This window comes from Schistocerca cancellata, chromosome 3 (genome assembly GCF_023864275.1).
Source record: "Schistocerca cancellata isolate TAMUIC-IGC-003103 chromosome 3, iqSchCanc2.1, whole genome shotgun sequence".
In the NCBI taxonomy this organism is placed as follows: domain Eukaryota; kingdom Metazoa; phylum Arthropoda; class Insecta; order Orthoptera; family Acrididae; genus Schistocerca; species Schistocerca cancellata.
In genome coordinates, this window is record NC_064628.1 from 329,025,731 (window position 1) to 329,314,088 (window position 288,358).

At 40.0% G+C, this 288,358-nt stretch overlaps 1 protein-coding gene and 2 non-coding genes across 3 annotated transcripts; 2 read left to right on the top strand and 1 right to left on the bottom strand.

The window, feature by feature from the left end:
- Positions 1 to 16,639: 16,639 nt before the first annotated feature.
- LOC126175025 (dnaJ homolog subfamily C member 16) lies at positions 16,640 to 179,819 on the bottom strand. The gene is made up of 13 exons (XM_049921526.1): positions 179,539 to 179,819; positions 179,330 to 179,396; positions 143,288 to 143,490; positions 142,877 to 143,157; positions 142,616 to 142,796; positions 119,120 to 119,321; positions 107,421 to 107,631; positions 105,871 to 106,073; positions 81,921 to 82,093; positions 53,428 to 53,697; positions 39,988 to 40,198; positions 30,778 to 30,909; positions 16,640 to 17,218 (listed from the first exon to the last, which is right to left on the bottom strand). Exons 1-13 carry the CDS (start codon positions 179,682 to 179,684, stop codon positions 17,078 to 17,080), a joined length of 2,421 nt encoding a protein of 806 aa, XP_049777483.1. The 5' UTR covers positions 179,685 to 179,819; the 3' UTR covers positions 16,640 to 17,077.
- On the top strand, positions 172,202 to 172,400 carry LOC126178487 (U2 spliceosomal RNA). The gene has a single exon (XR_007536382.1). It is a non-coding gene; the product is annotated as a U2 spliceosomal RNA (small nuclear RNA).
- Positions 179,820 to 237,577: 57,758 nt separating the features above from the next.
- On the top strand, positions 237,578 to 237,652 carry Trnas-uga (transfer RNA serine (anticodon UGA)). The gene has a single exon. It is a non-coding gene; the product is annotated as a tRNA-Ser (tRNA).
- Positions 237,653 to 288,358: the final 50,706 nt, after the last annotated feature.

Sequence of the window (288,358 nt, forward strand, 5' to 3'; positions counted from 1 at the left end):
TGTCCTGCTTTTTATTTATTTATTTATTTATTTATCTTACAGCTCGAAACATGTATTTAACATGCATGGGCAATGTTATAATAATTACATTTAGATTATTGATACACAATATAAATAGATTACATGCTACTAAGTAAAATATCATTTAAGTATATTAATATAGCCTTCCTGAGGTCAAATCATGTCAGCACCATACTGTATGGGCACTTCAATACAAGCCAGTTTTTTAGCTCGTTTTTAAAAATTCTACCAGAAAGCTGTTTCAGGTTGTTTGGCAGAGAATTATAAAATATTGCTCCCTTAATGAATGGGGTATTTGTTGTTAGATTCAATCATCTGCTCACCATATGAAAGTCTGATTTTTGTCTTGTATTGTAATCATGGATTTCCATATTCCTGTTTGTCACTTTTTTCACTAATAATATTGATTGAAACATATATACAGCATAGATAGTCATAATATTAAACTTAATAAACAGGTTTTTACATGAAGTTCTGGGTCTTACTTTTGCCATAGTTCTTATTACTCTTTTCTGCAATACAAATACCCTTTTTATATTGTATTGGCTACACCCACCCCACAATACAATTCCATAAGATAGATGGGGATACACCAACCCAAAATACGCTATTTTTATTGCTTCGATATCTAAATATTGAACTAATCTCCTTAGTAAATACAGACTAGATGTTATTTTACCACAGACATGATCTATTTGCTGATTCCACGAAAGTCTGTCATCTACATATATCCCCAGAAATTTACATTCTGAACAGGTATTTTCCTGAATGTCCTCATTTAGAACAGTATTTTTATTTGAACTACTTGTCTTAAAATAAATTAAATTAATTTTGTTAATATTGACCCTCCGGTTTTCTTTTTCAAAATGTGTTTGGGCTTTTTCAACAAAATTCTGTACCACTGAATTTAGGTCATCATTACTACGTGCCCAGCAAACCCCAGAGGTGTCATCAGCATACATAGTAATATGATGACTGGTGTCTAATACTTTTGGGAAATCATTCACGTAGCAAATAAACAAGAAGGGGCCCAAGATAGAGCCTTGTGGCACACCAAAATTTATGTTCCTTATCTTTGATCTTCTTTTTGCAATTACCTCTCCATTATCAAACACAACTTCTGTGCATTGTTGTCTATCTTTAAGGTAAGATTCTATTAAAAGCAACAGTTTCCCACTGACACCATTATAAGCAAGTTTACTTAAAAGAGCGTCATGATGGACTCTGTCAAACACTTTGGAAAGATCTAAAAACACTCCTGCCGTTTCGTAACCCTCATTTATTTTCTCCATCAGACAGTGTACAAACTGTACTGCTGCAGGTAAGGTGCTCCGACCACTTCTAAAGCCGTGTTGGAAATCTCCTATTAAGTTATTCATATTATAGTGCTCAATTAGGATTTCTAGCATTATTTTTTCAATTAATTTACCAAACACTGACGTTAAGGCAACTGGTCTGTAGTACTGTGGTTGTTTTCTTTCCCCTTTTTTATATAAGGTTTAACTAAAGCAAGTTTCAGTTTCTTCGGAAACACACCTTCTTCAAGTATACAATTTATTAGATGGACTAATGGTCTGGCTAACTCACCCTTGCATTTTTTCAGTAGAAAAGGAGAGAATTCATCCGATCCAGCTGATCTTTTATTTTTTAGGTTTCTGTTACGTCCTTGATGGTTACTGTAGGTAGCATTCAAGAGTCCCGTTCCTTTTCCTTATCATATTTAAACTGCCTCTCCTGTTTCATGCAAGTATCATTTTCAATAGCATCTATAAAGTAATCATTAAATATATTGCTAACTATATAAGGATCAGAAAAATTATCATTATGTATACTTAACTCTATATTATTAATTTTAGTTTTTGCTAAACACAATCATATCATTTAAATATCTGGGTGTAACACTGCGAAGCAACATGAAATGGACTAAGCATGGAAGATTGTGATAGGTATGGTGAATGATTGACTTCGGTTTATTTTGGAGTATTTGGGAAAGTGGTTTATCTATAAAGGAGACTGCAATAGGATGCTAGTGCAACCTATTCTTCAGTACTGCTCAAGTGTTAGGAACCAACACCATGTCAGATTATAGGAAGTTATCAAAGCAAATCGAAGGTGTTCTGCTAGATTTGTTGCCAGTAGTTTCAACAAACATGCAACTATTACAGATATACTTCAGGAACTCAAATGGCAATCCCTGGAGGGAAGCCAATGTTCTTTTCGAGGAACACTGTTGTGGCATTTGAATCTGACTCCAGAATGATTCTACTGTCACTCACATACATTTCGCTTAAGGGCGATGGAGATATGAGACAATAAATTAGGACTCATTTGGAGGCGTGTAGACACTAATTTCTCCCTTGTTCTATTCATGAGTGGGTCAGGAAAAGAAATGGCTCGTACTGGTACAGGGGGTAACCTCCGGCATTCACCGTACTGAATATATATGTAGATGTATAATCTGGACACAGCTCTTCAGTACAAGCTGTTAAAGATGGATTAGGGCTCATACAAAAAACTTTGACACAGGATTTGCTTACATGGCAAGAGAATTTTCAAACTCACCTAGATCATCAGATGGATAACAAAGAAAAAGAATTAAATGCAGTAAAGAAAGGTTAGTAATAAAACATCCCAGACATCTCTTGTAGCTGAGACTCATGATGTTTGTCCTAGTCCAGTGTCCAAAGAAAATATATTGAGGTGGCAAATGTTGTGGGATTGTGATATACACGTATACAGTGAAATGTTTATATTTTCCCACCTCCGTGTTGCAAATATTTTGAGTGAAATACCCAGTTGATGGGCTGTTGTTTTCACGTCAGTTCTACCAACATTGAGAGTTGTTTAGTTCTTGGAGTTTTGTAAAATTCCTGGATTCATGTCTCGTCACTGTGCAGCCTATGAAAAGAATTGTGGAAGACTCCCAAATAAATTCCAAAGTACAGTGCAGTTTTAATACCAATATATTTCCAGGACTCTGTTGTCCGAGCCTGGTGAACTGTACCGGTTACATCACATGTACCCAAAGTTGACATCAAACGACACAGAGTTTCCAACAATCAACAAAAGAGCCAGCCTACAATACATATGCTCGCAACAGTAGCCAAAAAACGAGTGCCTCAAGGTGCCTGCACGACCTCTATTTATACTTTTGTTAACAATTATATACAATGAAAATTACAATTTTATGTAAAATCACAATTAAAAGTTAAACCGAATATGAGATACACATTGCTAAAAATCTACAATCTCAGTGCTGAACAATGAGAACCTATTTTCAACTTAAGTTACGAGTTAATATAACATTTTCTGACCAATTATGTTACAGGTAACAATTACATTTCTAAATTTGTTTATAACAAATTGGCTAGTGCCTGAATTTTAGTGCTAACATATATCGGAGATTCAATTAATGTGCTTTATTTACATGTTCTATTTAATTTGTTGTAGTAATTTTATAATGATAAGTTTACTGGTACATCCTGACCATGTGCTCTATTTCTTTCGATTAGTTATAGTATTAATTTTACATTTATATTGTGTTTCTCACATAAGAACAATGTTAGATGCTTTTGGCACATTCAAAATGCACATGGTGGCTTTTACACACATGGCTTCAGCAAAACATCGTTTTCGAATCATATGTATACTGAAATAGTGGTTATTTTTGTATGTAATGGACAATTTGGACTGGTGTTCATCTTTAATGCTCTCCGAGGAGTTCTGATAGGTAGCAATGAGATACAGTAATATTTCAACAGATCGCAGTAGTATTGTATATGCAAGGTATAAAAGGGCAATGCATTGATGGAGATGTCATTTGCAGTCAGGTGATTTTTGTGAAAAGATTTTCAACATGATTATGGCCACACAACAGGAATTAACAGACTTTGAAAGCACAATGGTAGTTGGAGCTAGATACACAAGACATTCGATTCTGAAAATTGTTAAGGAATTCAATATTCTGGAAGCCTCGGTGCCAAGAATAAAAAATTTCAGGCATTACCTCTCAGTTGCTAACGGACAAGCACACGGCGTGAAATAACCGCATAAATCAATCTGGACATATGATGAATGTACCCATTAGAGCAGTGTGGTGAATTTTGTCATTAATGGGCTGTAGCAGCACACAACCGACATGAGTGCCACTGTTAACAGTGCGACATCACCTGCAACTCCTCTTCTGGACTCATGACCATTTCGGTTGGACCCTAGATGACTAGAAAATGGTGGGCTGGTCAGATGAGTCCTGATTTCAGTTGGTAAGAGCTGACAATATGGTTCGAATATGGTACAGACCCCACCAAGCCATGGACCCAAGTTGTCAACAAGGCACTGTCCAAGTTGGTGGTGGCTCCATAAAAGTGTGGGCTGTGTACATGGAATGGACTGGGTCCTCTGGTCCAGCTGAACAGTCACTGACTTGAAATAGTTATGTTGGGCTACTTGTTCCCAAACAGCAATGGAATTTTTGTGGATCACAGTGCATTATGTCACTGGACCACAGTTGTTCACAATTGGTTTTAAGAACATTCTGAACAGTTATGGCCAATGATTTGGTCACCTAGATTGGCTGACAAGAATACTACAGAGAGCCGAGCAGATGCCTCTGCACAATGTCTCAGGAATCGTCTGGAATTGCTCATGGTGCTAAGAAAACATGATTATTCAGTGAATTGTTTATTTTGACAACTTTTACAAAGAGTGGTGCACTGTTGGCCGTAGGTGCCACCTGCCCTGGTCATGTACAGACTCTTGGCGTCACACACTGTGCCAGTCCCTGTGCCTGCATCCTTGTGAGACATCATTCCTCTTGCGTCAATATGGATGCTTAAACCAGCCTGGTACGGCATGGATGACTGCTACCAGCTGACGGAATGTACTCGATCCCACTCCATACCTCTTCTTCCCTGGACCACACCATCTGTGTTTGGTGCAGGCGGCAGGCATTGAACCCAGTACTGCCGGCCTTGTAGGCCCCGCACCTGGAGGCACTTAGGCGTACTGGATGGTGCTCCGTGAGGGACGCTGGTCGTCGTCTTCTGTCCCACATTCAGAGAGTACAGCACCTGGTACCGCTCAGCTGCTGGTAATTCACAGCTCTCCCGCAAGCAATGTTTGGTGTGACACAGCATGAAGTTCGTCAGTGGAGTTCAGCTCTGCGGCACTCCATGGCTGGCTGGTACTGCGCTGATTGATCTGAGACAAGACTTACTAAAACAACATGGTCATGGAACAGAATGTCGTCAACATGGACTCCATCATTCCCATTGACCTGAACCTTTCTCCTTTACTTGGAGCTGGGGCTCGGACATTTAAAGAGCTCTCCATAGTTCTGTGACAGGCAGTTTACTGGTGCTGACCGCATGTGACCTCATTCTGCTACCCTTGCTTTAATTCTCTCTTAGCAGCTAGTTAAATTGATCTACGAGGGTTTTCCCTAGCCGTGTCTATTGCTTCTTGCGGCACCGCGTGAACGAATGAGTGTGCGTATTATTTTGCTTAGTCACTGTCCTTTTCTGTTGCTCTCTCTCACTCAGCTACTGCAGAGTTGCAGATTGTGCTGCCCGTCTGTCTTGCATCACGTGCTTCCTCGTGCGCCGCTAATTGTAGCATAACTAGCCTATCTTACAACAAAGTGGTTGAACTCTACTGAAAATTTTATGACTTGGAACCCTTATTATTCTGTACCGTTTCACATCCCTTCCCTCTGTTAAAATTTGTCCCAAATTTTCAGCTTCACTTGTTCTTAGTTAGCCTATACATTCTTAGTTGATTTTGCTATGCTTACCTAACTACAGCATTGTTTTTTCTGCTTCCATCTTATGACTAAGTTGTATCTGTTTTACTGCATTTGGTGGTTTGCTATTTCACTTGAGTGTACCATCTTTCATCTCAGACAGAAGTAGATTGCATAAATAAATATTAGAACCAACATTATGCTCATGATTGACGAACTGTAAATAATTGTCTTCTGCCTATGCTTTTCATGATACTGTTTCTGTTGGTTTTTGGAATTTATCAAGTTGTTTATTGGCTGTAATAAAGTTTAATCCAACGAGTTGTTGATAGAAGTTAGGTTTTGGTGGGTTAGAATGTGTGGGGGTTTCTCTGGCCAATACAACATTGGTCTGGACATGTTAATTAGTGTTGTACCCGTAATGGTATCTGGAAGGTGAAACACTCTCCCTGCTATCTCGCATCAAGTCACTTTTATTAGCAATCCGTTACCTTGTGATAATAATCGCAAAATTCCTGTAGGTTTTCCATTTTCGTAACAGTTAGTGATTACTGTTTCTGACGTAAACATAGAATAAAGCCAGTGGTCTGTGGTTCTCTGGAATTCCAACTGTGGCACAAAAACTTTTTTCTCACACTCTGCCGCTTCTAGCTTCCATAAAAACAATTGCATTTCACATGACTTTTGGTTGGTTTCTATCGCCCTTGATGGACAAATAATATTTCTTTCCTGAATGCAGTCACTGAAATTTTCTATGGACATGGCAACATGAGCATCTCTTTTCTTAGAATCTAACGATATTTCTCGTGTTTGTAACTGATGATGATGATGTTTGGTTTGTGGGGCGCTCAACTGCGTGGTTATCAGCGCCCGTACAATTACCCAATCTTTGCTCAGTCCAATTTCGCCACTTTCCTGGATGATGATGAAATGATGAGGACAACACAAACACCCAGTCATCTCGAGGCAGGGAAAAATCCCCAACCCCGCCGGGAATCGAACCCGGGACCCCGTGCTCGAGAAGCGAGAACGCTACCGCGAGACCACGAGCGGCGGACGCGTGTTTGTAACTGTACCCATTTCTGAACTGTACTCCATTTTATTGGATATGGATGTACCGTGTAACATTGGTATTGTGCATTCATTCCTACTACTGGAAATTTAATTCTAACATGTATCCTAGCTTGATCAGTGGTTACTTCTACAATAAATGTACGATAAAATAAAACAATTGAAAATCCAGGATTGAATGTAACAATATTATGAAAAGGAAAGTTGCTACTCACCATATCACTAGTGCACTGACTATAACACCATGTTCAAACTCACTTAGATCTTGATAACCTGCCATTGTAACAGCAGAACTGATCTAACAACTGTGCCATACACTTCTTGTCTTATATAGGCACTGCAGACCACAGCGCTGTCTTCTGCCTGTTTACATTTCTCTGTATTTGAATACGCATGCCTATACGTTTCTTTTGCACTTCTGTGTATATTTATCCATGCCAAGATGAATGGAAATTGTTTTGAATGCCAACAGTTTTTTTACACCATATCAGGCATGTGCTTTTCACTTATGACTGATAGCTCATAAATTCAGAGAAAAATGTAGTTCAGCAGAACTGATTACACTAGTCTGCTGACATGAGATGATTGGAAACTGACTTCAACTTTTTATGTTGATTCCAAATCTGTTTTCAGGTTTTTTCCTATCACATGCAGTTTTGCCACAATTTGGCCTCAAAGATATGTTGCTGTGTCAGTGCATTATACATACTGTCTCAATATGCCACTGTAGACCTTTAGGTTGTTAAACCTGTTGATGCTAGTTGCTATTGTGTGACCTTGAAAGTGTTGTTCATCTCACAGACTGGCATTACTAGTCTTACATTGTGATTATTCTGATATTTAAGACAGTATTAATAAAACAGTTTGCCTATTGTTTGTAGTAACTACAATGTCAACACGCAAGAGTTTGAACAACCCATATGTTTTCTGTTAGATTTGTGGAAATTATACAGTGCCAAGTAGAGAATGGTCATAACAGACTTTGAGAAAAAAGCTTACCATGTTTATTTTAAAATGAAACTTGGTGACCAGGACAAGGGAAGGGCACCAAAGACATATTGCCGCTATTGTGTTAAGAGGTTAAGTCTGTGGACAAAAGAAAGAAAGCATTCGTGCCATTTGTGATTCCAGTGGTGTGGATGGTCCCTAAAAATCACCTTAATGAATGTTAATTCTGTTTTGTTAATGTTCAGGGGTGCAATTCTAAAATTAAGACACATGTTGTGTATACAAGCATTGTTTCAGCCACTACACCAGCTGCACATGGAGAAAATCTGATTGCTCCTCTTCCTCCAGCAGTTTTAGATAATGTGGCAGAAGAAGAAGAAGAAGATGATGATGATAATGAAGTTGATACAATTCCAAAGACAATAGTGATGTCTACCGGCCTGAATGTGACTTTACCCCACAACTCGGCTATCAGAGCGAATTTCAAGTGAACTTAATGATCTCGTATGAGATTTGAATTTGCCTAAGGAATCTGTGGAACAACTTGGCTCCCAGTTAAAAAGTAAGAATCTTCTGAAACCAAGAACACATTACTCACAGTGCAGACAAAGAGGGAAAGAACTAGTTCCTTTATTCTCACTGAATGATTCCTTGGTTTACTGCCATAACATAAGTGAGTTAGCAGCTAGTTAAATTGATCTATGAGGGTTTTCCCTAGCCGTGTCTGTTGCTTCTTGCGGCACCGATCCTACTCAGAGGACACTACTTCTAGACTCATCAACAAGGAGTCTAAAGGGTGTGTTACTGCGTAATGGGAACGTTTATGGATCCAATTCCTGTGGCCTATTCTGTTAAAATGAAAGAGACATATCAGAACATGAAGATACTTTTAACAAGTATCCAGGTATGAGAAACAAAAACAGCTTATCTGCAGAGACTGCAAAGTTGTCAGAGTACTATTGTGACAAAAAACTGGGTTGACAGAAATGTCTTGCTTTCTATATGAATGGAACAGTCAGAGAAGGCAAAGACACTGGAGTGTGAAAATTTGGTCAGAGCAGATATGTTGTGCCTGGAACTAAAAAAAATCCTGCATGAACTGCTTGTAAAAAAAATCTTGCTTCTGCCAATGCACATAGAACTGAGCTTGATGAATTAATTTGTAAAAGATCTACAACAGGATGAAGCCTGCTTGAAGTACCTTTCCAAGAAATTTCCTCTTCATCGCACAAAACAGATTAAATGCTGGAATTTTTGTTGGTTCTCAAATAAAGAAATTGATGAAGGATGAAGATTTTGATAACACAATGAGGAGGAAAGAAAATGACACATGGACTGCCTTCTGATAAGTTACTGAGAACTTTATAGGGAATAACAAAGATACTAATAACAAAGCCATTGTTGAAAAAATTGAAGAAGATAGGTCTTAAAGTCAACTTTCTACACTCATACACTGACAACATTCCAGAAAATTTGGAACATTATAATAAGGATCAGGGTGAACATTTTCACCAAGATATTAAGGAGATGGAGAGGAAGTACCAGGGGGTCTGGAATGCAACTGCGATGGCCAATTATTGTTGGATGTTGAAGAGGGACAGTCATCATATATAAGAATCTGTCACAATATTTGAGAAGGAAAGTTGCTACTCACCATATAGCGGAGATACTGAGTAACGGAGGATTTGTCAGGAAGTCAAGAAAGATAAAGTTTAAAAATTAATAGAATACTGTTGACTTGATACATGGTAAACATGAAATGAATTAGGGGAGTTCTGTAGAGTATTTTTTAAACGTATTTTATTTTTTAATGTACTTTGTCATTAAAAACTCACATTGTATGAAATGGTGTTCGACTATTTTTGTGGGCTCAGAAGTTAAAAACTTCAAACTATTATTTTTTTTATGTAAAAACCTGAAGTGATAAGCAAAATTGGCAGTTATTTCTAGAAACAGCAAAAACACTTATTTTTAACAAACCATCTGACAACAAAAAGTTTTACAACACAGACTAGTGTTACAGTAACACTACTAAACATTCATTTTGGACATTTTATGTTCAATCACTTGGTTCATGACATGATGACTTGCAGACTGAAGATTTTGATTAGGCAAGTAGTGCACATGCTCTGCCTCATAGTTTGACCACAGCTACTTGGGATTACTCATGCAAGTTGTTTTAATTCTAATAAGTAAACTTTTCAGTCTTATATACCACATATCACAACATTCCCCATCAGTTCTCATTCTGCTCTTAGGTTGCACCGTCTCACACATTTACACTTCCCTTTCTTGAGTCTTTCACTGCCCTCTTTCATTCCAGTTTTTTTTTCTTGGTATATCATGCATACTGTATTCTTGCTTTTTATTTCATTCTACAATGATTGGAATTTTTTCTTAGCCAACCATAGTTTTCTCCTTTTTTTAAAACTCCTTCAATGTGCCAGCTCAATCATTTTATTTAATTTACTTGTACCCTGTTCTTTCAATATATCCTGCCTGTATGCAGCAATATTTCTTAAGGCGATACGAAAGAAAACACACATGAGGAAGATAAAAACCACAGCTTTGTATATTTTATTTTTAACAGTGCCTCTTTTTCCCTACTGCCAATGTCTGCTGTCAGATGCACATTATATTAAGTGTTAATCAAAGATACACTATTCTGTAAAAAGAAAGGAAAAACATAACCAAAAACTTTTCATTAATCAAATGAAAACAAATGTTTTGAAAGAAAGAATGTATTTGCATGTATAATTGGTTTTCTAGTATAAAGGCAATACATGTAAAATAATTTGTACTGCATTTTCAATGATGTTCTTGATTTTATAATGCAAATAGCATTTGCGACCATACTATAAAATATTATTAGAAACCTAGAGCAAATTGCAATGACCTGTTTAAAATGCAGAAAAGTCACCAGAAGTTTATGGCAGAGTGCCATTACATAGTCCTTGCAATTCACTCCACATCGACGACTTACCCTGAAATTTTAATGAGCATGTAAGTATTGAAAAATCAGTGTCCCATCATTCACTGCAATTTTAGAGCAGTAAGCTTGCATAAATAACAATAATAATATAACAACAACAACATCAGCAGCAAGAAGAAGAAGAAGAAGAAGAACAACAACAACAACAACAACAACAACAACAACAACAAGAATGATTAACCAAGAAAGCACTGCTGAAAATTTTACACATTAAATAATAAATAGCGTAGGAATGTCACAGGGATAAAGGAAATGATAAATGTTTACTTATTGCAGTGAAATGTAGAGGGAGATATCAAGTTTAGATGTGCAACAAACTATGATAAACAATGAGAGAACATTAATAATTACAAGAACTGAAACATTCAGCTTTAGCATTATAGATTCATATATAACAAATAGATCAGTTCTGCTCTAGGCTATTAAAATTACATTTCCCACCCTCATGTAAACAATATGTATGGCACTTTGGAAAATTTGTCAATCCCCTAGGGGATTACAAGGCTTAATTTGTTTTTAGTAATATTCCATTTCTATTTACAGTCTACAGAAAGTTTTACTGAATAGCATGTACTTTCAAATAATGCTCATTTACAGGAAATAAAAATATATGTAAAAGCCCCCTAAATGACAGACATTCTTCGAATCTTCATAAATTTTACAGAATATTATGTACAAAAAGCAATGACAACTATGTACCACCCTCCCTCCACCCACCCACACACACACACACACAAATGAAGTTGTGCATGACTAGGAATGTATGTGTGGGCTTGGAGGAGGGGAGGAATAGACAGGGATTGGGAGGATAGTGCATCCAAGTATGAGTGTGAACATAATGAGCCTTCTTTCTAATGCTGGGAATTCAAAAAATATACATAACTTAGCTTTTTATGCAAATATGGTACATCACCCGCCACATGTAACAGAAAAATAAATAAATCAAAAATTCTAAAAAAAGAAATTATTGTACATACTGTCATTTTATGGGGGTTTGTGAAAGCTGAATGGGAGCCAATGGTACAATTAAACTGTATAATATCACAGTGTGTAAATATAAAATAAAAAGGTCATATCATGACAACATTGTACAAACGGACCTTTAATTAAGATTCTGACAGTTTCTCAAAAATTCAGCATGAAACATGAACACTTATACACTGTTAAAAACTGTAGTCCAAAAAATAATGTCTTATTTTGCAAAACACTGTATAAATTCTAATATGAAATTACAATCATTGGCTCACACACAGAAACAAAGAGACTAATGACAACTAATAAATACTAACAACTACAATTTTTTGCTTATGAAAAATGAAATATCAAAATCTAATATTTCCTTTCACTCTCATTAAGCATAACTGAGAAGTTAACCTTAAGCACAAAACAAGTGTGTTTCAAAAATTCTGATAAACAAAATGTTAAGACTTATTCATCAGACTTTGTATTTATATTCATACATAATTTTCCTTTCTTCAGTGAAAGCATTTTACCTTCTACATTTTAGACTACATGTCTCATCATTAATACTAATTTGTTAAAAATCTTTATTTACAACTGATTGTATATTTTGTGTCATCACGTGCAATTAAATTTATCGACTTTAGTGTTCATTTAATTGGTACATTGTATCTAAAGTCTTTGTATTAAAGTAAACTAAGATTTCTCTTCAATATCACTATGGTATATATAACTATAAGTTTTAATAACATATTTTCTTCCTTTTATATATCGAATATGTATTAAAAAAGAACAGCTACAGTAAACCATAACCATAGAAATTACAGGGAAAATGTTTAAACAGGTTATTAAAATCAGCATAGTAGCACGATTCAATAGGATACAGTTCATTTGAAGTAATCACAGATACAGGGAACAGCATACTCCCACAAAATGTAAGGCTAAAAATGGAGTATGTCTGTCACTCAAACAGCCAACAGGACTTCAACTGTTAAAATCTTATTTACGATCTGACTAGATAAAACATTACATTTTCAGGGAAACTAGTTTTTCCCTCTTACAGAACAAAGTCAGTGACTAGAAATTATACTAAAAGTGTAAATAACTCTATAAATTAGATAATAAGATGCACTTCAGTTAAAGAATACTCTTTTGTAAAGAAATTTTGTCTCGTTCCTATTCCACATGCAGAAATTAAAATTTAGATTACTAGAATACATTAAGAATGAAATACAAAAAAGGGTATGTTGCCTTCTACTTAACAAAGTATTGAGTTATTGCAGGCTGAATCTGAAGACAAAAGTTAAAGATTTTGCTGCAACTGTAACTTCCTTTGTGGTACTACCTACATAAAAAAGAGCTTCCATAGAGCATCATATAGTGAACTGAATGAATTATCGACCAGAAAGCTCAATCTTTATTCTATACGTGGTCCTAATTAACAGTGTTTTCAAAAATACTCTTCTTAAAGATATATGAACTTTCAAGACGAATGTTTCTTTGCTCTTGGTTAAGCAGAATCATGCAATATTTGCAAAAAAGTCAATTGGTAAGTGACACAGAGTCACTTTCTAGGAGGCAATGGACCTACATTAGCAACAATTCTGTAAGCTAAATGGCAGTGAAAATCTATATATCAATGCAAATGGAACAATGTCCTTATAGTTGATGAAGTCTCTTTATTTTTTCCAGGAGTCCTTCAATATAATTAAAAACATGGCATAAAATATCCATGTTGCAAATATCTACTAATTTTAAGCTGCTTCAGTTCTTGCGTAATAGGCATCTGTATATTTGTGGTGAAGGACTTAATTTATTTACAGAACTATTATTTCAAAAAATCAACGAGATTTTTTTCTTTCTGTAGAACTATGTTTCACAGATTGTTCCTCTACACAGAGAGGGATTATTTTCCCCTATGAAGTTTGAGTTGTGATGCACACAGTGAACACAGTTTCTCAAGCTATGCTTCAATTGTTCTTAACCCTCTATTGCACTGTGTATATTTAAATATACATATTTTCAGAACTCTGTACTGGCTCATGTAATGTAACTGTGCCACTGATGTGCACTGTATACTCAGATATACATCTGTGTTTTTCGTGTATCACGCCAGATGGCAGCATCTGCTTACGGCAGTTGAGTAAAAGTTTGCAGAACTGTTGGTATGTCTAGAAGGCTGTGGGTCTCCGGGCGTGCGATTGTTTGTATTTATTTATTCATGAGCGACGTGTCTTTTGAGCTTTTCTTTCGTCGTGTTTCTATTGGAAGAATCTACAAAAGCCATAAACGTATTGTTTCTTTCGAAATAATTGTTTCTTTGCTTTTTATTCAAACTTTTGTGTGTGTGTATCTGAATGAACAGTGTGCAGTAAAGGTAAAAGTGGACAATTCGTGAAGGAAACATGGATACCCGTTTATTTTACGGAAAAAGACGAGGGAGAAGCTACATTCCTCCAGAAAGCAGTGACGAGGACTGTTTGGACAGTGATGACAGTGATCTGGATAAAACCTACGTTCCTGAACGGCTTACAGGTGAGTTAGAAATTGAGTAGCAATTTTCATAGAAAAATCATGTAAAGAGTTACATCAGTATGAGAAGTTGATTGGATTTTCGCTACAGTGGCAACTTTTACTTGCTCTAATATACAACTCTTTACAGTTCTTTTCATGTGTGTTCTTTTTCTCGTGACAATATATCAATTGTTGTTGTCCCAAATGTGTTTCATGCTTTTTATCTAAAAATTGTGACTGTGACTTAGACCAGCATTGTAGCCTAGTCAGCTTTATATAGTTTCCCAACACCATCTCTTGTTCATTTTCTGATGACAAGTAATTCACACTCTACTTTTCAGGCTCACAATCAGGTGACAGTAGCAGCAGCGAAGAAAACTGTGATGAGCCAGATGAAGTGGGAGTGCCTTGTGTTTCAAACACAGAGCAGATAGTTGAACCTGAAGTTGGTGATAATCTTCCTCAGGCACAATCTCCATCTCGTTGTAATGTGCCGAAATTGAACCTTCTTTGGAAGAGGAACACGGTAAAATCTGTATTTCCTTCTCCTGTTTGGACTGGAGAAATTCCACCATCTACAGAAGTATTTTCACCACTAACGTACTTCAAAAAGATTTTTGACTCAAGTATCATTGACTACATATGTCAACAAACAAATCTGTATTCGAAGCAGTGTGATGTGGCCAACACCTTCAGTGTTACCTCCACTGAAATTGAACAATTTATTGGTATTGCATTCTACATGTCACTGATAGCTATACCTGGGAACAGAAGATACTGGAACAAGAAATGTGGTGTGAAACAAGTGTCTGATGTAATGACGCTACGCAGATGGGAACAAATAAAGAGATATTTACATTTTGCTGACAATACTCAGCAACATTCTGCACCTGACAGACTGTTCAAGGTTAGAATGGTAAGCGACATGCTGCGAAAAAATTTATCAAAAATACCAATTGAAGAACACCTTGCAGTGGACGAACAAATTGTGCCATTCAAAGGTCACAGTAGCTTGAAACAGTATAATCCCAAGAAACCAAAAAAGTGGGGCTACAAAATATATTGCATAGCAGGTGCCAGTGGTATTATTTATGATTTCGAAGTCTATTCTGGACCTGTCAATCAACCCAGTTATCTTCCTAATGTAAACGCCAGTGGAAATGTAGTGCTCAGATTGGCTGAAAGAATACCAAAGTACAAAAATCATAAACTGTTCTATGATAACTGGTTCTGCAGTCCAGAGCTTCAAGTTGAGCTGGTAAAATGTGGTATTCACAGTCTGGGAACAGTACAGTTGAATAGAGTGAGAAACAATAAGATGCCATCTGATGCTGAAATGAAAAAGCAGGGAAGAGGCACATCTGTTGAATCCACTGCATCTGTTTCTGGATATGACCTGATTCTTGTGAAATGGCAAGACAACAGGTGTGTCAGCCTTCTGGGCACCTTTTCAGGTACTCACCCAGAAAGCCAGGTTGCAAGATATGACAAAAAAACAAAGCAACATATCCAAATAAAATGCCCAAAGATTGTGAAGGAGTACAACAAGTTTATGGGAGGTGTTGACACTATTGACTCCTTATTAGCTCTGTACAGAACGAAAATCAGGTCAAAGAAATATTACATGAGACTGTTCTTCCATTTATTGGACATGAGTTGTGTTGTTGCTTGGCTACTTTATAAGAGAGCCTGTCATGAAAATAGTATTGAAGAGAAAACCCAGATGGCTTTGTTTGATTTCAAGCTTGATATTGCTGAATCCTTATGCTGGTCAGGAAAACCATCCAAGAGACAGTCGCTGGATAGCTCACCAGGCAGTGGCACCAAAAAGAGAAGGCAGCCAAATACAGCAAATGCTGACATCAGGAAGGACAGAATCGATCACTGGCCTAACTACTGTGAAAAATCTGCCAGATGTAAATATAATAAATGTCAAAAAATAACAAAAGTAATGTGTACCAAATGTAACACCTATTTGTGTTTTGTACCAGATAGAAATTGTTTCTACAATTTTCACAATGTATAAATTCTGGAAATATGTAACTGCATAGTAGTGACATTTTGCTAACTGATGTATACCCAACTTTTATAATGTTTTTTATTTTTGTTTTTTAAATAAAATTTAATTTAAAGTCTTAATTTGTGGATGTACCATAAATTTTGTACTGTGTTCTCCAAAAATGTAGTACCTTGTACGAACTAATATAAACGTACTCATTACATCCGTATTTGCGCAGTGTATATTTGAACATACAGAGTGATATTTTCCAAAATATATATACTAGAAAGTTTATCATCATCTATTTTTCATTCATGGGCACTGTGAAGTATAAATCCAAAGTTGTTATTTGAAAATTCTTAGTTTTACTGTTCTTGTGCAATAGAGGGTTAAAACTGTAACAGTATTCAGAATCTTCTCCAATAATACAATCAAATTTGCTCATACCACAACAACAGCTGCATAAATGCTAAAAAAACAACATTCTTATTTCTGTCAGTCATGGGACCCTCAAAATGCCACATCATAAATAATACACTATAGTTTTTTTAGTAACAGCCAGATTAACAAAGTACATTCCTCTTCTAGAAAACAACAACACTCCTTAATCAAATCACAGCATTTGGGAGAAAGATTTCCAATTAGGGTACAGAACTTCTTCGGAACATGGAACTTGCAAAAACTTTAAGAGAAATGGGCTTCTAAGGAATTTATGAAAAGTTATGTACATGATATTTTAAAATGTTTTAAATTTTTATATTATTTTACAAAAGCAGACAAGTTATACTTCTTAGTACAGCACCTCTTGTTATACAGATCATTGGCCAACTGCCTACTTCAGTGGAAAATCTGGCCAATAATTTATATAGTATCGTTGTGTTGTTCCTTCGAACAGCCTATCAAGCCAATTGGGTAAACCATCAAGAAGGTTACCTTGGAATACAACATTGCTGTATTTGTCAGATAGTAGACCCTGCAAAAAAAGAAAAGAAATCAAAAATATGTTTGCAATCCAAGCTGCTCCTGTAAGAAAAATCAGAATTTCAATATTCAGAGCTGTGTGGTAAATTGGAGATTGTGATTGCTGACATCATTTTGCAGTGTCTGCCTTGTCTTAGAAATGCATTCCATGGGTATGTTAAGAGCAGATCATGCTATTTCACTAATCAACACTTGGCACACACAAACACACCCCTCACATTTACTGTACAGATAAATAGCCTGTTAGTCACTATCAACTGCCTACTGAAAAGAGAATTATAGCTAGTAACTAATGTACATAAAATTTTACTGACACATTTAGATACAGTAGGATCATGATAGTGAACAACATTTGATTGTCAGTATACTCTTTGTTGCAAAATAATATAACCCTGCATACAGAAAGTTGCTGAGAATTGCTATACTGGAGACATACAAGGATGAATGATGAATGCTGCATTTTGTGTCACTGTGAAACTCTTTTCCCACCAATTTAGTTAGTTCCTTTCAGCACAAATACGGATATACAAAGAGTAACACATATCCTTGTCAAGACGCCTGCAATTCAATTACAACTCATCTTGCCTGTGACAGCTGCTGTAGTATTGAGAGTTCCACACCCACCAGGTACAAACAGCAATAGCTTGTGTCCACATGCCACGTGACACTAAACATCCACGTATTCCTCTGCAGGGCAGCTTTATGTCACCACCCAGCAGCTTAGCAGTGCGTGCAAATTCCAGTCTTGATCTCGATGTCTTGACTTAACATGACAAGTCCTGCCAGTCTACCCATCAGAGCACAGTGGGCACCAGTGCAACCTATACCAACTGTGCCTAGACAGTGTTTCACAATTGTGACAGACTGAGTGCTCAACATGCACCTACAAGAACTGCTATCACACTCAAAAGCTGTTTTGGTTCTAAAGTTACTGTGTACTTCCCCTCATACAACCAAACATCCAGATGTCAGACACTCATGTCGGTACCAAATGTGTATGTTGAAAGACTGTCAACCAAAACATCAATTTAGTTGAAAGAAGCAAAAATATAGAGAACATTTTTATTAGATAGATGTGGTGTTCTGTTGGACCAGAATCCTTTCTGATGAAAACGTGGTCAGAACTTATGGGTGTCTTGTAATTGTGTCTGTTTGCAAATTAACATGTCATATTTGTGGTAAGTACAATCTATCTTTCTTACATTGTTGACAACACAACATGGAGTTTCCATTCTTTTAAGTTGAATAATCATATTTGCTTGTAAAACATACGACTGACTTGCTTTACAAATTAACAGTAGGCACTGTGACATGTCAGAAGACTAAAAGATCTTCCTCAAATCAGCGAACTCATAAAAGTGGCATATGGGAATGAAATCATGTTACTTTAACAGTGTTGACATGGATATGGCAATTCTGAGCGTGACATATATCAGTTCCAAACATTATCATCATATGGAGATGTGTCACAGACAATTTCACTGTGACAAAAAACATTATGATACTAAAATATTAGTAGAAGTACTAAAGGCACAATTTAGTGTTGTGGCTCTGTATGGCATGCTACCAGGTACATCTTCAGAAAATTTAGCTGCAACAGGTGTCAAGATTCGATTACATAATTCAAAAACAACATTTAGCTTTTAGCAATACTGTTTACATCTGGCCACAGTGGAGGTATATAAATAGCAGTTTCTGCCCAACTTTAAAATCATGGAGGTTGTGTTTATGGTTGAGAAATAATGGGGATGAGCAATGTCAAATTAAAATCTTCTCTCCATCTTTCCAAGGCATGAGTTCTGCCACCCTCCACTTTGTTGTCAAAGGGAAGGAGATGACATAACTAGTGAGCTTAAAAAAATCATTTTATGGTCAATTCAAACTGCAGCTCAAAACATGCAACAAGAATTGTGTCCACACAAACTACTTTACTAACAATAATTTAAAATAACTCTATTATCTGCACATAAATATTCACAAAAGTAATCAATTTTCACTTACTGGTATAGGAAAATATCTAGTGAAGCATAATTCAGAAAGAGTTAGATGTATTCCAATAAAGGGCATTTAGTATGCATGAACACAACTGCCAGTCAGAGCACTCAAAATACGCTACCAAATTAATGGTCAAGCAAGTGAAAGGTGCCTACACAAGGATATGTTAAGTATTGCAACATAACTCACTTTTGTTACTGACATCATTAAAATGTGCACAGGTTGGTTTCACTCACTCTTTTTTAGATAGTTTCTTTATTTTGTGTCATATTACACGCTATGAAACAGTGTTCTGCAGTTTTTGTAACAAATGAATTGGCTGCAAAATAAAAGATAATGTCAAGCACAATTTTAAATCTGGGAAGTATCATCAAGACAGTGCAGCTGCTTTTCAATGAAAAGACTTATTGGAAGTTTGGGAAATCTAAGTGAAGAAAACAAGATGAAGAAAATTTCAAACAAATGTCAGTGGAAGTTTTTGCAAAAGTAAATACTCCATTTGTAAAACTTGGAAATCCTGAATTCTGCTTCTGGATTACTAATTTTGCAGACAAAGATCTACCCTGCACAAGATACGTACAACAAAATGAATGGCCTTGGCAGCCAGTCATATGAATGTGAGCTGCATTTGCGTGAGTGTGTGTGTGTGTACAAGGTATTTTCAAAAAATTCCGGAACATTCATAATTTTGTGTCAATAATGTCTTGGAGCAAAATGCGGTTGGCATCCCTGCATAAGCCTGTGTTTAATGTGTACTGCCAGAAGTTTCATTGCTATATGTCTTGTTAGTTGTTGTTCAGTGCTGTATTAAGTAGAACTTTGTGTTGCACAGTCTGTGGATTGCAGAGATGGCAGAGTTAGAGGAGCAATGCGTTTGCATTAAATTTTGCGTGAAACTCAAGAAAATCTATACAGAGACAAACCAAGTCATGCAGAAAGCTTCTGGTGATGAGTGCTTAAGTCGTACTTGGAGTTACGAATGGTCACAATTTAAAAATGGGTGGTCTGATGTTAAAGATGACCTTCATTCAGGATGCCCTTTGACGTCTACCAATGACACTCATGTCAGAAATGTCAATGAAATTCTGGGTATCAATTGAAGATTGACTGTCCAACAGATTTCAGACGAATGTACAATTTCAGTTGGATCATGTCACGAAATCCTGACATAGCATCTTGGAAAGGAACGTGTTGACACCAAGTTCGTCCCATGGCTCACAAGTCAAGACCAGAAAGACCTTCACATCACAATCTGTGAAGAGCTTTTGGATCTTGCAAATGAGAATGAGATTAAACAATAGAAACTCCAGGACGGAATGTAACAATATTAAGGAAAGCAAAGTTGCTACTCATCATACAGCAGGGACGCAGAGTAGCAGATAGGCACAACAAAAAAACTGTCACAAATGAAGCTTTCGGCCAGTACGGCCTTCGTCAAAAATAGATCTCTCTCTCTCTCACACACACACACACTTATGCAAACGAAATGCACACAAGACAGCAGTCTCAGGCAACTGAAAACACACTGTGAGTGGCAGCACCAGTGCATGATGGGAGTGGAGACCGAGTGGGGGATAAGGAGGAGGCTGGGATGGGGAGGGAGAGGGATAGTATGGTAGGGGTGGCAGACGGTGAAGTGCTGCAGGTTAGATGGAGGTCAAGCAAGAGATGGAGGGGGGGGGGGGGGGGAGTAGCGGAAAGAAAGAGAAGTAAAAGGACTGGGTGTGATGGTGGAATGATGGCTGTAGAGTGCTCGATAGGAGCAGGGAAGAGGCTGGATGGGTGAAGACATTGACTTTCGAAGGTTGAGGCCAGGAAGGTTACGGGAACGTAGGATGTATTGCAGGGAAACATCTCACCTGTGCAATTCAGAAAGCCTGGTGTTGTTGGGAAGGATCCACATGGCACAGGGTGTGAAGCAGTCATTGAAATGAAGGACAACATGTTTGGCATGTGTTCATCAACAGGACGGTCCACTCGTTTCTTGGCCAGTTTTCAGGGGCTGTTCATGCGGACACACAGCTCTTTGGTTGTCATGCCCACATAGAATGCAGCATAGCAGTTGCAGCTTAGCTTGTAGATCACATGACTGGTTTCACGGGTAGCCCTGCCTTTGATGGGATAGGTGATGTTTGTGACGTGGTAGTGGGAAGCTGTATGGGACAGGTCTTGCATCTATGTCTATTACAGGGTGTAATGGTCGCCTGGTCGTAGATATTGCTAATTGCTATAATCGCACTATTTCACTCCCATTTACGGAGCTTGTTAGCACTTGATGTTAGGTTGGCGCCATTACAATGCATTGTAGTAATCACTGCTGCTTGCTGGATCGCTGCTGTGTCTCGATGTTGATGCTGGCTCTAAATCTGGTTGTCTAGGGTTAAAAACATGAGGTCCCGTGTTTTGTTTTATGTGCTTTTGATGATAAAGGATGAACGAAACCAACAAATATGTAAACTCCAAATATTTATTTCTCTGGTGGCCATCTTAATTCCACTGTCCACCAAAGACTATGACACAACACAACTTCCTTTACATGTTCTTTGCATTGTTTATCCACCTCAAACAATAACACACTGTACCAAAGTGACATTCCGACTGCCTCTCGACCCTTCTTGCTGCTCGTATTTATAACATTGTCAAAGAACTACTAAAAAGAGATATAGTTTACAAGTCACATGTACATCTGTTATCATAATTTGTGCAGAAAAGTTATTAATTTGCATCGAGTGACATAATTTAACATGTTATTAAAATGACAGACAGATTTGTTGACTTGACAGAATAATTCTTTGTTACAAAAAGTCCGTTTTTTAGAAGTTTGTCAATTGACTTCTCTAATTTGCATAAATAAGTAATTAACATGAATTATTAAGAAATACATTGGTTTTCGTCTAAAACAGGATTGATTTCGTGAATACTAAGTGAAACCGCTCCTAGTGAACAAATAGGTACACTATTTTTCGTACCTCAAACAATAACACACTAACACACTTTACCAAAGTGACATTCCGACTGCTTCCCGACCCTTCTTGCTGCTCGTATTTATAACATTGTCAAAGAACTACTAAAAAGAGATATAGTTTATAAGTCACATGTACATCTGTTATCATAATTTGTGCAGAAAAGTTATTAATTTGCATCGAGTGACATAATTTAACATGTTATTAAATGACAGACAGATTTGTTGACTTGACAGAATAGTTCTTTGTTACAAAAAGGCCGTTTTTTAGAAGTTTGTCAATTGACTTCTCTAATTTGCATAAATAAGTAAATAACATGAATTATTAAGAATTACATTGGTTTTCGTCTAAAATAGGATTGTTTACGTGAATACTGAGTGAAAACGCTCCTAGTGAACAAATAGGCTTCACTGGGTGATTTTTATTTAAGGAGATCCAAAATAGCTAAGTTGTCCACTATTTTTCGTACTTCATATTAATTATTTAAGATGAACTCAGTGTTTTTACATGATGACATTTGCTGTATCAGTGATCAAGTGATATTAACTTTTGTGTGGGTCAGTTATTCAGTATAATTTAATGGGTTGACTGTTTATGGAGACATGTTATGCAATCATTATTAACATACACAATACCTTTGCTATAATCATAAATACTCATTAAACTGGTTGAATTTGGAGGGTATCGCATACTTCGGTACAGTAAAGCCTTTAATATGTTCCGTTACAAGGGGTATCAGCCATGAGGTAAGGGGTTGGGACCAGGCGTTATGTAAGGATGGATGAGTATATTGTGTAGGTTTTGTGGATGGTGGAATACCACTGTGGGAGGGGTGGGAAGGATAGTGGGCAGGACATTTTTCATTTCAGGTCACGGTTTCAACTACCTCTTGTCATGCCCTGGAATGAGAACTGTACTGCCCACTATCCTTCCCATCTCTCCCACAGTGGTGTTGCACTGTCCACCGAACCTACACAAAATATTCGTCCATCCTCATACAACCCCAGCTCCCAACCCCTTACCTTGTGGCTAACACCCCTGTAATACACCTAGAAGCAAGACCTGCCCCATACATCCTCCCTCCACCACCACCACCACCACCACCACCACCACCTACTCCAGTCCGTTCACAAACATCACCTATCCCATCAAAGGCAGGGCTACCTGTGAAAGCAGTCATGTGAGCTACAAGCTAAGCTGCAACTGCTGTGCTGCATTGTATGTGGGCACGACAACCAACAAGCTATTTGTCCACATGAAAGGAAGCTGATAAACTGTGGCCAAGAAACAAGTGGACCATCCTGTTGCTGAGCACACTGCCCAACATGACATCCTTAATTTCAATGACTGCTTCACAGCCTGTGCCACGGGGACCCTCCACACGAACACCAGCTTTTCTGAATTGAGCAGGTGGGAACTTTCCATGCAATACATTCAACGTTCCCATAACCCTCCTGGCCTCAACCTTCGTTAGTCACTGTCCTCACCCTTGTTCCCATTCCAGCAGTACACAGCTGTCATTCCACCATCACACCCAGCCTTTTTACTTCTTTTACACTACTTCCCTCCCCTCACCTCTCCCCTGCCCTTCATTTAACCTGCAGCACTTCATTGTCTGCCTCCCCTACCATTCTGTCCCTCTCCCTCCGCGCCTCAGCCTCCTCCTTACCACCACCCAGTCGCCACTCACATCAGGCACTGGTGCTGCTGCTTGCAGTGTAGTTTCAGTTGCCTGAGACTGCAGTCGCTTGTGTGAGTTTTGTGTGTGTGTGTGTGTGTGTGTGTGTGTGTGTGTGTGTGTGTTGTTTATTTTTGACAAAAGGCTTACTGGCCAAAAGCTTTATTTGTTACAGTCTTTTTGTTGTGCCTAAATAAGAATCTGATGTTCTTATAAAAAAAAAAGGGGGGGGGGGGACGACAAACTGTTAATCAACGGTACTTTTGGTACATGTTGCATTGCTTGTGAGAAAATGAGAGATGGAAACCACCTGAAATGTGGGGAGACAATTCATGGCTCTTGCATCACAATGACACACCTGCACATTCATCCCTGTTGGTGCAAGACTAAAGCACAAAAAATCAAATCACTGTGCTGCCTCATCCTCCATACCCTCCAAACCTGGCCCCAACGGACTTTTTTTTATTTCCAAAGTGGAAAACCCTGTTGAAAGGCTGATGATTTGCAATGATAAATGAGATTAAAGAAAATTACCAGAGATGCTTCACATGATCAATCAAGAGTCGTACAGAGACTGCTTTCAGAAGTGGAAACAGCACTGAGAGCATTGCATCAATTGTGGAGGAGATTACTTCTAAGGAAACCATGCACAGTAAGGAAAAGATGAGCGTAGAAAAATCCTGCTATGTGGATATCCATAAACACAGCAAAAATAGATAATGTTACTAATGCTTTACTGAGCATTTTATGTAGCTTTGGAATGATATCACTGGTCAGCTATCCAACAAGGATAACAACACAATCAGCCTCTACTATTGATCATATAGCCACTGATACTGGCACAGAAAACTGTGACTAAGTACTCAAAAATCTGGGACTTTCAGATCATCTTTGTCAAATTGCACAAATAAAAGTTCCTGTGGGAAAAGCAGCCAAGTTACATGCATATAAATCACTCTACTCCAAATCAACCACGCAATATTTTACTGTACAGTTAAGTCATGTAACCTGGGACAGTGTATACAAACAAACAGATGCCAACAAAAAGTTTTGTCATCTTATGTCATTGTTTAAGCTCAAATTTGTGGAATTGCTTCCTGAAGTCCTACTTCTGGTTGGAGCACAGAGCTAAATGAAATGGATTACCAGTGGGATTACAAAATCACCCAAACCTTCAGACAACTCAGCTCTATAAAGAATACATGCAGTGGCCCTGGTTTTTTAAGCTATAAAAACTACAAAAAAATCTACAGAAGGTCCTTCAGGCAGCTAAAAGGTCAGCCAACGACAAACTGATAAAAAAATGCAAACATTAAAAGTAAAGATGCTTGGACTTTAGTTAAATGTGAGACTGGGAGGAAAAAAAGGAGGAGGCACTCAAACACTAAAATCAATAAATCAGGCAACACAATCAATGATCAAAAAGAACTGGCTAACTTCATAAACTCATACTTCATCAGTATTGCAAAAGAACTGCAGAGCAAATTTCCAAAAAGATCTGATATTCCAGTGCAAAATTACGTAAAACATTCAATGGTTCTGCTCTCCACTACTCTGGGAGAAGTAAGCAGTGCCATAAAACAATTAAAAAACAAACCCTCACTAGGATTGGATGAAGTCCCAGTTTGTGTGTTAAAAGAGTGCCTAGACAGCATTAAAGCTCCAGTAACTGACACCACTAACCAGTCTTCTAGGACTGGCTGCTTCCCAGACTACCTGAAACTAGCTAAAATCATACCCCTTCACAAAAAAGGTGATGTTGAAAACACAGAAAATTACAGGCCAATTGCTTTACTTCCGGAATTTCCTAAAATAGTGGAGACTTTAATGAAAAATAAACTTATGAGCTACTTAAATAAATATAATCTTCTCTGCAAGGAACAGCATGGCTTCAGACCGCTCAGAAGTGCTGAACAGCAATAGCTCAGTTAATAAAAATTGGTCTTGGATCACTTGACAAGGATAGTTATGTAACTGGAATTTTCCTAGAGCTATTGAAGGCCTTCGATACCATTGATCATGACACTCTTCTACACAAATTGGAGTCTCTGGGAATCAGGGGAGTGGTAAATAAATGGTTCCAATCATATCTAAATAACAGTGCAGAGAGTAGAAATTTCACATAACACATCCAAATATGTGGCAAATCACTTATCTGACCCACAGTATGTTAATATAGGAGTCTCTCAAGAAGGTGTTCTGGGCCCAATATTGTTCTTAATTTATATTAATGATTTTCCACAATGTGTGGAGCATGGAGAAAAAGTAATTTTTGCTGATGACAGTAATATACTGATTACCAGCAAGACACCTGCCATGCTATTGGAAAAAGCCAATGAAGCACTAGCAGATGTTTACAAATGGTCTACAGAGATCAGAGTAACTCTCAACATTAAGAAAACCAACAGCATGTACTTTAGAATAAACAAGAAGCCCAAGTCCATAAATTTAAAACTATGCAACACTTCAATAACAGATATACCTAGGACTGCACATCGACAGCCAACTAAAATGGAATGAACATGTCATGATTATCTCAAAGAGGGTGCCCACAGCATGCTACATGCTTAAGAGTTCTTGCATCAGTATGCAGTGACATTTGTGTAGGGTCAGCTTACTTTGGTTATGTGCATGCCATTTTTTGCTATGTAATAATCTTTCTTGGGCAAATAGTACACAGAATCTACAAACAGTTTTCAGATTACAACAGATAGCTGTAAGTATAATGACAAAATGCAATAAATGGGCTCACTGCAAAGAATTATTTAAAAACCAGGTCATTCTGACTGTTCCTTGTGAGTTTATTTTTCAGACCATAATATATATCAGAAAAAATCTTGACAATTATAGCTTGAATAACATTATTCATGATCATAACACAAGGTTGAGTCATTGCCTCCATTTAGATAGAAAACATATGCTAAAAGCTCAGAACAGTCTTGATTAGTGAGGCATGATAATCTATAAGAAGCTGCCCCAGAATATAAAAGAAATTAGCAGTAAGTATTCTTTAAAAAAAAAAAAAAACTGTAAAACTGTTTTCGCAAGAGTATTGTTTCTACACTTGGACAAATATCTTAAATGAAAACCAAAGAACTGTTGGGAACATCTAGCGTAAGTTGTACCTGACATCGTATTTTTTTTCATTCATGTATTATGTATTTATGCCTATGCATTTACGTCTGCTAGTTCCATATCAACACATCTAGTATACTTATTTAAACAATACAAAATTAACTTTTTTCAAAACAAAAATTCCATGACTTACCAAACGGGAATGCGCTGGTAGATAGGCACAATAAACAAAACACACAAACACACACACAAAATTTCAAGCTTTCGCAACCAACAGTTGCTTCGTCAGGAAAGAGGAAAGGAGAGGGAAACATGAAAGGATGTGGGTTTTAAGGGAGAGTGTAAGGAGTCATTCCAATCCCGGGAACGGAAAGACTTACCTTAGGGGGAAAAAAGGACAGGTATACACTCGCGCGCACTCGTGCGCACACACACACACACACACACACACACACACACACACACTTATCCATCCACACATATACAGACACAAGCAGACCACACATATACAGACACAAGCAGACACACACACACACACACACACACACACACACACAATAGAGGGAAACATTCCAGTTGGGAAAAATATATCTAAAAACAAAGATGATGTGACTTATCAAACAAAAGTGCTGGCAGGTCGACAGACACACAAACAAACACAAACGTACACACAAAATTCAAGCTTTCGCAACAAACGGTTGCTTCATCAGGAAAGAGGGAAGGAGAGGGAAAGACAAAATGATGTGGGTTTTAAGGGAGAGGGTAAGGAGTCATTCCAATCCTGGGAGTGGAAAGACTTACCTTAGGGGGAAAAAAGGACAGGTATACACTCACATACACACACATATCCATCCGCACATATACAGACACAGGCAGACATATGTAAATGCAAAGAGGTTGGGCAGAGATGTCAGTCGAGGCGGATGTACAGAGGCAAAGATATTGTTGAACGATAGGTGAGGTACAAGGGGCGGCAACTTGAAATTAGCGGAGGTTGAGGCCTGGTGGGTAACGGGAGGAGAGAATATATTGAAGGGCTATTTCCACTAATATTGTGATCAATCCAAGCATACACACAAAAACATAGGAAGTAGTAAACAGTGTTCTTAAAAGTGTTATTGACAGTTTTTCTGTGGTATTTGACTCACACTCAATTTTAAATACACACATCATATTCAGTTCTGCACAAATAGGGGCACTTCACCAATCATAAGCTTAGCACATGCTGAGGAAATAACAAATAGGATGGAAACATCAAAATTCCTACATGTCGATATTGGTGAGATTAAATTAGAGAAAGCACATTTTCGAACTCCTAAAAACTTAGTTAATCTATATTTGCACTTATAATCATTGCCAATCTTAGGGAGGGACAAATCAGTATACTGACATATTTTGCATATTTTTATTTGATAATGCAACGTAGAATTGTGTTGTGGGGTTACTCATCTTTAGGAAAGAAAGTCTTCATCTAACAAAAATGTGCTATCAGAATAATATGTGGTGGTCACTCATGTGGTGATCACTCACAGTCATCTTGTAGACATCTGTTTAAAGAGTTGGGCATTATGACTACTACTTCACAGTATATTTATTCTCTCATGAAGTTTGTTGTAAATAATCCACTACAGTTCAAAAGGAGCATGATGTACACAGTTACAATGCCACAAAGAAAAACAACATTCATTACTCGACACAGGTTGTCTTTAGCACAAAATAGGGTGCATAATATTGGAAAAAAATTTTTGATCACTTATCCAGTATATAATATTTTTGACAGACAGCAAAGTAAAATTTGAGAAACAACTCCTCCTACTCCGTAGCAGAATTTCTATTACCATTATGTCTAAAAGGTGTTGGGTAGGAATTAGTAACTCACATCTGTATATCTTTTCTTTCTTTTTGTAAAAACAACAAGAACTTCAAAATGTTCACAATGTGACCATGTGTACCAATTAATCCGTGATGTGAATGTAAAATCACTTGTTACACATTGTTACGATCTATAGTGCACAATGATCCAAGGAATATGTAACTAACTTAAACTTAATGACTGTGAGATGGTACACTGGCCAGCCTGAACATGGTTTTTAAGCAGTTTTCCTTGTTTTTTTAGGACTATGCTGGGCTCGTCCTCAAATTCTGCCTCCAACAATATGATAAATAAAAATTAAAACACAAATACATACAGAACAAAGTATAAATAACTCGCAGACACATGGTGGAAATAACTTCCCTCTCTTAGGTAACCTTGACGACTGTGGTATTAGGAAGAGCTCCCAGCCACAAAGTTATATAATAAAATTTGCCGAATCTTGGAAAGCTGACCATGTACTAGACAGATTAAAAACTCTAGGAAAAAGACTAAAGAAGAAGTAATGTCTTACTATTTCACAATGGTGAAATCAGCCTTTTTAAACACCAAAAGTCACAAAAACAAATATATTCAGGTTTTGAAAACAAGTATTAAATTACAGCAATTCAAAAGAAATTAAAATGAAAGTATTAAATCTTAAACGAAATAAAGCTTCTTGCAATATAATGTAATGCAACAGATTTATTGTCGGGACATTATAAACTTTAAATTGATAAAAATGAGAGATACTAGTAAGAGCGCTGTACATTTTATACAATGTTTAACAGGGAGGGATGTAAACATGATATACACCCTTGTTTTTAAAAAAAGATCTTCAGTCAGCTAATTGAGATTCTAACTTTACTTGAGGGATTAAAATAACATTTATTATTCTGCGAAATTTAATTCTGGGCTTATATGTGAAGTATTCTGAGACAACAGAAACAGAATTAGGTGGACTAACTACAGAAGTACAAGCTCTATATGAGGATGTGATTCACAATAGAGCTAATGCTGGGAAAATGGAATCTTGCAATACTGAATATCAAAGATCAAAATCATGAGATTTTTGAATCCTAAGACTGGACATTTTATCCAAGAAATGTGACTTTATGCAACACTGTAAATGAGCTGAAATAGAGAAAAATAATTGAGTGTTTTACATATAACAATGCCAGACATGGTGAGAAGCTATGACATTTCAGGAAATTAGTCTAAGTGCGGCTAAAACAGAATAACAAAGCTGATGGAAGTGTCTTGATTGTGATTAGGGCTGAGTATGATGTGTGTACCAAACATAGTTCCAGTGGATATCAATAGATAATGTTGACAGCACGAAAATTTAGCCTCACTGCAATACTATTGTTCAGAAATGGGTGTAAACTTAAGGAATCATTCATATGAGCAATAAGAAAGGTTCACTACATTTGTCACTTGTTTCTTTCTTCAAGGAGGTTGATCAGTATTTAAGAAAGTAATTACTTACTACTAGGTGTAATGAACACTAGTAAATGGTAGGAATTAAAATCCTTTGAAATTTATAAGTTTAACTCTTTCCTAAACATAGACGATGCTTTGTCCAAAAACAGATGTTACATTTTCAGGCCCGAAATCAAACAACCACAATTCATTTATTCTACAATCCACAAAAAATTATCTGCATTTCAAATGAACAGGAATTCTTCAAAAGGAGGGATTAGGTAATTAGAGGTGGAGCACAAATTGGACTGGAGAAGGAAACTGGTCATGTCCTTTTCAAAAGAATCATCCTGGCATAAGCCTTACATGATTTACGGAAACCACAGAAAAATTGCTAAATGGGGATTTGAAGTGCCATCATCTTGAACACCAGTCCAGTGCCTTACTAATGTACCATGTAAATTAGAAAAATAATTTTGCATTTTACACTTTCAAACCCTTCTAGTCCAAGTAAAATTTTTCTGCCAAAGATACTAGTAAAAATTAGATAATGTAAGGATACTTACATCATCTTGCTGGTACCCTTGCTCAATGTCAGAGGTTTCTGTGTCATCTGATTCACTAGTATCAAAACCCATAAATGCTCCATTTGTTGCATTAGGTGTATTGCTGATGCGTTTTGTCATTTTTACCATACGCTACAACAACAAAAAATACAAGTAAAAATTAAACAACACATCGATCCTATGTATTAAAAATTAACATGACTCATGGATAAAGACTTGTCCCAATCAATAAGAGAACAATAAAAGAAGTTGCACTAGCTAAAAAGTCTTATTATCTGAGCAAGGCAATGAGATGACAACTCTACTATGGTTACCCAAGATGTGAAAAGAATACCCATGTTACCACAATGACCTATCAGTTGGTTGTAATTGATTATTAGTGGGTTCACATCTGGATAAAGCAGATTATTGCATGCACTATATTCCTGCATCTTTAAGGGAGACATACGAAAGACTGATGCAGAATGTGTGTGCGCTTACATCTTGAAAGTGAGAATTTTTCACAACATGATGGAAAACACAAAGTAAGAGGCTGCGGTATTCTATCTCAACAGTGCTCACTGTGCAGGTTTCCATGGAAGGAATGAATGAATGGCATCCGGTATCGCCATGTGATACTAGCCAAATATGTGACAAACCCCCTCTCACTTGACGAATACTGTTATGTGAGCGCCGGCCGCTGTAGCCGTGCGGTTCTAGGCGCTTCAGCCCGGAACCGCGCGACTGCTACGGTCGCAGGTTTGAATCCTGCCTGGGGCATGGGTGTGTGTGATGTCCTTAGGTTGGTTAGGTTTAAGTAGTTCCAAGTTCTAGGGGATTGGTGACCTCACATGTTAAGTCCCATAGTGCTCAGAGCCATCTGAACCATTTGTTATGTGAGCACAGGTTTTCTCCCCAAGTGCTACCTGGTCCATCAGAACCTAAGGTTTCAATGTCAGATGAAAGATTACTACTAAATTAATATAACATATAGCAAGCTGCCATTTCGATGAATCTGAATAAACAGGAAATGATAACTTTGTCTTTGCCTGTCAGTATCTTGAATCTTTGCCCCTTATCGTACTTGTATTTATATTTAGTTTTTGGTAAATACTCAAAATACATACTCCGGTAAGAATCCGTCCATGTTTTTAATCCAGACCGTATCCTAACATACAGTGCTGATCTCCTAAGTTGTAATTTCAGGTGCATATTGTATATAGTTTCAATTATTTCTACTCAAAAAGTCAAGTGAAACTAGCCTTTCTATTGAATGAAGTGGGTAGTAAACTAATAAAAAGGTATCACAGAATGTGATTTGCTTTATCATAAACAGTCCCTCCAAAAACACCCCTCAGAGATAGTTTATTTCACTAAATTTCCAAACTATGTTTTATATCAATGAGCCAAAACATGAGCACCTGCTGGAACGCAATGCAGCAGTGTTTTTACATGGCAAGGACTCAACAAGTCCTTGGTAGCTTTCTTCAGGTACGCAGAACCACATACCTATGCACAGGTTAAGCAATTCCTGTAAATTATGCCTGTAGTTTGTGGGTGCAGAGCTGGTGCCCATAATCTCCCATCTGTTCCATTGGGTCCAGGTCAGACGAATTTGTTGACCAAGACACCAATATGAGTTCACTGTCATGTTCCTCAAAGCACTGTACCACGATTCTGGTCTTGTGATATGGGCAGGTACCCTACTGAAAGATGCCATCACCATTGGGGAAGACGTCGAGCATGAAGGAATGCAAGTAGTTTGCTGTAATGTTCATGTAGTCCACAACTGTCATGATGCCTTTGATTACTACCAGAGATCCCACTGAAGCCAGACTTAAAGATGATCATAGCACAATATTGTCCCAACTGGCCAGTGCCTGTGGCACAGCGAATGTTTTATGCAGCTGTCTGCCTTGATGGCATTGTATCCAGTCATGACCACAGACCTAGTGTAACAAGAAACGCGATTCATCTGACCACATGAAACATTTTCACTGGTGCATGGTCCAATCCCTTGATGCATGGTCCAATGATCTCATGCCCATTGCAATCTTAACTGATGATGTCATTTGGTCAACATCTGAATGAGTAGGTGTCATCTGCTGGACAGCCTCATGTTCATCAATGCATGCTGAGTGGTGTGCCCGAAACATTTGTGCCTGCACCAGCATTGTACTCTGTTATCAGTTCTGAAACAAATCACTTACTATCCTGCTTTGCAGAACATGCAGGTCTCCTAGCGCACATTCTGTGGTGTGGCGAAGGCATCAAACACCTCGTCATCTAATTGTGGTTTTAATGTCCTTCAACCACTTTCTGTTGCTGCTCACAAAAGCAAATGTGTGAACAGTTTCACCACGTCAGAGATGGTTGTTCCCAGGTGCCACACCATAATAATCTGTCCCTTGTAAAATTTACTTGTGTCAATGGACTTCCCCCTTTCGAGCCGATATTGACATCTGAATGACTCTCCAATCATTCTGCTCCGCTTACGTACTTTCTGTTGTGACTCGCTGATTATTCACAGTGCTGCCGCGCAATTAGGCGCATTGTCTACATGCGGCACTGGCTGCCAGCCATGCGGCAGCCGCGCCACCTAAGCGACCAGCCAGCCAGCGGCCACTAGACTTGGACTCAGTGCTCATTCAAATGTTACCGTGATTATATGTCTTGCTTTGTCAACTTGCTCAGTGACTTATACGTGTTGTATAGTTTCGAAATATATGTGTTCAACTTGACATTATAACAATTTGCGACGAGGTAGTGGATTTTTCCTTTTCATCGTTGACCCACAGGTTTGCATGGCTACTGTCGAGCAACTATTGCAAGGTCTCATTGAACAGCAAACGCTTCTCACATCGGCGATTTGCAATTTCGGCGCCGCATCAAATGCGGACATTTCTCATTGTTGTCTATACCTCCTTTTCCTCCTTACGACCATACGGCGGAAGACTGGTCTGATTACAAAAAACGTCTTCGACAGCACTTCTTGGCCTTTCATGTCACGTACGAACAAACAAGTAAGTATCTGTTCCTTTCATGGATTTCACCTCAAATGTATCGGTTGTTGTCGCAAATGGCTCCTTTGAAAGATCCTGCGTCTTTGTCTTTTGCTGCAATGTGCTCACTTCTGTCCTTATATTTTCATAAGCAAACGCATGTGGTAGCCTCTCATGTTGCCTTTTATCGTTGTCAAAAACAACCGCCTCAATCCTATCGCGCTTGGGCTGCTGAACTTCGCGGCCTCAGTCAAAAGTGTCAATTTGTTACCGACGTTCACAAAGAACCTGTGCTGATTCCATGGTCTGGGATGCTATTATCCGGTCGGCGCCCCACAAAGAAGTTCGGCAACGTGCCCTTCAGTTGGCCAATCTGACTCTAGATGAAGTCCTATCCACTGCGCAGTCTTTTGAAATTTCTCGCACCGCTGGGGCGCAAATAGAGGCATGGGGCGATGTTGGGGAAATATAGCCCCTGTGCTCTGTTGACGACGAGTGCGGTGAGTCCCTGCCGGCCGACGTGGCCGCAGTACGCTCCCACACGCAGCCTCGGCCTAACCGTAAACAACCCTCTAAGAAACTGCAGCACAACCCCCGGCAACGCCCTTCATGCCCGTGGTGTTTTACGAAACATTCACATTAGGGCTGTCCCCAACGTTGGGCCATGAGTCACAATTGCAAAAAGAAGGGTCATGTGTCTGCAGTTTGCAAATCCAACCGCATATACGATGTTCATGACCTTGATGCTAATGCTGATTCTGCTTCTGTGTTGTCTGTCAATTGCACTTCTTCCCTTCCATGGAGGTTATTCCTCACTGTCCAAATCCTTGGTCGGGATGTTCGCATGCAGGTGGATACTGGTTCTGCTGCCACTATAATTAATTCTCAGACGTATCTTCAGTTGGGTTCTCCACTCCTATCACCTGTCATTTGGCAATTACGGACATACAATAAACAGAAGATTTCTCTCTTGGGACAATTTAATGCTGAGGTATCTTACAAATCCATCGTTCGCACTGTTCCCATATCTGTGGTCGACCAGAGTAACGCAGAGAATCTTTTTGGTTTCGATGCCTTTCGCGGTTTTGGGTTCTCCATAGATGACTCTGTCAATATCATATCTGATGCTATTCCTTATGCTCAATTGGATTCCTTGTCGACGACATTTTCGTCCCTTTTTTCTCCTGGGTTAGGCTGTGTAAATGACTTTGAAGCTCATATCACGCTCAAACCCACTGCTCGGCCTAAGTTTTTTCGGGCTCGGCCCATTCCTGTGGCCCTTCGGGATCGGGTAAAATGGGAGCTGGATCGTCTCACTACTTCAGAGGTCTTGCTTCCTGTCACTTCCAGTGAGTGGTCCTCTCCTGTCGTTGTTGTTACTAAGCCCAATGGTGATATTCGTATCTGGTGATTTTAAAGCCACTGTAAATGCGCAATGCCTCATTGACACTTACCCCATGCCCCGACCTGAAGAATTGTTCACTAAACTTGCGGGAGGCCAGTATTTTTCTAAAATTGACCTGTCAGAAGCTTATCATCAACTTCCTCTCGATGCTGCTTCCCAGCAGTTTCTGGTCCTTAACACGCCTTTCGGCCTCTATCAATACCAATGATTGCCATTCGGGATTGCCAGCACCCCTGCTCTCTTTCAGGGATTCTCGGAACAATTATTGCTCCCTGTCCCTGGGTGTATAAATTACATGGACGACATTGTTGTCACTGGCTCTACTACTGAAGAACATCTTCAGAACCTCCGCACACTTTTTCATGTCTTACAGACTGCCTGTCGTAAGTGTAATCTTCAGAAGTCACAATTTTTTCAGGCATCTACCACGTACTTGGGATTTCAACTCTCTCGGGATGGTATTCGTCCGCATCAGCAAACTGTCGCTGTGATCGATGCCCTTCCTCGCCCTACATCTGTTAAGGAGCTGCAGGCCTTCTTGGGGAAAATAGCATACTATCGCAAGATTTTACCGTCTGCTGCTTCGGTGGCTCAGCCGTTGCATCTCCTGTTGCATAAAAATGTGCCTTTTCACTGGTCCGCGTCACGCGATGCGGCTTTCCAGAAATTGAAAACTATGCTGAAACAGGCCCCGTGCCTGGCTACTTATCGACCTGGCCAACATCTTGCTCTGGCCACGGACGCCTCTCAATACGGGGTCGGTGCAGTCCTTGCGCCTCCAGCGTTGTGCTCTTTACTTGACTCGTTTCAATTATGAGATTCATTTCCGGCCGACAGCTCAACATGCAAATGCTGATGCACTGTCTTGGATGCACTGTCTTGCCTTCATATGGGTCCTGATCTGGCATTCGATAGGGATGAACTTTTGTGTTTCCACCTGGATGTTGCTGAGTAGCGGGTTTTGGACGGATTCCCATCACCAGGGACCGGCTGGTGGCTGCTACGGGTTCTGATCCTACTCCCTCCCAGGTTTTACACTGTATTCAGAAGGGTTGGACAGATCGTCCGCCTGCTAAGACTTCTGACCCATTGCGGAACTACTACGCTTTGCGCTACCGCCTCACGGCTAGGGATGGTGTTATCCTCCTTTCCACCGACAATGCTTCGCCGCGTGTTGTGGTACCTGCGTCTTTGCGTGTTTTGGTCTTGTGCCTCCTTCACCAAGGGCACTGGGGTGTCTCTCGCACAAAATCTCTGGCGCGCCGTCATGTGTACTGGCCTGGCATCGGCTCTGAAATAGCACACATGGTCGCTGCCTGCGGCCCTTGTGCGTCACAGGCCGCCGCCCCGAAGTCATCTTTGTCACCGTGGCCTTCGCCTGAGACGCCTTGGGAGCGCATTCATGCTGACTTCGCGGGACCTTTTTAGGTACTTATTGGCTCCACGTAATTGACGCCTACTCTAACTTTCCTTTCATTGTCCGTTGCACGTCGCCTACCACCATGGCAACCACAAGTGCTCTCGCCCGCATTTTTTCTTTGGAAGGCCTTCCCTCTACTCTCGTAACTGATAATGGTCCGCAATTTGCCTCTTCTGAATTTGCGGATTTTTGTGCTCGTCACGGCTTTATGCATGTCACGGCCCCTCCGTTCCATCCATAATCAAACGGTAAGGCTGAAAGACTGGTCCGCACATTTAAGGCTCAGATGCGGAAACTCCTGACTTCTTCTGCTGCTGATGATGCGCTTCTCCAGTTTCTGGCTTCTTACCGTTTCACCCCCATGGGCAACCACAGCCCGGCTGAGCTCTTACATGGCCGACAGCCCCACACACTACTTCATCTTCTGCAGCCTTCCACCTCACGGCCGCGGGTGCCTTTGCTTGGCCGGTTCACCGCCAACGACCTTGTCTGGGTGCGGGGATATGGCAGGCGGCCAAAATGGAGTCCAGGCCGCATCTTATGACACCGTGGTCGACGCCTTTATGAAATCCAGACGGACACAGGTGTTGCATTGCTTCATTCGGACCAGCTTCGGCCTCGTGTGCCGGCAATGCCTGTTCTGAATGCCGCTACACCACCTTCGGCTCTAACTGACGCTCAGGATCTTGGCATCTCTCATTACTCACAACGCAGCCCTCTCACCGTCATCTTGGTGCCAGTACAAGAACGGACGCCACCGGGAGACGTGCCCATGCAGGAACCGGATGACCATCATCTGTCGGAGCCAATCTACTCGCCTCCTTCTCATATGGACGCCGACACATCGCCCATGTCTCCTGTTATATCCACTGGACTTGCCGCAATGGACAGATTAGTGCACGGGGCCCCAGCCGATTCGACAAGCCTCCTCCTCGAGACTTTACGGCCAGTCAAACAACACCTATGGATGTTAGCACTCTACAGGCCACCTCCATCAAGACCAGAGCAAAAATTTCAAAGGGGGGGAAAAGTGTTGTGACTCGCCGATCATTCACAGTGCCGCCCTGCAATTACGCGCGTCATCTACATGCGGTGCTGGCTGCCAGCCATGCAGCAGCCACGCCACCTAAGCGGCTAGCCAGCCAGTGGCCGCTAGACTTGGACTCAGTGCTCATTCGAATGTTACCGTTTTCACATGTCTTGCTTTGTCAACTTGCTCAGTGACTTATATGTGTTGCATCGTTTCAAAACATATGTGTTCAACTTGATGTTATAACACTTTCCCTACAACATCACACGACGGGAATACCATCAAGTGGCATTCAATCTCGGGTGGGCTGTGGTCATTATGTTTTGGTTCGTCAGTGAATGTGCGTATTCATCACTACCTTAATCACATTAGATGTTCAAATCCACTAAAAGCATATTCACACAAAGTAAATTATTTTTTTAGAGTACTTTAATCTTTGGCCTTTTACATTCCGTAAATATTTATAGCACAGGTCCTAATATTTTTCGCTTAAGTTAAAAATATTACATTTATTTCTTTCAATCTTGTCAAAAGATATGAAATATTTACATCAGCTTTTATAAATGACGTGATTTTAAAATAGCCATAGTTGGCAAAGTGCACCAGCTGATTTTATGGTAGAGTAAGGTTAGTCAAATTTTGTGGCTGTCTTAAAAATGTGTGTTTAAAAGAGTCAACTATATTTCATTGGGAAGAATGTAAGGAGACTGCACTCAAATTAGCTGTGGTCAATATGTTGTTTAATGCATCAAGCATTAGAAAAGGCAGGTGTGACTGTGGCCCCAAGGTGCACCACTTTATGCTGAGACAAAGCTCATAAATAACAGATACAATTTTGCATTCATGTCCTGATTTCTAGAGTGGGTAAAACAATTTTAGCAGCATATTTAGTGAGAATGTCAAGTTGAGTGAAATTAAATTACATGAAAAAATTGCTTAGTCAGCTAACAACCTTGTCACACATGTACATTTGAAGACTTGTCAAATATGATTCAAACCTGCGCTTGTCAGATATGTCCATTATAACTGTTTATTCATTCATTACTTCATTAAATATATGTGAGCTATGGTACAAGTATTTGAAATCATTCTGACTGTGTCATTGACACTCCAGAAGCCGTCATTTATCTCTCTGGAATGTTCCTACTGTTCTACCACAACACTGCATGGATAATAGTGGCAGCCTGTATTGTTGCCAGCACATAACTGTGCTGTGAGGCAGGGCATACGAGACACTGTTAACCAGTAGTGGCAATATATTCTGACCTCCCTCTAGCGTTCATCATCTCATATTGAAGACCTGTGTTGTAACAAAGTGATAATTCACACAGCATCAAAGTGAGTGACAAATCATAATCTTGATACACTGAAAACGCAAAAGCCTGTGGAGTGTGTATGGAGCACTCAATAGTATGTGGTCATGACATGAGACTGATAAGCAACATGAAAGACTTAAATCTGATAATGATGTTGCACTGTACCTGTCTTGTGTTTCCTAATTGTTGAAAAAGACTATAAATTTGGAGAAAGCAGGAGATGAAAAGTTGATGAGAGGAAGGATTTTTTTGTTTAGCTCTTGGTCAATTAAGCATGTCTCTCTCATTTTATATAATGTTTACATTGTCACAAAATTACCTGAATCATGTACTGAATATCAGAACATGTCTGTCAATGAAAACAATCAATAATATTAAAAGTATGTTCATCACATAAACACAAAAATAACTGTCATTGCTAAACTGGGTTCTGAAGGGTGACAGCCCTGATTTATATACAATATTGAATTTTCTCTAATTGCCCAAAAATTTTATTTACAAGAAGTTTCAAGAATCTTTCAAAACTCTTAAATATTTGATTTGGAGTTAATTCAAAATTTGTCAATCAAAACACCAGAAATGAAAATTTAGCATCTCATCACACACTTTGCAACTTTAGCTGTCTCAAGTCTCATGTGGAGTTTTCTTACTTTTGAAATTATTTATTTCAGACATCTCAGCTGTACCTACTATCAATATTACTGTACATCCTTAAAGATAAAGAATACACAAAACTCTCTCATATGGTGCACTTTAAGTATTTTTCTGATGCAAAATATTGCTAATGCTTAAACTCTGACTTGTGACAGCAAATAATCAATTACACCAGATATTTAAATTCTGATGTCTGCAGCTGAAGATTATTTGCAAAAACAAAAATGAATGAAATTTTTCTACACTGGGGAACATTATTTCCCAATTAACACATTAGTGAGAAAGAACAGACTGTCGAAAGTTGCAAATGGGGAGGCTTGCACATAATAGAAACACTATGTTACATGCACAGAACAACTTTAATTACAGCTGCTAAAATATGGAAGTCGCCAATACTGTCCTACCTTTGAACCTTTTCCTCTACCGCATTCAGGGTGCTTAGCATGATACATGCAAAAGTATTTCCGATGGCCATTTAGCGACAGGACGGTCCCAATGCAATTCCTCGGATTAATGTTAAGATCTCTTGGTTCCGGTAAGCTCAGTGTTAGTAAACACTTGTACCACTCTAAAGCACGATCCAGCATCAAGTAGCCAAACATTAATGTCTTATTTCTGAAACAATGAGGGAAAGTTCTGTATAAAACATCAATTCAATAAATACAAACCAAAATGTCATAAAACGGCTGAATTTAATTGTTAATATTACTGTATGCAAAACATGAAAGTATAAGATTAGTTTCCAAGTTTGCCTTTGCCATACAGTCAGTCACACAGCAACTGACTTACAATAGTATAAGATGGACTTCGATGGAAGGAGGATCAAGTTAGCATTCTTTTCCAAATGCTTGTATGTTACTGAGTTTCTCTTCTATTCATATATAATGACCTAATTTTAATTTACATTTTGTTCATTTTACATTTATTTCCTTGGATGACAAATTTTCATATAACATACAGTCTGCTTAAAATTACTTGATAGTCGACATCTGTAACTTGCTGCTACAGTGTTGTCACATTGGCCACCAATCAGTTATAAGTGAACAAATGCTGTTAATGTGTAACACATAGCAATGTTGGATGTTGCTGCCGCTAGATATGTCAGAAACGTAAGATGCCCTGTCGAGAGCTGATTTTAAGTGACCAATGACTGTACTGCGGCACGAGATGGGTTTTGCAGACCTGAATTTAAACTCCTGTCCAAAGCTAACAACCACCTCAAGGTACGTAATGTATAAGAGATAGCGATGGTCAACAATCTGTGGCAGAACTAAAATCACCGTCATTTTGTTCACAGCTATTAAAGCTAAACTCAACGAGCAAACTCAAGACAGAAAAGTTCAGTTTCAGAGCTAAAAGCAAACTGCAATTTCTTGCTATCATTAGTTACCTGAAAGTATCCTCACAGTGACTACACGAGCAGTCATCGTTGGCATTGGTTGCAGATTATAGGCAACACACACAGACTCCAGACAAAAATAGGAAGAAAAAAAAAGAGCAAATGAAAATGACAATAAAAATCACACAGTAAAGAACTAGAAATAAAAAATTACATTTACACCAATTAATTGAGTAAAAACTATAATCAAACTCTTTTGATTAGATTTTGAAGTAATTTTTTTTGACATCACAGAAGATTTGAATCTACGACATTCCACATGGCAGGTTATTATGCTAACAACTGCACTAAAATACACCAAACACATCAAGAAAGAATACCAGACAAGGAACTGGAAGTGAACTGACCAACTGTTGTGTGGCAGTTTGGCAACGGTGAACAGTCCAGGTGCGATGTTGAGGAAACCGTCTTGAGCAGCTAAATCGACAGCCAACGCGTAATGGAAATATTTTAGATCTGGTAGCCATGAACAGACCAGACCTCAACGATGGTGTCAGTGTTGAGACAGGGATTAGTGATCATGATGTTGTCATTACGACTATGGTTACGAAAGTTAAAAAGTCGGTCAAGAAGGCTAGGAGAGAATTCTTACTAGAAAGAGCAGATAAGCAGTTGCTAGCACCCCACTTAGTAAATGAATCGACTTTATTTACTTCCAGTACGATGGACGTGGAAGAATTATGGGCAAATTTTAAACACATTGTAAATCACGCATTGGAGAATTATGTGCCGAAAAAGTGGGTTACGGATGGAAAAGACCCACTGTGATTTAACAGCGCAATTCGGAGAACGCTCAGGAAGCAAAGACAGTTGCACTCGCAGTACAGGAAAGATCGGGAGAATGAGGCCAGGCAAAAGTTATTAGAGATTCATGCTGGTGTAAAAAGAGCGATGTGCGAAGCATACAACCACTACCACCGTCATACCTAAGCAAAAGATCTTGCTGAAAACCCAAGGAAATTCTGGTCTTACGTAAAATCGGTAAGCGGGTCGAAGGCTTCCATCCAGTCACTCACTGATCAGTCTGGCCTAGAAACGGAAGACAGCAAAACGAAAGCTGAAATTTCAAATTTAGGATTTGAGAAATCTTTCACGCAGGAGGATCGTACAAACATACCACCATTTGAGTCTCGTAAAGATTCCCCTATGAAGGACATAGTGATAGACATCTCTGGGGTTGTGAAGCAGCTGAATAGGTTGAAAATAAATAAATCGCCAGGTCCTGATGGGATTCCAATTCGGTTTTACAGAGAGTACTCTACTGCACTGGCCCCTTACTTAGCTTGCATTTATTGCGAATCTCTTGCCCAACGTAAAGTCCCGAGCAACTGGAAAAAAGTGCAGGTGACGCCTGTATATAAGAAGGGTAGAAGGACGGATCCTCAAAATTACAGACCAATATCCTTAACATCGGTTTGTTGCAGGATTCTCGAACATATTCTCAGTTCGAATATAATGAATTTCCTTGAGACAGAGAAGTTGCTGTCCATGCACCAGCACGGCTTTAGAAAGTATCGCTCCTGCGAAACGCAACTCGCCCTTTTTTCACATGATATCTTGCGAACCATGGATGAAGGGTATCAGAAGGATGCGATATTCCTTGGCTTCCGGAAAGCGTTTGACTCGGTGCCCCACTGCAGACTCCTAACTAAGGTACGAGCATATGGGATTGGTTCCCAAATATGCGAGTGGCTCGAAGACTTCTAAGTAATAGAACCCAGTACATTGTCCTCGATGGTGAGTGTTCATTGGAGGTGAGGGTATCATCTGGAGTGCCCCAGGGAAGTGTGGTAGGCCCACTGTTGTTTTCTATCTACATAAATGATCTTTTGGATGGAGTGGTGTATGGGAAGGTGTCGTCGTTGAGTGACTGTAGGAGGATACAAGATGACTTGGACAGGATTTGTGATTGGTGTAAAGAATGGCAGCTAACCCTAAATATAGAATGTAAATTAATGCAGATGAATAGGAAAAAGAATCCCGTAATGTTTGAATACTCCATCAGTAGTGTAGCGCTTGATACAGTCACGTTGATTAAATATGTGGGCGTAACAATGCAGAGTGATATGCAGTGGAACAAGCATGTAATGGCAATTGTGGGGAAGGCGGATAGTCGTCTTCCGTTCATTGGTAGAATTTTGGGAAGATGTAGTTAATCTGTAAAGGAGACCCGCTTATAAAGCACTAATGTGACCTATTCTTGAGTACTGCTCGAGCGTTTGGGATTCCTATCAGGTCGCATTGAGTGAGGACACAGAAGCAATTCAGAGGCAGGCTGCTGGTTACTGGTAGGTTTGATCATCAAACAAGTGTTACAGAAATGCTTCAGGAATTCCGGTGGGAGTCTCTGGAGGAAAGGAGGCGTTCTTTTCGTGAATTGCTACTGAGGAAATTTAGAGAACTAGCATTTGAGGCTGACTGCAGTACAATTTTACAGCTGCCAACTTATATTTCGTGGAAAGACCACAAAGATAAGATGAGAGAGATTAGGGCTCGTACAGAGGCATATAGCCAGTCCTTTTTCCCTCATTCTGTTTGGGAGTGGAACAGGGAGAGAAGATGCTAGTTGTGGTACGAGGTACCGTCCGCCACGCACCGTATGGTGGATTGCGGAGTATGTATGTAGATGCAGATTGGAGGAAACCAGCTCCCCACACTTGATGGGTCAACTATCAAGTAATTTTAATTAGACTATAGCTAAATCACCCTCAGACAATTAGGAACTCTATAGGAATTAATGTCAAAAAACTGAATTAGATTATTGTTTTTGGAGAAATATAAGTAACACACGAACTTGTATTACAATGATAATCACTTGTGAAAATTGAAAAACTATGAGAGAACTTGGCTGCCCCGCACTTGCCTTCAGAAGACAAAATTCCATTGCTGCCAATACTAGTAAAATTATTATTTAACTTTCAGAACCGTTCTACGGGATGGGCATGGAAAGGTTGTGAAGGAGGTTGAAGTCACTCAGGCACCAGACTGAGAGGGTCACAAGTCATAAGGGGTGGGTCCCTCTCCACCTGGTATTTGAGTGGCACAACCATCATTTCCAAACCTCCCCCCCCCCCCCCCCCCCCCCCTTCCAGAGAATGGGGTTAAGGGTTCTGAAGGTTATGTAACAATTTTTCAATTTTGATGTTTCTATCAGCAGCAGTGCAATACCACCTCCTGGTGATTATACAGCATTGTACCATTGTACCTCCAGGGTTTCAGAAGACAACTGCACGAAACTATGAGACATATAGAAAAATAACACATATCTGGGGTAGAGAACCTCTCCAAGTTTCGGTATGTAATCTGCACTGCGGAGTGAATGCAGAGAGCAACAGTACCTGGCAGGTACATCAGAACATGATGTATAATGGAGCAATGTGTGTGTCGTGGTCCTTGACTTCACTAAATGTGAGTCAACTGTGATGGTTCTGCGATGATTTCATACCAAATACCAAGTAAGAGTACAAACGGACAAATCAATCTGTGGGTGGCACAACATTTTCAGTGAGCATGACTTCTTGTATGATGCAAACACTAACATTATTAATAAAGAATAATGGAATTTTTATGGATGACAATGTGCCGTATCACTGGGCCACAACTTTTGTGACTGGTCTGAAGAACATTCTGGACGATTTCAGCAAATGACTTGGCCACCCAGACTGCCCAACATGAAACCCACTGAACATTTGTGGGACATAATCAAGAAGTCAGTTTGTGCACAAAATCCAGCTATGACAACACTTTCACAATTATGGATGATTATAGAGGCAGCATAGCTCAATATTTCTGCAGGGGACGTTCAGCCCATGCCTTACTGATATGCTGCACTATGCTGGGAAAAAAGAGGTCCGACATGATATTAGGAGGCATCCCATGACTTTTGACAACTTAGTGTAATACCTAAAACAAATTACAGTCCTACATAACAAGCAAATAGGGTCTAAAATTTAATAAATTTTGTATCAAAACTATATCCTGCCCCAGTGGTTTCAATTTGAAACCATTCATCAAAGCAGTAGTATAAACTCAAGAGACTTTTGCAATAGCTTTCGATATACAGTAAAACTTCCCTTAATGGACATTTGCCGATTTTTAACGGACAGACTTCTCTCAATAGTAGACATTTTAAAACTCTCCTGCAAAATAACATTAGCCCTTATGGTAAAATTCATTCAAATGGTGGACTTTATCAATAATGGACACTGGCACTGAAATGTATCCCTCAACAACAATTGAAGCTTCTTAATGATGGATTGTGTGAAAGAAGAAGATGGTTGTAAATTAAATGGCAACAATCATTATCACAAATTTCCATGTTTTGTTAAGTTAAAGTGCATACTGTTTCTGTCTTGAAGCGCGAGAGCTTATATACTGCAGTACTAAGATGTAATAAAAATGGAAGAGGTTAACACTGAATGAAAAGATCAAGATCATCAATGTCTACGAAAAGGAAAAGTTTAGTGTTAAAGACATGGCCACAATGTTCGCTATCAGAAAAACAGTTCAGTGGCTGTATAAGCAACAAAGTGACATTCTGAAATTGTGTACTGGAAATGATAACCTTGCTAGTAAATGCACTTTTCCCAATGCACCATGCATTATACACCATGCACTATTTGACTTTTGGTTCTGCCATTTGCAATCGCCAAGGAGTTAGGGCGTCACATTTTAAAACATCTGTAGGTTAGGTTGACAAATTTAGGAGTAGGCACAACATATCATTTCTAATCGTGTGTGGTGTATCCAGGTTAGGTGGACTTGTCAGACTGGCAAAACAAGGTAACAGGAATATGTGTACGTTACAAAGAAAGAAACATTTTAAGTATGACGAGACTGGTCTTTTCTTCAGAACTCTTCCTCGTAAAACAATGGCCTCGAAAGAAAATGAATGACTCACTGTTTGTTTTACTGTGCATTAATACAATAGGAGAATTTGAAAAGCTTTAATTATTGGAAGGCTAAAGTGCAAAGCTACGATGTTTTGCGGGTACTGACTTGGGTAAACTGAATGAGGGGTGATATGCCATTAAACAATCTGGGATGACGAGGGTAATAATGACTGAATGATTGCTGGCATTTGATAGAATAAAAGAAAATGATTTTGTTTGTGGATAATGCCACTTCGCATTGTGATGCTGCACTAAAAAATGTGAAAATAACGTTTTCCACTAAATTCAACTTCAAGTTGCCAACCACTGAATCAGGGGATTATTCACAATTTCAAAGTGTTTTACAGGCAAAAAGTGTTGAAGCATACTTGTGTTTCATCTCGAATGGACAATGTTAAATCTGGTAATGAACTCCGAAGATCTATTCGTGTACTGGATACAATTCTTTGGATTTCTTCAGCCTTAAACCAAGTAACAACCACTACAACCAGCAACTGTTTCAATAAGACAGGGTTCATTTTTAATGACTGTGCTTCAGCAATTGACAATTGTGTCTAAGAAAACAACCTGAAGGAACACGAGCATAAATTTCAGACTTTAGTAGAAGAATCTGGCAGGATCTGAAGAATATGCCAATATCAATGATGTGTTCACAGAAAGTACATCAACTACGATACGTGAACTTATCCAACAGCTTCATCAAGAAGGGTGTGGTTACAATGTCAAGAATGGACAACTGGATGAAGATGTAGATGACATAACTGAAGCTGAAGCAGTAAAAAAACTGGAACACTACTTTTCAGTGAAAAGTGATGAAGGGTGGCTCAGTTTAATGTTTACAGCTGAAACACATATTGGGAAGACATTATACGTGATTCTGGTTCAGAAAAAATATATGATTATTTCAAACAATCCAAAATGCATGAAATAATTTTTCATATTATAATAGTGTATGGACATTTTGAATGAAGTACTGTAGTTACAGATAATTTTTCACTAGTTTAGATATACAGAATACTGCTGTATGGCACTACTGTATGTACAGAATTGTATACTGTATCTTTACCCTTTTCTCAATAATGGACACTTCTTACGAGCAGACATTTTTATTTTCCCCACAGATGTCCACTTTTCAGAAGTTTTATTGTACTTACTTTCATTTCACTTCACACACATGGAAACAAGCTCACCCCCCCCCCCCCCCCCACACACACCACAAAAGCAACAACAACAACAACACATTACAATCTCCTAAAACCACATAGCACATTCTCCGTGCTGACTGTTGCTTTGAATGCTGTAAATGACTGCTAAAATACTACAGTCTCTCTGTGGTTATGACGACATTAGTGTTCTTCTCTAATCTATTTAAAAAATGTAGTGAAATTTTTCTATCTGTTTACTCTCCAAAAGTACTTATTTTTTAACTGCTGCATATCTATCATAACAATACTGTGTATGTTGCTGTATGTGCAGGATGCATCAACTGTATCACAAACACAACCAATATCCTACACTGAAATTATATTGTAAATATAATAAATTTCAGCATGTTCATTTTAATAAATCTGCTAGAAACATCAAGCTTTCCTAGTATTTAACTCCATGATGCCATTTCAGGCCTGCAACTTGGTGTAACCATTTCTTCTACATCTATGTATACATATGTACAAACATCACAAGCCAGCATATAGAGCATGGCAGAGAGTAACTTGTAACACTGTTGTCATTCACTTTCTTGTTCAACTTGCAATGGAGGGAGAGAAAAAGAGCTCCAAAAGAGCACTAATTTCTTGTATGTTGTCTTCTCATTTCTTATGCAGGATGTACACTGATGGCAGTAGTTGCAAATGCTGGTTCTCCTTTTTTCTCGTAAGTATTTCTAAAAAAGATCACCATCCCCCTCCCCCGCCCATGGATTCCAATTTGAGTTCACTGAGCATTTCTGCAATATTTGCATGTTGAATGTACCTACCAGTAACAAATCTAGTACCATGCCCTTGAATTATACTTTGATGTCACCTTCTAATCCAATCTTCTGGGGATCCCAAACACTCGCACAGTACTCTAGAATGAGTTTCGTCAGTGTTCAGTATGCAGTCTACTTCATAGATGAGCTACACTTTTCTAGAATTCTCCCAATAAATCAAAGTCAACAATTCCCCTTCCTTACTATCATCCCATTTCATATCACTTTGCAATGTTACATCTAGACATTTAATCAACATAATTGTGACAAGTAGGACACTACTAACACTGCATTTTAAACATTACAGAATTTTTTTCCTACTCACTTGCATAAGCTTGCATTTTTTATTTATAAGAAGCTGCCACTCATCTCACCCTACTAAAAATTCCTTTGCATGTCATCCTATATTCTCGTACCAGCACTCAATGACAAAATTTTCCCATACACTATAGTGTCATCAGCAAACAGTTACATATTGCTGCACATCCTATCCTTTAGATCATTTATATGTATAGAGAACAAGATTGTTCCTATCACATTTACCTGGGACATTACTGACAATACACTTGTCTCTGAAGAGCAATCGCCATCCAAGACAACTGAAAAGCTTCTATAACCTAAAAAGTCTTCGAGGCCACTCATATATCCAGGAGCCAATTCTGTAGGCTTGGACATTTAATTAACAGTCTGCAGCAAAGGCACTGTGTCAAAATACTTTCCAGAAATCTAAAAATTTGCAATGTACCTGTTGTGCTTCATCTATGGGCACAGGATATCAGGCAAGAAGAGGGCAACTTTAGTTTCACAAGAGCAACACTTTGTAAGTCCATGCTGATTTGTGGTAGAAGCTTTTATGTTTCAAGGAAATATATTAAATTCAAATTTAGAACATGGTCAAAACTTCTGGTGCAAAATGTTGTCAAGGATACTGGTCTTTAATTAAGTGGGTCCATTTTCTTATCACTCCTCATATACGGGAGTCATCTGTACTTGGGACTTGGCACCTGTGAGAGGCTCACGATAAATTAATGGCGCAAGAGAAACAAAACTGGCGTTCTACAGACTGGGGGGGGGGGGGGGGGGGGGGGGTGTAAAGTCTGACAGCAGGAGGAACAGGACTTGTGATTGGGTGAGTACAGGGTTATAAATACAAAATCAAATAGGGGTTAAGAGGGAGTAGGTTTAATAGTGAATAAGAAAATAGGAATACGGATAAGCTACTATGAACAGCATAGTGAATGCATTATTGTAATCAAGGTAAACATGAAGCACACACCCCCACAATAGCATGTTTATATGCCAACTAGCTCTGCAGATGATGAAGAGATTGAAGAAATGTATGATGAGACAAAAGAAATTATTCAGATAGTTAAGGAAGACAAAAATTTAGTTGTTATGGGGGACTGGAATTTGATAGTAGGAAAAGGAAGAGATGGAAAAATGGTAGGTGAACATGGTCTGGAGGAAAGGAATGAAAGAGGAAGCTACCTGGCAGAATTTTGCACAGAGCACATATTACCATAGCTAACAATTGGTTTAAATACCATGGAAGAAGGCTGTCACCTGGAAGAGGTCTTGGAGACACCAGAAGGATTCAGACTGATAATATAATGGTAAGACACGAGATTCTGGAACCAGATTTTAAATTGTGAAACATTCCTAGGGCAGATGTGGAATCTGATCATACTTTATTGGATATGAACTGTACATCAAAATTGATGAAATTGCCAAAAGTCAGGAAATTAAGGAGATGGGACTTGGGTGAGTGAAAAGAACCAGAGCATGTTGAGAGTTTCAGAGGGAGCGCTAGGCAATGACGATAGGGAAAAGGTATACAAGAAGAAGATGAATGTGTAGCTTTGAGAGATGTAGTAGTAAAGGCAGCAGAGAATCAAACAGGTAAAAAGACAAGGCCTAGTAGAAATCCTTGGACAGAACGTAAGATACTGAATTTTAAGTGATGGAATGAGAAAAAATTAAAATGCAGTAAATGAAGTTGGCAAAAGGGAATACAAACACTAAACAATGGAACTGACAGGAAATGAAAAATGGCTAAAAAGGAATGGCTATTATATATAGTGGAAAGATAGACACCACCTACAAGAAAATTAAAGAGGTCTTTGACGAAAAGAGAAGCAGCTGTATGAATATTATGAGCTCAGATGGAAAACCAGTCCTAAGCAAAGAAGGGGAAACTGAAAGGTGCAAGGAGTATATATAGGGTCTATCCAAGGGAGATGTACTTGAGAGCAATATTACAGAAATGGAAGAGGATGAGTATGAAGATGAGATGAGAGACATGATACTGTGAGAAGAATTTGACAGAGCACTTAAAGACCTAAGTTGACACAAGGGCCAAGGAATAAATGACATTCCGTCAAAACTACTGATAGGCTTGAGAGAGCTAGACACGACGAAACTGATCCATGTGGTGAGCAAGATGTATATAATAATTCCAATTCCAAAAAAGAAAGGAGGTGCTGACAGTTTAATAAGTCATGGTTGCAAAATACTAACATAAATTGGCTATAGAAAAATGGAAAAACTGGTTGAAGCCAATCTTGGGGAAGATCAGTTTCAGTTCTGGAAAAACGTGGAACTCGTGAGGTAATACTGACTCTATGACTTCTTGTAGAAGAAACTTAAACAAAGGCTGAACATCAACAAAAGGAAAACAAGGATAATAGAATGTAGTCCAATGAAATCAGGTGATGCTAAGGGGATTAGATTAGGAAAGGAGACAAGTTTTGTTATTTGGGCAGCGAAATAACTGATGCTAGCTGAAGTAGAAAAGATATAAAATGTTGACTGGCAATGGCAAGAAAGGTGATTCTGAAGAAGAGAAATTTGTTAGTATCAAATACAGATTTACGTGCCAAGAAGTCATTTTTGGAAATATTTGCATGGTGTGTAGTCATGTATGGAAGAGTAATGTGGCAATAAACAGTTTAGACAAGAAAAGAACAGGAGCCATTGAAATGTGATGCTACAGAAAAATGCTGAAGATTAGATGGGTAGGTCAGGTAGCTGATAAGGAGGTACTGAATAGAACAGAGGAGGAAAGAAATTTTTTGGCACAACCTGATTAGAAGAAAGGATCAGATGACAGGGCACGTACTGAGGCATCAAGGAACCACTGTTTTAGTACTGGAGGAAAGTGTGGAAGGTAAAAATTGTAGAAGGAGACCAAGAGATCGAAACAGTAAGCAGATTCAGAAGGATATAGATTGCAGTATGTTTTCAGAGACGGAGAGGCTTTTACAGGATAGAGTTGCAGGAGAGCTGCATCAAACCAGTCTTTGGACTGAAGACCACAACAGTAAGGGGCCTATGCTGAAAAGTATTCATGGTAAAACTTAACTGGGATGCCATCTGGACATGACGATTTATTTGTTTTCAACTGTAACAGTTGCTTCTCAACACCAGGAATGCCTATTTCTACACCCTCCAAACAGGAGTCTGCATGATGGTCAAAAGATTTTTTGAAAATGGAACTTAAGCTTTCATTTTGCTGTCTTCTAATGCCACACAAGATTGGTTGATGAGTGACTAAATAGAAGCCTCCGACCCACTTAGCGATATTATGTAGAACTAAAATTTTCTCAGGTTCTTGGCAAGATCTTTCACTAACATTTGCTGGTGAAAATTTTAGCATGCTTCATGCTTGGTCTTTTTATAGACACATGCATTTCTACTAATTTTTGCCTGCATTTCTGCATTCTTTTTTGAACTGGGAATGCAACAATCTCTATTTCCTCAGCATTTTCCACCAGAAATCGACTACATTCAGTTACATGAATGAAATCTCATTAAGTACACTATTCTGATTTATAATATGAAAGAAGAAAAGTACAATAAGAGGAACAACATTTTTTGTGATGGTGATAATAAAATAGTAGTGTAAGGTGGGGTAAATCTGACCTAGTAATTTCTTGTGGCTATAAAATGCTTATCCGGGGTCGGATCTTAATGTCATGTACATTAAATTATAGGTGATATAAAGGAGCAATTGTTTGCAAAATATTTTTGTTATACCATCAATAGTTTTTGATATCGGTATTTTAAGAAACGTCCATTTTTGCCATTTGCAAAAATGGTGAGGTAAATCCGACCCCCTATTTGTTTGGCTGATTTTACCCAGAAATAGTTCTAAATAAACGGTTTTTTTGGGAAATAATTATAAGCAATTATGTTTTTTACATAAATGAACAAAATGTATTAAAACAAATAACAATGTTTAGAGTACTAAATGTATTGAAAGTTAAATGAATGTAAATTTTAATTGAAATAAAAGATGATTTCATTGCACAGTGGTGCAACAGCAATGTCGATCTCGAAATGTTAAAATCACGAGCAACAGCTCGTACAGACATTCCCATTTGCATTGCAGGAACTGCTTGGCGAATATCGTTTTGACTGCGTTTTGTTGTTTTTTGTTTGTACTTTTTCGTACCATTTCCCTAAATATAAACAAAAATTCACTTTGTTTCGATAAATAAATAATTTCATACACATAAACAATAAAAAATATACGGTCCGATTTACCACACGATTTAGCGGTTGGATTTGTCATTTAACACACACAGAAACAATTTAGATGAAATTTCCAACAAAAACAATACATACACTAAATAGGTCACTAAATGAACTACTAAATCACTTACCGTTTGTTTTGCAATCGCTTTATTTAATAAAGTAAATCTAGTGATGCAATTTGCACAAAAATTAAATTGAAACAGTCGAAAACACAATTGTCAATTGAGCGTCTAAATGTCAATTACAGCAAAGTTGTCAAGGTGACATTTTCGTTATTTCGAATGCTCTATATGGTAACACTAATGCGAAATTGCTCCGTTTTGCCGTTTCTCACAAGCAGAGTGTGGTTGGGTTTACCCACCCGGTCGGATTTACCCCACCTTACCTTATTAAAAATTTAATTTCATGTTTGATAGGTTACAGAATAATTAACAATTGACCGTATAACACACTCCAAAACTGATATGTATATTCACTTTTCAGGTAAGGTGAGCAGTCAAGACATCTCAAATCATCTGCTTGCAGTAAACTAACATAAGAGATGGTACAGGATAGAATGAGTGTGATTAAAGCCAATTCCAAGTTTAAGAAGCTACTCCATTTGTAATGAACTGAGTATAGGACATGTCAAAGGAGACCTTTGTAATGGATGGGGCCACCAATAATGATATCCAGGTTAATGCCAAGGGCTTAACTAGTGGTTGAAATGATGCCTTACAAAAATAATGTCCTGTTTTGAACATTACTGACTCAAATAACATCCTTCTACATTTATTAGAACTACATCTAGAAACAAGCTGCTGATAAATACTATCCTATGTGCCAGCTGAATCTATCTGTGGGGTTCATCAGCAATACAGTCAAAGCAGCCACTTGGATTCATTATAAAGTATCTCTCTCTTATGGAAACAAACTCATTACATAGTAACCATAACTACACTACAAAAGATATGAAAAAAAAACCTTAACTTGGACTCAATGGGTTACAAATATAACATTTTCAAACACTTCTCATGAGTAAAATTATGGTAATCAGAAAGTAGCTTACTTGCGATAGGGCCAGACTGTTTTGTGAAATGCAGCTATAAGTTGGTTACGAGACTGTGTATCAACTAGAAGTACAATTGTACGACAACCAGGTTTCAAAAGGCGAACCATCCCATTGTATGTTTCAGCTCGAAGTTCGTGTAATCGTAACTCCGGTGCTGTTGGCTTTCCAGTCTTCTTCATTGTTGTAGCTTCATAATTTCCAGTCTCTGGTTTTGGAGCTGCACCATTTGTACACTGTTTTTTTCGGATGCTTTCTTCCTCAAGTCGGCTAATGGAAAATGCACAACACTTTAATATGTATGGGTTTCAAATAATTTTACATTACAATGAAACTCACATCCAATTCTGAGCCACAAAGGTATTTAGATTTTTGAAATGTCATGATATTTATATGCCTTTCTTTAATTTATCTTGGATTTTAAGCTATTACCAATATGTTATTAAAAAAAAATCACAAAGCATAAAAATGTTAACTGAGTAACTGTATTTTTATGTAAACAATATGTTACTTATATATAGCATTATGTGAGGTTTATGTGAGGTTCATTAAGGAAATTCAACCTTGCAGGAGCATATTTTCAAATTCCCATGAATGTAGCATCAGAAGCTTACCTGGTGCTCAATAAATCATATGGCCTCTCAGTTACCCTTGAAATCTCTTCAGCCCCTGCCATAATCTAGTATTTTATGGCTTGTTTACTACATTGTATTCCAAAATGTTCTGCACACCTTGGTCAGATCTTAGTCACAACTGAGAACCTCACGCTCTTGTTCCGGGCACTAGTAGCAAAAGGACTAAAAAGGAAGGGAAGTTATGCACCACTGAAAACGTCGGTATGGAAACTGACGAGTTGGTGCAACATTACGGCTGTCCACCATGGTGCCACTACCAAGGTGATGTGTCATCAGGGGGACACCCTGAGTATTATTCGTCCCCGGACCAGCCTGAGTCAGTTGTAATGCTATTTGTGACATCTATGTGGATTGGCATATTTGTCTGTTTTACAATGTTTACATTCCAAGTTCTGTTAGCAGATGAACTCTGATATTGCACAAACTGGATTTTGATGGGCATGCTTATTTAAAACAGCTCGCTTGCATCGTGTCTAAGTTTTCTATAACCGATTTCATTTTGTTAAGCAAACTGGGGTGGTACTCAGTTTGTTTTGGGTGTAACTCATGTTTAAAAGAAATTATTTTTTGATGACTGTATGTCTTGTGGATTACTCACAAACATTTTTCATTTCTAACAGCACTAAGAAACAATTACTAGGATGGCACTCAGCATGACCCATTCACAGTTTAGTTGGAATCCAAACAGTGAAAAACAAAATCTGGACTCAATACCTGATGAAGACAACTAGCACATTTGTTGAAATATTGTGTAAAGAGAAAACCACAATATGGCAATCCCAAAAATTTGTAAACCATCAATTTTGCCAAGAAAGCCTGAAGGATCACAAAAGACATTATACGCGCAAGACATGGATTATTTCAAGGAGAGCCAAATTTTCATCCACTAATTTTCATGCGCTTTTTCTATATCACATTTCATCTTAAGTCAGAGGAGAACTATGACTCAAATTATTGAAAAATGACATAACAAAACATCTCACTGAATGAAAAAACTTGACATGTATTGCTGAAGATATGAAAAATAAACTTAGTATCAAAACAAAAATTCTCCTGAGAAAGCTATAAAGTTATGAGACAGAACTGTTCGGCTATACTTATCTCAGCAGAAGTTCACAGACACATTTACAGCAAGTATATACATTATCCTACTTTTTGGAACTAATAGTTCCTTTATTAGGGAGAACAGAAAGATGGATTTGGGAAGGTTGAAAAGGAAGGGCAAGTCACTAAGACCCCTACACGAAATCTCACTGCTGCGAGAACGAGGTGACAGGGACCCTCTAATCTCATCCTGCGATATGAGTGACTTGTCCTTCCTTTCTTGTTTCACCTTTCCCAATCTACTTCTTTCTCTCTCTTGCGGAAGGAACTACTAATTATGAAAAACAGCTTAAATAGTAATGAGGAAAACAATTACCCAGGTGTGTGTGGAGAGATTGGGGGTTGGTGAGGAGAGGGAAAGAGGGGGGGAGAGGGAGGGGGGAGGGAGGGAGGGAGGAAGGGAGGGAGGAAGGGAGGGAGAGAGAGAGAGAGAGGGAGGGAGAGAGAGAGAGAGAAGTAATTTATAGAAGAATGGAAAAACTAGTGGCAGCTGACCTAAGCTCAGGGAACATCACTTTGAGTTCCGGAGAAATGTGGGAACACACGAATCAACACGGACTTCAGAACTTATCTTACAAGGTACTTTAAAGGAAAAAAACCTATGTTTGTAACATTTATAGATTTAAAAAGAGAGCTTTTGACAATGATGACAGGCATACACTCTTTGAAATTTTGAAAGTAGCAAGTATAAAATACAGAAAGTGGAAGGTTATTTAAAACTTTTTCAGAAACCAGACTGCAGTTATAAGTGTGGAAGGACACGAAGGGGAAGCTGTGATTGAGAAGGTAGTGAGGCAGGTTGTGGCTTCTCTCCAACGTTGTTCAATCTTTTTGTTTAACAAGCAGTAAATTAGAACAAGGAGGAATTCCGAAAGGGAACTAATATTCAGGGAGAAGAAATAAAAACACTGATATTTGCCGATAATATTATAATTCCGTACACAGGAATCGAAAGAGCTGTTGGACTGAATGGATAGTGTTTTGAAAAGAGGTTATAAGATGAATATCAACAAAACTGAAGCAAAGGTAATGAAATGCAGTTGAATTAAATCGGGCAATTACATTAGCAAATGAGAATCTAAAGGTAGCAAATGAGTTTTGCTATTTGCGCACCCAAATAAATGTTGATGGCTGAAGTAGGGAGGTGTAAAAAGTAGACCAGCAAACAAAGGAATTCTCAAAAAGAGGGATTTGTTAACATCTAATACCAATTTAAGAGTGGATCATCAATACAGTGTATTTCAGTTTTTAATATATCTATGTTTCTCCAAGTACTGACAAAATAATGAATACATGTATTTGTCTGGAGTGTAGCTTTGTACGGAACTGAAATTTAGACAATAATCAGTTCAGATAAGAAAAGTGTGGAGGCTTTTGAAATGTGGAGCTATAGGAGAATGCTAAAGACTAGACTAGTAGACCACGCAAATAATGATGAGGTACTGAAGCAAATTGAGGAAAAAAGAAATATATGATACAACTTGATTAAAAGCAAGGATAGATTCAATGGCCACATCCTGAGGCATCAACGAATCATCAGTCGGGTAACGGAGGGAAATGTGTGGAGGGGGGGATGGGGGGGGGGTGTAAGAGTTGAATTGGGAAGCCATACTATGAATACAGTAAGCAGGTTCAAATGGATGAAGGTTGCAGTAGTTCGCTGGCCATCTCCATTACCCTTTCTTTTGTGGTTTATTGCCCAGTTATGACCCTAGCAGCTCAAGTCTGAATTCCTTTGATGCATGCTGTAATGCTTATCTTAGAAGGACTAGAAATATTGGTACAGTGTTCTAGAAAATGTCATGCTAGCATCTTTATGCAGTTTCCAACAACCCTTCCAACAAATCCCCGCCACCCATTTGTCTTCCCTGCTACCGATTTCACCTATTCACCTCATTTCGTATCACTTTTTAGTATCACCTATCGAAATTTAAATAATGTAAATGGGTCCAAAAGTTTACCACTAACCTTTAAACCAGATACCACTAAAATCTCACTTTCCAGGCTTTGTTTTTGCTCAATTCACACAATTGGCTTCTGAGAAATTTCACACAAATAATCTGCCATCTGATAATCCACTTCCAATATTAGTGCATCAGCATGGATTCACGAAAACTCACTTCTATAACACACAACTGCACTTACTGATACAAAATATCATGCAAACAGAAGATGCAGCTTGTAATGAAACAGGCTGTATTGGGTCATGTGGAGTACCTGATACAGCATGTTTTGTAGTACGCAATGCATGCTAAAACAGATGTGGGTAATGTGTAAGGACACTTAGTGAATAAGGTCACTTAGTGCAACAGTGTGAAATAGTTGTAATGAAAATGTTAAACTGTGTTACAGAGCAATAAATATATGTTCTTAATCAGGTAGAGTAATACAGTTAGGATAAGTCATTATCACTTTGATATGAATTTCAGGATGTTTTGGCGACAAAGAACAAGTTCTGGAATCAGGATTAATAGTGTATAAATGTTAGTAACCTTCTTCATTTAGTTTTTTAATTGTAGTTTGATGAGTAAAATTCACTGTTTGCCGTAATGCAAATTAACCGTGTAAACCATTAATTTTCGAAAAGCTTAACATTTATATATCTTTGCAAGTCAGGACAAAATATTCTCATGGAAATCATCAACCAAAAATCTCCAATTAAACTCTTAATTAATGTTTCTGAAACATTCTATACAGAAATTCAGAGCAACGTCCACTTATTACGAAAACTAGAGAATATTCGTTCAAACTGGAAATATAACCTGATTCAGAAAGACGATCTGTATCACAAATAATGTTAGAAGAACGATTCATTAATTTTCTGTTACACAACTTAAAGATTTTGTGATGTACATAATTATGCCGCATTTTAGCCTTCAAATGTTGTAAAATGTCATTTTGAATGTTTGAATTGTAATTTTTTTATGTAGAAATATTACCAGTTGAAAATTGTTTCATAAAATTGCATAATTAATTAAATTACGTAAAGATATTCGAGAATGTTCTGGACTGAATACTAAGAACTTGATTGTTTACTGTATGTATGTTTGAAAATTGCACTTCTAAAAGATTGTTAATTTCAGAAATATGCATTATTATTGTACTAATTTTAATTTCTACTAAAACTCTGTAATGTCAGATTCTGCTGGATTAACTTATTGCAATTGTAACATCAAACATGAAATAACATAATAATGTCAAAGAACATAATTGTTAAAAGATGTATAAATACATCTTGTTCAAAGCCTTTGAGAGGGATAGAGGGAATGCGCGGTTGGAGTACTATCTGGTGTGTTCCGGTTCCTGGTGAGTTGTAACAGTCAGCTGTTGTATATATGTATGTAATAAAGAAGTGTTGTTAACAGATTAATTGGTGTACGTCTGGTAGTGACCCAAGACTTTCTGCAGTGAAGTCATCATCCCCAAAAATGTAAAACAAGGTGCGATCAGCTATACTATGTTAAACCTGAATTGAAGGGATTGCTACGTTGGATTTGGTTAATGGAGCTGGTATGAGAAGTTATGTTAGATTTGATGTTGGAGCTGGGCTTCCGGGTCTGGTTAAGTTTTAAATGGTTTGATGAGCTGGGATAGTTACATTTTAAATGGTAGAGGATCAGAGGATTTATGACATACCAGTGTATTCTTCAGAAGAAAATATGCCTACTTTGGGTGCACAAGTTGAATGAAACTACCGAATGAACCATTCTGGAATTGAAGGAATTTCGAAAACACGGACACCAACGACTGACAACGAGCAAAGAGATAAGTACTTACATTCTAAAATTTCTACTTTATCATGGAGAAAGATTCAGAATTTGGTGTTAATGAAATATGAGCACACCTATAACACAATCAGATGTTAGGGAAAGTGTTTCTGATAGTGTAAGAATGTTGACAGTGTTAGAAAAGATGTTTTCAGACTTTTAACTCGAAAACTGAAAATTCTCATGCAGAAGTACATTCAAGACTTGAAAGTTCTCAGGCAGAATTAAGTTTAAATTTGAGCCAACAAATCGACGTTTCTCAGACAGATCTACAAGTTGTAAGTCCAAATTTGAACCAACAGATTGACAGTTCGATTTCGAAGGCTGTGAATGATTAAAATAAAAAATCGATGCAAATTTTGAGCAGATAGCGCAAACTAAGCAAACTTTCGAAAAGTGGCATACTACTTTTGAGTCAAGTCGTGAAGCACTTAGTACTCGAGTGGACACTGTTGAGGGCAAAATTGCAGAGTTTGAAATTAGTTCAACAAATGAAATTTGAAACAACTGGTCAAAATTTAAAAACATTGCTGATCTTGTAAATAAGGAAAATTCTCAACTGAGAAATGAATCTGACCAGTCGAAACGATTTTTTGGAAACGAAATTGAGACTTTCAAAACTGATACTGACAGAAAGGTCACAGAAATTGGTAGTAGGGTAGTTAATGTCGAAAAAATGTAGACCAAAAATTTGTAGAAATACAAGAAAGTATGTATAAAAATTTTTTCGTAGTAGTTGTAGTGGGGTCTGGAGAAATTTCCCAATAAAAACTTATCCAGGGGATAACAAACTACACCAAAAAGACTTTTTGCAATTCTGCAAGTAACAGAAATGTGTGACACTGTTAAGATAAAATCTGTAAAGAAATTACTTGATGGTGAGGCACCTTCGTGGGATGATCAGTATTGTTCCGCGGAAATGTCTTTTGAAGATTTTGAAAAATGTTTTCTAACTAAATTTTGGTCTGAAACTGAGCAAGCACAAATTAAAAGTGAATTCTTGAACAGTCCTAGTTATAAAGAATCTGACGGGACAATGAAAGCTTATTGTGAGAAACATTAATGCATCTGGATAGACCATTTGATGAGCTCACTCATATCGATGCATTAAAACAGAGGCTTCCAAAAAGAGTACAGTGGGGTCCACTCTATTGACCAGATGAGTCCATAGAACAATTCTTGAAATATGTGGACAAACGTGACAGAGACTTTGAACAGAATAACAGATTTAATGTTAATCCCAATGACTTAGTCACAGAGAGGCTGCGGACCAAACCATGGGAATAATAATAATAATAATAATAATAATAAATGAAGACACTTTAATAATAACAGGGATGATTATAATGGCAATGACAGGAGAAATTTCAGTAGAAATGATCAGTACTATAACTCAAACAGAGAATGGGAAATGACAAGAGAGAGGTAACCAAAGGCAGGGAGATGATAGACATAGGCCTTTAAACAACTAAGTGCCCCACTGTGAGCCTGTCACTTTGGGACAAGGAATGTATCTTACCAAAATCAGGATAACTTCACCCAGAACAGACAGTATTAACATCAGTAACCAATCCATTATAGACAGTATGCAAATGATCAACCTGCAGATAGAGGAAATAAAAGAATACATAATATAAACAAACTTAAATTTGACAGGCAATTTTGGAAAGTCATCAGAGAAACTACTAGTAACAATTGTAATAGGAGCCATGTTACGTTTGATGAAGTAGGCTTAGAAGACAATGTTATTGCAAGTTTACATAATCAAGAACAATCTAATGCTGAAATGAAAGGTAAGAATAACTTTGATAATTATGGGTTGTGCAAACTTATGTGTCATAATGCTTTAGATGTAAGTTGTCATAAAGATGTTTCTAATGAAGTTTCTGTAGAGAGTGATGTTCATGTGGATGTGGTTAGTGAAAATGTTGTTGTGAGTGGTGATGGTGATGTTAATTGTGTTTTTAGTGTAAGCTCAGGTGATGGTGGTGGTGATGATGGTGATGATGATGATGATGATGATGATGATAGGGATTATGATGATTATGTGCTAGAAGATTCTGATGGTGAATTGAATGGAAAAGTACATGTTGAAGTCAAGGAGGATGCTATTAGTAACAGTGTTGAGAATAGCAGTTCCAGGAACTCTAATTACATACCACGTGAGAATCAGATTGTACCAGTCCAGCTTAGTAATGCATCAGGAGACAGGGGGGGTTGACTGTGCTGATGTTTCTGAGATTATCTTGAAATCTGTTTGGGACAAATTTAAAGATTACAATGATGACAATGAAGCTAAGATCAAATTAAGGGAAATTTGTGAATAAACTTCTTCTAAGCCAAATGAAATTGTCAGACAGGATACTATTCAGAACATGTGAAGTAAATAGCAACTCAAAAATTGCAGTAAATTCTACTATATGTTTGAAGAAGGTATTGCCTAGTAAAGAAAATGCAAACATGGAACAGAGGTTTGATGAAATAGTAGAAGATCTTTTGTATGCGGGACAGGAAGACAGGGAAAACACCACTATTGGCAGTCCCTACATAAAAATTAAAGCTGCAGATTGGGAAGGATTTTGTTTGATTGACACAGGGACCCAATTATCCTTAATGACCCCAAGACAGGGGTAAGATCCAGCACTGACATGTCAATTCAAAACCGTGCTTTGGGGGAGGGTATTGAAATTGGGGAAGTTATCTTTTCTAAAGACAGGGGTTATTATGTAGAGGAAATTATTGAAGATTATGATGATAAAGATTATGGGGAGATAGTTAAAGAAAAATTATGGGAATCAGGTAAATTGAAACAAGAACAAAAGGCAGAATGAGGAGAATTATTGTGGAATTACTATGACTTTTTGATGACAGGCCTGGTAAAGTAAAAGCTTATCAGTGTAAACTCAGATTAAAACCACATTAGCTTTTCTTCAGAAAGCCTTATGGGGTACCCATTGCAAAAAGAAAAGATGTAGAAAAGGAACTTCAAAAGATGGAAGAGTGGGACATCATTGAGAGAAGTAAGAGCCAATACGATAACCCATTAGTAGAAGCAACAAAACGTGATGGTAGTGTTAGGCTCGTGCTTGATTCAAGACACCTAAAGAAGTATTTGGAAAGGGAAACTGATCATCCAGAGAACATAGACAAGTTACTACATAAATTTGAAAGAATGAAATACATGACTAGTTTAGAGCTCACATCAGGATTTCTCCAAGTAGAATTAGAAAATGATTCCAGAAAGTATACTGCCTCTTTGTACGGGGGAAGATGTTACCTGTACTGTCTAGCACCATTTGGCCTTAGATTACATTAGTTTTTTGTTCCATAGATTCGTGCTGAGGAGATCCTCGTGGATGTGGAACATGTCTTTTTTTTTCTTTTCTTTTTAAAGCTGAAATAACAATACTAATAGTATGAATATATACAATACATCATTTGTTTCTATTAAAAAATTCACCATGGAGTAGAAGGAGTTCGTCACTAGTAAGTCTTTCAGCCTCCTTTTAAACTGATCTTTATTTGTAACTAAATTTTATATGTTTGCTGGCAAATTATTGAAAATGAGTGTTCCTGAGTAGTGGACCCCTTTTTGAACTAAAGTAAGTGCTTTTAAGTCCTTGTGCAGATCATTTCTGTTCCTAGTATTGTATGTATGGACTAAGCTGTTTGTTGGAAAAAGAGGTATATTATTTAGGACAAATTTCATTAAGGAGTAAATATACTGAGAGGCAGTAGTTAGTATACCCAGTCCTTTGAAGAGGTTTCTACAGGTCGTCCGTGAATTTACTCCACAAATAATACGTATTACACGCTTTTGAACTCTGAAAACTTTTGTTTGACTTGAAGAGTTAACCCAAAATACTATACCATATGACATTATGGAATGAAAGTAGGCAAAGTATGCAAGCTTTTTCATTTTTATGTTGCCTATGTCTGCTAACACTCGAATTGTAAATACAGATTTGTTAAGGCGTTTCTGCAGTTCTGTGGTGTGCTCCTCCCAACTGAATTTATTAACAAGTTGTAATCCCAGGAATTTAAGACTGTCAACCTCTTCTATCTGCTCTTCTTCATACTTTATGCATTTGCTGGGTGGAAACCTCTTACAGGTTCTGAATTGCATATAGTGAGTCTTTTCGAAGTTTAATGTCAGTGAGTTGGCTTTAAACCATTTATTAATATCCATGAAAATATCATTAGCAGATCTTTCTAGAACTACACTTGACATACTATTTATTGCAATACTTGTGTCATCTGCAAACAAAACAAACTTTGCTTCTGGCAGTGTAAATGATGAGAGATCATTAATGTACACAAGAAAAAGCAATGGTCCTAAGATGGATCCTTGTGGGACACGGTATGTAATTTCTTCCCATTCTGATGATGACTTAATTCACTAGTCCCTTGCACTGACACCCTTTGTTTCCTGTTAGTGAGGTATGACTTGAACCATTTTGCAGCACTGCCCGTGACACCATAGAATTCTAATTTATTTAAAAGGATGTTGTGGTTCACACAATCAAATGCCTTTGACAAATCACAGAAAATACCTGCTGCTTGTAACTTGTTATTTAATGAATTAAATACATTTTCACTGTAGGTGTAAATCGCCTTCTCGATATCAGAACCCTTCGGAAATCCAAACCTTGTTCTTGATAATATGTTATTTGTGATCAGATGGTTGAGAAGCTGCCTGTACATTACTTTTTCTAAAATTTTTGAGAATGCTGGCAAAAGTGAAATTGGCCTGTAGTTTGATGGTATCTCTTAACCCCTTTCTTGAATAGAGGCTTTACATCTGCATATTTTAGCCAGTCAGGAAATGTCCCAGTTATAATTGACTGATTACACAAGTAACTTAGAATTGTACTAAACTCACAAGAACATGCCTTAATTAACTTTGTTGATATTGTAACCACTAATGCTTTGTTTTTAAAGATTTTATTATGGAAGTTATTTCTTTTAGTGAAGTGAGTGACATATTCATGTACCTGAAGCTATTTGTAAAGGCTAGTTTCAGATATTCAAGGGCATTATTTACTGATCCTGACAATCACATTCTAGCAGTAACGGATATAAAGTACTTGTTAAATAGATTTGCCACACTATGCCCACTGGTTACTAATGTGTCATCTACCCTTAATGCTATTTGCTCCTGTTCCTTTCTGGTTCTACCAGTCTCCTCTTTCACTATATCCCATATTGTTTTATTTTGTTCCCTGACATTACCATCTTCTTCTCGTAGTGCATTTGTTTAGATGTCTGAATTACTTTTTTTAAATGTTTTACAGTATTCCTTGTATTTAGCTAAATCATCAGCATTGGAGCTTTTCTTGGTCGACAGATACATTTTCCTTTTTGTCTTACAGGAAATCTTTATTCCTTGTGTAATCCACAGTTTTATTATAGACTTCTGTTTAATCTGAGTAACTTTTAAAGGAAAACCGTTTTCAAACATGGTACTGACTTTGTTCATGAATGTGTATATTTTTCATTCATGTCATGAGCACCATAAACATCTTTCCAGTTCATATCTTTGAGCAGTTTTTTTAAAACTGCTCAGTTTTTGGTTGATTGACTACTCTCCTGTACTCAGATTTAGCAGTCTTGATAATCTGCTTAGAATTTACATCTAAAACAAGGAGCCTTAACGTTTCGGTAGCACAATTCGTTAGAGCTCTAGACTCTGTTTTGGGAAAGGATCTTTGTCAAAATTAACTGTTTATATAGATGACATTTTGATTAATGGGGAAACTTGGGAGCAACATATTAATACTTTGAGGGAGGTTTGCAAAAGACTGAGGGGGGAATGTTACTTAAACTATCTAAATATAAGTTTGCTGTGAAAAAATTGAAATTTTTCAGCCACAGCATTTCTGAGGAGGGTATTTTGCCAGATTCTGAAAAACTTGAGGCAACTGCAAAATCCCCAATTCCTAAAACCAATAAACAATCGAAGTCATTTTTTGGGATGTGCAGTTACTACTGAAAATTCGTTAGTACCCAAGCTTTGAATGCTCCAAGTCTCAACAGATTGCTGAAGAAAAACACAATGTGGGTTTGGGATCAGGAATGTGAAGCTGCCTTTGAAGAAATAAAAACACAATTATGTAACAGTCAAATTTTGTAGTGTCCCAATATGAGTTTATCCTTTTGCATTATGGCAGATAGCACTGATTATGGTCTAGGGTTTCACTTTTTCCATGAAGTAGATGTAAATGGGAAAATAGAACACAGATCTATCGCTTCTGCTAGTAGAACTTTGAAAAAAACATGAGAAACAATACACTGTTACAGAGAAGGAACTTTTGGCCATTTACTGAGCATTTTCTAAATTCATAAATTATTTATTGGGACATCAGATAGTTGTCTACACTGACCAAAAGGCATTACTTTATATTCAAGAATGTAGGTTCATCATCATGTAAGGATTACCAGATGGGCACTCTTGTTACAGCAATTTAACTACTCAATAAAACATCTTAGAGCATATGATAATGTAGTTGCTGATGCTTTGTCTAGGCTACCTGTGGGGAGTGACTTTGAATATAACAGTAGAGAATGTGAAAAGGAATTCAAAATTATGTACTTAAGAGGGGTGGACAATGAACAAGAAATCAGAGTCATTTGTAATGACATCCGCCAGAATCAGAACCATGGCAAGAACTTTAAACTGGTCAAAAGTTATCTAGGAAAAAGGGGACATGAGGAAGTGGGAGATTATTACAAAATTTACAAAGAGATGCCATTCAAGAGAAACAGCATCGATAGTGATGTATGGTAATTATGTTGGCTTGATCAATACATTGATGTACTCATCAAATACATTCATGAAAGTTTTGGCCATTGTGGAATTCAAAAGTGTATCCAGAAAATCCAAGAGAATGTATACTTTAACAATATAGCTAGGAGAGTTAGAAAAAATTTTGACAGCTTGTGACATGTGCCAAAGAGTAAAAGTATCCAATCAAACTTGTAGAGGATTGATACAGAACATATTTCTAAAAGAACAACACGAGTTACTCACTGTGACTTATATGGAGCGTCACCCGAGACCAAAGGAGACTATTGGTACATCTTTGTTATGGTTGATGTTTCTTCAAAATTCATTATGTTATAACCTCTTCGGAAAGCAAAAAGTACAAGCATTATTTCAAAAATCAGAGGGGACTATTTTGGCAGGGTAGGAAAACCTCCGAAAATTTTATCGGATAATGCCACTTAATTCATTTCTGGACCATGGAAAGCTTTTATTGAAGATGAAAGGATAAACCACATTCTTATTTCAGCCTATCACCCACTGGGAAACCCTTCGGAGAGATACACGAGAGAAATCGGGCGATTCTTTAGTACATACTATAATACTAATCATGCTAGTTGGATTGACTATGTTGAGAAATTTGAAGATGTTATAAACTGCCTGCATCATTCCTAAACAAGTTTATCACTTTATGAAATACAGTATAATAGCAAACCACCACATCCAATTAGTGATTTCATTGATTTCCCAGTCTTCAAACCATTAAGTACTCAATAGAGATAGTGTAAATTGTAAGAAAAACCATGAAATCTCAATGTGACATAAGGAAATGTAGACATGAAAAAAGATTGAACCCTACACAATTTAAAATTGGTGACTTAGTCCCTATTAAAACACAAGGGAAATCTAAAGCCATCAGTGGGGAATCAAAAAAGTTTTTTGACATGTAAACTGGACCTTTCAGAATTCAGGACAACCCACATCCGAACGCTTACTGTCTACCCAAGTTCTGGGAGACTGTTTGGCCTACGAAATGTAACCAAACTGAAATTGTATAAAACAAAATGTACGAAAATATTTTATAATAGATGTTCATAGAAATTTTAAATACTTTCATGCTGTAATTTTCCCAGGATATAGTGTATACTATGTTATGCTGTATGTATTTGTTCCTCGGGGGAGCACGCATCCTTGGTATGTTAAGTGTTTGGCGAACACTGGGTCCCCTAACTGTGCAATTGCCAGGTTTCATTTTTGTATTCTGTCATTGCATCTTACTCTTATTCTGTAACCTTGTATAATCAATTTTCTCCAACTGTCAATCTATCCTCTCTTAGCGTTAAGATTTTTTTTTTTTTAAATTAATCTTACTTTTCAACAAATTTTTTAGAATAATTAGAACCTTCTGCAATTACATGTAAAAATATCTGTGAACCAGTTTTGTACCCGACACTTGTCCACAAAAGTATTGAGCCCTCCTTCACTTATTCCTAACTGGAATTGACCACAGTATACCGTGTACTCATTGTGGACTGTGCTATTGCAGCCTATAGTAGCCAGCAGTGTACAAGAAAGCCACGCCAAGTATCAGATAGGGACTGAAAACTGAAGTGTGCCACTAAGGTGTACCAATGGGTGTACCAATCTTTAAGAAAGAAGACACCAACCCTCAAGAAAAGACGACACCAAAGATATGTTTAAAAAAAAAAATTATATATATATAATAGAGGGAAACATTCCACGTGGGAAAAATATATCTAAAAACAAAGATGATGAGACTTACCAAACAAAAGCGCTGGCAGGTCGATAGACACACAAACCAACACAAACATACACGCAAAATTCAAGCTTTCGCAACAAACGGTTGCTTGGTCAGGAAAGAGGGAAGGAGAGGGAAAGACAAAAGGATGTGGGTTTTAAGGGAGAGGGTAAGGAGTCATTCCAATCCCGGGAGCGGAAAGACTTACCTTAGGGGGAAAAAAGGACAGGTATACACTCGCACACACACACATATCCATCCTCATATACACAGACACAAGCAGACATTTGTAAAGGCAAAGAGTTTGGGCCCAAACTCTTTGCCTTTACAAATGTCTGCTTGTGTCTGTGTATATGAGGATGGATATGTGTGTGTGTGCGCGCGAGTGTATACCTGTCCTTTTTTCCACCTAAGGTAAGTCTTTCCGCTCCCGGGATTGGAATGACTCCTTACCCTCTCCCTTAAAACCCAAATCCTTTTGTCTTTCCCTCTCCTTCCCTCTTTCCTGACGAGGCAACCATTGGTTGCGAAAGCTAGAATTTTGTGTGTATGTTGGTGTTTGTTTGTGTGTCTATCGACCTGCCAGCGCTTTTGTTTGGTAAGTTTCATCATCTTTCTTTTTAGATATATATATATATTGTTTGTTTGGGTTTCTAAAGTAGGGACATCATCCCTTCCATGACAGGGGGGGGTTGTGAAACGAAACAGACTGTGTTGGGTCATTTGGAGTGCCAGATACAGCAGGTTTCGTAGTAAGCAATACACGCTAAATCAGATGTGGGTAACATATAAGGACACTTAGTGCAACAGTGTGAAACAGTTGTAACAAAAATGTTAAACTGTGTCACAGACCAATCAGTGTATGATCTCTATCAGGTAAAGTAATGTACAGTTGGGATAGGTCATTATTATCACTTTGATATGAATTTTGGGATGTTTTGACGAAAAGAACAAGTTCTGGAGTCAGTGTTAATAGTGTATAAATGTTAGGAACCATCATCACTCAGTTTTGTAATTGTAGTTCGATTAGTAAAATTCATTGTTGCCATAACGCAAAGTAACTGTGTAAACCATTAATTTTCAAAAAGTTTAATATTTATGTATCTTTGAAAGTCAGGACAACATATTCTTACAGAAATCATCAACTAAAAATCTGCAATTAAACTCTTAATTAATGTTTCTGGAACATTCTATAGAGAAATTCAGTGCTATGTCCACTTATTACGAAAACTAGAGAATATTCTCTTAAACTGGAGACATAACCTGATTCAGAAAGACAATTTGTATCATAAATAATGTTAGAAGAACGATTCATTAATTCTTTGTCACACAATTTAAAGATTTTGTGATGTATGTAATTATTCCGCATTTTAGCCATCAAATGTTGTAAAATATCATTTTGAATGTTTGAACTGTATTTTGATGTTGTAGAAATTTTAACAGTTCAAAATTGTTTCTTAAAATTGCACAATTAATTAAATTACGTAAAGCTATTTGAGAATGTTCTGGACTGAATAATAAGAACTTAATTGTTAACTGTATGTATATTTCAAAATAGCACTTGTAAAAGACTTTGTTAATTTTGGAAATATGCATTATCACTGTACTTGATTTAATTTCTACTAAAACTCTGAATGTCAATTTTTGCTGGTTTAACTTATTGCAATTGTAACATCAAACATGAAGTAACCTAATAATGTCAAAGAACATAATTGCTAAAGGATGTATAAATACATCTTGTAGAAAGCCTTTGAGGAGGGCAGAGGGAATGAGGTTGGAGTACTATCTGGTGTGTTCCGGTTCCTGGTAAGTTGTAACAGTCAGTTGTTGTATATATGTGTGTAATAAAGAAGTGTTGTTAACAGATTAATTGGTGTATGTCTGGTAGTGACCCAAGACTTTCTGCAGCGAAGTTATCACCTCCAAAAATGTAAAAAAAGGTGCGATCAGCTATACTATGTTAAACCTGAATTGATGGGACTGCTGCATTAAGATTTGATGAATGGAGCTCATACGAGAAGTTACGTTAGATTTGACGTTAGATCTGTGCTTCTTGACCTGGTTAAGTTTTAAATGATTTGATGAGCTGGGATAGTTACGTTTTAAGTTGAACAGTTATATTGTATCTATCTAGAAATCCAAAGGCACTTATCTCTCTATCAAATCATCAACTACTACCAACCAAGGTATGATTGTAAGGAGTATCTTCACATACATGACTGGTTTGATAAATATTTAACTGGCAGAATCCAGTGCATTACATTGGACGGCAAATACAAAAATGAAAATAAGATCAGGTATGTCCCAAGTCAGCATAATTGGATCTCTAACATACAACACAATTTATCAGACAGGACCAGTAGCACTATAAGATGGTTTGATGATAATGCTGTTATCGACAGAAACTTTTCACTCTCTCTCTCTCTCTCTCTCTCTCTCTCTCTCTCTCTCTCTCTCTCTCTCTAACGTCCCGGTTTCTTAATTTGGGTGGGGTTGGGGGGTATAACATCAGTTTTCTGGCAGAGATTTGTCATGCCATGAACTCTTCTCCTGTGCCAGCCTCTTCATCACAGAGTAGCACTCACTTGCACCCAACATCATCAATCTCTGTCCTCCCCTCCACAGTTCCCTCAAGTACTATGGATGCTACTCCTTCATGTCTTAATGCACGTATTATCATCCTATCTCTTCTTATTGTCAATGTTTTCTATATATTCCTTCTGGTTCTATAGTGAACCACTTGATTTCTTATTTTATCGGTCCACCTAATCTTCAACATCCTTCTGCAGCACTATACCTCAAATGCTTCGATTCTCTTCTTTTCTGGTTTCCCCGAAACCTATGGTTCACCATCATACAATGCTGTTCTCAAAATGTACATTCTCAGAAATTTTTTGCTCAAATTTAAGTAGATGTTTGATACGAAGAGACTTTTGGCCAGGAATCTCTCTTTATGTGTGCTAATCTGCCCCCCCCCCCCCCCTCCCCCGGTTTTTTGGTTTGAAGATAGCAGAATTCCTTTACTTCATCTACTTCACAGTCCCCAATTTTGGTGTTCAGTTTATCGCTAACCTCATTTCTGATACTTTCATCTTTCTTCAGTTTACTCTCAGTCCATAGTGTATGCTCATTAGACTGTTCATTTCATTCAACAAGTCCTGTAATTCTTCCACAACTTCAATGAGGATAGCAATGTCATCAAGAACTCATATCACTGATAACCTTTCATCCTGAATTTTAATCCCATTCCTGAACCTCTCTCATTTATTCTGTCAATGCTTCTTTGAAGTACAGAGGCAAAAAATCTGCATCATCTTTAATATGAGTACTTTGTTCTTGGTTTTCCACAATTATTGTTTCTTCTCAGTTCTTGAATATGTTGTATATTATCCATCTTTCCCAACAGATTATAATAATTTTTCTGGGAATTTCAAATATCTTAAGGCATTTTATGTCACTGAAAGTGTTTTCCACATCAACAAATCCTGTGACATATCCTGATCTTAAATCGTGTTTCCATTACCATGAGCAACATCTTTCCTAAAGCCAAACTGACTTATCTAACTGATCTCCAGTTTTCTTTTCCATTTTCTGGACGCTGAGGTGACAAAAGTCATTGGATACCTTCTAATATTGTCTCGGACCTCCTTTAGCCCCGCATAGTGCAGCAACTTTATGTGGCATAGAGTAAGCAACTCACTGGAAGTCTCCTGCAAAATACCAAACCATGCTGCCACTATAGCTCTTCATAATTGCAAAAGTGCGGCCGGTGCAGTATTTTGTGCACGAACTGACTTCTTGCTTATGTCCCATAAACTTTTAATGGGATTCATGTTGGGCAATCTGGATGACCAAATCATTTGCTCCAATTTTCCTTCAAACCATTCACAAACAATAGTGGCCCAGTGACATGGTGCATTATCGTCCATAAAAATTCCACTGTTATTTGGAAACATGATGCCCATGAATGGCTGCAGATGGTCTCCAAATAGCTGATCATAATCATTTCCAGTCAATGATCCGTTCAGTTGGAACAGTCGCCCCAGTTCATTCCATGTGGCAACAGCACACACCATTATGGAGCCACCACCAACATACACAGTGCCTTGTTGACAATTTGGGTCCATGGCTTCATGGAGTCTGTGTCACACTTGAACCCTACCATCACCATTACAAAGTGAAATCGGGACTCATCTGACCAGTCCACGGCTTTCCAGTCATCTAGAGTCCACTCATAATGCATCCTACTCCTATCACACTATTTTCTGCTGCTGCTGATATTACCCTACATTTTTATAGCTTGAAAACCTTATCTTCTTTCTATTTCATTTCAAATCCCCCACCACCACCTAGACTGAATCTTTGCATTTCCATTTTCAGGTGTTCTAGCTTCTCTACTACATTCATACTTCTGACATTCCGAACCTATATTTGTAGAATATTACCCTGTGATTGGTTACACAATCTTTTTCTAATGGTTACCTCTCGTTGGCAGTCCCCCCAATGGTGATCTGAATAGGGCTACTAATCCATAACCATTTGTATGTGGAAAGATCATCGTGACACTTTTTCAATTACAGGCCACATGTAATGCGGATAAACATTACATGTCTTTGATGCAGGCACTTCCGCTGCCTTTTGAATCCTCAAGCCAATGATCAGTGGCAATTCTTCTGCATTTTAGGGGCAAATTCCCACCCTAAGGGTGAAAGGATCTCTTAACGCTTCTCCTCCCTCCTTGCAAGGCTGTTGGTAGAACTGGGGGTAATTCCTTCAATCGGCAGTCTTTGTCTGCTGATGACTTTTATTTAATAACTTGGGAAACAGGACATTTTGATTCGTTGTAACAGACAATATTCCTAGATCATGGTGATCTAACCCTTCCCTTCAAATGTGGATAAATGGAAGGTAACGCCCATAATACAGAGAAATAATCCAAAAGTACACAATTATAAAACATCTTGAGCATGTCACATTGTGCAAGTAGTTATGGGTAATACTAAGACGTGGCACGAAATGGGTTAATTACATGAAATTAGTACAGTAATACTTGATCAATGCAGAATGTATATACCGCATTTACTCGAATCTTAAGCTGCACCTGAAAAATGATACTCAATACTCAAAATCAAGGGGAGAGGGGAGATATTCCCCAATCTACTGTATTTACCCGAATCTAAGGCGCACTCGAATCTAAGCCGCACCTGAAAAATGAGACTCTAAATCTAGGGAAAAAAAAAAAATTTCCCGAACCTAAGCCGCACCTGAAATTTGAGATTCGAAATTCAAGGGGAAGAAACGTTTTAGACCGCACCTCCAAACCAAAACAAAGTTGGTCCATTGTAATATGAGACAATTTAGGTCGAATGAATGATGATACAGCTACAGTAATTTGGTGCGTGTGGTAAACTTAGCAGTTCAGCTTTACCATGTAGTCACTGCTATGCGTCAGGCACTCCGTCCGTATTTATACTAGAGAGCCTTTTTCACATGCTTCATCTGGTTTGAATTGATTGCTTATTTTTCTTTGATCTGATAAGTGCCGTTCTCTTTGTTATAGGTGTTTCCGTCACTCTAAGCTCAAAATGCATTATTGTACTGTGCCCTGCATTGTTTGTCGCATTTTGATAATGCGTGTTTACGGCCTGACACCGCTCGCGGCATGGCCTGCTTTTGTGCACGCTACCGCCACTTACAATTTTAAAAAAGAGAGAGGAATCATCTCATCAGCGAAACAATGGCAAGAGACTGCTATTTGTTGTTACTTACACTGCCGCTTTCTTTGATAATGATCAACAAGAACCACATAATAGACTGCATATGATAGATGTTCTGAACGAACATTAAGCGATGATTTTTCTCCATTTGTAAATTTTTGCAGACATTCTGCACAGAAATTTGAGTCATCTTAGGTTTAAAAATCTAGTCAGTTGCCGTGCTTCATTTCTGACTGTATCACTATTCAGCATAGGAATAATAAGAATATTAACATGACATGATATATAAATATTCTTCCGCGTTTGCTGTTGTGTCACTCTAGTTTCGTAGTTTATTAGGAAGACAGGATTTAAATGAGATAGCAGGAAGCACGTAGGAATACATGGCAAAATGTTTACATTCGTATTATTCTTATGGTGAAGAGAATACTGCATGTGATTCACAATTCATGAAAGTTCCTATTAGCAACCATCTCTTCCCACAGGTAGGAAAAAATTCAAAACGTAGAGTTGACCATATTGACACACATCCCAAACAGTCTTGCCAGTCGGATTTTAATAGTACATTGAAAGGCTGCTACATTCGGAGATAAACAATACGGAATTTGTATTTACTTCGTTGGATAAAGTATGAAAATGCAGTGGTCGAAACTCAGGGCAGAGAAAAAAGCTCGTCTTCCACCTTTTTTTTTTTTTTTTTTTTTTTTTACTGACGCAGAGGTTTTGGCGCCAGTATTTATCTTTGTGCCTGCAAAGCAAGCCTGTGTAGCGCTACATATATTCAACGGCAGAAGTTAGCTGTGGCGGCACCTACCAACATTTTTCAGAACTTCCGCTTACTTTGCACTCGATTCTAAGCCGCAGGCGGTTTTTTGGATTACAAAAACCGGAAAAAAAGTGCGGCTTAGATTCGAGTAAATACGATAAGCTGCACCTAAAATTTGAGACTCGAAATTCAAGGGGAAAGAAAAGTTTTAGACCGCACTTCCAAATTGAAACAAAGTTGGTCCATTGTAACAAGAGACACAATTTAGGTAGAACAGATGAAGATACAGCTACAGTAGTTTGGTTTGAGTCATAAGCTTAACAGTTATGCTTTACCAAGTAGCCATTGCTATGTGTCAGGCCCTCCGTCTGTATTTATATGGGTACTCTTCCTTTTTCATGTGCTTCGTCTGGTTTGAATCGATTGCTTATTTTGCTTTGATCTGATAAGTGATGTTCTCTTTGTTATACGTGTTTACGTCACTCTAAGAACAAAATGCATTATTGTACTATGTCATGCATTGTTTGTTGCATTCTGATAATGAGCGTTTACAACCTGTCGCTGCTCACGGCATGGCTTGCTTTGGTGCGTGATACCGTGGTTTACAATATAAAAAAATAGAGGAATTGTCTCATTAGTGAAACAATGGCAAGAGACTGCTATTTGTTGTTACTTACACTGCTGCTTTCTTTGATAATGATCAAAAAGAACCAAATAATAAACTGCGTATGATAGAAGATGTTCTGAACGAGAGTTTAGTGAAAATTTTTCTCCATTTGAAAATCATTGCAGACGCCTCTTTAATACATTACATTCTGCACAGGAATCAGTCATCTTAGATTTAAAAATCTAGTCAGTTGCCGTGCTTCATTTCTGACTGTATCACTATTCAGCATAAGAATAATACGAATATAAACATGACGTGATATGTATATTCTTCCGCGTTTGCTGTTGTCTCACTCTAGTTTCGTAGTTTATTAGGCTGACAGGATGTAATGAGATAGCAGCAAACATGAAAGAATACATGGCAAAATGTTTACATTCTTCTACATTTTCTTTTGATTTATTTACTTATGCAGAGATTTTGGCACCAGTATTTATCTTTGTGCCTGCAAAGCGTGCCTGTGTAGCCCTACTCGATGGCAGAAGTTAGTTGTGACGGCACCTACCAACATTTTTCAGAACTAATGCTTACTTTGCACTCGATTCTAAGCTGCAGGTGTTTTTTTGGATTACAAAAACCAGAAAAAAGTGCAGCTTAGATTCGAGTAAATACGGTAATTCAGAAATCTGATCTAGCCGTACAAGTATTTCACTCCTGAGGCACTCAGAACACTTTTATAGACCAATTTTTTGTATAAAGTGGAACGTGCCTAATGCAGAAATGGAATGCAAATTTTAAGACTTGATTGCAGAAAAAAGCTTATACAACGCTACTGTATTACGGTATATCTTAGTTATTCATGTCTATGCAAGAATACTATTTTTAACATTAATATTGTAGAGCCCTGACAATGCTGTTATGTGAAAAGATGTGATTGATGTCCTGCTAAACAATGGTTTTACCCCGTAAGGTCAAGCTTTTCAAAGAAATGCACTACCTGCATTATTTTATGCCAGTTTCAGTTGATTTGTAGCACTTTAAGTGACAATATGATGTCAAAAAAAAGTAAGTTGCTAACACTTAATGAAAAGATTACGGTAATAAAGGCAAGTAGAAAGACAAACTCGCCGGCACGACACAACGTTGTGTTTTCAAATGCGGTAGCACACAAATTTATGAAACATTAAGAAATAAGGATATGAGATATGACATGGGATGGATTGATGAAAGACAATGGGCAAACAAAAAGAAGGACAAAGATGATGGGAACTGAAGAAACTGATGAGACAGTATGGGAACAGTTTTTAAGTGCATGAGCAAAAGACATGCCTCTGTGTGGACGCATGTCGCAGAGTGAGACTGAAGTCGCTTAAGAGCGTGGGAATATGGAATTTAAGGCATCCACAGGATGATTGGAAGTTTGAAAATTAGACACGTCGTGTGGAATGAAGCTTGTGGAAAAGCTAAGTATATGCAGGGAAGTGTAGCAACAGAACTGACGACAATACTGCACAATGTAACTGTGAATTATCACCCAAAAGACTTGTGCAATGTTGATGAAATGGCACTGTTTTTCCACATTCTGCCTTCAAAATCTCTAACATGAGGAGAGAAGTGCATCAATGGGAAAATGTCATAGGTAAGACTCATTAGACTGCTTCATGGGAACATATTAGCTGAAATGGAGAAGCCACTGATTATTGGAGAGGTGGCAAAACCTTGGTGTTGCATAAAACATAGATACCAGTAATGTTCTGACATCAGTAATGTTCCAGTCACAAGGCGAAGCAATAAAATGGCATGAATGGTGAGTGGTTTTATGGAAGAATGGCTGCGCTCTTTCAATGACAAAATGAAGAAAGGACATCACCAAGCTCTCTTTTTCCTAGGCAACGCAACCTATCACCCTGAAATTAAGATATCAAACATGAAACTGACTTGGTTCCCGCCGAATCAACCAACCTATTACTGATGCAGTCTCTTATTCTTAGTGTTGAAGATGCCAAAAGTGCATTTGCTCTTGCACAGTCAGTTTCTGTCCTGGATGCAGTAAACTGGATTGGCTTGGCAGTAATGGATATAAAGCCCAAAACCGTCACCAAGTGCTTCATCAAAGCGGGGTTTGGAGGTGGTGAACAAGACGCTTCTGTACTCACTGAAACTCAAGAAAATGCAACAGCCACTTCTGAATTAATTCAAACGCAAAACAATTCAAGCAGTCCCGATGAATACATCTTGAATGATGACTGTCAACTCACTCCACTTTTACTTAAGCAATTGATGATGATGATGATGAAACAAAGGAAGAAGAAGAGGAGCAAAATGATGTCCCTAGAAAAACTGATGCATGAAGGAACTATTGTCTACATTAACGATCTATGCAATTTGCAGTGCACATAAATTCTGTGCAAAATGTTGCACAGAAAAAAACAATTTTGAATAGGAAATTCAAACATATTTCCCTCTCTGATATGTGGCAAAAAAATGTGAAATGTAAAGCAAATAAACACAGGGACAGTATGTATGTACAACATTACACAAATTTAAAGTTACAGCAAAAATGCAGCAGACATGTCGTATTGTGTGTCAATTAGTGTAATAGTAAGTGAACATCTACTGTACAGGATTAAAGGTATGTAAATATGTGCATAATTACAAAATCATAATTTTGTGCATGGCACTTGACAAATTTTATTTAGCCTAGTGTGTTTTATGTAATCAAGAAACTTGCCTGATTTAGAAAGTTATTTTAGTCCCATACAATTCCATTGTGAGAAAGTTTTACGGTACTAGGAAATTTAATGGAAGACTTTAGATTTATTGAAAGAGTTCTGGGAAAGAGCAGTGTGTACATAAAGGAAATTCTTCACAAGGCACAAGTGCAACCAATCCTAGATTACTGCTTCAGCATTTAAGAGTTTTATGAGGTAGGCTTGACAACAGATGTTGAAAAAATTTAGATGCATACTGCTAATATTGTGTAAGTTTGGCACAGACCATATCAAAGTGTAAGAGAGAGTAAAATAAATGGGAAGCTTTGGAAGGCAGGAGGCTTAATTCTTCAGAAACCCTACTTAGTAAATTCAGAGAACCTATATCCAAGGAAGCCTGTATGATCATTCTGCTGCGACCATCACATATCTCATGTAGTGATCATGAGAACAGGACTAAAGAGATTAGAACCACATAGACAGTCAATTTCACCTCTGTCAACATGTTAACAAAATAGGACAGAAAATCAATAATGGTTTGATGTATCCTCCACCTTCCACGTACAGTGCCTTGTAGAGCATATCACGTGTGTTAAAAAGTAATGGGAATTTTTTAATTTAGCGTGTTGCCTTCATATCATTTGCACTTTTTTCCAGTTTTGTACTGGTAAATGTGGCTGGAAAGAATGTCTATAGTGTTATCCATATCAGATTTTTAGTTTGTTCTCAGCTGTCAAAGAGGTTAGATGATTATTTATTTTATATGAAAATGAACCAGAGAATTTTTGATACAAGATTGGAGTAAGCAAAACAAGATATTACAAATGTTAAATATTGCTTTTGATGAGGAAAACACTGGTTTAAGAGTGGCATAAGCATTTCAAACGCCGTGCAGACAAGTGCCGGGGATTCCCCAGGACATTGTCAACCGATGCAATTGCAGAAAAAGTGAAAGAAATAATTATAAAGGATCACCGAATCACAATCGTGGAATTTGCTGACGATGCTGGCATATGAAGGGTTTCATGCCTTGAAATCTTTTCAGGTGGGTGTGGACCCGCGAAAGCAAGCTTTGTTCCAAAATTTTTGTTGCATTTTGAACAAACACAGCGACAAATACTTGGGAGTCACTAGATGAAGTCAACAATGTTGTGAAACAAATTAACTGCGTCATTAAAGGTCATGAAACATGGGTTTACAGATATTATCCTGTAAGTAAAGCTCAGTTGTCCCAGCAGAAGCATTCCAGATGACAATGACTGAGGAAAGCTCCAGTGTGGTCACATACAAAGGTTATGCTCACTGTGTTCTTCGACTTTAACAGCACAGTGCACCACAAGTTCTTATCAGAGGGTCGAATGAACAATAAGGAGCATTACTTAAAAATTCAACACAGTTTGCATGATGCAGTGTGGAAAACACTACCTACACTTGTGGCAAAAAATTCATAGTCTTTGCACCACATAATGTGCCTGCTCACACTTCATTATTTGCTTGTTAATTTTTGGCCAAAACAATACTGTAATGATGCCTTAGCAGACAATCTACAGACATGGTTCCAAGGGACTTCTTTCTGTCCCCCTCCCCACCCCCCCAAAAAAAGAACTATCACTTTACACGCATAGATGAGATTAAAATAAACCACCAAGAGTGCTAAAAGTTAACGCATATACTGAGTTCCAGCAAAAAAAAAAAAAAAAAAAAAAAAAAAAAAAAAAAAAAAAAAAAAAAAGAGAGAGAGAGAGAGAGAGAGAGAGAGAGAGAGAGAGAGAGAGAGAAGCTGGAGAGGTGCGAGTATGACTCATACACTGTGGGATATTTACATTTTGTACTATGTGGGCACGACAACCAAAAAGCTGTCTGTCTGCATGAATGGCCACTGACAAACTGTGACCAAAAAACAACTGGACCACCCCATTGCTGATCACGCTGTCCAACATGACGTTCTTCATTTCACTGACTGCTTCACAACCTGTGACATCTGGATCCTTCCCACCAAACCAGCTTTTCTGAATTACACAGATGGGAACCCTTCCTGCAATATGTCGCACGTTCCCCTAACCCTCCTTCCCTTCGTTTGTCATTGTCCTTACCCATCTAGCTTCTTCCCTGTTCCCATTCCAGCACTACACAGCCCTTTATTCCACCAACACACCCAGTCTTCTTACTACTCTCCTTTTCCACTACCCCCCACCCTCTCTTCCCCGTCCACCGTCTGACCTCCTGACTGCACGCATCCACCCCCTTTCCGCCTTGTCCCTGCAAGCTCCCGCAGTAGTAGCACTTTAGTGTCTCTCACCCTCGCCATGCCAGACTCCCTCCCCCCCCCCCCCCCCGCCCACCCTGTTACCTCTCCCATCCTGCACTGCTGTTTGTAGTCTCTCTCTCTCTCTCTTTTGACAAAGACCTTGTGGGCCGAAAACTTACAGTATGATAGTCTTTTTGTTGTGCCTATCTGCGACTCAGCATCTCCGCTATATAGTGAGTAGCAACTATCCTTTTCATATTTTTTTTCCATGTGATGTAGTTAGAAATTAACAATTTTTGGAGTTTTTCCTTTAGTTGTACTGTACGTCATTGCTTCTTGCCAAATTTCATGGTTGTTGGCAACAGGATGTAGATTATAGGTATTGATGAGTGAGTTTGTGAGTATTAAAATATGGGACATAAATGGCTGTGTCTTTGATTGCATTGACTTTGAAGCTACAGTTTTTTATGCCACCAAGGGGCCAAAGACCAAAGTATGTGTGATAAATTTCAACTTGATATGTCTACACGTTCCTGAGAAAATGGGTTTTTAACAGTCAGATGGACAGAGAGACAGACAGACAGACAAAGTGATCCTATACGGGTTCTGGTTTTCCAGGGTGAGGTACAGAGCTCTTATAATGGGACATGTTTTTTTTTCTTTTCTTTTCTTTTTTTTTTTTGAAAGAGTTTTATTTAACCACCTACATTAATGTTATTCCTTTTGAAATAGTTTCTATTGGATATTATACACTTACACCAGCATCCAAAAATAATTCTATGGTCAACATTGTACACGTACTTATTTCCCATCTTATACGCACAAAATAAAGGTAAAACTGTTAAAACACCTAGAAGAGTTTGTTAATCATTAGGAACTGGGATGCTGACTGTGAAGACACTGCCAGTTCACACAACTGGTAAATTTAAAAGATACTGACTAGTCAATGACTTCAGAAACCAAAACCAGTAGTGAAAACAAATAAACAACAGTCTCAGTGAAGAAAATTTCCAGTCCCTGAAACACTTCTGGACCTCAATATTTGAGATAGTTTTTAGCTATCTAAGTAATTTATTTTAGTCTTATCTATGCTTGTAAAATAATGGCCCTTTAAGGTTCCCAAAAATAAGGAAAAAGCCGCATTCATTCTATGTGGATTCACTATGGCTGAAAAAGCAATGAGCTAACCAGCAATGGGCAAAGTTATGTTTGTTATTTGGGACTGCCATAGCCTCACCCTCTCATATCTGCTGACAAAACGCCCACTGACTTCTTCCTCTTTCCTGTGATGAAGAAAACATTGCAAGGCGGGTCATTTTCAGAATGATGACAAGGTTATTTTTGAAGCAGAATGTTTCCTGAAGAGCTAAAATGTGTCTGCCAAGTAATCCACCCTTGGGAAAAATGTCTCATATAGAAGGGTGAATATGTCAAGAAGGACTGATACCATCACCAAGTCTCATGGTCGGAGCTTGATTTTTTCAAGGTAATAATTACAATTTTATGGCTACCTCTTGTCCCTGTGAACTTAAGAGAATGAGAAATAGTGAAGGAAGATATATGGAACCACATAAAATTCTAAGAAAACAAAAACCACTTACACTTCTGAAGCAGATGGTAACTGTGTTTCACAAAACACTAATTACAACAGGATAAAAGCTTTAAAATAAATACAAATAACAAACACAATAAAAGTGACAAAAATGGAGTAGGGTGGGAACACAGTGTACATTAAAAGCCACATGATTAGCTCTGGTGGTCCATCTGCTGCTGGCCCATGTGTCATCCTTAGCAAATGGCATCAATGGATATCAGTACTGATGTGTATTGGTTAGCACATATCTCTCTCTCTCTCTCTCTCTCTCTCTCTCTCTCTCTCTCTCTCTTTCTCTCAGCAGTTAATGGTGGGCTTCCCAAAACAGAATCAGTACTGTTCCTTAAAGTACTTACTCAATTCTCCTCACAAGGCTGAATGTACCACATCTCAGTCATTTTACAAAGAACAAATATTTGGTAGTATAGAAACTGAACTGAAGGACTCAGTGTGATAGCCAAGGCAGGCACACCCTTCTGCCATAGAAGCAGGCAGTATACTTTAACTTCTTACATAAACTGTAAAAGTTTATCACCCATGAACATTTGCAACTTTGACAGTTTGCAATGTTCTCCCGCCTGATAGCAATTTATTATCGATTTGTGTAATTAATACCTAATTAGTGCATATTAATGATTCGCTCTTGCTATTAGTTAGTAGTCTCTTCTCAATATCTTTCCAAGTTCAATTAATTTTTCACAATTTACACAAGATACGTCATTATGTACCCTCCAATCACAATGAAGACAACTGTTCCTAAAAAGGACAGAAGTGGCAGTAACTGTTCCGTTGTTGTATTGTATATATTAATTTTTCACTACTTACACAAGATATGTCATTATGTACCCTCCAATCACAATGAAGACAACTGTTCCTAAAACAGACAGAAGTGGCAGTAACTGTTCCTTGGTTATATTGTCTTTGAGGTAGTCCACGGCAGAAAAAACCTTGGCCAGTATGCGCATCATGATCCCTTGTGCATGCTCATCCATTAACTCCTGTTCAAAATGGAAACAGAATAATATACTTATTTCGACAATTTACAGAATGATTTAACTTAGACTGCAATACAACTACTTAACTAGTAAATGAATTCTGTCTTGGAAGCAAATGCTATTTTACATGATATTCTCTTCTCTCTCTCTCACCCCCCCCCCTTTCCCCTCCCCACAAACACACATACACAAATGTGCTGTTATACGGGAGATAAAAAAAGATTCTTGACATGCATACATAGTTAAGACATCCTAGCAAAGATAGCTGAGCAAAATGTTACATACTTCCATTACTAATAAATCATTACTACAAAATGCTGCAGTCAATACCATCAGAAAAATATTATTTAAAGAAAAAAATTTACCATTCCTTAGTTATTTTCCTATCTAAATGCATAATTCACACTTTATACACAATGGAAACGAATTAAATATTATGAAAAAGAATATGTAGCAACAGCTGAAGGAACATTTTTAGAGCACATAATAAACTAATAATGGGACCTTACAGACCAGCCTGCTTCAGTTTTCTTCTACTTATAACATTTGTAGGTCAGTGTCAGGACGTCAATTTCATAAACCAGTACAGCACAACAATATAATAGTAGTAGTAGTAGTAGTAGTAGTAGTAGTAGTAATAATAATAATAATAATAATAATAATAATAATAATAATCCTGTGGAGGCCCAGGAAAAGAATAGGCCTCCAGTATGTTCTGCCAGTCGTAAAAGGCGACGAAAAGGACAAACCACTAATAGGGCTAACCCCTGTTTAGTGTGATTAGTTGGTTCAGGACAGAACTAAAGAAGCCTCGGACAAGCGCCATCATGGTCGGGAACGCCGCTTGAACCCTATGCCCGCCCACAATGGTAACGACACTGCTAGCCAACTGGAAAATGATTTAAATCCAAATAGAGGTGCTTTGCAGGATATGCTTCCTGCAACCACCCTAGAAGGAAAACAAAGACAGAGGATGAGATGGTCAGATGAAGTTAACAGACACCTCATGTTCTGTTATTACCAAGCAACAAACCTAGGAACCAACACAACTGGATACAGATCACAAGTATACACAACATTTATTACCAGATACCCAGAATTAAAATTTTTAACAGGACGACGACTAGCTGATCAGATCCGTGTAATAATCAAAAATAACAGGATACCCCAGTCAGAATTAGAACACATCAAACAACAAGTACAACAAATACTGGAACAAAATAATGTGCAATCAGAAGAAGAAGAAAATACAGTAATGGGCTTAAACATCCCAGAGCAAACAAACAAAGAACAACATGCATCAATTAAACAATCAGAGGAAAACAAAATCTTAAGACAGCCACCAGAACAAGCACAAGTAGAACACAAAGTGACACACATGTTAGATATAGAAGAAAAATTTCAGCTGACATATATAGAATACAAAGACACAAATACAGACATTAGACCATTCTTGCATAGATTAGATTAGATTAGATTTACTTTAATTCCAATTGATCCGTAGTGAGGTCGTCCTCCAGGATGTGGAACATGTCAGAAAAACAACAATACATGACAAATATTTACAACTAAAACAAGTAAGCTAATGTACCATTCCACAGGTCCCAAGTGGAATGATCGTCATTTTTTAATGAACACTAAGAGTCATTTTACAAATACTAATGCACTGAATTTAAAATAAAAAAGTTTTTTATTTATTTATAAGGTAATAAACATGTAATACAACTACTGTAATACTTATTTACAATGAACACATTACTGCACTGAAATGGTGCAGAAGTTATGTTGTACTTATATACAAATCAGTTGGTTTTACTAAGAAATTCATCAATGGAGTAGAAGGAGTTGGCCACCAATAAATCCTTTAGGCTTCTCTTAAACTGAATTTCATTGGTTGTTAAGCTTTTTGTGGCTGCTGGCAAGTTATTGAAAACGTGTGTTCCTGAATAATGCACACCTTTTTGTACAAGACTAAGTGACTTTCAATCCTTGTGAAGATTATTCTTATTTCTAGTATTGATTCCATGAATTGAGCTGTTGGTTTGAAAAAGTGATATATTTTTAATGACAAATTTCATTAAGGAATAAATATATTGGGAAGCAGTAGTTAGTATCCCTAGTTCCCTAAACAGGCTTCTGCAGGATGTTCTTGAGTTCACACCACATATAACTCTTACTGCACGTTTTTTGTGCCCGGAAAACTTTAGCTTGGCTTGATGAATTACCCCAAAAAATAATCCCATATGACATTATGGAATGAAAGTAAGCATAGTATGCCAGCTTTTTCATTTTTATATCCCCTATGTCTGACAAAATTCGCATTGCAAACAGAGATTTGCTAAGTCGCTTCAGCAGTTCTGTGGTGTGCTCCTCCCAGTTGAATTTATTATCAAGCTGTAATCCCAAGAATTTAACACTGTCCACTTCTTCTATCTTCTTGTCATCATATGTTAGACATATACTCTTGGGGCACCCCTTACAAGTTCTGAACTGCATGTAGTGTGTTTTTTCAAAGTTTAGTGACAAAGAATTGGCTAGGAACCAGTGATTAATGTCCACAAATATTTTATTGGCTGATCTTTCTAAGACTACACTTGATTTGCTATTTATTGCAATGTTTGTATCATCGGTAAACAAAACGAACTTGGCATCTGGTAATGTTACTGATGAAAGGTCATTGATATACACAAGAAAAACTAAGGGCCCCAAAATGGAATCTTGTGGGACCCCACATGTAATTAGTTCCCAGTTGGATGATGCCTGATAGCTTGATACATGTCTCTTTCCTAATAACACCCTTTGTTTCCTGCTAGAGATATAAGATTTGAACCGCCAAATAACCCACAAGTCGAAACAACAATAACAACTATCAACAAAATCATACACAACAAAATAAATGAAAACCAACTATGGAAGAGTTACAACTACTGGTTTATATAGGAGCACTCACTACACTAAATATACACACTAGGCAGAGAACAGAACCAACCAACACACAGAAGAAACCCACAAAACCAGCATGGCAACACAGGCTACAGATCAGAATAGAAAAACTGAGAAAAGACATCAGACAGCAAACACAATTTATAAGAAATGAAATGTCAGAAAAAAAACGAAAAAGGTTAGGTAAAATCTCACAACAAGAAGCGATACAGCAATTAGATGAAAAGAAGCAGAAATTACAAGCATTGGCCAAACGACTTAGAAGATACAAAAAAAGTGAAAATAGAAGGAAACAAAACCAAACATTCAACACAAACCAAAAGAAATTTTACCAGACAATAGATAACACACACATTAAAATAGACAATCCACCAAACATAACAGATATGGAACACTTCTGGAGCAACATATGGTCAAACCCTGTACAACATAACAGGCATGCACGGTGGATACAAGCAGAAACAGACACATACAAGATGATACCACAAATGCCTGAAGTGATAATATTGCAACATGAAGTCACCCAAGCAATTAATTCTATGCACAATTGGAAAGCCCCTGGAAAAGATAAAATAGCAAATTTCTGGCTAAAGAAGTTCACCTCAACACATTCACATCTAACTACCGTATTTACTCGAATCTAAGCCGCACCTGAAAAACTAGACTCGAAATCAAGGAAAAAAAATTTCCTGAATCTAAGTCGCACCTGGAATTTGAGACTCGAAATTCAAGGGGAGAGAAACGTTTCAGGCCGCACCTCCAAATCGAAACAAAGTTGGTCCATTTTAATAAGAGACACAATTTAGTTCGAATGAATGACGATACAGCTACAGTAGTCTGGTTCGAGTTGTAAGCTTAGCGGTTAAGCTTTACCAGGTAGCCATTACTATGCGTCAGCCGCTCCATCCGTATTTATACGGGTACCCTTCCTTTTCCACGTGCTTCGTCTGGTTTGAATTGATTGCTTATTTTTCTTTGATCTCATAAGTGACATTCTCTTTGTTATAGGTGTTTACGTCACTCTAAGCTGAAAATGCATTACTGTACTGTGTCATGCATTGTTTGTCGCATTCTGACAATGAGTGTTTACAGCCTGTCGCTGCTCGCAGCTGTCTTGCTTTTGTCCGCGCTGCCGCCGCTTACGATGGAAAAAAAAGAGAGAGAGAGAGAGAGAGAGAGAGAGAGAGAGAGAGAGAGAGAGAGAGAGAGGAATTGTCTCATTACCGAAACAATGGCAAGAGACTACTATTTGTTGTTACTTACACTGCTGCTTTCTTTGATAATCATCAACAAGAACCAAATAATAGATTGAGTATGATAGAAGATGCTCTGAACGAGAGTTTAGCGATGATTTTTCTCCGTTTGAAAATCTTTGCAGACGCCTCTTTAGTACTTAACATTCTGCACAAAAATTAGAGTCATCTTAGATTTAAAAATCTAGTCAATTGCCGTCTTTCATTTCTGACCGTATCACTATTAGGCATAAGAATAATACGAATATAAACATGACATGATATGTATATTCTTCCGCGATTGCTGTTGTCTCACTCTAGTTTCGTAGTTTATTAGGCTGACAGGATGTAATGAGATAGCAGCAAACATGAAAGAATACATGGCAAAATGTTTATATTCGTATTATTCTTATGGTGAAGATAATACTGCATGTGATTCACAATTCATGAAAGTTCCTATTAGCAACCATATCTTCTCACAGGTAGGGAAAAATTCAGAATGTAGAGTTGGCCACATTGACAAATACCCCAAACAGTCTTGCCAGTCGGATTTTCGTAGTACAATGAAATGCTGCTACATTCAAAGATGAACAATACGGAATTTGTATTTACTTCGTTGGATAATGTATGAAAATGCAGTGGTTGAAACTCGGGGCAGAGAAAAAAATCTCATCTTCCACCTTTTTTTTAAAATTTATTTACTGATGCAGAGGTTTTAGCGCCAGTCTTTATCTTTGTGCCTGCAAAGCAAGCCTGTGTAGCGCTACATATATTCGACGGCAGAAGTTAGTTGTGGCGGCACCTACCAACATTTTTCAGAACTCCCGCTTACTTTGCACTCGATTCTAAGCCGGAGGCAGTTTTCTGGATTACAAAAACCAGAAAAAAAGTGCAGCTTACATTCGAGTAACTAGGGTAAATTATTTAACAGTTACATTGCAAACCCATACACATTCCCTAATACACTTACACATGGAATAACTTATCTGAAACCTAAAGATCAAGCAGACACAGCAAACCCAGCTAAGTATCACCCCATAACATGCCTACCAACAATATACAAAATATTAACTTCAGTAATTACACAGAAATTAATGACACATACAACACAGAACAAAATTATAAATAAAGAACAAAAAGGCTGTTGCAAAGAAGCACGAGGATGTAAAGAGCAACTGATAATAGATGCAGAGGTGACATATCAAGCTAAAACTAAACAAAGGTCGCTACACTACGCATATATTGATTACCGAAAAGCTTTTGATAGTGTACCCCACTCATGGCTACTACAAATATTGGAAATATGCAAAGTAGATCCTAAATTGATACAGTTCCTAAACATAGTAATGAAAAATTGGAAAACCACACTTAATATCCAAACAAATTCAAATAGTATCACATCACAGCCAATACAGATTAAGCGTGGAATATACCAAGGAGACTCATTAAGTCCTTTCTGGTTCTGCCTTGCTCTGAACCCACTATCCAACATGCTAAATAATACAAATTATGGATACAATATTACTGGAACATACCCACCCAAAATCACACATTTGCTATACATGGATGATCTAAAACTACTGGCAGCAACAACTCAACCAATTACTAAAGATAACAGAAGTATTCAGCAATGATATAAATATGGCTTTTGGAACAGACAAATGTAAGAAAAATAGCACAGTCAAGGGAAAACACACTAAACAAGAAGATTACATATTGAATAACCACAGTGACTCCATAGAAGCGATGGAAAAAACAGATGCCTATAAATATCTAGGATACAGACAAAAAATAGGAATAGATAATACAAATATTAAAGAAGAACTAAAAGAAAAATATAGACAAAGACTAACAAAAATACTGAAAACAGAATTGACAGCAAGAAACAAGACAAAAGCTATAAATACTTATGCTATACCAATATTGACCTACTCATTTGGAGCAGTGAAATGGAGTAACACAGACCTAGAAGCACTCAATACACTTACACGATCACAATGCCACAAATATAGAATACATCACATACATTCAGCAACTGAAAGATTCACATTAAGCAGAAAGGAAGGAGGAAGGGGATTCATCGACATAAAAAACCTACATTATGGACAGGTAGACAATTTAAGAAAATTCTTTCTAGAACGAGCAGAAACTAGCAAAATACACAGAGCAATCACTCATATAAATACATCGGCTACACCAGTGCAATTTCATAACCACTTCTACAACCCTTTAGATCACATAACATCAACAGATACGAAGAAAGTAAATTGGAAAAAGAAAACACTACATGGCAAGCACCCGTATCATCTAACACAGCCACACATCGATCAAGACGCATCCAACACATGGCTAAGAAAAGGCAATATATACAGTGAGACGGAAGGATTCATGATTGCAATACAGGATCAAACAATAAACACCAGATGTTACAGCAAGCATATTATTAAAGATCCCAACACCACAACAGATAAATGCAGACTTTGCAAACAACAAATAGAAACAGTAGATCACATCACAAGTGGATGTACAATACTAGCAAATACAGAATACCCCAGAAGACATGACAATGTAGCAAAAATAATACATCAACAATTTGCCTTACAACATAAACTTATAAAACAACACGTTCCCACATACAAGTACACACCACAAAATGTACTGGAGAATGATGAATACAAATTATACTGGAACAGAACCATTATAACAGATAAAACACCACCACATAACAACCCCTGACATCATACTCACCAATAAAAAGAAGAAATTAACACAACTAATCGAAATATCCATACCCAATACAACAAATATACAAAAGAAAACAGGAGAAAAAATTGAAAAATACATCCAACTGGCTGAGGAAGTCAAGGACATGTGGCATCAGGATAAAGTTGACATTATACCAATTATACTATCAACTACAGGAGTCATACCACACAATATCCACCAGTACATCAATGCAATACAGCAACATCCAAACTTATATATACAATTACAAAAATCTGTAATTATTGAAACATGTTCAATTACCCGAAAGTTCCTAAATGCAATATAACATATACCGTACAGTTAAAAGGAAGTGACGCTTGATCAAGGTCCACGTCTCTTTCCATTTTTAACCAGACTTAACGTCTGAGAAAGTAAAGAAATAATAATAATAATAATAATAATAATAATAATAATAATAATAATAATGTTTTTGAAGACTAGACGATTTCTGAAAGCTATACCACAAAACATTTGTAATGTATTGAAAGAATTCGAGGTAGCTGAGTTTGCAGCATTCAACTCTTGCAATCGAGAGATTCTTGAATCTATTCTTGCTACTAACATCTGCTTTTACTTTAATTTATCAATCAATTTCTTAGCAAATGGAAATTTTAATTAACAAAAACTGAATCATACATTTGATACAAAAAGGCAAAAATAAAATAATTTTTAATTTCTGGAGATTGGCAAGTATAACTGAGGCATATAACTTGCTTCATTTAACAACAATGTGCTTCACATGTCTGTATGAAATTTTAATTTATTTTTATGTAATTAGTAATTAAAAAATAAAAAGTCATTCTTAGCTAAAATTACCCATCCCTATTTGTTAATTAACATTTTCATTTGATAACAGATGTAAAATTTACAACTGAAAGAAAAAAAAGTTTTTTCTCACAAGAACCTCATGCACAAATGACTTGCACACTACGCAGTTAGCTATCAGTCATTCTTTAAACATGAGGCAAATGTTTTATACGTAACAGCACTCAGAATCCTTCTAATCTTCAATGACATTTTTTAAAGATTTTTTGGGAACTGTGTCATACTGCTTTAGGGAAGTGGTATCTCAGGACTTGATCTCCAAACTTTTTTAAGTATAAGGAAAATCAAAGAGCACCAGTTAATAAGATCCCCTTGAGCAAGTTTTCAAAACAGTTCTGACAAACTGGATCATCACACTTGAAATTATTGGGATCTAGTGAATACAGCCATGATTAATCTGTGAATATGAAACATTTATAACCATTCTAACTAATACAGCTATTGACATTCCAGAAGAGCTTGTAGCAAAACGTTTGTATGGTCTACGGGGAGTTCTGAACAGACAAATAGATGTTCAAGAAAGCACTTCCAATTGAAAAGCTGCTACAGTATGCAATGTGTAAAGAGGAACAGTGTAATATTCAAACTTAAAAATGAAAGAGATAATGACACTTTCTCGGCACTGTACGGAAGCAAACAGTTCAGGTAGATCCATGATGGTACACCAGGAGAAGTTGACAGATTAACACTAAGCCAGCACTGAGATGTAGCAATCCAGAACTAACGGTTTGTGCGAGGAGAGTGCGAGAATGTTGAAAAGCTCGCTCAATGCGCAGGCACTGTAGGTTACGTAGTTCTTGTAGGCCAATTTGAGGTAGTTTCCCCGACTTGATAGATGTCCCGTATCAAACTATTCACCTCAACTTGCTCCCTCCATATGCTACGTCAAATTATTGTTGTTGTTGTTGTGGTCTTCAGTCCTGTGACTGGTTTGATGCAGTTTTCCGTGCTACTCTATCTTGTGCAAGCGTCTTCATCTCCCAGTACCTACTGCAACCTACATCCTTCTGAATCTGCTTAGTGTATTCATCTCTTGGTCTCCCTCTACGACTTTTTACCCTCCACGCTGCCCTCCAATACTACATTGATGACCCCTTGATGCCTCAGAACATGTCCTAGCAACCGATCCCTTCTTCTTGTCAAGTTGTGCCACAAACTCCTCTTCTCCCCAATTCTATTCAATACCTCGTCATTAGTTATGTGATCTACCCATCTAATCTTCAGCATTCTTCTGTAGCACCACATTTCGAAAGCTTCTATTTCTTCCTGTCCAAACTATTTATTGTCCATGTTTCACTCCCATACATGGCTACACACCATACAAATACTTTCAGCAACGACGCCCTGACACTTGAATCTATACCCAATGTTAACAAGTTTCTCTTCTTCAGAAACGCTTTCCTTGCCATTGCCAGTCTACATTTTATATCCTCTCTACTTTGACCATCATCAGTTATTTTGCTCCCCAAGTAACAAAACTCCTTTACTAGTTTAAGTGTCTCACTTCCTAATCTAATTCCCTCAGCATCATCTGACTTAATTCAACTACATTCCATTATCCTTTTGTTGATGTTCATCTTATATCCTCCTTTTAAGACACTGTGCATTCCATTCAACTGCTCTTCCAAGTCCTTTGCTGTCTCTGATAGAATTACAATGTCATCGGCAAACCTCAAAGTTTTTATTTCTTCTCCATGGATTTTAATACCTACACTGAATTTTTCTTTTGTTTATACAGATTGAATAACATCGGGGAGAGGCTACAACCCTGTCTCACTCCCTTCCCAACCACTGCTTCCCTTTCATGTCCTTCGACTCTTATAACTGCCATCTGGTTTCTGTACAAATTGTAAATAGCCTTTCCCTCCCTGTATTTTACCCCTGCCACCTTCAGAATTTGAAACAGAGTGTTCCAGTCAATATTGTCAAAAACTTTCTCTAAGTCTACAAATGCTAGGAATATAGGTTTGCCTTTCCTTAATCTTTCTTCTAAGATAAGTCGTAAGGTCAGTATTGCCTCGTGTTCCAATATTTCTATAGCATCCAAACTGATCTGCCCCGAAGTTGGCTTCTAACAGTTTTTCCATTTGTCTGTAAAGAATTCGTGTTAGTATTTTGCATCTGTGACTTATTAAACTGATAGTTTGGTAATTTTCACATCTGTCAACACCTGCTTTCTCTGGGATTGGAATTATTATATTCTTCTTGAAGTCTGAGGGTATTTCGCCTGTCTCATACATCTTGCTCACCAAATGGTAGAGTTTTGTCAGGACTGGCTCTCCCAAGGCTGTCAGTAGCTCTAATGGAATGTAGTCTACTCCCGGGGCCTTGTTTCAACTCAGGTCTTTCAGTGCTCTGTCGAACTCTTCACGCAGTATCATATCTCCCATTTCATCTTCATCTACATCCTCTTCCATTTCCATAATACTGTCCTAAAGTACATTGCCCTTGTATAGACCCTCTATATACACCTTCCACCTTTCTGCTTTCCCTTCCTTCCTTAGAACTGGGTTTCCATCTGAGCTCTTGATATTCACACAAGTGTTTCTCTTTTCTCCAAAGGTCTCTTTAATTTTCCTGTAGGTTGTATCTATCTTACACCTAGTGAGATAAGCCTCTACATCCTTATATTTTTCCTCTAGCCATCCCTGCTTAGCCATTTTGCACTTCTGGTCAATCTCATTTTTGAAATGTTTGTATTCCTTTTTGGCTGCTTCATTTACTGCATTTTTATATTTTCTCTTTTCATCAATTAAATTCCATATTTCTTCTGTTATCCAAGGAGTTTTACTAGCCCTTGTCTTTTTACCTACTTGATCCTCTGCTGCCTTCAGTACTTCATTCCTCAAAGCTACCCATTCTTCTTCTACTGTATTTCTTTCCCCCATTCCTGTCAATTGTTCCCTTATGCTCTCCCTGAAACTCTGTACAACCTCTGGTTTAGTCAGTTTATCCAGGTCCCATCTCCTTAAATTCCCACCTTTTTGCAGTTTCTTCAGTTTTAATCTACACTTCATAACCAATACATTGTGGTCAGAGTCCACATCCGCCCCTGGAAATGTCTTACAATTTAAAACCTGGTTCCTAAATCTCTGTCTTACCATTATATAATCTATCTGAGACCTTCTAGTATCTCCAGGCTTCTTCCACGTATACAGCCTTCTTTTATGATTCTTTACCTCAAATTGGCCTACAAAAACTACGTAAACTAGAGTGCATGTTCATCAAGCGAGTTTTTCAACATTCTCGCGCTCCCTTCGCTCAAACTACTAGTTCTAGAGAAAAATCTGAATAGGACTTTTTTGTAGGAAATTTAATATTGTTTAATTTTGTACTGTCACACGTTTTCGCTGGAGGGTGCAGTTTTCGAGTTATTCAAGAAAAACATACAAAAGTGATATTAAATGTGTTCTATCTTGGAAACCATTTGGAATAGGGCATACGTACATATGAGGTCTTTTGTTCAGGATCACTATTATTATCACCCCTCAAAGCATTTACCTTTACTACTGACTCTCCTTGTAAATCAGGCAATCTGACGAGTGAGGAGAATGTGGCCAGAACAGTTCACGCACTTGGGCAGTGGTCTGTAAGGGAGGCAAATAGGATTTGCATCATGCTGTGAAGACATATGACCAAAAGGGGTACACTGGGAACAGCGCGTGGGAGGTGGGTTATAGGTCTTCAAGTCACACCAGTAAACCATAACTTTACTTTTTGTGGAAGGGTACCCTGCTCAAAGGCCAGGATGAAAGCACCAGTACCAACACTATTGTCCTTAGGACCGCTCTCTGGATGAAATTAAAGCCAGGCCATTCCATATTATTCCCGAGTTCCTTGTCAGATTGAAGAAGGAGATCCCTGTGGAAAATAATGTCTTAGGTCACATTTAAGGACTGGTGAAGAATAATGTTGAACCCGGATGTCACCTAATCACTCGCAAGCACAATCAGAAGCCAAATGACTGGCAGAGGAGGTTTTAATCAGTAAGGAACCAGATCACATCTGAGTGAGTCAACTTCACAAAACTTATCTTTGATATGTTCTACAATAAAGAGCAATTTGCTGTGTGTTATTTATATCTCACTGTGTATCTTCTGTAGGCTTGCTGAAGATGTTTGTATAGCCCAATACTGGTCAAGCCACAATAAAAATGAACAAGCAGCAATGCAAACAGGGTGTCAAAAAAAGTCTAGTAAACATGGGCTCTAAAATGCATGTCTTAATGAGTCATGACCATTTATTCAGTAGAAGAGATGCATTTTACACATAGCTCTTAGGGTTTACATTTTATACCCCACATTTATTGGACACTTTTTCTTAGTTTGATTGAACCAGTGCTCATAGCTCTTAAGTTGTGCATTTTAGAGCCCATGTTTGCTAGACATTTTTTCTTGTTTTGGAACCTGTCCCTAAAGCTTGTTTTGGGACACCTTATATAGAGTTGGTGCGTAAGTTCATACCATTTTTCCATAAGTTTAATACACACAACACATAACAGAGACTTTAGTTATCAACAATATATTGAGACTGCAGTCTTGTGTTTGTGATTGTGTTCGCGTGAGAGAGAGAGTGTGTGTGTGTGTGTGTGTGTGTGTGTGTGTGTGTGTGTATTTTTGATGAAGGCCTTAAGGGCCGAAAGTTTTATTTGGAACAATCTTTTTGTTGTGCCTATCTTCGACTCAGCGTCACCACTATATGGTGAGTAGCAACTTTCCTTTTCATTATACTGTTACATTCCATCCTGGATTTTTCATTGTTTGATACATTCTCCTTTGCTGTTTGCAACAGTTTGCCAATGGCGAGGGTAAATTTTTGATTCCGCAACTGTTGAAATCATGTGATTTTGAGGCAAATAACTCAGTGAGCCATGTTCAGAGTGCATTTTCATCTGAAATGGAATGTCCTTGAAGGTTGTTTGATAGAGAGTGGAAAAGGTGGAAATCTGAGGGCACAAGATCAGGTGAATAAGGTGGGTGCAGAATGACTTTCCAACCCTACTCCAGTGTAGAGTTTTTTTGCCAGTCGAGGAGGATGTGGGTAGGCATTATCGTGGAGTGGAATCACTTCCTGCAGTCGTCCTGGTCATTGTTCTTGGACTGCATCTGCAAGATGTCTCAGTTGTTGACAATAAATCTCAGCAGTCATGGCTACACCTCAGAAAAGCAATTCGTAGTAGACCACACCATTGTTGTTCCACCAGATGCATAACATTACCTTTTGTGGAAGCGTGCAGATCTTCATAAGGGGAGTTGCTGCATTGTTTGGGCTCAAACACTGCTTTCTTTTCCTTATGCTGGCATAGAGACACCATTTCTTGTCACCAGTAACAATAAAGGATACGAATAGTCAACATAGTTCACGAGTTAACAGACAACAAGCAAGCAGAGACACACATATGGCTACCCGCAGCTTTCTGTGATTTTTGTTTAGAGGATTTGGTACCCATACCCCCTGATTTTTTAACTTTCCCCTTTGCATGCAAATGTCACATGATGGTGGAATGATCACATTTCATCATATTTGCCAGTTCTAAATGACAATGACATGGATGACTGTGGATTAATGCATTTAAACAATCTGCGTCTACACAGGTACTCCAGAAGCCACCATACGGTGCGTGGTGGAGGGTATCCTGTGCCACTGCCAGTCATTTCCTTTTCTGTTCCACTCACAAATAGAGCAAGGGAAAAATGACCGTCTATATGCCTCCATATGAGCCCTGATTTTTCGTGTCTTATCTTCACGGTTATTACACGCAATGTACAATGGCGGCAGGAGAATTGTTCGGCAGTCAGTTTCAAATTCAAGTAATCTAAATTTTCTCAATAGTGCTTTTCGAAAAGAATGTCTTTCTTCCAGGGATTCCCATTTGAGTTCCTGAAGCATCTTCTAACACATACCCGTTGTTTGAATCTACTGGAAACAAATTTAGCAAGCTGCCACTGAATTGCTTCAATGTCTTCCTTCAATCTGACCTGGTACAGATCCCAAACACTTGAGCAGTACTTAAGAAAAGGTAGCACCAGTGTCCTATACGCTGTCTCCTTTACAGGTGAACCACTCTTTTCTAAAATTTTCCCAATAAACTGAAGGCAACCGCAACCACTTCTCTTCTGTACCACAGTTCTCACATGCTTGTTCCATCTCATTTCGCTTTGCAACATTATGTCCAGACATTTAAATGACTTGGCTGTGTCAAACAGGACACTAGTATTACTGTATCTGAACATTACAGGTTTGATCTACCAACTCATCTGCATTAACTTACATTTTTCCACATTTAGGGCTAAGTCGCCTTTTATCTTCCTATAGTCACTCAGATTCGAGACCTTACAGTACACCATGGCATCATCAGCAAACAACTGCAAATTGCTGCCCACACTGTTCACCAAATCATTTATGTATATAGAGAACAATAGTGGTCCCATCACACTTCCCAGGGGCATTCTTGATGATACCTGTGTCTCTGATGAAAACCCACCATCGAGGATAACATACAGGGCTCTACTATTTAACAAGTCTTCCAGCTACTCACATATCTGTGAACTTATTCTATATGCTCATATCTACATTAACAGCCTGCAATGGGCCACCGTGTCAAATGCTTTCCAGAAATAGAAATATGGACTGCCTATTACCCTTCATCCATACTCTGCAGTATATCATGTTAGAAAAGGGAAAGCTGAGTTCCACATTTCGAAATGAAACGTCTCACTCTAGTACAAAAAGGAGTTTACTACTCCAGCATTAAGCTGTTCAATGCTCTACCACTACATATCAAATGTGTTCATACAGAACTGCCAAAATTTAAACAAGTTCTCAAAGATTACCTGACAGAGAAATCTTATTATACTGTGGATGAATATCTGAAAGAAAATGTATGACATAACTAAACTTATTGTGTCTAGAAGTAGTTCAATTGATTTTATTGTGCATTTGGGCATTATGCACACTTTTTGTAACAACAGATTGGCTGTAAATGTATTTACTCTTGTAGGCCTAATATCTGATTTAACTTTGTGCTCTTATCCTTAACCTTTATTTGAAACTCCTTTTTCTGTTGAATGGTTGTTATGTTATCTAGCTGACATTGTATCTGTTACTGTATTTATAGTATGTCTTACTTGAACTATGTACAATTTGCCATTGAATTGCCCTTGTATTTATTGTAAGTTTAAATTGAAACCTGTACAATTTGACACGTTCCATAGCCTTGTGATTGACTCACTAACTGGATCTACGGAACAAGAAATAAATAAATAAATAAATGAGCAATACTTTCTAAAACCATGCTGATTCATGAACATAAGCTTCTGAGTCTCATGAAAGTTTATTGTATCCGAACTCAGAATATGTTCAAGGATTTGCAGCAAACACAAGTTAAGGATATTTGTATGTAATTTTGCAGGTCTGATCTTTTATCCTTCTTACATACTGGAGTGGCCTGCACTTTTTTCCAGTTTTTAGGGATTTTGTACTGGGCGAGAGATTCACGATAAATTCAAGCTATGTAAAGGACCAATGCTGTAGAGCAATCATTGTAAAATTGAACTGGGATTCCACCTGGATATGACGATTTACTTGCTTTCAAATCTTTCAGTTGTTTCTCAACACCATGGATGCTTATTGAAACTTCCTGGCAGATTAAAACTGTGTGCCGGGCCGAGACTTGAACTCCCTACCTTTGCTTGGGTAGCTCAGTTGGTAGAGCACTTGCCCATGAAAGGCAAGGTCCCGAGTTCGAGTCTCGGTCCGGCACACAGTTTTAATCTGCCAAGAAGTTTCATATCAGTGCACACTCCACTGCAGAGTGAAAATCTCATTTATGGATGCTTATTACTATGTAATCCATATGGGAGTCTATTCGATGGTCAAATGGTGGTATGTTTGTACGATTCTCCTTTCTGAACAATTTCTTGAACATGAAATTTAAAACTTTGGCTTTCATTTTGCTATCTACAACTGCCACACCAGACTGTTCAACAAGGGACTGAATGGAAGCCTTAGACCCATTTAGCTATTTTACATAAGACTAGAACTTTCTCAGGTTCTCAGCCAGATCTTTTGCTAAGGTGTGATAGTGGTAGTTGTGGTAGGCTTCGTGCATAGATCTTTTCACTGACACACAAATCTTGACTAACCTTTGCATGTTGTCATTTGTGCATTCCCTTTTGAACCGAGAGTGCAATAGTCTCCGCTTCCTCAGCATCCTCCGAATTTCGTCATTAAACCATGGTGGGTGTTTTTATTTATTTATTTTATTTATTTACACGTCAAGTTCCGTAGGACCAATTTGAGGAGCAAATCTCCAAGGTCATGAAACGTGTCAGTACATGAACTTACAACATAAAAGTAATAACAGATAAAAATAAATGTTCATGAACCTACAAGAAAATCAGTCCACAAGTTTAAGCAAACACTATCAGCTATACAATGAGAATCAGCTTAATTTTTCAAGGAACTCCTTGACAGAATAGAAGGAGTGACCCATGAGGAAACTCTTCAGTTTCAATTTGAAAGCGCGTGGATTGCTGCTAAGATTTTTGAATTCGAGTGGCAGCTTATTGAAAATGGATGCAGCAGTATACTGCACACATTTTTGCACAAGAGTTAAGGAAGTCCGATCCAAATGGAGGTTTGATTTCTGCGAGTATTAACCGAGTGAAAGCTGCTTATTGTTGGAAATAAACTAATATTGGTAAAAAGAAACGACAATAAGGAATATACATATTGAGAGGTCAATGTCAAAATACCCAGACTCGTGAACAGAGGTCGACAAGAGGTTCATGAACTCACACCACTTATTGCCCGAACCGCCCGTTTCTGAGCCAAAAATACCCTTCTAGAATGGGAAGAGTTACCCCAAAACATAATACCATACGACACAAGAGAATGAAAATAAGCAAAGTAGACTAATTTACGTGTCAAAGTATCACTCACTTTCGATACCGTTCGAAGAGTGAAAATGGCAGTATTAAGTCTTTGAACAAGATCCTGAACGTGGGCTTTCCATGACAGCTTACTATCTATCTGAACACCTAGGAATTTGAACTGTTCAGTTTCACTAATCATATGCCCGTTCTGTGAGATTAAAACATCAGGTTTTGTTGAATTGTGTGTTAGAAACTGTAAAAACTGAGTCTTACTGTGATTTAACGTTAGTTTATTTTCTACAAGCCATGAACTGAGGTCATGTACTGCACTACTTGAAACCGAGTCAATGTTGCACACATCCTTTACTACCAAGCTAGTGTCATCAGCAAACAGAAATATTTTAGAGTTACCCATAATACTAGAGGGCATATCATTTATATAAATAAGGAACAGGAGCAGCCCCAACACTGATCCCTGGGGCACCCCCCCACTTGACAGTACCCCACTCAGATCCCACATCACAGCCGTTATCAACATTGTGAATAATGACCTTTTGCTACCTGTTGGTAAAGTAAGAGTTGAACCAATTGTGAGCTACTCCCCTTATTCCGTAATGGTCCAACTTCTGGAGCAATATTGTGAGATCAACACAGTCAAATGCCTTTGTTAAATCAAAAAATACGCCAAGCGTTCGAAACGTTTTGTTTAGCCCATCCAGTACCTCACAGAGAAAAGAGAATATAGCATTTTCAGTTGTCAAACGACTTCTAAAGCCGAACTGTACATTTGATAGCAAATCGTGTGATATAAAATGATCAATTAACCTTACATACATAGTCTTTTCGATAACTTTTGCAACCACTGATGGCATAGAAATAGGTCTAAAATTATCTGCATTATCCCTTTCTCCCTTTTTATAAAGCGGCTTTACTACTGAGTACTTTAATTGCTCAGGAAAGTGACCATTCCTGAAGGAAAAATTACAAATATGGCTAAATACAGGGCTAACATGTGCAGCACAGTACTTTAATATTCTACTAGACACTCCATCATAGCCATGAGAGTCCTTAGTCTTCAGTGATTTAATTACTGACTCAATCTCCCTCTTGTCTGTATCACAGAGGAGTATTTCAGACGTCAATCTCGGAAAGGCATTTGCTAAGAAATTTATATGATTTCCTATAGAAACTAAATTTTTATTTAATTCACCAGCAATGCTCAGAAAATGGTTGTTAAATACTGTAAATATATCTGATTCATCAGTAACAGAAATATTATTACTGCGAACTGACTTTCTATCATCAACCTTGTGCTGCTGACCAGACACTTCCTTCACAACTGACCACATGGCTTTAATTTTATCCTGTGAATTAGCTATTCAATTTGCATACCACATACTCTCTGCCTTGCTAATAACATTTTTAAGCACCTTACAATACTGTTTGTAATGGGCTACTGTAGCTTGATTGTGACTACTTCTAACATTTTGATATAATTCCCACTTTGTTCTACATGATATCCTTATCCCACTAGTCAGCCAACCGGGCTGTCCATTACTGCTAGTGCCCCGTTTAGAATGTTCTAATGGAAAGCAACTCTCAAAGAGCATGAGAAATGTGTTATGGAAAGCATTGTATTTATCATCTGTATCATTGGCACTATAAACATCTTGCCACTCTTGTTCCTTGACAAGTTTTGAAAAACTCTCTATTGCTGTTGGATTAACTTTCCTACGTAGTTTGTAATAGTGTTAAAATTTGTCCATCATGATCTGAAAGGCCATTCACCCTTTTACTAACAGAATGCCCATCTAGTAATGAAGAATGAATAAAAATATTGTCTATGACTGTGCTACTGTTCCCCTGCACCATAGTTGGAAAAAACACAGTTTGCATCAGGTCATATGAATTTAGGAGATCTGCCAACATCCTTTTTCTTACACAATCATGTACAAAATTAATATTGAAGTCACCACATATAACTACTTTCTGGTACTTCTTACAAAGTGAATCACGAACGCTCTCTAGCTTAAGCAAAAATGCTCTGAAGTCGGAGTTAGGGGACCTATAAAGAACAGCAATTAGAAGTTTAGTTTCACTAAATTCAAGTAATGCTGCACAACTTTCAAATATCTGTTCAGTGCAGTGTCGTGATACGTCTATGGACTCAAATGGAATACTGTTTTTTACGTACAGAGCCACTCCCCCACCCTGCAAGGAACTCCTCGAGAAACAGCCAGCTACATCCCTTATCCACTTACTAGGCACATAAGTCTCCAGACCACAATTTACAGTCTGATTAAACCTCATCCATAATTTCTCTACATCCATCTTACTGGAACTAAGTGACGCCAATTCACTGTCTAAGTGAAACCAAATAATTGCTCATCTGCTCTATCTAGCAGAAACACTCTCCTAGACTTCTTGTCTGATTTATTAACTTTCGTAATCATAGTTGCTATAATGACATCTTGATCACTAATCCCCATTTCTACCACTGACATTATTGATGAAGTCCAGCATATATGTAGCTACAATGTCTACGATATTCCCATCGTGTGTGGGCTGCTACCTAACTGCTCAAGACAGTTTTCTGAAAATGTGTTCAAAGGTATTTTGTATTACTGTCTGTCTGTACACTCCCCCCCCCCCCCCCCCCACACACACACACACACACACAATGAATCCACAGACATCCCAGTCTACACTCAGTAGGTTAAAGTCACCTTCAACGAGTATTGCATGATCTGAGTATTTACGTGCTACTGAGTGTACGCTTTCTTTGAATGACTCTAAACTGTCGCAGCAGAACCAGGTGGCCAGTAAAAACATCCAACAATTAACTTGGTTTCACCTACACTTGTTATATGCAACCAGATAACTTCACTGTCACACTCAACTTCGATCTCTTTGGTACACAAAATGGGTTAGAACACTGTTGCAGAAACAACGAAACAAACACGCCAAATTTAAACAGATGCAAAATCCCCAAGATTGGCGATCTTTTACAGAAGCTCGAAATTTAGCATGGACTTCAATGTGAGATGCTTATAACAATTTCCACAATGAAACTTTGTCTCAAAACATGGCAGAAAATCCAAAGAGATTCTGGTCGTATGTGAAGTATGTTAGCGGCAAGAAACAATCAATGCCTCCTCTGTGCAATAACAATGGAGATACTATCGACGACAGTGCTGCCAAAGCAGAGTTACTAAACACAGCCTTTCACAATGCCTTCACAAAAGAAGATGAAGTAAATATTCCAGAATTTGAATCAAGAACAGCTGCCAACATGAGTAACGTAGAAGTAAATATCCTCGGAGTAGTGAAGCAACTTAAATCACTTAATAAAAGCAAGTCTTCTGGTCCAGACTGTATACCAATTAGGTTCCTTTCAGAGTATGCTGATGCATTAGCTCCATACTTAACAATCATATACAACCATTCGCTTGACGGAAGGTCTGTACCCAAAGACTGGAAAGCTGCAGAGGTCACACCAATATTCAAGAAAGGTAGTAGGAGTAATCCAATAAATTACAGGCCCATATTGTTAACGTCAACATGCAGCAGGATTTTAGAACATATATTGTGTTCGAACATTATGGAATTACCTTGAAGAAAACAGTCTACTGACACACGGTCAACATGGGTTTAGAAAACATCATTCCTGTGAAACACAACTAGCTCTTTATTCACATGAAGTGTTGAGTGCTATTGACTAGGGATTTCAGATCGATTCCGCATTTCTGGATTTCCAGAAGGCTTTTGCCACTGTACCACACAAGCGGCTCAGTGAAATTGCGTACTTATAGAGTATCGTCTCAGTTATGTGGCTGGATTTGTGATTTTCTGTCAGAGAGGTCACGGTTCATACTAACAATGGAGATACTATCAACGACAGTGCTGCCAAAGCAGAGTTACTAAACACAGCCTTTCACAATGCCTTCACAAAAGAAGATGAAGTAAATATTCCAGAATTTGAATCAAGAACAGCTGCCAACATGAGTAAAACAGAAGTGATTTCTGGCATTCCCCAAGGTACTGTTGTAGGCCCTTTGCTGTTCCTTATCTATATAAACGATTTTGGAGACAATATGAGCAGCCGTCTTCGGTTGTTTGCAGACAACGCTGTCGTTCATCGACTAATAAAGTCATCAGAAGATCAAAACAAACTGCAAAAAGATTTAGAAAATATAGCTGAATAGTGCAAAAAGTGGCAGTTGGCCCTAAACAACGAGAAGTGTGAGGTCATCCACATGAGTGCTAAAAGGAACTCGTTAAATTTCGGTTACACAATAAATCAGTCTAATCTAAAAGCTGTAAATTCAACTAAATACCTAGGCATTACAATCACGAACAACTTAAATTGGAAGGGACACATAGAAGATGTTGTGGGCAAGGCTAACCAAAGACTGTGTTTTATTGGCAGGACACTTAGAAAATGTAACAGACCTACTAAGAAGACTGCCTACACAACGTTTGTCCGTCCTCTTAAAGAGTACTGCTGCGCGGTGTGGGATCCTTACCAGATAGGACTGACGGAGTACATCGAAAAAGTTCAAAGAAAGGCAGCACGTTTTGTATTATCGCGATATATGGGAGAGAGTGTCACAGAAATGATACAGGATTTGGGCTGGAAATCATTAAAAGAAAGGCGTTTTTCATTGCGGCGGAATCTTCTCACGAAATTACGATCACCAACTTTCTCCTCCGAATGCAAAAATATTCTGTTGACACCAACCTACATAGGGAGGAATGATCACCACGATAAAATAAGGGAAATCAGAGCTCGTACGGAAAGATATAGGTGTTCATTCTTTCCGCGCGCTATACGAGATTGGAATAATAGAGAATTGTGAAGGTGGTTTGATAAACCCTCTGCCAGGCACTTGAATGTGATTTGCAGAGTATCCATGTGGATGTAGATGTAGACCTCAATAGAGACAATATTTCTGACAACTGCAATGAACACGCCCCTCCTATGGCCTCTAATCTGTCTTTCTGACATATGTTTCACGACTTGCTAAATATCTTAGAGCTTTCCACTTTCGGTTTCAGCCAGCTCTTGGTCCCAAGAATAACTGCCCAGAGGTCTTCCTGAACATGGAGAGTTACTAACATCAAAATGACCCTCCTTAAAATGAGAAAATAATTTTCGTGTCATGCTTTTTCCAATGGTAGTATCCTCACACACAGCACACACACTTAAGGAAAAAGGAGACATGCAGAGAAGTGCATCATGAACACTGACCTTTTTCTAGTAGATGCAGTTTGGAGACTAATTTAAGTTCTTTATTAAAGAAAAAGATCAGCTCTTTTGATAAACTGAAGATGCCTCTCAATAGAACACAAAAAACTGTTAAGATGAAACAAATGGAAATTTATTTCAGTAAGTCTTTGGAAATAAAAAGAACTATAGTCGGAGAAAGTGAGTATGCACATATGTTTGTGCAAGTGTGTGCGTATGCTTGTGTTTGCATGGCTTCTATTTCCGAAGAAGTCCTTTTTTGTTGAGAGCTAGAAGTTTTAGTAGTCTTTTCACTGTGCTTGTCTGCAACTCAATGCCTCCTCTATGTGGTGAATAGTAATCTATCCTTTCATAAGGTCCCTGTTATTTCATCCTGGGCTTTCCCTTGCCTGTGGACGTCTGGTTGAAACATTTATGAACATCTTTCATACATATCATGGACAATGCCTACAGTTAGCTCCAGAAAAGAGGACATTATTGACTGGTTAAAATAAGAGGATTTCCACACCAGACAACTTTAGAAAGAGTGAATCAAGGAATCTCATAATTTAAAATTCCATAGTTATAATAAACTTCAGTTGCCTCACCATGTCTTAGACTAAATAGATAAAAATCATAGCGTACAATTCTGATACAGACTCATTTTACTAAGACAACTTTCACTGATTTATGGTAATAATGGAAGACAAATGAAAATTAAATAAACGTCAAAAAATAGGCTATGTGGTCTGTTTCGATAAAGATATTCATATTATTTTATTTAATACATTTAGACTGCAAGACCATGAATCAGAAAAATACTTGGGGATATATTCACAATTTACATGTCAACCCCAAAAAGCAGGTGAGATTCAACTTCTATCTACATTTGTTTTAGTATGTTCATCATACTGTATCATCATCAATAATTGAGCATAATACTCCCATCTGCATATACAGGGTGAACATTAATAAAACCAATAAACTGCGGGGCCAATCCCTGAGTGGAAATGGAGGAAAAAAGGTCCTATGAACATATGTCCGGAAACACATGATTGCCACAATAGATGGCACTGACAAATGACTGTTCCTCTGACAATATCCTTTGTGTGCTGCAGTCTCGGTGATTGATACAGCATACTGTAAGCAGCAGAAAGGTCTGGTATTCACGTCAGGAACAAGCCGAGATGGTATCTGTGTACGCCATGCAGGTGGATATGGTCGAGTGGCGGCATGACAGTACCAAAACAAGTAACCTCATAGACACCAACCCCATTGCACAACATTTCACACCCTTTTTGGGCACTTGCGTGATCATTGGTCCTTTCAGGTGGATGAATGTGCAGGGAGGTGCAGGGTGTGTGCAAAAACAAGATCTGGAGGACCAGCTCCTAGAGGATATCAAGATGAACCTTAGTACAAACTCCAGGCAAATGGCCCACAAACAGGGTATAAGCTGACATACGATTATGTGTATAATGCATGACAACCGCTACTATCCTTATCACCTGCAATCCTATGGAGGCCACTTTGAACATATGTTGTGACTTAGATGCAATGCAGTACTGCACTGTGTTCCAAGATGATTTGCTGTAGTTGCACACACACCGTCCATTTCTGAACACATGTTCATAGGACCTTTTCTCTTCCATTTCTAGTCAGGAATCTGTCCCTGCAGTTTGTTGGTTTTATTAATGTTCACCCTGTATGTCATGCATTTAATGTTAAAACACATCCAACAGGTAACATAACATTACCATGAATTTATAGATGTGCCCATAAAATGTTATGTATAACCTTAATCATAGGATGAAAACAAAAAAATACTGTCAGGTGGAAGAGTTACGAGTACACAGAAAAGTAATGAACAAATGAGAAAAATTTGCAAAGAGGTAACAAAAAAAAGTGCACCTTGATAACAGCCTCATATGTTAATGCTTCTGTTGAATGAAGTAATCGCTGTATAGTGGATTCCAGCTGATCCCTTGTTTCATTCCATTCCTTAATCTTGGCAGAATCCCAAGTATGTGGTAACCATTCATATTTAATATGATTTGCATCTCTCCGCCATATGATAACAATATGTAAGGAAGGCTCCAGTGGACCGCCTTCACCTGTTGAGAATGAAATTTTGTACCCGGGCAAAAATCTGTTTCCACTTACATCAAAAGTTTTTATAAGGCTACTATTTTCTATATATAAAGCAGCAAGATTTTTTATTAAAAAAAAAAAAAAGGAGCCTTCAGTAGTTTCAGAAACTGTACACAAGCTCATCTGAATATTTGCTCAACTTCTTGTTTAATACAAAATGATAATTCCCTTATTTTACCTATTTTCCATTGTTCCTTCTACATTAGTCCTGTTTTGTGTGCTAGACTATTAATTTAACTATTTCTATCTGGTGTCGTGGAATGTACATGGAGAAAACAATTCTTTCACAAGCTTCTACCACCACAAATTATGCCAGTTACAAAATTCTGTTGTCAAATTAAAAAGGTACCATCAAATTTACACCACTATCTGCACTCCACGAGTTACCTTAGTATGTGTAACGGAGGGCAATATTTGTCTTTTTATTATTTGCTGAACAGATTACTATATAAAATAATGGAAAATAAAACTGAGGACTCTTAGATGACACAGTTTGACTACGGAAGAGGAAACGGTAACTGAAAGGTAGTTCTGACATTGTGCTTGATACTGAAGCAAGACTCAAGAAAAACCAAGATATTTTCATACCATTTGTTGGACTAGAAAGAGATTTCAACAATGTAAAGAGGTGGAAAATGTTAAAATCATCAGAAGACGTACAGTTAAGACTGTAAAATAGCTGGGTAATCTTTATGCAAATGAATACACACATTACTTTTTGAAATCTATCATGAGCCACAAGCTATAAAATTAACTTATATTATTCTACTTACATCCAATTTCAAGTTTAAGAATTCTGAACAACATTCTCACAAGCAGCAAAAGGCTTATTATGTAAGGTTATCTGAATTGTTCTGGTATTTGAAGAGATGTGTGTACCTAGTTAGAGAGCAATTAATGTGACAAAAGCAGAAACTTTTCACAAATCTATGTAACTTGTTTAAAGTCAAATGAATATTCTGCCTTGATTTTGATGAGTGGGAACAAACTGGAATACATCTACATGAGCCACTAGTTTTAGTTTTCTGTACACGCCTGAGTTGGAAACAAATATTATTCATGGAAAATCCCAACAACTTTTTGGCTGACTCAAAAGATATTTCATTTTCCAAAACTTGGTATTCATTTGGCAGCTTGCACTCTAAATTACAACATTTGTCACATGAAACAAATTGAGTTTCCATGATAGTAAATCCACTGCTTACTAAACTAATTGTAGACATGAAATACAAAATCAAAAAAACTTCAAAAAATTAGAGTACATAATAAATCTGACATACTGAGGAATGAGTACTGCACCTCTTACATACCGCTTGTTAGTGCATTTATAAACTCCATTTGTTTCTCCTGGAAAATATACACAAAACGAACTCTTTCCACATTGTATGACGATTCCTGGGCAAAATCCCTTAGTGCTTGTCTTGCATCATCATGGTATGGTGTATCTTGAGATACTAGCACTACACACAGTCTCTTTCTTGGTCGTGACCACTCGGGAGGACATAATGCATCAAACATCCCCTACAACAAAATTAGAGAAATTATTTCCAGTAATCCTAAACAGTTCTGAAATTTCAGTTCTTATCTACATCTACATTTATACTCCGCAAGCCACCCAACTTATCTATTACATTAGAAAAATGCATTTAATCACACGCCATTGACAGTTATTTGAAAGTCCGGTGGATAATAATCGCAACCTTTTACTATGGTTCAGAATGAGAAATTTTTATATTATTGGGAAGGTGATCACAGATTTTAATGGTTGAATACTACTCTTTCCTCTCTGTGGCTCACTGAAGCTGAGCCGTTGAATAGTATAATTCATTTCTTCTTCTAGAATTATAGTTACAATGATGTTGTTTTAAATTATGATTGATTGTTGACAACAAACTTTATAAGGGTGTACATGTAAAGTGAAGCTGTTGCCAGTATGCCCAATTGTTTTATGAGTTGTCTACAAGTTATTCTAGAGTGGAAATCAGACATTATCCTTACTGCATGCTCCTGTGCAACAAACACGTTTTAGTCAATGATGAGTTACACCTGAATATCATGCCATAAGACACTAGTAAATGAAAACAGGAAAAGTACGTCAACTTTTTGGCATTTTCGTATCCAAAATCTGATATTATCTGTAACAAAAGATGCATAGCTTAATGTGTAAGAAGCTCTGTAACCTGACTTGCAGCTGAGGTTCTTATCAATATAAACACCCAATAATTTATTATATTGTTTCATTTGTTGAAGCATTATTTCTAATGGTGTCCTTGTACTGAATCACATGTCTTGTGCTTTATCTAAATTTACTGACAATCCATATCCAGAGAACAGATCATTTATTTTCAAGAAAATATTGTGAAGAGTGTTCCATATTGATTTACTCTTTAATTTCTCCCATCATTCATGTTACACCATTTGGATCATTACAGTTGCAACAATGTAGTACTTTGGTTTAACAGTAGGTGACAGAATTTTAATCCTTACACAGTACAACCCATTTTCCCAACTGCTGTCACTAAGTGTGTGGATAACAAGTTGTGCAATAATCCATGATGGCACTGTAAAATATGGTTTCTGCACAAGAAGAGTGTAAATACAGAGGATATTGACAGGCTATTAGTGGCAGTGTGTGAAGAATGTGCACCATCACAAAAAGTGCTCTTTCAACACAACAGTGTCAGTTTCCATGCAAGCTGGAACACCACGGCTGCCATCGCTTTAATGGGATTCCAGGGACTTGGCCCATTCTGGTTACTACTTATTTACGGCTGTGAAGAAACCTCTGCATGGACTTCATTCGACAGACTTCCAGAAACTACAAGCAGACTGCAGAAAAATGTTGTGAAAAGGATAAACAGAAGTTAAAGGGGCAAAGTCAGAGAATACAAAGGGTTTGGAAATACATGGAATGCCATTTCACCAATGGCAGCCTTGGTTGTTTGACTCACATGGGGATGAGCACTGTCATGTTGCAAGACCATTTTTTGTGATGGTGCACACACTCCGCACATCGCCACCAATCACCTGTGAATATCCTGCATTTACCCCCTGTCTTCCACAGAAACCAACCACATTGTACAGTGCCAACCTGTTGTCCACACACGTAATAACAGCAGTTGGGAAAATGGGTTGCACTGTATAGGGATTAAACTTCTAGTGACTGTCCTGCCGCCTATGGTTGGACCAAAGTACTGCATACTTGCAACTGTAACGATGAGTCAAATAGCGCACCATGACTCTCAGAAAAAAATTAAGTGTAAATCAATATGTAATGCCCCTCATATTTACATTCTGAAGTATTGAAGTTGCTCCATTAGACTTTATTATAATGCCTGCATGGTCATCAAAGAGTATTATTTCTGCTTCTTGGATATATGATGGAAAAACAAGAGCAGACCCAATATTGATCCCTATGATATGCCTATGATGATTATTCCCCCTCATGAAGGTGCTTTTTCATTCCATACAATCTTTAAGTTTCTTAATGCGATGCTATGCACCATTTTGGTTACCGTATTTACTCGAATCTAAGCCGCACTTTTTTTTCCCGTTTTTGTAATCCAAAAAACTGCCTGCGGCTTAGAATCGAGTGCAAAGTAAGCGGAAGTTCTGAAAAATGTTGGTAGGTGCCGCCACAACTAACTTCTGCCATTGAATATATGTAGCGATTCACAGGCATGCTTTTCAGGCACAAAGATAAATACTGGCGCCAAAACCTCTGCGTCAGTGGAAAAAAAAAAAAAAAAAAAAAAAAACTGTGGAAGACGAGATTTTCTCTCCGCCTCGAGTTTCGGCCACTGCATTTTCATACATTATCCAACGAAGTAAATACAAATTCCGTATTGTTCATCTTCGAATGTAGCAACATTTCAATGTACTGTACTACGAAAATCCGACTGGCAAGACTGTTTGGGATGTTTGTCAATATGGCCAACTCTACGTTCTGAATTTTTTCTACCTATGATAAGAGATGGTTGCTAATAGGAACTTTTATGAATTGTGAATCACATGCAGTATTCTCTTCACCATAAGAATAATAAGTATATAAACATTTTGCCATGTATTGTTTCGTGTTTGCTGCTATCTCATTTAAATCCTGTCTGCTTAATAAACTACGAAACTAAAGTGAGACAACAGCAAACGCGGAAGAATATACGTATCATGTTTATATTCGTATTATTCTTATGCCTAATAGTGATACAGTCAGAAATGAAGCATGGCAATTGACTAGATTTTTAAATCTAAGATGACTCCAATTTCTGTGCAGAATGTTATGTACTAAAGAGGTGTCTGCAAAGGTTTTCAAACGAAGAAAAATTTTCGCTAAACTCTCGTTCAGAACATCTTCTATCATACGCATTCTATTATTTGGTTCTTGTTGATCATCGTCAAAGAAAGCAGCAGTGTTAACACCTATAATAAAGAGAACGGCACTTATCAGATCAAAGAAAAATAAGCAATAAATCCAAACCAGACGAAGCACGTGAAAAACGAAGGGTACCCATATAAATACGGACGGAGTGCCTGACGCATAGCAATGGCTACCTGGTAAAGCTTAACTGCTAAGCTTACTACGCGAACCAAACTACTGTAGCTGTATCGTCATTCATTCGACCTAAATTGTGTCTCATATTGCAATGGGCCAACTTTGTTTCGATTTGGAGGTGCGGCCTAAAACTTTACTCTCCCCTTGAATTTCGAGTATCAAATTTCAGGTGCAGCTTAGATTCGGGAAAATTTTTTTTCCTTGATTTTGAATCTCATTTTTCAGGTGCGGCTTAGATTCGAGTGCGGCTTAGATTCGAGTAAATACGGTAGATAGGACGTAAAACAATTGTGAGTATGCACACAACATGTACATGTGTGCACATCATGGTAGAGGTGGGGCAACGGTAGTTGTGTGTGTTTGATTAACTGTGGCCGCCACACAGTTTGGGCGGTGCAGTTCAACAGCTGAAAACTACTTACAAGTGGAACTCCTAAGCTATAGTAGCGAGACTGCAAACACTTGTATGACCAATGACTCAATAAATCATTTGTTTCTTTTTACTAGAGCACTGAATAAGAAAATCAGTATGTAAACAACTGAGACAGCCACTTTCAATTGACGAACCATACAGTTCAGAAGGAATGAGCAAACCACTCCTTTGAAACAAAGGGCTGTTTCTGGCCAAAACAGAGAACAATAATGTGGTTCTGCACAGATCCCAAGTTATAATGTGCAAGCTCTATCAGCATGATCTCTAATACCATAAAATTTGAGCCTCTGTAAGAGAATATTGTGAATTGCTCTATCAAATGCTTTTTGACAAGTTACAAAAATGATCAGTTGGCCATATTTTGCATTTTAAATTTTGCACAATCCAATTCATGTTTTGAAAAACAGCATGTTCAGTGGAGAGGTAAGTGGTGAGAATGGTCAGTAATTGGTAATATACCTGTCTTACTACCTTTCATATAAAGAGATTTGGCAAAAGTATCTTTCAGTCTGGAAAATCCCTTGTAATAGTGATGTATTGCAAATGTCACTAATACACTGCATATATGTGAAGAACAGAATTTTATTACTTTACGCAAGACATTATCATCAATTACTTGAGTTTCTGCTTATGAGGGAGTTTATTACATTCTTAATTTCTTGACAGACACGGACAATTGCAGTTTGCCTGTATGTTACTTCTTGCATTTACTCTATTGCCTTATTTCTGGAACTATCCACGACAATCTGCTGAGTTACCTCAAGGAAGTGATTATTAAATACGTTGGCTATCTGGTTGCTATCATTTATTATTTGGCTGTTATATGTAACATTTGTTAAATGATTTCCTGGTCTCTCTTTTAACTTTCACCTACGTCAATTTAATTTTATAATCTGAATTACTAATTTCCGATGTTATACTGAAACCCACCTGTCTAATCTTCAATCATAGGAAACCTCGTTGTCTTTGTTTGGCATCTGAAAAATGGTTCAAATGGCTCTGAGCACTATGGGACTTAACTAAGGTCATCAGTCCCCTAGAACTTAGAACTACTTAAACCTAACTAACCTAAGGACATCACACACATCCATGCCCGAGGCAGGATTCGAACCTGCGACTGTAGCGGCTGCGCGGTTCCAGGCTGTAGCGCCTTTAACCGCTTGGCCACCACGGCCGGCTGGCATCTGAAATCTAACATTCACACAAAATAAGAGGAGCCTGCACTGAAGTACTTTGGAAAATAATTATTTCACAAATTATAGAACATCTGTATGAATGCAGAATTCCAAAACATAGGAAGATAATGTGAAAAGTTCTCTGATCAGCACAGGGGCGGTGTTCACATAAATGAAATTTTGTTTATATTATGTTGGTACATTTGTGAAATAATGAGTCTGGAATGCTGTGTCATCATAATATTCTATCTTTAAGAAGGTTTACTGCCAAGAGTTTGTTCTTCAGTTTTTTGACATAAGAAATGAGTGCCTGAATTATTCTCTCTTGAATGTAGTATACATGAAGGACACCAAAAACTGCAACAACTGCACTATCAGCAAGGAAGGAAGATGAAAGTTTAACATTGCATTAATGACAAGATAATTAAGGATGGAATAGAAGGTTGGATAGGAGAGGATAAGAAATGATATCTTCATTCTCTTTTCAAAACAATCACACAAGCTGCACTATCATTTGTATAGATTAGATTTCTTGGCAGAAAAGGAGGCAGGAAGATTAAGATTTCACAGCTTACAGCTTGTTGATGATGAGAGCACTAGAAGAGGATGATTTGTTGAACACTAAATGGGGGGGGGGGGGGGGGTTGAACTCCAATTTTTCTAGTATACTGTAGCATTTACAAGACAGGTGTTGACAGATCTGAGCAAAAGAAACAACTGAATTGGGGAAACATTTTCTCATCAGTACTGCAAACACTGTTATCCCGCTACTTATTTTTATCCTGTTTTGGGAAACCAGGAACCAAAGCGACAGAAAAACTGGAAGTCTTCTCATAGAGTTAGATGACAGTTTTGTATGGACGGCAACAAATATAATAAACAGTAACTATGAGACCAGTACTAATCGACTACATGAAAGTCTCATATGTTCAGTGTCATTGTAGCAGTCAATTTGGAGTATTGTCCTGAGGACTAATGAGTGTTTACTGTTATGGATCCAAGTGAAGCTTTTAGACCAGGGAACTTGGCTGCTGAGTCCTCAGCCATCCTTACAGGGAGGAGACCTGTAAAGTCACCCTGGATAAAGAATGTGTGCACTGTAATAGAAAATGGCAACTTGGGTGACAGAATAAATGTGGCAAACACTTTCTTAAGGACAAGAAAAACTCTTGAGATCCCAGACAAAATCCTACAAACTGAGAAACAATTTATAAAAACTGGTAGATTATCACATACAGACAATGACTATCTTATTTGACAACAAATAAAACAGTCACAGCAAATTCCCAGAACTCAAATCTCTCATAGAACGGTGACACATACAAATGACATAAAGAATTGAGAATATTGTGAAATTCATAGCACAAAGCATTCAACTCTATAACCACAAATGTAACATATATTGGAAAAATACATTAGATGCTCAAGGAGGCAAATTATTTACAGCCACAAGTCGAAACATTAAGTCCAGCAAAGTTCAAAATGCATACAAGTGAGAGTAACTGGAATCGGTGGATTTAGATTAATAACTGGAGGTATGGTTGGCCTGCTAGATGGCGCTGCCATAGGTCAAACGGATATCAACTGCATTTTTTAAAATAGGAACCCCCATTTTTTATTACATATTCGTGTAGTACATAAAGAAATACGAATGTTTTAGTTGGGCCACTTTTTTTCGCTTTGTGATAGATGGTGCTGTAATAGACACAAACACATGGGTCACAATTTTAGACAAACAGCTGGTAACAGGTAGGTTTTTTAAATTAAAATACAGAACATAGGTACATTTGAACATTTTATTGTGGTTGTTCCAATGTGATACATGTACCTTCGTGAACTTATCATTTCTGAGAACGCATGCTATTACAGCATGATTACCTGTAAATACAACATTAATGCAATAAATGCTCAAATTGATGTCCATCAACCTCAATGCATTTGGCAATACGTGTAATGACATTCCTCTCAACAGCGAATAGTTCGCCTTCCGTAATGTTCGCCCATGCATTGACAATGGGCTGACACATGTTGCCAGGCGTTGTCGGTGGATCACGATAGCAAATATCCTTCAACTTTCTCCACAGAAAGAAATCCGGGGACGTCAGATCCGGTGAATGTGCTTCTACAACCAATCCACCTGTCATGAAATACGATATTCAATATCGTTTCAACCGCACGCAAGCTATGTGCCGGACATCCACCATGTTGGAAGTACCTCGCCATTCTGTCATGCTGTGAAACATCTTGTAGTAACATCGGTAGAATATTACGTAGGAAATCAGCATACATTGCACCATTTAGACTGCCATCGATAAAATGGGGGCCAATTATCCTTCCTCCCATAATGCCGCACCATACATTAACCCACCAAAGTTGCTGTTGTTTCACTTGTCGCAGCTATCGTGGATTTTCCATTGCCCAATAGTGCATATTATGCCGGTTTATGTTACCGTTGTTGGTGAATGATGCTTCATCGCTAAATAGAACGCATGCAAAAAATCTGTCATCGTCCCGCAATTTCTCTTATGCCCAGTGGCAGAACTGTACACGACATACAAAGTTGTCACCATGGAATTCCTGGTGCATAGAAATATGGTACACGTGCAGTTGATGTTGATGTAGCATTCTGAACACTGACGTTTTTGAGATTCCCGATTCTCGCACAATTTGTCTGCTACTGATGTGCGGATTAGCCGTGACAGCAGCTAAAACACCTTTGTTGCAGGTCGTGGTTGACATTTCAAATGTGGCTGAACACTTCCTGTTTCCTTAAATAACGTAACTATCTGGCGAACGGTCCGGACACTTGGATGATGTCGTCCAAGATACTGAGCAGCATTCATAGCACATTCCCGTTGGACAATGTGATCACAATAGCCATACATCAACACAATATCGACCTTTTCCGCAATTGGTAAAAGGTCCATTTTAACACGGGTAACGTATCACGAAGCAAATACCGTCCTCACTGGCGGAATGTTACATATCACGAAGCAAATACCGTCCTCACTGGCGGAATGTTACGTGATACCATGTACTTATACGTTTGTGACTATTACAGTGCCATCTATCACAAAGCGAAAAAAGTTGCCCAACTAAAACATTCATATTTCTTTACATACTACATGAATATGTAATAAAAAAAAAAAAAAAAAAAAAAAAAAAAAAAAAAAAAAAAAAAAACAGTTGATATCTGTTTGACCTATGGCAGCACCATCTAGCGGGCCAACCATAGTGCCATCTGGTTTCCCCCTTCAAGCTAGATGAGTTTCGTTATTTGTAGTTTTTTCGTTTGATGCTTATTTCGTGAGATATTTGGCCCGGTCAGTATCAATGGACCACCTGTATGACAAACACTATTACAACGCAATACTGAATTCATTATTGCATGACTGGCTCCAACCACTACTCTGACAGCCTATGAACAGATCCGATATCTTCAACAATTTCATCAAAGACACAGAGATTTGGGATTAATGTGCTGTTACAGAGATGATAGCCACCAAAGTTTATTATGAGCAGAGAATTATTGTTTGGCAGATCTGTTATCTAATAATGTGCACTTAGCAAATCCTGTTGGGTATATTTAGAGAAACAATATTTGAGAAAGAGTGTGTCACAATTGTGTAGTTTTAAATGAATTCACAGGTAACATATGTCATGGGACACCACCTCATATCATGTCGGACCTCCTTTCCCCAGGACAGTACAGCAACTTGACGTGGTAAGCACTGAAAAAGTCATAGGAAGTAACCTGCATAAATATTGAGCCATGCTGTCTACAGCTGTCAATTACGAAAGTGTTGCTAGTGTGGGGTTTTGTACATGAACTGACCTCTTGCTTATGTTCCATAAATGTTAAATGGGAATCATGTCGGGTGATCTAGATGGCCAGATCATTCGCCTAAAATGTCCAGAATGTCCTTCAAACTAATTGCAAGCAACTGTGACCTGGCACGCTGTCATCCACACAAATTCCATCATTGTTTGGGACCATGAAGTCCATGAATGGCTGCAAATATTCTCGAAGTACCCGAACATAACAATTACCAGTCAATGATTGGTTCAGTTGGACCAGAGGGCCCAGTCCATTTTGAGTAAACGCAGCCCACACCATTAATAAGTTTGCACAATGCCTTGTTGACAATGTGGGTCCATGGCTTTGTAGGGTCTGCACCACACTTGAAACCTACCATCAGCTCTTTAAAAACTGAAATCAGGACTCATGTGACCAGGCCACAGTTTTCCGGAGTCCAATTGATAGGCCCACAAGCACAGGAGAGGCACTGCAGGCAATATCATGCTGTTAGCAAAGGCACTCGCATCTGTCGTCTGCTGCCGACAAATCTTGCCATGTTGTCCTATAGATATGTTCATCATACATCCCACACTGATTTGCTTGTCTGTTAGCACTGACCACTTTACGCACACACCACTGTTCTTGGTCATTACATGAAGGCCACTGTCCATTACATTATCCATGGTGAGAGGTAATGCCTGAAATTTATTATTCTTTGCACACTCTTGACACTGCGGATCTTGGAGTATTAGATTCCCTAACGATTCCTGAAATGGTCACTACCATGGCAATAATCACATTGGAACCTTTTCACACGAAACATCTGAGTACAAGTGACAGAGTAGCCAATGCACCTTTTACACCTCATCTACATGATACTACTGCCATCTGTATGTGGGAAAATCACTATCCCATGACTTTTGTCACCTCAGCATATATCACCAGTAGGGACAATAGAAAACAGAGCCACAGAATTAATAATATTTCTAATTATAGCTTATGCAAATGGTACAGAACAGAAAGTCGCTAATATCTGTCAATGTACTCCCCGCCATGCACTGTACATCAGCTTGCAGTGTACATATGTAGACAGACGTGTAGACAAGATACAGTCGTTCACAAAGAAAGCAAATCTAACAAGTTTTTTTAATACTGTGTACAGAATATATACACACATAAAAAAAGTTTTGCATCACCTCGGTTCCTAGAACTCCTGAAGACAGACGTTGACTGTGGATATTGTATCACAGACACAGTCCCTTTGACTGACCAGATACGTCACTAAACAAGCCGAAAGATGTAAACAAGCATGCAGGAGCAGCACCTGTTAAATGGAGGGGGTCTGACAGCCGATCAGTTCCAGTCATTCCACCAGGAAAGAGGTACATGGCTCATGTTGTCTGCAGTTCAATCATGCCTAGACGGTCAATACCGCAGTTCGATCGTGTCCGCATTGTTACTTTGTGCCAGAAAGGGCTCCCAGGTGTCTCGGAGTGAACCAAAGGGATGTTGTTCAGACATGGAGGAGATATAGAGAGACAGGAACTGTTGACGACATGCCTCGCTCAGGCTGCCCAAGGTCTACTACTGCGGTGGATGACCGCTACCTATGGATTATGGCTCGGAGGAACCCTGACAGCAACACGAACATGTTGAATAATGCTTTTCGTGCAACCACAGGACGTTGTTTTACGACACAAACTGTGCGCAATAGGTTGCATGATGCGCAACTTCACTCCCAACATCCATGGCGAGGTCCATCTTTGCAACCACGACACCATACAGCGCATCACAGATGGGCCCAACAACATGCCAAATAGACCGCTACAGATTGGCGCCACATTCTCTTCACCGATGAGTATCGCATATGCCTTCAACCAGACAGTCGTCCGAGACGTGTTTGAAGGCGACCCGGTCAGGTTGAACGCCTTAGACATGCTGTCCTGTGTGTGCAGCAAGGTGGAGGTTCCCTGCTGTTTTAGGGTGGCATTATGTGTGGCCGATGTACACCGTTGGTGGTCATGAAAGGCGCCATAACGGCAGTACAATACACATATTGGCAAGGCATTTGTCTTCATGGACAATAATTTGCGTCGCATGATGCACATCTTGCGAATGACTCCCTTCAGGATAACGGCATCGCTCGATTAGAGTGCCCAGCATGTTCTCCAGACATGAACCCTATCAAACATGCCTGGAATAGATTGAAAAGCGCTGTTTATGGATGACGTGATCCATCAACCACTCTGAGGGATCTATGCCAAATCGCTGTTGAGGAGTGGAACAATCTACACCAACAGTGCCTTGATGAAATTGTGGATAATATGCCCACGGCGAATAAGGCATGCATCAATGAAAAGGATGTGCTACTGGGTATTAGAGATACCGGTGTGTGCAGCAATCTGGACCACGATCTTTGAAGGTCTCCCTGTATGGTGGTACAACATGCAATGTGTGGTTTCTATGAGCAATAAAAAGGGCGGAAATGATGTTTATGTTGATCTCTATTCCAATTTTCTGTACAGGTTCCGGAACTCTCAGAACCGAGGTGATATAAAACCTTTTTTTATGTTTGTTGTACAGAATTAAACAAAATAATCCACCAGGAAAAAGTTTTGCTGACAGTGGTCTGACTGCACTGTAGCACTTTGTATGCCTGATTGTTCTAACACAACATTTAAAATTTTTATTTATGAATTCGTTCAAGATTAGAACACTGAATGTTTTAAGTGTCATTTTTTCATGCAGGCTGATAAAATATTGATATTTATATCCATCTACAAACAGATGTTTAGACCTTTATTTTCTGTAATAAAGAGCGTACTTATTAACTCTCATTCCTGATACCTAAACATTCCAAAACTTCTTTAAAACGCTATTCCAGCAATCCTTACATAGTTTTGCAAGACCAGTCTCCAAAATGTTAACCCCACATAAAGTCACTGTAAATGCATATAAAACAGTAAACTGTATAAGAATTCTTATCTTTTTCAAATCAAGACATCAGAATGATTACAGTAATGTTAAAAAGAAATCTAGGATTGGCATCTGACCTGTGAAGACAATCTGGGAAGCATTAGATATTTGTTACTATTAATAATATCCTGCATTGTTTTTATTGGCATGTCTGACATGCTCAGACTTGCAACTGGACGATCAATATTTTCATTGAAAAGCAATAGAGTATCAATATCACTAGGAACTTTGTACTTCTTTTGAACAGATCCAGTGGCAGGAGAATTCAGCTGCACAAACCTGAAAAGAGAAAAAAAGATTAACAACAATATGTTAATAGTTATTAAGATGCTGCCAAATACAAGAAATTGAATTTGCTACTTTGATAAATATACATTGTCCAGTCACATTAATATGATCATCTGTCAAAACCTGAATGACCACCTTTTGCAGTTTGAGACATGCAGGAAGGCAGTCACAGTTCTGAGATGGATTGAGAGGGATATGGCACCATGCTGGCTCCAGTGCTATGGCCAGCTGCATTACATTCCTCAGTTGAGGACCAATGGTGCAAAGAGCTCAAGTGAGGTAGTTCCACAGATTCTCAACTGGGTTTAAATCTGGGTAGTTTGGTGGCCAAGGGTGTATAGTACTCGCCCTGGTGCTCTTTGAACCACACATATACACTGCAAGCTGCGTGACATGTTGCACTGTCCTGCTAGTAGATCCCACTGAGCCGAGGGAAAACAAATAAAATTGTTGGTTTACTGCCCGGTTTTCAGGGACAAATTCAGAGTGTACGATCCCTTTGATGTAAAAAAAAAAAAAAAAATAAAAAAAATAAAAAAAAAAAAACAGATCAACATCATTTTCACATTCAATTTCACTTGTTGAGCTTGTTTTGGTCGAGGTGAGCCAGGTGACTTCCATTGTGATGACTGTTGTTTACTTTCTGGATTGTACCCGTAGCACTGTGACTCACCACCTGTAATGATTTTGTTGGAAAAAAATGTGGATCATCTTTGAACGCATGCTTCACTTCAAGACAGGCTTGAACGCGAAGTAAGAAGCTTTGGCATGAATTTTGCTACCACTCTTCGCATCCCCAAATCGATTCTCATAATGCGCTGAATTAAGCTCGAGGACAACCTGGACAAGTTCTAGAGTTGCTAGATTGTCTTGCATCGATCTTCACTGATGAGATCACGGATTTTGTCGATGTTGTCTTTGCTTCGAGCAGTTGAAACTTGACCGGAATGGGGCTGATCTTCAACCAACATTTCTCCATTTTTAAAGTGAGAAAACCATTTGTACACTTGTGTTTTACTAAGAGCATGGTCTTTGTAGGCTGTCTGAATCATTGCAACAGTTTCTGCTGTGTTCTTGCCGAGCATGAAACAAAACTTCATTGCTGCATGTTGTCCGTAAGAACTAACCATTTCCTCGTGTCACGTCTGCACTGTATGCACACTCAAAGAACTGCCAAAGAAACTAGACTTCTCACTGTTGGGCAACACCGCGTGGCAGAATGACTCAGCAGAGCTCCTACTGCAAGCCTCTGGCGGCACAACCTGCTACAACAAGTACACGATGTACAGCATTATGATTCTGGTTACTTTTGGGTCCCCCCTTGTACTTTAGCCACGATGTAGGCGAACAGTTTACAAGCTTAGCTGTTTTGGAAATGCTACCACTTTTGGCCTGAAAGGCAATTATCAAGCCATTCTGGACATCTGCTAAATTGCTCATTTCTGCGTTACAACGAATGCACTGTTTTCCGCATCCCCCAACATGCTTTATATACACCCTCCACTGCTAGTGCTGCCACCTGCCGTCACTGAGTGGCTATTTCTTGTTGACATTGAACATAGGCAGTGGCCTCATTAATGTTACTGGACAGTCTATATATTTTAGATACCACTGTAATGAAGACGAAAATATCAATAAAGAATAAAAACTGAGTGACAACTGCTAAGACACATCAAGATTTCCACAACTCTAAATGTGCAGCAGTGATGCAATGAATTGTTATGGGTCCCTATCAACCTGGTTGTCTCAACAGTAAGGACAAGTGTTATCAAGTTCACTATCAGGACCGATCTTCTGGAATCGGTCCGTGTGTTGATCCAAGGAGACTTGAGAAGGATAAGAATTTAACATGTCTTCTGCAATGTTGACATTAGAAATTGAGCAGAAGCTCAATCCACCATATCAGCATTCACATACAGCGGTACAAGGAAACCACTGAAAACTTAAAATTTGGAGGAAATGATTGGGGCATATATCCAGAAATAAAAGTTGCACATTTCGCTCCATAAGTGACCAAAGTTTGAAAGCAAATAGCTACATGGCTAGAGGACAAATATAAGGATGTAGAGGCTTATCTCGCTAGGGGTAAGCTAGATACTGCCTACAGGAAAATTAAAGAGACCTCTGGAGAAAAGAGAAACACTTGTATGAATATCAAGAACTCAGATGGAAACTCAGTTCTAAGCAAAGAAGGGAAAGCAGAAAGGTGGAAGGAGTATATAGAGGGCCTATTCAAGGGTGATGTACTTGTGGACAATATTTTGGAAATGGAAGAGGATGTAGAACAACACGAAATGGGAGATATGATACTGCGTGAAGAGTTTGTCAGAGCACTGAAAGACCCGAGTCAAAACAAGGCCCCGGGAGTAGACAACATTCCATTTGAATTACTGACAGCCTTGGGAGAGCCAGTCCTGACAAAACTCTACCATCTGTTGAGCAAGATGTATGAGACAGGCGAAATACCCTCAGATTTCAAGAAGAATATAATAATTCCAGTCCCAAAGAAAGCAGGTATAGACAGATGTGAAAATTACCGAACTATCAATTTAGTAAGTCACAGCTGGAAAATACTAACGCGAATTCTTTACAGACAAATGGAAAAGTCGGTAGAAGCTGACCACGGGGAAGATCAGTTTGGATTCCAAAGAAATATTGGAACACGTGAGGCAATACTGACCCTACGACTTATCTTAGAAAATAGATTAAGGAAAGGCAAACCTTCGTTTCTAGCATTTGTAGACTTAGAGAAAGCTTTTGACAATGTTGAATAGAATACTCTCTTTCAAATTCTTAAGGTGGCAGGGCTAACATGCAGGGAGCGAAAGGCTATTTACAATTTGTACAGAAACCAGATGGCAGTTGTAAGAGTCGGTTATAAGAGTCAAGGGACATGAAAGGGAAGCAGTGGTTGGGAAGGGAGTGAGACAGGGTTGTAGCCTCTCCCTGATGTTATTCAATCTGTATATTGAACAAGCAGTAAAGGAAACAAAAGAAAAATTCAGAGTAGGTATTAAAATCCATGGAGAAGAAATAAAAACTTTGAGGTTCGATGATGACATTGTAATTCTGTCAGAGACAGCAAAGGACTGGGAAGAGCAGTTGAACGGAAAGGACAGTGTCTTGAAAAAGAGGATATAAGATGAACATCAACAAATGCAAAACAAGGATAATGGAATGTAGTCGAATTAAGTCAGGTGATGCTGAGGGAATTAGATTAGGAAATGAGACACTTAAAGTAGTAAAGGAGTTTTGCTATTTGGGGAGCAAAATAACTGATGATGATCGAAGTAGAGAGGATATAAAATGTAGACTGGCAATGGCAAGGAATGCGTTTCTAAAGAAGAGAAATTTGTTAACACCAAGTATAGATTTAAGTTAAGGAAGTCATTTCTGAAAGTATCTGTATGGAGTGTAGTCATGTATGGAAATGAAACATGGGCGAAAAATAGTTTGGACAAGAAGAGAAAAGAAGCTTTCGAAATGTGGTGCTACAGAAGAATGCTGAAGATTATGTGGGTAGATCACATAAGTAATGAGGAGGTATTGAACAGAATTGGGGAGAAGAGGAGTTTGTGGCACAACTTGACTAGAAGAAGGGATCGGATGGTAGGACATGTTCTGAGGCATCAAGGGCTCACCAATTTAGTATTGGAGGGCACCGTGGAGGGTAAAAACCGTAGAGGGAGACCAAGAGATGAATACACTCAGCAGATTCAGAAGGATGTAAGTTGCGGTAGGTACTGGGAGTTGAAGAAGCTTGCACAGGATAGATTAGCATGGAGAGCTGCATCAAACCAGTCTCTGGACTGAAGACCGCAACAACAACAACAACAACAACAACAACAGCTGCAGTGTGAGGCTACTTGGCATTAACATAAATATCACTAGAGAGACAGAACAGAGGCTCAGATTGACAAAACTTGGGAAGGGTATTATTCTTTTCAAAGGCCTACCCCTAAAGTGATTGTGGGGAAACATAAAACATAATTATTTATGATCAACGGGGAAATGAACATTATTCCTCCCAATATGAGACCAACGCTCAACCACTGTGCCACCTATCTTGGTAATATTATTGTAATATGGCTAAAAACAATCCAAGTGGCTATGATAGTGGAAGAGTAGTTGGCCAGCTTGAGATGAGTCACAGCAACACCACCATTTTCAAATGTAATTAAGAGTTGCAAAGAGTGTTTCCTCATGACTGAAGGAAGTTCCTTGCAAGTGTAAAGAGAGGGGCAAACGGTATTTTCTCGTGACTAAATAAAGTAGCTTTTGGAGAAGGAACAGCTGTGAATATGACTGTGGAGGTTGTAGAAGGTATACAACACACGGTACATAGACCAACTAGTGAATTGGAACAAGTTTGTCACTGCTCCGCATATCCCTCTCCCTCTCTCTTTTTCATTTTCTCTTGGCTTGTACACTTTTAACTGGTGTATTTAAACTTTGTGGGTATGGACTTGTGGACAAATGCCTAAATTCATAGATTAAATAATGAAACAACAAACTCATGAATAACTTATTTAAAATGCAATCACTCGTTTATTCAAAGTATTTTGCATACGATGCAAATATGATGTATTAGCATCAAATTTGGGCGGTTTGTATGTATGTCTGTTCCTGTCCCATGATATAAAAAAGTGACTATCGGCTTCATTTTCTTACTCATTTCATAGGTGACCTGTGAAGAAAGCACAGTGTTCAGTAGAATGGCCAGATGGCAGCATAGTGTGCTTCAACAACCACCACTAAATGCCACGCCACACTACTGTGATGTACGGGATGTAATGATAGAGCTAACAGTACTGGTCATTGACAATGTTCTACGATGAATCTCAGTTTACATTTTGAGATATTCCAAACACGATCTAGTGTGGAAGCAATGAAGAACGCACTGAATTGTAACAATTACAATGAGTTTTGAGCCATGGTCTAGGTGGGAATCATAATCAGTGTAAGAGCTACATGGATGGAAGGATATGTTTGATTTTTCTGAGGCATACTGGATACCTGTATAGGTTCCACTATCAGGTGGATGACAACTTCTATACCAATGTTCTTAACATAGTGATCAGTAAGAACATTTAGTGAGAGGAGTGCCCTGCAAATTTTTCATATGTGAATTCCAAATAGCAAATGTGAGATGGAACATGTTGTACTCACATGATAGTAAGATCTTACCAATTTCAAGTTATAAAAAAATAATAGATATATATTACAAAACCTCTGCAGAAATCAACTGTGAGGTCATCAATACTAAATAACATTCAACACGAGAACACATACAACCTCTGTCAGGTGCAACAACATTTTTTTTTTTCCAAGCATGCACCATACCGGCAGTAAGTGGAATCAACGTATGTGTCAGTTGCGAAGTGGAGGAAGTACTCGAAAGAAAGCCAAGCAGTGTACTAAATTTTGTGGTTGCATGTCAGAAGAATGTCGTCGTCGTCGTCTTCTTCTTCTTCTTCTTCAGTCCAAAGACTGGTTTGATGCAGGTCTCAATGATGTTCTATCCAGTACACGCCTCTTCATCTCCAAAGAACTACTGCAACCTACGTCCTCCTGAATCTGCTTACTGTACTCATATCTTGGTCTCCCTTTACAATTTTAACCCCCATACTCCCTCCAGTACTACATTGGTGATCCCTTGATGCCTCAGAATGTGTCCTGCCAACCAATCCCTTCTTTTAGTCAGGTTTCACCACAAATTTCTCTTCTTCCAAATTCTATTCAGAGCCTCCTCATTAGTTATGTGATCTACCCATCTAATCTTCACATTCGTCTGTAGCATCACATTTCAAAAGCTTCTATTCTCTTCTTGTTTAAACTGTTTATCATCCATGCTTCACTTCCATACATGGCCACACACTATACAAATACTTTCAGAATGGACATCCTGACACTTCCATCTATACTCGATGTTAACTAATTTCTCGTTTTCAGAAACACTTTTCCTGCCATTGCCAGTCTACATATTATATCCTCTCTACTTTGGCCATAATCAGTTATTTAGCTCCACAAATAGCAAAACTCATCTACTGCTTGAAGTGCCTCATTTTCTAATCTAATCCCCTCAGCATCACCTGATTTAATTTGATTACATTCCATTACCCTCATTTTGCTTTTGTTGATATTCACTTTATATCCTCCTTTCAGGACACTGTCCATTCTGTTCAACTGCTCTTCTAGGTCCTTTTCAATCTCTGACAGAATTACAATGTCATCGGCAACCCTCTAATTTTTTTTTCTTTTTTTGGTCTCCATGGATTTTATTCCTATTTCAAATTTTTCTTTTGTTTCCTTTACTGCTTTACTAACTCATTGATAAATTTAGATAAAACTGTAACAGTGAAACGAGTCAGGAACTTCAGCTAACACAATGTGAATACATTTGTCTCAAGACTAAATTAAACATCCTGGTCTTTCAGCAAGCAGTACTCAGTAAACACAAACTACAATGCTTTCGTATCAGAATTCATGAGTGTTTTCGATGAATGCTTCCCCTTCATAACAGCATATGACAAAAACTGTAAAAAGAACTCATGGATAACAGAAGGCATCAGGAGCCAAGTAGAAATTCTTGGGTAACATAAGAGATATCAGTTTGATTGACAACAGGAGAAAATATAAGGCCTTTGGAAAAAAGGAACTACCTATGTGAATATCAAGAGCTGAGATTGAAAATCAGTCTTAAGTAAAGAAGGGAAAGCTGAAAGATGAAAGGAGCGTATGGGGGTTCTGCACAAGGAGATGTATTTGAGGGCAACATAAAGGAAATGGAAGAGGACATAAATGATTATGGGATGGGAGATATGATACTATGGGGAAAATTTGACAGAGCACTGTACAAAAGGTGTAAGTCATAACAAGAGCCTGCAAGTAGACGAGATTACATTCCAACTACTGATAGCCTTGGGAGAGCCAGCCATGACAAAACTCTTCCATCTGGGAGCAAGATGTATGAAATAGGCAAAATATCATCAGGCTTCAAGAAGAATGTAATAATTCTAACTCCAAGAAAGTAGTTGCTGACAGGTGGGAACATTACTGAATTGTCATTTTTTAAGTCATTGTTGCAAAATACTAACATGAAGTCTTTACAGAAGAATGGAAAAACTGGTAGAAGCCGACCTCAGGGAAGATCACTCTGGATTCCGGAGAAATTTGGGCATGCACAAGGCAAAATGAAATGAGTGTGTGTCATTGTTAGCAGGGAGGCCCCATCCGTGGAAGTTCGGTCGCCGAGTGCAAGTCTTATTTCAGTCGACGCCACATTGGGCAACTTGTGCGACGGGGATGAGGATGAAATGATAATGATGACAACACAACACCAAGTCCACAAGCGGAGAAAATCTCTAAGACAGCAATTATAAGAGTCAAGGGACATGAAAGTGAAGCAATGGTTGAGAAGGGAGTGACACAGGGTTGTAGTGTATCCCTGATTTTATTCAGTCTCTACATTGAGCAAACAGTAGAGAAAAAACAAAAAAAATTGGAGTAGGAATTAAAGTTCAGGGATAATAAATAAAAACTTTGGGGTTTGCTGATGACACTGTAATTCTGTCAGGGACAGTGAAGGACTTAGAAGAGCGGATGAATAAATTTGACAGTGTCTTGAAAGGAGGATATAAGATGAACGATGAACCTTGCCATTGGTGCGGATGCCTGCGGGCCTCAGCCATACCATAGGTGCAACCACAACGGAAGGGTATCTGTTGAGAGGCCAGACAAACATGTGGTTCCTGAAGAGGGACAGCAACCTTTTCGGTAGTTGCAGGGGCAACAGTCTGGACAATTGACTGAACTGCCCTTGTAACATCAACCAAAACGGCTTTGCTGTGCTGGTACTGCAGACAGCTGGAAGCAAGGGGAAACTACAGCCATAATTTTCCCGAAGGCATGCAGCTTTACTGTATGGTTAAATGATGATGGCGTCCTCTTGGGTAAAATATTCCTGAGGTAAAATAGTCCCCCATTTGGTTCTTCGGGCAGGGACTTCTCAGAAGGATGTCGTTATTAGGAGAAATAAAACTGGCGTTCTACGGATCGGAGTGTGGAATGTGAGATCCCTTAATAGTGCAGGGGGTTGGAAAACTTAAAAAGGGAAATGAATAGGTTAAAGTTAGATATAGTGAGATTTAGCGAAATTCAGTGGCAGGAGGAACAGGACTTCTGGTCTGGTGAATATAGGGCTATAAATATAAAATCAAATAGCGGTAATGCAGGAGTAGATTTAATAATGAACAAAAAAAAATAGGAAAACGGATAAGCTGCTATGAACAGCATAGTGAACGCATTATTGTAGCCAAGATAGACACGAAGCCCACACCTGCCACAGTAGTGCAAGTTTACGAGGTGCTATCCAAAATTTTCGGGACTGGTGCTGCCATCTGTTGAAAACCTTACCTTTGGACCAATTGTCACCATCACCCTTGAAGTACGAGGCGTGTTTTTTAAGTAAGTACTGTTTTGAAATAAAAAAAGACGTGCTAAGATATCTCAATAATTTTATTTTTACATGAAAGCCTGTACCTTAATCTACGCACTGACACCATTACAGTCTGATTCTCCCTTGTTTAGATTGTGTACTGAGTGTTTAACATGCCTCCGATAATCATGAGTCCCGCCGACTGTGAAGTACGGGTTGTTATAAGATTTCTTAGTGCCAAAGGCCTAAAAGTGATTGATATTCATTGTGAGATCTGTGCAGTTTACGGAGAAAACATTATGAGTGATGGAATGGTAAGAAAGTGGGTGAGAGCATTTAAAGATGGCCGCACAAATGTGCATGATGAACAACGGAGTGGGTGTCCTTCGGTCGTTAATGAAAGCTTGGTGCAGGAGGTGGACAATAAGGTGAGAGAAAAGAGACGCTTTACGATTTCCTCCTTGCGGGATGACTTTCCTAATGTTACTCGTACTGTTTTGTATGGCATTGTGACCGAGTACTTGAATTACCGAAAACTGCGTGCATGTTGGGTACCGAAAATGTTGACGGATGTGCACAAAACCAAACGTTTAGACAGTGCATCGACTTTCCTTGAGTGGTACCACAACGACGGTGATGATTTCTTAAGCCAAATTGTTATGGGCGATGAAACATGGGTGGCCTACTTCACACCAGAATCAAAGCAACAGTTCATGGAAGATGAGCAAGGGCGTCGCTTTGCTGCAAGACAATGCCCGTCCGCACGTGATGAATCAGACCAAAGATCTCATCACATCTTTTTGATGGGAAACTCTAGATCATCCTCCGTACAGCACAGATCTTGTGCCCAGTGACTACCATCTGCTCTTGCACTTGAAGAAACACCTGGGTGGTCAGCATCTTCAAGACGATGACGAAGTCAAAACAGTGGTGATGCAGTGGTTAACAAGTCAGGCGGCAGGATTCTAGGAGGAAGGTATTCAAAAACTGGTACAATGTCATGACAAGTGCCTCAATATTGACAGAAATTATGTAGTAGAAAAGTAATTTACGGTACAGGCTTTCATGTAAAAATAAAATTATTTAGATATCTTAGCAGGTCTTTTTTTTAATTTTAAAACGGTACTTACTTAAAAAATATGCCTCGTAGTTCCCATCCATACATACATCCGGTCCCAGTGCTTCTGCCACTGGCCAAGTGTTTCCTGAAAGTCTTGTTCTTTGAGGGTGTTTATCACCGCCAGCGATGCTTCTTGAATCCTCTCTAGAGTCTCGAACTAACGGCCTTTCAACTTGAGTTTCAGTTTTGGGATTAGCGCAAAGTTGCAAGGTGCCAATCTGGCGAGTACGGTGGGTGGGGTACAACTGCCATGTTGTTTTTTGCCAAAAAGGTCCTAGTGAGCAAGGACCTGTGACAGAGCTTGTTGTCGTGATGCAGCAGCAACTTCCCTTGACATCAAAGTTCAGGCAGTTGTCGCCGCACGTTTTCATGGAGCCGTCTCAAAACGTCACAGTAGTATGCGGAATTCACTGTTTGGTTGGGTGGGACGAATTCTTTGTGCACAATTCCCTTGGTATCAAAGAAAATGATGATCATGTTCTTCACTTTGCTCTTCAACTGTCTTGCTTTTTCGGGTCTTGGAGCGCCCAGGCTCTTCCACTGGGACGATTGTTGCTTTGTCTCTGGGTCATAACCATAAATCCAGCTCTCGTCGCCGGTGATAACCCGTGACAAGAAGGCTGGATCATCAGATGCAGTCTGACGAAGGTCTGTGCACACTTCAACACGCTGTGCCTTCTGATCAGCTGTCAAGATTCTTGGCACAAATTTTGCAGCGACACGATGCATGCCCAATTCGTCAGTCAACATTTGTTGACATGTCTCATAACCAATACCCACTTCAACCGCAAGGTCCTGAATGGTTCAACGTCGATCCACACGAACCAATTGTTGAAGTTTGGCATCAACGTCTGGTGTTGTGCAGCTAACGGGCCTTCCAGTGTGAGCATCATCTTCAACATCTGTAAGGCCGGCCCTGAACCGAGCATGCCACTCACACATGCATACGGCTCATGCTCTGTCTTCCAAACACTTGTTGAATCATTGCAAGGGCCTCCGTAGCACTTTTCCCGAGACTTGCACAGAATTTGATACACACGCGCTGTTCTGTTCATGGATCCATCATAAAATTGTCACACATCAAACACAGAGTATTACGGAAATCACTGTGGACACGCAACATGTCCTCCCAGCTGAATGCCACTCTGCACACTGACTCATAAGATATGCAGCTCTCGCCACCTAGCGGTGCGAAGATCTCCTACTCCTACTTTCCAGATGGCAGCACCAGTCCTGAAAATTCAGGATTCCACCTCATATATGCCAGCTGGCTCCACAGATTATGAGATTGAAGAAATGTATGCTGAGATAAAAGAAATTATTCAGATAGTTAAGGGAGATGAAAATATAATAGTCATGGGGGACTGGAATTCAATAGTAGGAAAATGAAGAGAAGGAAAAGTAGAAGGTGAATATGGGCTGCAGATAAGGAAAGAAAGAGGAAGCCGCCTGGTAGCATTTTGCACAGAGCATAACTTAATCATAACTAACACTTGGTTTAAGAATCTTGAAAGAAGACTGTGCATGTGGAACAGACCTGGAGACACTGCAAGGTTTAGATTGATTATGCAATAGTAAGATAGAGATTTAGAAACCAGGTTTTAAATCATAAGTCATTTCCAGGAGCAGATGTAGGCACTGACCACAATTAATTGGTTATGAACTGTAGATTAAAACTGAAGAAACTGCAAAAAGGTAGGGATTTAAGGAGATGGGACCTGGATAAACTGAAAGAACCAGAGAATGCAGAGTGTTTCGTAGGGAGTGTTAGGGAACAATTGACAAGAACAAGGGAAAGGAATACAGTAGAAGAAGAATGGGTAGCTTTCAGAGATGAAATAGTGAAGGCAGCATAGGATTGGAATACTGACAGTAAAAAGTTGAGGGCTAGAAGAAATCTTTGGGTAACGTAAGAGTTACTGAAATTAACTGACGAAAGGAGAAAACATAAAAATGCAGTAAATGAAGCAGGTGAAAAGGAATACAAATGCCTCAAAAATTCAATCTACAGGAAGTGCAGAATGGCTAAGCAGGAATGGGCAGAGGACAAATGTAAGGATGTAGAAGCATGTATCACTAGGGGTAAGATAGATGCTGCCTACAAGAAAATTAAAGTGACATTTGGACAAAAGAGAACCACCTGTACGAATATCAACAGCTCAGAGGGAAAACTGGTCCTAAACAAAGAAGGGAAAACAGAAAGGTGGGAGGAGTATATAGAGGGTCTATACAAGGGTGATATACTTGAGGGCAATGTTAGGGAAATGGAAGAGGACGTAGATGAAAATGAAATGGTAGATATGATACTGCATGAGGACTTTGACAGAGCACTGAAAAACCTAAGTTGAAACAAGGCCCAGGGAGTAGACAACATTCCCTCAGAACTACTGATAGCTGTGGGAGAGCCAGCCATGACAACAAAACTCTTCCACCTGGTGAGCAAGATGTATGAGACAGGCAAAATACCCTCAGCACTCCGGCCCTTTCTTCCTGGAATCTCAAATGCTTATCATCACCAGCTAAAGAAGACTATGTTCCATGATACAAAAGTGACTGCACTGAAGGTCGTGAATGAAAAATACAACCACCTGACAGAAGCATGTATTGCAAGAATAACTAACAATGACAGAACGCAGCCCTTCGAATTCGTCATTTTAGCAGAATGTAATCATAATGTCATTCTCCACCAGAGCTTCTTGCAAGCAACACAAGCAATCATAGAATGTAGAAGATCAGAGCTCCACACTGCTGAAGCTATTCCAACAAGCACATGTAACAAAGACTGCTCCAGGCAGCTGTTTGCTGCTGTTGAAGACATAATTATCCTGCCATCATCAATAATAAGTTTTCCAGTTGTCAATGAAGACGCACAGTTAAACTGTGAAAGGATGGGCTTTAATGAAGAAATATGCCTTGCTACCACTAAGACAATGCAGGGAACGAAGTTACTATCGAAAACGAAGTTACTATCGAACGCAAATAGGATTTGGCCTGACTGAGGAACAATGTTGGTAAGTCTATTTTTGGATGCTTTCAAATCCAGAGTGGAGAAAAGACAGACCAAGCAGTCCACAGTAAAACACCTTATGAACACTGGAAATCATCCACCAATCAGCCAGAACTAGTATTGCCAGCTGAACAATGGATAATCTAAGGAAGTGGAAGAGATGCTACAAGATGACTTTGTTGAACTTTCACATAGCCCTTGGTCCTCTCCTGTGGCACACAGCATTTCTGTATCGACTACCAGTGACTGAACACTGAACAAAATCACAAGTAAAGATGTCTATCCATTATCAAACAATGAAAAATCCAGGATGTAATGTAACAATATTATGAGAAGGAAAGTTGCTACTCACCATATAGCGGAGATGCTGAGTTGCAGATAGGCACAACAAAAAGATTTTAACACTTAAAGCTTTCGGCCTGGCCTTTGTCAACAATATACACACATTGCGGTTTCACTTGCCTGCAACTGCAAAATGTGTGTGTGTGTGTGTGTGTGTGTGTGTGTGTGTGTGTGTGTGTGTGCGCGTGCGCGCGCACGTTTGCACGCACCACTATGTGTGTGTCTACTGTTGACAAAGGCTATTGGCTGAAAGCTTTAAATGTGAAAATCTTTTTGTTGTGCCTATATGCGACTCAGCATCTCCACTATATGGTGAGTAGTAACTCTCCTTCTCATAATGTCTATACATTGCCGCACGCTAATGATACCCTAGACTCTTGAAAGGAGCAAAGCATTTCTCTACTATGGACATGCACACAGGTTCCTGGAAAAATAAGGCTGAGAAGGCTGACCAGGAAAGGCCTGCCTTCATAGCTCCTGACAACCTCTAGGAGTTCAAAGTTACGGTGTTTGGACTTAACGTTCCAGCCACCTTCGAACATATGATGGACAACCTGCTTTGCTCCAAAACTGGACACTGTGTCTTTGCTATGTGGACGGCACTGTCACTTTTCGAAGACATTTGAAGAACTTCTAAGCCAATTGACAACCATGTTGAAGTGTGTTCTGATGGTAGGTCTCTGTCTGATCAAGCGAGGTGGTGCATTGGTTAGCACACTGGACTCGCATTCGGGAGGACTACGGTTCAATCCCGCGTCCAGCCAACCTGATTTAGGTTTTCCTTGATTTCTCTAAATCACTCCAGGCAAATGCCACCATGCTTCCTTTGAAAGGGCACAGCCAACCTCCTTCCCCATCCTTACCTAATTTGACGAGAGCGATGACCTCGCTGTCTGGTCTCCTCCCCCAAACAACCCAACCCTCTTTGCCTGAATCTCAAAAAGTGCCTCTTCATCACCCAAGAAATGTTGATCTTGGGGCACCTGACGAATGGCGAAGGAGTCCGTCCTGATCCAAAGAAAGTAATAGTAATCGCAGATTTTATGACTCCTCAGCATATCTGTGATGTGAGAAGTTTTCTTGGAACGTGCCCATATTATCAGCAATTCACAGAGGACTTCTGTACCATGAAAATTTCCTGCAAGAACTACTGCAGGAATACACCAAATTTTTTGTGTATGAGGCACAAGAAAAATCTTTCTTTATCAATGCAGAGGCTCTAACATCTTGTCCCATTCTATTATTGTATGACAAGAATGCTGAGAAGGAAGTTCACACTGACCAAGCTGTTTTGGCATAGCAGCAGTTCTAGTACAAATTCAGGAAGGTGCTGAAAGACTTATAGCTTATTCTTGCAGAGTACTTTCCACATCTGAGAAGTGCCACTCTACAACAGACAAAGAGTGCCTTGCAGTTCCAGCTGTATTTATTTGGAAATCATTCATCACTGTGATGGATCATCACTCTCTATGCTTGCTGAGTAAGCTGAAGGATTTGTCAAGCTGACCAGTGAGATGGGCATTGAGACTTCAGGAGTGTGACATCACAATGGCATACAAAAAAGAATGCAAACAGAATGATGCTGACCATTTTTCAAGGAACCCAATAGTGGAGCACAGCAGCATGGACAAAATCTTTGTCACTCTGCATTAAATGGCATGGTTGCTGAACAGGAGGAAGACACAGCACTGCTGGAAACTACAGAAATATTGAAGTATGAGGAGTCGATCAAAGGAGGATTCCAGTCAATAAATGAAACATTGTATAAGAGGAACTATGATCCAATGGGGCAGAAATGGTTACCTCTCATCCCACCTCATCTGCAGCCAGTGATCCTAAAGTATTTTTATAGAACTCCAACATCTGATCACCTTCGATTCATGAAGATTCTGTAGAGAATCAGAGGCAAGTATCACTGACCATGTCCCCGTCAATTTGTTACAGCACTATGTGAGCCACTGTGAGGAATTCCAAGAATGGAAGCACGTGCCATAGTTACCTCCGGAGCATCAGGTATGAATCCCACCTACAGCAGCACTATTCCACCACATTGGAATTTGCGGCTTGGCAAGAGTCACAAAGCTGACAAAGGGGAATTTATAGATAATAGTTGGCAATGACTACCTCACCCACTACCCTGTCACCAAAGCTGTACTGACTGTTAACGCTCTGGAAATGGAAAAATTCCTTGTGGACGCCACCATTCTGAAGCACCCTGTGTGACAATCTCTGAGCATGGAGATGTTTTCCATTTGAGGCTCGCACCAGAGGTAACTTCACATTGTAATATCACCCACAGGATGACAACTGCCTAGCACCCACAGATGAATCTATCTACATCTACAGCTACATGGATACTCTTCAAATCACATTTAAGTGCCTGGGACAGGGTTCATCAAACCGCCTTCACAATTCAGTACAATTCCAATCTCGTATAGAGCACGGAAAGAATGAACACCTATATCTATCTGTATGAGCTCTGATTTCCCTTATTTTATCATGATGATCATTTCTCCCTATGTAGGTCAGTGTCAACAAAGTATTTTCGCATCTGGAGAAGAAAGTTGGTGATTGGAATTTCGTGAGAAGATTCTGTCGCAACGAAAATTGCCTTTCTTTCAATGATGTCCAGCCCAAATCCTGTATCATTTCAGTGACACTCTCTCCCATATTTCGCAATAATACAAAATGTGCTGCACTTCTTTGTACTTTTTCGATGTACTCCATCAGTCCTATCTGGTAAGGATCTCACACTGCGCAGCAGTACTCTTTAAGACAACGGACAAGCGTAGTGTAGGCAGTCTCCTTAGTAGATCTGTTACATAGAATGGCCTTACAGAGCACTTTAATGAGATGCTGGAAGATGTGGTCTCAATCTACATTGGTGTCAAATGTAGAAATTGGGATACAACACAACACATTGTGACATTCACATACAACACAGTGAAACAATACACAACATACAAAACAGGTTTCACACTGTTCTTTCTGCTCCACTGTCATGAGGCTGAAATGATAATGGAAACCCTGTTCTTATTTCATCTGGACAATGCTCAGGATACCTAAGTAAAGGATTATGACCCAATGCTAAGAAGTCAGCAAGCAGAGATTATGTCCGTGTCTTCCATATGTAGCCCTACTACTGTCCAGAGGCAAAGACAGACTATGAGAGGTTCAAGGAATCTGACAACTCACTTCATGATTGCAAAGTTTTGACGGAAGGGGTTACTTCGATGCTCGTCACAGTTTAGAGGATGTAACAATACAACCAGAATATGAGGATCCACCAGCACTGTTGTACAGTGCCAAGATCTAGATCCAGAATGCAATAGTAGGCTCCAATGACAGCTTCTGGGTTACTATTTCTGCAGGAAAGGGAACAATGCTGTGAGCTCTAGAGCCATTGGTGTGGTGTCTTATATTTGCAATGTTTATTTACCTGTAACATTCAATAGTTGTATGAGGACCAGCTTTCTTGAATATTTGATGTCTGGATAACTGCACTCTCCATCTGTGAGATCAGCTCTGTTCTGGCTGTACAGTATGGATATATCTAAATACATACTGTACAAGCCACCATAGAGTGCGTTGCAAAGGGTACCCTGTATCACTACTAGTCGTTTCATTTACTGTTTCACTCACTCAGAGATAGAGCAAGGGAAAAACTACTGCCTATATGCCTCCATATGAGCCCAAATTTCTAGTATCTTATCTTCGTGGTCCTTAAGCCAAATATGTGTTGGTGGCAATAGGATTGCTCTGCACTCAGTTTCAAATGCCAGGTCTCCAAATTTTCTCAATAGTGGTCCCCGAAAAGAGCATAGCCTCCCACCCAGGGATTCCCAATTGAATTCCCAAAGCATCTCCACAACACTTGCGTGTTGTTCGAGCCTACTGGTAACAAACCGCAGGCAGCCTCTGAATTGCTATGATGCTTTCCTTTAACCTGACCTGGTGTGGATCCCAAACACTTGAGTAGCACTCAAGAGTAGGTCACGTTAGTATCCTATATGTCTCATTTACAAATGAACCACACTTTCCTAAAATTCTCCGAATACAGCAAAGCCAACGACTCACCTTTCCTACCACAATCCTTACATGTTCATTCCAGTTTATATCACTTTGCAATGTGAAGTCCACATATTTAGACAATGTGACTATGTCACACACGATGCTACCAATGATGTATCTGAACATTACGGGTTTGTTTTTCTTATTCATCACCATTAACTTATATTTTTCTACATTTAGAGCCAACTACCCTTTATCACACCAGCTAGAAATTTTATCTAAGTCATCTTGCATCATCCTATGGTCACTCACCTTCGACACCTTCCCTTACACCACAGCATCATCAGAAAACAACTGCAGATTGCTGTCCACCCTGTCTGCCAAATCATTTGTGTGTACAGAAAATAATAGCAGTCCTATCACACTTCCCTGGGCCCACCTGATGATTCCCTTGTCTCTGATGAACACTTGTTGTCAAGAAGAATGTATTGGTTTCTATTGCTTAAAAAGTCTTTTAGCCACTCTCATATCTGGGAACCTGTTCCATATGTTTGTAGCTTTGTTAACAGTCTGCAGAGCAGTACCATGTCAAATGCCTTTTGGAAATCTAGGAGTATGGGAACTGTCTGTTGCCTTTCATCCATAGTTTGCAGTGTATCATGAGTGTTAAATGCTTTCAATGCTAAGTGTTGTATTTCACTGATGACCAAGCTTTCACATTAGGTCTTGAGTGAGGTTAAGAAGTGACAATATGAACAAGAATATTCACTGATGGAGGACTCAAATCAGTTATTTGATTTTTCTGACAGCTGCCAACTTTAAGCACAATAGTAGCAGTGTGATTCTAGGATGAGCTACATTCAATATTATAAAAATTCTACATTTATATTGTTGTTATAAGGAAAATTAAGCACATGTTAGTGACGGTAACGATAAATAGTCTTGCTGAACAACAACAACAACAACAACCATCAGCACCACCACCACAGAATATTTTCAACAGTGGCATCCAAGTCACAGGGATTTGCAACTTCATCAAAAGTTCATTAAGAAGACTGTATTTGTATTTGGCAGAAATTATATTCATTAACATCCTTCTCAAGAGGTAAATTGACAGAGTTTTGCAGAAAAATGTAGGAGAGACGTAGTTTAAAAAAATATGGCACTACTTAAAAAAGCAAAGCAACAAAACCAGACAAAGACTTACCTCAATTTAGTGGTAAATTTTAGAGTTTTTTTTACACTCTCATTACATAAGAGACATTCAGGGAAATTGGAAGAGGAGACTTAATGGCAGCTCATGTAGCCACTGCAAAAATTATAAGTAAAGTTTGCAATAATTTTTGCAATCACATCTTGATGAAATAACTTTCAGTAAATCCACAGTCTCTCTTTGACCAGACTCAGAAAACATACCAAGATTCTACTATCTTAGCTTTGCTGAAAAACTGTACCAACTTCAAAACAGGTGAAAACAAAATAAGCACTCTTAGTATTGAGAAACAACTGAAACGAAAACATTGTTTTTACAGTTTCAGGCTTCTACCAATCATTTCCAATGGATAAAATAACACAATACACAAATAACAAGGCACTATGTTCTGACATAACTCCTATTAGGTTTTGCATTGAATATGTTGCTCAATTACTTCCTGTCCTACACAATCTCCTGACAATCTCCTTGGTAGCAAAGGATCCTGTGCAAGTGGAAAAAGAGACTAGGTGACTCATTTTTAATAATGTAGAACAATAGATGCATTAATTGAGACCAGTATCTCTAGCATCCATGGGTTGCAGAATCCTACTGGAGTATATTATAAACTCCAGTATTATAAAATTTTCCAAGAAAACAGAATCCCTCAAAGACTCTGATGTGTTCAGAAAAAAATCATTTGTGTAAAACATGGATTACTTTTTCATCCTATATCTTGCAAACAGTAGACACGGTTGAACAGGTAGATTCCCTTTTTAATAGGTGTTCCCCGATGTACCATATTGCCAACTGAGATGACCATATGGAATATCTTCACAAATATGTACTAGCTGAAGAATTTTTCACTGTCAGAATCCAATATGTTGCACTGCATAAATTTTCAACAGTAACATCAGATGTGCACCACTGAGAAATAAAATAATCAATAAAATAATGTTCTCAAGACGTACAAAGGATTTAACAGATAGGGCCAGCAGATGTCTCCACGGCCAATATGAAAGCATGATGAGCATGAAATTGTAAAGAAATGAAGAATAACTAAGAACTTTCACTTCGGGTAACAAGTGGCAGCTCCCTTCAAATCTGCAGAAATAAAAGGTACTTCTCCTAACAAAAATAAAGAACCTAAGAGTATATATACCAGGTGTCCCTCTGAGTCTTTGGGTGCATTTTGTCTGGTTTTTCGGCAGCTATTTGCAATTTTGTTTTTACAGTGTATAACTGGAGTCACCCCAAACAAATACTGCTCATCACATCTTTTATGCGATGTTCAGTGAGGACAGAAATCGTCGATTTGTTTCACCTTTACACAAAAAATGATTTTTAAAATGGAATCTGACATGCTCATTCGATAGAATGGTCTGAAGGTAGTCTACTGTGATCCTCATTTTACTGATATGGACAATGGTAAGCTGAAAAGTAACGCCTCTAAATTTTTTATGTGAAAATAATTTTAAATTAATTTTAAATAATAAAAATTTTGTTTACATTCTACATCTTTATTCTTCATGTGTTCATATTTATTTCTCAACGTATTCATCCAGGTCTGAGCATATTTCTCCCAATGAGAGACCAGTCTGTTGATACCATTACTGTAGAATGACTGACTCTGTTGACAGGCCCACAACCTTACCTCTTCTTGCACTGTTTCATCACTATCAAAGTGAAGTCCTTGAAGGTGTTTTGGAAATGGATGAAAATTGGATATGGTTGGGACCGTATGGAGGATGACTGATGACAGTGAACCCAAGGTGTCAAATTGTTGCAGTGATCCGTCTGTGGTCTGCCATTGTCATGCTGAAGGAGAGGGTGTTCCATGTGTGAACAAATGTTTTCTGCAGTAGTAACTCGATTACAACACACTGTTTTTTGCACAGCAGATTTTTTCGTTACGCACTGCCACAATACATGCTACAATTCTGAGTCCTATAGCGACAGAGGGCTGCAACTTTCATTAGCGAAGTGGGAAAGTCAACTGAGTAATATGCATGACGTTTCATACCTCAACTGATATTGAGAAGAGAATAAAAAATTCGGAGGCATTACTTTTCAGCACATCCTCATATTAACAGAGATAGCAAAACATGAAAAATAACCAGGACTCCAGCAGTGACAGCACCACCACCCCAGTCTGTGCTGACTACTACTGCCATGCTGCAGCACTGGTCAGTTGACGCTGGACTACTGATTACGTTTCATGTTTTACTGCCCCTGTTAATACATATTGATAAAACAAATATCACACTAAACTGATCTGGAACCGATCTATCGAACGGGCAAATAAAATTCTGCTTTGAAAATCATTTTGTTTGTAACAGGAAACAAACTGACACTTTCTGTCGACACTGGGCATTGCATGAAAGATGTGATTAGCAGTATTTGTTTGTGCCTGATGACTCTTAGGAGGGATAACCTGTGTAAATGATATACCTTCTAATGACAGATGATTCTCAAATATTTCTATTTGATGATGACATTAGCTGGTAGCGAAGGATGTTGAGTGCAATGTACGCTACATATCAAATAGTAAAGTTCAAGACATAAGTTAACAGCTTCTAGAAAATAAATTGATGCCAAATCACATTAAGACTCAGTTTTCACAGTTTCTAACATACTATTTAGCTAAAACTAGCATTCTAAATACACAGATAGAACATATGATTAGCCAGTCTGAATAATCTCAATTCCTATGTGCTCAGATAGATTGTAAACTGTCATGAAAAGCCCAAATTCAGGATCTAGTTAAAAAAAACCTCAGTACAATTATATTTACAATTAGAGCTGAATCTGCAATAAGTGGTCATCCAACACAAAAATTAGTCTACTTCCCTTATTTTCATTTGCTTATGACATACGGCATTATATTCTGGGGTAACTCTTCCCATTCTCAAAGAATATTTTTGGCTCAGAAATGGACATTTTGGCAATATGCGATACAAGTTCATGAAACTTCTGGGGACCCCTGTTCAGAACTCTGGGAATCCTTACATTGTCCTCTTAAAACATTTTCTTTAAATTTGCTTGTTATTAATAATAAGAGTTAATTCCTAAGAATTAACAGCTTCCATTCAATTAGTACTAGGCAGAAACCCAACCTGCATTTGGGTTGCATCTCCTTAACTCTTGCGCAGAAAGGTGTACAGTATTCTGCTGCATACATTTTCAATAAGCTACCAGAAGAACAAAAAATCTTAGCAGTAGTCCTTGCACTTTCAAATCTAAACTGGAGAATTTCTTCATAGGTCACTCCTAATCTGTCTAAGAGATAATGGGAAAATTTAACCAAATTCCTATGTCATATTGTTGATTTTGTGAATATATATTCAGCAGTTTGTCATTTCCAAAGCATTCATGCGAAATTTATTTTATTAATTATTAATTTTTCTGATGTAATTTCATGTACTGACTTGTTCCATGGAGATTGGCTCCTTAATTTGATCCTACAAAACTAGACATGTAAACAAATAAAATTATTAGTAATACCAAATGTGTTACATAAAATTTGACTTCAGCACATCTACAGTGCAGTAATATGATCAATGTAAATAAATGTTGCAAACTGTTTTCTGCTAGATGATGCTTGGCTACAATAGCCTAAGACTTTTCTTATGTACTTCAGTGTACTTACATTAACACACCTGTAACAACTTTTCAAATTACCTCCAAAATTAAATTACATTTCAGATCATTTTACTTACTCTGTATTATGTAGTCTTGTTTTTATGACGTGTTCTACATCCTTGACAATATATCTAGATGACAAAATGCATATCCAATCCCACCTACAAGGGAAATGGGAGAGATTGAGGTGTGTGAAGAGGTGTAGGGTGTCCATCCTTCCTTGTTCTATGTGTTAATGGTGTAGGGCAGAGTGGTTAACACTGGCAAGAAGTACTCTTCACCAAGCACTGAAGAGTGGCTTGTGGAGAGTATATGTAGAAACAGATGAATACATAAGCATGTGTGAATGTATTACATACATTATGAAAAAGGACTTCCATTTGGACGACAGATGCTGTACAGGATTGGGGAAATAGTGTTCATTCAAAATAGTGAGCTAGTGTTTTTATATTCTCTGGTTTTAATATGTGTGAATCTATTATAACTGTGCAGCCTGACTTCTGATGACACTCTGATATTGCAGTTTTAACTCCCAAGATAATTAGGGGTTGTACTGCACCTTTAAGGAGACACAATGCTAGTCTATAAAATAATAATAATAATAATAATAATAATAATAATAATAATAATATGCTTAGACTGTCCACACACATCAGATATTGAGTAAATTTGACAACAGGAAATAAAAATCTACTTGACAAGGATTTAAAAGCTTTGAAAAATGTTCAAATGTATGTGAAATCTTATGGGACTTAACTGCTAAGGTCATCAGTCCCTAAACTTACACACTACTTAACCTAAACTATCCTAAGCACAAACACACACACCCACGTGCGAGGGAGGACTCGAACCTCCGCCGGAACCAGCTGCACAGTAGTGCATGACTACAGCGCCCTAGACCGCTCGGCTAATCCCGCGCGGCTAAAAGCTTTGAACTCTCCATCAAACAATATGGAAAGTATTATGACAACATTTATGACTAGAACTATACAGGGTTCAACTTCTGCTAGCAATTAACGAAGGCGATAAGGAAATTTACACTCAGTTTTCTACTGCATTCAGAAAAGGTAAGAAACTTTCTCACTGTTCTGATACTGCAATGGCACAGCCAATTTTTCAAAAAGTTAATTTGGGGGAGTTGACAGCTACATGTTCTCACAACACATGAAATGACTTCCACTACTTGACAGGATTTCTTATACAGTAGGGGTAGGTGATCATTCAGATCTGACACAAATTGCAATTATGCAAAAGTCTTGATCACACAAATGTTACATGTTTTGAAAAACCATCGTCAGACAAAAGCTGTGGGGCAATGTACAGAAATTTGTGTACACTGTCCCATACCTTGTCTGACAATGATTTATCGAAACATTTCATATTTAATAAAGAACTGTGCTATCAAGATATTTTCATGGTTGCAACTGTATGAAAATGATACCCTTACAGACCATTTATGGCACACACAAAATCAATTTAAATAATATCTACTGAACTAACTTCACATCAGGTTGTAGTTTTAGATGACACTTACCCAAATGCAACACGTTCCCTGTAGAAAAATGCCATTAATAGGTACCGTAACCTCACTGAATCATGGCGCTCAAATATAAGTGCTCTAACTCTGTTGTCTTTCCAACCACTCAGAAATAAGGAGACTGTTTCATCTTCAACTGGCTGAACTAATCGATATGGAAATCTACTTCTCACAAATTCTGAAAATATTTTTGGAGTTATGAAACAATGTTAACTTTATTTAACAATACACAGATATTAATAATTCTCTGGTTCTTACCAACAATTTTTTGAACACTAAAAAGTGAGTCTCTATAAATACTAGCTTTCCCATCCAACAGTACAACAAGAGTAGGCAGTGTATGGATGCCAATTTTTTTTGTCAGCATTGGCTCATTTTCTGAATGAACTGTAACAATGCCAAATCCTAATGGCTCCAATTCTTCTATTAATCTTCTCCATACTGGCTCCACTTGCAGACAAGCAAAGCACCAATCCGAGTAGAACATTACAAGATATGGAATTCTGAAACTCTTTGGTACAATTTTGTTCTCAAAAGCCCTGAAAATTGATATAAAATTAGTATAAAAGATGGAAATATTTGTGAACATTAAACTGTACAAAATTACAAATAATAAAAAACACTGATAGTATAAAATTGTAGATGATGAGTTCCCTGAAGATCACTTACCGAGTTGTGACACTAAGCTGATGAAACGTAGTGATGTCACGATCCTGAAATTGAAATTTAAAACTACCTCCATGAGTGCCAAAGAGATCATCAAATGGATCTCTTCGATACTGACTATAATCACGTTTTGGACGTAGAGGTGGAGTTTCTTCCGTTATCCCAAAATTGTCATACTTCTTTCTTCGTTCAGGATCAGTTAAAAGCTTAATGGAAGGAAATAAAATATTATTATGCTAACTATTATAATATTTATAAACATTTAATTACTGCATATGGTACACATGTCCATCTCTAAAACATTAATACTAAAGATCCTCACTGAACTTGTGTCCGCAGCCCCGACAAACTCTTTGCATGACCTGATACTGCCTGTAGCTGTTATTTTTTCTTTATTTGTATACAACTGTGCACATCCAGACAAGGCCTTTTTTAAATAACTGTACAAAAATTCAACGATGGCATAAATGGCATAATGTCAGTGACCTGGGAGTCCTCATCTTCTTCCACTGTGACTATGTTACAGATTTAAATATAAATTTTCTTTGAACTTAACAAAGAGGGTGGGGAGAGGGGAAGAATTTCAAACAAGTTTGTTCTTCACTGCATTCACTTAATTAGCAACATTAATTGACAACTGTTGCAGAAAACTTACTGTCACTAAAAAACAGGATGGGACGTAGGGTCAGATTAATGGTTACTCCCAGCTGCCTTTCTCTATTTACTTATAAACATCTGCAAGTATCGCTTGGAATATGAGACATTGGATTATTAAAACAGCATTTTCTGGCAGGGAATGAAACTGAATATAACAAATTACCCAAGAACATGAAAAAGTTTACTAAAACAAGTAAGGCATTATATGTAATCAAAGATTATTTAGAAGATTCAGATTTTTTTTAGTGGTCCTTAATGAAAGGGGGTTACTAAACATCTTGTCACATTACAATACTGTAACACTTCTGCAAGAGAATCATGTGCCAAGATCTACAGCGCATGACAGTAATGTCTTGTCATTCTTCTGAGTTCAACATCTCACTCAGCATGGGGAGATGCTGACTCAGTTTTTCAGGTGGACTGAGGGGAGAACATACATCTACATATACCTCTATCTACATACATACACCTATACACCGGTAGCCACCGCATGGTGCATAGCAGAGGGTACTTTGTATACCACTGTCACTTTCCCATTTTCTTTTCCACTTGTGAGTGGTTTCCAAGAAGAACGATTACTGGTAAGCCTCCATGTTGCTTCAAATCTTATTTTATCTTCACGGTCTTTTTGCATGATATATGTAGGAGCAAGTAATATACTGGTTGACTCTTACACATATGTACATTCTCAGAAATTTAACAGCAACCACACCCCAATGTAGAATGCCTTTTTTGTAACATCTGCCACTGGAGCTGGCTAAGCATTTTCGTGACATTTCTGCACTTACTAAACAAACATGTACTGAAACATGCTACTCTTCTTTGGTCTTCTCAATTTCCTCTATCAATACTATCTGGTACACATCCCAGACTGATAAGCAACATTCAAGTATTGATCAAATGAGGGTTTTTTAAGCTAACTCCTTTGCTGATGGACTACATTTCTTGAGGATTCTTCCAATGAATCTGTCTGGCATCTGTATTACCCACAATTATTTTTATGTTATTCTTCCACTTCAAACTACTCCACACACATACTCCTAGATATTTTATGGAAGTAACTGTTGCCAGTGACTGTTTTGAAATAGTGTAATCAAACAATAACATATCTTTTGTCTACATACATGCAATATTTTACGTTTAAACAATGGTTGGAAAGTCAATTTTGAGAAGGATTGATTTCTATGCATTGTAAAGATAACACATTGAGATGCAGACAGGCACACTGAACAGACTGTTACATGTTAAGCTTTCGGCCAAATCCTTTTTCAAAAAGGAAAGGAAGACGAATACACATTCAGACACCTCACACTAAGATAACCAATATCTCTGGTCGCTCTAGCTGGACTACACCTGTTGCATTGAATGAAAGCAGCTATCAGGAGTGAGGAACGGCGGAGAGAAGAGCACTGTCTCGAAGAGTATGCAGGAATGTGAATGGGGCAGGAAAAGGCTGCAAGAGACAGTGTCAGGACTGTGGAGAAGTGAATGGGAGCAGGGCAAGCAGTGGAACAGAATAGGAGCAGTGAGGGGAAAAGACTGGTGGGTGCGTTATCAGAGTGTGAGAACAAGGAGGGTGAGGGTACATGAACTGGTAAGCAGTTACAGGACAGATGAGGTGGAAACTGCTGAGTGGAGGGTGTGGGAACTGTAGATTATTGTAGTTGAGGCTCGGATAATTTCGGGAACAGAGAATGTGTTGTACAGATAATTCCTGTTTGTGCAGTTCAGAAAAGCTGGTGTTGGAGGGGAGGATCCAGATGGCCTGGAATGTGAAGCAGCATTAAAATCAAGCATATTATGTTCAGCTGCAAGTGTCATAGGCTGGTCCTCTTCACTCTTTGCACGGTTTGGTAGTGGTTTGTACCAATACAAAAACATATGCAATGATCGCAGCAGAGCTGGTATACGACATGGCTGCTTTCACATGTGACCCAGCTTCTGATGGGGGTAGGATAAGTAGATCACATAACAACGAAGCAAGGACACCACAAATACTTGGGCATATGTACAAGGAAAATTACATTAATCTTACAACAGATCATGGCCCCTATAGACTCTGACCACTGATGTGCCTCTTGCCAATATTGTCGGAAAGTCCCACACATAGCTTGTACTGCCTGCATAAATGGCAATTAGTCACTCCACCAAATTCAAATTACAATATATAGACATCACTGGCTGCAAAGTGTAGCCTTTACAATTCCCTCTACACTGCAACAAGTCGCAGGTTTCTCAAACAGCACTTGCAAATTCCTATGCACCTCAGTCCAATCCACCATTACCATACACAAAAGCAACACAAAAAACACATCAAAAAAATAAAGCCCATTCACCAAACATGTACTTTTCAAACCACATCCAGAGCTGACGACTACTTTGCAGCCGCAGAGTCCTCTTGACAAATGGCAACAGCTGATGTTGCAGTAGATACTTCTGACACCAGATTGTTGAGGCTACATGGTTATCACAACAGTGACAGAGAAAATTGCTATTTAGAATGAAGCACTGTTTCCTTTGTCCGCAAATGGGTTGACAGTGGTTGTGGTGATTATTGGAATCACGTGGTGGACTGCTAGTGAGACATCCCTGGATGAACTGGACTTTCAGCCATTTTAGGTACAGAGGTATTGTTACTGCTGGAGTGGACATCGTTGGCCTCGGAATGACACAGCTAGCCACGGAAAGTGAGCAACCCACCACCAGCATGACTGCTTTAACAGCTGTGTGCATAAGCAGTGACACCTAGTGATGTCAACAAGGTGTCAGTGGCTGACAGAGAGACTACGCACCACAGCTGATGAACGGCAGCCATGTCCATGCTGCATGCTCACCTAGAACTGCAGAATACACTACAAGGATGAACGATACTCAAACTGTATGCTCCACCATAACTGACATCAAAGGTGTGTGGCTACCTTGGGTGATGGTCAGTGACAGGGTGGTCAACAAGAATCAGAGTGCAGCGAAGTACCAGTTTGGTTGGTTGATTTGGGCGAGGGAACCAAACTGCGATATCATTGGTCCCATGGATTTGGTAGGGAGGGGGAGGAAGTCAGTCGTGCCCATTCAAAGGGACCATACCAACATTTGCCTGAAACGATTAGGGAAATCACAGAAAACCTAAATCAGAATGGCCGGACACGGTGTTTGAACCTTCATTCTCCCGAATGTGAGTCAAATGTGCTAACCACTGCACCACCTAGCTCTGTAACATACCAGTCCAGACTTGAACACACATCTCAGCAGGGAAATGGTCAACCTCTGGAAGTAGTCACCTGGTAGGTGATTCTGCTGTGTGAAGACTCCAGATGGTCCACACATGATCTTCTGCTCTTGTGGATGCCTGTACGTTGTGGAGTCTTAGTCCAGAGGGAAGGACAGCAGAATATGGGCGGGGGAGGGGGAGGGGGGGACAGTCCTGTCTGGCGGAGCTCCAGATACTAGAAGGTGGCAGGACAAGCCTGCAAGGGGCATTGTTGAGAGGCAGTGGCAGAGGGAATGGGATGAGAGGTGGGGTGGTGGAAAGGAAGAGGAGCAGAGAGGGGAAGAGTGTTGGGTGCATTGGCGGAGAGTGAACACAATGATTAAGAGGGGCCATGAATTGGGTGGAGTTTATAGGACAGGGGTCAGAAACAGTTGGGTGGAGGGTGTGGGAACAGTAGGTTATTGTAGAATGAGTTTAGGATAATTTTGGGAGTGGAGAATGCTTGTAAAGGTTACTCCCTATGTGCAGTTCCAGATACCTCGTGGTTGAGGGGAGAATCCAGATGGCCTGGATTGTGAAGCAGCCATGAAAATCAAGCAAGCTATGTATAGCTGCTTGTCATGCCACGAGGTGACCTAGCAAGCTCTAGGCACAGTTTGGTGATGGCCATTCTTTCTGGAGGACAGCTGGTTGGTAGTCGTACCAATACAAAAGTATGTGAAGTGACTGCAACTGCAGTATATGACATGGCTGCTTTTGCAGGTGGCCCGGCCTCTGATAGGACAGTATAAGCCTGTGTCAGGACTGGAATAGGCAGTGCTGGGTGAGTGGATTGGGCAGGTCTTGCATGTAGCTCTTCCACAGGTGTCTGTCTGTGAAAGTCTTTGTGAGACCTTCAGCATACTGGGAAAGGGAGTACTTGTCATTGTAGGTAGATACATCATACCTCAGGCGGTGTGGGAGGGACTTTTTGGTGTGGAAGGGATGACAGCTGTCAAAATGCAGATACTTTAGTGGTTGCTGAGTTTAATATTGACTGACTTGTGGATGGAGCCAACACAGAGCAGGAGGTGAAGTCGAGGAAAATGGCATACTGAATTCAGAAGGACCAGGGGAAGCGGATAGGAGAAAAGGTGTTGAGGTTGCAAAGGAATGAGGATAGGTTTCTTAGCCCTGAGTTCAGATCATGAAGATATCATCAATGAACCTGAACCAGACCGCAATTTTGGGCTTTTAGGAGGCTAGGAAGGTTTCCTCTACATGGCCCATAAACATGTTTGTGTCGGAGTGTGCCTTATCGGGTGCCCATGGCTGTGCCACAGGTCTGTCTGTACAGCCTCCCTACAGAGGAGTACTAGTTGTGTGTTAGGGTAAAGTTAGTAAGGTGTGGCTTTTTCATCACCTTCCAAACCCCTCACGCTCTGAAATCCCAGCTACACTGTATCAACATTCATCATCCTCGCAGATATTCACGTCCCCCCCCCCAACTTGCTGTGCCACATGAATTTGTGAATCTCGACCTAATGAATTCCCCTCTCTCTTCCCTTATCCCAAAACGCGAATACTCCCACACTTCATCCATTTCTTCCCTTTTCCCACATTTTTTTATATTTTTTCATAAATTTGTTTGCTCATATTATTACATATTTTCATGTAGTGATTAATATTTTTACATACTGATGTGTGTTTTTACATACTGGTACATGTTTTTTTACATTATTTGTGCATATTTGTGTGTGTGTGTGTGTGTGTGTGTGTGTGTGTGTGTGTGTGTGTGTGTGTACGTATTTGTGCTTGTCTTTTCCTTATTATCCAGCGCCCATACGCCATCTAATGCCTTCATTGGAATTGTCCGTAACAGCTTAATCATAAAAATTTTCTTCTCTGGACCCCACCCCTCTTTTCACAATGACTTTTACCTTTTCAGATTTCGGTGAGTGTACCACACCCTCACGAACCTGGTACTCCCAAAAAAGTATCTCCATAGCACAGGCATCAGAGTATATCTCTGCTCCCTCCACAAGACACTTCTACTGTGCAATTCTTACCACACACATCATATCTCTGAAACTGAATCCCTTGCTCTCCAGCATGTGGAAGGGTATTTCAGACATCACTTCCACAAGTTATCCAACCTGCTGACATCCTACTGCCACCTTGGGGCACCACTATCCAACCCTTATCCTATCCACAGTGTTCTTCCTTGTTAACCCCTCCTAGCATCCAGACGCTACCTAACTGACCTTCTCCACCAAAATCCTCAGCCTCACTGCAGTTTCAGTCCTGTCAAAAAGCCTAACCTTCAGCCTTACATCCAAATTTAACCACACTGGGCTTGTCAAACTCCTACTCTTCTTCTCCTGATCCAAGCAATGGATGGAAACACTTCTTTCCCAACAATCCCTTCAACCATGGCAGTCATAATCTCAACATTGAACCCAGCCTCATTTCATATGACCATCCAATCCTCTACTCCACCCACACCCCTCGCACCTTCCAAGACTTCCTTACCTCCAGCTTGGCCTCACTATCCTTACCCAAGTACCTTCGCAAGAACACCAGCCTTTCAGCAGAAAAAAAGGACAGCCATACAGAGCCTCAAAACAGATCTCACCTAACCATCCTACATCCAAACAAAGGTTCCACCACTGTCTTTATGAATCACAGTGACTCCCTGGCAGAAGACTTTTCCCAATTGTCTGATTCCTCCACATATAATCTTTGCTAGAGTGATCCCATCCCAGAAGCCCAACATGACCTGCAATTCCTACTTAAAGAGTTTAGGCCCTTTCCAGAACCTCTCATCTGAATCCATTTCCCTCCTTACACCCTAGACCACCAACAAATTCAACTTGTAAATGCTCCTCAAAATCCACAAACCCTACATCCCCAAGCACCAAGAACCCTGATGCCCATCATCTTGTTGCTGTTGAACACCTCTCACAATGTTCTTCAGATTCCAAAGCTATTATATCATTACACTCAGGGTATTGGGGGGGGGGGGGGGGGGGATGGCAAAAAAAGGCCTTCAGTCACAAATTTTCATGTTTTATTCAGTACACGATGCATTTCGGACCCTATAGGTGCCTCTTCAGGCGTAATTCGTCTTAATACAGGCTTCATTTGTTCTCTTGAATAAGATGAAGTGCATATACCTGTCACGAAAAGATCATGTTAGTTTATGAATTTCGTGAGTCAGACGTGGGAAATATGTGTGAAATACTGGAAAAGGTGAATAGTGTAAACTTACCAAATAATCCAAGAAAAGTGTTTTTAACGTTTTAGCAGCAGCATCAGTTTTCTCCTCCATTGATTACAAACATATTACTTCATGCAAGAGGCACATTTGCAAACACATGCTTGTAAACACTTCACAGATGTTTTTGTACATGGTGTGGTCAATAATGAATTTTTCATATTGCTAAAGATATAATTATTAAACAATTGACATATGCAGGAAACAGTTGATATATGCAGGAAATAACTTAAGAACAGATCTTTAAAATTACTGAAATAGCCGTGGCTTGCAAAATCTGTTTGTTCATTTAACATCGATTCTGGTTTTTGATTTTGTGGAGGTATATCTCCAGTTTTTCTAACAGATTTGAGGCCTTACCATTGGCTTCATTATGTAATACAACCAAATTGTTTTCTAGATTGTTGATGACACGTTTCGTTTCCAACATACATTGTGCAGTGATTCTTTTTCAAAGTGGCTGAGCCTGAAAGGATTTACATTGTCTTGAAAACGGGTCCCCTCTTCCCATTGCAGGCTTATCCTGTCCCTTCCTAGTCTCTGGATGCTCCACCAGACAGGACTGTTCTCTCCCCACACCCATCTTCTGCTATCCTTCCCTCTGGACTTAGGCTTCACAAGCTACAGGCATCCACAAGGGCAAAGATCATGAGTGGACTACCTGCAGTCTTCACACAGCAGAATCACCCACCAGGTGACTACTTCCAGAGGGTGTCTGCTTCCCTGCTGGGATGTGTATTCAAGTCTGGACTGTGTAATGTCTCTTGCAGCGGTCTCTCCACGATATTTTCAGAAATTTTATAAATTATATAACTCAGTACATATCTCGAAATATCTCTTCTTATCTTACCGATTATCAATGCAAAGTAGTTTCAAGCCCAATTATTCCTTGGAGCGTCCATTTACTCCATGGAAGAGCTTCTCTGCTATCTATGTTTTCTCTTATGAAAAGAATAGAGTCTTCTTGCCGATTAGTCGTGAAAGAAGGATGTATATGTATGTATTGTTGAGCTAGTCGCCATCTTGATGAGATTCTGTATGAGAAGGAATTTAATACATGAACTAAACTAAAGTAAGTGTGCTCGCGTATTATTTAACGGATTATTATTATTGACAGTGTCTGCTCACTACGCTGTGTTGCACGGGATCAGTGGGGAACGTCTGATTTACACTGGACGAACCTGCTGTTTTGTATGCTCAAGATATCCAGTTACTTCAAATAAATAGGCTAACACGGTCTTACCAGCAGATCTCCGGTCTTCCCCATGTGATCACTGAAAGTTAATAATTATTACAAATGTTTCCAGGAGATCGACTGACAATTTTCGTCGCACCGAGCCTTCGAAATTGCTTCACTGCCTTATAGAATTTAAGTTAAGCTTAATTTAATCAGGATAGAACAGTATTGAACTGTGTGAATGTGATAAGCCTGCTTTGTCAATGAAAATTCCCTTAATATACGCATGTTTTTACTATCCTGATCAGTGAGGCTAAATCAGGCCGGTGTGAGAGAGGTTTTTAAATTTTAGATCCCATACAAAAAATATATTAAATTTGGCGACCGTGACATGACTCATTTTTGAGCATTACTTAAATATTGTGTGAATTTTATGTTGCATGTGCACGAGACAAAAGAAGACGAGGCCTGTTCCAGAAGTCACAATTTCGCCACAACCTACGAGAACGTCGTTCAGGCCAGACAATATACAATTAAATTTTTGTAGATAGAAATTTATAATAACTATTTAAATGTCTATCGGTTTGAATCAGATTGATTGGGTTGAGCTTTAGATACAAAGTGTTTATTAGAAGTGAGTATTATGCAAAGTTTAGGTCAGTGACATTATTAACTCAGATGCGAGTGACTTTATATGTTTGTTGTTCTGTGTATTAATGATTCTTACTAGGGTGGCTTATAAAATGGCAATGCAACAGCAGAGCGAATCACAACAGCCCTCAGCTGTTTCTGAGGTTAGTGAAACATTAGACGCTAGCTTAACTGAAGTAGTGCCTCGCGGCAGCATTAGTCAGGCCCCACAACAAAGCTTAAGTGTTTCGATGTCATCTGAGCAGGACGAAATAAACCCATTGACTGTAATCATGCAGCAGTTAACACTGTTAGCCAAAAATGTAACAGACTTAACTAAAGCACAAATAGAGACTAAAAGGGAAATAAATGAACAATTAGCAGCCAATAAAGGGGAATTAAATAATATATTAGTAGAGAGTTTCCAGAAACTTGATGATAAATTAAATAAAACTGCGGAAGAATTGAAAATTCAGAATGAAAAGACAGAATTAAAATTAGCTGCTCAAATTGAGCAAGTCACTCAGCAGTGTAATGAAAATGCGAAGAAGTTACGCCTATGTACGCAACTGAGTATGTTGCTACTAAGCTTGATACTATTAAAGAGCAGGTCGAGTCAATCCCACAGATAGTTCAAGCACAAGAACAGATGCAATGTTCTATCGTGGTAATTCCGGTATTAGTTGAAGTTCAAGATGAGTTAAAGCAACAAGTAAACGAGATGTCAGCAGATATGCGGATTTGAGACAATCACAAGACAAGATGCCGAAGGACATCCAAAATTTGGATAAATCCATAAATAACATAAAGGAGAGACAAGACGAGGTTGATCATAAGGTAAACATTCTCGCGGGAAAATTCTCGCAGTTAAGTTTAGAAAGGAATAGCATTTCTTCAGACAATATTGAACATACGGTCAGAGCAGCTGTACAGTCTATGACCGAGTGTTCTGAAGAAAATTTATTTAATAAAAGTTTTCGAGAAGCCAAAGAACAACTAGGCGAAGAACTTAAACAATGGAAAGAAAACATTGAGAGATCTTTAAATCTATCTCGATAAGATTTGTGTTCCACGCAAGGAAATGAACCCATGACAAGATCTATCAATGAAGCTACATTATTTACCCGATCAAGTACAGACAGGGACATTAATGCACACGTTCGTTTTTGCAATCAACGTCAATCACAAAACTATGAGTGTAGTCATAATGCCTGTAATTGTAAAAGCAATACTGAGGAGAAAATGCTGAAACAACGTCAATTCCAGATCTACAACCCAGACAAGAAAAATGTTCATCCCGTAGTGTTTATAAGAAGTTTTAGGGGAGTATTGCCAAAAATTTGGAGTGAGTGGCAAAAGGTTAGTTTCGTGACCGGTTATATTCAGGGGTCAGTAGCTATATGGGCATCTGATATGATATCAACTTGGGACACATGTGAAGATTTTGAACGAGCATTTTTATCCAAATACTGGTCCGAAGGAGTACAAGAACGTTTAAGGCAGGAGGTATTATACCCGGAACCTTTTTCTTTTTCACGTGGGTCTTTAAAGAAATACTTTGAGAAATATATAAACAAATCGCGGTATTGGGATAAGCCTATGCCTCTACAAGACGTGATTGGCATATTAAAATCTCGACTTCCGGCCAGCATCAGAAATAGAATGCTGTATATTAATGAGCATGACCTTGACTCTTTCAGGACTACGCTTGACACTATAGATATGATCGAGGAAGATGGAACATCGGCCAAGACAACCAGTTATGCAGAGGAGAGCGATTGAGGCGCCAAATGCAAACCGGAATGGAAACGGATATAATAATTATTATACTAGGAATAGTCAGAGATTCAACAGAAACAATTGCAACAGAAATGGAAATTTCAATAACAGTGCTGCGAGGGGCAGATTCAGAGACAATCGAACAGGTCGCAGATACAACCCAATGTTTGGAAATGCAAGAGATTATCAGAACCAGCAGTTTTCAAATAATAATAATGCGTACAGAAATTCTGACACTCGATTTGAAGCAAATAACACAACCATTCATCAACATCAACCAGTCATAACAGAAGTAGTAGATGATTCAAGAGGAAATAATAATCGACATTTAAACTGAAGAGGGCCGCTTTATGCTCCGTAAAGTCGGCCGGGGAATACAAAAGGGGCAAACCTGTTTTAAACTAAATTAATTCCGTGGCAATGTTGAGATATAATGAAGGTGAATTAATGACAGATGAATTGACAAGAGACTTAGAGGCCTGTGTAGTCGAAGATAAAAGGGTTCCTGTGTCTGAGATAATCACAGAAGTGGGAGGAATTTTAACCAATGTTGTATTGGACACAGCTTCATCTACAGACGTAGTATCCGGAACTTTGTTTCGCAGAATTAGTAAAATTAAGAAAATCCCTGTCCTACCAGTACAAAATTGCCGAGGTGCAGTGGGAGCAAAATCCAGGAACGTCAGGATACAAACGCTTATAGAGGTAAAATTGGGAAATGTAGATAAACAATGCGCATTCCTTCTAGTGGAAAAGTTGTTAGTAGATTGTATTCTTGGCATTGGAACTTTGCAAGCTTGCAATTGCAAGTTGGACTTGGTAGAAGAAAAGGTGCATTTTAAAATCGAAGATCAATTTGTTACACTGATCTTACTGAGAAAGGAGGCAGTGTATGAGCAATATTTCCGTGGTGCTGCTGTGCAGTTGATTTGTGCTGAAAATAATAATATGTGCCGACTACCGATCAAGTCAATTCAAGAAGAGGATTTCAGACACACAGTCGAACAGAAGATTGCTGAGTCAGATTGTCTAACGGATAGTCAGAGGGAACAATTATTCAATATATTAGCAGAATATGAGTCAGTTTTCCATTAAAAGTACGGAATTATTAGAGGATATGTTTGTACATTACAGATTAAGCCCCATAAAACATTTTGCCGCACACACTATCCCATTCCCTGGTGATTAAAACAACCAGTTCAGGAAGAGATACAAAAATTGTTAAACTGGAATCTTATTGAACCGTCGAACAGCCCATATTGTTCTCCGTTGCTTGTTGTACCAAAGCCAGGAGGAAAAGTTCGATTGGTATTAGATGCAAGGGAAATTTACAAAATTATAGTACCTGTGCGCACACATCCGGAGAACATCGATGAGTTAATACAGAAATTTCAAGATGTATCCTATTTAACCAGTATTGATTTGAGAAGTTCGTTCTGGCAAGTCCAGTTAGACAAGGACTCAAGAAAATATACTGCTTTTATATATGGAGGGAGAAGCAATCAGTTCAAGGTCGTTCCGTTTGGTCTCAATATCAGCTCTGGAGTTTTTATTTCTGCGTTGGACTATTCCCTAGGACCAGAACTACGTAGTCGAATAACAATTTTTGTGGACGATCTATTAATTGCCTCTAAAACTTGGGAGGAACATGTACAACTTATTAGGAGGATTTTTGCTGTGTTCAAACAAACTGGTATAACTGCAAATCTAAAAAAATCCCAATTTTCTCTACAGAGAATTAAATTATTAGGACATATGATTAATGCAAAAGGAATTCTTCCAACAGATGCGAAGATTAGTGCGATAAAAAATTTTCCAACTCCAAGAAACAGAAGACAACTGAAAGGCTTTATAGGCTTGGCTTCATTTTTTCGTCGATTTATTAAAACTCAAGCAATGAACTCTGAAGCACTAAACCGGCTCCTGAGGAAAATGCACCATGGCAATGGTCTAATGATTGTGAAAAGGCTTTTTGTGAAATTAAGGATCAACTGATAAATGCTCCGTTATTATACCACCCTGATATGAATGTTGGATTCTGTTTAGCCACTGATTCATCAGATGTCGGATTAGGATCTTGTTTATTTCAAATTAGGTACATCGATGGTGTAAAAACCTTTTGTCCAATTGCATTTGCTAGCAGAGTTTTATCCACCTGTGAAAGAGCATATACCACTACGGAATTAGAAGCTTTAGCAGTTATTTGGTCTTTGAAAAGGTTTAATTATTATGTATATGGCTCAAGGATAGCCGTTTATTGTGACCACCAATCACTAGCCTTTTTACAAACTTGTAAGTTGCTGCATCCTCGCTTGTCCAGGTGGATGCTGGCGCTGCAAGAATATCAGTTTCAAATTATTCATGTAGCCGGAAAAGAAAATATTATAGCTGACGCGTTGTCAAGATCTCCAGAAGGAATAACACCTGAACTGGATGTAAATAATAAGGCAGAATTTCCAGTGCTTCTTCTTCAAGAAAATAATTACAAGTTATATTATATTCATTTATGTCAGACAATGGTTCAGCTTCAGAAGAAGGATCGACGATGGAATGCTATAATACGACAATTCAATCAACAAAATCCTATGGTCAATTAGGAATACTACCGGCTTGTGAATAATATTTTATTTTTTAAATCTGGGAAGGCTGAGAATCCAAAGTGGTGTGTCTGCATACCCGAAGAATATGAAGAACGATTAATTTGGTTTACACATTTGACCTGGGGTCATGTTGGTGTTGTAAAGTGTGCTAATAAGATTAGATATTATTGTTACTTCCCAAATATAAGGCGAAAAGTGCACAAAGTCATCCAGAAATGTATTCTCTGTCAAAAGGCTAAGCCGGACAACAAGGGGAAATAAAATTGCGCTTCACTCAATAATACCTGAAGCACCAAGATCACTTATATCATGTGATATTTGTGGACCACTTCCTAGAGCCAGAGGTGGTGTTAAGTACATTATTGGATTCTGTGATGTGTTTACAAAATATGTCAAACTATATCCTATAAAATCAGCAACTGCAAGAGCTGCCGCAGTAAAGTTTGTTAAATGACTACATTCCTCATGCAGGGATTCCAAAATCTATAATCTCCGACAATGCGAAGATATTTACTGGATATTTATGGAGAAAATTAGTATCACAACTAGGAATAAAACAGATATTTACATCTTGCTATCATCCACAAGGGAATTTAATTGAACGAGTTTTTCGAGAACTAAACAGATTCATGAGAACGTACTGTCATGATAAACAAACTACCTGGATAAACTATTTGACCGAGTTTGAGCAGATTTATAATAATTTACCTCATAGTTCTACAAACTTTACCCCGAATGAACTGATGTTCAGAGATAACGGAAGAAACTTTTGGGTAGATAATTTGCCTAAACTCGAGGACACCAAAATGTCATGGGAAGAAAAAATTCGCAATGCTCTCATTAATATTACGGAGAAAGCAAGACAACGAAAGGAAATCCATGACAGAAACATCAAATGGATTCAGACTTTCAACACCGGACAAAAAATTCTTTTAAGAAGACACATCAAGTCATCAAGGTTGAAGAAGACCATCAGAAAATGGAATCTAATTTATACAGGTCCATATATAATAGTTGATATACCGAATCCTGGTGCGTTTTATTAGCATATCCGGATTCTGGAAGAATAAAAGGATTATTTCCCCATGTAGACCTAAAGAGGTACTTTTAAAAAAAAGTGTTTCAAATTAAATGAAAAGTCTGTATGAAGTATTTGGGTGTTAAAAATGAAGTGCGAAGGACAGTATGCCTCAGCTACTGTGATAGGTTAAATGACAGCATGCCAAGCATCTGTGATAGTTCAATGAACAGTAAGCGATTGTTTCTGTGATAGTATAGGAATATTTAGAAAAGTAAGTGGAACTGTAGCTATTGCTGCTGTGAAGACTTACGGTTTATCTGTCTAAACGATGATCACCAAAGAAGCTTGTGCGTGTGAAATAATATACATTCAAGAAGTGTTAATCTCCAGTGAGAATAAGTTTACTGAAACTATATAGTCGAATATGGCGCTTGTGTGTGAAGTTAGTGTTTGTAAACTGACAGTTCACAGGAGAACAAATGAACCACGTTAGGAAATTAGAATCTATTGCTACTGTCCATAGATATAAAGACTCGCTGGGTGGTTTTTTTTTTTTGGCGCGAGCTAAATTCTATTCAAGAGAATTTAATTAACCAGCTTAGTGTGTGTTTATAAAATTAGAGTTAATAAGAAAGTTCTTCATTGAATTTATAATAATGTGTCATTTTCCAGTTGGATTTTGTTTAATGTTATATTGCATTCATGAGAAAATGTGGCATTTGGAGTATAAAAGAGAAAAATTAATTTCAGCTGGAGAGGTCATGCAGCAAGACTTAATCAAACGTTCTCTTTCAGCAAAATTTCATTTTAATCATGTATGAGTAAGATATAATTTTTTTTTGGAAATTATCTCCAATAATAAAGTTTTTAACATTCTGACATGCTATCCACATTCGTACTTGAAACCAAATTAGGAAAGATTCAGATCTACTTCCACCTGGAAAAGCCAACGAAAAATAAATAAATAAATAAATAATTAAAACCAGGATTAGAACCTTTCGGCTTACTCAAGAAGATGGATGAAATTATCCATGTTTTCAAAATTGTTTTCCGATCTGGAGTTGTGATATTGTGCAACTACAGTATCGATTAAGACACCTAGGTGTGGAAAGTATAAGACGAATGGATTTTCCCATTCCTCAGATGGAAGATCGGATGGATCAGGTTCATATTTGAGTTCAAAATGAATCTGGAGAAATTCAACTAACCATTCTCTTCCAGGAATCTTTAATAGTTGACCATTCCTCAGACGAATTTCGATTGTTTCATGCCACAATCCTGAGTACCTGTTCCTGGGGTTCCTTCTGGTCTCTCAAATCCGTTACGTCTCCTGTGCGGCATGCCAATGCGCCGCCTGTCCTCCGTGCCGTGTCCCATGTTCCTGTTCGATCACTTTCACCGCAGTTCAGCAAGACATCAATGAAGAAAATTTTTCAGAAGATTGTAAAAAAATTTGCATGTGTAAAGATTTTTTTTCTTTTTTTTTTGGCTATGAGGCAGATTTTATCTTTCCTATGGATTCTAGATAACTCTCAAATTTCTAAATTATTCTGTCTTTCCTATCATCTGTGATACCTAGTTGGGGTCTAAGCCTCCAGCTTTTCCGGGGTTTCCCTGTGAAGGCCAGTTCCTGAATAGGTAGACCTGATTAACAACTATATAAGTCCATCTTCCCTGGTTGTGTACGTGGGATGCGGTTATGCCCCAGTACACGTGAAAGCAACAACTAGGTATCTAGTAACGAAGATACAAAATCTCTTTCAATTCTTGTAATCAAAAAATTCTTACTAACTTCTTAAAATTTATAGTAACGTATGTTCCACAAATTCTAACGAGTTAGCTAAGCCAATAGTTAGCTCGCAAAGTGGATACATATCAACTTTGCTCGCTGCGAGGGGCGATGTAATGTCTCTTGCAGCGGTCTCTCCACGATATTTCCAGAAATTTTATAAATTATATAACTCAGTACATATCTCGAAATATCTCTTCTCATCTTACCGATTATCAATGCAAAGTAGTTTCAAGCCCAATTATTCCTTGGAGCATCCATTTACTCCATGGAAGAGCTTCTCTGCTATCTATGTTTTCTCTTATGAAAAGAATAGAGTCTTCTTGCCGATTAGTCGTGAAAGAAGGATGTATATGTATGTATTGTTGAGCTAGTCGCCATCTTGATGAGATTCTGTATGAGAAGGAATTTAATACATGAACTAAACTAAAGTAAGTGTGCTCGCGTATTATTTAACGGATTATTATTATTGACAGTGTCTGCTCACTACGCTGTGTTGCACGGGATCAGTGGGGAACGTCTGATTTACACTGGACGAACCTGCCGTTTTGTATGCTCAAGATATCCAGTTACTTCAAATAAATAGGCTAACACGGTCTTACCAGCAGATCTCCGGTCTTCCCCATGTGATCACTGAAAGTTAATAATTATTACAAATGTTTCCAGGAGATCGACTGACAATTTTCGTCGCACCGAGCCTTCGAAATTGCTTCACTGCCTTATAGAATTTAAGTTCAGCTTAATTTAATCAGGATAGAACAGTATTGAACTGTGTGATTGTGATAAGCCTGCTTTGTCAATGAAAATTCCCTTAATATACGCATGTTTTTACTATCCTGATCAGTGAAGCTAAATCAGGCCGGTGTGAGAGAGGTTTTTAAATTTTAGATCCCATACAAAAAATATATTAAAACTGGTATGCCACCCAGATCGGACTCGCATTCGGGAGGATGAAGGTTCAAACACCGTGTCCGGCCATTCTGATTTAGGTTTTCTGTGATTTCCCTAATCGTTTCAGGCAAATGTTGGTATGGTCCCTTTGAATGGGCATGGCTGACTTCCTTCCCCCTCCCTACCAAATCCATGGGACCAATGATATCGCAGTTTGGTTCCCTCGCCCAAATCAACCAACCAAACTGGTACTTCGCTGCACTCTGATTCTTGTTGACCACCCTGTCACTGACCATCACCCAAGGTAGGCACACACCTTTGATGTCAGTTATGGTGAAGCATACAGTTTGAGTATCGTTCATCCTTGTAGTGTATTCTGCAGCTCTAGGTGAGCTTGCAGCATGGACATTGCTGCCGTTCATCAGCTGTGGTGCATAGTCTCTCTGTCAGCCACTGACATCTTGTTGGCATCACCGGGTGACACTGCCTATGCACACAGTTGTCAAAGCAGTCATGCTGGTGGTGGCTTGCTCACTTTCTGCGGCCTGCTGTGTCATCCCAAGGCCAACAGCGCCCACTCCAGCAGCAATAATACCTCTGTACCTAACATGGCTGAAAGTCTAGTCCATCCAGGGACGCCTCACTAGCAGTCCACCACTTGATTCCAATAATCACCACCACCACCACCACCACCACCACCACCACTGTCAACCCATTTGCAGATAAAGGAAGCAGTGCTTCATCCTGAAAAGCCATTTCCTCTGTCTCTGTTGTGATAACAACCTAGTGTCAACAATCTGGTGTCAGAAGTGTCTACTGCAACATCAGCTGCTGCCATTTGTCAAGAGGACACTACAGCTGCAAAGCAATCATCAGCTCTGGATGTGGTTTGAACAGTAGGTGTTTGGTGAACGGGCTTCATTTTTTTTGGTGTGTTTTTTGTGTTGCTCTTGTGTACGGTAATGGTGGATTGGACTGAAGTGCACACGAAATTGCAGGTGCTGTTTGAGAAACATGCAACTTATCGCAGTTTACAGGGAATTGTAGAGAGTACACTTTGCGGCCAGATACATCTAAATATTGTAATTTGGTGGGGTGACTAATTGCTGTTTATGAAGGCAGTACAAGCTATGTGTGGGACTTGCTGACATCATGGGCATTATGCTCAGAGCCTAGTGTGACTACGATCTTTTGTTAGAATTTATGTTATTTTCCTTGTACACCTGCCCAAGGGTTTTTGGTGGCCTTGCTTTGTTGTCATGTAGTGTACTTTAATTTTTTTTTTAAATAGAGTTTGCGCAAATGCCACGAACACAAATAATGATGATACAGGAAGCAGCTGAAACTTTGTTGAAACAGGTGGTTTCAGTACCACAGAAGAATTACATGCTACAAGGCAGGTAGATACTTTAACAGCAGATAATTAGTGCAAACAAGGTGAACTAGCTGCGACGGTAGATGCAAAAACATAATTTAATGTACCCGTTCCCTCTGTGGATCCCAGCGTGGCAAGTCTTGATGCTCCTTTTTACGTGTAAACCAACAGAGGATGTGTCACCCTTTATTCACAATCTGTATCCTTCTGCTACTCTGGGTAATTGGTCGGAAAAATGTATGTTTGCCCAAGAACATGTTACAGTTTGTGGGTGCAGCAAAGACATACATCATGTGTCACGAATAAGGTGTGCACGTTTGAACAACTGAAGAAAGGATTTTATCAGCATTATCGCAAGCAGAATAGTGCTAGATTCTTCAGGATGCAACTGAATGGGATGTCCCAGAAATAAAACGTATTGGTGCAAGCATTCTTAGGTAGGAACAAGGAAATCAATGCACAAACATATGAGTTAATACAGAATGAGGAGATGGATAAACCTATTCTGCAAGAGGAAGAACAGAGAGTGCTAGACATATTTTTGAGAGGACTTCCACTTGATATAGTATGGTATGGATGGAGAATGCAAAGGGTCTGGCTGCTGCCATTAAGGTTGCTATGGAACTACAGGAAATAGACATAGTGACTAAGGTGCCAGATAAACTGAGTGTTTTTTCCTCTGATGTGAAGTGTTAAAGGTGTGGACTGAGTTGCTTCCAAACGTAGCTCTACATTCAGAAACAATGCCACTGATCACAATGCTAAATGCAGGTGGTGGAGCAATGGGTGTGAAACTGCTAACATAGAAAGCAATGAGGATGGTATGAGGCTAAGGGCTTGTTAAACATCAACAGCAATTCCTCAGCTGACATGGCTTTCCCAGTGAAGCATTAAGCTATGAAGGCATATGCAGAGACAGAGTGCTGCTTGGTGGGCATTGTGAACAGAATGGAACATAGTTTTTCAGCATTCACTTTGGCTCATGTGTCAGTAACTAGTATGGACCTCCTGAGTAGAAAGACACTGAATTATTGAAGATATAGGTTATGTGGAGTAGAGGATAATGATGTGACATTTTTGGGATCAACTCTGCTCAATTTCTTCATTGGAGCAAGACATTATAGGAAATATATGGAAGTACAGCCCTGTGTTGTGGGGATACTGAACAATCCTAGGACTAAATTTTCTGAATAAGCATCATGGAAGAACTGATCTTTTGCAGCAAACTATCGAGCTCGGTGACAGACTGTTCCTGCTTGGAACAATAACCAAAACGGTCCATCAATCATGAAGGTCGAGTCGAGTAAACTGTAGACACATTCACTAAAACTCAATTCGGATGACAAAGTGCCGAGAGGTACAGGGAAGCTACTCTGACTGTGTGTGGGTACTGCTATGGAGCTGTTGGAATGGGATAATTTGCATAATTTTGTATGTGTAAGAGTTGCATATAAATACAGGTAGTAGGTGGGGATTACATGGTTCCAGTGGATGTGGATAATTTTGTCTCTGACTAAGTGGAGCTGCTAAAGGGATTATTGATTGCCTACTTGGACATACTAGACGAGGACGATTTATACAGGTCAAGTGAAGACCTTTGCCACAAGCATGCCATAGATGCATCTGCATTGTGCAAGAAACTACAGCATTTATAAGTGCAGTCCCCTAGAACTTGGAACTACTTAAACTTAACTAACCTAAGGACATAACACACACCCATGCCCGAGGCAGGATTCGAACCTGCGACCGTAGCAGCCGCGCGGTTCCGGACTGAAGCGACTAGAACCTCTCGGCCACTGCGGCCGCCTGGAGAGTACAGGTCAGTGTCAATGCTTCTCAATGACAGATTTAAAGAGTGGATGTCACCAGTTGGAAGTGGTTCACTCTTCCACGGGGACACTACCAGCATCAATGCCCGCTGTTTGGAATCATGAATATGCTGGCAATGTTCCAGAGGTTATTGAATGGAGTGCTATGGGGATTAAAAGCAAGTCTGTGTACGGTCTATTTAGATGATATTATTATGTTTTCTTAAGACCTAGAGGAGCATCCACTGCAACTGAAGAGAGTGTTTAAGAGGTTACGTTTTATTTTAAGTAGTCAAAAGTGTCATTTCACTTCCACAGAGGTGACTATTTAGGTCAAGTGATTAGCCAAGATGGCAGTGGTATGTTCTGTCTGTGATTTTCTTACCACCACAAACAACAAAACAACTTCAATCATCTGTAAGACAATGCAATTAATATAAAAAATCTGTCAAGAGACTTGCTAAGATTGCTAAACCATTAACTCGTTTGTTAAAAAGAGGTGAGGAATTCCAGTGGACAATTGATTGCCACACTACATTCAAGAAACTGAAAAATGCACTAACTATTAACATGGTATTAATACTTGCAAATTATGGGAAAGAATTCATCCCATCCTGTGACTCACGCAACCAGGTGATTGGATGCATTCCTAGTTGGGATATAAATGGCAAGGAACACCCAGAAGCATGTGCATCATAGCAGTTGAATAAGGACAAATAAAATCACTCAACCACAGAGAAAGAGATGTTGAGTGTCATATATGGTATTACTTATTTCCATTGTTATATGTATGGTAGCAAATTCAAAATGATAACAGACAATGCAGCATTAAAGTGGTTATTAGGACTGAATGATTCTTCCAGCAGCTTAACTTGCTAGGCATTAAGGTTGAGTGAATTTGATTATGAGTTAGTACACAAACCTGGAAGAAGCAGCAATGCCGACTGCTTGAGCAGATAGACTGGAGTTGTAAGAGTGCTTGGTAGAAGCCTTGCAGAGTGGCAAAAGGAGCAGACTGCCAGCTATTTGTAAATAGCATGAGGGGCTGCTGTGTAGGCTGACAAAGTATGGCCCTTATGTTGTGGTGTACCCACAGCACTGTGGGACAAAGTGTTCAGAGAAGTACACAAACATGTGTCCCGGCTGCAGCACAAATTTTAATTCATTTTGTCTGCTTCGATCATTATCGTAGATAATAAAAAGAGACTTAAATGTCTCAGGGAAACATTTAATTATAAGATCTATTAGAACACAAACAAGTGTTAGCAGGTCACTGAGGGCACAAAACAACTTTTTGTCAAACAGCTGAGCAATTACTGGTGGAGGACAGAGAGACAGGACGCTGATCAGCATGTGAGGAACTGCATACCACGTGCACAATGTGCTGATCTCAACCATCATCACACACAGTGCAGACATTATATGAGGCATTCATGACATTTGAAATGGCGAGAATGGACATTTTCGGTCATTTCAACCTAATACTGGCAGGTAACTGCATCATATTAACCGTCATAGACCACTTTTCATGTTATGTTGCGATGGCTGCAATCTCAAATCAACAAGCAAATACAGTGGCTCAGGCAATGGTAAACAACTGGTTATTGAAGTTTGGTGTTCTGACACAATAATTACAGATTAGTACACTAACTTCACGTCCAAGCTGATTAAGCAGTTGTGCCATATATTGCAAATGTGGATGCTAAGAACTAGTGACTTCCACCCTCAATCAAATGTAAGTCTGCAAAATATTAAGCTATTACGTGAACTGAAATTACAACAATTGTGATGTTGCAGCTGCATACAATTTTGAAATACATGATAGCAGTGTGCTTTCACCATATGAGGCGATACATAGTTCTAAGATGCAGTCACCTTTTGAAGTGACTAAGCTGTAAGTTGGGAAAAACAGGGAGTCTGTGAAGATGTTTGTGAAGGTGTTATAGGTTGTGTGGAAATGTGTGACAAAACTGAATACAAAAGCATTCAAGCAGCTGGCAAGAGCAAGTGGGATGACGTGTTGACAAACTACCTACGAACAGAATTGATCAACGGATTAAGCTGGCAAATCCCTTCACACCGAAGGGTAAAATGAAAAAAATTCCTTTTACAGTATCAAAGGTCATATCAAGTCATAGAAATTACATCACTCATGAAATTAAGTTACAGCAAAAAAGGGGTGTATTATCGCTGAGCAAATGTTTCAATATGTGTGGCAGTATCACAATAGGCAGCAGAATAGCATTACAACCTTCAGTGCCTCAGTTTATAGTACTGTTGTGGTTCTGATTTTGCTTTGTGTAACCTGCATTTACCTCAAGACGAAGACAGTCCACTCCTTTTATAGCAAATATCTTATTTGTTTAATGTCAAGTTAGATGAATGGCTTTAAATGCAACAAAATACCTTGAAGTGAGTAAGAAAGGTCTGACCTACACATTTGAACCAAGAAAAGGAAAATCTTGGGCCCAATTAGAGAGAATCGTGACATACAGCCAGCGACATAAAAGGAACTGCACTTGCACAAGGTAAAGGTGACAGATATCATGCGGAAACATCTGCTTTCAGTGGTTACATAACACATATGAATCCTAACAGACTGACTTGTCAGTGAGCTTTTTAATGTCGCCAATTAGTGGCTACTGATTAGTCTTCAGTTTTGAGATCTTTAGTTCCACTATTGTTAATGGTTTGAAAGTTAATTTTTCATTATTCAATTGGCATGGACGTTATGACAAAATTTACCAGTCATTTGTTGGTAGGTGCTATGGGTGACAGTATGGATGCTACAATTGAATTTCTTCAGTTGTATGACCTCATGGTGGAATGTTTACAGTGTCAGCAGTGAGCAGAATTTATGAAATTGAAAAAAATCTCTGCTTCTCAAACCTGGGCAGTGTTTTCAGGAATGTTTATTTTGGCTTTTTAGCTTCTGTGTTTTTTTTTTTTTTACTTAGCTGACCTTGAGTGGTAAGTATATTTTCCTGTATTTTTTATGTTTATCAAAAGAAGTTAGTGTGTTTCCTTGTGTTCATAATTTTCTTTGATAAGTGGAAATCAAAATTTATGTTGGAGTACTTTTGTGTGTGTGTGGTTTGTGTTGGTAGCAAAAATTCATGTTCAGTTGTTTATAGTAGTATGTATCATGGAGTGTGTTGTATGTATTTTGGTCTTGTTCAGTGTTCCTTTTTTTTCTTCTTTTATCTCACTCTCTCTAAAATACTTAGTTCTGCTTGTCTGAGCTGTTGGTACAATGGAATTTGTTTGAGCTATATAGGTCAGATGAAATTTGCAACAGCAGGTTTTTGAGCTGTTGTGGGATCCTGGTACTGCTGCCTTTCTTTCCAGCAAAATTTGTGGTACTGGGTTTTAACATTGAATGGGTGTTCCTGGTATTGCCGTCTTCATTTGACTTATATAGCCCAAGCAAAATTTACAGTACCAGGTTTTCATGTTGTGTGTGGGCTGTTGATATCGCTGTCTTTGTTTGAGCTTTATAGGTAAAGTGAAACCCTAAATTACTAACGGTGAATTTTTTTGGCAGGGTGGATTATCGATGATTTCATGTACATTACTTTTGGCTGAGTATTTGTTTGGAATAGTAATGCAATTTTTACTGTCATGTATTCAGTTTGTCCCAACTAAAACTCCCTACTTCCCACAGCTGTCCTGTTCATTTTATATTATTGGACGAGATAAATATTTCGTGCATTAGTGCATCATCTTGACAACATCACAGATCAAAGCCGTCTGGGAGTATCACAACTTTTGGTACTGCCCTGTACTCATAAAACAATTTTAAAAATACAATACACCAGTCATAAAACTGCATAACAGGTGACTGGGGAAGAGTTAATAGCCCATCACCCTATATATGTATTCAAATGTTCAAATAAATATCACACTCATCTCACTGTCACTTAACACAGAGGGAAGATTTATGGTAAACTGGTAGCTGTCCATAACATGATATTACATACAGCCCGTCAAAATGTGGCGAACAGAAGCTGAGTTCCGGTATTGGTACTGTCAGCTGATTTATATGGTTTGCTGTGCGACAACTGACATTGCCATGACGAAGAATGACATAGCATCTTCAGTTGTTTTTTCTGGTATTATTGATGACTTGTAAACCCACCACAAGTGTCACACACTGATGGCACAGGGCGAATCCACACATCATAGGGAAATGCTGCAGAGAAAGGTGTTCTTTATTTTCTTTCCACTGGGAACGTAGAATGGCTTGCCTTGTAACTATTTACAAAAACAATGAAAGAAATTTTTGTGTACAAATAATTTTGTTCCCTTCTAAATACTCATTTTTAAAATTTATACTTCCTTGTGTGTGTGTGTGTGTGTGTGTGTGTGTGTGTGTGTCTGTGTTCAAACCAATACTGGAAACATTTTTTCCACTCCGGTGTAGGTACTAAAGTACATGGGCTTGGAAAGCATCAACAGCTTCTTGAGGTAGTAAAAATCACTATCCACACATTGGGACAACAAGACATTAATTCCAAACTTTTCTCTGTCTAATAATTAATGGTTTGGTCATACTATCTGAAGCCACCAACTCATAAGCAAACTGTCATCCTTCAACCTAGCACATACAACAGTTTGTGCTACAGATCAGTATCACCACAACCAAAATTTAAAAAAAAGATGACACACACACAGCAGTCTGTTCTCTACCTGTTCATGCATGTATGAAGTCACACACCCCAAAATCGTTGTCACAGGATGAAGCCAACATCCAGTATCAGTAGGTTCAGTTGACTCATTTAGTGCATTGTTATGATGAAGAATGACATGACCTTTTCAGTTGTTCATTCAGGTATCAATGATAACTTATAGCAAACAAACTGTTGTATACTATTCAGCACTCAATGTTCTTTGATCCTCTAAAGCATTGGTTCCCAGCCTGGGGGTTAAACATAATGTTCTGAGGGATAAAAAGAAAAGGTTAACTGTGTTTCAGTCATGAAATAAAGTTATTTGTACAAGATTGATAGTATTATCACTATTTTGTAGGACTGTAATGCTGATTCCAAAAGTTACCAATAAATTCTTCTTCTTTCTTTTTCTTTTTTCAAAATACTAACATTAGTATATGAAACAATGTTCTGGAGGTTATAGCTTGTGAAACAAATGTATGAACATCTTCCTCATGCAGTTTACCCACAGCATGTGAAGTTTGCATTATGCACATGCATTCATGACAGCAAAATTGAGACGTATACATCACGCTCAAATATCTCATGATAGTTCTTACAATAGAACAAAAATTGCTTCATTATTCACTTCATAACAAATAAACAAACTAATTGACAGCACAACATGACAGTAACCACATAATGGCTACCACATTGCTGTAGGTCCTAAACATTATTATTATTATTATTATTATTATTATTCTTTCTTTCTTTCTTTCTTTCTTTCCTCAGACGTTATGTCTGGTCAAAAATGGAAAGTGATGTGGACCTTGATAAAGCGTGACTTCCTTTTAACTGTACGGTATACGTTATATTGCATTTAGGAACTTTCGGGTGATTGAACATGTATCAATAATTACGGATTTCTGTAGTTGTATGTATAAGTTTGGATGTAGCTGTATTGCATTGATGTATTGCTGGATATTGTGTGGTATAACTCCTGTAGTTGATAGTATAATCAGTATAATGTCAACTTTATCCTGATGCCACATTTCCTTGACTACCTCAACTAGTTGGATGTATTTTTCAATTTTTTCTCCTGTTTTCTTTTGTATATTTGTTGTATTGGGTATGGATATTTCGATTAGTTGTGTTAATTTCTTCTTTTTATTGGTGAGTATGATGTCAGGTTTGTTATGTGTTGTTGTTTTATCTGTTATAATGGTTCTGTTCCAGTATAATTTGTATTCATCATTCTCCAGTACATTTTGTGGTGCATACTTGTATGTGGGATCGTGTTGTTTTATAAGTTTATGTTGTAAGGCAAGCTGTTGATGTATTATTTTTGCTACATTGTCATGTCTTCTGGGGTATTCTGTATTTGCTAGTATTGTACACCTGCTTGTGATGTGATCTACTGTTTCTATTTGTTGTTTGCAAAGTCTGCGTTTATCTGCTGTGGTATTGGGATCTTTAATAATATGCTTGCTGTAATATCTGGTGTTTATTGTTTGATCCTGTATTGCAATCATGAATCCTTCCATCTCACTGTATATATTGCCTTTTCTTAACCATGTGTTGGATTATTATTATTATTATTATTATTATTGCTAGTCGTCAGACTCAGAACAATGGAATGGCAAACTGCAGTCTCCCAATTTCTGCCACTTCAGAAGTAAGAAGCCCAGCAATCAAGTGATTTAGAAACGGCAAGCCTAAGTACAGTACACACATTTTAATTTGGATGATTTTAAATTGTGGTGCAGGGATGGGTTGAAGCAAGTATTCCTTGGGAGAGGATTGGCGTACAGGAACCACATGTTGTACTGTGTGTCTACCTATAATATGGACGGTTAGATTTCTTTTCCGAGAAGTAGCTCTAGGTAAAACTCACAATGCACTAAGAACTGCTTCATTATTCTATGAAAAAGCTTGTTACAAATATGTAGACGCAACTGTCTCTCAAACATTTTAATTGGTAGTTTAACACAACACCTAAACCTCAACTACCTTTCATCATTTTAGAAATGAAAGTATTCAAAGACAACTCTTTTTCATTCAGAAGTTTTATTAGATGCTAATGTTAAGGATGGTGGGGAAGGAGGGGTACTAGCTAATATCTCATTACACCCAGGTAAACGGCATTGGAAAGGTTGGGAACCACTGCTGTAAAGCAATGAACGTGACATCCCAATATAACATAAGACAAATAAACCATTTTGTTGGTTTCGGTTCATCTTGGAACACACAAACAGTTGATCGCTGTTTAGTTTCCAGCTTCAACGAATATATTCAGGTTTCGTATCCTGTTACAATGTAGTATATGGGTTCTACATTTCTACAACAGACTTTATTGGGCATTTTACGATATGAATTGACATGAGGCCTCTTTTTGTTTAGGTCAACCTGTGCAGAATCCATCAGTTCGACATATTTTCAGAGCTAATGTACATGCAATCTTCAATATGCTTAAGGATGTCTCTGTCTCACAGGAAGGGAAGTGCTGGTCCTCTTCAATTATGCTGAGCACAGCACTGATATCTTTTGGATCAATGGCTTTTGTTCGATCTTTCCAAAATTCATCTCTGCCGGAAGTATCCTGATAGCAAAATTCTTCAAATCAATCACAAACTATCTTTTCTGAAGGTGATTGATTACCAAAAGGTGAAAAAAGTGATTTGAGACATTGTTATTTGAAGCCGTAACAAATACGATAAAAAAATTCACTGTCAAAAACATTCACAGGAAATTTCCATTTTTTCCCTACACTTTGTTCACACGCACACTTCATATAAACAACTAGGCCCATTTCTGAGCTGGCATATAAACAACTTGGCTCATTTCTGAGCTGCCATTGCTTTAATAACAACAAATGATAAATTGTAGAATCATGGTAATGTCACACCTCAACACTAGTCACAGTCATTAGTAAAATCATAAAAGGTGACCCTCATATCTCAGGAGCCAGAGCAGGTTATAATGAAGTTGGTGCAGACCTTGTACATTGAAGGAGGAGGTTATTAAAGGCAAGTGATATTAAAAGGTAAATGCAACAACCTGGTAAAGCAAATTCAATATTTCACAGCAATATAATTGAATTTAACAGGGAATCAAATGATGTGAAAATCATTTTACTCCACTGCAGAAGATCTTCACAAGAACTATAAAAATTCTAGACTAAAATCAAACAGTGGAAAATCCAGCATGGAATGTAACAAACATAACCCATGCAAAGTAGAGTCCCATTAATCCGAACTAATCGGGACCGGACCTTGTTCGGATTAGCCGGAATTACAGTGACGAGTTTCTAGAATGAAGTATACCAAGCAAAATAGCAGGTCAGCAACTGGAAGCAGTTAATTCCATAAATTATCTGGGAGTACGTATTAGGAGTGATTTAAAATGGAATGATCACATAAAGTTGATCGTCGGTAAAGCAGATGCCAGACTGAGATTCATTGGAAGAATCCTAAGGAAATGCAATCCGAAAACAAAGGAAGTAGGTTACAGTACACTCGTTCGCCCACTTCTTGAATACTGCTAAGCAGTGTGGGATCCGTACCAGATAGGGTTGATAGAAGAGATAGAGAAGATCCAACGGAGAGCAGCGCGCTTCATTACAGGATCATTTAGTAATCGCGAAAGCGTTACAGAGATGATAGATAAACTCCAGTGGAAGACTCTACAGGAGAGACGCTCAGTAGCTCGGTACGGGCTTTTGTTAAAGTTTCAAGAACATACCTTCACCAGAGTCCAGCAGTATATTGCTCCCTCCTACGTATATCTTGCGAAGAGACCATGAGGATAAAATCAGAGAGATTAGAGCCCACACAGAAGCATACAGACAATCCTTCTTTCCACGAACAATACGAGACTGGAATAGAAGGGAGAACCGATAGAGGTACTCAGGGTACCCTCCGCCACACACCGTCAGGTGGCTTGCGGAGTATGGATGTAGATGTAGATGTAGACAAGTAGGTACACCATGGTAACAAATGGGAACAAGTGTGGGAACAATGGCTCACTCTCACTCCCTGCCCTTGTTGTTGTGCATTGTTGAGACCTCGCTACATCTACATGGTTACTCTGCAATTCACACTTGGCTAAGATCAAAGTGTAGTATCTGTTCTTATCAGCGTAATATCTGATACGTCCTGCATCGCAGGACCAGAATATTAAACTCATTTTTGGCTCATGACAGAGTGCTAGGGGCTTGCTCCACCTCTGTCACGGGTTGGCCCGGCATTACAGTACCGCCGGGATCGGCCCACCTAAAATGAATTAAAACACAGCCTGACATAAGAATCTTCTGCAGTGATCAGATATTCTGCTGGTAGCAAAACTTGTCGTAGTTGTCGTGCCTGGCAGAGGGTTCACTGAGCCATTTTGATACTACTTCTCTACCATTCCACTCTCGAATGGTGTGTGGGAAAAAGGAACACCTAAATCTTTACGTTTGAGCTGAGGGGGTTGGGTTGTTTGGGGAAGGAGACCAGACAGTGAGGTCATCGGTCTCATCGGATTAGGAAAAGATGAGGAAGGAAGTCGGCCATACCCTTTCAAAGGAACCATCCCGGTATTTGCCTGGAGCGATTTAGGGAAATCATGGAAAACCTAAATCAGGATGGCCGGACGCGAGATTGAACCGTCGTCCTCCCGAATGCGAGTCCAGTGAGCTAACCACTGTGCCACCTCGCTCGGTGTTTGAGCCGATTTCTCTTATTTTATTATGATGAGCATTTCTCCCTATGTAGGTGGGTGTCAACAAAATATTTTCGCATTCGGAAGAGAAAGCTGGTGATTGAAATTTCGTAAATAGATCTTGCCGCAAAGAAAACTGCCTTTGTTTCATTGACTGCCACCCCAACTCGCGTATCACATCAGTGACACTCTCACCCCTATTGCGCGATAACACGAAACAAGCTGCCTTTCTTTGCACTTTTTCGATGTCCTCTGTCAATCCTACCTGGTAAGGATCCCACACTGTGCAGCAATATTCCAGAAGAGGACGGACAAGTGTAATGTACTCTGTCTCTTTAGTGGGTTTGTCGCATCTTCTAAGTGTTCTGCCAACAAAGCGCAGTCTTTGTTTTGCCTTCCCCACGATATTATCTATGTGGTCTTTCCAATTTAAGTTGCTCGTAATTGTAATTCCTAAGTATTTAGTCAAATTGACAGCCATCAGATTTGCGCAATTTATCGTATACCCAAAATTTATCGGATTTCTTTTAGTACCCATGTAGATGACCTCGCACTTTTCTTTGTTTAGTGCCAATTGCCACTTTTCGCACCATACACAAATTCTCTTTAGATCGTTTTGTAATTGGAATTGATCATATGATGATTTTACTATACGGTAAATTACAGTGTCATCTCGAAACAATCTAAGTGGTCTGCTCAGATTATCACCTAGATCATTTATATGTAAATCAGGAACAGCACAAGGCCTATGACACTACCTTGCAGAACGCCAGATAGCACTTCTGTTCTACTCGATGATTTACCGTCTATGACTACAAATTGTGACCTCTCTGAGAGGAAATCACAAATACAGTCACACAACTGAGATGATACTCCATATGCACGCAATTTGATTAACAGTCACTTGTGAGGAACGGTATCAAAAGCCTTCTGGAAATCTACGAATATGGAATCAATCTGAGATCCCTTGTCAACAGCACTCATTACTTCATGGGAATCAAGAGCTCGCTGTGTTGCACAGCTGCAGTCAGTGCACTGCCAATTGGCTCACAAAGCGCTGGGTTATGTTAAGTTATTGATAGCTGGCAAGCGTAACATTTGTGTTGTATTCGTTCAGGTGTAGTGGTGTGCATATTTTCATCATGAGTAAACGGAAACATACAACGTTAATTCTCAAAGAAAAACTGAATGCTTTGAAGCGGATAGACAATGGTGAGAATGTATCTAAACTTGCAACGGAACTGGGTGTTGCCAAAGCAAGCATTTGTGATTGGAAGAAGAACCGTGTGAAGCTTGAACAGTCTTGTGCAATATCTTCAGGAAAAACACTCGAAATTCGGCAGACTTTGAAACAGTCCCAGTACGATAAAATGGATGAAACTCTTTTCCTTTGGTTTATGCAGGAAAGAGAAAGGGGAACTTCTCTAAGTGGAGCACAGGTTCAGGAGATGGCTGTCTACCTGAACAAGCTAATGAATGGTCATGAGTCTTTTAGTGCGAGCACAGGTTGGCTGGACAGATTCGAAAAACGCCATGGAATAGCTCAGCTAACAATTACTGGAGAGAAGCTTTCTTTTGACCATGATGCAGCAAAGGAATAGTTGGGTAACTTTGAAAAAATGATATGAGGGAGAGAGTATTATCCCCAACAAATTTATAACACTGACGAGACTGGCCTTAATTTTAGGGCATTGAAAACAAAAAGCCTGGCATCAAAAGCAGAAGACCATGCTCCTGGTTTTAAAATGTGCAAAGATCGTGTGACTTTATTAGCATGTAGCAATGCTGCTGGTAATCACAAGCTGCCTTTAATGGTGATTGGCAAATATGCTAGGCCCAGAGCTTTTAAAAACTGCAACATGAAGTCCCTGCCCGTATATTATAGCAACGGATGGATGGTAAGCTGTTCAAAGAATGATTTCACGGCCAGTTTGTTCCCTCTGTTCAACAGTTTTCTAAGGAGAATCATTTGTCTCCCCGCGCAATCCTATTGACTGATAATGCGCCATCTCACCCCAGCACTGAGGAATTATGTAATGGAAAATTAGTGGCGAAGTTTTTGCTGCCGAATGTTACACCACTTCTACAGCTGATGGTCCAGAGCATACTGAAAACATCAAAATTGATTTACAGAAAACAATTTTTAACAATGCTGATCCAAGAAGATAGCATTCCTTTAGTGGACACAATAAAAAAGACCAACGTGAAGGATATTGTTTATTGAGCTGCTGAGGCATGGCAGAATATTTCAGAAAATACTATGAGCAAATCATGGAGAAAACTGCGGACATCTCTTGAATTTCAGGGCAACCTGGTTGAAAATGAAGAGGAAAATCTACTACAAAAGATACAGACACTCCCTGGATCTGAAGAAGCTAGTGAAGGAGACGTAGATGAGTGGATGGCAGCAGATGGGGCATGTGTGGAGAACCTCAATGACGCTGATTTAGATGCTGCTGTGACTCAAGACCAGGAAGAAGTGGACTGCTGTGATGGAAGTGACAATGAGCCTGAAAGCAACAAAGGACAGCTGGCGCCACACAGTGATGCAGCAGAAGCCCTTGACCTTGTGCTGCATTGTTTGGAGCAACAGCCCACTGCTACACTTGCTGATTTTATGTTTATGTGACAATCGCACAACTATGTGTCATATAACAGGCTGTCTTCATTATGCCAGAAAACAATGACTGAGTTTTTCTCATCTAAAAAGTAGGGATAAAATGTCGGCTGTATTTTAGTAAGTTTGACAGCTTTTCTTTCATTGTTATGCATTGTTTAACCTAATGTTTTCTTACCAATTTTTCTAATACATGTTTACTGTACTGTGTAAATTAAAATAGTGTGTATGTGCGGCAGTTTACCACACAGTTTTCCATACTTAGACTAACATGTTTCATGTTCGGATTAACCAAACTTTCAGATTACCGGGTTTTGGATTAGCGAAACTCTGCTGCAATTGAATTTCAGGGAATCAAATGATGAGAAAATAATTCTGCGCCACTGCAGAGGATCTTCACAGGAACTGTTAAAATTCTAGGCTAAAATCAAACAGTGGAAAATCCAGGATGGAATGTAACAAACACAACCACTACCTCCAACGCCTTACCTCATGGCTCATACCCCTGTAACAGATGTAGATGCAAGACGTGTCCCAAACATCCTCCCACCACCACCTACTGCAGTCCGGTCACAAACATCACCCATCCCATCAAAGGCAGGGCTACCTGTGAAACCTGTCATGTGATCTACAAGCTAAGCTGCAACCAGTGTGCTGCATTCTATGTTGTCATGACAACCAACAAGATGTCTGTCTGCATAAGTGACCACCGACAAATTGTGGCCAAGAAATAAGTGTACCACCCTGTTGCTGAGCACACTGCCCAACAGACAACCTTCATTTCAATGACTGTTTCACAGCCTGTGCCACATGGATCCTTCCCACCATCACTGGCTTTTCTGAATTGAGCAGCTGGAAACTTTGCCTGCAATACATCCTATGTTCCTGTAACCCTCCTGGCCTCAACCTTCGTTACTCACTGTCGTCACCCAACCAGCCCCTTCCCTGTTCCCCATTCCAGCACTACACAGTTATCAGTCCACCATCACACCCAGTCTTTTTACTTCTCTCCTTTTCCATCATTCCTCCCCACCTCTCCCCCGCCCTCCGTCTAACCTGCAGCACTTCACTGTCCACTAACCCCACCATAATATCCCTCCCCAGCCCAGCCTCCTCTTTACCCCCCACCCAGTCACCACTCTCATCACGCACTGGTGTTGCTGCCCGCAGTGTGGTTTCAGTTGCATGAGTCTGCAGTCATTTGTGTGTGTGTGTGTGTGTGTGTGTGTGTGTGTGTGCCGTCTATTGATGATCAAGGTCTTATTGGCCGAAAGCTTTATCTGTGACAGTCTTTTTGTTGTGCCTATCTGTGACTCAAAATTCTAGGCTAATGTTACAATTAATATTAGGAATGTGACGATTATGAGGTCCCATACTCCGAAGAGTGAAGGGGACGATGCGGGAGACCAGCACTGCTGTACTAGGCGGGGTCCTAGTGGAGGTGGTTTGCCATTGCCTTCATCCGATCGTAATGGGGATGAATAATGATGAAGACAACACAACAACACCCAGTCATCTTGAGGCAGGAAAAATCCCTGACCCCGCCGGGAATCAAACCCGGGACCCCGTACACGGGAAGTGAGAATGCTACCGCAAGATCATGAGCTGCAGACATCAGCAATGTAACTATAATATTTCGTTAAGTCACTGTTGTATTACACTTAACTAAATTGTACACATCTAACTTTTCAGGTTTGCACATACCTCACTGCAAGACCATGGAAATTTGATTCATAAAATGTAATTCAATTTAATATTATACTGCTTGGTACAATACATGTTACAAAGGCCTATTCCTTCTTATGTTTGCTTCATAAGAAGAGAGGTTCTAGGCAATGTCACGGTGAAAAATCTGGAGTAAATCCATGGGATACAACTTCGCAATCTTAGGTCTACCTCTTTCACAGTTTACCTGTACGATCAGCTTAAATATCACATGTTCACTACTGTAACACAGGGAACTTACATCAAAATACTTCAAAAGTAATACACTTACTGCTAGCACACACACAAAATTAAAGCAGTATCTCCATTTAACAGGTGACAAGAATAGAATAATCCATATTAAGAACATACATCCTGGTCTCGAATTGTTTATCCAACTTTCGAAGTATCATCTTCATTAAAAATGAAAGAAAATAATGCTATCCCATCAGGAAGAAGAAATATGACATTAACTGTAGTAGAATTCTGGAAATTCATACTGATATTACTCATTAGCAAAGTAGAATGTACGTTGGGCATCAACAAATAAATATTGTGTGGCTCCTTAGCTGCAGGGCAAGTTCAGTATTTATTTGTTAAATAGCTTCTCAGTTTGCATAACGAAGTTATGTAAAAACAGTTCCAGATAAACAATCTCCCCCCCCCCCCCCACACAATTTCAGAAACTATCCCAGTGACACTTGTGTCATCAGTGACACTATTCACAAGACCTCAGAGACACCTGTAAACAAGGAGCAGCAAGCGACTACTTGGGAATAGACCAGTAACTTGCAATACAAAGGATGGCATACAATTTTTGAAGTAAATATTTATTATATACTAAATGCATTAGCATAATAATGGTTCATCAGGATACGATATAGGGACACAATCAGGTGTGGCCAAAAACATTATGTTTGCTGTCACCAGTCACATATAAAACACCAGAACTCCTGACAGCAAGTGGAGAAACTCTCAGGAAGACTAATAAACAAAATAAGCCAGACGTTAGTGACCAAACCACACACTGTATAGCAAATAAAAGACACTTATTGACGAATTTTAACTTGAAGACTTTATGTCACACAATGACATCATCAATGATTGTATTGTGGAGAATGTTATGCCATTAGAGTTTTGTCAACAGGAGGCCTACAAAATAGCCAGTATTTTACATTATAAACTAGTCTTACTTGTTTCTTTTATAATGACATAATCCAAGTCTTGCAGCCATATCTCAAGAATCTACATTAATAAAATATCAGCTCTTTTCAATCTGTATGTAAGTGCTCTACAAACAACAACTTTGGCTGTGGTGAGAAAGAAATACAACTGGCATGCTGTTCCTTTAGGTACAACCAGAATTATGCTTCCAAAATATAATATAATACACTTCTTATTATGTCAAATGGCTCTGAGCACTATGTAACTTAACTTAGAACTAATTAAACCTAATTAACCTAAGGACATCACACACATCCATGCCTGAGGCAGGATTCGAACCTGCGACCATAGCGGTCGCTCGGCTCCAGGCTGTAGTCCCTAGAACTGCACGGCCACTCGGGTCTGCTCTTATTATGTCTCTACTAAATATTTGTAGCATGATGTTTCTTGTCTATATATTCGTTTTTCGAAATAGTAAACAGAACAGAATTTTCATACCTACACCCGTAGTCTCTGATTAGGTATTATGCTGAAGACGAAAAAACAGGGTGTAAATAATGTTTCAGGCCATAATACAGATAAAGTAAACAAATATCAGTAAACAAGTACCGATCTATGTTAATGATTCTGTACAATACGTATCGAGATTTAAAACATCTTTAGGCAGTAACGATGTTGCGTATTATTTAGTGAGTCTGTGTTGGAATCCATTTGAGTCTTGTTTTCTGGTCTTGCGGTAGTATGCGTATTCGTCATTTCCAGACGCGCCCAAGCAAGTTCGTTCAGGCTTAATGCCCACAAGGGTTATGAAATCAAAGCGCAACTAGAGTTACGAACAACTGATGTCTACAAACACAGCTGTGATTATTCAAAAATACACGAGACCACCCGTACATTTTTCCCAATAAGATGACAATTCCCGAATATATCTATCGTTAGAGCATTACAATTACTTGGTACTCAGGTGATTGCAGACGTGAGTACAGGCTATACAACAAACTGTGAAACATCATTCTTACCTCATATGCCTGGTTTATTTCCACGAATTTATTTTCGGCGGCGGGATCACTATTTTTATCAGGATGCCTAGAACAAGACGTCAAATGTCGTTGAGCGCAATACAGCAATGCGGCTTTTGTTTTGCACAGTTTCATTTAACAAACTACTGACAACTGTTATGAACGCTTAAAACCGTTCCTTTGAAAAGCTGGGAGGCAATGAAACTCACCATTCTTTCGCTAACTGCTTGTATGCCTTCCTTATTTCTTGTAGTGTTGCTCTCCTATGTATTCCTAAAATTTGATATGGGTTACCTAAACCATGAACACCAGCAGTTATCAGAAAAAAGCAAATGAAATGACTGAGCCATTTCATTGCTTCTCGTTAATTTAGAAGTTAAAAAACACGTCCAACAACCATCAACAACAACGAAAAAAGTATTTACAAAATTAACACAAACACTATCACATATTGATCCGCGCCATGACAAAACACACCTCCTTGCCTACTGTCCGCCACACGCCACAGGAACATCTGTGGCGTTTATTTTGGGAGCTAGCTAAAATGTTGGAAACTGACAGTAAAAATTACTGTTCATATCAGTCAAAGATGGTTAATAAAAGTCAAATTATTTAGCTCGCGATGTATGGCATAGTTTTAGTTCACCATATTACATAACAAAAAGTAACTTCAATTCTCGTTGAATTTGGTCAATATTCCAAAACACATTTCAAACGGCGGCACTCATGCAGGCCTTCAACGGACTATCACATCATGGGACTTAACGTCACGTTAAGGTTTTTGGGAGGAAAGTCTTCATAGTATGGTCGTCTGTTAATGTCGCAAGTGAACCTGTTTTCGTGGGTTATAGTATTGAATTTTGTACTTTTTTACCTTCTTAACATTACTGTGCTTTCTTTTCGTGGCGAACTTGGACTTTTTTTTTCCATTGCATGGTCTTTCATAAGCGGAGTCAGATATCTGAAAACGAAAAATTATTATAGCTTTATAGTAACAGAACGGAGCTGATATTTATAAATAAATACATATAAATGAAAGAAGCAATTTTCGTTTAACAAAATTTTAATGAAAAAGTAAGTTCTGACAGGGGGAAAAAATCCAGTTGTATATGACGTTATTAGCTACACAAGGGAAAAAAACATAGATAATACAAACAGCCTCTATTTATTTCCTTATAAATATTGTTTGATGTGTTTGTATGTCTATATTTCATTAGCACTTTACCACATGGAATTGATCAAGAACATGGGTTGTTAAGGGGAGACAGAAGGCAAATGATTTAAAAAAACGTGTTTGAAAAGCCCGCTAATCCCCATGTAAAACAGTTTTTGTTTCATATAAACGGCACAAATTTTTCGTGAGTTGTGATTATTTTCTTGATGCTCTGTGCGATCCCTCATTTAAATGCCATGCCCTCTTTTTTGTACAAAGCAGTGAAAATTGCACCGATTTTGATATTTCTCGTAGCCATTTGCGGCATCTATATTTTTTACAAGGTCTTTGGGCATCTATTGCTTTTTCATGTCGAGATCAGTGAGCTCAATAGTATAGAACTCGCTGGTCAAGATTCCCTACTCTGTATCTCCTATCTTCTCTTGAAACTAAGGGAGGTAGTGAGGTTGGAGTACCTTAGGGTGACATACTTTGGGCTATTCCAGTCACATATTTCATATGGTCTTATTATATGGGGGCACTCCCCTCACATCAAAAACGTATCGAAATTACAAAAAACAGTCTTACGTATAATATGTAAAAGAGATCATAGGGAGCACTGTCGTCCTCTTTTCTCCAGACTCTGAATACTTACAATTATAAATTTATACATCTATGTGTCTGTACTCTATATTAAAAATAATATTTCAGAATTTATTGCCAGAAAGGAAATACACGAACACAACACCAGGGCGAACGGTAATTTAGACATACTGCACCACAGATTAGCGAGAACAGGAAATTCCCACAAAGTTAATCCACTCAAAATGTTCAATAAACTGCCAATTCATGTTCAGTCTATGGTTACAAATTCTTTTAAAATTAAGTGGTACAGCTGGCTGTCAGATCATCCATTCTATGACATTAAAGAATTCTTTGAGATGCCTGAGGAGAATATAAGCATGTAAAAGTTGTCTGTAGTTAAACATATTATTTTGTGCTGTGGTTAATCGTGTGTAATTACAAAGTTTATACTATAAACGATAAAATACCATATTATATTAGATTATAAGATAGCTTGTTGCGTTAGCTTTTAAAAGCTATCGTTTGTAATTTGGTACACTGCCATGCTTCAAATGTATTTATAATGTATTGACAGAAGTTTATTTTGTTATTCTGTATGTACTAGTACATCTTGTATGACGAAGCCAATATCATTGTAAAATGATATATGGTGAATAAAATTCTTGAAATTCTTGAAACCGATACCCTCTGTTCCGATCGCGTTTGTTGAGCCATGTTTCCACAGGCATTAATTTCTTACAGTTGCTTCCCCATACCACTAGGCTAACAAGTACATTACCGTTCCCACACGTCGAAGTTGCAAATGCTGCTTACCCTACTTTATTCATACTAGAGGTTTTAGCGGGAGAGTTTATACTGATATCGATGAACAAAACTCGGACACACATATGTTGAGTATGGAAATGGACGACTTGTAGGAATAATTTTGGGACATCCAATATGCTAGTAAGGAAGCTATCTGCCGAGGACGACATAACGTTTGAAAATCATTTTCGAATGAGAAAAATCAATTTTGAAATATTTTTGAGCCGTATTTCTGGCTCTTTACACACACTGACCAGCCAGAACATTATTTATTTACTTATTTATTATTAGTCCTATACATCATACATTTTGTACAAAAAAGTGTATCATGATGTACGAAAACTCAGTTAAAAATTATGGTAAGATGATGATGGTGGTAGATACTTCACATAGCAGAATACATATAAGACGTAAATACAATATTTCAAATTATTTTACTTAGTATAAATAAATACAAGTGTATAACAAACGAAGATCTACATTACTAAGAAATAATCCACATGTTATCCATAGACCATATCTCAATACCGACCACCAAACTACTTTCGATACAAACTTATCCAGGTGATAGCAGCATCACCTGGCAAAGAATGACTTCTAGTCAGACATATCCATGGCGCATGTAGTACCAATGAGCATGCTCTCCGTTTGTGGAATGGGGAAGACGTGGGATCTATCTGAGTTTGACTGAAGGTAGATTGTGATGGCCCGGAGGCTTAGCACGAGCATTTCAGGTGCTCAAGGAGTGTTGTGGTGAGTGTCGTCAACAAGTGGCGAAACCAAGGTGTAACCAGGTTCAGATGTCGTAGGGTTGGGCGGCCACTCCTCATTACGGATGTCGGACGTTGTAGGCTGGGCAGACTGGTAAAATAGAACAGGCGGTGAAGTGTGGTGGAACTAATATCAGACTTTAATGCTGAGCAGAGTACAAGTGTGTCTGAACACACAGTGCATCGAACACACCATGATGGGTCTCTGTAGGTGATGATGCATGCACGTGCCAGTGTTAACAGTATAACATTGGCAACTACAACCAAAATGGGCACATAAACATCGGCACTGGACGTTGGAGCAATGGCAGAGCGTTACATGGTCTGATGAATCCCGGTACTTTCTTCATTATGCCGTTGGGAGGGCGCGAATCCACCAGCTTCCAGGGGAACAGCTCCTTGTCACCTGTAGTGTGGGATGGAGACAAGCTAGCGGCTGCTCCATTTTGCTCTGGAGAACATTCACGTGGGCATACATGGGTCCAGTGAAGCTCGTTCAAGGCACCATGACGACCAAAGAGTATCATACACTGGCTGCAGATTACCTACACCCTTTCATGACGATCATGTTTCCCAATATCAGTGTCATTCTTCAACAAGATAATGTGTAATGTCACAAGGCCAGGAGTGTGATGGAGCGGTTCAAGGAACACAGTGGCGAGTTCCAATTGATGTGCAGGCTCCCCAACTCGCCAAATCTGAAACCAATCGAAAACATCTGAAACGTGAATGAATGTGGTGTCAGAGCTCATCGCCCCCTGATCGAATTTTACAGGAATTAGATGACTTGTGTAGTGCCAACTCCCTCCAGCGACTCACCAAGACCTTATTGATCCTTTGTAAAGGAGGACATATCGTCTGTTAGGTAGGTGGTCATAATGGTCTGGCTGATCAGTGTAAGTCCAATACACGTATGTAAGATACCATTCCAACTTGCGTTAAATTACAAGTAACATTGAAATATCTGGTGCCTGGGGTCACTGCAATACAAGTATTTCATTCCAAAAACCACTGTTTTTAAATTTTTATGTTAGCTTCAATACACTGAAAGTACATCAGAAAGTAGTTTTTGTCTCAGCAGTTCAGCTTTGCTTTCATTTTCAGGGTTAGTCAAGGATCTGATCTGTCACTGGTGCTATAAATATAAGTTTGTTTTACCGGTATAGTACTTAATTTTGTAATTAGTCTTTGTGCTACTGTATGGAACAGTCATTACTCAATGACAGCCCTAGTACAAACAGTTACATTTGTTTGGATTTTAATGAGAGCCAAGAGAAGTTATAAATCTCTAAAACCACAAATGAGTTTCCATTTCATCGCGATATTTACTGTCAATGACTAAAGTAAAAATTATCATTATACTAAAATAAAAAATACACTCAGAGTATTGACTGCTCTGCAGTAAAATTAGCCTTAGCAACATCACACCCCCAGTTACAACAATGTTTAATCCGTTTCGTCACTTCAAATGGTGTTGTGTAACTCTGTTACAAATAGTGACTATAAACAGTTGTTAAATGCTAAAAAGTTGTTCATGTTGCACTGTTTAGAAACAATTTGCCACTTTAGAAAGTATTTATTTACCTAGTTGAAGACCGAGCCAAGTATTCTGGAATGATACTAACTTTTCACATAAAGAAACGCAAGAGTCTGGATCAGTACTGTCCAACGAACCAGAGCATAATGAGAGCAGTTCCACCTGCTGGCAGCTGCTGAAGTTCATAGGCGATGTTGGCGGAAGGTATGTACCTGTAAGAAATTCATGAGTGTGGAAACCTGCCTTTATTGTTTTGGAGCATTGTTGTGAAGTTTGTTGTGAGTGAGCTAGGTGTTGATTTATATTTTCTCTGGGTTCACGCATCTTTATAAAAACGTTACAAGTAAAGAAATTCTCTCCTAAAATAAAATTCTGAGGAAATAAATATGTAAAGGCACATGAAAGAAACCAAGAATGTCAGATCAAAGAAAATCAGTACCTCAAGAAAGAGTTCCAGCATCTTCAAGGCTTTTCCCCGTAGTGAGCTGGTGGAGATGGACACTCATTTGAAAATACTGTGGTGAACTTCAGCATGCTTTGTTATTTTATTTCCAAAAATACTGTGCGTAGAATGTGTGATAGTCACATATTTTTGGGAGAGAATCACTATCCTCATAAAAGGATTGTGTCAAAACTGACATTGAACTGTGCAAAGTGTGAAGCAGTCATTACAACGATGGCATCACAGATGCAAAATAGTCTGTTCAAGTATAACATAAGAAAAGTTTGTGGTCTTAGATCAGTTGGTAAGGGGATGGAGGCAGCCAAACTCTTTCGTGCAATGCCTCACATTCTAAATACTCCTGCAAAATTTATGACTTATGATGAAATCATAAGAAGTGTTGTTGCTGAAGTATGTAACCTTTCAATGCAGAAAGCAGCTGAAGAAGCACCCAAGAAAAGTTAAGACAGTGAAAATGAATACATTTGTTCATGTTTTGATGGCAACTGGCAGAAATGTGCCCACACTTCACTAAATGACTATATAATTTGATACCAGGAAGGTAACTGATGTAGAGATTCTGCAGCGAACTGAGAAAGAGGATGAACAAAACTCTCAGAAGAATTATGCTGGTCCAAGTGGTGAGATGGAAGTAGCAGGAGTTCTCAGGATTTTTAATTGTTTGTTCAGATGCAAATAGAGGTGGTAGATACACACAGTATTTACAGGCCTGTAACAGTGAGGCTTATGACCAGATATATCCAGAAGAACCTTATGGTCCAAGTGTCACAATTTCCAAATTAGAATACGCTGGGCACATTCAGAAGAGAAGGGGGTCCCATTTGAGAATTTTATCGAACTAAATTTCAAAATAGTGTTGGGACATGGTAAGAGGATATGTAGTAAATGTAGCCTGACAAATGTTAAAATAGATAATTACAGAATTATTATGGCTTGGCCATGTGAAGAAATGTTGGGAATTCAAAATATATGGAGAAAACTGTATGCACTCTCTTTTCCATAACCTTTCCACAAATGAAAATCCTCAGCATTTCCTTCACCCAGCTGATCCTGACACTTTGTGCAAATACATGAGAAGTGATACGTATATTTAGAGATCTTTGTAAATGTACTTCGTTGGAGAAATGTCTTCAGCAGAAAACAAAATTTAAATGAATGTGCGAAGTCTGTCATTTGGCCCTGGCTATCAAAAACTGTATTTGTTCAAATTACAACTCTCAAATTTGGTGTTTATGGTGCAATTTTTTGCTTCCCTAACTTAATTTTTGGAAGCACTGGGCATAAAATCTAGTGGAAATACTACAAAATCCTTGGTACAAATAGGTAAAGAGGTTATCTGCACAGCAGAAAGTGCTAATTTAAAAAGAAGCAAGACAAAAAATAAGATGGATCAAGAGAAGAAAAGAAGATCAATATGATTCATATGATGCTCAATATGGCACAGGAAAATATTTATGGGTGAGCGTTGTAGGGTTGCCGAATCCAATGATGCACGCTACACCATGTGTAATAAACACTATTTTTATTTCTCGTAAGCACACATATACAGTTGTTTACATTCTGAATTCTCGGTGCACGTCCGTACACTTTCACGTGCGACCACAGACTGGGTCCAAGAGCTTGCCAAAAACAAAGATATTACCCGCGACTTGGTCGATAGTCGCCACATTAGCCCCCCCCCCCCTAGAGTGTGGAGCACAAACATAAATATTGGGGCATACATGTAAAGGGAACACCCAGGGGGGAGGGAGAGGGTGTTTAATCAGAAACCATACCTTACATTACATTACATTAGTAATTGAAGTCTTCGAGCCAGCGAGGGGGGCGGATGGTCCTGCCTGACCGGGTGAATCCTCGTACAGCAGTTGAGGGATCTGGGGAGGGGATGGTGGGTTGTGAGGGGCCAGGATAGCGGATCTGAATGCCTGTGGCGGTACGTAGGACTTTGATCGTTGATGGGTCAGTACCAACAGGCAAGGGGACAGACTGGAGGAGATGAATGTGAGTTAAGTTGTCACTGGGGAAGCTGGCTTGTTCGTAGAAGATGTACACATTACCCGGCTGCATAACAAAAAACACATTAGAGCTGCAAATAAGATCTGTGTTGACATTCACTACCACTTCCTTATTCGGGTTGACAGAATCTCCACACGAGTCGTCATCGGTGACATCACACGCTCTGAGGCTGGTCCCTGATACATCACTGAATCCTAACAGGGGAGAGGCGAGGGGCTGCCTGTAGGAGGGTAAGTCATCACACGCATCACTCTGCATAGGAATGTCACACGCACCTGTAGCACTGTCACACGACTGGGAGTGGGGAACGTCACACGTGTGGGAATGGGCGTCGCTCATCCATGGACTGTCGGTAGATGCCTCATGCGAGGTGGGTGCAGCAGGGGATGGGGTCTGACTGGGTGGGGTATCGGGCAGTTCTCCCAGAGTCCATGCAGGTTTGAGGCGGCAGACGGATACCGTTTGAGGCGTGCTGTTAATGAGCACTTCGAACGTGTTGGTACGCCGTGATATGACTCTGTGCGGGCCCGTATATGGAGGTCTGAGTGCCGGTCGGATGGTGTCATCATGCACCATGACATGAGTGCACGACGCCAAGTCCTTATGCAGAAATACGGGAGGGGGCGTGTGTGGTCGAGGAGGCGGCACGCGGATGTTAGCAATTAGCTCCTTGACCTGCCCGACGAATGTCGAGTCGCAGATTTGATCTGGAGGAAGTGAAGGCTCGACTAACTCTGCTGGGAGTGTGAGGGGTTCTCCATACAGTACCTCTGCCAGGGATGCGCCAAGGTCCTCTTTGTACGCGGCCCGAACGCCTAACATTACCCATGGTAAGGCATCGGCCCACTCACCTCCGTGGCACATCAGGGAAGCTTTAAGCGTTCGGTGCCAGCGTTCCACAAGCCCATTGCTCTGGGGGTGGTATGCTGTAGTCCTAAATCGTTTCACCCCACACAGTTCACAAAGCTGTCGGAAGAGGGCAGACTCGAACTGGCGGCCCTGGTCGGTGGTGACAGAGACTGGGCAGCCGAAGCGCGAGATCCACATTAACAGCAGGGCTCGGGCCACTGCATCGGCTGTGATAGTAGTGAGAGGAATTACCTCTACCCAGCGGGTAAACCTTTCAATTGCGGACAGTATGTAACGGAAGGGGCCTGAGGGGGGTAAGGGCCCGACGATATCGATGTGTATGTGCTGGAATCTTCTTTTTGCCACATCGAACGTACCCATGGGTGGCTGTGCATGACGTCCTACTTTTGCGCGCTGACAAGCCACACATGCTCGTGCCCAACTGCGACACTGTTTTATCACCCCGGGCCAAACAAAACGTTCAGATACCAGACGTGCGGAGGCGCGAATGCCAGGGTGTGCCAAGTCGTGGATACTATTAAATATGTCCCGGCGGAGAGGTGCAGGAATCACCGGGCGTATGCGTCCTGTTGAAATGTCGCACCAGATGGGTGATGAAAACCCAGGAAGTGTCCGTAACTCTAGTTTGAGTCCTGTTTTGATATCGTAACGCAATGCTGCGAGTTCAGTATCCTCTGTCTGCAATTTAGGGAGCTCACTGAGGTCCAGTTGTGAAGATAAAACCGACACCCGAGACAGAAAATCAGCGACGACATTGTCTGCGCCTCTGACGTAACGTATGTCATTCATAAACTGACATATAAGGTCCATATGCCTAAAACGTCTCGGGGATGAGTCCTTACCTGGGTTACGGAAAGCGTAAACCAATGGCTCGTGGTCGGTAAATACCACGAGATGGCGACCTTCGATATCGTCTTGGAAATATTTGATAGCAGCGTAAATAGCAAACAGTTCCCGGTCGAAAGTCGACCATTTACGTTGGGAAGCGGTCAGTTTGTGGGAGAAAAATCTGAGCGGCTGTACAACAGAACCCACGGATTGCTGAAGTACTGCCCCCACTGCTGTATCACTTGCGTCTGTAGTAAGCGAGATGGGAGCATCAGGAATGGGGTGAGCAAGCGTAACAGCTGTCTGTAAGGCTGACTTTAGATTATCAAATGCGCGAAGCATACCTGGAGTCCATGTGACCGCCCGAGACCCTGATGTGTTTTTTCCTGCGAGGGCATCCGTCAGTGGGGCTTGTATGTCGGCGGCGCGGGGAATATGTTTACGGTAGTAATTTACCGTTCCAAGGAAGCGGCGGAGGCCCTGAAAATCTTTGGGCAAAGGCACCGTACTAATGGCCTCCACCCGTTCAGTTAGGGGGCGGATGCCGTCGTCAGAAACTCTGTGGCCCAGAAAAGTGACACTGGTGCGGCGGAGTTGTGACTTAGTATTGTTCACTGCGATACCGTTTGCTTTTAATAGTTGGAACACTGTATTTAAATGTTGTTCATGTTCCTCGAGGGAGGAAGAAAAAATTAACAAGTCGTCCAGGTACGCATATGCAAAGTCCAGTTTTCCAACCAGCGAGTCGATGAACCGTTGCCACGTCTGTGCAGCATTTTTAAGGCCGAATGGCATAAACAAATACTCGAACAACCCGAACGGGGTGATGATAGCGGTCTTTTCAACGTCCTCAGGTGCCATTGGCAGTTGGTGGTACGCCTTATGACAATCGACTACACTGAAAATTTGTGCCCCATGCAGCTGGGAAGCAAAGTCTTGAATATTTGGGACGGGATAATTATCTAAAATTGTTCTGGCGTTAAGCGCCCGATAGTCACCGCAGAGGCGGAAAGTGTCATCTTTCTTGGGCACCAAATGAATGGGTGACGACCAACAACTAGAAGAACGGCGGATAGTCTTATTATCTAAAAGTTCCTGAACAATAGCTTTAGCGTGTTTAAGTTTTTCCGGATTTAAACGCCTAGCCTTTGCACGTACCGGTGGGCCTTCTGTGGTATTTATTCTGTGGACAGTGCCGTTATTGATCGTGAACACCGATGGGGATGCTGGACCGGCACCCGTTGCACTGTGACTAACCTGTAATGCACACGTGTGTGTGTCCAAGGCCGGCAGTTCAGCAGCAGTGGCGGTGATCCACTGGTAGTCCTTGTCGAAGAGCTCGGTGGGGTACCTGGTAGCGTCGCGGGTACTGCTTCCGTCTGGCAGTAGAAATGTCACGCGGCGTCGGCTGCAGGTGCGAGGAAGTGGTGCGGGGGTTGGGGGCGTGGCCGTGTGCGACAGCTGGGCGGTCTGCTTACGCGCGTCCGTGAGCTTGGCTTGCACGGCGGCGATGCGTAAGCGGAGGGCCCCATTGCTGTCCCGAAGTTCGTCGTTGTGTGATCTAAGAGAAAGCACTGCAACAGCAGTTTCCGCTAGCTCACACAGCAGAATGGCGCTTTCGGATGAGAGGGGTAAGATATCTGAACCGGCGGTACGGTCTCCCGAGTTAAAGGTTAGTGTACCTCGTTGTAGGTTGGGTGACAGTGCGTGGGCTAAGAGAAAATCTACCCCAAGCACGGGTTCATCCACATCCGCGATAACGAAAGGCGTATTAATGTCCTGCAGTTTAAGGCTTAAATTCGTTATTCCATGAGAGCGGATCAGGGGATTATTGGCGGCTCGAAGCGGGGGGCAAGGCTGAAGCTCGAATTTAATACCTGCGGACAAAGGTATCACACTAACCTCGGCCCCCGTGTCGACTAGAAATGAAAGGCAAGACACTGCATCTTTCACGTACAAGTGTCCTGGCGCGTGAGGAGAAGAAGTATTTAGTGATAGGCGTCTGTGCGGTGCAACGCGGCCCGTAGCGCCTGAATTGGGTCGCGTTATTAGTTTGGGAACGCGCATGGAGAACGACATTTCTTAGCCGCGTCGCCAAAGCGGGAGTGGAAATAACACCAAGCGGGGCGGCGCGTGGCGTCGCCCGTCGCGCTGGTTGAGGTCGAAGCGGCAGTGGAGGGGGACTTGTTTGTGGTTCCCTCCGATGGCGACGCTGCAGTAGTGCTGGTAGGAGAGGAGTTACTGCGGCGGTTGCCAGGCGGCGTTGGCTCCGCGCGTATGCGTGGAGCGAGTCGTGCGCACTCTGTACTGCAGGATGGGAACTGCCGCGCAGGTGTGCCAACCCCTGAGGCCTGAGGGCACCCTGGGGGGGTATGCGGGGGGGGCAGAATGTTGTAAACCTGGTCTGCGATCTTCAGTTTGGCATCTAGTGGGGCCGAAGTTACATGTAGAAGGTGAAGTTGAACTTGCGGGGGAAGTTTCAGCAACCAGATGGTCCAAAGTGTAATGTCCGGCATGTGATGCGTGTCAATCATAGCGCGGAGATGACGCCAGAGTTGCGACGGGGACCTGGATCCCAGCGATTCCTGACTGATGAGGTGGATAGCTTCCTCTGTCGATGTGGATAGTCGCTCGAGGATGGTGCGTCGGGCGAATGCATATTTGTCCGTAGCGGGGGGCGAAGCCACAATGTCGCAGATCAGATCCAGTTCGTCATGGAGGTGACACAGTAAGCATAGGAACTTCGAATTGTCGTCGGCGACGCCGTGTAGCTGCAGGACGTGGTCGACCAAGGCAAACCATGTGCGTGGGTGATCCTTGCGAAGGGGTGGTAGCTTCGGCCAACGGGTGGGAAAGTCTTGACATAAATGTTTATCAGAAACTGTCTCTCCCTGTCCATAGTTCTGCAACGTAATTGTCTCGGGTGCAGTAGCGGTGCACCAGCTTCCGCCACTGTCAGTAGCACGCGGCACGGTAGGCGCGGCTGGCTCGACCTTGGTCGAGAAATCAACGAATCGAGCGGTCGACGGAGTAACGCCGACGGGCGTAGAATGGACCGGCGCGGTAGAATCGACCGTAGTCAACCGATGTGCGGCGAACGACGGAATACAGTTTCCGGGCCCCTCCCCTACAGGTGCATTAAAATAGTTAAAATCACCTAATGTTTGTGGAACACACGCGGCAGGAACGGCGTGTGCCGTCGGAAACACTCGTAAAGCGGACGCTGGTGGTGTAGGGGGGGGTTGGTGCAAAATCCGGAGTTCCGGCAGAAATATGAACTCTCCTGTCTTGAGCGTCCGGCTCGATTTGTACAGTCACTGATTCGGGTGGAAAATTCACACTTGCACTTGGGAAACCTGTAAACATAGTCACTGGGGTTTGAGCACATTGTGTCGGCTGTTGAGCACTCGGAACACGTGGAAAGTTCGTATTGGACGTAATACGTTCATATTCAAAGTTTTGTGCGCGGAAAAGGTTCTGATGGTACGGAACATTGTCACACAACGGCTGACTCATGTACGGTAACGGAAAGTTATTGTTCGTACCTGATGCCGGCACACGTGGCTGTGGAATTGTATAAACACTGTCCTGTTGAGTACAGCTAGTCGATGTGTTCGGAAACTGTGTAGAACTATTGCGGACGCCCGGTGGATAATTGTAAAACCATGCCGAAGCGTCCGTTGGAACACTTAGTTGGCACGTGTTCGGTGTAGCAGGCGGCAAGCGATCCATTGTGTACTGCTCAACGGTATAAGATTTCGTTGTAGCACTCGCGAACAAAATTCGGGGTCACCAGTATGGGTGAGCTTTGTAGGGTTGCCGAATCCAATGATGCACGCTACACCATGTGTAATAAACACTATTTTTATTTCTCGTAAGCACACATATACAGTTGTTTACATTCTGAATTCTCGGTACACGTCCGTACACTTTCACGCGCGACCACAGACTGGGTCTAAGAGCTTGCCAAAAACAAAGATATTACCCGCGACTTGGTCGATAGTCGCCACATATTAATTGCAAGTAATTCTCATAATTAAGTACACTAAAACTGCAGTATTAAATTTTATATTGATTTTTCTCAAAAGCACATTTTATGTTTTTCAGCTGATGTTATTTTCTGAAATAAACTGCTTAGAAATATAAAAATTGGTCAGTTTGTACTCAGGATGGAAATAAGTTATTAGAAATAAATTTTGAACTACAAAACCAACAGAAACTGTTTTATGGCCTTTAATGTTTAAAAAAGTAAAATTTATTAGAGAGAGATTTAAAAAAATCCTTGAAATCCATAAGAAGTAAATTCAGACATATATGTTATGTACATTCAGTAAATATTTCCGATTCTATCACATAGTTCTCCTGAAAAGCGCGTCTATTCGAAGGATGAAATATCATTGGCAGAATAGGAATAAAAATTGATGAAAATGCACACTATTTAAAAGATGTATCAATTCCACAATTTTGAAGATATGACAGTGAAATTTTGTTCCATCCTTTACATAGGATGAAATATCATTGGCAGAATAGGAATAAAAATTGATGAAAACACACACTATTTAAAAGATGTATCAATTCCACAATTTTGAAGATATGGCAGTGAAATTTTGTTCCATTCTATACACGAAATTAACACATTTACTGTCAATTTGCTTGGATTTTCTCGGAAACTATTAAAGAGATTTCTAGAAAGTAGTACCTGTTTAATATCTTTGTGTATAGTAAGCTTCTCTCATGAGGTTTCTTGACTATATAGGAGAATTTTAATAATGTTTTAGTTATAATTCTGTAAGCAAAATTCCAAGCACTTTCTCCCATACCTCAACTTAGATTCAGAATTTCAAAACTTACAGTTGGGACAATATTTACTGGGTTCATAGAAATAGATGTACAAAATTTCATAATTTTATCATTCATAGATTCTGAGAAAAAGGGACATAAACTTCAGGAAAACATAATTTTCAGGAAATGCTATTTCAGGTTCAACCTAAGGTTTTTCCTTATGGCACTTCTTCAGAAGACCTCCCAGATTTTTTCCCTTCAAGGCATCTCTTCTAGTTTCTTCTTCTCTGCCTTCTTTCCCTTACTAGGTCTTCCAATGACTTTTTAGCTCCAGATAGGTGGTGTAAATCCATTTTCCTCAAGATATCTCAGGTGAATGTTCCCACCTTAAAGCTCATTTCCTCTAATACCTTCATAGTCTGTAAGCTCGTGTCATTAAATACAAGAATTGCATCATAACTTGTAATTTTGACTACTGTAGCAGATAAAAATGTGGCAAAACAAGAATAGTTCGTTTGTTGTTCGTACGAAACAGAGTCACAGATGATCCATAAAACCAAAGATTATGTATCACAACCTTCCAGATGCATCCCATGCAAGTTTGCTTCAAAATAATCCATGGAATCGTTGTTCACCAAGTTAAGGCCAATTCACACTGGTCATCATGACACCATCACGTCAGCACGCTGTCACGTCAAAGTGAATTCACACTGTCCAATATGTCGCAACACATCAAGTGAATTCAAGTCATGTGATCTCAACTTGTATGGCTGCCCTCAAATTTTTTCTTCTTTTTTTGTGGGAATTGCGATCTTCACAAGATGACTTTCAACATTTCTCACATGCAAAGTGCACATACATTATGGTAGTGTACATGGATGCTGAAGTCCACATTTGTACAAAAATGACTTTTATTGGACTCAAATGGTTTGCAGCTTGTAGGGATAGATTATATATTATAGAAGGAAGACGGAAGTGCAAAACAACACAAAAAAGAGTGTGGGCACGAAAATATCAATACATGGTACAAAATGGGAGTTTCACACACTATACAAGGAGGTCAAGGAAGAAAAACTGTATTTTTTATTTCAAAAAGTCGAAACATCACTTCTTCTCATTTGTTTCATCAAATTGCACTCAGAATTACTAAAAGGAAGACAGTGTTACGAACAGCCATAACATTGCATGAAAAATTGGTTTAAGTTTAATTGCTGGTTCAGTGCAAATTTTTGTGCAGTAGTCATATCTCCCTCAAATGTCCTCCTGCTTAGCTGTGTGGTTATGTGCTTGGTTCGACTCCTGGCCGGGTTGGAGATTTTCTCCACTCAGGGACATGGTGTTGTGTTGTCATCATCATTTATCCTCATCATCAGCTGCAAGTCGCCCAGTGTGGCGTCGACTGAAATAAGACTTGCGCCTGGCGGCCAAACCTGAATGGGACCTCCTGGATAACAATGCCATATGATCATTTCATTTCATCTCCCTCAAATACCTTTTACTTCAAGATTTATAGGTTTTCTTTACATCTTGTATTTGTCTTTTAATAGTGCCTTACGTGTACTGGGGTTATGGGGTTAGATAGAGAAACCATGTAAATATTGACCACTGATGCTTGCAAAACTGTTTCACACAGAATCCTGACAGTTACTTGACAATAAATAAACACACCACAAACACATTTAATCAAACAGCTTGCAGTGTCTGAAGGTTTCAGTCCATTTCTGTATGAATTACTACGAATATCTGACAACATACAAATAAAAGCCACCTACTGATCAATCTGATTCTACCCACAGTACTTTCTTCACTTGAAGTTGCAGCAATGTTTCAGTCCATTTCATTGTAAAATATGAAATATAGAATCGGTATGTACAAAAATGCTCTTTATAAATGTATTAGAGGGCAACTAATTTTGTAGACTCATGTCGTACAATTCAGACTGCTGCATCACAACTTCAACTAACCTTTCGTGAGTTATTATAAAGTTTAGCAAAAGAAAAATGTAACGAAACAATTTACAACCAACAATAAAAACTAATATCAACCACGAAAACCATGACAAAACGAAATACGGAGATCTGCACATAGCCTTGGGCCATGTGGTCAACAATGGACAGTCAGTGTCAGCTGTCAAAACTTGCTTCCTGAGAAACCTTGGTGGTGCCATTGTGTGACGTGATGGGATGGGATGGTCAGTGTGGATGAGGCCATTCGTAATGCACTGCAAAATTTTTGACAGAATGGGATGTGATGTGACATGATGGCCAATGTGAATTGGCGTCTACTATTGAATTGTTTCAAAAAGTGGTAGTGGAGGAAGGTTGCATCACATACTCAATTGTTTTTCAGGCACTCTGGATGCAATTTCATCATTGAAACTTTCGGAACTTATTGTCCATAAGTTCTGCTAATAAATGAAAAAACCTGAAAATTGGCATTTTGGTCGATTTCATGATCGTTCATCCTTAAGTTTGATTTGGCCATTAATAAAATTTAACGTTTTTAGTTCCTCAGTTCCAATACTATACTCCAACTTTTTGTATCATGGATGGTAGCTCTTAACCTCACTTTCACCATTTGGTACAACGCTAAGCATATTTTTGCCAGTTCACACTGGCCATCACATCACATAACGTCAAAACAGTTCACAATGGATTTCAAATGGTAGCATCAACACTGACCCTCATATCACTTTGCGACATGGTACCACATCATCGTCCATTATCGATCACATGACCCTCCAGCTCATTTCGTCCCAGTACGCTGCCATGCTCTCATCCTCCACCCAATACACTGCCATGTTCCCATTCACCATAGTTCGTTTTGCCATGCTTTCATTAGGTTATGGTTTTTGTTAGTTGATATCAGTTGTTATGCTATGTCTTTGTTATTTGTTCTTTGTGACTTGAACTGACTTGAAATGACATGATGGAGAGTGTGAATACACCTTGATGTAACATTACCATGATATGATGGCCAGTGTGAAAAGATCTGTGACATCACATGTGATGGCCAGTGAGAATTGACCTTAAGACTAGTTCACACAAGCAACAAATGTGATCCACAGCTTGTGTATTTCTGTAGTAGCACCATGCTCTACCAATCACACAGGATGCCACAAATGCTATGTTGCAGCACAGTTTTCAACATGGCATTAAATGAAACCATATGAGTGGGTATTAGTATTATAAAGTGGGTTATGGTATTAGAACTGTGTCAACAGTTATATACAAGGGAGGCAAAACCTATATATTAGATCCGAAAATAGATTTTGTGCAGTGATAAATCAGAGGCCACAAATACATATACATAAGAAATGCAATTGAAGAAGAAAATGCTGTCCGCTATGACAAACTAACCAATGTATGGCATGTATAAACATCACCTGTTACTCTTCCAAGATTATAGAATTTTATTGCATTCGTTGATCTAGGCATTTTGAATGACTAATTTTTAGTTTAACAGCTGCCATATCACACTCAGGGGCTGTTTCTGACATATAACTCACAATCTATTCAGTGCCTCATCTTACAAATCACAAAGATTATACAACTCACTTTTTGGTTAAATATAAAGTTTTTTTATTTATTCACCCACAAATCTTTCAAGGTTGTGGGATAGGCCTACACCATGGGTATGCAAACATTGTGTTCTTTGCTTTCTATAGTTTGGGAGGAAGCACTACAGACCAAAACAAGAAAAAATTCTTAGTTAACATGGGCTCTGAAGTGCATACCTTAAGAGCTATGAGCACTTTTTCATCTTTTCTATATTGAAAACTTCACAGAGAAGAATTTGGACCATGTGATGTTGTCTGTATTGGGTAAAGGACGCAATTTTGCCCTTACACTGTAATGTTGTTACTCTAATTTTCTTAGCTGATGTGTAATGTTTGTAACTTTAATTTGGTATGCTGAGATTATAATATTGTTACTTTAATTTTGGTATCCTGAGATCGGTGCTAATAGACAATAAAAGCTGGGTTAAAAGCCGTGATCTGTCTGGGGCCGTTAACCGTGGATTACTGGGCAACTGTTTCATCAGATATTTAGTCTAGGTTTACCAAGCTGAGTAACATTAATGATAATCTTTTAATAGTCATACAAAACCGGTAATATATATATAAAAAGGAGAATTTAAATAAAAAGAAAGAAATCAGTTTATATTTGGAAATTTATTTTAAGATTGTTCATTGAAATTTCAGCATATTATAAGTGAGTTATAACTGAGCTGGTGCCTTATTTACGATTGAAAAAATGTGAGATTGTAATCTTACGGAACACATAAAATATGGAGCCAAGATTGGGAGACTGCATACCACACTGCATTCATAAAATAACACACGAAGAATATTGAAACATAAGCAAGAAGAAATTAACCACAACCAACAGATTCAGTTTTTACCCAAAGAAATTACGTTCATACCACAATCCTGTCCGTCATGTAATTACCACACACTGGTATACTAAATTCATATTAACTCTTTGTGAAGTCTTCGCAAAAAGAATAGCTGAGGGCTACTTTGATGATTACACCACATGCTTCACGTGGTCAACTTGGTTTACACAAAGCGTACAACTCCACAATAATTTTGATAATTAAAATAAATTAGATCGAAAAGCAATTGACAAAAGAAAAACCTTGAACTGGTTACTAACGTCTTACTATTAACCTGATGGGTCAAACAGTTATATAAGCACGTGGTACTGGTCTCGCAAAGTACACCCCACGTGGGTTGAACATAAAGAAAAGCATAAAGAAAAGTTGCTATATTAAAAAAAATATTCTCAAGACGAGACGTTATAATCTCACGCACATTCGGATTTAAGATTGATGAACTTAGTTAGAGTTACTGATCAACACGTGGTTCCACTTTACTCACAAAGTAGTAACAAAGCAACTACCGGAAAATAATCTGAACTTCACACGATAATTACACTGCGCTGCAATTTAAGATAACATCGGATATTTTAGACCTAAACCCGAAATAAAGGTGATTAAATTTTCAGTTAGGCTGAACTTAAGAAATCCATTGTCCTACGGACTTAACAGACACGCGCTTAGCCGGAGATCTTACCACTTCAGACGCTCGCCACGGCCACACTGCAACTGCCCTACTGCCGAGCGTGCTTCCTGAGGGTGGCTCTCTAAGACCAACGGAAGTGGCCAGAGGGGCAGCTTCCTATACCAACATGACAACGGACGGACAGGACCATACTAAGGATAGAAACCTCTTTGCTTTTAGGAAGCGTAGCTACCTGTTCCGACGTTGGTCCTACTGTTCTCTAGCAGACAGCCTTGTCTGCTACCCTCAAGCATGCAACTAGAAATACATATGCTCATTCATCCTCTCACACAAAAGGGAAGGGGGATGACAGTATCTTATCATATACAGTATATAAAAGAAAGCGGATGTAGGTTCCGTATGAGACTGTGTGACATGAATTACATATAAGAATTACATATAAACTGTGCTTTAAAGTGTAGTAGTGTGACAGATCGTTCTTGTTTATGTGTAAAAGTAACACGTTCCACTGCTCAGTCTCCTCCCAGATAGTCAGAAACGCCACAGTGCATTTAGAAGAGGAATTTATTCCATAAATGGCAACAGATTTAAGAAATTAAACATGAAAGGAATCCAACAGAGACCTTTCAACACTTAGTGCACTATTTCCGATAAGTTTTGTGAGTGGTGTTGAAGAAGCTGTACAACGTCTTCCTATGGATGCTTCTGAAGAAAGAACAAGGGAAACTAGCCTTGCTCTTTTGAAAGATCCTTCTCAATGCAGTAACGCAACCTCTGAAGAAAAAGCTGAACAACAGAATCTCCAAGAGGATCCACACATAGTGGTACTGAAGAGTGCTAATGGTAACTCAACTGTTTTGTTACTTCATAGTTTGGATTTAGAGAAGATGTATGACCTACTTAGTGATTCAATGTGCAGGGATATTGATCACGACCATGTAGCACATATGTAATGGAAGACGTGTAGATTCCTGAATTCTTCATTGTTACCTCCAGACACCACTGAGTGGTTAAGACCATATGGAAATGTACCACCAAGACTGTATGACCTTCCTAAGGTACTCAAAGACGATCTTCCTTTATGGCCTATAGTGAGTAAAATTAACACCATCACATATGATTTAGCCGTACAGCTTGTTTCTTGCTGAGACTATTGGTTGGCAAATGTCCACATCATATACAGAAATCATTCGATTTTATCAACAGACAGGGGACTCTCCACCCAAGTAGTGCAAAACTTTTAGTGAATTTTGATGTAGTATCTCTTTTTACAAAGGTAGCTCTTGCTAATTCCTTGGTACTAATTGGTAAATAGTTTTGGGTGGGTCTCACTGCTTTGTTTCAGCACGCTCTTTTTCAATCTATTTTATATTTTGCACAGACAGACAGCATCGCCATGAGCTGCCCCTTGTCTTCCTTGGTGGCTAATTTATTTATGGAGGATTTTGAGGGAAGAGCTCCTGAATAAGTGGTTCTTAAACCAACTGTGTTTTGGAGGGATGTGGGTGATACTTTAATAGTGTTCCCCACAGAGAAGATAAGTTAATGGAGTTTTTACATCAACTTACGTACATTCATGAGAACATTCGATTTACTATTGAATTAGAGAAAGATGGTTGTCTCCCATTCCTGGATATTTTGGTTAGACGAAGAATGATAGCTGCCTGAGGCACTCTGTTTATCATAAGCCAACGCACGCTGATTTGTACTTACATTCTTCAAGTTGCCATCACCCTCCCAAACCATGACTGTGCTTAAAACCCTTGTACATAGAGCCCATACAGTGTCGGATGCTGATACTTTGCCTAAAGTGCTTGGACATTTAATACAGTGTTCAGAGGCAATGGATATTCTATCCAGCAAATTAACAAGGCATTCTCAGCTAAAAACAAGAACTGGGAAGTGGATAAAGAGGAGAATGTGCCAGAAAAGTCGCTAGCTATTCTTCCCTTCAGCGGAACTATTTCCTTCAAAATAGCAAGAATCCTCAGTAATTTTAAGGTGAAAGTGATTTCCGACCACCATCTAAGATTTCAGACCTGATGTGATCAATGAAGTATAATTTTTTATTGCAGAAGGCAGAAATTTACAAAATACCTGCCAGTGTGGTATGGTGCATACAGGACAAACAACACGCATAGTGGAAGAACGCTGTACATAAATATTGCACCCTCCTTTTGCGACCCAGCAAGTCTGTAAATGCGGAATATTGTATCTACAATGGACATTCAACGGAGTATGACAAAACATTAATTTTGGCCACAGCAACAGCTTGTTGGGACTCCATTGTAAAAGAATCCGTTTGCTCCAGACGATGACGCCAGAATACTTCGATGACTGCGGCGAATGGCAACACCAAAGACAGCTAACCTTTGAGATTCCAAGAGCGAGGGCGCTGGCACGAGGCACTGTAGTGCATTTGTCACTGTGACTCTGCGGCAATACTCCCAGTGCACTATGTAGGGCGGAGTGGAGAACGTCTTCGTTAGTCTTTGATGGCCCACCTCAAGATGACTGGCAGGTGTCCAGACGTGGAGTGGAGTGATGTTTACGACGACTGGCTGCAATCCCGAAATTTCTTCGAACATTTAATTTGCTAGGAAAAGTTTTAATTTCACAGCTGCCTTCTTTTCGTTTTTCCTTGCTTCCAGTTTACCGGGGACAGTGATTGCATGAGAATTCTGTTTGCTCTGCTCTCTCACAACTGGAAGAGTCACTGCTGACTTGTCTGCTTCTTTCCCCTGAATAATTGACTTACCTGGCTACGCACAATGATCAGTCAGAATAGAGTTGTAGCAACAACTCAATTTTGAAAAAAATTGTGGTTACCTATTTTCTATCTCCCAACCCTTCTAATAGTAACTAAGCTTATTTTTATTCAGTGGTCTTAAATTATTTCTCAGCATTGTAGTCAGATTCTGAGTTGACTTCTGAAAATTTCCCGGCGTATTTCTTCTTCTAATAATTTCCGGAAATGCAGCCGGATCCCGTCGACATTCTGCCACGATATTTCGGCCCAGAGACGTCCGGTCATCATCAGACGAGTACACAACTACTGAAGAGCCCAGGTGCAGTCGCGGTATTTATGCCAAATCTCGCGCATGCGAAATGTAGTGGCATCCTACAGCGCATGCGTCAGATGTTGACATGCGCGGTATAGCCGAGTTGTACGTGCTGGTAACTTATTCAGTGCAGAACTGACGGCCTTGTTTGAATATATACTCTCCTCAACGGTCTTTTTATTCAATGACGAATTCTTTGAACAAACAAGTGGCGTCGTCATGGGGAGCCCTTTGTCCCTTGTGGTAGCTAATCCTTTTATGGAAGATTTTGAGGAGAAAGCACTTGCTGTTTTAAAGCCCACGGTCTTCTGGCGGTACACGGATGATACTTTTGTTGTATGGCCTCATGGCAGACAGGAACTGGAGAAATTCCTTCATCACTTAAACTCACTATATGAGAACATCAAATTCACAATGGAGATTGAAAAAGATGGCATTTTACCATTTCTAGCTATCCTAGTACGCCGTAAAAATGATGGGTCATTAGGACATTCTGTGTACAGGAAACCGACTCACACAGATCTGTATCTCCAGGCGTCAAGCTGCCATCACCCAGTACAAACCGCTGGTGTTCTCAATACCTTAATACATCGAGCGCATGTAATATCGGACGATGAATACCTCCACACAGAATTAGAACACTTGGAGAAGGTTTTTAAAGAGAATGGCTACACTTCACGCCAAATAAGGAAGGCCATGCTCAACTGTCATAACAAAAAGCAACGCACTGAGGACGCTGATGACGACCATAAAGCAGCTGCGTTCCTTCCATACGCCATGAATGTGTCGTCGAAAATAGGCAGGTTACTGAAGAAAAATAAAATCAAGGTTACCTTCCATCCACCAGCAAAGAACCGGGCCCTAGTTGGCTCTGTTAAAGACGATTTACAGCTGAAGAAAGCAGGCGTCTACAAAATTCCCTGTGAGTGTGGTTCTGCATACATTGGCCAGACGACAAGAACTGTCCATGAACGATGTACAGAACATGAAAGATATACCCGTCTGCGGCAGCCGTCAAAATCGACAGTAGCAGAGCATTGTATTTCTTTGGGACATTCAATGTTTATTGCAACCATTGCAGAAGCATAATCTGTGCCAGTTCCTACCATATTAGCGACTGGACGTTTGCGATCTTTCAAAGCATTCACAAGAACAGCAGCCACATTTTTTCCATCTGCAGTTTCTACTACAGTGAGTTTGAGACATGCTGATCTAATGGCTTTGTTGTTTACACTATAGTACTGTATAACGATACCTAACATTTTAAATATTGATACATCTGTGGATTCATCTATTAGTACACTGTATTTTTGGTTACCTATATCTTCAACCAATGATTGTGTAAAATATGGAGCCAAACCTTCAGTGTTAGTGCACTTTGTACGATGTAATTGCATGTTTTTAGCGCCTTCATCACCGGAAAACACCTTCTTGCACAGTATTCCTAAATGATCTACAGCTAAAATAGAGCAATGTTCAGCAATAAGTAAAGAAAGGGCGCCTTCCGCTCTGCTTGCTATTCTAACTGTAGTTTTCTGAACATTTTTCGCAGGTAAGGTGGTTTGTGTTCTTTTTAAATCATTTTTTTTGTTTATGCTTAATAGTTTTCGAATGCTTTCTAATATTACACAATTTAGCATAAACTCTGTTACACATACTTGACATCTTACCTTGGATAAGTCTCCAACGACTGGTTTCAGCCACCCATTGAATTCAGGTTCTGCTTCCCACGCATTCCGATATTCTTGAGCGTACTGCTTCTTCTTCTGCGGTAAATCCGTTATGTAAGCCACCACAACATAAGTTTCACCAATTTATAATCACTGAAAATACATTAAAACTCAGGCGAACTAGAGGTCATGAAACAATCTACTCACTCGGTAACTCGATATCAGTCCTATTGTTCATTGTTTAAAACGTAATAATGTCTGAGATACCCCCACAGAATTGTTCTTGCGTTACCGCTGTGCATGTGGTAATAATTTGACTGTGAGTTAACATTTCGAAAAATGAGAGGTTGCTGGACAGAAATGTATTTTATTATACTTAATATTACGTATGTTTTTTGTCAATTCGAAAAATAAAGTGACTTCAAAAGTTGAAAAATTATAGATCGATACGCTATCGACGATAACAGGCTGGTGGGTAATGAATAATGAATTGTCCTGTAATCAAGGTTTTCTTATTCTGTAGGCAATTCCCACATTCAGGTTTACTAAATGCTGAACAATGCTACATGATCTGCTAAGAATTTAATTTAACTTAGTAAATCTAGAACAGAATCAGTGTAGTACCCATTCTATAGTTAAAATCTTAGTTACGTTAATGAAAATACTGGCCCAAAATAGTTCTGATTTGTACTTCAAAAGTCGTCAGTACTCCAAAAGTCGCCAGATAAGTCGCTCAATAATTTTTGTCGCTAAAAAGGTTTTTTTTTTGTCGCTAAGACGAAGTCAAAAGTTGCTATTTCTAGCGACAAAGTCACTAAGTTGGCAACACTGAGCCCAGGTGCAGTCGCGGTATTCATGCCGAATCTCGCGTATGCGAAATGTACTGGTATCCTACAGCGCATGTGTCAGGTTTTGACATGCGCAGCATAGCCGAGTTGTACGTGCTGCCCTCGGTGGTGAAAGTAAAAGATCATCTAGTCATTGAGTATCGAATGACGCCATCGATTCCGCTGTGACTGTATAATTTTAATAACAGGATTCGAATTTTTATCCAGCTGAAAGCCGTTGTCACGATAAGATGTATTTCCACTGATTCTCTGATGACAGAATTCCAAAATCCGGAAACCGGAGCTAAAATTTTTGTTCCACTGTATTCCATTGAATGTCCCAAAGATATACAGTGCTCTGCTACTGCCGATTTTGACGGTTGCCGCAGACAGGTGTATGTTTCATGTTCTGTGCATCGTTCATGGACAGTTCTTGTCGTCTGGCCAATATATGCAGAACCACATTCACAGGGAATTTTGTAGACGACTGCTTTCTTCAGTTGTAAATCGTCTTTAACGGATCCAACCAGGGCCCGGTTCTTTGCTGGTGGACGGAAGATAACCTTGATTTTATTTTTCTTCAGTAACCTGCCTATTTTCGACGACACATTCACGGCATATGGAAGGAACGTGGTTTATTAAGTTTTCAAATTTATACTGACTTTTTGATCACCCGGTTTTTTGTAACCTAATTTGAGTTCTTGCTTTCTTTTGTTACAAATATAGTTGTATATTTCCAGTATATTTGACTACTGTGATTGAAACAACAATTTATGTGTTGCATCAATTATGGTAACATGTTTAATTAAACATTAGTGCATTTTATATGTATGGTGTTGCAAGCGATGTATCATTTCATTAAGACAATATAGCAATTACGTATGAGACAATTTTTACTAATATTTTATTCCACCCCCTCCCCCCCCCCCCCCCCCCACTGGCTTATTGCACCATTCACAGAACGAAATTTTCAGTACACCCCTAGTAAAATCAGTTATAGCGACTTTCTAGCGACTTTTGATATTGAATCTAGCGACTCGGGTTTTTTATAGTTGGCAACACTGCCTGGGCTCTTCAGTAGTTGTTTACTCACCTGATGATGGACGGACGTCTCTGGGCCGAAATATCGCGGCAGAATGTCGACGGGATCTGGTTGCATACCTGGAAATTATTAGATTCTGAGTTGTAAATTCCATATAGCTCTAATGTTTGTAGTTTATTAAACAGATTTTGACTGCAGGTCGATGCACACTGGTTTATATCTTAGCGACCATAGGTTTCACCATCCAGTCTAGAAGAGAGCAGCATTAAACACACTAGTACACGGAACAAAAGCCGTTTCTGACGGGGACCACGTGGTTTTAGAAATTAATCATCTGTAATACGTGTTCTGAAAGAACTACTGAGGGTAATATGACATCAAGTTAACATTTTCCAAAAAAACGACACGTGTAAATGTTGAACATTCAGGTGATGAACCACCGATTGCATTCCTTCCCCTCTGCGGCGCTACAGCCAGCAAAATAAGAAGAGTCCCTAAAAGATAAGGTATCAGATCTACGAGGCCTTTTTTTTTCAACCTCCGATAGGCTATAAATAAAAGACAAGTGCATAGAAAAGAATTATTTTATTACCGAAAGTTTTGTACACCTATGGTTACTTTTCAACATAGTCACTGAAAAGATTGAGACATTTATCGTGCCTGTTGATAAGCTTTGCAATACCCTCTTCAAAAAATGTTGCCACCAATGATTGAACATGAGCATTGACGTTGTTTTGAAGATCTTTGTTGGTTTGAGCGCGCTGCACTCCTTGCCATGTCTACAGTCAGCGTTCCTCTTCGTTTGTTTTGAATGACCAAATTTGCATTTGACTTCAGGAATTGTGTTGATCCATGACCACGCTTGTCCACACACTGCTGGCACAACCCAATGGCTTCTTGAACAATTTCAATGGGACATTTTCAATCATCCACCGTACAGTCCTGACCTGACATCCAGCGACTTTCACCTTTCCCCTGAACTGAAGAGTGCAGCACTTTGAGACCAACAAAGGTCTTCAAAACAACGTCAATGCTCATTTGCAATCATTGGTGGCAACATTTTTTGAAGAGGGTAATGCAAAGCTTGTCCACAGGTACAATAAATGTCTCAAATTTTTCGGTGATTATGTTGAAAAGTAACCATAACTGTACAAAACTTTTGGTAATAAAATAATTGTTTTCTATATACTTATCTTTTGTTTATAGCCTATCGGAGGTTGAAAAAAAAACGGCCCTTGTACTTTCCGACTGCCTAAGAAGATAAAGCAGATCGACACCCCATTAAGGACAATCTCAGACACAGGATTTCTGGGATATATAGCATCCAATGTTAGGGCCGAAGCAGTTTCACCCATCAGTCCATCTGCACTGTTTCCGACTGCTGTGCAGAATATCAAAGGCATATTAAAAATCGAGAACTGCAGAAATCAACAGTCACAGTTGCCTCACAGACAAACAGAAAATACTGTTTGACAAAACAAAAATTTGTCCCAGGCTTCCACATACTGGACTCAATAATTAAAGAGGCAGTAGAAATAAAAATGTATGAGAAAACCTTCAACTGTAACAGCGGATATAATCTTATTGGTGGGTGGAAGCGAACTCTCTATGCAGAGAACAGACAGAGGTATTCGTCACAATGTTTAAGCCGGGTTCACATACGCAACGAAAGTATCGCCACAAGTCAAGTCATTCTGGAGTGGCGCTGTGAGCTACCGTTCACACAGGACGCCACAAATTCTTCGTAATTGCGCAGTTTGTAAAATGGCGTCACCTGTCTCAGCTGATTAAACGGCTGTACATATTACTAAATAAGATGTTTTGGAAATATAATAAATGTAAAATATTACTTACCAAAGTGTTTCTCGTCTCTCTTGTCTCGACTACATGTTTTAAGAACCGGTCTGCAGCTTCAAACCAAGCAAGGCTGGGTTTATAAATACCATCTGTAGATGCTCCACTCTTAAGTGATATCAGTACTTTTTTTTATATTCATTCATGTAAGCATTTCGAATGCTTCGAATTTTTAATTTTGTTGTAGCTACATCAATTCCAGGTACATATTCACGCATACTGTTTACTATTTCAATTAATGCAGCATCTCTCAAATTTCTGTCTTTGTATGATTTGCTTTTGCAGTTCCAAAGGCATTCTCGTTCTTGATACACCTCCAAGAATCTCATAATTGTCGCTGTTGACCACGTCTTCGACATATTAATAGCAAACGCACAAACAAAAGCTCTATCTGCGAACGAATACGCACTAGAAAGGTTTGAATCCAGCCGCGAGGTGGCAATCGAATGACGTTATTCGATTGTGGAGAAGGCAAAATGGCGCAACAAAGTAGAACCAAGTTCAACTTTTCGTGGCGTGACAAAAGTTGCGCTTTTTAAATGGCGCCACCGAAAACTAGGCGTTCACACATGCAACTACAAAGCCACTGCAGTTCGCCATTAGCAGTGGCGATACTTTTGTTGCCTGTGTGAACCCGGCTTTACACTACTTTGGGAGTGGTGGCGCCACCAGCGCAGACGTTGACACCACCTGCGACTGCGTGATGTAACTACCAACCAATCAGAAGCCTTCTTTGGGCTATGTAAGGCCACCACAGTAGCAATCTTGACAGTCAGTTTCTCCTGACAAAGATGATAGTGGAAATAGTAGAAAGCTCAACGAGGCAAGGAGCTCGAGAATGCTTTATACAACAGTCGTGAAATACTTTGTTCTCATAAGGGACTATTTGGTATCTATGTCATAACTATATTTATAAGGGTTTTGCTTTTATTTGATGGTCATTTCAGTTTGCCATCGACTTTCCCCTTGACTGTAGAATACAACAGTTATGTGTTGCTGGAAACCTTCTTTGTCTAACATGGTGTTATGCAGCACAAAAACGTACTTCATGGTACTGACTGTAAGGCTCATATTGATTTCTATGTTCTTCGATAATAAGCGTCATTTCGATGCCAAAATACCAAAATCAGACTCCAGCATTTTTGTACACCTGGGTAGACGTTTGATTAAGCATTGCTCTTCAACAATTAATCTCTTCTCACCATATCGCTTCAGAATGTTAAGTAGTAGTGGATATTCGGTTGAGGCAAGAAGCTAGACTCTGGAATGACCAGTCTTTTGTCCTTTAGTAGCTGAAGAGTGCAGATGGTTGAAATATTCCACCAACACTCTGCTTCTCTGCTTAGCACATCCATTGACACATAGTTACTAACTTGAAATGAACATGGGTGATAGCCTGTAGGACTCTGAAAAGAACTTCTTGTAATTGGAAAACATCTATCCTGCATTTTTCGGACATTGGCTCAGAATATGTTTGCTGTCAATAGCACCATTAGCATTAGAAAAGTTCCATGTCTTATAAAATGCTTCTGCTGTACCTCTGAAAGTCTCCATCATTGGAACAGGCATGTATTTTGGTTGCAGTTTCTCTCACAATGCAACAACAGTTTCATCTACAACGTTGCCAACAGCTGATGTCCTCGCCCTATCGCTATATGCAAGCGCCTTAAAAGATGATCTATTGGTTACATAGATAAAATGAAATCATAAAATCAATACAAGTTTTAAGTTGAATTTTTCTTAATCGCCAGTAATATTTTCTAGGACACAGCAATATTGGAACATGGAAAATAATTAATTTGTAGAGACTGTGTTAAGAAAGAAATTGATGTATTTGAGAGACTAGTTTTGCAGTAGAACTACGAAAAATTTCAGTTTCAAAGTCAGGATATTTTGCAAATGGCATCATTGTTCCAGAATGCTCTTATTTCAATTTGTTGATGTTTCTGAAGGACACTGTGAAACCTAGAACGTCATCAGGGAATTTGTGACAAGTCTTTGTCGTAGAAAATGTTGAGTCTTTGGAATCCATTACTGAAGCACTATAATCCAATTCAAGAATGCAGGCGATTCGCACAGCTCGAGGCACTGACAGTGATTGCATTCTTGCCAGTTGCGAGTGACAGTTACGGTACATGCGTACACATGCTTTATGCTTGAACAAAGTGTGAGTCGAAGGGTCTTGGGGTATCGGCGCAATTTTTATATCAAATTGATATCATATTGGTATGCAAATTAATTAAAGTGATAAATTAATTACAGCCCCAACCACGGCCACTCCACTGCCGACCAACCACACCACCAACCCCTACCCCCAGATGATGTCATGTGTTTTCCTAAGCCTGAACTTGGGTCCGAGCCCACTCCCCCTCCTCACCTGTTGGGGGAATATCTTTGTCTCTGGGCTGTGCTGACTTATCCCCCCCCCCCCAAATTGGGAATTAGCAGGAAATCAGAAGTGGCAGTGTCCTTTCTGGGACTTGAACCCTGCTCCTCCTGGACAGAGAGCCCAATTGCACACCCCAACACATGTAAACTGCCCAGACCGGGGAGAGAAAGGTTAGGTTAGAGTACTTTATTTATTTTGGTTGGAAAACTGAAGTAAAGATCGGTCCCAATTACGTAATTAGTCATAAAGATAGGCCTAATTAGACAACTATATCCATAGCGTTACACAAGGACTGCCCAGTGTCGCAATACATCTCAAATATTGACGACACAGTACACCTGGTGTTATCCTGCTGGTAAAAAAATTTACAATATGACTCGAAACTAGTGGCAGACGCACTTAAACTCTACCATACAACTACAAGCCTGCAAAAAAAAAAAGGGTGAGGTGTAAGGTACTATCTTTATTTCTTTTATTTTCTTGGCGGGAAATATATTCTACTGACAAGATGCTGGTGTTGAACAGAGATGAGTTTAATAAGTGTATTACCTGTAAGCATAAATCTGAGGACTGTATATATGGCTGTTTGATACCAGGGTTCGCTACAGACGCCTGCTCAACAATCACCTTGCAGCCCAGGTAATCGAAGCCAGTACACACTAATGTAAAAAATGCAACACTGTTCTAATTACACTTCGAAATGGTCGTGAAAAAACCAGTACTCATAATGAATGGGTCATAATGCAACACATGTACTGGGGAAAATCATCGACCCCAATGACTGCAGAGGGGGGTGGTAGTTGAATGTGCGTTCTCCTCAATGGGCGCTTACGAACTAACCAGCCTGGAGGCAGTCTTAGTCCCCCCCCCCCTTCCTACCTCCCACTCTCTCCTCACCGTGGACAACGACAGAGGTTGTTCGACCTTGCCGTTAGTGGTCCACAAAGAGATCCTTCTGGTCGCATTGATACACTGACTCCAGTGTGTGGAAATCAGTCACAGATAGACAAAGGCAAGAAGAGAATGCTTATTGCCATCTGTTAAAGTATTTCTTGGAAAGACTGGACCCCCAAGAAACAAAAATGACTTGGAAAACCTCCTCCTAAAGCGACCGGAAACCCCACTGTACCTGTGAGCACAACATCCATCAGCTGTGGCCAGAGTAGCCTGCAAGGCATAGCATATGCTTGCTGCAGTGTCTGACCACCTTGACGTGACAGACCTTCGCCAACACAAAAATATGTGTACTCAACTAAAAAACGGAATGTAAATGGAGGACTACCCCAAGTTCAAATTTTTTGTCTAAAATACAGAAACCCCCCCCACACATGCCGCCATCCCAGTCATCGACAGCTGTGTCGGCGATCTCACACACACTAGACCATCTGCCACACTGCCTTTACAGCTATCCAAAGCTGATGACATATACAGGTAACCTCATCGTCCACATCGACAGTGTAGCAGATGTCTCGGTATTCCATTTAAAAGAGCATTGTTTCCGCATTTGCAGTCAGGTACATGATTACTGTTCCGGTGTTGACTGTTGCCGGAAAGGTGCCATTTACAACACGCATGAGGTAGTAGAGGTACTGTTATACTATGGGAGAAAAATTGAAATAAAAACATAACGAGGGCATAGCAGCATGTGGAAAATGGCTCTGAGCACTATGGGACTTAACATCGCAGGTCATCAGTCCCCTAGAACTTGTTGTTGCTGTGGTCTTCAGTCCTGAGACTGGTTTGATGTAGCTCTCCATGCTACTCTATCCTGTGCAAGCTTCTTCATCTCCCAGTACCTACTGCAACCTACATCCTTCGGAATCTGCTTAGTGTATTCGTCTCTTGGTCTCCCTCTACGATTTTTACCCTCCACAGTGCCCTCCAATACTAAACTGGTGATCCCTTGATGCCTCAGAACATGTCCTACCTACCGATCCCTTCTTCTAGTCAAGTTGTGCCACAAACTTCTCTTCTCCCCAATCCTATTCAATACCTCCTCATTAGTTATGTGATCTACCCATCTAATCTTCAGCATTCTTCTGTAGCACCACATTTCGAAAGCTTCTATTCTCTTCTTGTCTAAACTAGTTATCATCAACGTTTCACTTCCATACAAATACTTTCACAAACGACTTACCGAGCGGGGTGGCGCGGTGGTTAGACACTGGACTCGCATTCGGGAGGACGACGGTTCAATCCCGCGTCCGGCCATCCTGATTTAGGTTTTCCGTGATTTCCCTAAATCACTCCAGGCAAATGCCGGGATGGTTCCTCTGAAAGGGCACGGCCAACTTCCTTCCCAATCCTTCCCTAATCCGATGAGACCGATGACCACGCTGTCTGGTCTCCTTCCTCAAACCAACCAACCAACCAACCAACAAACGACTTCCTGCCACTTAAATCTATACTCGATGTTAACAAATTTCTCTTCTTCAGAAACGCTTTCCTTGCCAATGCCAGTCTACATTTTATATCTCCTCTAATTCGACCATCATCAGTTATTTTGCTCCCCAAATAGCAAAACTCCTTTACTATTTTAAGTGTCTCATTTCCTAATCTAATACCCTCAGCATCACCTGACTTAATTCGACTACATTCCATTATCCTCGTTTTGCTTTTGTTGATGTTCATCTTATATCCTCCTTTCAAGACACTGTCCTTTCCGTTCAACTGTTCTTCCAAGTCCTTTGCTGTCTCTGACAGAATTACAATGTCATCGGCGAACCTCAAAGTTTTTATTTCTTCTCCATGTATTTTAATACCTACTCCAAATTTTTCTTTTGTTTCCTTCACTGTTTGCTCAATATACAGATTGAATAACATCGGGGAGAGGCTACAACCCTGTCTCACTCCCATCCCAACCACTGCTTCCCTTTCATATCCCTCGACTCTTATAACTGCAATCTGGTTTCTGTACAAATTGTAAATAGCTTTTCGCTCCCTGTATTTTACCCCTGCCACCTTCATAATTTGAAAGAGTATTCCAGTCAACATTCTCAAAAGCTTTCTCCAAGTCTACAAATGCTAGAAACGTAGGTTTGCCTTTCCTTAATCTAGCTTCTAAGATAAGTCGTAAGGGTCAGTATTGCCTCACGTGTTCCTACATTTCTACGAAATCCAAACTGATCTTCCCTGAGGTCGGCTTCTACCAGTTTTTCCATTTGTCTGTAAAGCATTCGCGTTAGTATTTTGCAGCCGTGACTTATTAAACTGATAGTTCGGTAATTTTCACATCTGTCAACACCTGCTTTCTTTGGGATTGGAATTATTATATTCTTCTTGAAGTCTGAGGGTATTTCGCCTGTCTCATACATTTTGCTCACCAGATGGTAGAGTTTTGTCAGTACTGGCTCTCTCAAGGCTGTCAGTAGTCCTAATGGAATGTTGTCTACTCCTGGGGCTTTGTTTCGACTCAGGTCCTTCAGTGCTCTGTCGAACTCTTCACGCAGTATCATATCTCCCATTTCATCTTCATCTACATCCTCTTCTATTTCCAAAATATTGTCCTCAAGTACTTTGCCCTTGTATAGACCCTCTATATATTCCTTCCACCTTTCTGCTTTCCCTTCTTTGCTTAGAACTGGGTTTCCATCTGGGCTCTTGATATTCATACAAGTTGTTCTCTTTTCTCCAAAGGTCTCTTTAATTTTCCTGTAGGCAGTATCTATCTGACCCCTAGTGAGATAAGCCTCTACATCCTTATATTTGTCCTCTAGCCATCCCTGCTTAGCCATTTTGCACTTCCTGTCGATATCATTTTTGAGACGTTTGTATTCCTTTTTGCCTGCTTCATTTACTGCATTTTTGTATTTTCTCCTTTCATCAATTAAATTCAATATTTCTTCTGTTACCCAAGGATTTCTACTAGCCCTCGTGTTTTTTCCTACTTGATCCTCTGCTGCCTTCACTAGCTATGATTAAGTTGTGCTCTGCGCAAAATTCTACCAGGCAGCTTCCTCTTTCGTTTCTTACCCCCAATCCATATGCACCTACTACGTTTCCTTCTCTCCCTTTTCCTACTGACGAATTCCAGTCACCCATGACTATTAAATTTTCGTCTCCCTTCACTGTCTGAATAATTTCTTTTATTTCATCATGCATTTCTTCAATTTCTTCGTCATCTGCAGAGCTAGTTGGCATATAAACTTGTACTACTGCGGTAGGTGTGGGCTTCGTATCTATTTTGGCCACAATAATGCGTTCACTATGCTGTTTGTATTAGCTTACCTGCATTCCTATTTTCCTATTCATTATTAAATCTACTCCTGCATTACCCCTATTTGGTGTTTATAACCCTGTAGTCACCTGACCAGAAGTCTTGTTCCTCCTGCCACCGAACTTCACTAACTTCCACTATATCTAACTTTAACCTATCCACTTCCCTTTTTAAATTTTCTAACCTACCTGCCCGATTAAGGGATCTGACATTTCACACTCTGATCCAGAGCTACTCAAACCTAACTAACCTGTGGACATCACACAAATCCATGCCCAAGGCAGGATTCGAACCTGCAACCATAGCGGTCGCGCGAATCCAGATTGAAGCCCCTAGAACCGCTCGGTCACAGCGGCCGGCCGCAGTATGTGAAAATAGGATAAGTCTGCAGCATTGAGGAATGCTTCTAAGCAACTGTCTCTACATTTAATCCCATTCTCCATAGTGACAAGCAGCAGATATCCAGTGTTCCGCCAAGGCTCCCTTAATCTCAAGCAAGTGCTGTGAGTCAATCATTATGTGGTAACAAACAGTGCACCAGTTGACGGACGGATGCGAAATACACTGTTGATATGGGGTGATGGAAAGTAATACACTCTGCAGTTGATATCACGATCAATTTCAGCAATTTTCTCAGTTTTTGCGTAATTTCAGCACCAGCCAGTGACACAGTAGAATTTTTCCCAGTTTCTGTATCACAGGTGAATCACCCCTCGACTACTTTGCAGCTACACTATACTAGATTTCGAGTTGAGCTAGATAACTGTGCAGTATGTCCATTCGACCATATACGCCAAAGTATAGCAGTTGGCGTCCTATACCTATGTAATTATGTTACCCACATATTTCCAGCGCATCAGTCACAGCGCGGAATTTACGATTACTACTGGCCATCTTTAACTGAGTGGATGGGCATCACAGAGTATTCACACATTCGTAAGATAAAGCCTGAGATTGACAGATCCCTCCCACATTGTCCTTGATCAGTCTTCCATGCTACACCAATCTTACCCATGACATACATCCAGAATTACAAGATCTCTCCAGATAATGTGCATGTCGAGGAGAGTAGTACCTCTTATTGGTGTACAGTAGACATGAGAGTGTCATGGTGATATGACGGATGGTTAAGAAGAAACTTGTGGTTTATACATGATGGAACTCCAGATGGATGGAGTTTGAAACATTTCACGTAAATCAACTGCGCTGTCAATTCTGAAGCATTATCTCACTGTCTAGAGTCAGTACCAGTAAGGTACCAGCATGAGAGAAATTATGGCTACACAGCTCTGCACCTAAAAAATGCTATATTGTTAATGTCACACAGTTTCCGAAGTATTCATCGTGCAAAATGCAACGCTCTCAATACTATAATGCACGATACATTCGTCCAACGTCAGACATACAACCAACCCACAAGTTTCCTACCCCAGTCACTACAGTGAAAAACTTTAAAATGATAAAACTCCGTCCTTCTACACTATTCTGGTGTCCTAGGTTGGCGACGTGACTGTATATCCACCACTCGTGCTTCTTGTAAACCAACTAGAACGATAGAACGAAGTCTGGAGATTGCTACACACTCCGCTACTCTACTCGCTTGGGCTCACTTCGCTATCGCCGCTCGCCTACGTCACTAGCCGCAAGTTATGGCTGGACGCAAGGGTGGCAGACTTGCAGCCGCACTTGAGCTGCTCATAGACGCTGTGGGAAGTAACTGCAGCCACAAAAGACAACCCAAGCGAAAGAACACGATGCTGCAGTGTTACAGCTGCCAGTGGGTGGGGCATTTTGAGAGTACATGCAAGGACGCCATTGCATGCTTGAAGTGCGTGGCAACGCATGACACTCGCAACTGCCCCAAGTCACGTGGAGTGGTTTGCAAATGCGTGAACTGCGGCGGGTCCCACGCCGCTATCTCACATAGCTGCAGCTACCTCAAGGTGTTCCGCCGCCAGCACGCCGCGACACGTCCTGTGGCGCCAAGACGACCCCCCCCCCCTCCCCCTGCTCTGGCGAGGGTAATGGGCCTCGCCGACTAGAAGCAGCCACCGACGACGCACTGGCCGGCTTCCAAGCCGCCTTTGCGGCCGTAAGGGCCGCATTCAAGGACGAACTAGCAGCTGTCCATCGCCAGCTCCAGCAGCTGCTAGAGGAGCTGCGGCTTCTGAAGAAAAAGACACCTTTCTCCACCCCACCTCCCCTGTGAGGAGGCCGGTAGTGGTGTATGCCGCCATGCAGATATCGACCGCCCCACCCCCTGCAGAGATGCCGGAGGCGGTGCACATGAGTATTGGGACAGGGGTGGTTTTGGCACAAAGTACCGTTATACATGATGGAGACGATGATGTCATCCAATGTGGCGACGATGACGTCATCCAATATGATGGCCATGACGTCATTCAAAATGGCAGATTTTGGCCAGAAGTTTGAATTTCGGTGGGAAAGTGCCACGCCCCCCTCCCCTAGAAAAATGGCTGGAAGCTCAAATTCCACCATGATTATGCGTCACACCTAGGAAAACGGCGGTAAAAATGGACATGTCTTTATTATATAACCAATTTCAAGCATGTGTGTTCGCCATGAGTTCTAAGCCCAACTGACTTAGTTCATATCATCGCCACCAGAGAGCGCCACTGTGGCATAATCCAAGATGGCGACTGTGACATCGGTTGAAATAGCTGCACCCAGTGTATCCACCACGTGGTGTAAGATTCGACACTTGGCCTACCTCCACTAACCTAAGCCCCTCCAAAATAAAAATCACACTAAGTGCAACTTCCAGCTTGATGATACGGTACATCTACTGAAAGGGTACAGTACCGCCCGACATTGAAAATAGGTACAACATACTTCATTATTTTTGTCAGAACAACACATTTTTTTGTAAAATAACTCAATTTCAATTAATACAGCGAAGCGGGATACCAGTGTGGGAAAGAACGACAATTTATTTATTTAATTGATCACATGTGCACTCCCACAAAATAAATCCCTACATCCAGTTTGGTGAGATCTGTGAAATGAATGAATGTATGGTCGTCTGCTAACCGCAGATAGTGAATGTGAATATATGATCATCTTTGAGACGATCCTTTGGTGGGACCAAAGAGATGAAACTTACCTGAGCTTTGAGCGCCTGAAATGTGGCTGACCAATACGGTAGCAAGGTGCTCCCCCACTTCAGCAGAGGTGCGAGAGGACCTCGAGAACGGCCATGTTTCAGCACTCTGCCGCTGGATCTTGTGCTGTTAAGACCTGTTTTAGTTGTGCTCCGTAAACACAAAAGAGTGGAGACATGGTATGCATGTGGAATATTTAAGAGTAGTTTGAAATAATAATTTCTCTATTTCAGGAACTTTTGTGGGGAGAATTAAATGTCAGGCAGGTAATATTAATGGGATTGTAGTAATCTTCGGAAGTGACCAACAGTCACAATGAAACCACGTGTAGCAATAAGTTGAAATACTTCCGTGTACTTAAGTTAAGCTGAATCACTAGCGTGTGTACAATAAGTTGAAATATTTAAGAAATGGCGTGTGCAGGACTTGAAATTAGAGACGAGTACTTCCACGTGGTAAGTACTGTGTGAGTCTCAAACTGAGTATGAGACAAAAGATAAAGAGAAGTACTCGTCCATGGTATCAGTTGAGGACTCGCGTGTGTGATGAATACGTTCTTAATATTACTTTGCTTGATATGATTCCGTGTGATGCTAGATTCAAACTCTGAGAGAGAAGCAAGGTGAGTCGGCCGTCTATCCAGCAACGCCACTTGGCTTGCATTGCACAGGAAGACGTGCATATATCTCCAGAGTTCATAGTAGGAAAGTAGAATTGCGAAGTGGGGCAGTGTCATGTGAAACTGGGATAAATATTAATTGAAGTGGGAAAGCTGAAAGTGATAGTGTTGTGACTATTTAGTGTTTTGTATTTCATATTGTAGTGTGATGTATGTCATGTAATTTGGGTATGTGTGGTTTGCATGGGAGAGTAGCAAGGTAGTTTCAAAAGATTAGTGGGTTATGCTTGTTCCTTCTGTACCGCTCGGTCTGGAGGATAGTTTCGAGATGATGATTGTGAGAGTCGAAGTGTGAGAAATAATAATAGATCCACCATCCTATCCAGAAAGTGCAATGTAGCGTTAAATAATTACGAGACCATAATATAGAGATTCACCAATGTAAAGCCATGCCCACCGAGTGGAATTTCTCATGTGTTATTGTTGTAGGTTATTGAATTTGTGTGTTTCGGTTAGAGAATTTATCGGAATAAATAAGGTAGTGAAAAGAAAAAGATTGGTGGACTTTTCCTTGGAATTGTATGTTGTCATAATGTCCCGAATTTTCCATGTGTGCGCCATTCATATTCAGTGCGGTGGCCACGTGTTGACAAAAGCCGTTAAATAAAAAAGAAAGAAAATGTGGTATTGCCAGTGCGTAGTGTACAGTCAGAGTTCTGTAAATTACTGATAGTCAGATGCGTGTTTCCGTTGCGTATTAATCATATAGGAGGATAACTTGTAACTTAAGTGTGAGTACTAGAGTTCATGTTACTCGATAAATAAGAATGAATCCACTCGCTTGGCAGACCACTCATCTTGCAGGCCTGACTGCTTGATCCCACAGTATGAGCAAGGCATGTGGGTGCCTCTCACTACCATAATGGCGGGAAAAACAGACTTGTCTTTATTAGTTAACGAGTTTCAGGCAGGTGTGTTCGCAACTGAGTCTGGCCTCCAACTGACTTAGGTCATATCGGTGTCACCAGAGGGCACTCTCCTGACGCCAGATCATTACGCAAGTACCGTTATTCAAGATGACGGCAGACACTATGTTCACTGCGAGTGACGTAGTTAACATTGACGTAGTTAATATCGTCAACACGAGACGACACCACAGTGACATCGCGTGAATCCGCAAGATCGTCTGCTCTCTCTCGCGCGCTCGTTCTAACCGGACACGCACCATGCCACGAGGCCCGCGGGCGTCCAACCGCTTACGTCACACACCCTTGGCCGCCATCTCCATACACGCGCCCTACATAGTCTTCTGTAAATATGCTAACACTGACATCGCACATCTAACCTATCAATTACCTAAATAATTAATTCCATTTCAATTTTAATCATTTTCAATAATTCAATTTACAATTTTAACATTCAATGATCAAGTTAGAAGTTTCACATTTTCCCACTATATGCACAGCGTTCAGTCATGACCTAGCACCTCCCCCCCCCCCCCCCCTCAGCCCTAGAATGCTGCACCAATAGTCACGTGAATCTACGTAACAAATCTGTGGGAAAGAAAGGACACTTGTACTATTGTACTAACCTCAGCCACCCGACCGCCACTTCCTCCTAGTAACCGGCGCCAAGTTTGAATTCTGGCAGTAAAGAAAGGTCACTTGTGCTTTCGCTACAAACGTAAGAAAATTGTTGCAAACATTGCTTACCGCCACGACTAACCTAAGTCACCAGGACACCACCTCTTCCTAGGGGCAGGTGGTAAAAGGACTCAGCCCGCACTAGGCTGATGGAGAGAGGAAGGGGTGTACTTTATTTACTTGGGAGCAATTTTATTTAGGGATCAATGATATCAATCACAGAACATACACTCTCACATGCCCCACATCATAGAGACCTGCAAATTACTCCTACATAACTCATGTATGAGGCTTTACACACTCTTGCTAATTCTAAACCGTCAAAAATAACACATTGCAAAGCCTACAGACATGCGAACCACTTGTAAATAAAGCAATACATTTACATCCAGATAGCCAAACAACTCCTAAATTGTCATATAGCTAGGAAAATGGGTTTTGCTACGCTTTCAGCTACCTAGTTTCACTATTTTTCAAGAACCAGACTGCCCCCTCTTCCAAGGAACCAGCGCCGAGTTTGAATTCTGGCACTAAAGAAATGTCACTTGTGCTTTTGCTACCAATGTAAGAAAATTGTTCAAAATGTCGCTCACCACCACCACTAACCTACACCTCCAGGATGAAACCTCTTCCTACGCGCTGCTGATAAAAGAACTCCACCCACACTAGGCTGAAGGAGAGAGGAAGGAATGTACATTATTTATTTGGGAGCATTTTATCTAGGGGTGGAGTATATGTGTCTCAGAACACACGCACTGACATGCCCCACAGCATACAGATCTGCAAACCACTGCTACATAACTCATTTACAAGGCTCTACACATACCCTTGTAATTGTAAACCGTCAAAAATAATGCACTGCACTGCCTACAGACATGCGAAAGACTCATAATTAGTACAATACATTTATGTCCAGATAGCCAGGCAACTCCTAAATTGTGAAAATAACAATCCATCTAAAACACTCTCTCTGCTAATTGTCAATGGTCGAAATCATACAGCACCCTTTATTTAAAGAAATAGAGGCAGTACCACCACCAAGTGTATTCGCCAGAGTCCATAGCCAACTTCTTCATATCGATGCACTAGAGGACGCTGTAGTGGCGTCAGGTGATGATGCAAGTCCCTTAATCCAAGATGGCGCCACCTAGTGGGTTCACCACAAGCTCCAGACTCCAACTGGCATAGTACATTTCGTCGCCGACAGAGGACGCCACCGTGACACCAGCTGATGATGCAAGTACAGTTATCCATGATGGCGGCAAACACTATGTTTTCCACGAGGTCTAGTACTCAGTACCACCAACAGAGGACGCTGTCATCCGTTTCCTGACGTAAATCAAGGTGGTGACGTAAACCAAGATGGTGAGCGCGTTAGAAAACAGTGTTTCAAACAACTAAACAGGTTCACAGGGGGCGTTTCTTCCTATTTACAGTGTAGTACGTGGGATACGATCATTCTCCTAGAGTAGAGGTGATAAAACTTTATACTACCCACTGTAGTGTATCAGTACATGTGTATTTAAAAGGTTCGTTCCACATAGGCAGTAGTAGCAGCAGCAGTTTGACAGGTAAATCCAGTGAGGGACGAAGTATGCCATTAGGAATGCCTGGAAGGCTGCACGCTGTGCTATTCTGAGAAGCATTGCGAAATCTCAATATCTCTCTCTCTCTCTCTCTCTCTCTCTCTCTCTCTCTCTCTCTGGATCTCTCTCTCCGCACTCGACCCCCAACGCAGCTTTACGTCATCGCACGAGTAATGGCGTCTGTGTGAGTTCTATATCGGATTAAGTTATTTGAGCTTCTATAGTTGTTAATTTTTGTGTGCTGGGGGATAGAGAATAACGATGATAGCATGTTGGGCTTATAGATTTGAATGGACATGGATATGTAGAGCTTGTATGTCGTTAGGGGACGCACCACAATGCGCGCATTTCCGCCGAATGGTCAAAACACGGTCCTGTCGCAGTAAGTCAGTTCGCTCTGTTTCTAGACAGGCTGCAGAAGGTGGTGGATATGGCTTTGGCCGACTTCTGCCGATTTCGGACTCAAAATGGTATGATCACATGCGCAAAGCTGAAGAAATGGAAGCAGTTGCAAGATGTGTTGGGACTGACTAAGACCATGTTGGATTTTTATTGTAGCAGATAGGTTCGAGAAAGGTGACTCGTTTCGAGATATGAGAGCGCCAGAAATATGATTCATTTGTGGCTGTGATCCAGCGGAGGTATGTGGCTGAATGGGAGGACCTGATTCCAAATCATAGACATTATTTCTAGCGGAAAGCGTAACACTAGAGGTGTGAAAAGCTAGTGTACATTTCTTACGACCTCAATAAGCATACGATTTACTACTGTTTGTGTTCCTTGTCAATCAGTCATCGCCTTTAACTCAGTGGATATATAACAAAGCCTCTGACATGGTATCTAGACAGAAAACGTTACACTTACTGGATAAATAACTAGCAGTGTGAGGGAGTTGCAAATACTGGTCACATACCGCGTTCCTTAGCAGAATGACTTTCAAAATTAAGCGATTTTATGAAGAGGTTGGATTGTCTGTTTGTTTCTAGTTATTGAGCTGTCTAGAACAGGCTCAACTTAGCTAAAGTTTCGTGTTCATAAAGAAATAATTCCAAGTCTATATGTTCAGAATTATATTTCGTGAGTGATCGGTAGGATGCTGCCTGGTGCTTGATAACGAGAAGTACAGCGAAAATGGTATAATATTATAGCGAAAATATGGGTGTTCTTGTAATCGACGAGTCTGGAGATGTCTGTAGAAATGTGTTCAAGAAAGCGGAAACCGTAACGTGTTTGTGCCGCGGGGAGACGACCCTCTCCTTGCACATCAATTCTGAGAATGACTTCGGTTCGCTGATGTAAGGGGGATGATTTGGTATGGTGAGGGATACGAATTGCATGTTTACTAGATCGAGATGGTACTCGGTGATATATTCCCTGGTTGGAGATAGGTTTGACGTTCCAGTATTCCTGTGAGTCTGGTATGTATTTGATGACCTGTAGACAACATTGTGATGTTTAGTTGTCGGTGCAAAATGGAGATCAGTGTAAACTAGTTTTTTACCGTTGAGTGTAGAGTCTATAGAAAGAAAGAACTGGATGACAGTGCTTCCCTAGGACTGGGGGAGCATTGTGACATATAGGCAGTGTGAGTGTGGGCATTCCATAATTTTTTCGGGTGCTGTACAGATATAAAAGATAAGTGCGCTTTTTCTGTAGAATGTGCATGTATTGTATTTTAAAGTTAGTGTGGCTTACACTGTGTAAAGTGTGTATATATTGCATTGTAAAGTTACTATTGTTTATGTTATGGGATGACTAGAGAGGATGACTGCGAGTCCTATCGTGAGGGACTTATAGATTGAGTACATAGATAACGGTGATCGATTTTTTACGTGGAAAATTATATGCGCTATAGATACTGAGGTGCAGTCGTCAAGAGGAGAGATTAACTGTACATTGTCCGGTGTCAGAGTGTAGCAGCAATATAATATTTAATTTTAGTTACACTGGTAAATGTCTTCCTCCATTCCAACATTCTTGTGAATCTGGTGTGTATTTGATAATGTGTAGGAAACTTTGCGTGTTTTACTGTCAGTGCAATTTAGCGATCTGTGCAAAATAAGCACAGAAAACCTCAGAAAGAAAAAGCGGATCATGCTTCGATAAAGGTTGCATCACTAATTCGGCGGGTAAATTCGATAAGAGCGAATCAGAATGCTCGATTGATTGTGGTGGGATATAGGAGGGAAAGTTTGCGTATGTTGAGAGCAGGAGGGTACAACGTTAGGAGCGTTCGGAAGAGTGGATTCGATGTTATTTTCGTGAACAGGTTCTGTTATGGGAAGAATTTCCGTGCACACAAGTTGAGACATCTAGCAAGTGAGCGTTAACTATTTCTGGGACATTATACAGTTTCCGAGAGGTTGACTTGTGTGTTATTTTTTTTACAGTGCGATGTGACGTAAGAATAACGTTGAGAACGTTTTAGATGGCGAGTCGTCACGCAGACGTTTCGCGGCGAGGCGAGAGCCATGCTGTGTAGTTAAGTATGGTTAAACGTGTGTGTGTGTCAACACGCCCTGTGCTATTATGCCTTCAATGGCAGAGGCAAGCGGCACCTGGAGATGCCTGGCATATGAGACTGGCGTGAGCGCTGCTTGGAATGCAACTTCCACCGATGTTCGACGATGCTGGCTCGGGGACCGTGACAGAGCGCGCGGGACTCAAGCTATGGTCGCCTCACTTCGCCAGGATTGCGGCACGTGCAAAACAGCTTTGCTCGCGTCATCGTTGGCGTCTAGGTAAACACTTATTTGGATAGGAATTTCACGGATGTGAAGTATGAATGCGGCTGTCGCCACCTCACGTTTGCGGAAGCCGAGCAGGGACCTGTGCGCGGTTTGACAGCTGACGGGCAAGTGGCTTCGCAGGGGACAGGGTGTGGTGGTGGGTGCTTGCTCGCATCTGTTGCGTAATTTTGCGAACGGACCTGTAGTCTGTTCTATGCGTCATTTGGACAGTTTATGGGTACTGAGCGTGTTTGCAGATATGTGTACTGCATTATTTATTAGCAGTTCGCTATTGTTACTGAAATTAGGAGTTGTTTGAGCGTCTGTGGGCTGTGAAACATGACCCCAGGCACATCTGGGTGGGTGTTTTGTGATAGTGTGATAAATAAAATGTTCCAAAATAAACAGAGTGCAGTCATTCCATATACTCCCCAGCAGCCCAGAACAGGCTGAGTTGTCTTCCCTCACCATCTTGGTTTACATCAGGAAACGGACGACAGCGTCCTCTGCTGGTGGTACTGAGTACTAGACCTCATGAAGAACATAGTGTTTGCTGCCATCATGGATAACTGTACTTGCATCATCAGCTGGTGTCACGGTGGCGTCCTCTGATAGCGACGAAATGTACTAAGCCAGTTGGAGTCTGGAGCTTGTGGTGAACCCACTAGGTGGCGCCATCTTGGATTAAGGGACTTGCATCATCACCTGACGTCACTACAGCGTCCTCTAGCGCATCGATATGAAGAAGTCAGTTGGGCTATGGACTCAGTGGCGAATACACTTGGTGGTGGTGCTGCCTCTAATTGTTTAAATAAAGGGTGGTGTATAATTTCGACAGTTGACAATTAGCAGGGAGAGTGTTTTAGATGGATTATTATTTTGACAATTTGGGATTTGTTTGGCAATCTGGACGTAAATGTATTGCGTTATTTACGAGTGGTTTGCATGTCTGTAGGCTGTGCAGTGCGTTGTTTGTGACGGTTTACAATTACAAGGGTATGTGTAGAGCCTTATAAATGAGTTACGTAGCAGTGGTTTGCAGATCTGTATGCTGTGGGGCATGTCAGTGCGTGTGTTCTGAGACACATATACTCCACCCCTAAATAAAATGCCCCCAAATAAATAACATACATTTCTTCCTCTCTCCATCAGCCTAGAATGGGCTGAGTCCTTTTACTAGCAGCCCATAGGAAGAGGTGGTGGCCTGGTGACTTAGGTTAGTGGTGGTGGTGAGCTACGTTTGCAACAATTTTCTTACGTTGGTAGCAAAAACACAAGTGACCTTTCTTTACTGTCAGAATTCAAACTCGGCGCCGGTTCCTAGTAGGAGGTGGCAGTCGGGTGGCTGAGGTTAGTACAAGTGCCCTTTCTTTCCCACAGTTATATATTGAAATTGTAAATTGTATTATTGAATGTAATTACAATTGAAATGGAATTCATTAATTAGGTAATTGATAGGTTAGATGTGCAATGTGAGTGTTACCATATTTACAGAAGACTATGTCCGGCGCTTGTATGGAGATGGCGGCCAAGGGTGTGTTATGTAAGCGGCTGGACGCCCGCGGGCCTCGTGGCCCGGCGCGTGTCCGGTTAGAATGCGCGCGCGAGAGAGAGCAGACGATCTTGCGGATTCACGCGATGTCACGATGGTGTCCTCTGGTGTTGAAAATATGAACTACGTCTGTTGGGCCATGGAGCTGCAGTGGACACAGTGGCTGCCGTCATCTTGAATAACGGTACTTGTGTCGTGGTCTGACGTCCGCCCTCTGGTGACTTCGATATGACCTAAGCCAGTTGGAGGCCAGACTCAGTGACGAATACACCTGCCTGAAATTCGTTAACTAATAAAGACAAGTCTGTTTTTCCTGCCATTATGGTAGGTGTACCGCATCATCAAGTTGGAATTTGAAGTTCGCGCAATTTTTATTGGGGAGGGGGTTAGGTTAATGGAGGTAGTCCACGTGCCCAATCTTAAACCACATGGTGGATACACTGGGTGCAGCCATTTTGATTGACCTCAAGGTCGCCATCTTGGATGACGTCACTGTGGCGCTGTCTGGTGGCAATTATATGAACTAAGTCAGTTGGGCCCTAGAGCTTGTGGTGAACACACATCCTTGAAATTTGTTACGTAATAAAGACATGTCCATTTTTGCCGCCATTTTCCTAGGTGTGACGAATTATCATGCTGGAATTTGAGCTTCTCGCCATTTTTCTGGGGGAGGGGGGCATGGCACTTTTCCGTCAAAATTGAAACTTCTCGCCAAAATCAGCCATCTTGAATGACGTCACAGCCGCCATATTCTATGACTTCATCGCCGCCATCTTGGATTATGTCATCGCAGCCATCTTGGGTAATGGTACTTTGTGCCAAAATCACCCCTGTCCCAATAGTCACCTGGAGATGGACGTCGAGTCGCACACTCTGCCTCCTGCTGTGGAGACAGACACACGAACTGTGGAAGAGATGCCATCTACTACTTCACACGACAAAGAAGAGGCATCAGAGGAGGAAGGGCTGCCCCTGTGCCTGCCACTTTCAGATGAACACAGTGTGCAGCCCTTTCTCAAGAAGATTGCGGCGTTCCTAAGGGATGGGTCGTACTCACACTGGGACAAACCATATCCCTTCACGCCTCCGGAATTGCACAAGCCTCCCCTTCCCTACCACCAGTGCGACCTTCGCTACAAGTGTGGCCTGTTGCACGAGGTGGTTTCCTGGAAGGAACTGCATCATCTTAATGCTCATCCTGTCGTCACCCCCCATGACTGGAAGCGTGTCTACCAAGTTGCAGAGAAGTGGGTGTAAGAAGAGTGGTGCTCTAGCAGGATGAAGCCTGTCCCAGGGGACCAAGCAGCTGTAGACTAGTTCAAAAAACCTCAGGAAGTACCATGATGCCAAATCGAACGAGAGGCCATAAAACCACCCAAGATATCAATGGAGAAACAGCAGACACATTGCTTACCCTCCCTCATCACCGGACTCAATGACAGTCTGCAAATTAGTGCAGTGCAGTATGGAGACTCCTGTTCTGTCTCTTAGGAAATTAATGGATTTCATACGTCTAAAAGTCAGACATGTACCTCAGTCACACTTACCGCATCAGTTGTGCTTATAATTAGTAATAGTATAAGTTTTGATGTGTGCAGCTATGTCTCACTAGGAAATAGTGCAAACAAAAACTGGCATGAATATTTTTGACAGCTGATACATTGAGGTACCACCCACACCATGCTGAAATGCACATGAAGAAGCAGCACTATCAGTAGCCAAAGGAGATGTAACAGTCTTATTGCTGTTTACAGTAGCATCACTATAGATCTGGTTGCATTCCTCATACAAAAAGAAGCCCTAGTATGATGCTAGGCAGGTTTGCTTATGTGTAGGATACTATAGCAATTTCGTCCTAACACCACATCTCTCGAATACACCCCCCCCCCCCCACATTATTTAAGATGATATATGTATTATTAGTCCACTCTCCTACAGAATAATCTAGGGAATGGCTTAAGTCTGATAAATGCATTGATCTTCTCCTTAATGCTTAAGGAATAACATTGTTTTGAGAACCGGCAGTAATTCGCTAATATCTATTCGACTGCATGTGCGAGAACACAATTGTGGATAGGGATACATATGTTTTGGATCCTTTAATGTAGCACCTCTGTGTAATACTTATGTCGCCTTTGTTGGAGCATTTGCTACAAAAACCCACGTAGTTTACAGGGGGAGTGGGAGGGTTAAAACTGAATGCAGCCAGAGCATAATTTTTAAGCCTTTTTCGGTCTTGAGTGTCCAGGTACCCCCCAACCCTCCTCAGTTCCCCGCATTTCGTTGTACTTGTTCTCTAATTTTATGTCTTCTCAGTCAGTGTACGTCATTTTTCAAGTTTATTTCTCGATTTTACATATTTTGTCGTATTGCCCTCAATCTTACGTATGTTCCATCAATTTTTCGTGTTTGTGCCAGTTTTTCCTCTATTTTTACCGATTTTATGTCATTTTTTCATATTTTCTGATATTTTCTATATATATATGGTCATACTGCCGCTATACCCATTCGTTGTTTGATTTTATACAAGGATATTTGCGTGTTCTATACACCAGCATACTAAAAATCCTAAGAATTAACCTGTTCCCTGTGATCTACATGCATGCAATTTGGATAGGGAGCTCATGAAAACTATAGTAACAGTCGCCTGGTACCTAGATGAGACTCAACGAGTAGTGCAGATTGGAAACTTGTGGTCTGGAAACAAATCCATGTACTGCTACGGCACATCTCAATTTAAATATGGCAGCCTGCTGTTGACGTAGCGTGTTTGAGTAGTGTACCCATTAGGCACAGGCCTTTAGAGAAATAAAACCTCTACTGGTGACTGGAAACAGTTTTTTCTTTCGAAGGTTTTCTCCTGGCGCCACCCATACTTCCCACTCATTTTCCCTTCCTGACACAGTATAGCACATATAAATTGATTTCAGAAGTGGGATTAACCCACCGTTAGGTGTGGCTGACTTGTTTACTTTGCGGATTTTACCACTTCAATTTGATGAAAATGAGGTGGCAGAGCCTGTTTGCCTGGTAGTTATCATGTAAATTGGCAATAACACGAAACTTCGACTTCCGCTTTGCGCTTTGAAGCGCACATTGTGCGCTCGCCGCGTGCGGAACGTACCGTCAATGCATTAGGCCGAAGGTGGCCCCTTTGCTGCTGCAGTCTTCGCGTTGCTACACGCGCAGTCTAGCGCACGTCACCGACCACGCCACGCCTTCTTAGCCACGCCATCTTGTTGTGCCGCTGAGCGTCCATGCTGCCTCGCTGCCGCACGCAGATGCTGCCGCCGCCGCCGCCGCCGCCGCCATCGTCATCTCGACGCCCGGCGCCTCCTTACTGCTGGTCGGCCTACACTGCTGCCTTCGCTGCTGTCCCCATCGATGTGGGGTGTCGCTGCAAAGCGCCCTTACTTTCCTTCACTGCCTGGGCTGCAACTCGTCACTGCTTAAACACTATAACCGCTGATATTTGGACATAACTACAACTGCAGCCGTGTCCTTAATGACCCACATATCGTTCCCTTTTATTATCCTGTGTCAGTGAGTTATTATTACTACTAATGAATCTATTCTTTGAAGTGATAGAAATTCTGTCATGAAATCAACAAAAATAAAGTAGCTTTTCACAAATTATCATTTATTATTTTAAAAAGCTTACACTCATTTTCCAGTATCCTTTATTGGCTACCATCAAATTATAGTCTTTGGCGTACATTTGTTGCAGACAGTTTTCTTGCACATATGAAACTTCACAAATGATTTGTTCCCTTCACAGTGAGTCTTTACAAGGCAACACGTTCACTTTTCTTGTCTCTCAGAAATGCCCTCGGGTGTGACATAGGTACTAGTCTTCCTGGTTGCTGTCTCCTTCATAAGACTTCTTTTGTCTTCTTGATATAAAGTGGAATCTCTCTATGAGATCGATTAATGGTGCCAACTAGATTTGTAGTGTTTGCTTTCACAGTTTCAGAGAGAGACAAGGAGGTGAAAAAATTGTCGCATGTGACATTTTATCCTTTATTGAGATAATGTTGCATCAATTTTTTCGCAACAAAGTCGTCAGCCTAATGTCGTCCTTTCTTAGGTAAGGGAAAGCATTCACAATGTTTTGTAGTCCTTTTCTACTGCCACCCAATACTTCTGCCTGCCTGGTTTTGAGCCATGAATTGTGTGAATCTGCAACGGCACTTTGAAGGAAAAAGCTGTTCATCAGTTGTTTTATAATGACCTGGTTGTAGCTACATCGTGCATTCACAATGAACTCATACCAGATATCTGATATCAAAGGAAGTTTGTCAACTTTCAATCGTTCTGATCTTGTGGATGTAATTATCTCTCTATCACGAGCCATTGTTAACTTCACAAAATTATTTCCCCACTTCATTGACCACAATGTGTCTAGGGGGGGGGGGGGGGCGGAGGAGGGGGGATCAGAACAATTACGAAAAACAGAATTCGAAACACTGTCTTACATAAGAGAAAAAATGGCCGGAATTTTCAGTATCCTACAGCTACAGGTCTGGAGATGTCCTAATACCACAGTGGCGGGTGAGTGACAGCATCCCCACCACTGATGTATGGTCTGCTTCAACTTGTCTTTGAACACCTGATTTCTCAGAACTTTTCTTACATACCTTGCCTCCATCTTGATGAATCAGTTTTTAGACGCTCCTATGTACTGGCACAAAGGATGTCTTGTGAATGAATAGAGCATTATGATTGTATTTTGCACAGATCAGGATATTGCACCGGCAGTTAAATCCTGAAAAGTGGCCTACAGATCGCCAGAATATGGAAAGACTCCTACACAATTACACTGCCCTCCCACTGAGGACAGGAGCTTGAATATTAGAGCACGACACAGATCTCCAACCTATCAATATATCACAGAGTACTGTGTCCACGTAGTAAACATACAATTCTTATCTTGCACCCTAAAAAATCAGCCCTTTTACGTCACTGATAATATACCATGAATACAGACAGCACTATGTACACCCCTCGCAGCACTAGATATTTCATTGTGAGCTCGGCAATCATCCACCCCCGACGGGTGACCAGAGCGCCCTCAGCTGGCTGAAGTCACTCTCAGAACTGTCTACAAATTCGGGCTCGCTCCCCGTTGGCACAAACACGTTACTGTTTCTAGTCCAGACCTGCTTGCTTGCTTACTTTTTCTACACCCATCTCCAGACTCTGGGATTACAAGAACACATGTATTTTCACGTGGTTTGCCATAATATTATACCATTTTTGCGGTACTTCTCGATATCAAGCACACAGCAGTATCCTACTGATCGCTCACACAACATAATTCCGAAGATATAGACTGGTAATTATTTCTCTACAAACTTTAGCTATGTGAGGTGTGCTGTAAACCACTGACTAACTAGAAACTTCTTACATCTATGAAGACATTTGCGCGGAAACTCGAAAAAAATAGAGATAACTGATATTTCCACTCACGAATACTGATGCTGGTGATGTAGCAGATTCCAAATCATCCCTATAATTTACAAGGTCAACTAAGGTGTTTCTCAACCCTCTCGGTTAGCTGAGCGGTCTAACGCACGGCTTTCCGGAGTGGTAAGGAGTGCCTGGTCCCCATCACGAATCCGCCCAGTAGACTTGTGTCGGGGTCCAGTGAGCCAGTCAGTCTGTGGATGGTTTTTAGGCGGTTTTACATCTGCCTTGGTGAATGCGGGCTGGTTCCCCTTATTCCGCCTCAGCTACACTATGTCGGCGATTGAGGATCAAACAATTTCTCCACATATGCATACACCACCATTACTCTATCATGCAAACATAGGGGTTACACTCATCTAGTGTGAGACGTTCCCTGGGGGTGGGGGGGTGTCCACTGGGGGCCAAACTGCACAATAACCTTTGGGTTCGGTGTGGGGCGGCGGACAGATACAGTGGACTGTGGCAGTCGTTGTGGGATTGTGGGCCACTGCAGCTGCAGCAGGGATGGAGCGTCTCCATCATTTCTAGGTCCTTGGTTAACATACAATACTATATGAAGGTGTTTTTCATGTCTAGAGAACCAGCAAACGTGTCTTCCACATGCTAGATGCACACACCACAATCGATCTTCTCTTATCTAAATAAATTCGCGAAATGTGCAGAAGCAGTCAACCGAAAAATTTACATGGAAGAGAATAACGGTCCAGCACAAACACACCTCCATATTCAGTCTTCTCCAATTTCCATGTGATCACGAGAGCTATCCAACACATACTAATTATTAGTTGGCCATCTAGAGAACAACAGGGTTAAGTCATCTACATTCCTACAGTCCAACAAGGCTCTCCATTCCGACAGCTCCTACCATTAACAGGAAATGTGAATCATCCCCACACAGGTCACTGGCTCTGCATGCCAAGCACGCACATGTAGAATCATCATCCTAAGGAATCGGTCCCAAATATATTTTAGCTCTGTACTTACAACTAAATGTTACGATCTTGGTCTCTGGTGAACGACATTCGACAATGAGCGAAGTATCGCAAATACACCCTGTTGATGGTTGTGACGCAGGAAATAGAAATATCAATACCATTCTTATGACTTGACATACGCTTCCCTTTCCTATCACAGTACTTGTCGTCAAATCCATACCTTCTTTACAAATGGACATAGTCATTTCCTTTGCACATGTCGGAACACAAACACTTACTTTATAAGCCTGATGCTCAAGGCGAACCTATCAAGCACCCCTTACTACTAAGTATAATACTTTGTCAATAACTGATCGCTGGCGATACGAAATAATACTGACCGAAAATCAACGATGGGTGGACATGTCTCATAAGTTTTTCACGCAAGTGCTACCACCAAGTCTTATAAAGAGAGGTTTAATCGTCTTACAAACCGCCAAATGTTAAAAAACCCGATCCCAACAACTACTGTATGTTACCGTCACAAGCGGTCTCGGTTCCACATGTGCACACATGTATCTATGTTAATAGTTATATTGGCTTTATAAACCCACGTATGGCATTACCTACGAATGAGATGGTTTTTACAGACAAATACCAAGATGGTAACCGCCCGAGTGTATATTATCAGACCAGCAGTCCGGTTACATGTAGCCCACGATGCAACCTCGTCATAAAACCGCTGAATTTTGAAAGTAATTCGGCTAAGGAACGTGGTTTGAAACCGCTATTTACAACCCCTCAAGCCGCCACCGCTACATATTTCTCCAGTATTTGTAACGTATTCTGTCTCGATACCATGTCAGAGGTTCTGCGATATATCCACTGGTTTATAGGCGATGACTGATTGAGAAGGATCACATACAGTAGTAGATGGTGTGCTGAGAGGTCGTAAGAAATGTACACTAGCTTTTCAGATCTCTAGTGCATAGCTTTTGGTAGAAATGATGTCTATGATTTGGAATCAAGTCTTTCCATTCAAACACATACATGCATTGGATACTATGGAGAAGTCTTTTAATGATTACAGCCACAAGTGAATCATATTTCTGGCACTTCCATATCTCGAAATGAGTCACCTTTCTCGAACCAGTCTGTTACAGTTAAATTCCCGCCTCATTTTAGGTAGCCCCTATACATCATGCAACTGCCCCCTCAGACTCTGCGCTACCATCGCTGCAACTTTGCACTCTTGATCGTTCCAATGTAAGTTGGAACTGAGTAGGGGTCAGAGGAAAACTACCACCTTCTGCAACCCATGTAGAAACAGGCGAAGCTGAGTTACTGCGACGAAACTGTGTTCTGACCATTTGACGGAAACACGGCCTGCTCCTGCAACACGAGGTAGTATAAAAGACAGTATGGGAACTGGTGGGGGGGGGGGGGGAGGACGTGGATTTTGCTACGTCATTGTGGTGCTTCTCCAAACTACGAGCAGGTACTATAGATCCATGTCCTTCAGTGCCCATTCACGTCTATCACGCCAACATTCTATCATTATTATTCTATTCCATCGACCAGAGAAAAACTACGAAGTATAAAACCTCCACTAACTTCATCTGATAGAGAACTCGATAAGATTTTTACCGCATGCTGGCATCGAGCACATGTGACGACCCTATTAAATATACAGGTATTGACCCACTGCAGAGACCAGTTTAAAGTTGCATCGCCTGTACTGTAGGAGGATGACCGTTTCCCGCAGACCATACTGTAAGTCGCAAGAGACGCTCCCCGTGACCCTGCATCATTGTTCAAAACATTGTTTTTTTCTGCTGTAACACACTTTGTAGACTGCCATACATTTTGTTTTTCCACCACGACTTCGAGGTCTGTGTAAGGTTCTAAACTGTCATTAACAAGTTCTGATCCATTGCCTCTCACGGAAAACTAGATGTTGTACGGTGTAAATCATGTTGTTATTACTGCTACCATATCACACCGCACACAATGGATGATTTCAAATAAAAGACGGTTATAACATAAGGAAACTGGAAGAACTTGGCAGCATTGTGGAGAGTTTCCCAACTGCAGTCCAGGGGTGACTGGCGACCTCTACATTTAAAGTCATCTATCACAGTGACGGAATAGCTCATGGCTCCACGTTCCATTTCGACTGATTCCTCATATTGCAGTCATGTACGTGATCACTGTTTTGGTGATATCCATCCACAGAAGGTGTTGTCCATCCAAAAAAAACTCGTTTTCCAACTCAAACAATCGATGTCAATCAATCATTACGTGGCAACCAACAGCATACCAGTGAATGTGTGGGATGGAAAAGAAACCCCCGATGTACTGAAATAATAAGCATTACAGTTGATTACGTGAACAATTGTACCAATTTTACAACAACTTCAACACCGACCAATGATGTGAGAGCATGTTTCCCAGTTTCAGTATCATAGCTAAACCACCCCCTCTACACTTCGCAAGTATCATTGCGAATGTGGATAGATGACTGTGCAGTACCTCCATGCATTGTTAATTCTTGAACACATCCATCATCAAAGTATATCAGACAGCACTCTACATATTTCTAACACTTAGAGCATAGTGCTTAATTCACGATCTATCTCTATGCCGATGGGAGTCACAGAGCACTTCACAGTCTTAGGGCAAAATTAGAGACTGAAAGACAGCCCTCACACTGTCATTGACCAAACCACCCAGCAGCACCGTTACCAATTTAATCTGCAATCGACCAGAAGTAGACCGCTACATTCCACGTCTCGTGAATGAATGGAGCTTGTCGAGACATCGCCCATCCAAGTGCACAAGATTCCTCGAGATACGCCCATGTCGAGGAGGTTAGCGCTCCTTATCGATGTATAGTAACAGATTTGAAGATGTTGTGATGTAATAGCAAACGGTGAAGAAGAACAAGAAACAGGTGTTTTTATGTGCGATGGAGCTCCAGACAAATGGAGTTCGAAGCATTTTTATGTAAATCAACCAAGCTATCAATTTTAAAATATTATTCCAGAGTCTAGGATCAGTACCTGGAAAGTATTGGTAAGAGAGAACATAAAGACACGCACTCCTAAGGCTACAATGTTCTGCACCTAAAACGGGTTATAATGTTAGATCGCTTGGGTTTCCGACCTATCAGTCGTATGGAATATAGCGCTGTTAATATTCCAATGTAAGAAATATATTTCAAGAGTATGACATACATCCTTCTTCCCCATTTCTATGCGATAAGCTATGTTATCGAACTGTAAAACTAAAAAAACTACATCTTTAAAACATTCGCTGTGTGTGATGAGCATAATATAGCTTTCCAGAGATGTATAGCATCAACTGTTTAAATCCGATCACGATTCAGAAATTATACTCTGCCTGCGTCAGCCCTGTATAAAATTATGGTTAGTAACGGGGAATACCTCTTACAAGAAAACAGATAAACTCATGGCAGCAGCCTCTAACATGTGAAAATTACAAGTCATTCCACCACTAACTCTGTAAACAGCACATCTGTCATGCCAATGTATACAAGGGGATTTCAGAGTCTCACAAGCACCTATCGCTAACTTAGTTACGAAGCTGACGTCTTGATATTACACCCAGGATGCGACAGGGGGATGGAGTACATCACATAAATCATAGTTCTTTTAGAGGAATGTGTCACCTTCCACCGCACATGAGATGGAAGTCCTCTGATGACCGACAGGTTTACTGTTAATGATCACAAGTAGACAGTGCTTTAAATCACATACAGAACACATGGCTGTATACGAGTCGAATGCAGGCTATGTTATGCGACTGATGCAGCCGGACAAAACAGAGGAAAAATTGACCTGCACCAACTTCTCCCTCTCTTGAATGCATCATCAGTCTACCACTAAATCGTACCTTATTACAGCTCAATCTCAATCGATCAGTCCATCCACTCTCTGTTATCCTTTAACGCAGATGCATTTAAGTTTAGTAGTGGATGGTTCTCTGTCTTCCTGAAAAGCGTCAAATACTTTAGTCAACTCGTGTGTATGACTGGCACCTCAATAGACATACAGTATAATGCTGCCTTGATGTAGAAAAGTTGACTGCTCCCATGATTCCCTTCGCTTCCACGTCGACGTTTTCTAGGATTCCTCTTGCTGCCACATACTTCTTCCCATGTACAAATTGTTCTGTGCGAACCAGAAGATACGCAAATACTTCCTCAATTACCCCACATTTCGGTGTATATTCAGTTAATTTATACCTATTCCCTGTCCTTATTCACAATTCTATCGATTTTATGTCAGATCTGTCCATTCAATCATGATATAACCTCTCGTCCTGTGTGCCAAAATGGCTTGTAAATATAGCACAGCTGCCAACACCTAGCCCAAATGCATTGGTCGGGAGGTGTAGTATAGTACTGTACTCGACTGTGTCTAGTCACCTCCACATTTGCAGAGTGTTTGCCCATCTGTCCTAAGAGAATGCTCTCTCTCCAAACAACAAGAATGCTTTTATGATTAATGGTGTTTTCACGAGCGTGCACAAGCTTTTAGCAGTGAGAACATTTAACATTTCTGAGGCGTATATTGATAGCAGGACAAACATTTGGCATAATGCGTCAGTCACCCTGGGTACACGTGCATGGCTGGGTACATGTGCTTGGATGGTCTTTGCTATGCAAATAGGTCTTTGCTTCTGTCCGGTCGCATCAGCAACAGTGCTTAGGTGATCGTGTATTTCGAGAGGAATTTCTCAGGTGCCAAGTATGAAAGGGATGCCGTCGCCTCATGCTTGAGGGACCTGAACGGGCACCTGCACGTAGCTTGGCAGTTGCCAGTGCATCCCTACTTCTGGGAGCATGTGCGGTAGCATCCTGTGCAGTCCAGTGGACAGGGGTCAGCGGGTGGTGCCTGCGCATGTTGTATGTGAGTCAGTTACATTATTTTGTGAGCAGGTCTGTAGGCTGTGCTATGTGTTATTTGGACAGTTTACAAGTTTATTTCGCATCTGCACATCAGTGTACTGCATTATTTAGGAGTAGTTTGCATGTCTGTGTACTGTGTATTGAAATTATTTCAGTAATTTAGGTGTTGTTTGTGTGTCTGCAGAGCATTATTTAAGTAATATATGAGTAGTTTACAGGTCTCTAGGCTGTGTGGCATGACCCCAAGCATCTCAGAGCATGTGTTTTGTATCAGTCTGATAAATATACTATCTAAAATCTATCCCTTAATAAATTGCTCCAAAATAAATAAAGTACACCCCTTCCTCTCTCCAGCAGCCCAGCACAGGCTGAGTCATTTTCCCCTCCAGACAGCCATTTGGGTTACGTCATGGAACGGATGACTTCGCCCTGTGGTGGTGGTGGTACTGTGTACTAGGCCTGGACCCCATGGCGACCACACTGTTTCCCTCCATTTTCCCCTGCCACCTTGGATTATGTCACAGAACGGACAACAGCACCCTCTGGTGGCAGTACTGTGTACTAGATCAGTTGGACTCCAGACCCCATGGCGACTACTCTTGATGGTGGTACTGCCTCTAATTGTTTAAATAAATAGTGTATGCAAAATAAAGACTTATGTCCAGCACAGGTTGAGTCCTCTTCCCGCCATTTCCTAGGACAAGATGGTGGTCAGATGACTTAGGTTAGTGGAGGTAGCCAAAGCGCCTTTTTCTTTCCCGCCATTTTCTTAGGTTAGTAGAGGTGTGTTGCATTGTCCTGATAGAATTTGAACTTCCTGCCATTTTCTGTAGGAGGGGGTTTACCAGTGGGTGAGAGGTTAATTAATTGATCAATTTAATTAAGTAGTCAATCGAAGTGACAAGAGTGAGAGGAGCTATTACAATAACTCAGACCTGAAAGTGTGCCTGTAGCAGTGAGTGGGGAGGTTTGCTGAGGGGGGAGGGGCTGGCAAGGGGTGGAGTAAAACAGGTTAACTGTCTGTCAATCAAAAGGAAATGCGGGTAACATGAAAAACCACTTAACAGAACACTAGGTTAAGTACCTGTCAATCAAAGGAGTGTTGAATTGTCCTGATGGAATTTGAACTTCCAGCCATTTTCTGAGGGAGGGATTTTACCAGTGGGTGAGAGGTTAATTAATTGATCAATTCAATTAAGTAGTCAATCAAACTGATAAGAGTGAGAGGAGCTATTACAATAACTCAGACCAGAAAGTGTGCCTGTAGCAGTGAGGGGGAAGGTTTCCTGAGGGGGGAGGGGCTGGGAAGGGGTGGGGGAACAAAAAGTTAACTGCCTGTCAATCAAAAGGAAATGCAGGTGAAATGGAACACAACTTAACAGAACAATAGGTTAAGTACCTGTCAGTCAAAGGAGAACAATGTGTTAAGTACCTGTCAATCAAAGTACAACAATAGGTTTGCCCCTGAGTGCATACCTGCCCCTGATGTAGGCTACCCACACTAACAAAATGGACTCATATGAAGGTAGTCCCTATAGTCACATATTTATATTCAATATATTTTGGTATATTAGAACAAAAAACACACCTGGCACAAAAACTCAACAAAGCAACAACATCCAGAATGAGATTTTCACTCTGCAGCTGTGGCTAAGCCATGTCTCCGCAATATCCTTTCTTTCAGGAGTGCTAGTTCTGCAAGGTTCGCAGGAGAGCTTCTGTAAAGTTTGGAAGGTAGGAGACGAGGTACTGGCAGAAGTAAAGCTGTGAGTACCGGGCGTGAGTCGTGCTTCGGTAGCTCAGTTGGTAGAGCACTTGCCCGTGAAAGGCAAAGGTCCCGAGTTCGAGTCTCGGTCGGGCACACAGTTTTAATCTGCCAGGAAGTTTCAAAGCAACAACATATAAATATAAGTGTTGGAATTCAATTCTGTGTCTATGCAGTACAAACATTAACAATAATTATTATAAAAACAACATAAACATGCATACCTTCTTCATCAGTATTGAGTAGAACATCTTGAGGAGTAACATCATTTTCTGATGAAAAATCTGAAACTACAGCAGATGGTAATTCTTCCTCAGATGTAGACTCCAGTTGTTCGCCGTCAGATTCATTATCCAAAATCTCATTTAGTGCATTTATAATGTGTTCTTCTCTCCATAGACGTTTGGCCATAATAAGTTTGTATGTGGCAATCACTACTTACACAGAATGCATTACTGAAACCGTATTGCATGAAACAAAGCAGTGGCTGCATAATACTTGCATACAAGGACATACATGTTTCAACCTGTTCTCCTTCTCCTCCAGTGCTGGGAAGCTGCAACGTCATCAAGCAGTGAGATAAAAGAAAGTTTTGCGATTGTTGACCAAACACCATCTAAACGAAAAATGCGATTGTTGTAGTCGCTGTAGCAGAGGGGTCAGAACTGACCCGTCCACAGTTCTAGGACAATCTTCATATTTATTTTTTAAAGTTTCCCCATAAAATGTAAAATTAAGTATAATCGCTAATTACCTTAGTTCATAAAAAGTCACAGAGATTCAGCACTCTAGGCAATAATGCAAAAATGTGACAAACGAATGAATTAAGAACTGGGCCACGAGTGACTCAACCACTGTTCTAGTGTTAATGTAGTACAGGTTACTGTTGAGACCTCTCTATTGAAACGTTATTGGTCTACAGAAATCTGGGCCCTGATATTGTAACCAGGCCTTATGCATGTTCTCTTTCTTGCCAGAGCAGCCATAAATGGCATCTGCAGCCGCTGCTGTTTCAAACAACGCGGTAGATCGCCTCGGGCTCTTACAAATGCAGCTTAAGCAAATGGCGCTTGACAAATTAGAGTTAGAGAGACAGTTCGATGAAACTGTGAAACCCGGCAGGAGTCAATACAGACAGCTACAAGCTCTTCTAAAGCCGCTGCAAGGGATCCTATCATGTATTTGCCTAATGTAACCAGTATGCTCCCGGCATTTAATTGTGTACCTACATTTTCTGGATAATCGCCTGAAAATCTCTCCACATTCCTCCAAAATATCCATGATGTAGGGCAAACATGTTTCTGGCCAGACGCCTTTCTTCTAAACATAACAAAATTAAAACTTTCTGTCGATGCATGCACATATATGGAGTCAATCGACGCATTGCGTGACGCAGTTACTTTCGACGTCCTGGGGGCTGGGCTGTTTTGGGGGAAGAGACCAAACAGCAAGGTCATCGGTCTCATCGGATTAGGGAAGGAAGTCGGCCGTGCCCTTTGAAAGGAACTATCCCAGCATTTGCCTGGAGCGATTTAGGGAAATCACGGAAAACCTAAATCAGGATGGCCGGACGCGGGATTGAACCATCGTCCTCCCGAATGCGAGTCCAGTGTGCTACCACTGCGCCACCTCGCTCGGTCGGACGTCCTGGCGAAGGGTTTAGTTAGAGCGCTACTCCAACAAATGCTGTGTCAGTTATTACCAAGATCGGTTATCGACACTCCGATAGAAGAGTGGGAGAGATTTCGAAGCCTTTGGTGATCGCATCAGACCTGTATCTTGCTCCAGTTATACCTTAGGGAAGAATTGAGGAGGCCAAAGCAAGAACGATTGCGGTATTTATACGGAGAATTAACCGGGAGATCGGGAGTGAGGTAAAAGTAGTCTCTCGCACTTCTCTGCATGAGACAGTTCGACTAGCGTTAATCCGCAAAGAAGCTAGACGGTTTGTTTCGATCCCCGCGCCCCGAAACGAACTGTGCCAAGCTTTTGTTAACGATACCAAGCGCCAGTGGTGTGGCAAGTCAAATCACACTGCAGAGTAGAGTTGTGGCGATTCGTGAATGAGTCATTCATTTGAACGACTCTAAATAAAGAATCGTAAGAATCGAATCGTGATACGGACGAATCGTCGTTCAAATGAATCGTAAGAACGATTGCGTGTTTCCGAGTCGTGACGATTCCAAGTTCCAACGATTCATCGATTCTTAGTACGCTATGCTTCGAAGGCAACTTCCGAATCATGCCGGGTCTTGCCGAATGATTACGACCGCCAGATGGCAGTCAAGTGGAGGATGCGCATGAACAAAGGAAGCTCGGAACGAAGAAACGAAGTTCCTGAGCCATAATATTACTCGTGAAAACCAAGCTGACACTTCGCGGTGGCTGACGGGAACGAGCGTAAAGGCATTTCCCATTTACTATCTCTACCATCAGCCACCGCGCCGACGTCAGCTTCGTTTGCGCGAGTAATACACGAACTAGTGATGACAGAAACGATATACAGCGAGTACACAGCTCCCAATACAAACGATTAAAATCACGAAATCCAAGTGTGATGAATAAATACGTACCTCTTATTTGTTGCAGATGCAATGCAAAACACACACACCTTCTTTACACACGAGCAATAGCACTTGGATTATGTATTATATTTCGCGTATCTCGAAAACGGCCCTAACGATTTGGATGAAATTTTGTGTTTAGACTGGTTTTTGCCTTTTGAGTTCACCTACATAGTTGCATTCTTTCGTAAAAAGTTCATTTTACAATATCTATATCCCACATAGTTCCATTCGTAAAAACGCAATTTTATATTATAAAAACGCTATTTCACATTAACGCCATCTCGTAAAACTTTGTTAGTACTTATTGAATGTAGTTAAGGTTTTGGTTTTATGTTTATATAGATGTCCTTCCTTGTTGTTGTTGTTGTGGTCTTCAGTCCTGAGACTGGTTTGATGCAGCTCTCCATGCTACTCTATCCTGTGCAAGCCTCTTCATCTCCCAGTACCTACTGCAGCCTACATCCTTCTGAATCTGCTTAGTGTATTCATCTCTTGGTCTCCCTCTACGATTTTTACCCTCCACGCTGCCCTCCAGTACTAAATTGGTGATCCCTTGATGCCTCAGAACATGTTCGCTGGTCTCTCGGAAATGAAAATTTATATTTAGTTAACTGTTTGTTTTCAACTTCATTTGAATAATTAGCTTCTCCCGAAAAACACGTTTTTAGAAAAAGAAACAGAGCTAAGCTCGGTCTTCCACAAATTATGGTAATAACAAGAGTAATATGCACATTACAGCATTAGATTACTGATTACTTGCATAACTGTATCAAAGTTTCTTGTCTAAACACAGTTCAAAGCAAGTATTGTCACAAACATATACAGTTCAGGCTCAGTTCGCGAAAAAGTTCTACACACACACACACACACACACACACACACACACACACAGTTTATAAATTATAGTTCAAAAACATTATCTTTCTTAATTTACTCGATCTTAGACGCCGTCGCAAGTCTGTGAGAGTATTTCCAGAGCTTGAAAAAACACGCTCACAAGGAACTGAGCTTTCCACCACACACAAGCGTCTTAACATGAACTGGTACAGTCTCGGGTAGTATATCTTACGTTCACTCCACCATCTAAATCAATTTCGATACACTTGTCGAATTGTATTATTGTAGACGTCTTGGGTATAATAGTTTGACTCGAAGAGCGTTGAACACTGGAGTCAAAATCTTCACAAAATAAATCCTCCTCCGTGTATGCTGAGTGTTCCTGTTCTTCAGGCTGTTTTGCATCTTCGTCGGTGGATGTTCTTAATGCTGCAGCTTTTTGTATAACAGACTGTTCTGCTTTGTTGTACGAATTTGTTGACAGAAACGCTTGCTTTTTAAATCTGGGATCAAGCAAGGTAGCTTCGGCCAACATAGCTCTATCTTCAAATCTTTGAAACCTCTGTCAAGTTCGTCCTATATTTTTCTAATAACAGATAATACCTGTCTAGGTTTGTTGGCAGTATCGTATTTCTCAAAATGTTTTCTCAAGCACCGAGAAAATAGAATTAGTTTAGATATAGTTACTTGTTTCTCAGAACTCACATCCTCAGTGATATGTAAAAAAGGCTTTAAAATTTTGCACATTTCTTCGAGCATTTCAAAGTCTTCCTTAGCAATTACTATTGCAGGATTCATTATTGCTGAAGTTGCAACAATAGCATCCCTGCTCTTCACTACACTTCAGGGTTGAATTCCACCTTGTTTGAACGTCTTGTTTCACAGTCTGCTCTGGAAGACCGATTTGTTTTTGCACTTCCTTTAATTTTGAAAGTGCATGGGGACTTCGTTTAAAATGTTCCACTGCTGTTTTTACTATTGTTTGCAGCTCTTAAATTTCAGCTATTGCATTTTGCACAACCAGATTTAGGGTGTGAGCGAAACATGGAATACTTTGCCACTCCAAATATCTCGCAGCTGAAATCATATTAGCGACATTGTCAGTCACAATTGGGACAGTTTTATTGTCAATTTCCCACTCTTGACAAACCCTCCTTATTTCGTGGGAGATCTTTTCGGCTGTGTGTTTTTCATTGAACGCAAAACAATCAAGGAACGCGCTGCATAATTTAGGGGTTTCATCTAAATAGTGCACAGTTATTGCGGCATAATTTTCGCCAGCAGCCGAAGTCCAACTGTCTGTAGTAACACAACACGCAACAGCTTGAGACATGCTTGCTTTTACTTTTTCTTTCATACTATTGTACGTTGATTCCAACAGTGCGTTCGAGGGGTCTCTCTCGAAGGTAATACATAATTTGGATTTAGATTCCGTATCAGTTCTCTAAATTCTGGCTGTTCAACTAGTCTGAATGGGTGAAACTGCTTCACAATTAATTTCAGAACAATTCCGTCCAAAATTTTGATCTTCGACACTGGTAGGGGTCTCGTGATGAAATCACTAATTGTGCTCTGTCCTGTTCTCTGTTTTTTTGTTGGTGGCTGAATCGATTCTTTGGTCGACGTTGAGGGTATAGAATACGATGTTGAGGGCACTATGGCAGACGTTGAAACTAATGATATTCTTACTTCAGTAACACCCTCTACTTCGTCTTCAATAACCAACTGAGGACCTTCGGGTGTGAGAACAGCAGTAGAATGCTGTGTTCTTAAGTGTCTTGCTAAATTGGAAGTCGCCGGCCACGGTGGCCGAGCGGTTCTAGGCGCTCAGTCCGGAACCGCGCGACTGCTGCGGTCGCAGGTTCGAATCCTGCCTCGGGCATGGGTGTGTGTGATGTCCTTAGGTTAGTTAGGTTTAAGTAGTTCTAAGTTCTAGGGGACTGATGACCACAAATGTTAAGTCCCATAGTGCTCAGAGACATTTGAACCATTTTTTTAAATTGGAAGTCGTTCCAGCTTTGAAGGAATAAATACTAGAACACATTTCGCATTTAGCACGACCAGGGTTAATTTATAGAAAATATTTCCAGATAGCCTTTTTTTTTCGCTTATCACGATCCATTTTACTGACAAACACTAACACTTTAACATGCACATATACAAAGAAGACGACAATCACTTCTGTTTACGACGACGCAAGTAACTCAAGAGATGAAAGTATATAAACATTCCTGTTTTCTGCACTTTTCGGGAGAGCCAACAAATGAAGAAAAATAAAGAACATTAACTTATATTCTCTCAGTCCTTAGGAAATCATTTTCTTTTTCAACGAATTATAGTATGTTTACAGTAGTTTCCAAATATTTGCAACACTTTTAAAATCATGTATAATTTATTTGCTCCAACCCTAGAATAAATGTCGATTGTTATGAACTCAGTAAAGTTGTAACACCTTGCCATTAAATCATTACGCGTTTACAGGGTTACCAACGGTCCGGCTTTTTCCGGACATGTTCGACTTTTTTGTTCCTTTTTTAATGTTCGGCGGAGTTTTTGTTTTTTTAGAAATATCGTGCTTTGTGGAAACAAAGATGTATTGAATCATGTAAGGAAGTTAAGTATAGCGTAATTGAACTGAGGTATAGATTGCAAACTCTTGGCTGTATGTTTTTCACGGGATTCGCTACCAATGGTGTGACTGGATAAATCTTTCATTCATAGTCGAGGTTATGATATCGCTATTTGGGATATTGTAGTATGTCTAGCACTGTCTCGTTCACGCTCTTAAGGCCGTATTGTACGATACGCCTATCGCGTTCACCTACACATCAGCTCCCTAAACGTAAACATCGGTAACTGCAGACCGGTTCACGTTGCCCGATCAGACGATTCGCGGGTGACAGTCCTCACGCGAATAGGTGCATCCACACTAGATGACATTAAAACTCTTAGGGAACCATCTGATTTCTTGTGAAGCCGTTCATTTTAATTAAATTTTCTGAGAGCTTAAAGTTCATATTTATTAAGTAGTCGTATATTTTTTATTGTCATTTTTTCTTGAGTAATTGTTCTCTCATATCACCGAATTACGTTACAGTATTAGTGTTCTGACTTATAGTCTCAACTATTCGTTTTACTTTATGGCACTTAAGTTGCACAAGCATATACTTATCTAAATTTTTATTTATACAGCATTTCGCCCATGGAGGACGCATTGTTATTCGAGCTGTTGGCCTGTAACCCTTAAGATTAGGGCAGGATGACGACGACGAAAAGCCAGACGTTGTTGGGTTAAACCATGACTGGGAAGAAGGGACGAAGGCAGACGTGATGTGGCTCATATCACACTATCAACGAAGAAGTTAAATCCACACAGATTATTCATTCATTTCGTGATAGGACCATCTCACCGACTTCTGTCAGATTTTTTTTCCTGGCGTACTAAAACAAAGCAAAATTTGCAATCAAATCAAACGTGACCTTTCGTCAATTTTAAGACATTACCCATACAAATCGAAAACGACATTTGTAAAGTCATATGCATGATTACTCAGAAATAAACGATTGGTGGCGTATCTAATCACGATACAATGGATCGTGAGATGAATACAAACACCTTTCTTTGCAGTATACCTGAATTAAGACGATTAATGCTTGTTTGATCCATTCTATTTCTAGAATACGAAGCAATCAAAGTACCAAGAATCTCTTTCGAAAATAGCTTGAGTAAAGAAAGTCTGCTGGAAAAAAAAATTGTTTAGTTGCTGTATTTATCAAAATTTGAAGAATGGACAAAATCTTCTACATAAAAGCTTGAAGTTGGGATCTGGTCACAGAGGTTAATAGCAACAGTAAACCATAAACAAATAAGCAGAAAGCTGACTGTAGCACCCCCTTGTGCCAATGCACGAGTTATCCCTATATAGTGCACATGCGCGGATTCGTATCATCCTACGTTTTTCTGTGCCCTTTCCAATTCCACAGCACCTTATAATTCGTAATAAAGCAGCTGTCAGTCCTCACACACTGCAAATTTAGCTTAACTTTTGTTTCGTCGAAATACAAAGCATAGGTATTTTGCTTGTAATTTGTCTGAGAACTTGCTTCTGCCACTACTATTTATGTGAGAAGACAACATACTTCTAAAGTGTAGGATATAATCGTATACAGCGACATTACTTCACTGCTAATTTGCTAATTCTGTTAGTTCCACCAGTGCAGCCACTAAATGGCTGTCGCACTAGATCAATATTACAGAGCCTATATAGAGAGAATATAGGCTCTCTAACCAATACTTTTCTTGGCGGATCGCTTCAAACAAAAGCTTTTTAATTAATAATTTCAAGTTCGAGTTTTCGAATGTTATCGTGTTCAGATTCATATAAAATTTTAGTGAAGTAATGTCGCTGTATACGATTGAATCCTACTGTTTAGAAGTATGTCGTCTTCTCACGTAAATAGTAGTGACAGCGGCAAGTTCTCAGACAAATTAAAAGCAGAATACCCATGCTTTGTGTTTAGAAGAAATGAAAGTTAAACTAAATTTGCTGTGTGGGAGAGCTGTCAGCTGCGTTATGATTTACAAGGGTGATGTGGACTTCGAAAGACATCTTAGCAAAGAAAAACATAGGATGATATGAGCCAAACCACGTCTGCCTCACTGCTAGATTTTGTTACTATAAAACAGACGTCTGCAGTTAGATACGTTCAAGCCACACAACCAAACCGGCATACCACGTAATTTTGCACCACCTTTCGCACAAATCGACTCCTCTTTCCTGGCATACTGAAATAAAACAATAGATGCAATCAAATCAAACGTGACCTTTCATCAATAGAGAATGACACTTGTAACGTCATATGCATGTTTACTCATAAATAAACTATTTTTGGCATATCTTATCATGACACAGTTCGATTCTAACCCCATTGACAAATTTCAGACATGTCCTGCCATCTGTGAGTAAGATGTAGAACTTTTTGCATTCCGTAAGAATCGTACCAGCGCAAAATGAATCGTGAAAGAATCGTGAACGAATCGTAGGAATCGATTCGCAATGTCAGATTGAATCGTAGGAATCGAATCGGGATAAAGAATCATGTTGCCCAACTCTACTGCAGAGCATTGTCGCGCACCTTGGTGCGGAAAATGCCGCACGATCGGGCATCCGAGCGACAAATGTCCACATTACAAGATACAAAGTTCCCCACAGGGGGATGCTCCGCAAAATGATAGACGAAATGAGAGGCCTCAGTGGAACAATACACAATGGGGAAATGAGCGAGGGCCATGCTCTGCCACACACCCTCGTCCCAATCCAGAACTATGAATCCAGTTAAGAAGGCAAGGATTAATGAGGTGGCAAATTTAATACTAGGAGGTAAGCTCAGAGGCAAGACTGTCCATATGTTAGTAGACACCGGAGCTCAAATTAGTGTTTTATTTGTATCCCAACATGACAAGCGTGCGCTGAAGCCGCCGTGGTATAATACAAGTGGCTTAGGTGAGAGATAATAATACAGGCTGGTACTTCTTCTGTCGACATGCAATTGACGGAAAAAATATGGGTTTGACATGGAAGTAGTGAGGAGACGCAGACGAGATTTCGATATCATTTTAGGAAATGATATCCCGCAGCGTTTTCAGGCGGTGATGAATTACAAGACGGGAATTTTTCAATTCAGTGAGGCAACCCACTGTTTTGGTAGTAAGCGTGCGCCTCGGTCGCGACGAACTTGTGGTACGAGGCTTCTTCCAAAGGCTCCAACATAACCGTAAACGATGGGCGTTAAGAACACCGTGCAGAATCAGCGGAGTTATGGGAAAAGTTCTCTGGATTGATGTGGAAACTCGAATGCTGCCAAGATCGGGTTTCCTGGTCGATCCGCTCAGCCAGAACGACTTTCTCGACTGTTTGCAAATCCATTTTAAGAAAAGCACAAGTAAGCCAGACGTTTTAGGAAAGAAATTTAGAGTACCATTTTACGTTGACAATTTCGTTCTACGATATATCGTGATTCCTCGTGGAACGCTATTAACAGGTGGAGAAGAGGTTATATAAACAGAAGTTCAATGTGAACAACAGTTTAAGCAAAGTAAGAGGAAGCATTTTCCAGTGAGAAAGGTTCTTGCAATTACGCCTGTATTAAGGAATCTGTTGCGAGAGAAGTTGTCACATTGCCTACGTCAGATCAGAACCTTTTTTACCCAGATATGGGGAATATGCGTGGTTATTCGAGGAACGGCAGTATTTGTCAGCAACTGACGTCGTACAGCACGAAATTCCTACGGGATACGATAGACCGAGCGCTCAGAAACCATATAGATTACCATGTCATTTACAATCTGTCGTTGAAGAAACTATTCAACAGCATTTACGAACGTGCCAGTAGATGAAACTATCCGCATCCTTCAGGAGCATGTCCCACCAGACATATGCGACCTGGTTGAGTAGTGCCTGACTTCAACGTACTTTAAATGGCAAGGAAAAAAACTACGAGCAGTCAGACGGCGTAGCAGTAGCAAGGGGTCCCTCGGTCCCCTTATCTCCGCTGGCAGCCGACATATTCATGGAAGCCTCTGAAGCAATGGCCCTCGGTTCAGCTCCTTTACGCCCACGTTGCTGATTTAGATACGTGGACGATACGTTCGCTATATAGCCTCATGGTGAAACGGAGCTACACAAGTTTCACAAATATTCGAACAACATGCGCGGGAAGATACAGTTCACACTCGAAGTAGAAAAGAATAGTGCAATTCCATTTCTAGACATTGAAGTATACAGTAGAACGGAGAGTACACTGGGGCACAGAGTATATCGCAAGCCTACACTTACAGACAGGTATCTGCATGCCCAATCCTACCACCACACAGCGCAGAAGAACTCTGTCATTCGTTATTTGGCAATCCGTGCACAGAGCCTAAGTGATGCTCAAAACATACATTACACCTGAGCTTAAAAGGCTACGCACAACATTTCTAGCCAATGGCTACAGCCACAAATTGATCCACACAGCGTTGTCGACGAACACGAGTAATGGTTCAAATGGCTCTGAGCACCATGGGACTTAACTTCTGAGGTTATCAGTCCCCTAGAACTTAGAAATACTTAAACCTAACTAACCTAAGGACATCACACCTATCCATGCCCAAGGCAGGATTCGAACCTGCGACGGTAGCGGTCGTGCGGTTCCAGACTGTAGCGCCTAGAACCGCTCTGCCACCCCGGCCGGCGAACAAAAGTAAGAAAGATAAACAAGAAATAGACAAACTGCAACCAACAGTGCGCTCACCTTATGTGAAAAATGTTACTGACCGAATAGGTAAACACCTTCGCCGCATTGGGGTGCAGCCTGTCTTCTATAGTGGTCGTAGGATCCAGCACGTGCTAGGCTCCACTAAGGACAACGTGAATGCATTACACACTGCAACCGTTTACAAGGTGGAATGCGGATGTGGAGAGGCATACATCGGCGAGACTGGTAGGTCAATAGCAACGTGGATTCGGGAACACGAGCACTATATTCGTCCACGGCAACATAACAAATCTGCAGTGGCAGAACATCAGCAAGACTGCGGAAAAGAAATAAAATTCAGCGAAGCCTATTTGTTGGCCAAGCAGTCGGTTATAACGAAACGCAAAATCAGAGAGGCCACCGGAATACTTAAACATCCTAATAACATGAACAGGGAGGATGGACTCACGCTTGCCTCACTTGGCTGCCAGCAATCAGAGCCCAACAGACCGCATTGTCAACACGAGGCACGAGCACTACCGGCGAGTAACTGCCGCCGCGAGGCCGACGTCCAGCAGATGGTTAACAGCAGCCAACTTCTCATTCGACGCTGACCACCAATCATGGCACATAACACAAGAGCCAATAGACAACAGAGGTTACATTCTCTCTCCATCGCCATAACCTATTAAAATAAAGTTCCCTCTCCTTCTTCCTTAAGTGACCAATGAAACTAACTGCCTTTTTGAAATTATGACGTAATGGCATGCGCAGTGAACAGTAACAACAAAATGTAAAGGACACTGCTTAGCTAGAACGCACCATTTGACCCAGAAGAAGGCCACTGCAACCGTGGCCGAAACGTTGGTTTTTCTCCAGCAGCATTATGATGCGGTACCATACCAAGAAAACTTTTATGTCGACTGACTCTGTCCGCGGAAGCCTACACAATTATATTCAACAGCAGTTCGCTGCAGGGACAATTCAACCCTCTGCAAGCGCACGGTCGTACTCTGTAGTAGTGGTCCCAATAAGATCATTAAATGGAGAGGAATCCTGTTCCTGCGTAACCAAAAGTGCCAGCACAAAGATGAAGAACGTAAGAGCAGAGAAGGCTGTGAGACGACCTCAGCCAATAGCCCGCTGACTAGGACGTCACCACGACGGGAGTGGCCTCTACCTGAAGAGAATATAATCGCCGCTCCTTCCAGCCTTTCCCGGACAGTAGAAGACGGACACTAGCAGACCAGGACAGTAGGGGCAGCACTACAAGAGCCGTCATCCTAACTGCTATACTGAGACTTGTGCCTTCTATCAATTGCATATATGGACATTGTCTATAGCGAAGGACAATGATTATTTGCATGTCGCCCATCGCTTGCGACAACTCGTTGTAAATACAAAGTTAACTCTTTTCAATCTACTTTATTGTAATAAAAATCATTAATGGATTTGCTTGAAATGTTATATAGCTGTCTGAGAAATCAGTGTCCGTTAGGCACCCTATAAGAGATGATGGGGCAGGACCCCACATTGGCGACGTGCTATACGACAAACCCCGCACCTGACGGCCGTGGAATTTTATGTTTGTTGGAGCCTTAATTCTCTCTTGTCTTTACTTTCCAGGGGCGTTTATGTGCTTCAACACTTTCTTGTCATTTTTGCTAATCAGTGTTTTCTGGTGGGCGTTGCAGAAAATTTCTTTGCTTTTGTCCTTATTTTGCTTGCTTGCCTCGTCTGTTTGTTGCATTTGTCTCTCCCAAGATGCCCGCCCCATCTATCATGCTCCCTGCTCAGGCACCACAGTCGCAAGCGGTAGATGCAACACAGCTAATGCAGATGTCTCAGTTCCAGACGCAGTAAATTACTCTGCTAAACATGATGCAGCAGCTACTGGCCAATGCTGCGCGCCCGACGGAACAAGCAACACCTACAGCAACACCTACTGCTATACCACCTTTTCGACAGTTTAATGAACAAGAAGAGGAATGGCTCGAGTGGTTGTCCCAGTTGGAAGCGCACCTCCTTGCTCACAACCTACCAATTACTGTGAAACTTCCATCTCTATTATCCACTTTAGGAAGTGCAGTTGTAACATCCACGTGATAAATTTTTCGCTACAGTGCGACGAGAGGAAATTATGCCTCTAACAGTTATAAACATTATGTATTCGACGTATGAAAAAAACGGTGAAAACTTATAAATATTAATTATTTATATAATATTCAATGATGTAATTAGACATATCGATGTGTATCATACAAAGACAATGATAATTGTAAATTCCTTTTATGATCTGCGTTTGTCTTCCTTTGTTTTTACCTTTTGTTGGTTGGCTTATGTAGATTGCGGACGTTTATCAAACTGAGGTCTGTTAAGAAATTGTAATTATTTGTTAATTATTACTTGAAAATAGAGTTCATTATTATTATAAATATGATTGAATAATTATTTGTAACTTTACTTCCTCTCTCAGTAAGCATTATCTGTGTTGATTATTTCTTTCTGCTGCAAGGAGCGCAGCCATTGATGACAGCGGTTTGTATCGCGTTTTTGTCTGTGTTTTCCTTAGAAACAAATCAAATGTTTGCTTGATGAAGTCTAAATAGTGCACAATACGAAAGTAGAGTTTCTGTAAAGTTCAATAAGCATTTAAAATACTTATTTGCTCTAACAATAGAAAGTCTCTATCAATTGTCTGCCGCCATCTTAACAATTATCACAGCGGCAAATTCAAATTACGCAACTCTGCAGACATAAATGCTGACCGTAATACAAATGTGTAAAAAATAAATGTGCTCCGGTGGTCCCGAACTCATTTTAATGAAAATGATTCGAATCAGATTCTTTCTTTAAAAGCAGTGCTCATAGCACGATCCTTATAAGAAACTTTTCTAGCTGATGTATGGAGCCGAAATTAATTACGCACGAGTTGCGAAGAATATTGTTTCAGGTAACATACGTCAGTGTTGTGCGCGGCTGATATTCGGTGGTTTTAATGATCATTTTGCTGAAGATAACTGCTTCCATCTTAATCAATAGTTGTATTGCATCTGTTGTATGAACTGTGATTTAGTGACACTTACACAACTTACAGACAACACTTTAACACGACGTTAACTTGGAGTTCTTTAGCAACTTGATCAAATCTTTAGCCGGGAGAAAAATTATTTAGTAATTACTCAATGTAATAAAATAAGATTATTATTTCCATTTACAAATTAGTTAAATACCAAACCACTGAATAACACAGCGAACGCCACACAGTGTTCCACCTCATAAACAAACTTTTTCCTAAAGCCACTCTGAGTGAACTTACTTATGACCAGGTGGTACATCGCTAACTAACTATTATGACCAACAAGTGAATGTGGTAGCAGCTTGGTATCAATTCTTTCATTGCAGAAAATGGGGAGAACAAACTTATCGCGAGTTGGTAACAGATTTTCAGGGTATGACAAGGAAATGCAAATTCAAATTTGCTTGCGGTGCTTTATATTCAGGTGCTATGTTGCGTGACGCGATCATGTACCTAATGTCAAACTCAGAGAACAGATTTTGAAACGGTCCTATCCATCATTTCGACAGATAGTGCAAATACTAGATCAGTACGATTCCGGTGCCTTGTCGGCTCATAAATCTGAGCAGCCATCTATCTGCTGGGTTGAGTCCCTTGTGTGTGATCGGCCCATTTCGCGGAAGCTTGTGCTAGTCAGGCCGAGTAAACACTTCCCCACGCCGCCTAAGCAGTTCGCTAAATGGGCGGCTACACAGGCGAACAGAATTAAGTCTTGCCCTTGGTGTTATTCATGGCACAAACGCCAAGACTGCCCTTCCCGACAAGCTCAGTGTTCCGTTTGTGGTAGGAAAGGACATGTACAATCCGTATGTTTGCAACGGAACAAACATTAGAATTCGGCCCACTCACAAAAATCTAGTCACAAGGCCCATGTCATTAATGCAGTACATCCAAAGTCTGCAATGGGCAGTAGCAACACCAGCAAGGGTGCAGTTTCTTCAGCGATCTGCCAGTCGAACAAATTTTTGTTCATTTACTTCTTTGTGGAAAATGTGTGAAATTTTAGTTGGACACGGGTGCCTGTGTCACATTTCTCAATCGTCACACATATGAACTGCTAGGCTTCCACGCCTGTCTAAAACTAGCACGCAACTGACGGCTTATAATGGACAAAACATTCTTGTTCTCGGAACTTGTTCTTTGCCTGCCATGTATCGCTCGCACACTGGAACAGTGACTTTTACAGTTCTAAAATCATGCGATTGTGAGAACATATTTGGTCTTGATTCTTTTGATTTGTTTGGCTTTAACATTCAGGACAATGTGTTGTCAGTGTCTGCATTCCATGCAAAAGACACTGTCGCTAGGTTGCTAAAAGAATTCCCGGAATTCTTTTCTGAAGGTTTAGGCAAAGTTAACAATTTTGCTGCACATATTACTCTGAAAGATAATGCTCAACCAAAATTTGGCGGGCCAGAACTGTTGCATTACGGGGCAAAGTCGTTGCTGAACTTAAAGAATTGCAAGATAACGGAGTTATTGCGCCCATATCAGCTAGTCAGTAGGCAGGTTCACTGGTTTCGCTCCCCCAACCTTCAGGTCGCATTCGCCTCTGTGTTGACTTTAAGTCTACAGTCAACCCACAAACTGTGATTAATACTTATCCATTGCCACGCCCAGAGGATCTCATGGAAAGATTAGGTGCTGGTCGCTACTTTTCAAAAATTGATTTACGCAACACATATCTTCATATACCACTCAATGAAGAATCTCAAACCATGTGTGTAGTGAATACTCACTTGGGTATGTTCAAATATTTGCGTTTGCCTTTTGGCAATGCTTCCGCCCCTGCCATTTTCCAACGGTATTTGAAACAGCTGACTGCACAAGTGCCAAGCTGTTCAAACTATTTGGACGATATTGTCGTAGCAGGTCGCACACCTGAAGAACATATTGCAAAGTTACAGCTTTGTTTCGTGTGTTATCTGAGGCAGGACTAAAGCGTAGACTGGGCAAGTGCGATTTTTTTAAACCTGAGTTGCATTATCTTGGTCATGTCATAAACAGTCAAGGTGTAAATCCTCTTCAGTCGCATTTGTTAGCCATACGAGATTTGCCAGTTCCTCGCAGTGTCACAGAATTGCAGTCAGTTTTAGGGAAACTGAACTATTATAATCGGTTCATATCGAATGCTACACAAATCGCAGCTCTATTGCGTCGCTTGCGTTGTAGGAATGTCCCCTTTGTTTGGACAGATGAGTTCCAAGTAGCTTTTCAAAAACTTAAAGATGCATTGGTCAGTGATGGATGCTTAGTTCACTTTGATCTTGACAAACCAGTTGTGTTGTAAGTTGACGCGTCCTCTTACGGAATCGGTGCAGTGCTTTCGCACAGAATTGATGATAAAGGCAGGCCTATTGCTTCCGCATCAAAATTGTGGTCTAAGGCTCAGTGTGACGATTCAGAAATTGAGAAAGAGGCTTTGGCTACTGTATATGGTGTCACCAAATTTTACCACTAATATGGCAGAAAATTCTACTTAGTAACGGGTCACAAGCCATTGCAGTCCTTGTTCCATCCGACGAAACTGGTTCCTGTACGAACTGCCCAAAAATTGCAAAGATGGGCTTTGTTGTTGTTTCAATACCAGAACGAGATTGTGTATACTCCGATGGCTCAACATGGTGATGCGGACCCACTTTCACGTCTTTCGATTGGCGCTGATAGAGACTTTGACGCTTCTGCTGCATATTGTTGTCACAACCACGCTCAGGATTCTTAATTGCTTCAGCCTTTGCCGCTGAACTATAGGAAAATTGCACAGGCCACGGAAGCTGATTCAGATTTAAAAATTTTGCTAACGTACCTACGCACATCTTGGCCTCGTTCCATGCATAGCATAAAGAACTCTGCAGTGCGCCAATATTTCGCACGTCGGAATAGCCTCGCTGTACGGAAAGGTGTGATTCTTGTTCAGAATGGCAGTGGACAGTCACGTGTGTTGATCCCTAAAGCTTTGCAAAAAGAAGTGTTGCAGTTACTTCACCAAGGACACTGGGGGATTGTTCGTACGAAACAGTTAGCGCGTCGACACTGTACTTGGCAGGGTATGGACACCCAAATACAGTAGAACAGATGAAGTCACAGTGTCACGCACGAGCGGGACATCAGTCTGCTCCGCCGCAAAATTCTCTGCTTGGCCTAAGTCGCAATCGCCATAGCAAAGTGTACACATAGACTTTGCGGGACCTTTTTGGAACACTCGCTGTTTGCTGGTGGTTGACTCGTCACGTAGCACAATTCAGGTACTGTATTCTATTTTTTTGCCTCGAAGGTTTACCTGAAGTAATAGTGTCAGACAACTGCCCTCAGTTCACGTCAAATGAATTTGAAACATTCTGTGAACGCAGTGGTATACACCATCTAACTAGTGCACCGTTCCATCCACAGTCAAACGGCAAAGCGGAACGTTTCGTCAAAGCCTTCAAGCAGCAGATAGCCAAACTTCGCCCTGCACACACCAGGGATCAAGCATCGCAACTGTTTCTCGCCTCCTATCGTATGCACCCACGTGATGGACCATCGCCGGCGGAATTGCTTCATGGCCGCCGCCATCGGACACTGCTCCACTTGCTCCACCCTCCTCAGCATCTGGCGCCAAAGGAAGGCTGCAAGTATTGCTTCGCGCCACGTGATATTGTCTTTTACATGGTTTTTAGCGACAGCAGACGGTGGGCGCGAGGCGAAATCGTCCGTCGACTTGGTGCTTGCATGTATCTTATTTCAGGTCCAAAACCTACTTCGCCTCTGTCATGTGCACGATGATCTTTCAATGTCTCTTCCCCCAGATTCAAGGATCCAGAGGACAGTGCAACCACAGCACCCGCCAGAGGGTGTCATCACGACATTGCAGGATGATCCCACGGAGATGGAGCCTTCGCCTCCTCCGCCCCTTCTCGTACTACCGATGGAGCTGGACTCACCCACACCACAGCAGTCGCTGCCTTCTTCATCTGGTTCCTGGCTTCAGGGGGTGGACACGTACCCTTCTGGTCATTTTCTAGGGTGACGTTTCCACCAGAGCAAAGGTGGGGTACGACCGCCCCCTGCAGCCACAGCTTCCGGTCCCGCGATACACCCACACTGCTGCCTCCCCTGCCGTGGTCGCACCCCCTACACGACGACGGTCGGTCACTTTGGGGGGAGGGGGGGAGGATTGTTCCAGTGTAACGAGAAGCGCCTGCACGAAGATTAAGAACGCAAGAGCAGAGAAGGCTGTGAGACGACGTCAGCCAATAGCCCACTGACTAGGACTGCACCACGACAGGAGGGGCCTCTACATGGAGAGCATATAAGCGCCGCTCCTGCCAGCCTCGGTCGGACAGGAGTATACTGGCACTAGCAGAATAGCAGTACTACAAGAGCCGTCATCCTAACTGTTACTGAGACTTGTGCCTTATATCAACTGCATTCATGGCCATTGTCTATAGCAAAGGATAATGATTAATTCAATGTCGCCCATCGCTTGCGACAACTCGTTGTAAATACAAACTTAAGTCTTTTCAATCTACTTTATTGTAATAAAAAGCATTAACGGATTTCTTGAATTATTGTATAGCTATCTGAGAAAGCAGCATCCTTCAGGCACCCTATAAAAGATGGGTGCGCAGGACCCCACAAGTCCTATCGCCTATGTGTAGACATGAGAGCAGTAAACAAAATCACTTCTCCTGACACTTACCCTCTACCCCGCATCGACGAAACATTGGACCGATTATGGAACTGTAAGTATTTTACCACGCTTAACATGCGTTCTGGGTACCACCAAATTCCTGTTGCACCATAAGATCGACCCAAAACTGCTTTTCTACATCTACATCTACATCCATACTCCGCAAGCCACTTGACGGTGTGCGGCGGAGGCTACCTTGAGTACCTCTATCGGTTCTCCCTTCTATTCCAGTATCGTATTGTTCGTGGAAAGAAGGATTGTCGGTATGCCTCTGTGTGGGCTCTAATCTCTCTGATTTTATCATCACGGTCTCTTTGCGAGATATAAGTAGGAAGGAGCAATATCTTGCTTGACTCCTCAATGAAGGTATGTTCTCGAAACTTCAACAAAAGCCCGTACCGAGCTACTGAGCGTCTCTCCTGCAGAGTCTTCAACTGGAGTTTATCTATCATCTCCGTAATGCTTTCGCGATTACTAAATGATCCTGTAACGAAGCACGCTGCTCTCTGTTGGATCTTCTCCATCTCTTCTATCAACCCTATCTGGTACGGATCCCACACTGCTGAGCAATATTCGAGCAGTGGGCGAACAAGCGTACTGTAACCTACTTCCTTTGTTTTCGGATTGCATTTCCTTAGGATTCTTCCAATGAATCTCAGTCTGGCATCTGCTTTACCGACGATCAACTTTATATAATCATTCCATTTTAAATCACTCCTAATGCATACTCCCAGATAATTTATGGAATTAACTGCTTCCAGTTGCTGACCTGCTATATTGTAGCTAAATCATAAGGGATCTTTCTTTCTATGTATTCGCAGCACATTACACTTGTCTACATTGAGATTCAATTGCCATTCCTTACACCATGCGTCAATTCGCTGCAGATCCTCCTGCATTTCAGTACAATTTTCCATTGTTACAACCTCTCGATATACCACAGCATCATCCACAAAAAGCCTCAGTGAACTTCCGATGTCATCCACAAGGTCATTTATGTATATTGTGAATAGCAACGGTCCTACGACACTCCCCTGTGGCACACCTGAAATCACTCTTACTTCGGAAGACTTCTCTCCATTGAGAATGACATGCTGAGTTCTGTTATCTAGGAACTCTTCAAGCCAATCACACAATTGGTCTGATAGTCCATATGCTCTTACTTTGTTCATTAAACGACTGTGGGGAACTGTATCGAACGCCTTGCGGAAGTCAAGAAACACGGCATCTACCTGTGAACCCGTGTCTATGGCCCTCTGAGTCTCGTTGACGAATAGCGCGTGCTGGGTTTCACACGATCGTCTTTTTCGAAACCCATGCTGATTCCTACAGAGTAGATTTATAGTCTCCAGAAAAGTCATTATACTCGAACATAATACGTGTTCCAAAATTCTACAACTGATCGATGTTAGAGATATAGGTCTGTAGTTCTGCACATCTATTCGACGTCCCTTCTTGAAAATGGGGATGACCTGTGCCCTTTTCCAATTCTTTGGAACGCTCTTCTAGAGACCAACGGTACACCGCTGTAAAAAGGGGGGAGGGGGGAAGTTCCTTCGTGTACTCTGTGTAAAATCGAACTGGTATCCCATCAGGTCCAGCGGCCTTTCCTCTTTTGAGTGATTTTAATTGTTTCTTTATCCCTCTGTTGTCTATCATTTTGGTCACAGAGTGTCTGGACATTTTGTTTTGATCCACCTACCGCTTTGACATAAGACCAAAATTTCTTAGGATTTTCTGCCAAGTCAGTACATAGAGCTTTACTTTCGAATTCATTGAACGCCTCTCGCATAGCCCTCCTCACACTACATTTCGCTTCGCATAATTTTTGTTTGTCTGCAAGGCTATGTTTATGTTTGCCGTGAAGTTCCCTTTGCTTCCGCAGCAATTTTCTAACTCGGTTGTTTAACCACGATGGCTCTTTTCCATCTCTTACTATCTTGCTTGGCACATACTCATCTAACGCACATTGTACGATGGTTTTGAACTTTGTCCACTGATCCTCAACACTATCTGTACTTGAGACAAAACTTTTGTGTTGAGCCGTCAGGTACTCTGTAATCTGCTATTTGTCACTTTTGCTAAACAGAAAATCTTCCTACCTTTTTTATAATGTCTATTTATGGCTGAAGTCATCGATGCAGCAACCACTTTATTTATGATCGCTGATTCCCTGTTCTGCTTTAACTGTTTCAAATAGTTCGTGTCTGTTTGTCACCAGAAGGTCTAATATGTTATTGCCACGAGTAGGTTCTCTGTTTAACTGCTCAAGGTAGTTATCAGATAAAGCACTTTAATAAATTTCACTGGATTCTTTGTCCCTGCCACCCGTTATGAACGTTTGAGTCTCCCAGTCTATATCCGGCAAATTAAAAAATCTCCACCCAGAACTATGACATGGTGGGGAAATCTACTCGAAATATTTTCCAAATTATCCTTCAGGTGTTCAGCCACAACAGTTGCTGAGCCAGGGGGCCTATAGAGACATCCAGTTACCATGTCTGAGCCTGTTTTAACCATGACCTTCACACATATTATTTCGCCGGCCGCGGTGGTCTTGCGGTTCTAGGCGCTGCAGTCCGGAACGGTGGGACTGCTACGGTCGCAGGTTCGAATCCTGCCTCGGGCATGGATGTGGGTGATATCTTTAGGTTAGTTAGGTTTAAGTAGTTCTAAGTTCTAGGGGACTTATGACCTAAGATGTTAAGTCCCATAGTGCTCAGAGCCAGAGCCACAAATTATTTCACATTTCGGATCTCCGTCAATTTCCTTCTACACTATTGCACTTCTTATCGCTATAAACACGCCTCCCCCTTCACTGTCCAGCCTGTATCTTCGGTATACATTCCAATCTGAGTTTAGAATTTCATTACTGTTTACATCTGGTTTCAGCCAGCTTTCTGTCCCTAGTACTATGTGGGCATTGTGACCGTTTATTAATGAGAGCAGTTCTGGGACCTTTCTATAGACACTCCTGCAGTTTACTATTAGCACATTAATATTGTTATTCCCTGTTGCATTTTGCCTACTCCTACCTTGCCGCGTCTCGGGAGGCGTCTTGTTGGGCCTAGGGAGGGAATTCTCTAACCTAAAAAAACCCACATGTGGACTCCACACGTACTCCGCTACCCTTGTAGCCACTTCCTGCATGTAGTGCACGCCTGACCTATTCAGGGGGACCATACATTTCTCCACCCGATAGCTGAGGTCGAGAAATTTGCACCCCAGATCTCCGCAGAATCGCCTGAGCCTCTGGTTTAAGCCTTCCACTTGGCTCCAAACCAGAGGACCACGATTGGTCCTGGGAACGATACAACAAATAGTTAGCTCAGATTCCACCCTGCGAGCGAGGCTTTCTGCCTTCACCAACTCCACCAACCGCCTGTATGAACTGAGAATGACCTCTGAACCCAGACGGAAGGAGTCATTGGTGCCGACATGAGCAACAATTTGCAGTCAGGTGCACCCAGTGCTCTCTATCACCACCGGCAGGGCCTCCTCCACATCTCGGATGAGACCCCCCGGCAAGCAGACAGAGTGAACACTGGCCTTCTTCCCCGACCTTTCCGCTACTTCCCTAAGGGGCTCCATTACCCGCCTGATTTTGAAGCTCCCAATAACAAATAAACCCCTCCCCCCGAGCGCCTGCTCGGACCTTGCTGAAGGAGCGGCCACATGTCCACTCACAGGCAGAGCGGGTGATGCCACACGGCCAACCTCCACATTGACCCTCCACCTCGTGTGCCGCGAATGCTGCTGAACCCGCCACTCGCCTTGAGGAGAGGATGGCCCAACTGCGCCCGGTACCTGCGAAGATGTCTTGACAGCAGGGACTGTTCCTACTGGATTATGAGTTCCTCCGTATGTGTTTTGGCCTAAGAAATGTGCCTGCAGCTGACTTACTATTGAGAGCCCGCCCAGTAAGCTGTGCTATCTACCGCTCTGCTTCCTGGGCAGGAAGGAGTGCCGGTCCCTGGCACAAATCCACCTGGCAGTTTAGTGTCAAGGTCCAGTGTGCCGGCAAATCTGTGGATAGATTTTAAGGTTATTTTCCATCTGCCTCGGCGAATGCGGGTTGGTTCCCCTTATTCCACCTCAGTTACACTATGTCAACGATTGCTGCACAAACACGTGTACTATGCAAACATTAGGGTTGCAATTGTCTGGTGAGAGGCGTTCCCGGAGGGGGGGGGGGGTGTCCACTGGGGGCCAAAGTGCACAATAACCCTGGGTTCAGTGTGGGGTGGCGGTGGGGTGAATAGACTGCTGTAGCCTGTTGTGGAGTTGTGAACCACTGAGGGCTATGGTGGGGACAAAGCCTCTCTGTTGTTTCTAGGTCCCCAGTTCCATACAATACAATACAATACTATTGAGAGGTTTGAAGCCTACTATGTGTCTCATGTATCTGGATGACACGATAAATTGAGAAACACACAGAGAGATTAAGGAGTGTGTTGTCTAGGTTGCAAAATACACATCTAAGTTTGAATATAGAGAATTGTTCACAGGTCCAGTACCTGGAACATATTATTAGTTAAGACAGAGTTAAGCCAGATCCTAGGTCGACAGAAGCTGCAGATAACTTTCCAGTGCCTACGAATGTTAAAGGCTTGCAATCACTTCTGGGACTAACAAATTACTATCGCTGTTTGTGGAGGATTATGCTATGATAACCAAGCCATCGACGAAGTTGCTAAGGAAGTGTGTTGAATTCCAGTGGAGAGAGGAATGTGACAGAGCTATACGAAAAATTAAGGACACTTTCACCTTTGTTAATCTACCCAGCTTTTGAAAAATCATTTATTCTTTCCACAGATACATCTGATTACACTGTGGGCGGAATTCTTTCTCAGGAATACAATGGTGAGGAAAGACTTATAGGTTACGCCTGTAGGCAGATGAATTTAACTGAGATTAATTATAGCACTACTGGGAAAGAGCTTTTAGCCTGTATGTTTGGAGTGAACTATTTTGCATGCTACTTACACTACCGGTCATAAGTTTTCGATCATCTCCAACAACTATGGATCTGTGGTCAAAACAGGGATTTCGTTTTGAATATTCTATCATATCCCCATTCCGATAATAAAACCAGAATAACAATGTAAAGACTAAGCACCCGGGTTGTGTATCTGACTGGCTGTTCACGTAGAGGTGCGCTGATGAGTATCCACAACAACAATGATGAGCCTTTACCCAAGGCGGTTCCATTCGAATGGGCCTCATTCTTTCAGCAGTCTGGGTACCAATCAGTTTGCATTAGTTTACAGTACACTGTGTGCATGTAACAGTGTGTTTGTATGCCTGATCAGATTTGTATCATATTACCTCCTCATGGGACGGAAGTGGGAGACTGGAACTGAAAAACTTGCTGTTATGTGTAGCTCTGAGCTGTGCACTAGATAGGCTGTTCTAATAGGACAATAGCAACAAAAGTTGGCGCAGCCGAATATACAGTGGTGTAGGTATGCATTACAATGGTTCAAGTGAACTAATGCCAATGCAAGTGTTTCGTGATCTGAAATAGACCAAGTAATATCATTTAGGGAATATCATATGTGTAATCATACGTGTACTGAGTAAACGTCATAGGAGTCGTACTGCACCAGAAAAGAAGAAGTAAATAGTATGTGAGCTGCTCCAGTCTCTGTCTCAACCGTGCAATGCCGTCTTCGTGAACAGTGTTTAAAAGGTGCATAGCGGTCAAAAAGCCTTAGTTACAGAAACAAAATAAGGTCAGATGATTGCAATGGGCACAGCAGAATAAAATTTGGAGCGTGCAGCAGTGGTCCAATGTGTTATTCACAGACGAATCTAACATGAAGTTTTCGAAAGCCATCGTCGAACGTTTATTTGTCGACTTCATGGAGGGCATATGGTCAGTATGTGACCTCAACGGTGAAACATGGCGGACAAGGTGTGGGTAAGTTTTGCACTTGGTAAAGCCGATTATCTAGTGATAATAAATGGAACATTAAAGTAGGAAGGATGTCACAAGATTACAGTTCCATTTGGCAAAAGACTTATTGGTCGTGGGTTTGTTCTGCAGCCGGACAATAATCCCAAACATGATTCTGATTTGTACAGAGGATATGTAAATAGCAAAGAGAAGTGTGGGGAACTGACGAACATGATTTGGCCAAGTCAGTCACCTGACTTAAATCTCATTGCGTTTTTATAGGATAAACTGGACAGAGAGGTCAGAAAAATGAGGTCATCTAATGCTGAGGATCTATGAAATAATTTACAGACATGTTGGACTCAATATCTGAAGAAATACATGTTATCTCCAGAGTGATGAGAGTTTGTGCAGCTGATCTTAGGTCAAAGGGTGGATACTCTGAAGAGGCTAAAATCTAGACCATATTGTATTCTACTTAATGATGGAGAGAGTCTATTTACTTAATCTATTTACTTAGTACGCTTTGTTTGTAAATTGAAAAAGGTATGTAAATTTTTTCATGGGTGATTGAAAACTTTTAACTGGTGTGCAAGTTCACTAGGGCCACTGACCACTCAGCCTTAAAGTGGATGTTAAGTTTAAAGGACCGGGTAGTCGCTTAACTCGATGGGTATTGAAGCTGGTAGAGTATGATTATAGAGTATGTCACAAACCCAGCTGTCTTCACCAAAATGCAGAAGGGTTAAGCCGCAATGTCAGAATTGTTTAGTCAGATGATGTTCAATAGGGGAGCTAAAGAAAGCACAAGAGGGATGTAGAATGTCACCAGTACGCATCTCACCAAGAGTTTGTCACCGAAGACGGTATTCTCGACCGAAAGGCCCCCTTGGGTAACATAGTGGTAATACCTAAAGACTTACAGCAGCGTGTTATGGCACAATGTCAAGACAGTTTGCAGGCCTGCCATAAGGGGCGACATGCCACCAATGCTAGGATAGAGTCTCATTTTTGGTGGAAAGGCAAGAAAAACAGATGTACGGAAAATATTCAAAATTGTTTAACTTGTGCACAGGGAGCGTCTTCTCCAAGGAACAAAATCTCTAGACGCTCCCAAAAAGCTACAGAAGCATTTCAGACCGTCGCGTTAGACACTAACAGTCCCTTTCAACAAAGTGCCCAAAATAATACATCTTGTCTATTCTTGATCACTTTTCTCGGTACTTAATTCCAGCAGATATGACAGCCGAAACAGTCACTTGCGCCTTTGTCAATCACTTAGTTCTCCTATTCGGAGACCCGGATGCTATATTAACTGACCAAGGTTCCCCAGCTTCATGTCTGCCCTGTTAGTACAAGTGAGTAGCCTAGATGCAAAACTGTCCATGTCCTCCATAACTGGTTTTGAGAAAAAGTGGAAAAACTGTTTTCACTGGATAAATACACACTGCCCTACACTGTATGTTGTTTACATAAGTATGGATTAGTACAAAACCATTTGGGCTATTAAAAAAAATCAGGAACTCAATGCATGTAAGATATAAGCAAAATAAAAGTGGACTTGTACAGTTTTGCATCTGACTTTGCAGATGGCCACTTTTGCATGGAACTGAAATCGACATGGACAGTTTTGAACCTGACTAGTTGTACATGAGGAGAGGATATGGGGTGAACATAAAACTGTGTATTCAGTTTTAATTTCTTTTAATATTTCTGAAGGTACCTTGTGTAACAACTGACAAACTGCAATCCACTTAATACATCATATCTGGAACAATGTCTTCATCTTCTCCTGTTAGGCATTCTGATTCAACTTATGCCCCTGACCCACTGGAACCTATTAATGTCATGTACCACAACAGGGATTCACGTTCCCTCCAGGAATCACCATGGTGTTTCTCAAGGAGTTTTGAAACATCCTCCAGTTTCTTTTCATTAATAGGAACAACCGTGTTCGTAATGCAGCTCGAGTTTATGTGTGCTAAGTGTTTCCCACGTTTGCATACAGACACTGGTAGGTTGATTTCAGAATTATAATTAGGCTCCCCTTGGACTTTTATAGCATTCTGAGAATCATGGATGATGCACACTCTTTTACTTTCGTTATCTCGAAGGGGAATGATGCTGCAGGTTTAGTGATGTTTTGAATGGTTCCTTTCCAGTCAACTACCTTCCAGTCTCTTCCTATTATGTGAAGGGTCCCATACTGTTCCAAGAGGGTATGGTACTCCGATGGCTGAACTATCACTTCTCGTTTCCGCAGTTGCCTTTCAATGAGCCCAAAAACTCTATCAGGAGGCATGAATGAATGTCCAGTTACGAGATAAATAACTTCTATTTTGTTTATGCCTGGTGCATATTTGTACATCCAGTGACACAGCATTGAGACAACTATTGTGTTCTTATTTTGCCCAGGGCATCCACCGGCAATTAAACTAAAAGTTTGTGCATTACTCATGTCTGTATGGAACAAACGGTGCTAAAGAGCTGAACACATTTCATTTGCCCCTTCTTGCTTTCATGTTCAAGCCAAGTGTACATGAAGACACTATTAGTGGTTAACTTTGACTTAGGGGAACCTACTACAATGACAAAATTGTATAGGTATAATTGCCTACTGTAATAGACACTCTGATCAGATATTTTTGGCAAGGGTAAATTCTTTTGGCAGTCAAAGGACATTGTCAGAAGGTTGTCTTGCTTTTCCTTCAGCAGTGAATAGAAACTGTTTGCTTTAAGGTTATGAAGTCTCTTTAGACCCATAAGTTGAGCTTTCTTAACGTAACACATTTCAGTTTTGATCTGCTCGAAAAGACTGAAGAACATGGAACAAACATCTGATTTTGGAGACCCAAATCCAATGTTAAATTTTGTATTAAATGTGTTCTTAAAAAAATTCCACATGACTCACTTTTCAGGACTAACCACGGAATTGTAATGTCGCCACATCTTTCTAATGTTGAGAGTCGCAGGTAAATACCCGTGACAGCTTTTCTCCCTGCAGTAATGTGACTCAGTTGGAACATACCTTTTTATATGAGCAATTATTTCCTGTCATTTGGGCTCATTCTTCATCGTCTAGCCATCACCTCCTCTTCTCTCCTTAGGAATATCTCCAGTCTTGAGGTGATGGCGTGCGATGTTTTGCACTCTTGCTTTTGAAACACCAAGAATGTTCAAAAATGTTTCACGACATACTTTCACTTTCACTGACCCACCAGGTACCTTTTTTCATACAAAATAAGAGATTATCTGTCCTCTGTTGATTTGTCTTTCTCCCTTACAACGAGATCTCGAAGGTGTCTTGATAGTCACGTACTTCAGACGGAAATTATCTTGGTAAATTTTATCACACTTTGCATAATAGCTGGTATGAAAAGACTTAATATCTGTCATTGTCAGGCTAGTACAGTCCCATCTGACTCTATGATCACATTTAAGATACTCAGGAAGTCATTTTGACGAATATCTGAAATCACACATATAAACAAAGTTATTCCTAGATCAATGTTAGGTCATGTCAATAATAATAGTCAACATATATTTATTACTTTCACACAAATACAATTAATAGGGTATACATTTTTTCTTAACACCCTGAACTGTTATTCTAATGTTCAGATTTCCACCATTTACTGCATGATGTAAAGACAAAAATAATACATACCTCTTCAATTTTGCCATATTTCGTTTCCACTGGTCTTCACGGCGTACGTGCTTCCTAAAACGGTCAGATTGTCTTTCTGTCATGCCTTGATTATGTTCCATAATTTATAATTTATTTAGATGAAAAATGTGTATAACTTTCAGAATAAACAGCTGTAAGAGACCAGGCAAGTACAATGTTTACATGCATATGGTATCCATCTTGCATGACAGTCACATGACCCCAGCCTGCAATGTGATTTGTCAAAAGGGACAAGGCAAGTTTTGCATCCAACTTACTGATGGACATGGACAGTTTTGAATCTAACTTCACTTTTTGTGAGCTGTTTTCCATAGGACATGGAGAGCTTTGAGCATAAATAGCATTTCAAGCATGTGTAAAGTGTCATGCTCTACAATCCAGAGTTGCCAACTCAATTGTTTTAAAAAGTGGACATGGACAGTTTTGCATCTAAGCGACTCATATACAAACTGTTAAGAATCAAGAAATGGCCCACAACACACTTTCATCCGCAGGCTAATGGCCACTTCGAACGAGCGCCGAATGCTATCTTATTACACGGGGAAGGTTCATTTAGACTGTGATAAGTGTGTTGCTTATGTCGTTTCGGCGTATAACAGCCGTATGCACGAATCAACTGGGTGTACACCCTATGAGGCAGTCTATGGAAGGCCCATGAACCCCCTGTATGAATTTGATAAACTCCCACTGGAGTAAACATGAGCGAAGTAAAAGGATTAAACCAGTCTGAAAACAGGTCAAGCAAAAAATGCCAAAACTACTCACAGTTGCTGCATAGTAACAAAGGGGCTACGCCTCCACAGTACAAACCTGGTGATCCTGTGCTTCTCTGAAATCCATAGCACGAAAGGAAGAACTAAAAAGTATGAGGGACCTTGCACTGTTTTACAGGTGATCATACTGACGGTGCATTTTTAGCGGCTTAAGCTGTACCATGACCCAGCTGTGCCGCTGGCAGCTGTACCACTTAGCCCTGCCACAAAAAAAGTAAAGAAAATGAAGGATAAGCCACTGCTCACATGTCCTCACGAACAATGAGCCTTAAGAAATAGACGCCCCTCTGCCCTAAGATCTAGGGACTAAGTTTGTTCTGTCAGCAGAAAAGAAAATGCATAATCAGATTTATAGTAGAGTATAAAAATGTAAGGAATAATTTATGTACAGATATAAGGAAGACTGGAGTGCCAGTTTGCTTTTTATTTGAATTGTGTATATATAAACATGTGTAATGGTCGCCTAGTCTTAGATATAGCTAATTGCTATAATCGCACTATTTCACTCCCATTTACGGAGCTTGTTAGCACTTGATGTTAGGTTGGCGCCATTAAAATGCATTGTGTTGTGGTAATCGCTGCCACTTGCTGGATCGCTGCTGTGTCTCGATGCTGATGCTGGCTCTAAATCTGGTTGTCTAGGGTTAAAAACATGAGGTCCCGTGTTTTTTATATGCTTTTGATGATAAAGAACGAGCGAAACCAACAAATATGTAAACTTCAAATATTTATTACTCGGAGGATGCTAAGTTCACCGGACTTGGATACGATGTGACGTCATTATGACATATACACGCTACATCGAAAACGATAGAAACCGTATATCGACTTTTGTGAACTTTCGAGAGGTTGTGACAGGGTAGCGCTGTGCTCTGCGCCATTCGTTTAGATGTGTTTTCCGTTCCTTGCGTTTAAATCGTGTATTGTACTGTGTTTGTGTCCTGTGCGTTGTTTTTCGTTTGCTCGTCTCTAATTATGTGTTCAGCATTCGAGAGACTAATGAGAGAAAAGCTGAAACAGTTCAGCATCGATGACGACGGGCAATTGCGTGGTTATTGTGAATCTCAAGCAGAAATTGATGTACTTCTGACCCAGCTGAAGTGCGTCGGTTATTCGTACTCAGTGAGAAGAAGCATTCAGCAGCCAAAATCTTTAGATGCGTCAAGACACTAACCTTTGGTTAAGATTACATTGAGAAATCCACTTCCCCTCGTATTTCATCTCCGGTCGACGATTTTTCTTCAACAATGCCTCATATTTTTCTTTTTAAGTTCCAAATTCAATCATTCTACACACCAGTCATTACTGGACACTAAGGTACCTGTCTCTGCGCTCCGAGTGTAAAATTACTTGGAATTATGGTTGATAAAAGACTATCTTGGGATGGACATATAAATTACTTAGCTAACAAACTTGCACGCATTCTCTTTCAGCTATATAAATTAAGAAAAAAAAGTCAGCAAGAGTATGCTGCTACAATCTAATATGTACTGACAAGACCAATTGTATGAAACCATACTAAAATATTGATAATAAATAAATATTATTTTCGGCGTAAGCGTTCAATACAACAATCACACAATCTAATCTGGTCAGGACATAAGAAGACTTCACTTTTTTACGAAACGTGTTGTCCGTGGTGTTTTCAAGGCCATGGTCAGGAATATTTCTATTAATATCCAGCTCTTTTATTTTTATTTTGGCGAAATACATATAGGCTGCCACACTGAGCTGTTATCAGAATCGCACATGTCAAAACAAACCACTAGCTGACGACAGTTTAGAATCTCGAACGTTCGTAAAAGTCGATAGGTGTGTTAATCGACTAAAGCATATATACGTCATAATGACGTCACATCATATCCTGGTTGGGTGAACTTAGCATCCTCCTTATTACTCTGGTGGCCATCTTAATTCCACTGTCCACCAAAGAGCATGACACAACACAAAGTAGTACTTTCTTTACATGATCTTTGCCTTGTTTATCCACTTCAAACAACAACACACAAACACACTTTACCAAAGTGACATTCCGACTGCTTCCCGACCCTTCTTGCTGCTTGTGTTTATAACATTGTCAAAGAACTACTAAAAAGAGATATAGTTTATAAGTCACATGTACATCTGTTATCATAATTTGTGCAGAAAAGTTATTAATTTGCATCGAGTGACATAATTTAACATGTTATTAAAATGACAGACAGATTTGTTGACTTGACAGAATAATTCTTTGTTACACAAAGGCCGTTTTTTAGAAGTTTGTCAACTGACTTCTCTAATTTGCATAAATAAGTAAATAACATGAATTATCAAGAATTACATTGGTTTTCGTCTAAAATAGGATTGATTTCTGGAATACTGAGTAAAAACGCTCCTAGTGAACAAATAGGTTTCACTGGGTGATTTTTATTTAAGGAGATCCAAAATACCTAAGTTGGCCACTATTTTTCGTACTTCATATTAATTATTTAAGATGAACTTAGTGTTTTTACATGATGATATTTGCTGTATCAGTGATCAAGTGATATATACTTTTGTGTGGGTCAGTTACTCAGTATAATTTAATGGGTTGACTGTTTATGGAGACATGTTATGCAATCATTGTTAACATACACAATAACTTTTCTATAATCATAAATGCTCGTTAAACTGGTTGAATTTGGAGGGTATCGCATACTTCGGTACAGTAAAGCCTTTAATACGTTCCGTTACAATACGGACAGTTTTAACTGCAATAGAGATGCATACTGCCCCTCAAAATGATAGAAGATGATGCTTGTGTCACTGTATCATATATATATATATATATGTGCTGTGCTATAGAGTAGGTTGTAGCTTTAAGGAATAGTAACTAGAGCAGTGGAATAAGAATGTGCTCTTTTATAGGAGAAAATGTGTGAAGTGGTGGTCTACCGAACTGTAGAAGCTGTTGCAATTGTGGAAGTTTGTGCGGAGTACTGAGGGAAAAACTGTGAAGGTACTATTCGGCCTTTGAGAACATTAGCTATCAAGTCAAACGGATAGCAACTGCCAAGATATGAATGACCTAGATTGTATGTGTCACAGCCCTGTACTAAAGAAGATATGCTTTTCCAAGTTTTACTGTGTTTTTTCCGTATGGTCTTAATGACTCTCATTTAACACAATATGACTCTGTGCCAGACAGATATTAGATTAAGTTGAGGAATATAAGGAAAAGAGATTAGTTGCTCAAATATTACTTAGTGCCTCTCATATGCTTACCAGTAATCAATTTCATAACAACATTTACATTCTGCACATGCCTCACTTAAGTGGCTGTGTACATGTAAAGAATATGAATTACTTTCTGGTAGAAAGTCTACCAATTTCATCTTTCCATGCAGTTCTCAGTGACACTCAACGAATTTATTATAATAAGGTGATCAAACAAGACTCTTCCAGGAAGATAGCGTGCTGAACTTTCTCACTGGTTCCGCTGACACATAACAAGCTTAACGCTATACCACCAGATGGTTAACTATTAATTCTCAATCAGTCTACTGTGCAGCTAAGCAATGGCCTATTGGACACATTAGACTATCAAGAAAATAAGATTATATTGTTGAATTGGTATTTTTTGTTAACCGAATAAGCAGGCAGCAACATCTACATAGCAACGTCAGTTAGGAAGACTTACAATTACTTGGAGTAAAATCACTGAAACAACTAATATGTAAAGTAATTGTATTTTTTCAAGTTATTTAGGGAAATGATTCTGAAGTAGATGACATAATTGCAAACCATTTTACACTCCTTTGTTCAAATGGCTCTGAGCACTATGGGACTTAACTTCTGAGGTCATCAGTCCCCTAGAACTTAAACTACTTAAACCTAAGTAACCTAAGGACATCACTCACATCTATACCCGAGGCAGGATTTGAACCTGCGACCGTAGCGGTCACACGGTTCCAGACTGTAGCGCCTAGAACCACTCGGCCACACCGGCAGGCTGCACTCCTTTAACGACTTATTTTGCAAGCAATCACTATTGATCAAATATGCTTAGCAGTCCATGTCTTTGCAATAATAGGAACCTGGTTTTGAACTAAGTAGTCAACCGAGGTAAGTTTATTTTCTCCAGTGCCGAGACATGCAGTGCAGTACCACAAGGAATATAACGAGAAATATGTATTCGCGCTATGCAGCCATGGATTACCTAGAAAACTCCATAATGTTATCTCATTAGGACACAGTGATCTAGATACAAACTGAGAATGCCAATAAATTTCGTGAGGATGCCATATTGATACACCATCACACCTTCTTCACTGAATCACAGTCATCGCGTAGCATGTAAACGACACGCGGAACGTACCCAATCCCTGCACAATGCACAGCGCTTGTCAGTGTTCGGTCATGCCCTAAGCACCCACATGAGGTAAACAAAGTGTGACACAACCTTTAACTCATTCTGTCGTCCGTTCCTAATACTACCACCCAATAGGAAAAACACGATTTCGATTCCATTGCAGTTCTTCAAGAATAATGGAAAAGAAATACCATAATTCAAAGATTTACTGATGAACTGGTCACACATTTAGACTAATGTTCGACTCATGAACATCAAATTAATGCATTGTACCACTGTAATATACCGAACAAACTGTTCATGGCTCATTTCCTGAAATATTCAGTACTCTTTTGAAACTAAGCCTTTTTCATAATAACATCCACCGACCATTGCCCTTTGAAAATATTTCTTTGGGTTCCACAATTAATTTGATTTCGCAATTTAATGCCCAGTAACTAATACTGTGGGCAATTTAGGTGTTAGCTAAACGTAATTTTGCTCGCCCTCTTATGATATGGGGTTGTCACCTCTCCAGGTGACTTGGACTGTATTACCAGTTGTGGCATAGGTAATTAATGAAAGTCCATATATATTTATAATATTGTGTATATCTTTGTGATTCTCCCACAGCGAGGAAGAGAAGAAAACTTCTGAACCTTGCATGAAATATCTGATCCTTAACAGCACTGCAGATAAAATTACGGTTATATGAAATCTTTCCTCTCCCCGTGAACCATGGACCTTGCCATTGGTGGGGAGGCTTGCGTGCCTCAGCGATACAGATAGCCAGCCGTACCATAGGTGCAACCACAACAGAGGGGTATCTGTTGAGAGGCCAGACAAATGCATGGTTCCTGAAGAGGGGCAACAGCCTTTTCAGTAGTTGCAGGGGCAACAGTCTGGATGATTGACTGATCTGGCCTTGTAACACTAACCAAAAGGCCTTGCTGTGCTGGTACTGCAAACGGCTGAAAGCAAGGGGAAACTAGAGCCGTAATTTTTCCTGAGGGCATGCAGCTTTACTGTATGGTTAAATGATGATGGCGTCCTCTTGGGTAAAATATTCCGGAGGTAAAATAGTCTCCCATTTGGATCTCCGGGTGGGGACTACTCAAGAGGACATTGTTATCAGGAGAAAGAAAACTGGCATTCTACGGATCGGAGTGTGGAATGTCAGATCCCTTAATCGGGCAGGTAGGTTAGAAAATTTAAAAAGGGAAATGGATAGGTTAAAGTTAGATATAGTGGGAATTAGTGAAGTTCGGTGGCAGGAGGAACAAGACTTTTGGTCAGGCGAGTACAGGATCATAAATACAAAATCAAATAGGGGTAATGCAGGAGTAGCTTTAATAATGACTAGGAAAATAGGAATGTGGGTAAGCTACTACAAACAGCATAGTGAACGCATTATTGTGGCCAAGATAGACACGAAGCCCACGCCTACTACAGTAGTACAAGTTTATATGCCAACTAGCTCTGCAGATGACGAAGAAATTGAAGAAATGTATGATGAAATCAAAGAAATTATCAAATAGTGAAGGGAGACGAAAATTTAATAGTGATGGGTGACTGGAATTCGGTAGTAGGAAAGGGAGAGAAGGAAACGGTGAATATGGATTGGGGCTAAGAAATGAAAGAGGAAGCCGCTTGGTAGAATTTTGCACAGAACACAACTTAATCATAGCTAACACTTGGTTCAAGAATCATGAAAGAAGGTTGTATACATGGAAGAACCCTGGAGATACTGACAGGTTTCAGATAGATTACATAATGGTAAGACAGAGATTTAGGAACCAGGTTTTAAATTGTAAGACATTTCCAGGGGCAGATGTGGACTCTGACCACAATCTATTGCTTATGAACTGTAGATTAAAACTGAAGAAACTGCAAAAAGGTGGGAATTTAAGGAGATGGGACCTGGATAAACTGACTAAACCAGAGGTTATACAGAGTTTCAGGGAGAGCATAAAGGAACAATTGACAGCAGTGGGGGAAAGAAGTACAGTAGAAGAAGAATGGGTAGCTTTGAGGGATGAAGTAGTGAAGGCAGTAGAGGATCAAGTAGGTAAAAAGACAAGGGCTAGTAGAACTCCTTGGGTAACAGAAGAAATATTGAATTTAGTTGATGAAAGGAGAAGATATAAAAATACAGTAAATGAAGCAGGCAAAAAGGAATACAAACGTCTCAAAAATGAGATTGACAGAAAGTGCAAAATGGCTAAGCAGGGATGGCTAGAGGACAAATGTAAGGTTGTAGAGGCTTATCTCACTAAGGGTAAGATAGATACTGCCTTCAGGAAAATTAAAGAGACCTTTGGAGGAAAGAACCCCACTTGTGTGAATATGAAGAGCTCAGATGGAAATCTAGTTCTAAGCAAAGAAGAGAAAGCAGAAAGGTGGAAGGAGTATATAGAGGGTCTATACAAGGGCAATGTACTTGAGGACAATATTATGGAAATGGAAGAGGATATAGATGAAGATGAAATGGGAGATATGGTACTGCGTGAAGAGTTTGACAGAGCACTGAAAGATCTGAGTCGAAACAAGGCCCCGGGAGTAGACAACATTCCATTAGAACTACTGACGGCCTTGGGAGAGCCAGTCCTGGCGAAACTCTACCATCTGGTGAGCAAGATGTATCAGACAGGCGAAATACCCTCAGACTTCAAGAAGAATATAATAATTCCAATCCCAAAGAAAGCAGGTGTTGACAGATGTGAAAATTAACAACCACAGCTGGAAAGTACTAACGCGAATTCTTTACAGACGAATGGAAAAACTAGTAGAAGCCGACCTCGGGGAAGATCAGTTTGTATTCCATAGAAATATTGGAACACATGAGGCAATACTGACCCTGCGACTTATCTTAGAAAATAGATTAAGGAAAGGCAAACCTATGTTTCTAGGATTTGTAGACTTAGAGAAAGCATTTGACAATGTTGACTGGCATATGCTCTTTCAAATTCTGAAGGTGGCAGGGGTAAAATACTGGGAGCGACCGGCTATTTACAATTTGTACAGAAACCAGATGGCAGTTATAAGAGTCGAGGGACATAAAAAGGAAGCAGTGGTTGGGAAGGGAGTGAGACAGTGTTGTAGCCTATCCCTGATGTTATTCAATCTTTATATTGAGCAAGCAGTGAAGGAAACAAAAGAAAAATTCAGAGTACGTATTAAAATCCATGGAGAAGTAATAAAAACTTTGAAGTTTGCTGATGACATTGTAATTCTGTCAGAGACAGCAAAGGACTTGGAAGAGCAGTTGAACGGAATGGATAGTGTTTTGAAAGGAGGATATAAGATGAACATCAACAGAAGCAAAACGAGGATAATGGAATGTAGTCAAATTAAGTCAGGTGATGCTGAGGGAAGTAGATTAGGAAATGAGACACTTAAAGTAGTAAAGGAGTTTTGCTATTTGGGGAGCAAAATTACTGATGATGGTCGAAGTAGAGAGGATATAAAATGTAGACTGGCAATGGCAAGGAATGCATTTCTGAAGAAGAGAAATTTGTTAACATCGAATATAGATTTAAGTGTCAGGAAGTCATTTCTGAAAGTATTTGTATGGAGTGTGGCCATGTATGGAAGTGAAACATGGACGATAAATAGCGTGGACAAGAAGAGAATAGGGGCTTTTGAAATGTGGTGCTACAGAAGAATGCTGAAGATTAGATGGGTAGATCACATAGCTAATGAGGAGGTATTGAATAGGATTGGGGAGAAGAGAAGTTCGTGGCACAACTTGACTAGAAGAAGGGATCGGTGGGTAGGACATGTTCTGAGGCATCAAGGGATCACCAATTTAGTATTGGAGGGCAGCGCGGAAGGTAAAAATCATAGAGGGAGACCAAGAGATGAATACACTAAGCAGATTCAAAAGGATGTAGGTTGCAGTAGGTACTGGGAGATGAAGAAGCTTGCACAGGATAGAGTAGCATGGAGAGCTGCATCAAACCAGTCTCTGGAGTGAAGACCACCACAACAACAACATGAAATCTTGGTCAAGCTACAGACAACACTTATTCGAGAATACCGTCCTTAATTTTGCAATCAGACCAAGGTGAAACAGGTTGTGTAGTCAACAGTTTCACACTAAATCTCCGAACTTCCAGAAGTGATTTTGTGTATTCAGCCTACAAAGCCATTCATGCTATCAATTTTCAACTTCGAAATTAGTAAATACGCATTGAATATTTTTCTACAGTAGCATAAAAATGAACTCCTTGTACGTCTTTTGCTCTTACCACAAATTAATGTAGGGGTTGATGCCACCTAATAAAATGGAATATTGCTGCCTATTAGTCATGAATATTCTTCTTAACAGTTGCCTGTGGAGCCAAAACAACGCACCTCCAGAAGCCGCTTACGTGGGCGCGCAACCTGACGCTGCTGAAATCGCACATATCGAGCGCCATAAACAACACACTGCTCCACGAGCAACCCCTATTGAGTGCACTAGTGACCCAGTAGAACCGACTTTAAAAACTTTGCTAACATAAGCAACTCTACACCGTTTAGGAAGTAAGTTATGCAACTTCCCTACTTAATTTGCTTACCCCCATGCACCTTGGAGGACCTACATCGGATTTACTGGCAAAACCTTGACTAAAGAGGTGTTACAAACTTTGCAATGAGCCCCTGGCGAGCTTGCACTACATGCCGGAATTACGCAGTAGCTGCTAGACAATCACGTCAGGTTACATCGATCTTTTGAACACTAGTACAACACACTGGAGACACAGTAGATCTATAGCGATCGAACACAGTACCAAATCAGTTTCAAATTTTTGATAATGATGTTGTATTCCACGTACTTGAGATACTCTTTGCATTTGCATATTCTGTCCTGTTATATTGTACAATATTGCACTAGAAGACTTACGTAAATACTGAAACACTGACTATGAAACACATGCTGCAGTACTACAAGTAAACTCAATGGTGGAAAACTGATTGTTGTATTATTATTAGTACCATGATACATTCTAAACTTGAACACGAACTAGATATTCATGAGCCCAGTTATTTTGATTTATTCGCCTAAAGGCAGGAACAACTTCTATATTTCGCACCAAGGCAGTCCAATGCTTCTTTTAAAAAGGCACAATGCATATTACGTATATTACTGAGCTCCCATTATTCATCGCACCGGCATGAAACTTCCCATCTACACAGGTAAGTTTGTCACCGAAGAACTGTCGACACTGCCTACGAGAGTCGTCGATCCATCACAGCCCTTTTTTCTTATAGACGGATAAGTTAAGCAAAAGTCACTGAAGTCCAAAATCACACGCAGATTCATGTTTGAAATAGAGGCACTCTGCCTCATTGACATCAACGACAAGAAGAGGTTCCATAACAAAGCACATGAGAGAGCCAGTAACCGTTTAACGGATACAAGGAAACAGTTTTTCGTTACTAAGGAGACTCAAAAAGCAATGATAACACGAGATGTAAAAAGGTTAATCGAGCAAACTTTTCAAAACACCTTTATGAGTTTGAGAGGTTGAAAAGTAAAAGATAAGAGGAAACCGCATCAGAATTAGTAATGCAAGAGTTGACTTTGTCAGCTGCTGCTCTAGCTACTAATAATGATTATTGTGTTTAGCATAAGATTATTGAAATCCCTCTTGCTGTTTTTGAATCTGTGTATATTAGGTTTTATGTAAAGAGTGACCACCCCCCCCCCCCCCCACACCCCCCGAGTTTAAGCCCATTTTTGTGTCTTGTATATACTGAAAATTAATTCATGAAAGGTAGTGCCTTAATGCAGCTAGGCTTTGCTCAATAACATGTTTTGATAAAAGTACGTAGAGTGTGTCAATTCATATTTGTTATTTATAAATAACATTGTTAAGGAAAAGCTTCTTCCTAACATTAACGTCACTTCTACTGCATGGAGCGAGGTGGCGCTGTGGTTAGCACACTGGACTCACATTCGAGAGGACGACAGTTCAAAACCACGTCCAGCCATCCTGATTTACATTTTCCGTTTTATTTCCCTAAATCCCTTAAGGTAAAAGCCAGGATGGCTCCTTGAAAAGGGGACGGCCAATTTCCTTCCCCATCCTTCCGTAATGCAGGACCGATGACCTCGCTGTTTGGTCCTCCCCAAATTAACCAACCAACCACTTCCACTGCTGTGGCTGACTCAATGACTTTTTGTTTTACCCCGTGGAAGCCCCCTGGATGTTATGGTGTTGGATTTGTAATGGAACACATGCCCCCTAATGCGAATTGCCATATTGACCTTCGATTTTGATTGTGACAGCAATTCTAACTGAGCACGAGTTAGCTTGGGTTATTTCCAAAAGAACTGTCAGTAGTTAACTGTGACAAGAAAAGTCTATGATGTGTGATCCCATTAATAACATTACCATTATAGAGGCACCATACAGGACATATCAGCTTACCATTACATCATTGAGCGACAATGACGTATGACATTGAGGGAACGATCAATTTTGTTGACAGGGCGTTTGCTGGCTTACCTGTGAGGGAAAATTTGCTTTTTCCTGCGGAGAACAGAGTGAACTTAATGCTATTGACAGGGCATTGCATGCACATATCCATTATGCCAGTGAAATTTTTGTGGGCATCTGTAACTGGATGCTGCTGCAGGAAATTTTTGAGCCCTCATCTGTATTTCTTACCCTACCACTACATTACCAACTCTATTCTGTACTTCCTTCTTCTGTCATGGAGTGATCAGCCGAGGATAATCTGGACTGACCCATTCTGACAGCATCTAATCTATCTCATCTTTTCCATCAAACAACATCGAAGTATTGCTCCTCCTTTGCTGCAGTATTCCATATTTAGTTTCACTGTGGTTCGCCATAGTAGTAGGGCAAAGAGAGCACGGCCCAGCATTGTAGTCTGCCTACGTCAGGGGCAAATATACATTCAGGGGCAAACCTATTGTTCTCTTCTGATTGGCAGGTCCTTAACCTATTGTTCTGCTAAGAGGATTATGATTCTCTGGGGATAATCTGTCCTAATGATTGACAGGTTCTTAACCTATTACTGGGTTATGTGGTTACCAATTAACCCCCACCTCTCCCTCTCCTCCTCCCCCTCTCTTCCCCTTCCTCCTCCTTATCCGTCTGGGATCTCACCTCACGCATACAAGCACACTACTGATATCAATTTGATTGAATAATTAATTAAATCGATCAATTAATTAACCCCCCACTGGAAAAATCCTCAGCCCTATCCCTCCCCCACTTGTTGACTGGCCATTTGGTGGGAAATTGGTACCTGTGTAAGGAATATTGTTTAAACAAATTTTGACTATGTGTGGACTATTGTTTATTTAAACAATTTATGGGATACAAGTCAGTGTATGGAATATAGTTTATTTATTTACTTATTTAAAGAACATGATTTGAAATTGACTGTAGTGTATGGAATATTATTTAAACAATTTCTGGTAGACAAGTCAATGTGTGGACTATTGTTTATTTAAGCAATTTATAAGATATAGGGTGAAACTTCCTGGCAGATTAAAACTGTGTGCTGGACCGAGACTCGAACTTGGGACTTTTGCCTTTTGTGTGCAAGTGCTCTACCAACTGAGCTACCCAAGCATGACTCACAGCCTGTCGTCACAGCTTTACTTCTGCCAGTACCTCGTCTCCTACCTTCCAAACTTTACAGAAGCTCTCCTGTGCATCTTGCAGAACTAGCACTCCTGAAAGAAAGGATATTGTGGAGACATGGCTTAGCCACAGCCTGGGGGATGTTTCCGGAATGAGATTTTCACTCTGCAGCGGAGTGTGCGCTGATATGAAACTTCCTGGCAGATTGAAACTGTGTGCCAGACCAAGACTTGAACTCGGGCCCTTTGCGTTTTGCGGGCAAGTGCTCTACTAACTGAGCTACCCAAGCACAACTCATGCCCCATCCTCACAGCTTTACTTCTGCCAGTACCTCGTCTCCTACCTTCTAAACTTTACAGAAGTTCTACTGCAAATCTTGCAGAACTAGCTCTCCTGAAAGAAAGGACATTGCGGAGACATGGCTTAGCCACAGCCTGGGGGATGTTTACAGAATGAGATTTTCACTCTGCAGCGGAGTGTGCGCTGATGTGAAACTTCCTGGCAGGTTAAAACTGTGTGCTGGACCGAGACTCCAACTTGGGACCTTTGCCATTGGCGGGCAAATGCTCTACCAACTGAGCTACCCAAGCATGACTCATGCCCCGTCCTCACAGCCTTACTTCCACCAGTACCTCATCTCCTACCTTCCAAACTTTACAGAAACTCTCCTGCAAACCTTGCAGAACTAGCACTCCAAAAGAAAGGGTATTGAGGGGACATGGCTTAGCCCCAGCCTGGGGGATTTTTCCAGAATGAGATTTTCACTCTGCAGGGGAGTGTGTGCTGATATGAAACTTCCTGGCAGATTAAAACTGTGAACTGGGTCGAGACTTGAACTTTGGACCTTTGCCTTTCTCGGGCAAGTGCTCTACCAACTGAGCTACCCAAGAACAACTTATGCCTCATCCTCACAGCTTCACTTCTGCCAGTACCTCGTCTCCTATCTTCTAAACTTTACAGAAGATCTCATGTGAACCGACACACAGTTTTAATCTGCCAGGAAGTTTCATATCAGCACACACTCCGCTGCAGAGTGAAAATCTCATTCTGTAAACATCCCCCAGGCTGTGGCTAAGCCATGTCCCCTCAATACCCTTTCTTTCAGGAGTGCTAGTTCTGCAAGGTTCACAGGAGAGCTTCTGTAAATTTTGGAAGGTAGGAGACAAGGTACTGCTGGAAGTAAGACTGTGAGGATGGGGAGTGAGTCGTACTTGGGTAGCTCAGTTGGTAGAATACTTGCCCGCGAAAAGCAAAGATCCCGAGTTCGAGTCTTGGTCTAGCACACCGTTTTAATCTGCCAGGAAGTTTCATATCAGTGGACACTCTGCTGCAGAGTGAAAATCTCATTCTGGAAACATCCCCCAGGTTGTGGCTAAGCCATGTCTCTGCAATATCCTTTCTTTCAGGAGTGCTAGTTCTGCAAGGTTCACAGGAGAGCTTCTGTAAAGTCTGGAAGGTAGGAGATGAGGTACTGGGAGAAGTAAAGCTGTGAAGACAGGATGTGAGTTGTGCTTAGGTAGCTCAGTTGGTAGAGCACTTGGCTGAGAAAGGCAAAGGTCCCGAGTTCGAGTTGTGGTCCAGCATACAGTTTTAATCTGCCAGGAAGTTTCATATCAGCGCACACTCTGCTGCAGAGTGAAATTGTCATTCAAGATATAGGGTATCTGCAATATAGTTTATTTTTTTATTCAAAGAATTTAATAGGAAATTGACTGCAGTGTGTGGAATTATTTTTGTTCAAGCATTTTGAGGGTGACAAGGCAGTATGGAATATTTAAACAACTGTGAAACTTTCTTATTCTGATTGTGTACATGAATGCTGAGTGGGCTTACTTTAAATTTGCTGCCCTCAGGGATGTTAAGGCTCTCATTTTTCATTTTCCTCAATTTTCGAAGAATGCTGGTGTCTAAGCATACACGGGGAAATCGGAACAATTACATGTCTAAAAGTTCATGACATATTTGGCGAAACTCACTTCCCCTTTCTGTAGGTGGACACATTACTAGAATCTCAGCAGCAAACTATTCTGTACAGATTGAGAAATATATTGTAGTCATACTGCACTGACAGTTACCCTGCAAAAGTGGTCTAAAGATAATGAATGGAATGAAGTGTACTATAGCAGCTGCCGTTTGCAGTCTCCCACACATGTACCTATCATCAGGGCACCACCATGAAGGTCAAAACCACCGAAGGTCCTAATTATAGATCACATTACTATATGCCACCAACCACGGACCGATTATTGGCCTCCTTTGATTTTGCTGTCCCCAAACAAAGCATCACATGGCAGCATTCTGTTGGTTGTGAAATTCCAGACTCACTTCCTGTCTCTGTCTTTCTCAAGAGGCCACTTCCTGTTTGTCTGTGTGAACCAATGTCTCGAAACATGTAGACAGAGGTTTCCATCTCTCATCAGAATACAGTGTTCCTCGTGGCTAAAGCTGGAGACAAAAGGAGAGCTGAAGCAATTTCGATATGAAAAATAGAGTGAAAAAATCTATTTGCTCTACCCTATCAAATTAATTGTTTAACACTTTGCAGGAGTCAAGTAGATCATTAAAACACTCATCTCCACCTTACGATAATCCTTCTTCATAATAAAATATGTTTTCAAGGTTTGAATGTCATATGCGAACGTTGCGGAAATCAAGTCACGAAATTTTTGCCAGAAATAGATTGTAGTGATAAATATATCCAAAATCTTGTTTGCACCAACCTCTGAGAGCACAATGATCATCCTCCACCACAATGTTTCCACTAAAGAAATTATACCGATCACACAAACTAGTGATCGCGAGGAGCACTGTTCACCGACTACAGGGTAGCCCCGTCCGCACCAGTCAGGAGAGAGACCCACACCCATGCAGGCCAGGCCTGCCCATACCAAAAGCATGCATGGTCACAATACAACTATCAGAAACAATAAATTGATCAATCGGGAATTTATGTTGCGATTGGATTTTTAGAGCACTATAGAATTCCTAAATTTAACACTACATTCGGAAAGAGGAGGAAGAGTCTATCACGTGATGGGATTGTGACAACAAAGAATACCTCTGCAAGACAGAGTTCACTGCAATGTATTGAGAAGCACTATACATGACATAATTCAACCATGAGCCAATCCATAGCGATAAGTTGTCAGTGCTAGATGTTAGACATCGCTGTCAATCGGGAATTTGATCCCACGACTAGGTTTTTAAAGCACTATAGGATTCCTAAATTGGTTCTCTCCCCTATATTTGGAAAGAGCAAGGGTCTACCGTGTGATAAGATAGAAACAACAGCAAGTACCACTGCAAGACAGAGTCACTGCAGTGTATTGAGAAGCACTATACAGGCCACACTTAAGCCATGATCCAGTCCATAGCAGTAGTTGTCATGGATAGATGTCGGAGATTGCTGAAACACTAGCACATCCCGTGTGCTCATGTCCTTTTCATGTCTACATGCAGCACACTGAAGGGACCAACACTCAGAGGTTGCTTAAAACTACCGCCATGACGGCAGCCACAGTCGTGGATGTGCATGTATGCTGGAGTGTACAACTATGGGTCATGGAGGGCATCCAGGGATGATTGGAGTGGTAGGAATTTAGATTTTATCAATACGTCCAGTGAAGACACCCATCACTTTGAATCTTCTCTCATGCAGCACATATGTCCACTTCTTTGGCCCCTCACCCAACCCCCCTGATGCCCCTCACAGGATGGGCTAATCCCAAGCTTCCTGCTGCCAAGGCATAACAACCGCTACAGCAGACACCCACGGTGCACAGCAAAACAAACGCCACCATCTGTGGTACACTATGAAACAAACATCTGCAGCTTGGATGTATGCAGTAGGTCTAACGAATCCCACCTTGACATACCTAGCCCCACCAGCTTAAAAATTCCACTTTGCCCAATCGTAGACAGCAATGTTGTTGTCCATACACATCGAATTTCTCATGTGAAATGTAGATCTTTCCCTCTTATGCAAGTCATTTTCGAAGACAGAAGAAATCGGGCCATTCACACTTTTTGACATCACTGAAGTATTGTTACTTGTTTGGAAAATCCTGTAACAGTTTGGAATAGGCTACAATTCCTCTTAGTATTTTCTCATCAAGTAGAAAAAAATCTGTTCTAATCAGCTTAATATCTGTTACATAATGCATCACAGGACTAGAATATTAAACTCATTTTTGGCTCATGATGGAATACTAAGATCTACCTATGTCGCAGGATGCCTCCCCAGTTTGGAGCTTCCTTAAAGTAGCCAAACATTTTGCCACACACGAAATATCCTTAGGTAACAGCACAGAAAAGTTGTAAATATCAGGCTTATACTACATATCACTTTATAAATTTCTTAATACATCTGATTTTATTACGATGGTCGTCTCTCCCTGTGTAGGTGGGAAGGTGATATTTCGTTAAAAGAATCCGCCATAACAAAAAACAATGCCTGATTACCACTCCAAGTTAAAAATCATACCTGTGGTACCCAACACATTGCTTCCACCTGCCAGGTGGCACGTCATTGATATCATATTGACACAAGTCTATTGTGGGTCACCTTCGTGGCAGTGTCCTGATGATAGACACACACGTAGGAGACTCCAAACTGTGGCTACTATACCACATTTCATTCCATTCAGGATCTGTAGATCTGTTTTGTATTGTTTAACTGTCAGTGCAATATGACTGCTGTATGTTTATCTATCTGTACAAAATACAGGGTGATTCAAAAAGAATACCACAACTTTAGGAATTTAAAACTCTGCAACGACAAAAGGCAGAGCTAAGCACTATCTGTTGGCGAATTAAGGGAGCTATAAAGTTTCATTTAGTTGTACATTTGTTCGCTTGAGGCGCTGTTGACTAGGCGTCAGCGTCAGTTGATGCCAAGATGGCGACCGCTCAACAGAAAGCTTTTTGTGTTACTGAGTACGGCAGAAGTGAATCGACGACAGTTGTTCAGCATGCATTTCGAACGAAGTATGGTGTTAAACCTCCTGATAGATGGTGTATTAAACATTGGTATAAACAGTTTACAGAGAATGTGTGTTTGTGCAAAGGGAAAAGTTCTGGACGGCCGAGAACGAGTGATGAAAATGTAGCACGCATCCAGCAAGCATTTGTTCGCAGCCCAGGAAAATCGACTCGCAGAGCTAGCAGAGAGCTGCAAATTCCACAATCAACTGTATGGAGAGTCCTAAGAAAAAGGTTAGTTATGAAACCTTATCATCTGAAATTGGTTCAAGCACTGTCTGCAGCTGATAAGATTAAAATAATCGATTTCTGTCACTGGCCTCCAAGAAGCCCTGATCTTACCCCCTGCGATTTTTTTTATGGGGGTATGTTAAGGATATGGTGTTTCGGCCACTTCTCCCAGCCACCATTGATGATTTGAAACGAGAAATAACAGCAGCTATCCAAACTGTTATGCCTGATATGCTACAGAGAGTGTGGAACGAGTTGGAGTATCGGGTTGATATTGCTCGAGTGTCTGGAGGGGGCCATATTGAACATCTCTGAACTTGTTTTTGAGTGAAAAAAAACCTTTTTAAATACTCTTTGTAATGATGTATAACAGAAGGTTATATTATGTTTCTTTCATTAAATACACATTTTTAAAGTTGTGGTATTCTTTTTGAATCACCCTGTAGTTTGCTGCTGAGATTCTAGTAATTTGTCCATCTGCATAAAGTGGCGGTGGGTTTTGAAATATATCATGAACTTTTAGATAAGTAAATTGTTCTGATTTTCCCGTCTGTGCTTAGAAACCAGTGTGCTTCGAAAAGTGAGGAAACTGAAAACTAAGAGCCTTAACATCCCTGACTCTGGCAGCAAATATAAACTGAGCCCACTCAGTGTTCACATGCGCAATTAGAACTAAACAGTATACAATTGTTTAAATATTCCATGCTGCCTTTCATGGGTGTTTCTTGGTAAACCAATTAACTGAACAACAGGTTAAGAACCTGTCAATCGAAAGGACACGTTATCCCCAGGGGTCATAGTCCGCAGCTCGTGGTCGTTTGGTAGCGTTCTCGCTTCCCACGCCCGGGTTCCCGGGTTCGATTCCCGGCGGGGTCAGGGATTTTCTCTGCCTCGTGATGACTGGGTGTTGTGTGCTGTCCTTAGGTTAGTTAGCTTTAAGTAGTTCTAAGTTCTAGGGGACTGATGACCATAGATGTTAAGTCCCATAGTGCTCAGAGCCATTTGAACCCAGGGGTCATAATCCTCTTACCAGAACAAAAGGTTAAGGATCTGTAAATGAAAAGAGAACAATAGGTTTGCCACCCAGTGTATACTTTCCCCTGAAGTAGGCAACACACAATATGGGGTCATGCTCTCTTTGCCCTACTACTCACCGTAAGGCACAGGGGATGTCTCAGTCTGTTAACAAATTGGACGTCCAATATTTTGAAGCACAAAATGATGTATCAGTGAGCTGGCTGGGGTGACCGAGTGGTTCTAGGCGCTACAGTCTGGAACCGCACGACTGCTACGGTCGCAGGTTCGAATCCTGCCTTGGGCATGGATGTGTGTGATGTCCTTAGGTTAGTTAGGTTTAATTAGTTCTCAGTTCTAGGGGACTGATGACCTCAGAAGTTAAATTCCATAGTGCTCAGAGCCATTTGAACCATTTGTGTCAGTGACCAATCACTAAGTGCTTGGGCAGTTCCAGGAAGAAAACCCTTTCATTGCAGCCCACACTAGGCCTGAAACACATCTTTTGCTACCTACATTTACGCCATGTTGATGCTACTGCTGCTACTCTATCTTCTGAACTTCGCAATTTCACATGAATATTTGTCATACTTGTCTGCTTTCCCCATCAGCCATTTTTATTTCGAAGAAAATTCATCAGGGGGTTGTAAAAGCCACAGAAAAATGTGGACAGCATACTTTTGACTGATTCGCCACAGGCTATGTACCTTATCTGCACAGGAAATGTGCTTGGCGGCCTACAGCCACACACTGATTCCCTGTATTCAAGTGCAACGCTAGATGTGTATGCGCAGTGCAGTCTTCTCTATTTTTTTACTGCTATACATGTCTTCATTTTTATGTTTTTTGTGTGTTTGGACACTTGTGGTGTGACGCATTTTCCCTGTTGACTAATTCTGATAATGTGCATGTTAAAAGACAAATTGCTGCTGTTCAATAAAGTACACTTGTGAGAGATCCCCTGCAAAACCGACGGATGTATGATGTGGAATGCCATCTGGATTTACTCTAATATACCATGTAGTACCATTCAGTCAGACTCGACAGTTATCTGGTATGTCTTAATGTTACCTACTTAGTATGCTACCAAATACTCTTCATACATGCAACAACATTTTGCACTAAATAGTAATTTCCTGCTGTTCAGAGAACACAATTTGTCTTTATTGCTATAATTCTACCACTAATGGTACAGATAACTGAATTTCTGGCTCCTCAAAGTTATAACATCACTACTAATGGGCTTCCCATGCTACACCTGGTAACCATTTTTCTGAACTACTTGTATCAGCCTCCTGCCTCTCTCTTAGCCACTCTAAGGAAATATTCACTATTTTCTAACTGTACATCCAAGCTTACAGCTGAGCTTGCTTGGATTTTTCCATTACTTGCCACTCCAAATCAGCGCTTCCTGCTGTCCTATCAATTTTGCTGACCAAATCCATGGGTCATAAGACAAACAATTCCAGGCATCTGATTACACCTGCTTCCACACAAACACCAGCCCATATAATTTTTAAGTATTCACAGCTGCAAAATGCCTCATATTTTCCCCCTCTTTTCAAATTTTGGGTTGATGTGAAGTATTATTGTTACACATGTGAATGTGGCTCATTCCATCAGTTGCTGTCCAAGTTTGGTGTTTCACACTGCCGCATTCCACATATCATACTTCATCAGTTCGTTCAACAACATACAGGTAACTACACACCAACATGCCTCCTGTTGGCTGTTATCTTTGTGAAATGCATCTTTTCTGTAATAAGCTGAGTAACTGAAACAGTGCTAGAACTTATTCAGATTAATATAACACTGTACTTATTATAGTAGACATCTGGATTATATCACATGCCACTGCTACCAAAACCAAACAGACAAGTAATATCCAGATTCACTGAGACACTTCAGTAACATTGCACTCTCATCAGCTGCTACCAATACGTACTGTGAGGTGCTGTATTGGGTTACTGCTGATCCACCTTTCCATCCTCATGAGATTTAACGTTTGAGCAGTTGGATAATGTACAGTGCATCCTTCACTTGGACTTAGCAGTTTCAGAAGGAGGAGAAATAGCACTACAACAAATTACCAATTGATTAATGGCATGTGAAACACTGTTGTGAAGATCGGGCCGAAGTGGAACATTTCATGCCTTATAGGACAGTAAACAGGTACTTATTATCGCTGATGTATGACTGCAAAACATTTCGTATGCCGTGCCCCTGTAACACACCAAGCCAACTAGATTTAATGCGAGCGATGCTGTGCTGGAAACAGTATTCGGCTCCCCCAACTGAGCTGATGCTGGTTGTTGAGATAAAACTCTTCGACAAGTCATTTCTTTTACTGCCCAAAACCATTAAACCCTCATACACCAGCATGTGCCACTCACTCATACCGAGGAGAATCTCCTGCCTACCACAACAATATGAGGAACTGAGGAATTCAGTCTAGCATGAATTGGTTGCTATGCAACAGGAGCTGTCAGACCTAATCACTACCCTGAAAGGAATTAACACACTACAAATTCTACTGTATACCACCCACACAGCCCAATTACATGCTATTACATTGCAAGCTATTATTCAGCTAGGTTTACAACAAAAATTTAGCCCTAACTTATTACCTGTTGAACTGTTCTTGCAAATGCTCACTAACATTTCTTTTCAATTATGGTCACCAATGCAAATGGTTTACTTTATATGGGAATCATCTCTGGTGTATTATTATGCAATTGCCAAGGTGTACTGATGGTGATCGGTAGACTTTTTACAGGCACTAATATCTCTATCTGTCACTTGTGCCAATTGTGAATACAAGTGTTACTGTCTACTCTCTTTTCCAGTTACTTTGTCATCCACCCAGAAACACATCCTCTAGCAAACCAAGGATGTCCTGATCATTAGTACAGATCACACATGCAACAATATCTCTAATGGATTTCATTCTTGTACCCACACCAATTATTACATGTGCTCTCTGGAGGAACTGTGAAATCACATTATTCCTAGAAGAGACTAAAACCCCTCCTTGCCTTCGTACAGTCCTTATGACACATGAACCTTTGTTCCTCTCTGTCGGAAACAGTTTGTTGTAGTTTGTGCCACAATCTCTCTCAGTAATTTTGATCTGCTGTCAGTCTATGCTCATGTCTCAGATGTACTGGGTCATCATAACTAACAGTGGATTATTGTTTAACATTTTTTCCTACGACATAGTTACACCCACTGTTAAGCTTTCTGCTCATTTAACCTACTCTCACAACACTATTCTTAACACTTTGGTGTTATACCTGCTTGAAGTACCTACAGCATTATCACACCCTTGTGGCTTGCCAGTGTTACACAACAATTTGACTTTTAGATTCAGTTAACAAATTATTAGCTAAAGAGCATGGACAAATCACTCTTGATCACACAGTCATGCATATCATTGAATGGAATGACAAAGATTATATGCACTAAGTGACTACTCCCAGTGCTACAACTGTACCTCTAAATCTAACCCTTGACTGTCTTGTTGTATGGATCTCATATACCTGTGGATATTGTGAATGTTCGAAGCTACAACCTCAATCAACACCCGAGCAGCAGCCATCAAGTGACTGTAACACTCAAGGATGGAGCTTGCATCAGTGCAGAACCCATGGATTTAAGAAAAATGCTTCAAACTCTTCCTGGAGCTCCACCATGCATAACAATTAACCACCTGCTATTGCATCACAACACTTTAAAATACACAGATAAGGGGTGCTAAACACCTCGACATGCAAGTACCTGTAGAAATTATTGTGCACTTGGATGGGTGCAGAACACCAGTTACAGACACGGCAAGCTCCATTCATTCACCAGACATGGAATGTAGCGGTCTGCTTCTGGTCAGCTGCAGATTAAATCGGTAACAGTGTTGC

What these genes read in the sequence shown, in the direction of transcription:
- LOC126175025 (XM_049921526.1), bottom strand. Translation starts at nt 179,684, where the DNA reads ATGAAATGGCTCAGTCATTTCATTTGCTTTTTTCTGATAACTGCTGGT. An exon ending in TAGTGTTCAAAAAATTGTTG is followed by an intron (nt 142,797 to 142,876) that starts GTAAGAACCAGA and finishes AAATATTTTCAG; the next exon opens with AATTTGTGAGAAGTAGATTT. An exon ending in AGGGAACGTGTTGCATTTGG is followed by an intron (nt 119,322 to 142,615) that starts GTAAGTGTCATC and finishes TTCTCTTTTCAG; the next exon opens with GTTTGTGCAGCTGAATTCTC.